The 288358-nt window shown below is 41.6% G+C and overlaps 4 protein-coding genes across 6 annotated transcripts in view; 2 read left to right on the forward strand and 2 right to left on the reverse strand.

Moving 5' to 3' along the window:
• Nucleotides 1-1983: 1983 nt before the first annotated feature.
• On the forward strand, nt 1984-212807 carry MCC (MCC regulator of WNT signaling pathway; the record flags this gene model as incomplete). 2 transcript variants are annotated; one of them, XM_084278185.1, is made up of 19 exons in its annotated part: nt 1984-2120; nt 20749-20996; nt 34021-34232; nt 142384-142497; nt 149891-150033; nt 160231-160367; nt 164132-164295; nt 168410-168616; nt 180046-180192; nt 180515-180604; nt 181261-181409; nt 183439-183579; nt 184949-185049; nt 186353-186536; nt 193183-193417; nt 198721-198927; nt 199631-199728; nt 210638-210760; nt 211789-212807. In XM_084278185.1, 19 exons carry the CDS (start codon nt 1984-1986, stop codon nt 211967-211969), a joined length of 3018 nt encoding a protein of 1005 aa, XP_084134311.1. In that variant the 3' UTR covers nt 211970-212807. The 2 variants fall into 2 exon arrangements, with proteins under 2 accessions (XP_084134311.1, XP_084134312.1); XM_084278186.1 differs by lacking the exons at nt 1984-2120; nt 20749-20996; nt 34021-34232 and adding an exon at nt 51578-52113.
• Nucleotides 212808-221296: 8489 nt separating this feature from the next.
• Nucleotides 221297-237807, reverse strand: DCP2 (decapping mRNA 2; the record flags this gene model as incomplete). The annotated part of the gene is given in 12 exon segments (XM_084278783.1): nt 221297-221460; nt 222156-222207; nt 223713-223823; nt 224361-224472; nt 225214-225321; nt 225426-225538; nt 226889-227041; nt 231952-232050; nt 232592-232712; nt 234142-234143; nt 234145-234325; nt 237755-237807. Coding segments are annotated over 12 exon segments (1269 nt in total).
• Nucleotides 237808-251442: 13635 nt separating this feature from the next.
• Nucleotides 251443-272655, forward strand: REEP5 (receptor accessory protein 5). Its single transcript, XM_084278005.1, has 5 exons — nt 251443-251605; nt 251851-251944; nt 262482-262620; nt 268642-268810; nt 270160-272655. The coding sequence occupies exons 1-5, from the start codon at nt 251488-251490 to the stop codon at nt 270207-270209; spliced, it is 570 nt and encodes a 189-aa protein (XP_084134131.1). The 5' UTR covers nt 251443-251487; the 3' UTR covers nt 270210-272655.
• A 10166-nt stretch (nt 272656-282821) lies between these two features.
• Nucleotides 282822-288358, reverse strand: part of SRP19 (signal recognition particle 19) — an 8340-nt gene continuing 2803 nt past the window's right edge. For both annotated transcript variants that reach the window (XM_084278921.1, XM_084278922.1), the window contains exons 2-5: nt 287035-287110; nt 286241-286312; nt 285005-285116; nt 282822-284120 (exon numbers count right to left, since the gene is read on the reverse strand). In XM_084278921.1, the coding sequence (XP_084135047.1) occupies nt 283987-284120; nt 285005-285116; nt 286241-286312; nt 287035-287110 (394 nt within the window). In that variant the 3' untranslated portion in view covers nt 282822-283986. The remainder of the gene's footprint in view (nt 284121-285004; nt 285117-286240; nt 286313-287034; nt 287111-288358) is intronic.

Genomic DNA, 288358 nt, shown 5'->3' on the forward strand with positions numbered 1-288358 from the left:
CCCAGGATCCCATTGGCTCTCTCAACCACCAGGGCACACTGCTGGATCATGGCCAACCTGTCATCAACCAGGACCCCCAGGTCCTTCTCCACAGAGCTCTTCTGCAACAGGCCATCCCCCAGCCTGTACTGATACAAGTGGTTATTCCTTCCCAGGTGCAAGACACTACACTTGCTTTTATTAAACCTCATCTGGCTTCTCCCTGCCCAGCTCTCCAGCCTGTCCAGGTCAATAGCTGCAGTAAGCCACCAGTCTCACATGTGAGCAATGTCCTACATAGGACTGAGAAAAAGCACATGCTAAGACTAAGAGTGTGATCATTGTAGGTCAAAAGAAGGAACATAATGTAAATCTTCAGAGTCTATGAAGACACTATGGTCTGAAAAAAGGACACTTGCAGTATCCTCTGCTTTCATTGCCCGGAAGGAGTATGGAAGCGTGTTGGCTCCATATGCCAGTGCTCTCATCATCCAGCAAGAACCAGCGTCAGCAACCTAATTAGGAAAACTGCGGAGACTGAGAGTGTATGAGAGTGCGTGTATGCAAGCTTGCACTTGTATATAAACAAGTTAATAAAACACCGTAGAGACTCTGCCTTGTAAGGACTTAATTCATCAAGGTACAATAAATATTAACAGTTGGAACTATTGCCATCAGTTATTATACTTGAAAGGGACTAAGCAATGAGACGAGTGCGATAACTTTGTTGGCTTTACATATTCATAAGCCATTGTCAACAACAAGGAAGATCAAGTTGTTATGTGGGAAGAACTGGGTATCTTCAAAGACTTAAGTAATAGCAGAAGGGTAATATATCTGATAGTATGAGAGAAATGCAAGTCCTTAATAACAGGATAATTATTTTCCCTACACTGAAATAGGTTATGAAAAAACTTAGCTGACCTAATTAGTCACAGGATGACGGACTAAGGAATTCTATGCTACTGTGAAACAGGGAAATGCTGTTCTAGGCTGTTTCAAAATGTGTATTTCCAGTAAAGGTGAAAGATATTGCCATTGGTGCTATCGGTGTATCCATTCTTTTCACATGAATAAGAGGACCGATTAAAACTTAATTAGGTGTTGAAAAGGGTGCCAAGGATGCTAAAGGAAATGAAGCTTTCCTATAGGACAGAAATGTCTTTTCATCCATCAGGTAACATGAAGACTGCGAAGAAAATGCCTTTTCTACATGGAAAGAAGACACAGGGAGAGCTGTAAGCCATGAACAACTTGAGAGCACTATCTCATGACAAGCTGTTGTAGCCCAAAACCAAATTGCATACTTCTCAAGTAAAGCTTGATGAGTGGAAAGGAATCGTATGCATCGTATGCTTCAAACCCCAGAACGCTCCCACCTGCTTCGTAACGCATTGAACAGCCTGAATTGCAAACACAGGGCTACTGAAAATGCTGGGGTTAAATGCTGGGGTAGCACGTAGTTTCTCAAGGCTTGGCTTCCACCGGCCAGCCACGGTCTGGAGGGGCCGCCGCGCTCCCGAGGCAGGGAGTTGGGCCTGCCCGGTGAACGGAAAACAAGCGGCCGTCAGACAAGACGCCTGCCAGAGGCTCGCCCAGCACTTGGTGGCTGGGGCCAAGACGGGCCAAGGTGCAGGCAGGTCGGTGGCGTGCTGAGAAGCCCGGAGAGTCAGCACTGACCCCAGGCGCCCAGCGGAGGAGGCAGCGCAGCGCCGAGAGGGTCCCGGCCGAGGCGGAAGGCGGGTCTCCCTCGCCCCAGCCGAGCAGCTCTGGTCTCTGACCATGGGGCCAGAGCGCCCCTGCCCCCTTCACGCCCGCCCCCGCGGGGCCGCGCCTGGGCTCAGCGGGGCCGCGCACGGCGGAAGGTGAATGCAGGGCCGGGGCCGCGCAGCGGGGCTCCCCGCCCCCGCATTGTGCTGCCGCTCGCACTTTGCAGGCGCGGCGGGACTGGGAACCCCGGGCGCCTGAGGCGGCCTCGCCTCCTCCTCCTCCGGAGCCGGGCGCATGATGGCGGCAGCCGCCGTAGCGGAGGTGAGCAGCGCCGGGAGTAGCAGCAGCGATACCTCCAGCACGGGCGAGGAGGAGAGGATGAGGCGCCTCTTCCAGACCTGCGACGGCGATGGGGATGGCTTCATCAGCAGGTAGCGACAGCGGGAGGAGGTTCTTTGCGCCGCTGGAACGGAGCCGTCCCGTCCTTAAGCCCCCTCTCCGGCCGCCGTGAGGCGGCGTCGCAACTTCTCGGGGAGTTTGCGGAGTTTGCGGAGCGCAGCCCCCGCCGCCGCCAGGCCGGACTCTCGGCGCCACCGCCGGGGCAGCCGCCCTGAGGCTTCTGCCGCTGGCGCCGCTCGGGGCGGACCTTCGGACGGTCTCCCTGCGCGCTGCCCCCTTGGCACGGCGCGGCCAGCCCCAGCCTCCGGGGCCGCTACCTCAGCGAGTGCGACGGCCGGCCGGCCGCCCGCCAGCCCGGGGCACTCCTGCCCGCCTCGGGCGGCGGTCGGCCCCCGGGGCGAGGGCTTCAGAGCAGGGCTTTGGCTGTGCCTCCGCACCGGCAGCTTGTAGTGGGCGGAGGGCAGGGCGGACACGTACCGCGGGGAGGACTTAGGTCCACCGGGTCCGGAAGGTCACGTCTTCTGGCCAGGGTGGGTTCTATCCCCTAATGCGCCGGGCAGGTGGTTTTTGCAGTTAAACAAGGCAAGTTAGTCACAGGTAATCGAGGAGAAAATCAGTACTGATTCTTCAGATCACCGGCTTTTATTTTTTTTGCTTCGGATTTTTGGGTGTTTTTAATACCCCTGCTATACAATCTCATGTAAGCTTCCCTGCTAGTCTCGTTAGTTGTGGGATTGCGGCTCAGGCTGGTAGGTTTTGAGGGGGGAGTGGTGGTCCTGGGCGTTTGCAGCAGATAGTTGGAAATAAGCTGTAATTAAACGCTCGTGTGGCTGGAAGAGCGGGCAGTGTGTCGTAGTCAGGACTGGGTTTCGCTGGAAGCGCATTTCTGCTCTCAGGCTGTAACTTAAAAAAGGCGAGATTTGCCAGAAATGGTGGGATCCTGCGTTTTCAGATCAGACCTGTGCTAATTGCAGTAGTAAGTGCTGCTAGGGAGCCGAGTCAGAGTAAGGGAATTTCTAAGGCTGAAACCTAAGAATGTGACCCTGCAAGAAGGCTAAATAAACTACAGTCCCCACTGTCATCCCTTCGGAGCTGGAAAATCTGTTGCTGAAAATCTGTAACAGCTGGCAGTCGCTTTAAAAATAAAATTTAAGGGTCATGATATTTCTTATCTAAACAGCTCCCCAAACACTCCTTTTTCCCTGTCTAATGGTTATTTTGACAGTTGTGGTTCTTACATGTAAACTTTGAAAATACATGCTTTCCAGCCAGTGTGTTAAGATCACTTCTCTTTCCATTTGTTTACATTTGTCTTTGTGGAAATTATTCTGATGTCTGAAAACTTGAGGATTTTCACTTAAAGCATATACTGCCTTCTCAGAACACACTTGCTGATCTGTACTGGATGGCTTTCTGCAGTCTAAACTCAATAGACTTACGTGTATTTATAATTTAAGACCTTATTGCTTCCTATGGACAGTTGAGAGGTGCTACCATGTCACAAGCTGTTAATTCCCAACTGACTTTTCTACATGGCCTAAGTATTATTCCAAATTTGTATTCTGTGTATTTCAGAATGGTTGGGTTTTTAATGTTGCTTGAACTGCTCTGTTTAAAGCTTTGAAACTCCTGCATATGCCTGAGGAGGGACATCAGATTCCAGCAGCAAATGGAAATAAAGCCCAGAGGATAGTGATTGAAAGTCCAGTGGGTCCATTGTTGAAGGTTGCTAATACCTTCAGAAAGGATTTGTGTCTTCAAGTCAGAACTGGCATGGCCTTGAACAGTGTTAGAAATAACTATCTCTCCTTAAATTTTCATATTGGTGAGAAAGTAGCAAATGAATATTTGACAGATTATCTTTGACATGAGAGGCATTTACTTTTCTTGACTTCATTAGCTAGCATGGGTAATCGATCTTGTAAACAGAATGTATTCCTTGTTTTCTGTAGTGTCTCATTTTCCCTCATGATCTCTTCCATGGCAGTGGCTTATTCACGAGCAGACTTGCCCAGTATTTTTGGATGTATTTGTAATATGTACCACCATAGTCTTACAGACAGCTCTTTCTGATTCACGGACAGTGTCTCTGGTAAAAGTATAGCAACTGGGCTTTTGTTGTTGTTTACTGGCTTAGTATTTAGGTCATTGCAATTTTTTTAAGTGTAGTGGATTAAAGACTGAAAAGTTACTTGTGCTTTCACACTAAATTTAATCTTGCCATTCTGTGCATACTGTTTGTCTTGCTTCTGGTTTTTCTTTTTTTTTTTTTTTTTAATACTGGCCAGTTGCTTGCTTTCCTCTTCCCCCTTGCCCTGCTTCCTTGGAATTTCTTTTGCTCATCCTTGAGGACAATTTCTTTGTTGGCTTCTTTGTAGTCCCAGTGGAGATAGTAGGCTGACTTCTGAAATTTACTGCATCTTTTACAGCAGGTTAAACATTGTAATAAATGCCTGGGCATCTGGATAAAGAGCTGAAAACAGAGAAGCCAGTGCTGTAAAATCATCTGCTTCCTTATGGATGACAACTGATCTATTAGGCTTCTATTAGTTTGAGCCTCTTTTTCAGAACTTACTTATTTTCAGTGTAGTGAGGTTGAAACTTCCAGGTTTGTAGCTGTTACTCAGTGTAAATTGGCCTATCTTTCAAAATGCATGTCCCTTCTGCCTGCAGGGCTGGAACTTGGTCACTCATTCATTTGTGGAACATACGCAGCAGTTTGTAAGATCTTGTTTATAACTCCAGAACTGTTACAGAAAAATCTTCATTCCTGCAGCAAAGGCAGGCATTTTGTATGCATGTTTATTTAGTTCATATTGCATGGGGATAAGAGCTATTTGCATTCCTAATGAAGTAACATGGTGCCTCAGCTGTGGAAATGCTTTCAATGCATCAAACTGTAAGCCCCTTCAAATAATAGCAGGGAAGTAAAGGCACAGATGGAGAGGAGGAGCACGTCCTGAGATGCTGATTAATTTTTAGATTCTCACCTGGGATACTAATTAATTCTCAGGCTCTAAATAAGATGATATCAAAATGATAAAGCACAATTTTGTACCTTTGATGGTTATGACCTGGAAGAAGTTGAATGAAATGCTAAAGCCGAGCATTGGATTTGACCCGAGGTTATTGAACTTTTGCAACAATTAGCTAGACAGAAGTACCGAGAAAGGACGGCAGATGTAACTGGTTGGTTTGTACTGAAAGGGCTTTGGCTTCTTTTGGGATTAAGATTCATTACTGAATTATTTTAACATCTTGCAGGTGCTTGGCATTCTTCTGATACTTTAATGAGAGGTAACCTTACCAAAAAAAAAAACCCCAACCGAACTGCAAAGCAGTCCATGATTAAGGCTGGATTCGGAATGCTTGAGATCAGCTGGATCAGCCTTGCGGGGAGCAAAAGGCAGCCTTAAACACTGTTTACAGCAGAACTTTGTTTTTGCAGCTGTAGCTGGATTGTGTTGTTATTAACAAAAGGCTGTTAACTGAAAAAACACTAATTACATACATTTCTTTTGCTTTTTATTCACTTTGCTTTGAAAAGCTTTAGAATCTGACTTTATAGTTAAAAATATATTTAGCTTGGGATGGTTGGTGCTTTGGAGGGGACAACCATGGTGGTTTTTTTATAAGGTTAACGTGGTATTGGTTGATGTCAGTGAGAAAAGTGAGGGTATGCAGGGTTTTTACAGGTGGTGGGCTAGATTAATGGCTTCTTCAGAAACTTAATTGCATTCTAGGTTTGTTTTGTATGTATTGTATTGAAGCTACATTTAGCACATAACGAATTTCATGTTTACTGCAGAAGTCACTAAATGTATCTCCAGATGACTCTGTTCTAACAGTGCAGGGTCTAAATAAGGTAATTTTGAATCCGCAGGCAATAGCTTCACATTTATAAGCAGAAGTATGAGCTCTGGAGGTAATGGGTGAAGAAAAAATTCATTTCATTATTAACTTACGAACGTGCTGATTTTGCCTTTTAAGCATGGATAATTTCTAGGGTTATGAAGTAGAAAGGTAAAGCTAGTGTTTAACTCGGAGACTTATGATCCTATTAAAAATAATGGTGTGCTCTGTTTGTGGAGTTTGGTCTTCTGTGTACAGAGATTTTAATTTTATTTTTTATTTTTGCACCGGGGTCAATGACTAACAGAAAATCTCTGAGAAAAGTACAATAATCTGTCTAAAACCGGTAAACGTACTGATTTTGTATCAAGCTTTTACCGCACCGTGGAAGGACGTGCTGCAAGAGTGCCTCCTTGCTAGCCCTTCACAGAAGCAGTTGAAAGGAGCTTGTTGGATTTGTGTTACCTGAGCGCTTTTAGTGGAACCTGGCAGATAATTCCCTTTTCAGGGAGCTGCCGTAGTGGGGTGTTCCCAGCTTCTTGCCGAGTGTATTTTGTCAGCCCCCTCAAAGTTTCTGCATCTAGTTGGTCACATACAGTTGGAAAAGCAAAACAAAACAAAACCCAAAATACCCCAACCCGCCCAAAATGTGTTTTTCAAGAAGGCAAGTAAGTATCTATTCTATTCATTGTGTTTTATGCTTCTATGCTTCTCCGCCATTGCCATTACGTTTAAACTGGTTTTTAGGTGGTTGCTTTTGCTAATGTACTTGAACGTCTCTGATTAACATCTAAAGAGATTCCTGCTGAAGCACAAAAGGACAGTCAGATGAAAGGAACAAAATCGGTGTGGCTTGTCTGTCACCGGCCATGTTACTGCCTTGACTGTTGTGCTGTTGTTATTTGAAGGTGTGTTAAGACTCAAAATACATATGCGGTGTCATAGCTGGTTAGTAATTCAGGCTGACATCCAGTTAAAATTTTGGGTGTATAATTTAATAAGCTGGGTTTTTGTAGCCATGAAAGAAACGGTGGAAGTATTTATTGCTATGTTCCAGGTTGCAAGCTAGTGTTCATATAAATCTATTTACTAACTTTGTTTAACTAGATGGTTTTAGAGGATTCTTGATTTATTTTTTTTCCCTCTTGCAATTTTCTGTAAGAAAAGTACTGTGAGAAATGTAAATGCCCAAACTGACTGCCTTGGAATCTTCTTAAATAAATGAGTAGAGTGGATTTATAACTGGATAATTTTGTAATAAACATACTCCTTTAGTTATTTAAAACATTTGGTCCTTATGGAAGACATGGGATATTTTACTGTTCGTTGCCTGAATGTGAGCTAGAGTTTTAGTTGTCCTGTGGTATCTGACTTGATGGATGGAACATGTATGAAACAGAACTCTGAAATGGCAAAAGTGTCTGGTTTTTGAGTTTAAATAGTAGTAGTAAACAGTTACTTTTTCGCTAAAAAAATCTTTGCCTTTTTTTTTTTTAAACAGTCCCCTTTATAAACAGGTAATTATTGCACTCTCTGGGGTGAATACAGGTGTTTCTTAAGACTGTGACCTGACTTTTCTCCTTGCAGTTGTTTGAAGGGGATTCAGTCTACTTTAGGCTCATGTATAGTTCCGTATGAAACCATCAGTTGGGTTCAAACAAAGCATTGTCAGAGATCTTGTCCAAGCATGTGTTTTGAAATTCATGTATAATTTACAGGTAATAAACCGAATGTCACAGAAAATGAGTAAATGATGAGCTGAAAACTGCACTGCATGTTGTTAGGAGGAGGGGGAATAAAACCGGAAGAAACTTCCGGTGCAGGGTAAATTTTTGTGAACTTGTGAAAGGTCCTATAAATAAAATAAATACTCTGCACTTGTTTCATTTATCTAACACAGACATTTAGTGAGAGCTAATTGCATAAATACAGAGTTCCAAATTCATTACTAGTCTGTTAGACTTTTAGGATTACGGAAGATGGAGGTTTGTCCTTGTGTGGTTGTTAGCTTATCTCTTCAACTACTCCTCAGAGTCTTAACATTGAGGTGCAGCACTCATTGTTACTAAGGGACCTGACTGCTGTAAGTCAAGGTCTTCAACTGTGTAAATAATATACCTAAGGCACAGTCACTGGACTCCTCCTTTCTGCTGTGTATTTATGTGGTTAGCAATTAATAATTTCCTTGCGCTGGTGGGAGTTACCAAGCAGAGTGCAAACAACTCTGTTGATGGGAGAAAAAGGCCCTTCTCAAAGTCTGTACTTACCAAAGCACTTTTCACAGTGGCAGCAAAAAGAAAATATGTAGGAAAAAACATGAACAGGATCTTCCTGTCGCTGTATTTTCTTTGCTGTGATTAAGTTGTTTTCCTTTCACAGGACAACTGGGCCAAGGTGAGTGGAGGCATTTGTATGGGTGAAACAAGGTGTAGTGTTAAGATGATGCCACTTCTGAAATAAGCCCAATCTATAGACTTTCCAAAAATATCTCAACAAGGAGTTTTCCTATGATTTACTTCATACGTATGCTAATAACCTCCTGGAGACTGGATTTGGTAACTGCCTCTAAAGTGATACTAAAATATGTAAAAGTACAAGCTTACACAGAGTTTTGTGCTGTTGAGGGCACAAAGTTTTACATACTGTACGTGTGGTTCTGCAGCCCTGTGGTGCGAAAATATGGGTTAACACACAAGATGATCATTTATGAACCCATGCAAATATGTCCAGTCAAGACCTCTGAAAACTTAATTTGGGCATGAGCTAATAATTCTGCATGTAGATGTTTTCTAGTCCCTGCAGGCTATTCTGTGCTGGTTGGAAGCAGCAACAGGAACAAAACGTGTTAAGTCGAAGCTGCTGCAAGTGTTCAGATGTCCGCAGAATGGTGAAGTCATATGTCCTGCAAGCAAATGAGTTAAAAAAGATAACTCCGTGACAGAACAGGTGGAAATAAAAAACTGCCTTTGAAGACTAGTGAGAAAAATATTACTCTGCTAGTTTTCTGGATAATGGGGTTTCAAATTTCAAAAGCAGTTTGGTCCCAGTACTGTACAGTCCTAAATCAGGCCTCAATCCAGCTGTCTAGCAAGGGAAGCTCATTTAGAAGCAATCTTCAAAATGCCATTGAGATTTTATTCTCACTTGAGATCTTGACTGTTTGCTCTGTGCTTTCCTTAGCCACTTGAAAGCTTCATGCAGCTTGGCCTTAGGAATTCCAGCAAAAAAAAAAAAAAAGGTTTGAAAAAGGTTAAAACTGACTTTGCCCTTGCATTAGTTTTTGAGCATGTCTTGAAAACAGTTTTAGCTTCCAGGTTCTGTTCCTAGGCTTAGGAAGCTGTTACAGGGTCTGTGATCCATGTAACTGAAGGAGTACCTTTATACGGATGCAGCACAATAACTTGCTGTATGCCTAATCACATGGTGAGTGGAAGCACTGTGCTGCTTCTCTTGGGATTTGCCTTCTCGAGGGTTCCACAGTTGTACAGAATTTAGTGGTGTTTTAGTCTAACTTCGTCCTCCACAGGTCCTTACAGAGCATCATAACCAAAATTAGTGATGGGGACAGAGAAGTGTGTAGATGAAAAGACAGGGAGGTTAATGTCCATGAAGGAAGGTATCTTTTTGTTAAATGTTGTGTCCAGAAAACACACTAAGAATCAACATTCATACATACATACCACAGTCTGTATTTGTTACAACTAATACACCAAGAAATATACTCAAGTTGAATTTTCTGACTTTTCTGAACCTTGCATTTTTAAGTTAGCTGCCCAGTTCGTAAGTAAATATCAGACACATGAAGGGGTGTAATACAACATTCTGTCTGGAGCTATTAATGTTTTAAAGTTGGGCAAGTTTATTGGTGTCTTTTATACAGGTTAACACGTTTTTCTTTCCTCATTGCCATTAGTAGTCTGGGAAAAGTGACTTAAGATACGTCTCAGGCTCGTTGTTACGTAGTGTTACTTTTTCCAGGCTCTTTCACTTGGGAGCTTGATGTCCAGGTAGATTGTAATGTGGAAAAACTGACTAAACAGTTGTCAAAGTTTTTGATCCCTTTGAAAGTTACCATCTAGTTAACTTGTGAATGCTGAAACTGTTTCTTATTTTTATTATTTTAATTGAATTTTATTAATTTTTATCGAGAGTGTTGCTAACATCATGTTACTGGGATTATTGCTGTAATAAAATTGATCCTGTCTCAAGTCAGTAGTTTGCCTTTTGTGGTCCTGGAGAAAAAAAATAGTTGTTAAACTGGTTTTAGGTTTTGGTGTTTTGTGGGGGGTTTTTTGCCTTGTTTTGTTGTTTTTTTTGGTGACAATTCCAAAAGATTTTAAATTCACTAACATATTCTATCACTCTTCTCCCAAGGGTGATGGGGTGCAGGGGACTGCACAAGATGCTTTTGTTCCTCGCCTTTGTAGCAAATCTGTACACCTATGTTTATAGCATAGAAACCACCAATGACTGTTCTAGCAGCATGTTAATTAACATGGCTATAATAATTGTAATCAGCACACTTACTGTCTCTTCTGAGTTTTTCTGCAGCAGTACTTTCTGATATTTAATAGAACAAACCAGTATTCATGTGGCATGAGCAGCTGTTCAATGAAATCCTTTGTGTAATTTTCAAGCCTAAGTTAGGTAACAAAGACAAGACTACCTCTGAATGAAAACTGCTGCTGGTGGTTCCCACCACGTGATAGATCCTGCAGGTTGAATTGATTCTGTGTTTTAGCAAAATTTTAAAGCAATAAGCAGCGCAAAGGAAAGCAGAGAATGTCAGAGAGGTTCTGCTGACAAGCTCTGCTTCTCTAATTGATAAACGGACCTTTGTTTGCCTATAACAGTTCTGTCTCCAGAGATGACAGCCTTAGCCAAAAGTGGACACGCTGTTCTCACAGGTCCTGAGATGCAGCTTGTGTTAACCATTTGATGTAGATGCTCAGAGTACATAACTCATCTTTAATTAGTAGAACATGCATTTGTTGTGCCATCTATAAAACACACATTTCCACCCAGGCTGGTGGTCTCATCCACGTCTGGTAGAAGAGGGACACCCACCCACCATGGTGGAAGATAGTGGCTGCCAAAGAACCTTCCCTCTGCTTTCCCAGAAGAAGGGGCAGCAATACAGGCTGCATACCTGGAATAGCACTGTGTGAGGTAGCCAAGCCAGGACCGAGCTGTGAAGTAAAAACTTAGCTGAATTACGAGTAGAGCATTCAGGGTTCTAAGGCTGGTTGACTGCTAACCTTTTTCCTCATGTGGCTGAGCATAGTGGAGCTGGGTCAGGCTGCAAGTTAGTTGTACACTGGCAGAATATGAGCTGCTTGGGAATATGTAAGGCAGAAAATGAAGCTACAGGGGAAGTTCAAGGATAATTTTTTATTACACCAGAGTGTGGGAATGTAACAGGAAAAACAGGGAAAGGGTACCCAAGAGAGGGAGCCAGTGAGCTGTTGATGGCTGATGCTCAGAAGTATCTTTGTTTCTGACACAGGAAATATCAAATATAATGAGATTCTTGCAGATAGGATGGGCAGCAAAAAGCTTGGGAAGAAGGGGGAAGAATAAAGTTAGAGAGCACATGGATTTGTTTCAAGTAGTTGTACTCGACAACCTTGATGTAAAATTCTTCAAGATAGCCTTAGAACTATTCTGCAGGTTTTTTCCTAAGGTCATCCAAAAGATAGAAGTAATAGAAAATGAGGGGAAATAAAGTATGCTTCCTTTCTTTAAAATTGTGGTGAGATGGGGATCAGTCTGCAGACAGCCTTTAACTGGCTTAATACAGATTTGTTAAGGAAAAGAGTTGTGTCAAAGCCATTTGATCTTTCTTGAGTCCAGTAAGAGCAGTCGGTGGAAACAAAACAATAGATGCCTTCTGTCTCATCTTCATTTAAGGCCTTTGATGTTGTTTTATGATGCTTGTAGGCAAACCAGAGAAACAGAGTGAGGAGGAGAGTTTGGTTTGGGATTTTTTTTCCAATCTGTACTTAGTGATCATTAGATATCAGTAGTTTGTTTTACAAATAAAAATGTAAAATTGGAATTGAAAGGATGGCCTGGGCCAAATGAGTACTGTTCAGGGTTAATGATTTGGATGACATGGTAAAGAGTAAGCTTTCTTGAATTTGAGATGACAGCAATCTAAGAACGGTGGAGATATGCTGCAGGGTAAGATTGGAGTCAAAATTTGTGTTGACAAATTGAAGATAGAGCTTGAAAAATCATGTGAGATAAAGTAGGGATTTTACTACATTTGGTGGTAAAGAGAGGAAGTGTTATTGAAGAAAATCCTCTGAGATTTTTTTAATAGGTCTCAAGTTAAACTTGGATTTACAGTGACATCCTGTTATAAAACAGGACTTCTGCTTTCAGCTTTTCTACTCTTTTCAGTGTGTGCTTTATTTAAACTGGTGTCCAGGTTTGCATGCTGCCATCCTGTTTGCATGCTGTTGGTGGGTCAGTTGGAAAGAGGTAAGGCTCCTTCAGTCAACCTGTACAATTGAGAATGGAGTTCTGTACTTCTTAGATTTAAAACCACTATAAACTTTGCTTTTCCTTTACCTTTTTATTCAGCTCATACCCATTTCTTTCCCTCCAAGCTGTTATGTCACTTTTCTCCTGAAGATTCTCTCTTTCTTAGCTTCCCTTGATCCCATAACAGCAGCTGTCTGCCCTGGTTATTTCAACTGTGCCATGCTGGGAGAATAGATCATGTTTGAGTATTTAGGGGTAGTGTTTCTTCATGACAGTTGGAAGCAGTATTGTGCTCCTAGTGCAGAGGTTGGTAATTTCTGTACTTTAAAAATGGTGGCGCAATGCAGTCAGCACTACAGATCTCTGTTCTCTTTCTTTCCTCATATGGGCTGATTTCTCTGTGTGAACATGGCCACCTTGCTTACTTCCGCAGCACTTTTCTTGTCTTTTTTTAAAATCGGATGTGTTTTCTCCATTGTCAGAACTTCATTGCCTGTCTTCTGATGTTTAAGAGGCTGTTTGCTGAATTTTGTAGCTTGTCTTTTGTGTTTGTAGGGTAATCAAGCAAAGGTGCAAAAGCTATATAGTGCCATAGACTCCAAAGATGCAGAATCCAGTGGCTGTGGAATAAAGACTTCCTTGTGGGACTGTGTCCTGATTTAGTGACTTATTTTTTCTCTTCAGCATTTGATTTCAAATTTATGTTTACATTTTGCTTTCATTAATATTTGGAGGAATAATAGAGGAAAAAAAATCCTGTAACTAGCAAATGTGAACCAGTGCTCTTGGATCTTCCCAAGTTTTCATGTACCATGAAAAAAATCTGCCTGAACTCCCTGATCACAATGAGATGTTAAAGCTGAACCCTCTGTGTGAGTTTTCAAACTCCAAAATCAACAATATTGCTGCTCAGCATTTTAGAAGTATGTCCAGCTGATGTGCCTGTTTTGTGTCCCATCCAGCCTCGCATTGCTCGTCACGTGAAAAACATCAGCTTAGTTGCAGGTATCTCCTTTACAACTTCTGCCTTGTGCTGGCAATATATTTGACACACAGAAAACAGAGTACTGGGACAACAAAAAGGAAATGGAACTTTACATTTAAAAAATGAACAGTATGGGTGTTGCTTTGTATCTCTTACATCCGTTTAAAATGTTGTTTGTAAGTGTAGATAAATACTAATAGGTACTCCAGTGCTAAGGAGTAAAACTGAAATAATAGTCTTGAAACAAAATGCATTTTGTTCAACAAGGTGTGGACTGTTCACGTGCTCATGTAAGAAGTGACTTGTTTACACATCAATTTGTCAGTCTTTCTCTGTACGAATAGGAGTGACAAGAGTCACTGAGCTTTTTGCAACAGACATTAATTATAACCCGAGGGTCTTCTTCCTTAGCAGCAGCTGCCAGGCAGATGTATTGTTGTACTAAGTTTGTAGTTCTGTCTTTGCCCTTTTTGTGTGTGTGGGCGTGTGCAAGTAGTAGTAGGTGAAAAATTCTGTCAGTTCTGAAGTTCTGATTTATTACTTCAGAAGGTGTAACTTCAGTCTTGTATCACCTTTTCATTTAAAAGATAACATGGAAATGCTGAAGGCGTCTATCAGGTTATCTGAGCCTGAGATAGTAATAGATTCTATGTTGTTAAACCTTCAAAATTAGCAGTAATTGAGGGAATTGGAGGTTTGAAAAATGCCATATAAAGTATTTGTATGTAAAATGGACTGTGGAAACTACTAGCTGTTGAGATTATGATAAAGGTAATGAAATGTCATATTTCTGAGTGTAAATTGACTAAAGGAATGGAAATTTCTTTCTTGTGGACATTGCTAGTTTGGAAATCAGTTCTTCAGAAAAGTGTGCTGACTAAGAACTAATGTGGATGATCATCTCCTTCACCTGCTGTGTGCAGGTGTCCTTTATTATGATCAATTTTGGGCTGGTTTAACTAACTGCCTGCTGAGACAGCCCTCGTGGAGGGAAGTGTGGGGAAACGGGTGGGAGAAGTGGCATCCTCACTTTTGGCAGCAGCAAGCTGGCCTGCTGTATCCCACACACTGCTTGTCTGCATGGAGAAGTAGAAAACAGAGCAAAGGAAACTGGCAACAGACTGCTTTGGGAAGCCAGAATGATGGGCAGGAAGGAGGACTAGAAAAAACTTCAGAGTAGGAAGCTGCTTCTTGTCTGGAGGGAAACCCGGTGCAGAAAAGGTCGGTGATTTGCAGGAATATTTGGTTGGCAGAAAGAAGTGAGGAACTTCTTGGGGGATTCTATTTCACGTGGGTCTAAGTCAAAGACTGGTGAAGAAATAGGCAAAAAGTATGGGGTTTTTTTTGGCCACCTCCTGCTTTTTATTGCACCACCTCAACTAAGAGTAGCTGTAGGTTTCTGTATGCAGCACATGCCTTGGGAGTTTATGGGCTTTGTTGCCTGTGCTGGATCAGATCCCACATGGTGAAAAGCCCTGGGGCGGGTGTGCTTAAGGTGTGTGGAACTCTTGGCCTTGCTGGCCTTCAGGCTGTGCGGAGGCAGAGTGAGTGACACCAGCTGAAACCTGCAGTTAGGTCCAGACAGACAAGTCTGGAGAATGCTCAGCTGGAGGGACGGACTTGAGCTGTATGAAGTACACCAGAGAACTAAATTAAACATGCTTCTACCAAGAGTAAGAGTTATCTAACTCCAGTGATTCCAGTAATAGATTTTATACCAGCAGCTTCTTATTGCTTCATTTCCAGGGGATGCTGTGGAGTGCCTGGGTAGTCATTTACAGGTTACTCCTTTTAAAATTTCAAATAGATGACTATTTATCTACAATATCAGTCTAGAAGTGACTCACAACACAACTGCATGGAACAGGTTTTCTTACATTGTTTACTTACTCTACTTGCCTCTAGCAATCTTGGGTGCGTGTTTAATTTTGACTTTCCTTCTTCAAATATATTGGTACACCTAGACTGCAAATTGCAGAAGCAAAGACCAAATATTTCCAGGCAAAATGACCATATCTTTTAGCTGAAAATGGAAACAAAAACACACAGTTGCTCTGGGTGTTTAATAGTTGCTGTAGAACCACCCTTACTAGACTTCCTTTATAAATTTGGTGGAAGATAAGCTGGCAAAAATACAAGGAAAATTACTGCACCGGTTCAGTCTCGGAGCCAACCCCTTGCAGGTATAATGCAGTGTGCATGTGTGCTTACCTAGGTAGTTCCTCATGCTTACCAAAGCGGTGATCAGAACAAGGTAAAAGTAAATACAGCTGGGAATGTGGCTGTTCAGAAAAGAAAAACACTTACTAATCCTGTTTTGATGTCTAGCAGAAGTTTTACTCATTTTAAGTTTGATATTCCATTTGCAAAAAAAAACCCAAATTAAAAATAACAATACCCAGGACACTTTTTTTGTTGTAAATTTTAGAGTATGCGTGTGTATTTATATGTTTAATATCCCAATATTATTATAGAATGCAGTATGTATGACTACTTTTGTATTTAATTTCTCTTAGGGGACAAAATCTAAGTGTTTCAAATTTATATCGATTTATAAATTAAGCTCATTTTTTAATTCTTAGAGAAATTACATGTTTTTAAATTGTTAGTGAGAATTAAGATGGCATGTGTAACAACAATATTTGAAGGAGTGATGTCGTAGGTGGATGGCTAAAAAATTAAAACAGATTGTAACAGAATAACCTGATGATTTCCTGTTCAAAGAAGGATTTCTAGTGATGGCAGTTCAGCTTTACAGCCACCCAGCTTCCATAGTTTTCATTCTTATCCGTCTTCCTTGATGTTTTCAAAATTTAGGTATCATTAACCTGATAAGTAACAGGTCTTTAAAAACTTTTACACTATGGGTTTGGGTTTTTTTTTTTTTTAGTATATTTTTCAAATTAAAGTGAAATTAGTTCAAGGTTGAGTTACAAGATTCTATTTAAGTGGTTTGGGGTTTTTTTCCCCATAGTGTTGGGCTCCTTAATCTAAAAATATTCCAGGTTATGTATTTTGGAGAAAGGCTTTAATATTATGTAGCCAGATTGCTGAATCCAAAATAGATTTCTGATTTGTGGAAGGCAAAGTGGGTTAGGGTCTGTATTTTTGTACTGATGTCTGTTAATACGTATTTTTCTGTAGAGTTATTTACTTGTTTCGGAGATAGACTATTGAGATTAGTAACAGAAAGTGTGATGCAACACAAATTCCAGGTTAGTTTATTTCATGTGAACTGTTACTGTTTCAATTTTGTTGTGATTTATGTTTTGTTTTCTTATTCTAAGAGCTAAAATGTAACCACAGTTGAAGTAATAAAGGTGATTGTTGAGATTCTCATTTCCCATTGTCTACCTTGGGCAAAACCCAGGAGACTTACTGAAGAGAAAATAGGGCACAAAGTGAAATTATGCCTTATGAAGACAAAAAAAACCCTTCTAAATATTTTAAAATATTGCAAATTATGTTATTAATAAACCTAACTGGTCCTGTAATTCTTGCCTTCTATAATCCTGTTGTTTTCTTGTGTCTATCCTGTCTTCCAGTTAATGTTTTCTTTTTCCAGTGCTCATCAGGTTAAGATGAGCAAGGCTGATTTGTCATAAGGCTGTTAATAAAGTGGTTCTGTAACAGGGTGCCAGAGGTCCATATGAGACATATTAGCGAATACTTTCTGAGCATCAAAGTAGCTTTAAATGATCAACCCTTCAGACTCTGAAAAATTCCTACCTTTGAATACAGGTGAGAATTCATTCAAAACGTATTTAATTGGGTTGAGTTGGATTCTCTGACATAGAGACTTGCTGTTCCCAACCGTCTCCTGTGTCTGGCACCGTAAGAATGGATGCAAATTTTGTAGTTTGTAGAAAGATGCAAGTAAACTCCCACAGAACAGAGAACACTTAGGTTTAAGAGCAGATGTACTGGAGTTATGTACATTTCTCTGCCAAAGATAGGTTTTCATCTGTACTGAGCTCCTGTCGTAAGGAACAGTTTCATATTCGTCTTGATTTTAAAGGTTCAATTAAAATAGGTGGCTGGATTACTTTATAGAGTTATTTGCATTTTAAAAAAGAGGATTCTTTGGTTATGTTATTAAGCAGAAAGGCCATGCCTGGAGTAGAAGCCTCTGGTGTCATAATCACTGGTTGTGGAATTTCATGTTCCTGCATATTTTATTACATTTTGCAGAATCACAGAAGGGCAGGAGTTGGAAAAGACCTCTGGAGATCATCTAGTCCACCCTGCCCTGCTAAATCTCTGCTTTTGAAACAATTTTATTTTAAAGCAACTGGAATTTCCAATTAGTTGTGCTTCTGAACATTTAGATATTTACATGCTGCAGTCTACGTAAGAATGTCAGTAGAATTTAAAATTTAAATGTTCTTCTTAAAAAAAAACCCTTTTGGTAATGTTCATAGATGGAGATTAGGAAAACTCTCATAACTTCAGATTGCATGATGCCTTCCAAGTAAATGAAATCTGTTGTCGTCAATGCTTGTAGCCCTCAAGTTACTGGGGTTATGTAATTCATTACAACTCTTTGCATGCTTCTATAGGTTGTTTCAGGCAGTGTACTCAGGCTGCTGATGGTACAAATGATACTTGGTTTGTACGTGCAAGAGAAAGCTTGGCACCTTTTTGGCTGTTGAGAACCACATGCCCGTTGGGAGACGCCATTTGCAGACCGTATCAAGATGATGGCGCTTAGCTGTAGCGAGATGGCTGTGCAAGGTGTGCCTCTCCGGGTACGTGTCTCAAGACTAGCACTCCTCTGGGGAGTGCCTCCGTCTCTGGTGTTACCTGTTGTAAGAGAACACATGCAGACATGGTTTACGAGTATCTGTAAAAACCTGACGGCCTTGTTGTCCTTTGTTCTTCTTTGCAATGCCACTGTAAGGTTTGTTTGTATTGTCATCTTAATTTTTAAAAATGGGGAACTGAGACATGCCAAGAATTTATTTTTTTTTCCATTGACCAGATTCAAAGCTAAGAGCAAAATTCTGACCAAAATTTTAAATGCAAATATCGATTACTTGTATTTTGCCTATATAATGCAATTTAATTCCCTTATAATACAGTTGTTTCTTGTCATACATGTATATTTTTGAATTTTTTTTTCCCCAAAAAGACATGGTCATAATGTATTTGTTATTACTGCACTCCAATTTTACTGTAAACATCTCTGTCAAGAAGTCTGTTGGAGCAGCTCTGGAATTCCTGCTTGGAAGAGATTTACCCCACTGTACAACTCTACCCATTATACAACTTCTTTCAGTACAATAGATGGTCCTGGATTGTGATAATAAATTACTTCAGTGCAATGGTTCATGTAAGAACTTTGGATATTTCACAGTATCCAGTTTACGTAGAAACCTTCTGAATTATGTTCAGATATTAGTAATGAAATAATAGCACCACTAAATATGCTAATAATGCTCATAATACTGATGCTATCACACATTTCCTTTACCTCCTGCAAAAAGGCTTTGTACCACGTAAAAATAAGCGATGCTTAGAAGAAGACATCATTTACTGATAGTGTTTGTGGTATGAATCAGTGTGTATTATGCAATCATAACTCAGAAAGTATTTAAGAAAAGGTTGGCAGGAAAGAAATAGTGAAGTGTGAGAGTGAATGAGAACGTAGTAGCAATTTTCTTAACTTCTGAAATGAGAAAGAATGGGGCCCTGAGAAGACTTTGACAATGTAGAACCACTGTTGCTTCAGATCTGACTGAATTGGGTTATCCACACTTTACTTAGAATGTGATTAGTCGTTATTTGACAGGTTTCTTCCTTCAGTTGCTGGAAAAGTTGTTTCAAGATTTTTGGGTTTTTTCTTCTTCAGTCCCCAGGCCTCTTCCTCATTAAAGTGAGATTGAACTTAGTGAAAAAGGAATAAAGAGAAATGATGATGGAGGGTCTTTTGGCTGTCCTTTTCTATTGGTGGTCAGATCTCTCTGAGCAGCAGCAGAATGCGGCAGGCTTGAGACTTGGCAGCTTTGTCTCCTGCTGTTTATGAAAACTCTGAGAATCTAGAAAGGAGCAGAGGTACTTTCTCTGTGTGCTCAGGAAGATTATTTGGTCTGGGTTTACAGTTGCAGAGTTGTGTGCACCTAACAACTGTGGTTGGTTTAGTGTTTAAATGTTGAAAAAACACTGTGTGACAGTATCCTCAGGAAAGAGTATCAGGTACTTGTCCACTTACATTCATATCCAATTAACATCCAGGCCCTTCTTTCCTTTTTGTTCTCCGAAGAGTTAATGTTTATCCATATCTATTTAATTATCAACTTCTGATTTATTTATTTTTTCACTAACTGCTACTGTTGAGAATTCTTTCAAAACACATAATCTTACCTCAGTTTTGAAAAAGGAGTGGTGGGGAACAAACATTTCCAAGTATTTTTTTCCTGGTCGAGACTAGTTTTATACCCCAAATTAAGCCTATCCTTCTTGAGGATCTTTTCTTAAAATAGAAAATATCATTGACCATAGTGTTGCTTGTTTGGGCTTGTTTTGTCTGGGTAATGTTTAGGGGTTTTTTTTCATGCATCTCTCCTAAAAAAAAAAAAAGTGTAATTTTATTTTTTTTTATTTACTGTATGCTGTATCTTCCATGCAGAGTTGGTCGCAGGTGTCTTTTGGCCGCTTGCAGTCAGTGCCAGGGTATTGTTCATACTATTGCCCTTCTCTCCCTTTTGTGAGTTTCATTAAGCAATCCAACCATGACAAGCTTCTAAAGAGGGTTTTGTAGTCAGTATGTTTGGAGACAGGCTTGAAACCAAAAATAGTATTTTTCTTTTTTGCACTTGCCTTTGTCCATTGTATTTTTTTTTCCTTTTCAGTGTACTGCTGTTCAGTGGCAGAAGAAATTTCCCTGTCCTGAGAAAAATGGAAATATGAATAGCCATTGATTTAGTCAGAAGACAATTATTTCAATTCTTACTGTACACCTTTTATACTGTGAAAATCAACACAGAATTCAGCTTTCTCTTGAGTCTATCTCTGCTAGTAGAAATATTAATAGTAGCATGAATACAGAGGCTGATGCTTAAAGAAAAATGTTCCATTCTTTTCCGTCGTCTTTCTGCGTTGTAATTTCTTGCCAACCTCATAGTTCCTGTGTTGGATTGACAAAAACACTAGTTGCCTTATTGGCTTTAAATGTTTGGGCATTAATTAATTTCCAGACTAGACAGGGTTAGTATTCCTTTTCCTCTAAACTAAATTGTGCTGCTTTTTTTTTTCTTCTCTGTTCCCACTTCTCCAATCTTTCTTCCACTTCCATCCTTCCCTTGTCCTCATTTTCCTGCTAAAAATATCCTTAGGAATGACTTGCTGATGGTGTGCCGCCAGCTGAATATGGAGGAGTCTGTCGCGGAGATCATGCACCAGCTGGGAGCAGATGAAAGCGGGAAGATTTCCTTCCAGGATTTTAGTCAGTGCCGCATGGAGCTGGTACGAGAAATCAGGAAGGAGGAAGTGGAACTTTCTGTGAAGTCGGATGATTCTTGTAAAAAGAAAAAGTTAAGGGATAGGATAGCTTCCTGGCCAACTAGCAGCAATAACAGTTTAGGTAGGTATGACTTTTAAATGTCTTGTTGGTGTAATGTAACAAAAGATAAGCTATGGGGGGGTGGTTTGTTACCAGTTTTACTGGCATCAGGATTTCCCCTAAAGGGCCTTGTTAATATGCTTTGACATAATTTCATCATACAATAGACTGCTGTTGTAACTGATGCAGTCTGGTCATCAGTATGTGAACTAGAATGTGTGCAGAACATCCTCTTCTAAAAACCCTTGTTGTGCAAGACAATGATCTTTCTTGGAATGACAAGACCTGCTCAGCTGGTAACTGAAGATTCATATCTTTGTTGTATGTAAAGCCTGCACAGACAGGTAGGTAGAAATACTAAAAATGAGGAGAGAAAAAAAGACTTAGTCTTTTTTGTCTTTCATATGTGTATACTGACGGAATGTGGATGTTTCTTGGATGCTTTAAAAATAATTTTATATAGTTGGGGATCTGAGTGCTGGAAGTGCCTCGTGATTTGGGGAATACAAAAATTCTCTTTTCCTTTTGCCCTCCCTCCATTTAGGAAAGACAACAAACCAACAACCAAAAAACTTCTTGCTGTGCCATCTACAGGAACAAGGGATGTAGGAAGAGACTGATTGTGTCATTGAGTCCAGTCCTTGATAACAGTGCCATCCATAAGCATTAGATCAGGGATATTAACACCTACAAAATGCTTTCGTTTACCCTGTAACAAATGAAAAGAACACAGCTTCTGTAATCAAAAATTCTAAAATGCATTGTGGAAAAAGTTGGGGATACTGTCAGTGCTCTCGCTCCCAATAGCAGCTGCATGCTAACTAGATAGGACTGCTGGGCCGTGATCTGGAACACTCACCTACATCCGTGCTTCAGAACAAGGACACCGACTTCCAACTGTAGCTAGAGCTGGGACTCCTCAGTATTTTGTTAAGACTACATGAGCCTAGATTTTTTCAAAAAATAGTAACAAGAGATCCTCCATTAGTCACCCCAGTAGTCTTTCTTTGCATGCATCCTGAATTTAAATTGCGAACATTTTTATAGTCAGATACACTTTGTACATCTTCCTTGAGAGTTTGCTTATCTGTGTTCTGGCTCCGTGTGTCACTGAAGTGTTGTCAGAGTCCAGTTCTCTCTGACCAGGTTCTCCTAGATATTCCACATGCAGAGAATGTCACGCTAAACAACAGATTTATTTACTTGAGGTGATGTCACATGGGATTTCTGATTAGCAGAGTGATACAAAGCATACTGAAAACATGATACAAATGTGTTACACATAGTATTGCAGTACACAGTTCACTCACAATACCAATGTAATTCCCCTTACCAGACTCTCTAAGAGGTTCATCATGATACTGACTGCCCCCAGTCTCACTAGGAAGGCATCCATGGGTTGACGCCAGCTCAAGCCCATTTCTCTCTTACATTCATTGGTTGTTTATGTTTTTATACTACTTCTGCTGTGCTGAACCACATGTACACCTCCTCCTTGTTGGGCTGGCTAACTTGGGGAGACATTCACGCTCTTTTAATGAAGACAGAGAAACCTTGCCACCAACAGCTGGTCCACCCAGCTGTTCCTAACTGTTTATCAGAAGAAAAGACCACCCTCAGGCCCCCTTGGTGTTGAGATTAAGTCAGCTTCTTTGCAACAGCTGCAGTCAGTCCCAGACTGCATCATTCCCTGAAGCCTCCAGGCACATTGCTCTGGCCTGTCTCTTCTGAGCTGCCTTCAGTCGTAGGGGTTTACTGTCAGTCATACCTGCCTAGAATGTGAAACTGGGCATGTGTTGGTTTGGGAGTTTGTGTTCTGTTTATTTTGGGGGTGTGGGTTTAGCGTACTGTTCTGTCTTCTAGAAACTTTGCACATGTTTTTAGCTGACCATCTCAGGCTTTCAAAGTTTTCTTGTTTGCTTTGTGTCTTGGTGAATTCTGTATCTTCTTGCTTTTTGGATTGACTGCACTTCTTCACTATCCTGTCATCTCATCCTCATTGGTTTTTCTTGGCTTTTCAGCAGAACAAATGTGTTTCATAGCTCTGTTTATTCTCCATTTCATCTCTTTTGCTGTCTTCATAGTCATGTTTTGTCATAGAAGTATTTTGTTGTTGTTAACTTGTCCTCTGTTTATCTTTCATCCATACATATTTCTTGAATTGCAAGATCATTAGCTCTGCAGTTTATATGCCTGTTTCTCCATCGCTGTCTGTATTGAATCTTCATAACCCTTGGGCTCAATTGCATTTCCAGGCCATGAATCTCTTCCAGGACCTGTATCAGACAACACTTCAAAGCCAACATCATGCCTAATACCTTTTTTATTGAATTAAGGATGGTGTATGTTCCCTTGCTCATGAAATTATCTTCTGCCTCTGTTGGCTGGTTTGTTTTGGTTTTTTTTAACACTGCCCCTCTTGTATTTTCCTGCAAAACAGAGAACTACTTCTGCCCTTGCACTGTTATACAAAGTTTCCGTTTGCTAACCAGATTTCTGGCAACTTGGATTTTAAAATCTTTCTTAGACAAACCAGCCTAATGATTATGTGTTGTAATAATCAAGGGTAAGAGATGGATCCTGAGCTTTACCAGAGAAAGGTCTGCATTACAGTCTCAAAATGTATTCTGGAAAGAAATACTATTAATTGCTGCCAAAATGTAGTCATAGATGAATATTCAAATTTGTTAATCTGTACAATTCAGTCCATACTCTTTTTTTCTTATTTTCTGTTTTTTTAGTTGTACAAGAGTAATCTAACAAGTTTTTAAAGGTTTTTTTCATAATTATTTTTTTCCCCCTCTAAATTTGAATTAAGTCCAGGAGACCTTTGAATTTCCTGCCCTGGTTCATTTCGGTCTGTGCCGATGAAGCCTGACTCTTTCACTGTTCTGTATTTAAATCTCTAGGGAATTCATGGGTTTTGTACTTGTCCTGCCTTGTCTGTTGCAGATTGTGTAGGACTTTTTAGTAATTAGAGAACATATGGAGATGCTCCCCATGTAAACAAAAAAACAGAATGGGAGGAAGTAATAATAATGAGCGTTTAGAGTCCAACTGTTTTTTATTTGCTTGTAAAAGAAAACCATTGTGGCAGCACTGTTCAAGATGTTCTACAGATCTTTAAAGAGTCAAGGAAATGCCACTAGTGTATTTCTGTGAAACAAACACTGCACAGAGTATGAACATAATGAAAGCTGAGGAATTAAACTTGCAGTCAAGCTTGAATTATGATCTGCATGTGCTTCCATGCCTTTCGGGTCTTTGAGGGCTCATGTATGTACTCATTGGTGATCAAAGAGTTGGTTGTGTTATGACTGTGTGCTATTGCTTTCTAAACATTGTTTAAGAAAGAATTTGCACATGATGATGTCTCCTAACATATAAACTTAGTAATCTGAGGCAAAGGAATCCAGCCTCTGTCATTGACATTTTTACACTGAGTTTGTACGTAATTGTGCATTTTGTGCAGGTTTTTCTTGTAGCTGTTCACAACATCTTAACAAAGAGTGCAAAAACATATGCATATATCTAAATAAAAGATTATATTTGCTACCTATATTTTTTGCATATCATTATAAAGAAAATAACTGAAGGGGGAAGGGGGGGAAAGGTCCTAAAAATAATTCTAAATGACTATTGAACTTGGTCTCACTCATATTTTTTTATCACTGATAAGGTTACTCTAATAATTTTGCCCAACAAATGTTTCTACTCAGGCATTCCAGGTGGGATGCCTAAGTAAGGGAGCTGGCTGGCTATTTTAGCCAACATACAGGACTCAGGTTTATTAATACCTAGTCATATATGGACTCAGAAAGCCACACGCACATCTATACAGTCTAGACAATAAAATGAGTGTATATATTTGAAAGCTTAATTCTATTCTACTCTATTCCTGGAGGTATTTAAAAGGCATATCAATGCAGTGCTTAAGGACATGATCTAGAGGTGGACTAGTCAGGGTTAGGGTGTGGTTAGACTGGATGATCTAAAGGATCTCTTCCAAACCAGGCGATTCTATGATTTAAATTCATGAAAAAATACTTTTTTCAAGTTATTAGAGTGATGCTTTTTGCTACTTGGAGCAACTCAAAAGGTATTGGGAGCTTTAAGAATTAGTAACTAGTAATTTTTGTGTAAGGGAAATTGAGTGTGAACTCTGTTGTTATTCATCTGTCATAATGAAATAACTTATTGAAAGTGTTGCTGGAGTGTTGCGATGACCATATGCTACCTGACTCTCTTAACACTCTGCTTCAGTAGGAAATACAGGAAGATTATCAGTTACTGATCAGGTCTGTGGGCCCTATTTCTGGTTTTGGAGACAGAAAGCCATGATGGCTACAATAAATCTGTGTGAATCAATCATCTAGTGAGTGATGGAAGTGGATTTCTTGGCTAATGAGAGCCTATAATACAGCAGAACTACATCTCTAATGATTTAAGGCAGGAAGTTCATGGAGCATATGTGGCTTCTGTCAGTTTTTTCCCCATTTTATAGTTTTATATGTCTCATTGAAAAGATAGGGTTAAATTTATGTATGCTATATAGATTTGTCTAGCTCTTTACAAGTAATTAGCAAATTGCCATTTTGTTTTCCCCATGATAGTCTGTATCTAGTGCCCATTGTTTTTGAGGATGAGCAAGAAATGATACTGTTTAGTATTATATTCTTTCTTTGGACAGGTGAATGGTTTCCTGTCTCACTGAAAGCTGCATGTACATAATGATCTGATTTCATATACTAAATAAATAGTTCCAAGTGCCAAAGTCATAAGCAATTTTTGGCTGTAAGTTACTAGTTAGTAATTAGTTCATCGACAGCTCCCCTGTTCTCTTTATTAAAAATAAGTCCCTTTAAAATTCGATATGACAATCCATTTACATTGTGAATCAAGCAGGAGAGTTAATCAAAGAAATGGTACAAAATCAGCTTTAAATTATGCTTATGGGTAAACATGAGAGGCAGGCCAATTGGGGCTGAAAAGTCATTGCTTTTGCTTTATATCAATTCCATGGTTGATTTTACGGCAGATTAGTTTCTGTCAAGAAACTGATGCAGTGATACCATTTATTGATACTATATTTATTTAAAAACTGCAGAGCTCATATGGACTCAAAAGATGTGCTGCATACTAAAAGATGTGCTGCAAAACTTAAAGCTTTACCTTAGATTTATTTGACTAGAAAGGGTGTGAATATCTGCTAGGCCAAATTGAAGTATCTGCAAACCTAATGTGGATTGTAAGTGGTCCAGTTTATTACTTCTAAATATTAATACTGGTCTCTTCCTTCCAACAGCAAAGCATACGTATCTTTTTTTCTTAGAAATGTAGAGTTCTGTGAGCTGCAGAACAAATTAACATGGATTTTCAAGGGATTTGTAATTGACAGCTGACTAATCTTATTAAACCTGCAGAGTATAGTGTATATTAAGCACCAGTGAATCTACAAAAGATCGAAGTTGTCCCTACAGAATGTGTTCTTTGGTGTCTGATAGTGCACCAAACTTGTTTAAAGCTTTCTTAAAGTTTGAATATTTGTAAAATATAAGAACAGCTAATCTGCAGTAGAGCAGAGGTGGTTCTGAAAGAGCGTCCTGTCTTTTTGAGTGGTGAAAAGCAAATAGAGAAGATTATGGAAATTAAATTTCAGTTCATGGCCTTTGAACTAGAGATAGTTGCACTTGTTCGCGCATGCATTGCCTCCTCTGTAATACTGGCTCCCAGACCTGAGTCTTTGAACCCATGCTGGTCTGGCATCTGTCATGTCCTGCAGCTAGGAGTAGCGCAGCATACCCTCTTGTATGAGAGGCAAACTCTTTGCTTTGCTTCAGTTTCTTGGCCTTCTTTTGTGGGGGTCCCCTCTTTTGCATTTATTTTTTTCTCTATTTTTTCCTGGTATGTCTAATCAAGGTTGAGCTTTGCATCATGTTGCATTATTTTTCTCAGCAAGAGCACTAACAGAGTGTCATTTCTGTTCCTCCTTGATCTTAGAGGAACTTAGTGTATTTGAGACTTTGACACCACTCTCAAATGTCTTTGGGATTAACAAATAGCTTAGAGAAATTGGAGTGAAAGGGGAAGGCAGACAGACTAGTAGGCAGAGCTTGCCCATGGGGGGAAGTGCAGGAAGCTGCCCTTCTTGCTAGCTGCTGCTAGTGAGAGTCAATAGAATGGTTGGCCCAGACACAACTGTGGAGCTAGAGCTGGAACCTAGTCCTTGGCCTTCTTAGCATCACACAGCTCTACAGTGCACCACGGATCTGGCTTCTTCCAGAGTAAAGTTACTGCTGTCCATACTTTTTGTCCAACTCTTGTGGCAAGCCATGGAGCTGTGTCTTGCTATATGAAGTGTGGAACTGGATTACAGAATCATTTAATCACTTTTGTCCCTGTTTGCTTTCTATGCAAACTGTGATATGCTTGAGAAACCAAAAGGGTACACCTGTGATTTTCATCAAGGCTGTGCTTCCTTCGGCTTGTGGATGAACATTGTGACATATCCCACTCTCTAGCTTTTGTAAAACAAGGATTACCTCAGAACATTTCTTCTTACCATTTCCCAATTCATGTGATGATGGGTTCTTCACCCTCCCCACTTCTATATCACCAGTGTAGATCTAGAAAAGCAAGCAACAAAATGACAGTGACAGACAAGAAACTTATGTTTTGTTTGTTTGCATTGGTGCATGTGAATTGAAGTCTCACATAAATTGAGATTGTCTTGAGTGGAAGATTATCCTAGGGTGAGCTGGTTGTTCCCTTATGGAGAAAATTGCCAGGTGAGGAAAAATATTCTTTTTCAAAAGTACAGTGCATACAATACAAATTCTGTACTTGGAAAGTTTGTTGGAACTGTATCTAGCCTTTGTGTGACTTAAAGTTTTATGTGCCCTTTTTTTCCTGTTATTATATACACCACCTTTTACTACAGATGATTAATTTTCAGGAAGAAAAGGATTATTGGCTCCTTTACTGTAAAGTTCAAATGAACTATTAGGTTGAATTCCTGAGTGCAATGCTGCTGTTAGCCATCAGTATTCTGGCAAAATTTAGTTTGGTAATTAAGCAACATCTGGGTTTGAATAGACCTGGGTTTCTAGACTGTTGATAAGTCACTCCCATGATACATTTCTTGTGTCTGAATAGAGGAAATGAGTGCCATAACTCGATAAATCATTTCAGATTCAAAGACAGGCAGATAAAGGTGTCATGGATAGTGTGCTTTGCGTGTTTGTGTCCCCATCACCCCCCGTTTTTGTTTCCTATATTGCCAGTGCCAGTTTGCTGGCAAGTACCAAAGCTGCAGTAGTTTACAGATATGCATTCCTATAGTAATTGAAATAATTCTGAATAAATTTGAATAAGAAGATCATTTGACTGCAATTCCACAAATGTTTAATATGCATGGCTCAGGCTACTACCTTATCAAGCCAGCTTCTTTATCTGCAGAGCTGTGTTGCATGACTGGGAAAACCTAATGAAGAAACATTTCCTGAATTCTGAATGTACCAATACTGAGGATACTTCAGTGAACCTGAAATACAGTTGAGATTTTGTGATGATTTGTAGAAACTGCAAATGGTGGAACTGTAGTTCAGAGACACAGGGAGATGAAGTGTGAGTTGACTGTACTTGGTGTACTACACTTACAATATGCAACTGAAACTCTGCATGAGGTTTCAGTGGGCATTGAGAAACATAATTGGGAAAGATTTATTTTACTGAGTTATGTCTACAAGAAAATTCTTGTCTACTGTATTTGTTTTAGATGTTCTCGAAGTAAATAATTTAACTTTATCATTCAAATCTTTAGTTCTCATTCTGTTTGTAGTATTTTCATGCCAAAAACTTTATGCTCTATTAGGTCTTTTGTTTGATACTGATGAGTATTGCCATATCTCTAATGTTATCAAGCATGTGCATTGTATTGTGTGTTCCTAGTACTAGTAAAAACATATAAAGTGCTGCTTATACTCTTTCAAAGTATACATGCTTGTGTTGGCACAATATCAAAGTGGGGTTTTTTTGTTCTTTGAGGGTTTTAGAAAACACTAAATCTATGCAAAAATCATCAAAAGTGTCAGATGTGTTTTTCTGAGACATCCAAGGATTATTTTTTTTAGAGCAAAAAACATTTATTTACTTCAATTTCCCTCTTAGATCTAATTTCATGAAACAGATTTCTCTCATCTGCCGTAGTCGGTGTGGGGTTTGGCTGTGACTTCCTTCCCTTCAGCTTGATATCCTGACCTCCAGTCCCTAGGAGGAAAGGACTGAAATAACATAGACTAACAGAGTGACTTACGTGTAGTACTCATCACATCAGATAAGGCTATGGTTGGAGAAACAAGACCTAGGTAATGATCCCACAGACCCCCTTGCCTTAGAGATTCCTGATTTTCCATAACTGCTTCTCCCATAGCAAGTTACTTGCTTCTAGGTCACTGGAGAGGAGTTGCAAAAAGTTACGATGAGAACTTTCTGTGGGACTGAACGCTGAGTTGAGAATGGATTTAGTAATTATCCTTCAGCATACCGTTTTATTCTAAAATCTAAACGTGTAATGAATGTTTAAGTAACCATTCTCACCCACCTGTGCGTGTGGGGATCAGTCATATCATCACTCTGTTGCCATGCTATCATTCATACTGTTTTGTCATCTGGTGGAAAACAATAAATAGGTTTTAAAGTGTAATTATTAAACCCATTCTCAACTCAGCATTCAGTCTGAGAGAAATCTTTCATATTTTAACTGCTGAATGAAAGATTAGGAAAGAAAGCAACTGAAAATAGCCATTCTTCTGCTAAGATAATGCATTTGGAATACAGAAGGATTCTGTCTTTATTCAGTCAGAATTTGCATCTTGAATACTGAACAAAATCTAAGTGGAAAAGAGAGGAACTGCCTGGCTTACCTTAAAAACCTGCACAGTCACTCATTGCCTAAATCTATAACCTGTTTATGCCTGTTAAGTGATCCGGTGTGAAATGATATAGTAGAATCAGATGAACTGTATCTGCAGGAATTGTATGCATGTAGTAAGGCATGAAGGAAACATTTTTAATAATCACGCAGCTTCCGATTACAAAGTCGTGGATGATTAAAATATGTTTTGAGACCAGAGGCTGACACTGACCAGAGAACTCTCTGCCCAGTCATCAGTAAAACCGTTCTCTTGTGGAATGAAGCATCTCCGAGGTGCTGGAGGGTGCGCCCAGTGCACCTGTAAGATGTTAAATGGCAGATTTCCTCAAATACTTAAGTTACGAAATGTCACTGGTACCTCATGGAAAACAGTAATCAGACTTTGGATCTCTGCTGTTGAGACTTACCTCATTGAGTAAGGTGTAGGTAGAGGCTGGTTGTGTTCATAGCATCTTGCATTTGTCAAGAGGATTGATGAAAGTTCCTTTAAATGGCCTTGGTATAGTTCAACTGAAATTTTATTTGTTATTTTTGGAATTTTGCACGTGTCATCAAACTAAATTGTCCTTTGTTTTTCTTAAATGTGGTATCATATGTCAAAGTTTAAATAATTGTAAATTTTAAAGAAATAAGTAAAGCTGGGACTAAAGAAATGAACAGGAAAACCTGCAGAAGGATTAGGTTGCCCTGCTACAATTGGCCTGACTGCAGCTCATGGATCCACAAATACTCAGATGCTCTACAAATCTACTCTTGAAAAGACAAGACTAGAAAATAGAAAAATCTCCTGTTAGGTACTGAATGTTTGCTATGATGTGAATTTTACCCAGAATTAATTGCAGGTCAGGACAGGCATGTGCTGGTAGTACTTTTAATGATACTAAAGGAAAACTTGAGTCAAAGAGTTTGTAGAATCAGAAGCTTTTATAGTGCACTTTTAGAGAATTCTGATGTATCCATTCAGACCAAAAAGGTTTGATTTAACTGGAATTTAAGTGTTACATGATATGAAAACAACTATATGCTCTTATATTGCTTGGCTGATAAAAATATTATGCAACTTTCCTCCCCCCCACAAATTTTCATGATAATTTTGTTTCAATACATAAATTTCGTATTTCGAATGATTAAGTGTAGAGCAACAAGGAAAACTACTATGGGATGTGTGCAGTTCTGTAAAGGCTAATTCTTACACACAAATTTAGGAACCATAGGTTCTTAGTAGCCAGGTTGGCTGCCAGCTTTTGGTGTGCCATCATCCCTGATGATCCTTTCTTTCTCACTACTACTGTAAGAGCAGGAGTTGAAAATTGTGGCTGAATTTTCAGTTACAACTGGAATCTGCTTTGGAAAGCCCAGAATGTTGCTGCAGAGCTGAGACTTGGAAGGCGCGTGGCCCAGGAGGACAGCATCTCAGCAGCCACAGTTTTAGAAAAGAGTTGTGAAAATAGTGGGCAAATTTGCACGTTAGGATCAAGCCCAAACGGAAACACTGGGAATGCCTTCCTCTCTAACAGCCGTCTCTCCTTGCACTTGCGGTATGTAAGCCCTAAGTTAGTAGCGTGGAGTGGGACTTTGAAGAACACTTGGGTTAAAGATGCGTTCTTTCCTGGCCCCATCTGTTTCGGAGAGCTGCGTGCTTCCAGTCCGATAGCAGCCGGTGCCATCTATCCAAGCCTCTTGCGCCCTCCACAGACCCACTGTTTCTAACGGGATGGATACGAGCGCTCATTTGCGGAACAATGACATTTGAGTAATAGAAATTTCGCGCACATCCTCTGTTGAAACATGTGCCGTAGAACAAGGAGTATCTGCGCGATACAGCCGGCTGCCAGGCGGCAGAGCGGCTCCCAGGCCTTCCCAGGCCTCCCGGGGCGGTCCTGCCGCTGCGGCGCCCGGGCTGCGGACGTTCAACCCGTGCCGCGCGCTGTGGCCGCGAGAGGGCGGAGCTGCCTAACGCTGCGCGCCGTCCCCGCTCGCAGCGCGCCGTTCCCCGGGCGGCGTCTGGCAGCGGAGCCGCCCTGCTGCTGCTGCGCGGGAGAGCTGCAGCCTGGCGGCCCCGGGAGTGCGCTGGTGCGTGCTTCGCTGGGAGGCGGCTTAGTCCTGTACCTGCGGTGGCGAATCGTGGAAATTACACGAGTGTAACACGCAGTTCTTGGTCTGCCGCGTGTGACTTCCCGCCCGTACTTTCAAAGACTAGCGTACTCTTACCGCAGTGAGGCGGGGAGACCACCTCTGGGCTCCCCAGATTGGGTTGTGTGTGTCTGCTTTGCGGGCTGTTATAGCGCTGACCTACAGCTTCAGAGGGCGTCTTGCTTTGCGTCCTCCCTCCCTCCTGGCTGGCTTTCTGTTTGCCCTTGCTTGGCCAGAGGGAGGTATCCCCCTAATAGTTCATTGCATAGTTTATTGTGTCTGCCTGGCGTTGTACTGAATAAGTAATAACCGCTGATGAGTAAACGCTCGGTTAGAATGCTAATGAATATTTGAGAGAGAACTAGCTCATAAAAAGGAAAAGCTTTCAAACTAATAGAATAACATTACAGGCAATTACTTATGGTTTGATGATTGCCTGGTGGATTTAAGAGTTTTGCTCTAGTCCGTAGCTCTGGATTCTGTTCTGAGTTTTCTGTTAACTTCAGATGTGTGCTTGGACAAGTCATTTAATTGTTTCTCCTCTTCGTTATGCTGTATAGCAAGTTTTACAGAGTTATTAAACAGTCTAGTGTCCACTGTGGGCTGTTTTGCCGTAGGAAATCATTGAACCTAAAACATAACAAGATTTTTAGAGATAGCTGTGTGGGAAGCAGAAGTACTCAGGAATGAAGTAGTTACCGATAAAAAAGTTTTGTTAAATTTATTTTGGGGTTTAAGCCTCTCTCTGGCTGTAGGGAGCTGAAAGAATTGTACATGGAGAAACAGCAGCCCTACTGCTTCATGGTAGAGAGACTTTCTCTGAAGCATTTATGGTTTGTCACTAGCTGCATCATCATATTCCTGCATTGTTTTGTAATGAAACACTTTGTGGTTGATGTCTCTTTGAAACTCACAATGAAACAAGCAATCCTGAGATAATAAGAAGGGCAGTGCTGACATAAGAAGTGGTGAACCTTACAGCTAAAAGATTTGTGTGTTGTGTAGACAAAAAGAGGTGAAATACGGTATTCCTCTTTTGTTCTCTGAGAAGTGCTGCTATTCAGTCTGACATGGTAACTGACTCTTCCATTCAGGGGTCCTTAGCTATTGTAAATTACTCTGGCTTTACTCTATACTAAATAATGTATGCAGATATTTTTATTTTTTATTCTGAACTTTGTAATTTAGTAAATGATCTGTGCATTGAAACCTTAATATTTTATTTTCCTTTCTGACATTGTCAGCATGTGTGAGATGGTGAGTAATGGTGGTGGGGCTGTTTGCTTTTTCGCTTTCTGGGAAGGCAAGCAGGCTGATTTGCATGTCAGCAGTGTACTCTGCCAGCTAGAAGGGACAAGTGTGTCCTGGGATGCATCAAGCACAGTGTTGCCAGCCGGTCCAGGGAGGTGATTGTTGTGCTCTACACTGAGCTGGCGTGGCCCCACCTCAAGTACCATGTGCAGTTTTGGGCATCTAAATATAAGAAGGACTTACGGGAGTGTGTCCAGAGGGGTGAGCAAGATGGTGGAAGGTCTTGAGGACAAGACTTAGGAGCAGCAGCTGAGATCATTTGGTTTGTTCAGCTTGGAGAAGAAAAGGCTGAGGGGTGACCCCATCACAGTGCACGCCTGTGCTGATCTGTCTGGTGACCAGCAAAAGGACATGGGAAAATGGGATGAAGTTGCAGCAGAGGAAGTTCAGATTGGACATTAGAAAAAGGTTCTTCACTGAGAGGGTGGTCAGTCACTCAAACAGGCTCCCCAGGGAAGTGATCGTGGCACCAGGCCTATCAAGAGTTCAGGAAGGGTCTGGACAACGCCTCTAAGTAATATGGTTTAGTTCTAGGCAGTCCTGTGGGGAGCAAGGAGTTGGACTTGATAGTCCTTATGGGTCCCTTCTCCCTTGACATAGTCTGTGATCACATGTGTTCTTTTTACATAGCCCATACTAGAATGTTTTTCCATTGCTGCATTTCAGGTGCCTTGTCAGGAGCCAGAGAAAGCTGGGAATATGATTCAGGAGCAAGAGACCTTCAGAGTCCGGACCTGCAGAGTCATTTTGCCCTACAGAAGGTGTTTGAGTATGGTGGAAGCAATGTGACTCAACAGGCTGCTCTGCAAAGACTTCTAGCCCAGGCCTCAAATTTTAGCAACTCTGTTGGAGGAAGCTACTTAGAACTTGCCAACACTGTAAGTGCATTTTGCCTCTGTTTTAAGCTTGGTAGATTTTTTTTCTCTTGGTTTTCTCAAAATCAGCACATTCATTCCCTCCTTAAAGCCTTTGAGCCTTCAAGGCTGCTGTTGCCTTTCATTTACTAGAAAACCTGTGTGTTTTTAGCATTTGGTAAGTGTAGAGTTTTTCCGAAGCTTGTATAACTTGAGTTTCATCAAAAAGGGTAGGAGTTTGTAAGGAGCCAAAATTAAGTTCTCAGTTTATACAGTTTAACAGTAGGAGAGTTGTGTCTGAAAACTTCACACCAGTTAAAAATAACAGGTATTAAAACTAAGTGTGGTGTCAGATTGTTCAGAAGTGTTGTGCAGAAAAATTCTTCTCATGCAATTTCATGACCGCTCACTACATTGTTTGATAATTTTTTAAAACCCTTGGTCTGCTAGCACTGTGCTTTTTTATTTCTACAGGCAAGGATTATTCTTTGTTGTAAAAAACACGTAACTGTTGACGGAGTAGGGCATTATTTTTTGCTTTCCCATCAGAGTGTTGGGATCAAGTTTGTGTTTTAGCCAAGGTGTGTTACAACAGACCACTCATTTTGTAGCACATTTCTGGTTAATGTTGCCCAGCAGTTTAAGTAGAAAAGTAAAAGATGCTAAAATGAAAGCTAAAAGTTTGTCATTTTTTAAATGACTGTTAGTGGAATGCTTGATTGATGAAATAGATTCCTTGCTCATAGTATGATAGGATAACTCAAGCTGTAAGTGAACCTCAGGAGATCATCTAGTCCAACATCCTGCTCAAGACTCAATGTCTAATGGAAGTGATTGCTGGCAACAGAGGAAAATCAACTTACTTAAATTACATTATTTGAAAAGAAAATAATGAAAAATATTCTGAAAGTGTTTTCAAAAGATTTCTAAGCTTTGTATAAGTTTCTGAACATAATCTGATATGGGACCTAAAGTTTCCATATGCAGACTAAATATATGTAGATATTAAAATCTACTTAAGAGAAGAAAGAGTTCAATGAAGTTGTTAGTTCCTTAAAGGAGTTGTGTCCTCATTTTCTATGGGAAGGGATCATAGAATCATAGAATCTTTAAGGTTGGAAAAGACCACAGAGCTCATCAAATCCAACCGTCTGTCCAATACCTCCATGTCAACTAAACAATGTCTTGGAGTAATCAGCTGCAAAAAATCATAAACTCTGATCTTCAAAACTGACCAGAAGCATATGCACACTGAAAAGAGCAGAAAACAAGCAGGCACATGTATAATAAAGAGGGTAAGATGGAGGACCTGGGAAATTACAGGCAACTTAGTAGCTTTATTTATATGTTCTGGTCGTTTTCTGGAAATGTGAGGGGGTTTAAGTAAGAGAGAACATGTACATTTGTAAAAGAACAGTCATCCAATCCAATGTCTAACAGAATAATAGACTTCAAAGATAGAAGATAAACAGTAACGTGTCTTTCTCCAGTAAGACATCTGACTGCCTAGGGTAGTGTTGTCATCATCGAGTCAAGAAACATTTAAATGTTACTACTGATAGGTGGACATTGAAGTGGTTTGAAACTTGAGAGGGGCTGTTTTTCTGAGTATTTCCTGAGCTGTGCTCTTTGACTCGTATCAAAACACTGCTAAAAGCAAATCAAACTATACCAGTAACACAAGTACTTCTCCACACTGAAAACTGCCCTCACAGTAATCTATTGAAAAGGTGCAACTCTAGGTCTGAGGAAGATGGTGAGTTAAGCAGCATACAGTTTCCTGTTCGGTTCTACATATTCCATAGGCTTGACCAACTCGCTTAAAATTTACCATTTTGGAAAGACATGAGCTGTTTTATATTTGATTATTTTGAAGGATGTAGAATGCACTTTAGCAGAAGTTTGAGTAAGGTTCCTTAAGACTGATGTAACTGTGCAGAAGGAGTGGTTTACATGCTTTTGTTTCTGCATTAGGAACTGTGAGTTGCTGTGTCTTTTTTGAATTGGGAGTTCATTTAGGTTTCAAGGTGGGTGTGTGCTAAAATGTGCTCTGTCTGTGCTGCCCAGAAATGATGGGCTTTGGTAACCTGTTGCACATTTGTAAATATGAGGACACAAGTGTGCAGTGTTAGTCAAGAATGCACATTTTGAAGGCTACTACATGTAGAAATATTGAAAATAAAATTCCTGAATGCTCCTTAAAAATAAAGATCCCCATGTATTATGTCTTCCTTTTTATTCCAATCTCTAAATACCTTCTATACATACTGTCACGAAACATGCCTTATTTTTCTATCAACAAGCATTTGTTATACTCCTGCTTTTAAATGTTCCATGTTCTTTCAAACCATACTAGAATCAGCATGTAGGCAAATACAGTAACATCTTCATTGACTCCTGCTGAGCACTGATGTCATGGGTCATGCTTTATTAAAGTGGAGAGAGAAAGGAATGGGAGAAAATGGGGAGAACAGTTTACTTTGGTTTTCACTATTTACATTTATTCCCTTTACACAGTTTTTAATCCTGAGGTGCATGCTTACCACAGTCTAAATTTAGTATCTTTGAAGAGATAAACATAGCTGCCTTAGAGCTGTGATTTAATATGTGTACTTCCTTCTCTGTCTCTTTCCTAGATTGTTTTACCTAACTGCATTTGCCGCAGTGACAAACTGAGCTGCTCCCTTGCATTCATTCTCAGAAATGGCAGATCTCAGCTTTCACATTTTTATAGATCGAATCCAGAAAACTCTGCCAGTTGCACACAAGGAGCTGGGCAGATGCCTTTGTGCTATAACCAGGAGTACTTTTTTTTGTTTGTTTTTCTGTATATGGATGGAGGTTTAGCTTTGGGAGTTGACTGTGTTTCTTTTTGTAAAGCTGTGTAATAGAAGGATAAAGCTTTAAAAACAGACCTTATGATGGACATTTCTCTCCGGAATTCTGAATGTTCCCCAAGTTAAGGAGGGAGGTTTATCTCCTTCAGAACACTTGAAAGCAGAGAAGAGCCTTTCTACCCTTCCTGTGTCATCTTGTTGCTGGGTGTAAAGCTCCTGGCAGCTTTTCCCAAATGCATCTACGCAGGCTGCATGGACATACACTAAAAGGCAGTGGTTTTTACATTTCTTTGTGGGCGTTTAGACTTCGTATTTGGAGGTCTAAGTGAGTAACTGCTGTATGGGTGAACATAAAGCAGGGAGCTGCTTGCTGGTTAGAAGTCTTGTGATGGTTTTTCTCTCAGCACCTTGGAGTACTTTCCCCTGCTGGAGTGTTGGTTCTTGTTACTTGATTTGCTGTTTTTCTTTCTGACAGCCTTCTTTGATTTTAAATTGTGCAGTTGGGCTAAAGACATCCCCATAGTGATTATATACTTCTACAGCACAGATTATACTCCTCAGTCAATACAAAGGGTCTCCGTGCTGCCCTTAATGTTTGAAATGCTATTTGCAAAAGCAAAAAGAACATCAGTCTGCTAGCAATTTGCCCAGTTTTTACACAATTCATTTTTTAAGGCATTTTTGAAATCCTGTGAATGGATGACTCTACAGACCTTTATAAAAACATAATACCTGAAGAATTATTCCTGTTCCTTTGCAGGAGCGATTTTTTTTTTTTTAAATGCTGTTTGAAATTTAAGCATTCATATTCATTTCATATGCTTTTATCTTTTCAGTTCACATCGTTTTGCTGTTTTGGTTTATTAACACATGCTCAGTTTTTGTCACACCTGAATAATTTATTCTGTAGTCTTTATAGGATGTAGAACTCTTTCAGTGTTTTACAGGTTCACCTAAATATTAAGAACACATTTCTCTTTATAGCTTTTCACCTTGGTACCAATATTTATGATTAACATATTAACTTTTAAGATGACCTGTCACTGCTTACTGATGATATACCTGTTTCTGACAGAAGGTTAAATACCACAGCATATATCTCTGCTGGGAACCTTTGCACGCATTCCAAATGTGATCATTGATGGGCTTGGTTTGTATTGCATTGGGATGTAAATAATATAAATATTCTTTGTGGTTAGAAAAGAATTCAAGCATTCCAAAGGACTTTGCACATGACAAAAATATTGTAGATTAACTTGATTTTTGCATGTAAATACTAATGCGTGTCTGTGTACCTACTGTTAGTTTCTGTTGCCTTAATTTAGTGTTGTTTTAAGATGAATATATTTGTTGCCACAAGTAGGTACATTTACTTAGATTGTTAAGTAAAACCAATTGTGATTGATTAATTTGCCATACTGATAGGATATTATAGCTCTTACTTTTAACTGTAAGTAGTTTTGGTTTGCTGAGAAAGTCTCTGCACAAAGATCTAACATTTTTAAAATGCGACCGTAAAGATGTCAATGTATTTTGAACTATCTGATCCCTGGACTGTTATGATGCAGGATCCTTTAATCTCTGATTTTTTCCTTCCAGAGCTCTTGCCGCTGTACCTTGCTTGCCAGAGCACATTTGGTTGAATATATTTAGAAAGATTTGATGAGAATATGGTTGCCTTGTAGAGGGGAAGAGTACAGTGAGTTTAGGGACTTTTTTGTTATTTTTATTTATTTTAATTTTTTGTTTGGGTTTTTTTTGAGAACAGTGTGGTGGGATTTCCTCACGACCTCTTGCTTTTAGAATCCTGTGTTGCTATTTCCTCCTCAAAAAAGGTGTGCAAGTGCAGCAGTTAGGGTTGTTCTTAGTAACTGGTAACTCGGAGAGAAGAGCATATTAACAGAGTTGCTGGCATCGCTTCCTGCAGCATTCTGCTCTGGCCAACAACTAAGTAAGCATAATCCTGCTTTATCTTGTGCGAGGCTGTCAGTGGTGCAAGATGGATGTGTCTAGGTAGGAAGGCATTGGTGCAGATTGCTCCACCTGCCAAATCTGCACTTACTTCTCATCTTAAGGGGAGCTGGCTTTGGAAAGTCTCCATCAAGAGCAAACCAGAAGACTCTTAATGATGCCTCTTCTCATAACTACTCTGGTATACGGTCTTCCTCAGCTATTACTGTTGGATTTGGATGTATGTGTACACCTCCTTTGGAGGTACTAAAGACTTCATTGAACTTGGGAATGGACTGTTTTGATCATGCATCCATGTGACAGGGTATGCTTTCTGTACAGTAGAATTAAGGTATCCAAACCAAATTTAGTTCTCTTTGTGCCAAGTGAAGATAACATCTCTGCTGTGTACACAACCCAAAAGTTTATAAAGTACAAAGGTATACTGGAAATATCTGTAGCAAAGCCGTATGTAGTGGTATTAGCATTGGTTTCTCAGCATGGCTGTTGGCAGACGAGAGTGTCTTTGTCTCAGGAAGTGTTGCATTCTTTGAAATATCCATGCTGTGACACCTCTTCATTAGTCAGACTCAGAGAGTGTTTGCATTGCTAATTTTTACTCCTTGAGAACACTGAGCTGCAAGTTACGACAGACAGAACCATTGTTTTGAGAAAGCTGTTCTTTTTAGTTGACATAGTTTATACTGTGTGATAATATTCCAAAAGTGGCTATTAGAATTTTCAGGGACAGGTGGCTTTTCCTTTCCCACCTAGATGATCTGCTCCGTAATCATGCAAACCTGACTTGCTGTGGCTTATTTATATGAATAGCTTTCAGATATAAAAGAGCACACTTAGCACAATAATTGTGTTTACGTTTATGTCAGGCTGTAGTGTGGCTGGTTCTGGATAACTGCTTGAAATGGCATTAATGGGCTGCTTCATCCTGAGTCACAATAACCATTTGTGTGCTCTGAGATGCATGTAAATGTAAATTAAGTGATCTGCATGTAAGCTCTGTACTGCTGCCGTGTTATTGAGCATACAATGATTTCTTGCAATGCCTTAATGCTATAAAATGTAATGTAGCTAGTTATTTAGCAAGAGAATATTACAGAAATGCCTGGCGTTTGGTGTATGTTCACATGCAACATTCTGGGATGAAATTCAAAGTGCTGAATTTAATCCAGACCATTCTCCACCTTTTCAGACCATGTGATGATACGTAAATTATTCTGTTATTTCCGACCTTACCCACCACCTCCTCACCTCCCCCTGGCCCCCCGTTTGATTGTAAGGTAGCCAGCTAGTTTTTCTAGTGGCCTTTGCTGTGTGACTGGCAGGGGATGTGCCAGTGTAACCATCAGATTATCTGCTGATAACAGATATCTGCTTGTCCATATTATGCATGTAAGTTTTTATTTGGCACAAATCACTGTCATGTTACGATGTTTCGATGTGTAGAGAATAAGAATTGTCCTGCTTAAAAGCCCTGTACCACTCACCCTCCCCCAAAAAGCTGTAAATCATGTATATGTACTGTAATTGTTTTAAGCTAGGTTTTTGGCTTATCTCAACTAAGATAGTAAATGGAGATTTTAAGACTGACTCCTTAGAAAGAGGAAGGATTGTCTGGTTTACAAAGATAGCAAAAATGCTTTTGTAGGAGATGGGGACGAAAGAGCTTCATGGGGATTTGTGGCAGTGTAGGTATACTCTTAAGAGCTGTCTTAAAGATGAACCTTTTTCTCTTATTTAATTCATAGCCATCAGCTGTAAATTAAATGTCAGTTTTATTGAAATCACACAGGTATTTCTTCTGGGAAATGAACTTTTAAGGGAAAGTATAAAGGAAGCTTGAAGGCAGAACTGTACTGCAAAAGGTAATTCCATGGTTGATACAATTCCATTGTAGGCTACTTTTGTTTAGTGTGCCTGTTAACAAGAACCTACTGTAAAAAAGTGCCTCATTTAATTTCTAGGATTCTAACTTTGATTTTAAAGTTGTCAGTAACAATTTCTTTTCCATACCAATAAAAGATACTGCCCTAAAAACGTAGCCTAATGATTCCTTCAGCTGGAACCCTAGTTTGTAGGAAGACCTGAAGTTCATAGAATCATGGTTAGGTTGGAAGGGACCTTTAAAGATCATCTAGTCCAACCCCCCTGCAGTAAGCAGGGACATCTTTAGATCAGATCTTTGTCAAGCCTTTGTCTCCACCACCTCTCTGGGCAGCCTCTTCCAGTGCCTCACCACCCTCATTGTGAAGAACTTTTTCCTAATGTCTAATCCAAACCTACCCTGCTTCAGTTTAAAACCATTGTCCCTTGTCCTACTGCTATGTGTCCTTACAAACAGGCCTTCCCCAGCTTTTCTGTAGGCCCCTTCAGGTACTGGGAGGCTGCTATAAGTTCTCCCCAGAGCTTCTCTTCTCCAAGCTGAACAAGCCCAACTCTCTCAGCCTGTCTTCATAGGGGAGGTGCTCCATATTTTTGGCTGCCCTCTGGAACCACTCCAGGAGGTCCATATCCTTCTTGTACTGCAGACCCCAGAGCTGGACACTGTGCTCCCAGTGGGGTCTCACCTCTTGATCTGCTGGCCATGGTGATTTTGATGTAACCCAGGATGTGATTGGCTGTCTGGGCTGCAAGTGCCCATTGTGAGCTCATGTCCAGCTTTTCATCCATCAATACCCCAAGTCTTTTTCTGCAGGGCTGCTCTCTATCACATCATCCCCCAGCCTGTATTGATAATGAGGATTGTCCTGACCCATGTGCAGGACCTTGCACTTGGCCTTGTTGAACTTTGAGGTTTGCACGGGTCCACATCTTTAGCTGGTCCAGGTCCCTCTGGATGACATCCTGTCCTTCTGGTATATCTACTGCACCACTCAGCTTAGTGTCACCCGCAGACATGCTGAGGGTGCACTCAATCCCACTGTCTATGTCATTGATGAAGATACTAAACACTACTGGTCCCAGTATGGATCCCTGAGGGACACCACTTGTCATTCTTCGCCATCTGGACATTGGGCTGTTGACCACTACCTTCTGGATGCAACCTTCCAGCCAATTCCTTATCTATCCATGGGATTCCAGGGTAATGTATAGCAGAGCCTGCTCTTTATAAACGAAGTGCGCCCAAGATATCATTGCCTTTCGTGCCTTTGCTTGCAAACTAGGCATTGTTTCCATTCTGCCAGACTAAAAATAGAATCCAAGAATTCCATTAAAGCAAGAACTGGTTATTAGATTCAGGAGGCTTGGTGTGTCAGAAGGCAGGCACAAAGGCAGTTTTGTCTGACAGTCCTTTTTCTTTATTTTCGGGGATGTGGGAAGCTGTTTGCTGTTCATCTTTGATTTCAAGCCAGCGTTGTAATGGAGTTTGTCTGAAGCAGGCATCAGGTGTAATGGGATTATGCATTGTGTTTATACAATCCTGGCTTCCATAGCCTTCTAATTGTGCTCACTTTATCATTTTTCTAAGTTAAAATGGACATTATGTATTAGCTTTGCCAGGAGTCTCGTATTTTATATGAAGTGCAGTTTTTCTGTCTTTTGAACTTACTGGATCGTAACAGACATAGGGCTGAGTAAAAGGCAACTCGTAAGTATTCTTGAAAATTCCCTTCAGTAGCATACTGACATAATTTCTTACTCCATGATAGGTGATAACATTATAGTCCCTTTCTAACAAGTCTGTGCTGAGGTTCTTTTGTTGTGTTTTTTTGTGTTGGTGTTTTTAATTCTGTTACTATTTCCGTCTGCAGACAATCACAGCACAACGTGATGGGTGTCAGCACAGGGCACATTTGTTCAGGCAGCCTTTCAATAGATCTTTTTGACTGAGGCTTTTAATTGGATCTTTTATGTGACAGTTGAACAATATCTCTTAGAAGCATATAACGAAGGTGAAGTGCAGAGTGATGGGTTTTGACCCAGATCTGTAGTTGTAATTGTGTGATGGGAACTGGCGTGTGGCAATCGGGTGCTATAGAAAAGCAGGCTCTTAACAAGTGTGTGTAAGTAGCTGCTTGAAGGTCTATGGATGAAGTTTCATAATTTCTAAATTAACTTAGTTGCAAGGACTTTGTATCCTTTCTTCCCCCCTGCCCCACTTAGAAATTGTCTTTATGCATTCCTTTTTGTTTGCAGTAGTGAAGAGAGTTCTGGCTCCAGTGCAGGTGTACAGATCTTTTTATATTTCCAACCTTTTTATTTCCCCATAGTTGTCTGAAATGAAGAGCAATTCACCTAGTACACTGGGCTAGCACCACTGCACATAACTATACAGAATATACTATTAATGTTGTTATGCTTGGCATGGTAAGCTTAGCCTGAGGCACAGATTTAGTCTGTTGAAGGAGCATTAACCTCCTGGATTTTGATGTGCCAGATAGATTCCCATGTAGCTCTGGTCACAGGGTCTTCTCTCATGCCAGTTCTTCTGACCATGCCTGATGTCCCGAGCGTGATCTGTTGACCTGACATGGTTCCAGTTGTCAATGCTAAGCTTCTGTGAATCCTCTTTTATTAAAAAGATGAGAAGACTTATTCCCCCTCCTCTTCTACACGCATGCTAAAACCCTTATGTTTTCATTACATGATATATAGGAGTTTTGATAATAAAGTGAAAATTTTAACCTCAGTGCACAGTTGAAAATGGACTCGTAAGTGCTTTTGCAGTTCAGTGCTAGTTCAATTATAATGGAGTAATCAACCGTTATCCTGCCAACCAAGCGAGACAAGGCAGGGTTTCCATAGAAGCCTGTCCGTGCCATAGCTGAATTCATCAAGATGTTCCTGCTCTCTGGAATTGTTTCTCTGTCATCACTGTCAGGCCTGGGACACTGACCTGAAGCAGTGCAGGATGCAGCCACTGTTCAAACTCCCCTTATGTTCTCGGTTTGTTTTTTTAAAATACATACATGTTTGTCAGCTCAGCAGTTTTGGGGAACTATTTTGATGTCAGTGCAGAGAAAATGGGAGGTGAGTACTTCTGTCTTGTGCTTACCATTTCTAATTTTTTTGTGAAGAACTGTTTCACCATCATTGCTCCATTTTGGGCCAGTAAACTACATTATTGCTTCTCAGCTGGGAGACAGATTATGGTAATAGCTATGTCACAGTGTATTGGTAAACTCTGCTTTTCATCGTGTTAGGAAGCTATCAAAGTAAACTTTGAATTTCAGAAGGGCAGTGCCTGTTACATGAAGAGTTCACGATGAAATAAGAAACCCACTGATGTACCCAAGTGAGGTTTGTGCCTTTAAACTAAATAACCATCTGTAATTTCCTACTTTTATATTACTTTACCTACTTGAAGCTGTAATTTTAGGGAAGTGACTGGAGAAAAGAAATCTTTCTACCCTATGAATTTTTAAAGAGATTCTAAGTGCATATTATTGGTTGAATCTAATTTTTACATGAATATTGATTGTCTGGTATGCATTATAGAAAAGGAGGAAAAAGCCTTTGTTTGTGTAGCACCTATAGGGGTGCCAGGTGTTTCTTCATAACAACGAACTATCTTATGCCAGGATTCTAAATTGTGAAGATAGAAAAGATAGAACAAACAAACAAGACCTTTTCTTATATTAAGAGGTGTGTTTGTTTGCTTTGGTTTAGTTCATTGATAGACCCTTATCTGAGAGTAAACACTAGAAATAATTAACAAGTCATTTCTAAACTTAATAAGGGGAGACGATGCAGATGAGGACTATTTTAGTTTGGTAATCATGTTTCATAAACCTGAAGTGGCTTGAGAAAAGTGTAAACAGGTCTTGGGTTGTAGAACCAAACAGACTGTACAAGTAAGTCAGAGATAACATAAATGCTGAAGTATGGTTGTTCACTGCCCTTCCCAATGTAAAACAAAACTGACAGATTCAAGGCTGAGGTAGAGGTAAAGCAGTCTTGAAGATTATTATGATCAGAAGCTTAAATGTATGAAGATATATAGGAAAAAAATTAGTGAAGAGATTTAAAAGGTACATGGCAAAGCTTTTAGAAGGGTAAACCCCTGAATTTTATAGGTAAGATGTGGGGAGTTAGAACAGGAAGCCCGGATATTATGTTTAGCTATCCAGGGAGAGATAAAAAATCAGCATGGACCTTTAGAAAAATAAAGAATACTCATATTTACTGGATAATAAGTAGTTAGGGAGTTGAGAAGTGATCTGTAGACTAACTTGCTGATCAGCTGCTAAACTGTACAGCCAAGGAAGAGAGCAAGTAAAATAAACTTCAGATGGGAGCTGTAGGAATTCAGTTCAAATAATCTTAAATTTGTTCATACTAAAATAGTTCTGTTTGAAAACTAGGAAGTTTGATTCACCTGAAGTTGAATGCTTCCCAAGCCCTGTAAGTGCTCAATGAAGTCGATGCTCTTGTTATTTAAATGCTCCTGCATGTCAAAAAGTCTTGTAGAGCTTCAAGCAGGGATCTGCTAGACACTTGCCTTGCATTTGCCAGAGTTCATTTGCTTGAAAGTGTTTCAAGTGGAACATTCCAGTGAATCCAGACTTTCAAATGCTTATATATGCATATGTCTACATGTACATTTATACAGATAAGTGTGTGTACACATACGTGTATGAGTATGTATATACATATAGGTGTACTTCTTTGTGTAAGTATGTGTAGTATACAGACATGACACATGCTACATATACATAAATATGCATGTATATATGTGTCTGTGTGTTAGCCAGAAAGTACCCATCAGTTTATCTGTTAAACATTCAGAAGAGATCTTGAGCACAGGTGGTGAAATGGGATGCTTGGCTAGGTGTGAGGTGAAGTGTTCAAGTACTGCTGTGATGTAAACCAGAGGCCAGGATCCCTCCCCCTTCTTTGTGTCAGTGTGGGCACTGACATGGTTGCTGGTCCCCATCAGGCAGTTGTGTGTGCAGTATGCTAATGGTAATGGAAGTCTTGTAATGAGGGGAAATAATTCTAGACTGACCACACAGATGTCTTGGAAGAGTTCAAGAATAAAAGACGAGTGGGCAGCTAATGAATTGGGTTGTTGAATGTTTGCAGAGACAAGAACATGACTGTGGAGTGGGGAACTGGAAATGAGACTGTATAAAGGACAAGATACAAACCAAGAGGCTTTAGGAGAAAGGAGAGAATGCAAATGAGGAAATATCACTACTAGGGACTGGAAAAAATAGGAGGGACTTGGCAGGGGCATCCTTGCAAATCTTTCTTATGCAGGTAAGAATTTTTGAAAGGAATTCATTCACAAGTTCTGATTAAATGGCAGAGTAGATACCTTAAAGATAGGATTAATCCGCAGGCATTTAAAAGAGTGGTCTAATTTTTACTGCAATAACCATGCAAATCTAGAGAAGTTAGATCAGAATGGCAAACAAGATTGTAGGGACTAGAAGTGAAATGAGTGAATTTACCCTGTGGTTGCTAGCTGGAGAAATGCATGACCGAGCTGAAGGAATGCTGGGAGGGAAGCAAAACACAAGTATGATGACATGAATTGTAGTTTACAGAATACCCTTGTTTGTATTTTTAAGCAAGGAGCAAATGAACAGTGATGATAATTAGGTGGCTGCAACATGAAAGGAGCATAGAAATTGCTAATGTCTCTCCCTGTTGTCCTCGCAGACAAGTCTCTAACGTAAATAACAGGCACACATTGACTCCCTGGTCCTTTCACTGTCCTGACCTGATGCTAAGGCTCTGTGGGGTCATAAGGAATGAAAGTGAATGTGATGGCTTTGGATGAAATGACAGAAAATGAGAGTGGCTGTTTGACAGGTTGGTGAGTGGCTTCATGGCGTGAAATACTGGAGGATGGAAAAAGGGATCAAATGTGAACTCCCAAGGAGACTAGTCAGGTCAAGGACATGACTTTTTAAGTGGATTAAGTAGTTGAGGAAGGGTGAACAGGTGAGAGTAGCTGATTGAAGTGCTGTTTGGAAATTACATTATTCTAGGCATGTTATCTGTTTTAGACTAATCGAGATGGTGTGATTGAAAGAAAGAAGTTTGCTTGTGTTTTTTTTTCAGACAGGCTGCTTCATTCTTCAGTATAAGATTACTTGCACTTGTTTCAAATGAGTTGGACTTTTTTTCTCTCAACCTGCATAACCTTCATTGGCATTAATGAGAACAGTTCGCATCAAGAAGAACCTACCATCCCTCTCAGCATCTCCCTTTTAAATCATAGTGCATTAGTGCTATTGAATAAAGAATTTTATGGAAACATTATCCAACTGCTGTATTGAATTTCTGCTTCCAAGTTTAGCCTTCGTACTAACCTTCTGAGTGCTACTATTTTGTCCATGGAAATTTAGATATTGGCACTACACCAGTGTGCTTTGTGCCAGAGTGAGAACAAAAAAAAATGTGTTGTACTCAAATTGTATGTAGTGAATTTGCAATATCTGAAGGTGTAAATTACAGAGGTGTGGGATTGGGATTGTGCAGCATGCTGGTCTAATTCTAGAGATGATACCGAAACACACAGCCATGAACTAAATGCCCAGTGAACTTCAATTAGTGGCATGTCAATTACAGAACTAATTAAACAGAACAAACAGAGGAGGTCTTATTTCATACATCCTGCAATTGTGATCAGCTAACCGTGTGTGTTGCATGCAGAATGAAACCGTGTTTCAGAAAGTGATACACACTGTGCTGAAGAGTATGTGATACATACCTATTTAATAGGTAATTGCTTTTATGCTGTAGTTTTTCACTCTGCAGCTGTCAAAACAAGGAAAGAACATTCATGTGTGGCACTTGTCACACCTGTTCCAATAACTGTTAAGAAATAACTACAGTGCTATTTTTTGCATATTCTGTGGCAGTTTCAAAAGTAAAGGTGAGAAGAGTGAGAGACTCGTCTCTTGTCTGAAAAGAATCCTCTTACAACAGGTGATAGAGTAAATCTTATTAAATGATTATTCAGATACAATCAACTGGTAGACTCAGTTACTCTCAGATAGGTGCCAATGGTTCGTTTACTATAGGTACTGAGAGTAAGCAAATGGCATAGAGTGGCCATAGGATTATTAGATCTACAATCAGCAGCCTGGCCACACTAATGGTTGTAACTGGATAATTCTGAAATAACCTAGGGAAGAATCTGTCAGCACAAATGGACTTACCTACAAAGCAGTATGCATCATGAGTACTTTAGAGATACCAAAAGCAGGAATTGATTGGAATCCAGTGAGACTGAGTGGAAGCCCAGGCCGGTGTCACTGTCTTCACAGTACGTGTTTGGTGGATGTTTCAGAAAGCTTCACTCAAAGGTTCATCCAGCTGCTTCTTTCCCTCCTCCTTGTTTGTATTGTAGCACATTCTGAGGCATCCACTAAGACTATGTCTTCTTGAGCTAAGAAGACATGCCCATCCTGACCTCCTCCCTGACTGCAGAGGCCAAAAAAAGAAGACAGGCACAAGGTTGAGGGAGCAGCGCCGTCCTAGATGAAGAACTGCGTCAGGGAGAGAGAGAGAATGATCAGTCAGAGTCCAGACAAACAGGGAGGGATGGAGTCCAACAGGCACCTCTCTCACCAGATCATAGGGTGCTCTGTTCTTTTTCTGGCAATGCAAAATTGGCACACTTCAGGTTTTCCTTTGTTTTCTTTGAAGCCTGCTTTTGGCACAGGCCAGCGAGAAAATATACTTCGGCCTCAACAAAGTTCTTAGTAGCCTGCTTCTGCATTGGATCACTTACATGTATTTGAAAAGGGTGAAACTGCCCGGAGACAATTGGTCGGGTCTATCTGGATATTTAATTCTGATGTGTAATATTTTCAGTCAGTTAGTAAATGAACTCAGAGAAATGCTAGACAATATGGCATTTAGTAGAGGAACAAGGTCTACGTCTTCAGGTATTCCAAATATGTTATCCATACTACTGAGCATTTAAAAAATCTGATATAACAGCATCTGTTTTAGAGGCATGATTACATTTAGCCTTAGCTAACCCTCCACTGTAGAGAAATGCCTGCAAAGTTTGTAAGGAGTTCAAGCTACACTGAAACAGGCAGTGCCAGTACGTAGAGGTTAGTTAAAAGAAATGGTTGATATTTTCCAACTGAGAAGTATGTAATTCTGTACCCTTCGGTGCAAGATTGCAGAGACTGCAATGAGAGTACACTGGGGTTTAAGTAAAATATTTTTTCAGTTTGCTTAACTGTTTCATCAAGTTATATGTGAGTTACAATTAATTTTTGTAATTTAAATAAATGCTCTGAAAGTATCTGCACTTCAATCTCCCATGTTCTGTTGCTCATTTGAAACTGTGGATTCTGCTGTGTTTTTCACTCAGTATTTCTATCTGTTTCGGCCGAGTTACTCAATGGAGTAGGAAAGAGACAGAGAAAAATCCTGCAGCACACAGGTACAGTACGGAGTGGATCCAGTTCAGATCCTGGATCTAGTTCAAACCCTCAAGCATCCTGCACCATTGTGCTTGGGATGCAGCTGCAGCACCATGTGCTCCAGTCTGTCTGATGGCTAGTCTGCCAGGAATGGACAACAATGGCAAGTGAGGAACGCGAATCGAAACTTTCCATTTGTTTGTAATCAGCTGGGAAATACTTAACAGTATAGGGATGTACTATGGGGGGTGCGTTATATCGAAGCCATAATTAACACAGCCTTGCCTTTAAAACCAGAAAACCTTAGAATTTTATTTTAAGCAGTTCTGGGACTCGTCCCTGTGGTGTGGTGAGTGTGTCATGTGTGTGACAAAGGTCAGAGCAGAGCCTCAGCAGCTTGTGAGAGGGAATACAGAAGCTGGTAAGGAGTAGTGCTGCAGGATGCAAACCTCTGGTCACCGTCCCACTTCTGAAGGCGTAAATTGGGACAGGTTTTTAAGCTTACTCTGTCAGCTGCAGGAATGTTTGAACTGGAGTCGTTTCTTCTTCTTCGGGCGGGAGGAGTGAGTTGTATCCATAGACAGTACCTTTGTCCCTGGGCACAGCACCCAGCCGCGTTGTTACCGCGCAGGGCACCAGCGCGCAAGCAGGTGCGCGGCTCCGTGCTTGCGGTCCGCAGGGCTCCGCATCTTCCCTGCCGCGCTCGCCGCGGGAGCGGGGGCAGCGGGGCTGGCACGGCGCGGCTCCGCGGCCGTCCGCCGGCAGGGAGCACTGCAGCCCCTCGGCCGGGCCCGCGGGGCGGCGCGGCGGGGGCAGCCGCGGCGGGAACAAAGCGGGCGGTCGGGGGGAGCGCACGGAGAGACACGCTACAGGTAGAGACAGAACTGAACCGGGCGGCGGGGACGGGGGACGGGGGACGGGATGCTCTCGAGGAGGAAAATAATGGAGAATGGAGGGAATGCAAGGCGGGCGTGAAAAGAGGAAGGGAAACCTCGAAATACGGGCTAGAAGGCATGCTGGAGAGTAAGAAAAATACAGAAAAGAGGGAAGAAAGGCTGGAAAATAGACCTGGAGGATAAAAGTATAAAGTCTTGTAAAGTGGTTGTAAACGTGCCCATTGCCCCCGAGCCAGAGGAGAGTTGCAGTTCCCGGTGCTGGCCACAGAGGAAAGACAGAGACCCAGAAAGTGCGAGTGCTTTTTCGTGTCAGAGAGCCATACGTGTGTGTTCCTGCGTTCTTGCTCTTCACGCGCTTTCAGATTGTCATTTGAATCATGGTTCCTGTGTCTGCGTACTGATGTTAATCTGTGATTAACGGGGGGGGGGGAGGGGGGGGGGAGAAAGACGATTTTCAAAATGTTGCTCTTGGAGTGAGCATTGTTTCACATTCAAGTGTTTTTCCAGGGTGCAACATTGTGCCACAGCTTATATAGCATTTATTCCCATTTCCCCTTCCCCTCAACCCCTCCTCCCCCAGCACTCCCCCCCTTGAAATTTATAATACATTGTATTAAACTGATCAGGTAAATTTCAGCTGGTATTTCCTACTTCTGACTCTAAAAGTACATCATTATCTAGCATCACAAAGTATGTGAGGCTATCGCTTCATTTTAGGGGATGGAGGGATGGGGAAAAGAGGTCGTTGGTTCTTGGAATGGGTGCAGCATGTCTACAAAAGCAGTTTATTAAAGATTTTTCTAGATTACTAGTTGAATGTTGAAAGAAAATGCTTTTTTTTCTCCCCTTCTTCCAGTAGCATCTCCCCAAAGTCTTTGTAAAATGTCAGGGTGTTATGTAAAATCTGCAGCTTTCTAACGGTACTTTTGGGCTTATTGTGACCTTTTGAAATCATTACAACTCCCACCCCACAAGGCCCCCCAACTTTCCTTGCTTAGTTGCACTGGGGCATAGGGAAATAGGAATCCAATTTATTGTTAGCCAGGTGGCCTTTCCCGTTACTTAGCTTTATAGTTTTGTGTCTAGCAATTAGTATGCAGAAAGCTGGAAAGATGCCTGTAATTCCAAAATGAACTCTCTGTAGCTTTCTCCCTCCCACTTGCACTCTCCTTTTAGTACCGCCCCTTCCATGCACCCTTTAGCCAGCAGCAAGACAGCTGTGTTTGATCATAAACCACTTAAACTCCAGGCTCACTGGCAGGGGAAACTTTAGCGTGAAGTGCAGCGTTGGTTTGTCTCGGGGAGGGGAGCTTAGCTTTCTTCTCTTTTCCCTTCTCCCTCCCCGGACTCCGAAGGCGGTAGCAGAACTCTACTTCTATTTCTCTGAGAACTGAATGTGAAGCTCGCGTAATTTTTCCAAGTACATTGAGCGACACTGGGAGATGCCCTTAAACAGAGTAGTAGAAAAGACCAGCATAAAACAGACAGCAGAGATGAAGCACGACTTGCAGATGGACTAAGACAGCCCTGGGATCCTGGCAAGCCGCTCCTTCCCTGCATTCTCTGAGCACTTCTCAGTACTAACAAGTCTCTCACAGCAATGGATTGTCTGTGAAGTCAAAACCAGTGTGACTCTTTAAGAAGATCTTGCATCATTAATTTAAACTATCACTGTGGAGTAAAAATGGCTGTCTAGAGCAAAATGTGTAAGACTGAAAAATTTTGGAGAAGAAAGTATTGAGTCAGTTGAACAAAGCTTCGGAGCATTAAAATCTGCAGAAATCGTCAAGCCCTGAGAAGTCTAATCATGAATTCTGGAGTTGCTATGAAATATGGAAATGACTCCCCTGCAGAGCTGAGTGAGGTAAGCAATTTCAGTGCCCTTCTTTATGCTTTAAAAAGAAACGCTCCCCTTTTGGGCTTTCAGTCTGCAAGCAATGCAATTAAAAATTAATAGAATGTGTATCTTGCTATAACTTGCTGTGCCAGTCAGGAAATGACCTGAACTTTTTTTCTGCTTTACTCTGAATAAGTGGTGGAAAGCAAATGATTGTAACCATCTAGAGACATTTTTCCTGTTACCTTACAGCAGAGATTCCCTTGCCTCCCAAGAGCTGTGTTTATACCCAACATTCATCTTTGCAGTAGGTGAAATATGGTGATCTCAGTTGAGATTAAGCAGATGGTGACTAATTTAGGAGGGAACTGGGGTGAGTGGAAGATGACAAATATTTATCGGTTAGACAGCAACATTGGCAAAAGCTGTGTTTGTCTGTATTTCGCCAAGGTGGTGATGTTTCCTGAGGTTAGATGAATTAGGTGCTTTCTTTCCTTGCCTTAAAGAAAAAAAAAAAAGCCATGGGAAACTTTCTGCTTTTCCATTGGAAACCATAGTAAGCTGTTATTTCTTACAGTTGTGGGTTTGTCTGGGTTTTTTTATAATGGGATTGTGTGTGTGCTTTTAATAACTTTGAAATTAAAGCCATATCAGATGTTATGCAAATACTTAATAAAGATTTTAGAAGTGGCATATTTTGGCAGTTATTAAAATGTTGTCAATAAGTCGTCTTTATGGGCTTTACTGAGAACTGCTAATTTAGTTATGCTATGAGATCCCAAGCATTTGATTAAGGTCATTTTGTAGAAAATCGAACCTGCAGTCTGAATTGCTCCAGTTTAGCTGAAATTTGCTGAAATGCTTCTCTTTGCCCTTTACACTTTTTACAGTAACATATCTTTTGTTTGCTTTATATGTTTGGTTTTTTAGGGATATTAAGTAGGGCTCTGCTTGGCAGAGTGAGATGGTTAACAGTTTCTGGAGTTGGTTGTTCAGAGAAAGGAGACACGGAGATAGAGTGGAAAATCAATCAGTAGGCTAGCGAGTAGGAAAACAGTGTAGGGGGTGGCAGAGTAAATGCCTGAGACCTAAGCAAGTGCAGCACCCTGCAAGAGGAGCAGAGGGTTTGTGACTGGGCAGTTCTTGTGAAAGAAATTTCATACGTGTTCTTCCCTTAAGTACAAAAGAGTTCAATTTCATTAACTCTGTGTTAGTTTTTCATATGATTGAAATAGTGTATTGGCAACACAGCATAAATGGACTTCAGAAACTTACCATAAAAGCCCAGGTTACTTTTGTTAGGAGTCTGCCATGGTGTTTCAGGATACTGATACCCTGCTGATCACTGCGCTCCATATGCTCAACACTTAGTTTTCAAGACTCTGCAGGATCACATAAAACATGGAGTTTCGCAAAGATTTGATGCTTGGTTCATTACTATTAGAATCCTGTGGAAACTGGCTGATGTAGTTGCCAAGCCCTTCTCCATGATATTTGAAAAGTCATGACAGTCAGGTGTCGCCCTTAGTGACTGGAAGAGAGGAAACATCACAGCTGTTTTTAAAAAGGGTGGGAAGGAGGACCCTGGGAACTGCTGACCTGTCAGCTTCACCTCTGTGCCTGGGAGGATCATGGAACAGATCCTCCTACAAGCTATGCTGAGGCACATCAAGACAGGGAGGTGATTTGTGACAGCCAGCGTGGCTTTGCTAGGGGCAAGTCCTGCCTGACCAATCTGGTGGCTTTCTGCAATGGAGTAACTGCATCAGTAGACAAGGGAAGAGCTATTGATGTCATCCATCTGGATTTCTATAAAGCCTTTGACACAGTCCCCCACAACATCCTTCTCTCTAAGTTGGAGAGGTGTGATTTTGATGAGTAGACTGTGCGGTGGATAAGGAATTGGCTGGATGGTCACATCCAGAGGGTGGTGGTCTATGGCTCCAAGTCCAGATGGAAAACGGTGACAAGCAGAGTTCCTCAAGGGATTGTGCTGGGACCGGTGCTGTTTAATATCTGTATTAATGATGTTGACAGTGGGATTGAGTGCACACTCAGCAAGTATGCTGATGATGCTGAGCTGAGTGGTGAGGTTAATGTGCCAGAGGGATGGGATGACATCCAGAGGGACCTGGACTGGTTGGAGAAGTGAGCCCAGATGAACCTCATGAGGTTCAGCAAAGCCAAGTGCAGGGTCCTGCACCTGGGTCGGGACAATCCCCATTATCCATACAGGTTAGGAGGTGATGTGCTTGAAAACAGCCTTGAGGAAAAGGATGTGGAAGTATTCATGGATGAGAAGCTGGACATGAGCCACCAATGAGCACTTGCAGCCCAGAAGACCAACCACATCCTGGGCTGCATCAAACGAAGTGTGGCCAGCAGATAGAGAGTTCTGATTCTGCCCCTCTGCTCTGGTGAGACCTCACCTGGAACACTGTGTACAGCTTTGGAGCCCTCAACACAAGAAGGACGAGAATCTGTTGGAGCGCATCCAGAGGAGGGCCATGAAGATGATCAGGGGCTGGAGCATCTCTCCTATGAAGACAGGCTGAGAGAGTTGGGCTTGTTCAGCTTAGAGAAGAGAAGGCTCCTGGGGATCCTTCCAGTCCTTGAAAGGAGTCTATAAGAAAGCTGGGGAAGAACTATTCACGAGGGCATGTAGCAGTAGGATGAGGGGTAATGTTTTTTAACTTGAAAAGGGTAAATTTAGGTTGTATATTAGAAAAAAGTTCTTTAATCTGAGGGTGGTAGATCAAAGGAACAGGTTTCCCAGAGAGGTAGTGGAGGCCCCACCCCTGGAGACATTCAAGGTCAGGCTTGATGGGGCTCTGAGCGACCTGATCTGGTGAGTATGTCCCTGCTTATTGCAGGGGGGTTGGACTAGATAACCTCTAAAGGTCCCTTCCAATGTTACACATTCTATAATTCTGTAATTATTTGGAGCAGGCAGCATTTACCAGCAGTGCTGCTACTTATGCAAGTTTACTTCACACATCCATGAAGTAAGACTTTTGTTGTAAGAACTACCTTTTTCTTCTGACATTTTAATATGGGAAATACTGTAAGGAGTCTGTGACTGTACACCGTGCAACGTTTGTGTTGTGGGGATTTAGCTTGTTGGAAAACAAACAAACAAACATACTTTAATACTACATTTTCTTTTCTAGACTGGCAGTACAGATGAGTTAGAAATAGGCCCCTTTCTGACTGCAGACATGCCAGGGAATGTCTTGTACTTCTAACTTTCTTCAGCTGCTGATCATTTCTTTGCTGCTAGTCTTAATAGTTTGAGCTGCTTGTGTGAGCATGCTTTAGCCTGTGTCATTCAAGGTGCTGGGTCAGCATCAGCACTGGTCTTGGATAGAATGGTGTTTTTTGAATGAAGCAGGGAGGCCTTACTGTAACACCATATTCCCCCTCCCATAGGGGAGAAGATGGAGATGTACACCAAGATGCAGTTAGTTGCTCACCTCTAACCTTTAATTACTCAACCAACTCTCTGTAATTTGGGCTTTTTCCTACTGAGGGCTGGTAGTACTGTTTTGCTTGCTGTAATTGAAGATAGAAAGCCCCAGGTAAAGGCTGTATGTATGGTTCGTGTATCAATGTTTTTCACCTCTTGATCATGTTCTCCCCCTTTCCCATCTTTTTGGGCTGTATCTTCTGTATGCCATGTTGAATTTTCATCACTGGGAGACAGTATCATTGCGTTAATTTAAACAAAGGGGAAATTTGGAACTGGCTGTAATAGGAGTTGGATTGAATAACAGCTGTCTTAGTATATTTTCACCTGCGCCTCTACAGTGAGCTCAAATTTTCATGTTACCATGGGCTGCTGGCAGTGTATCTGTCTGAATGGCAGATATGATAACAGACCAAGAAGGGCTATGATTCACATCACGCACAGTGGGTTTTGGGGTAGGTGCCTTGATCTTTTTATCTCAGTACATGGAGCTCTAGACAGGAAACTACTGTCATTAAAATACACAGGAAAACTACAAAGCCCTGAAGATATAGTAAATGCATTCCTAAATGGATGCATTAGACAAAATAGAAAATAAAATTATTGCAACTCATTCCATTTGTATTGAAACTTTCTAGTTGAGATTTACATCCCTCTTCGGGAAATGGGCAAAAATTAAGACTTTTTTTTTTTCCCAAGACACAGTGTGATAGAAGAAACCTGTGTGTGGCTGATGTTTGCTATACATAAAATCTTCTCCAGATAAACAAAGATCTTGATAGTCTTTATTTACTCCCTTTGCCCTTGTCCAAAGGTCATGCAGAAAGCAGAAAACAAGCGTGATTCCTGTCATCAGTCAGACTTCTACAAAGCTCATGCTCTGTGGTTCCCTAGCTCTCCAGAGTTCAAGCTGTTGTTTATTGATACATGTGTCAGCACATTTTACCCTGTTCCTTCTACTTTTTTTTTTTCCTTCAATCTTTTCTTTCTTCTGTCCAAAGCAAGAAAGATTAACCAATGTGTGTGTTTTAACTACCTAGAGAGGTAGAAGTGTTGGTCTTACACTGCCAGGTTTTCTTGGTCATGGTACTAGGTTTGGATTATTTTTTTAAATATATGATGCATTGAGAGGCAAATCTAAATAATAACAGAATTTGTATATGATTGTTGCCATACTCTCTGAGAATGTATAACAGAACTTGGTACTTGTAAATAAGTAACAATGTCCAAACAAGATTAGTTCTATTATGAAATGGACTTTCACCTGTCAAGATAATGGCTTAACATGAGTGCAGAATTTGCCTTCTAAGGCTTGATCAAGGAAGGATGTGATTTGTATGTAATACATGACACCCAAATTATTTAAGTGGTCTTTGGATCCTTTCAATTTTTTTAGTCATACAATACTGTAAAACTTTGGTGTAATCACAAGGCATATTTGTAAAGTCAACATTATGAAAGCTACTAAGAATATATACAGGTAAACAGTTCAGTGCACAGAAACTGCAATCACAGACTGATTTTACATGGTTAGAAATGAAACTTTATATCAGAATTTCTATGCTTTTTACACATTATTTAATTTTTTTCTTCAGAAAGAAATGTTGTGGTGGTTTCACCCTGGCTGGAGGCCAGGTGCCCACCAAAGTTGCTCGACCACTCCCCTTTTCAGATGAACAGGGGAGAAAATATCTATTGAGAGGCTTAGGAGTCAAGATAAGGACAGGGAGAGATCATTCCATAATTGGCATCACGGGCAAACCAGACTCAACATGGAATTAAGAAAACCATCTAATTTTTTACACACAGAGTGAAACCAGGGTAGGATAATGAGAAGTGCAACCAGGTCTTAAGACACCTCCCCACACAACCAACTCCAGCATGGGTTTCGCCCCAGGCTTCAAAGGCATCTTTCCCTCCAGCACCTGCAGCATCTCCTCCTTCCCTTCTTCACTGACCCTAGTGTCTGCAAAGTTTCTTACATTTCACTCACTCCTCTGATGGCAAAAAGCAGCTGCTTGCATTTTTTTTTTTCCTTTTAAATGTGTTATCCCAGAGGCACTACCACTGTTGCTGATTGGCTTGGTGTTGGTCAGCAGTGTGTCTGTCCTTCAGCCCAGCTGGTATTTACTCTGTCAGGCCTAGGGAAAGCTTCTAGCTGCTCCTTGCAGAAGCCACCCCTGCAGCTCCCCTTTCTCCACGAGGACCCCACCACACAAAACGACAACAGGCGTTCATCTAGAAGGAGCTGGACTACCCATTTTCTTCTTGTTCTTCCAAATTCTAGGACACCACCTCTGACTCAGCGAGGCCTTGAGCCTTGGATATCTCTGAGCCCCAGAATTCTGGGGTGATATCGCTAAGCTTTCTTATTATACACTCCCCTGGCTATCCATTACTGAGCTGGTGTGCTGAGACAGGGAGATTGGTGGTCTGACCTAGTACAGCTGCTGGGCTAAATGTGGTCAGCAGTTATGCCCATGCTTAATTCTAGGATAGTTTAAATTAGTAGTGTAGGAACATGAAGGAAATATAAGTACTGAGTTTAATGATATTTTTTTCAATTGTATGCTTAAGGGCTAAATTATATCCTATATTAAGAGCCAAATTATGTTCTCAGATACAATTTTCATTAAACTGAGCCTTGCAAATTTGCTGATTGTAAAACTATGCCCAAGAGATTTTCTGGTGGGATAAGGGCTGGTATTATAGTATCGCAAAACATTCAACACTTTAGATGCAAATTATGTTTAATGTGGTTGTTTATTGTATTCTTTTAGCATTTGTTGTGTAAGTTGATGGTGTATAACTTCTAAAAGGGATATATTCTTCTCTGCACAGCAAAATTAGAAGATACCACTCATGCTCTAGGCGCATACTTTATACCTTCTTATTTCTTTGTGCTTGGAACTCTTCAGGATGGGTATGCTGTGGATGGCAGCATTAGATATAGCTACATATTATTTAAGTCTTTGCATTGACTGAAATAAACAGGTGGGGTATTTGTCTTGGAAAAATTAGTAAATTAAGTGTTAGTTTGTTTTGTAATGTTGGGGTGGGAAAGGGAAGATAGGATCCAAAGTTTATATTTGTGTAGGAAGCAAAATAGTGAGTTCCTAAGGAGGGTTTCACTAATACCCTGTATGTAATACCATATGCGAAGAAGTAAAGAGAGTGCCTAATTTGAAAGCCTTAAATCATGACTTTTTTAAATATTTGTGTTCCACTGCTGCTAGACTTATAAATTACACTTTGAGGAGAAAATCACATGGAAAAGGGGCTGTGTGGCTTGAAGATGTATACATGGGGCCAGTGAGTAAGTGTGAGGGAAGCTGTAGGGTGAGGTGGTAACCAGCACAGGAGCTGCCATGCCTCACTGGCAAGGAAGAAGTTCAACAGTGGCGGTCCCCACCCTGAGGTACTTTCTTGTGTGTGTCTGGTTTTTTAGAACAAGCACCAGCTTGTGCTCACGTTGTACATACGTGTGAGGAAATAGCACCAATGGAATGGGGAACAGGTTTTGTATGCATTCAAGGCCAGGATTAAATCCCAAATATTTATCTTCCTGGGGTTGGTAGTCTTCTCATTAAGACAGTCAGTGAGCAAATGTCACCCTAAGATTGCATCTGCTTCCTGAATGGTCTTTGGCCATGTAACAAGCACGCCAGCAAACTTACAGTACTTCTGGTGCATACCATTTCCTACTGCAGTTCCATCTCTGCTACTGGACATGGGCTTGTCTGTCAGTGTGGAAGGTCTGTGCAACTTGTAAGGCAGAAGAGTGTACTGTATCTTGGCACCAGAGAAGGTCTAAGTTTTCCCTTGTTAGAAGATATTTTGGGAAGTGTAATAAATTCTTATTGTTAATCCTTTAAAATATCACAGCCTTCCAATAAACAGTGAAATGTGGTTATCAAAGACTAAACGTGGCACATTTTAAAATTAATTAAACCTTGAAAAAGTTATATAAGTGATTTATTTGGTAACATTAGACAAAAAAAAAAGGGGAACAATGTTTGTGAACTGCTAATGTCATTGAAAAATAAGCACAGCAACCCAGATGGAAGCATCATCAGGAGAAGCTTTCTGAAATGGATTCACATGGAGATCTGGGTAAAACTTTGATCTGGTGGTAGCAGTAACAGCTGTAGCCTTATGAGAGATCTCTCAGCTTTATTGCTTCAGCAATGCTGAGGTAGAGTTTGCAAATCCTCTTTGGCTGAACTCTTTCATGGTTCAAATGGGCTTTGTGAAGTACTGGTCACCCTTGTAAACCTGACATTTTTCCTTGCTCTTGCCGTGAGAGGTGTTGAGATAGTAAATGTGAAATACAGTTACAGAATTTAAAGAGGTACTGTGTGTCTCGGTTACACTGGTATATCTATCCTAATTTAAAGAAAATATCCCAGTGGGAAACGCTAATGGATGTGCTCCTGGATAGTGACCATCAAGTCTGAATTGAACTTCTAGATTGGATACACTTCTGTTATATTTCATACATCTACTACAGATTACTTATCCCCTTGAAAAATCTAATTTATTTTTATAGCTTCTTTTGAAATCTGAAGTTATATAAATGAAAGCATCCTTTGGAAAGGGATGCTTTTCTGAAATTATTTGAACATTATTTTTTTTTATAGACAGGTTTGTTGATGTCATCAGTGAGCTGTCCTGATGATTTTAGGATTACGTTAGAACTAGGTTAGGTTAGGTTAGAACATGAACGTGAATCCATGGTTGAGCTGAGAGGTCTCGCATGATCATCGTGACTGATGCCTGGTATTCCCAGTGTAAAAAACATGGTGACTTCAAAGAAAATTTTTTTCTGAATTTGTGGGAGCTGCTTATCAGGCACAGAGTGTGTTCCAGGCTTGGATGTTATTAAATTGAAGCACTATAAAAAGATTAGTCAAAATGCCCAGACACTGTCAGCACAGATAATGCTCTTCTGCAGCCTCCTAATGAAAAAAACCCCATAGATTATGTAACTTATCTGTCTGGTATTTTAGTATTCCTTGCTCCCAAAACGTGATGTTTGAAAAATGCCTTATGGGCTGAAAAATTAGTTAGGACAAATATATGCTGTGAAAGTAATGCTAACAATGTATTGGATCCTTTAAATGCTTTTTGAGACCAGAAGTTTTTTTCTTAGATTAAAAAAATAGTTTGTCCTGGGAGATTTTTTTGAGATAAAGTTGGATAGCCTTCCCTTGTCCCCCTCCAACCCGCGTTGGAAAAGCAAAATATATTTTTGTCTTTGATTATTATTGGCCATACTGGGACCTGACTGGGTGGGAATAATTGCCAAGAGTCTCCTTGCAGAAGGTATTTTTGTGTGTTCCTCTGTAATCTATGGATGTGTAGTCTGTAAAGGAACACATAAACAAAGGCTTCTGAAAGAAAAATGCATATATTGCAGAGTTAACGTTTGCAAAGGCTGAAACATCTATGTTGTGTGTGTGAAGAGGGGACATGGAGTGGGATTGCACAGCTATGGTGGGGTATAATGAGGTATTTTTGTTCTCAAGCTCTGAGTAGTTTGATATGTGATTGAAAAGGAAATGTGTTCTTGTTGATTCTGGTTTTTCCCCTCATGTTTAAGTTTTACTGCCTTCATGGCATTCTATAGTATTTCTAGTTACAATTTTCACTTGTGCTAGCTATTTCTGTTTCCTAAATAGCATGGAAAAGCCTGTTTAAGCTCTTCTGTTGCATGTAGACATAACATACAAACTTATGCACTCTGCAGGGAAATATGATGGTTTCTGAATTCAAAGACTGACTTTGATGGAAGGACAGAGTCAAGGCATGGAGGTCTGGTGCTGGTAAAGGTAGTGCTTTAACGCTGATGGCAGCCTGCATGAGTCAGTACTGTGGCAGGATCTGCCACATAAACTAACCTCCTAAACTGTCATGTTAAGGGGTAAAGGAATTTGGCAGAAAATAACCCCCTTTGCATTCAGCTTGTCCTTAGATGCCAGAGGGGGTGGAGCAGCTGGGCTGAGATTCTGGGTGATTCCCAATTCGGCACTGTAAGTCCAGTCACAATCAATATGCTGAACTTCCCCGATTAGGGGTGCATGGGTAGACTTGGGGGGTGGGTGGGTGTCTTAGTTGCGTTTCAACAGGAGCTCTCATGGTTGGAGTAGTGAATGGTGGAGCTCCTGGAGGCACCAGGGCGCAGATCCTTTTGGGTTGCCGGTGATGAGACACTGTCTGCAAAAGCAGGTGCAGATAATATAGCAACGAAGAGGAATATAAAACTACTCGAGTAATAAAGCAGTGTAGGTAACTCTGTAGAGAGATTTCTAAGTTTCCTAGGATAACCCAAGTGTTCAAATCGCACCCAAGGTGTCCCATTGTGGGGGGAGGGGGAGGGGAAGAGAGGCTCAGCCCTTCGACCAGTCCCACAAATCAGTGATGGTTCGTGATGGTATCTTCCTGATGTGTCTGCTTTGGGATCTTCCAACAACATCCCTCTGATCTTAAGCCAATTTTATATGATTTTTATGTATCAGGTGGAGCTTAAGTGACACTAATCACACATATCTTTATGATTGGAATAAATTTTCCTCACTTCATGTTAGACTAGCAGAAATTCAGAGTGCATGCTGAGGGGTGGTTGCACCTTGGAGGTGGGCATCTTTTGGAATGCAGGTGTGTTTTGGTATTACAATGATACTATAACAAGCACAGAAAATGAGGACTGGAGTAGGAACTATGCAGCTTTTCAGTTCTACAGTACCACTAGATTCCCATATTATCGCAGAGCCTTCAATCCGCTCCACCCTCCATGCAGTTTCTCTTAGAGACATCAAGCTCCCTGATGTTGCCAACATCTAAGGTTGCCTAGGGAACTTCTGTGGAATGTATTCCTTGTGTATCAGCCACATTCCACCCTGGAAGTTTCTTCAGTGCTATACCTTTTCCTAAGGTGTGAATGTAAGTTTAATTTCCAAGACACCTCCAGCAATTATTCCACGTGCATGAATGACTTATATTTCCTGAAGATTTGGGGGGTTTTACCATCTCTAATGAATAGAAATATTCACTGAGACTGAAAATTGACTTACATATTCCATCTCTGTTGTAATCATACATGAAAAATTGTCATTGAAATTAAAATACTAATTTGCAGAATTTTTTTCAGTATGCATACATGTACCCCTCCTGTGCATAGATTTTGATGATGCAGTTGACTAGAGAGTATTGTCTTTTATTTTTTTCCAAGTGAAAGTTTCTGGAAGCATGCAAGTTGTGTGTAAAATTCTAGAGAAAAAGAATAAGATGATTTTTATATTCCCTCCATTTTACAGTATTGTTATTTGTGATGAGATTTTTTTTCAGGTAAGACATTAAACCAGCATCTTGGCTGAATAGGGGCCTTAGTGGTAGAATAAAGAGGGCACCAGAGTTGTTTGGGATTTGAGAGTCTCCTTGTGTTGACTGTTGAGTAATTCCTCCTGCTTCTCTGTGCATGTTTTTTCTTTGTCTTGACTGCCTTGCATGTCAACTCTCCTAAAGATTGTTTCTTATTGTTAATAGTGGTGAAGCTGTGATTAGCTGCTGGTCTTTATTTGAATGTGCGTAAGTAATGATGTAAGTCACTTAAAAATCCCAAGAGACCTGTAATGAAAAGTCAGATGTCAGCAAAAAGTTGTGGTATGATTCAGAATTTGTCATTATGGGTATGTTATGTGAGCTGGAGGCAGTCATGATCACAGGTAACAGTTTCCATAGTGGCATAAAGTCATCCACAGTCCATTTCGTTACATGGCCTTGAACTCTTGTTTGGAGTCCTGCTCTGTGCTGTTCACCTGCTGTCTTCTTGATGTGCACATTGGAAAAGCTACTTCTCTCATGCAAGCCTGTATTATTGAAAATATTTTAAAACCATATGTATGTCAATATTTGGCTTTAGGAGGTGAAGCTGAAATTGAAACAGGTTTGGAGATTCGTGTTTATAACTTAACTTTGTTCAGGTGTTTCTTTCTGCAATATCCAAATGTCTCTGTTTTAGAGTTAGGTATTTCTAAATGCAGATAAAAATGTAAACAGTGAATTACTAGCAAACGTTTTACTTTGAGTGTGTCATTGCTTGTTTGTGTTTATGTTATTCCACTGTTTTCAGAAAAATGAAAGGACAGTTAGTTATTAATGTCTGCTACTATAATAATAAACACCAATTTTATTATTATAGAAGATCAAAAAATTAAAATAAGGTGGAAATAGATTACTTCTGTTAAAATACTAGGTTTGTTTTTATGTGTAGTCACTAAGAAAAGCCCCAAATTTTAGTCTAAAATTTACCATTATATTAAAACTTTTAAACTATTTTTATGTTGTAAAAGACAATGTTAATATTTTAGGTGGAAATGAAATTGGTATCTATTAAGGTTCCTTCCTACTGTGAACTCCTATTGCATTCTAGCTTTTATTGGACTTTGAACATCAAAACTGGAGTCTTCCTTATGTGATTTTTTATTTTAGGATAATTATGACACAAAATGTTATATTTGCAGATGTGCAAATATAACCAACGCAGACAAATCTTCCTCATGTTAAAAGTACAATGTGATTCTCTCTGCTGCCATGCAGGTTTGCAATGGAACTTGGGACTTGCCAGGTTATTAGCATTTATGTGATTTTGTTTTAACTGAAATTGTGAAGGTGCTCAGGGAAGGAGGCAAAAATGTTTGGAAGTGCTCAGGACAAGGTATGTCTGGATCACTACATCTGAAACTTCTGTAGTGAAAATTTCACCAGGTGTGCTTTATCTTAGAGATTCGTTGAAGTCTTCCACAGTTGTTTCCCTGGGGTTTTGGGGCTAGGCTAGAGTCACTGTGACAGGGTGTGAAGATTGTCTGCTCTTTGTGGCTCCAGACAGTTCCCACGGTTACCGATCCAGTCCAGCCTTGTCAGTTCCTGAAGGTCATACTTTCTGATTAGAAGCTGTGAAGGACAAGAGCTGGCCTTGGAAATGAGAAAAAGGCACAAGGGAGAGTAGACTCTGACAGATGCAAGGGAGGATGGAAGGTGGGCTGGAAGGAGAAACCGGGACTTGAAGTGAGGAGGTGGCATAGAGGGATAGGGTAGCAGAGGTCACTGGCAGTACTTCTTGGTCAGGAGGCTGGGTGCGTTACAAGGTGTCTGTGGTGGGAGGTGAGGAGGAGGACCTGTGAGTCTGGGGAGAGAGGGTGGCTGAGAAAGGTAGGGTGTGGCCGTGGGCCATGGAACAAAGAGTTGGGAATACAGCAAAATGGAAAAGAAGTCCAGAAAGGAGGGACAATAGAATCATAGAATCATAGAATGGTCTGGGTTGGAAGGGACCCCAAGGATCATAGAGCTCCATCCCCCCTGCCACAGGCAGGGACACCAACCTCCAGGCCTGGAGCTACACAAGGTTGCCCAGGGCCCCATCCAACCTGGCCTTGAACACTTCCAGGGACGGGGTATCCCTATTTCTCTGGGCAGCCTGTTCCAGCATCTCACCACTCTTTCTGTAAAAAACTTCCCCCTAATACCTAATCTAAACCTTCCATCCTTTAGTACCTCTGAATGTATGTGGGTATAAGCAAGCTTCCCATCTGTGCAGAGGAGAATCAACTTGTTCATCTAGTAATTTTAATATATTAGTGCAAAGGCTTTGAATTATGTTTGTACTGACATTGTTGATTCATTACTTCTAAGTTTCAGCTGTTGGGTTTTGAACTATGATAGTGCTTCCTTTTTTAAAAAAGTGTTTTATTGTAGTATTATTGATTGTATGCTAAATTACCAACATGAACCTTTGTACAAGTTTGGAAATGCTTCAGCAGGTGGTTCTTGGATTTTGTTGCAAATTACCAGGATATTGCTAGAATGTAATATATCACAGATACAGAAATTTGCATCATACTTAGGGAAAATGTTCGTATGAAAATTAGGTACTGTTTTAAAAATAACCCATTTATACATTGTAGCATATGAGGATGTTTTAGTGTTTGCTAGAATTGCAACAGCACCTCTGGTTTCTGATCTGCCAGAGCAACTTTTTGAAACATTTCCAAAAGACTAAATTGTTTAGTTGCAGTGATGGAAGTGTAATTGTGAACACAGAACTATGATTCTTGATTGTGATGACAGAGAAATGTAACGTCATGACTGTGATAAGTCCAAAATTACTTCACTGACAACTTCTGAACCACGTTTACAGAGGTTTGAATGAAGTTGGTGTTTCTACAAAACAGTACCCATGCTGATCTTGTGAAGTCTGTCCTTTGCAGACTGTAAGCCCAAGTGTATGAACTGGGACTGTTCAGCCTTGAGAAAAGAAGACTAAGAGGGGATCTTATTAATGTTTATAAATATCTTAAGTGTGGGACACAGGGGGAAATGGCCAGCCCCTTCTCAATGGTCTGTGGAGACAGGACAAGGAGCAATGGCTGCAAGTTGGAGCACAGGAAGTTCCACACCAACATGCAGAAGAGCTTTTTCATGGTGAGGGTGACAGAGCACTGGAATAGGCTGCCCAGGGGTGTTGTGGAGTCTCCTTCTCTATTCGAGACCCGTTTGTACACCTATCTGTGCGACCTGTCCTCGCTTTGACAGGGGGGTTGGACCTGATGTTCTCTTGAGGTCCCTTCCAACCCCTACAATTCTATGATTGGTATGATCTGCTTGCAAAGACATTATGTTATGTGGACATCCTCTATAAGAGACTGGAATAAACCTACCCTATGCTTTTTTCAGTTGCTAGTAGGAATTATTTTTCAGAGGGCTAAATGCGTCTAGTTTGATGATCTTTTGCACTTTGCATGCTTTTTAACTTCCACAGGTTGCTTACTCTTAAACTGTTGCCAGTGGCATGCCAGTTATAGCACCCTTTCTTGGACTGCCCAAATACTTGTGCTTGAGATGGGTTTTGCCAGCACATAAGGAAATCAGCTAAAAAGACACAGAAGAATGGTGTGCTGAGGTCCATCTTTTGCTAAAAACATTTAAGATCTGCCCAAGTTATTTTTTCTGCCCTTTTTTTTTTTTTTTTTTTTTTTTTTTTGCTGTACTATGCTATTCAAGCATAATTTCTCCAAATTAAGGTAGTCTACCTGTTCACCGGCTGGTTCTTTCTCTTGACCTATGGTGGTGTAGTTTTGTATGGCTGGGTCCTGGGTCCTGGTATAGGAGAGGGGCTGCAGGGGCGACTTCTGCAAGAAGCAGCCAGAAGGTCTCTGCAGGCCCAATAGAGCAAACAGCAGCTGGCTCAAGGCCGGAGTCGTTGCTGACCAAGGACGAGCCCATCAGTGATGGTCACAGCACCTCTGGGAATCACATTTAAGAGGAAAAAACCTGCAAGCAGGCACTTTTTGCCACCAGAAAAGGAAGTGAGAAGATGTAAGAAACTGCGCAGGCACCATGGCCAGGGAAGAGGGGGAGGAGGTGCTCCAGGTGCCTGAGAGAAAGATGCCCCTGCAGCCCATGGAGAAACCCATGGTGGAGTGGGTTGTCCCCCCACAGCCCATGGAAAAGGCCAAGACCCCACCTGCAGCGCGTGGAGAGGCCCCAGGCTGGAGCAGGTGGAGACATGCAGAAGTTGCTGTGACCTGCATTGAAGCCTCTGCCAGCACTTGCAGCCTGTGCAGAGAGACAGAGACACAGAGATGAGCAAGGAAGAGATCTGTGCCAGAGCAGATTTGCTAGGGGGGAGAGGCTTGTGACACTGGAGGACCATGCTGGAGCACTCTGGGCCTGAGAGACTGAAAGACATTTCATGATTCTATGACTGCTTCCCATAGAAGTGTCCCGCACTGGGGCAGCTGGTGAAGAGCTGAAGCCCCTTGGGAAAGGACTCACGTTGGAGAAGTTTATGAAGGACTGTCTCCCATGGTTGGGACCCCACAGTGCAGCACAAGAAGGGTGTGAGGAATGCCCCCCAAGGCTAAGGTGGAAAGCAACTTGAGGAACTGACCATAACCCCCAGTCTCCTATTCTGTGAACTGTGGAATGATCTCTCCCTGTCCTTATCTCAGCTCCTAAGCCTCTCAATATATACTTTGTCCCCTGTCCAGCTGAAAAGGGAAGTGATAGAGCAGCTTTGATGGGCATCTGGCCTCCAGCCATGGTCAAACAACTGCATATGGTAATCTGATTCCTATAGGAACAAGTTTATTCTCTCATGATGCTTGGAATACCAAAGTCAATGTGCTGCCAGGTACAACTAACCTGGTGGAAGGTCTGGCTAATGCTAAATAAGCATTAAGTTCTTTTCAATGAAGTCAGTACATAAATCTATGAGCGAAAGTTTATCTCTGCCTGTAGCATGGCGTGTCAGCTGTGAATGATAGCAGTGTGATAGCAATATTGGGGTGACTGCTTTACATGAAGGAAAAAAATTGTTACGGTATTACCTATAATGCTTTTCTTCTGTTTTATGAGATGCTGATTTTAAGAATGGATAGAATCTCTTTATTACTCCCCATATGAAGATGGATATCTTCCCTGTAGGTGCAAAGTAGAAAGAAAGTGTATTGATTCATAACAGTCAAGCTGTGATGGCATGGAGATCTGTATTAATTTAGTTCCTCTGTGAAAGATCTCTGCAAAATGCAGAACTTCTTTTTTCATGTTCTTTAAAATGTACAAATTCTGTCTCACATCCTGCAGAGCTGAATACCTGTGAACAACCTTAATTATCTTTCTTTGTGAAATTCCATGCCGTTGAATTTCAATACCTACCCATTCTGCAATGGAAATAAATATGCTAATTGCTTTCATGAAAGTAGGTTTTCTACTTTCCTGTGAGAATTTCTTTAACTTCATATTTTTCTGTATTGTGTGCTACACTGAATCTCTTTTTATGTCTTATTTAAACAGTTTTAAACCTAATAATTGATGCCAATGAGGTATAAGTAAGTGTCATATCTCATTCAGAATGTTACATGCTCATATTCTTTGGTAATGAGATTTCAGTTTCCATTACAGAATAGCAGAATGGTTGAGGCTGGCAGGGTCCTCTAGAGGTCATCCAGTCAACAGTCACCTGTTCTTCAAGCAGGGTCACCTACAGAAAGGTGCCCAGGACCATGTCCAGGTGGCTGTTGAGTATCTCCAAGGTTGGGCACCCCACCACATCTCTCTGTGACCTGTGCCAGTGCTCAGTCACCCTCACAGGGAAAAGGTGTTTCCTGATGTTCAGAGGGAACATCCATGTCTGTTTTCTTCTGTACTGGGGAGCCCCAGAACTGGACCCGTCACTCCAGGTGTGGCCCTACCACAGCAGAGTAGAGAAGAGGGATCACCTCCCCAACCTGCTGGCAATGCTCAGCTGATGCAACCCAGGATACCGATAGCTGTCTGTGCAGCAAGAGCATATTGCTTGCTTGTGTTCAGTTCGGCATCCACTAGGTACCCCAGGTCCCTTTCCACCAAGCTGCTTCCCAGCAGGGCAGTCCTCAGCCTGTACTGGTGCCTGGAGTTGTTCCTCCCCAGATACAGGACTTTGCACTTCCCCTTGTTGAACTGCGTAAGATTCCTGTCAGCCCATGACTACAGCCTGTCCAGGTCCCTCCCAATGCCAGCACAACCCTCCGGTGTATCACTTTCTCCTCCCAGATCAGTGTCATCAGTGAACTTACTGAAGGGGCATTCTGCCCCATCATGAAGATCATTAATGAAGATGTGAAACTGTATTGATCCCAATAATGGCCCTGGAGTAACTGCTTGTTACTGTCATCCTACCAGACTTTGTTCTACTAATAAACATGCTCTGGGCCTGGCCATTCAACTGGTCACCAGTTGCTCATCCAGTGCGCACATCAGCAGCTTCTCCAGATGGAACTCATGAGAGATGCTGTCAGAGGCATTCCTGAAGTGCAGGTAGACAAAAATCACTGCTGTCCTCTTACCTACCATGCCACTGTAGAAGCTGATCATGTTGTTCAAGCATGACTTGCTCTTGGTGAAGCCATGCTGACAAGTCCTGATGATTTTCTTGTCTTTAATGTGCCTGAAAATTATTTTGAGGATTAGCTGCTCCATCACCACCTTCTTATCTACTTGAAGATACGAGTGACATTTGCTTTCCTTCAGTAGTTGGACACTTCTTCCAGTCAGCATAATCAGTCAAAGATAATCAAGTGTGGCCTCATAACGACTGCCTATCTCCCTCAGCACTTGAGTGTGCATCCCATCAGGGCAAACACTTGTGTCCCAAATTTGCTTCTGTTCTGATCCTCTTTCATCAAGGGTATGTCTTCTTTGTTCCATCCTTTCCCCCTGGTTTCTAGGGCCTGGGATTCCTGAAGTCTGGTCTTGCTAGAAAAGACTGGGGTGAAGATAGCATTCAGTATCGCAGCCTTTGCCATGTCATCTGTCACCAGGTCCCCTCCATCATTCATTTTCCCTATCCTTCTTTTTGTTACCATTCTATTTAGAAGCCCTTCTTGTTGTCTTTGATATCCCTGGCAAGACTCAATTCCATCTGGGTTTTGGCTTGCTTATGCTCATCCTTAGGTGCTTGTACAGTGTCTCATCATCCCTCCCACACTGCCTGCCCATGCTTCCACCTTCACCATTCTTTCTTTTTGTGTTTGAGGTTTGCCAGGAGTTCCTTATTTGTCCATGCAGGTCTCCTGGTGTGTTTACATGAGTTCCTGCTTGCTGGAATGGACTTATTTTGCTCTTCCAAGGAAATCTCTGTAGGAGGCAAAGTGTACTCCCCAGAAGTCAAGGGTTGTGATCTTGATTTTTGCCTTCCTCTCTCAGGAGTCTGAACTCTATCGATAATCTTCTGGTCATCGGAGTGATCAAAAAATATTTCTCAAAATGCATGAACTGTTGTGCCTTTGAAGCTGATAGGAGCATTTGAACCAAAAAGGGGAAAAAAAATTAAAAAGCACTAGGGCACTAGCTGTGAATAAACAAAATCATTCACTTGCAAGAACATTTAGTAAGTTAATTCTGTCAGAAACTTCTCTGTCTTGGAGTGGCTAGAGCGAGTAGTATCTTACCATGATTAATTTCTTACAAGAAAGATACATCAGGAATTGCAAACAGTTGGTAACCTTAAATTATCTGACTTATCCTGGAGTGGCTAGAGGACCAAGTTACCCAGATGTAGTAGATGTTATTTAGGCCAAAGTGTAACAACCTCTCTTTTGTACAGAAAAGATAAGTAGAACAATGAATAGAGAAGCTTTGTGTTGAATTTGAAATGCCAATAATATACAGTACCATTGCAATGACAGTGATGCTTTGTACTTTATAGTGCATTTCATTTGAGGAGCTGAAATAAACTAAACACCATTATTGATGCAATTCTGTCATTGTAGTGTACAAGAACTTACATTTCAGTTTGGTAATTGCATTGTTACATGCTTTAGCAGAAATCTTGTTAGGCAAACTGGTAACTCAGTTCCAGGTCCTTGGCTTGGTCTTGAAGTGAGGAATGAGGGATGGTTGTGAAATTACACTTAAAAAACATTTTACAGAAAAGTTCTTTAGAGGTTTTTCATGCTAGGCGAAGTTTGGGCAGTTTTACTTTTTAAGAATGACGGTTTAGCAGCAGATTTGATGACACTGCTCGAAGAGATTATTTGATTTAGTAATTTGAGATAATAGATTTAAAAAAAAATTACCGTCACACACAGTATTTTTAGGCCATGGTGTCTCCTATTTACGTATTTAAAGATAAATTATGAGGAAAACTGGTGGCAGTCCATTTTCTCCTACCTTAATAGTTGTATTTAGAGCCTGGGGGCTCAATGAGCAGATCTTTATTGAATTTAATAGTTTGCCTCTGGGTAGGCTTTTCTGCTTCTCAGTTTTCTGTGCCTGCAGCTCATTCTCTTCTGTCTTTCTTAGAGCTTTACTAAATGCCATGTGTGTTCTCAGCTTTCACTAGCCCTTTCTTTCAGCTCTCTTGCAGTTTCTAATTTATTGTTCCTGCACTCAATCCCTTTGCTTTTCACATGTGCCCATCTCCCACTTCTCCGTCTCTGTCTTTTTAATTATGTTACACCCCAAGACTGTGCACAGTTCTCTGGAGCTCTCAACTGATAGTCTTCAGTAAAGGAAGAAAGAATCCAGCCCCTTGGGGGTTGACTGTATGAGGCTGCAACTCTTTGGAGAAAGCTGACAATTCCCTTGGCATAATGGCGTGTTTCTGCCCTGTGATTAATTAGCATGGTGATGTAGCAAGTGAATAGTCACAATTAAAACAGTGTAATAACTCAACACACCAAGCAATAGGCAGGGGCAGGGTGATCCCAGGTGATGCTGGTGTAGCCCTATTGCAGTGCTGTGCTTTGACTCAAACCCACCCACTCCTGGTTGTGTACCCGTAGATTCAGATTTCCTAAGGACTGCACAGTCCTTAAAATCCTAACAATGAAAGTAAGATTTCCAGTGAACTCACAGTTAAGTGTTTAAAGTCAGGGCTTTTTTGCTTTGACATTTTCAGAAAAGTCAAGCTTCCTTTGGCAGATTTTGACGTTGTGAGGTGTGGTTCTTGGGGAGAACTCATGGGTGCCACTGGTCAGGTTGTGTTTTGCTGAAATTTCAGTGTGTCAGATTTTGCAGATAGCTCTTCCTTAAATTTTATGTTGGATTACCACTCTGCTGAATGGCAGTGATAATAGATCATATGAGAACAACTTTACCGTTTCCCTACTGCAATCTCTGGAACTATCCTCCTCCTCAATAACTTTTTCCTGCTGTAGCATTTGAGAGCTGTCTGAATGTAGTTCAAATCATTCTGAGGTAGATTCCCAATAATAATTTGCAAATATCGTATGTCTAGTAGTTCTTTAGCCCTGGTGCCACTACTGTTTCCTCACCTTAACTACAACCACAGTCTTACAGCAGCTCGAAAGGGGAACAAATATTTTAAGCAGAGAAAAAACCCAATGTTTTGATGTTGTTCTGTCAAATACTCTCATTTTCTCATATGAGAATAAGTGGTTTTGAAGTTTAACTTATTCTTTTCAGTCCAGTGATCTACTAACTTCTGTTTGGCATTTTAATAGAAATTACAAAACCCAATTTATCTAGATAAACTGAGACCTTTGTGACCACAGTGAAGTCGTTGACATTTTGGCACTGCTACACTCATTAGTGTTACTAAGCCAAGTGTTTTGCTTTCAGTGCTGCTGCATTTCATGCATAAAATTTTGTATGCACAAAGATAAAAACCTTGCAACAGCCTGATTAGCAAATCTAATAAGTGGTACAAAATTTATGGTTATGTGCCAAGTACATTGATTATAATTATGAAGTCATAACAATATAATAATGTAATTTGTCAATATAAATCAAAATCTTCTTCATTTAGTGAAAATTATTGTAAGCCACAGAAAAAAACATTGCTTCTCATTGGGCTGAAATAAAATGAACACTGAAGTAAAAAGAGAATGCAAAGGGCAGAGTTCTTTCGTAGGTCATGTCCCAAGAAATGTTGTTTGCAAGCCTGGCAATCTGTTCAAATTTTAATTTAAACATTTCCATATATAATTTGGCAAACATTAAAATAACACTTTTAGTTCTGTTCATTATTTTGGTGACTGTTTTGTTAAAGTGCTGTTAAAAAAACCAAAACAAATTGCAGTCCTAAGCACCCGAAAGCTGCAGTTTCTATAGTGTTGCTGAGAGGATTCTGTTTGGTTTTAGTAGCCAGAATACTTCTAAGACTTGACATCAAAAATGTAATTAGTTGATGATGTTGCTTGATCAATAGTTACTGGCAAAAAATACTGTCTGTCTTAGTGCTAGACTAATAAAGATCGCATGAACTAACATGTTAGTTCAGTAGATGAGGATTTACCCTAATTTTTCTTCGGAACAATTTTATCTTTCCTGCTTTATTTCTCACTTTCATTTAAATTCTTAAGCTTTTCCTGGATTCATATTGCTATGTTTGAAAAAAGAGTTATTTCTTGTATATCAGAAATGTACTCTTAAATTATTATTTTTTTAAACCAAAGAAGTTAGTGCTGATGCTAGCATTTTTAGGCACTCTGTCATGCTAATGTAAGCTACAAAGTAAGCAGTTGGAAACACCAGAACAATAGGGCTCACAATGTCTTCTGGTTTGCTGATAAATACCATGCACTTACAAACCTGTTAATGCAGTTAGGAATCCTAATAGGCAATGGCTGAGTTTTATTATTGCAGAGCACTCTCAGTTGGGTCCTAGACTGCAAGCAGTTCAGTGGCACAGTAAATTTAACTTCAGGACCCCTGTAGATTGTAGGGCAGAGAGGGAGGAAGCATAAGGGAAAAAATAGTACTCATTGTTTGGAATTGCTCAAAATATTTTGACGTGTTCATTGTTTACCAGCATGCTTCATACCAGATCAGGTAATGCCTGAGCTACCTTACTTTTCTGCCTGTTTATCTGTTGTCAGAATAAATATACAAGCTGGTGTAAGTGCTGTTATTGTTCCTTCTGGATTATTCATTGAGAATACAGACATGTGACTTTGCCAAAATCAGATGGAATCTGTTTCACTTAAGGCTCTGGGGGTGAAATCTGCTTAGACTGTGGTCTAAGGTACAGAGATAGGAAGGGGCATAGAGATGCTCAGGCTCTGTACTGTGCTTCCACTGTTGCACTGCTGTAAGGGCAATGTTTGGAAGGAGATGAAAATCAGAGTAGAAGCAGCTCTTCCTACAGATAGTTTCAAAAATTTTCCCTTTTTTTTTACAGAAGCCTGGGCAATAAAGCTAAATGCAGAAGGCAAGCTTGAGAAAGAAGTAATAATAATTTTTTAAAAAGACAATGATTATTTATTTTATATATATATATATATATTGGGAGCCACATGTTCTCATAATAAAACATCAAAGCAAACTAACATTTGAGGACATAACTAACCTTGCCCTGTGTTTACTGAGGTAGGCATACACATCATCTTAGTGAGTTTTTATTTGAAAACTGAAGTTACCAGTATGAAGCTAATTCCTATTTTTATTAAAACGTGCAGATTTCAGTACAGCATTTTCTGAGTATTCTGTGTCTGCATGAGAACTGGCCTAGTGTCATGTGCTCTGTTGAAAGGTTTTTTATGAATGTTGGGAAACATCATACAAGGATTTTTTAACTGTTCCAGAAAATGAATGTTGTTTGTAATTTCAGAAAAAAATATTAAAAGTGGTCCCATTTTCCACTTCATTACAGCTTGTGAGCTGATTGGCGATGGGTTGATACCATGAGCACAGAGGAAAAAAAAGAATTAAAATTCCTTTAGCAAATAACAAACCAGTATAGAGAAGCTGAACACAAGTAAAATTCTTTCCTTTTGGGTCCCAAATGACAATGTATATTTTCTATTACAGAACTTTATGGTGGCACAGCTGCGGGGTATGGCAAAACCACAGCACAATTCAATATCCTTGAGCCTGCTAAAGCTGCAATCCAGTCAACTGTTGTTTGTGGCAGATAGCTTTCAGGAATCACAGCAGGATTATTTGGACCTTTTTTAATGTGCAAGGTTCCTGGCATGAATTCTAGTCAAGGTGGAGCAAAAATCCATTACAGACAGCAGAGAATCCACATGGCTGATTGTTTTGAAAGGAAGTTCAGTGCATGTAGTGTATTTGTCCCAGGGCAAGGCAAAACTTGGTGATCCCTCCCTTCCCACAGTTAATCAGAAAAGAAATTACTCTTATTTCTGTCGGTTTATCCATGTTTATAGGGTTATTCTGAACATTGGTTAGAGTTTGCACAGTGATCTGAGAACACTAAATACTGTGTGTCTACTATATATTACTTATTCCTGTTAAAACATGCATTGTATTGGAAAAAAAGATGGCTGGTTTTTATTTAAGTCAGAATAAGGTCCTCTGAAGGAAAAGTATTTGCTGATGGAAAGAACCACTCATTGTTTGGTTGTTGGTTTTTTTTTAACCTAAATTATTTGCAGAATCATGGTTTGAAAAATGAGGCTGGCACATTCTGCTCTGTAAGTATCTGGATTTAATTTTTTCCTTCCTTGCACAATTTACTTGAACCTCCAGAGTCTGGCCATTTGTTTAAAATAAGCTATTGGTCAGTAATACCCTAGCTTTGTCCTTACCTTGTTGTAGTCTAAATGGACTGCTGTACTGTCTTTCTTGGCTCTTGGAATGTATTCTTTTAGGGTTTTATCAGTCCTTGTAAAATCTTTCTCCCCACCCTTTCCCCCCCCCCCCCCTCCAGTTTTTAATCTATGAGAAATCCAGATATTTTTTTTTTGTTACTGTTGTGCTGGTATGTTTTCCTTTAACAGTGTGACATTAAACACATTTTTTTCCCAATTTTTTCCCATGTTTTTCTATTCTTTTGAGCCGTGCTTTCTCTGGCAGTGTTCCAGAGGAAAGGATGTTGTTTCCCTGAAAGATTGCTTGTATTATATATATATAATTTAAAACCTGATGATCTCAAGGTCTGATTCTTTATATCAAAATAATGGTCTTTGTTAGACTGAGTGCACTCGAGAACATGTCTGAGAGGCATGTCTGAAATCTTACAGCCACTGTGAAAGTAGGTAGGATTAATTTATTTTTTTTTTTTTTTTAAAGACCCCTCTTCGCTTTCTACCATTTCTCATCCTGATTAGTTTTTGGTCCTTTTTGAAGGCTGATCATTTGACCTGTTAAATAAATACGCTGTTTTACTGTGGTAGTAATAATAATCTAAAAGCAATTACTTGGGCAGCTGTCCGAAGAGCTCTGGTATTTTGAAAACCTTATCTGCTATGAATCATGGAGCAGACTTGGCTGTTATTGAAAATCCAGACTGCCCAGTGTTCCACAGTAATGTTCTGTCTGGCATCTTCTGAGCAGGGCATAGCCATCAACGACGCAAGAGAGATGGCAGTAATTAGACCAGGTCCTCGTGTCTGCTCTGGTACGTAGCTAACAATAAAGGATGTGGGAAATAAATGGACTCATATTAATGCATCCATTTATGCCACATGTCTTTAAAACAAGTGGTGATGCAGGAGAGCTTTCACTCTCCTGGCAGGTTTTAGCAGATTTTAGATTTTTCTTTTTTAAAGAAATAACTGTTTCTTAAATTTGGTGGTTCCATGTCTCTCACCAGTTTATATTGTTTGATAATAGCGTAGTTCTGAAGCTTTGGCTGAGGTTCTTAGGATGAGAGCCTTTAACTCCAGTGCACATGATCTAACATCTCTCTCTGGCACTTGTTTGTGTTGAAAAGTTTGTTATATTAATGCCTGATTAATCTCAAATCAGTTAAGAATTTATTTTGCGTTGTCTTTTCTCCAGGCTTTATCTGTGCCTCATAGTTACATCATGTTTTTGGTCACTATCTTGATAAAGCAAAGATTTAAGAGAGCTACTCTCCCTTGATGACTCATCTCCTAAAAAATAACGAAAGGGCTTGACACAGGAATACATTATTCTTTAACAGACAGTGATTGGTCTTGATGGAGATGAAAACTCTGGATGAAATAAAACAAAAATGTCAAGCTCATTTCATAAAAACTATCCTGTATAATCAGCATGGCTTTCAGGGGTCAGGGGTCTGTGCAAGTCATGAGGAACCGTAATTTGCACAAACCATGTCTTTTTGGTCTTATTGACTGTATCTTTTAAGAGCCACAATTATGCAATGCAATTAATCATAAAAGGAATTTAGGTTTATAGTACATATTCAGTGCAAACTTTTTTATTATTGGAGCTTTGTCTTGTGCGCTTCGAGTAAGTGCAGCAATGCTTAATTTAAAGGGATGCTGTCAAACTAAAATGTACTCCTTTTTATTTTATTTTTTTCTTGAGAGGGATCTCAGATACTATACCAATTCCTGTGTCAGTATCACAATTCCATGGCCACTCTGCTTTTTGATTTTTTCAAGGTCCAGCACACAGTAAGAAAATAGATTAGTGTCTAATAAGCTTTATAAAGTGTGCAAAATTGAAAATAGATAGAATTAACTATTCTCCCAGTTAATAATTAATCTTGAAAAATCCTTATTGCTACTATTTTGTAATTTAGGGAATTTCTGAACCTCCTCAGCATTCAGATTCTCGGTTCTTTTGTTTTAACATACTACATTGACTAGTTAGCTGAAGCTTCAGTTCAAATGTGCTCTGATGGGGTGCTGTCAACAAGCTCCTGTACGGCTCACTCAGCAGCCTGAGAGGCTGCCATTCATCTGCATCAGCCTCTGTTGGAGGCTGATTCCAAAAGGTGCTTCTGCTTTAATTCTGGTTAGTGTAAGGCCCAACTCCTTTTATTTTAAATCTCCCTTTCTTGGAAGCATTGCCTGCCCTTTAGCAACCAGTGAAGACATCCAGGTAGGACGTGCAGCAGTGTTTAGGCTCACTGCTGCTAGGAATGTTTGTACCACCAGTGATGTATGAGAGGTCTATTTCCAGGTACGCTCCATCTATAATGAAAAGATTTCTGTTTTTGCTTAAATGCAGCTTGGCTGGTCTACCATAAATGCCCAACTGAACCTGAGACTCTCATTCTTTCTGAAATGAACCGCAGGTTCTATTTTGTCTGTGCTTTCCCTTCATATAGCCTGGCAAGCAGTTTACAATTCATTTACTTCTCCTCTCTTTTGCTTTCTTTCCTCCAACATCTGTGTACAACTCATTGTTTTCCTATAGTGCCTATTGGCTGTATATGCCATGGATGCATGAATGTATAGACTTGTCAGTTGTTCCCATTGACGGCCCCAAGTCCTAGCTGTGTTCTGCAAACACAGCTCAGCTGCTGTGAGCTCTCGCCACACTGCACAATGATCTTCATCGTTTGAAAAAGTGTGGCCATTGACATGTGAGTTAGTGGCTTCATGAGATCAGATTCTTACTCTTGTGTTCTTTGTTTTAAGGGGCAGCATCCTGCCATTGTCTTCATTGAAACTGGGAGCAAACTCTCACTGCAGGGTGGAACAGTCTTACAGTAGCGTCTTCTGAGTATCACTACAATGGCTGATACTGGTGCCATGACAAATTCATTAAACAAAAGTAATCTTTAGAAAACACTTTAAATGTGCCTTTTTTAAAAAAATCCCAGAAACAATCTTTGGATTTTTTTCAAGAAATAAATTTTGATTATTTCTCTGAGTTTCTGTGTCTTTAAATCTTTAAATACTTTTAGGTAAGACATTAAATAGTACTTTCTTGTATTGCTTAATTCTTGTATTGGTGATTGAATCTTGTAACATTTCTAGTAACAGTGCATTATCTTGGTATTGCATGCTGTGAACTTGGGACTTGGGACGTGGCCATTTCTTTTCTTTTGTAAGTACCTATTTGATCAGCTGTTTCAACAGTGATATTCCAGTAGTCATTTGTATAATTAGTCAGGTGACTTAGCCTGACAGATATGGCAACTGAACCCTTTCTCTGAATTCAGAGGAACCATACCATCCATTTCTCTATGCTGGCCACGGTTTGCATGTTGCTTCAAGGCTCCACAAGCTGTTCCGTAGACTTTTATGACCACACACAAATAAAACGTTCTGTTCTTTGAGATTTTTGAAGTCTTGACAAGACAAAATCTTACAAATTTACTTTGATGCATTTAGGTTTGTAGTAGATAAAGTGAAATTGTCATATTTATGTATCCCATTTATTTCACTGCTAGATTAATCTGAGATGTGAGGGATGTGGTGTTGTGCCAAGTATTGCTAGCGTTTGCTAAAGGTGAAGTGTAGCAAAAAAATTGATGTTTTGGTCAGTCCGCCATCTTCTGTTTACTGTACTGAAATGCTTTAAACTTCAGTGTAAAACCTGTTGATGGGACTTGAGCACAAATAAACAGGAGATCATATAAGACATCCATGGTATGTAAAGAAGTACTGAGTTTCTGGCAGTGTCTTCTGCTGACTCTGCTCTGCAAATGGCAGCCTGTGGCATAAGGGACAGCTGGAGACTAGTGGGATCATAAATGGCTTCTACAACATCTTGTCTCAGTGCTCTGAAACATAATTACCCACTAACATCTCTCTTTGATTGTGTTCCTCAGATCTGTGCAAATACCAGAGAGAGGGACAGCATGCTCTGTTTTTGCACGTGCTTGCAGGGATACCAGGATTATTGACACAAGTGAAGTGCTCTCAGGCAAAATTTTCTAGCTGTTACTCATTATGAAAGGCTTAATCCTGGCAGCTATGAATCCTATTTCTTAGGTCTTGTCTATGTCAGTGGGTTTGCTGACTTTCTGAATGGATGTGCCTCTCCTACCAGCATAATTATGCTTTGTCTTCTTGCCAGTTGAACTGTAACCATGTTCGCGTTCTTGTCAGCTCAGTTATGATAGCTGGAAACATGCTTTCTCTTTGCTGCTGGCTAAGGTAGGTGTGCTATCAAAGCTCCTGAAGCTTAGATGTGATGCATAATTCCCATGATATGATAGAGAGCAGCCCTGCAGAAAAAGACTTGGGGTATTGATGGATGAAAAGCTGGACATGAGCCAACAATGGGCACTTGCAGCCCAGAAGGCAAATTGCATCCTGGGTTGCATCAAGAGAAGTGTGGCCAGCAGATGGAGAGAAGTGATTGTGCCCCTCTACTCTGTGCTGGTGAGACCCCACTGGGAGCACAGTGTCCAGCTCTGGGGTCTGCAGTACAAGAAGGACATGGACCTCTTGGAGTGGTTCCAGAGGGCAGCCAAAAATATGATCAGAGGGCTGGAGCACCTCCCCTATGAAGACAGGCTGAGAGAGTTGGGCTTGTTCAGCTTGGAGAAGAGAAGCTCTGGGGAGAACTTACAGCAGCCTTCCAGCAGCTGAAGGGGCTTACAGAAAAGCTGGGGAAGGCCTGTTTGTAAAGACACATAGCAGTAGGACAAGGGACAATGGTTTTGAACTGAAGCAAGGTAGGTTTGGGTTAGACATTAGGAAAAAGTTCTTCACAATGAGGGTGGTGAGGCACTGGAAGAGGCTGCCCAGAGAGGTGGTGGAGGCCCCATCCCTGGAGGCATTCAAGGTCAGGCTTGACAAAGCTCTGACCTCGTTAAAGATGTCCCTGCTTACTGCAGGGGGGTTGGACTCTGAAGGTCCCTTCAACCTAACGCATTCTGTGATTTACTTTCTCTACTGGAATGAGTAATGCAAAGTTATGCTCTAGCTGCACTTTACTCAACAGTGCAGAGAAACACACTGATGCCAGAGGAAGAAGCCCCTCAAGCAGCATCAATTACATCAATTAGCTTCTGCAACAAAAGCACTTTTTTTCTTTTTTCCTTTTTCCCTTCCATGGAAGTTGTGCCAGATTTTCTGGAAGTAGTTTCATGAAGATTGGATATTCTGTGAAAGCTTAGTCTCTGCCAAATGTAGATCTCTTTTGCTTCCTGAAGTTTTACGTTAACAGTACCTCTCAGCATCCAGAGTACTACATGAAAGGAGCTTGATAGTATGTTTGAGGAGAATGATTAAATACAGACTGCTAAAGTAGCAAAGGTCTAGGTGCTTTTTACCCTTCTTTTTGTACACATTGACATGCCCAGCATCTTAATATTGGGACAGAAAACTTTGTTTAAATGAAGAATGAAGTAGACACCTTATGGGCTGTTATGGAAAATGCCTTCTAAACACAAACTGAGTGTGCTTAAAATGAAAACTGTTAGAGAAACTATGAATTGACACTGTAGGTGCTGGCATGGCTGCTTTACTCCTAGCCTGGCGAGTGAAAATCTATTTTTGCCTTCAAGCATAGCATCCCTCATCTGTTGGCTGTTTTTTGCGCATAACTTTTTGTCACTTGTTTTAGAATTGTCTCTCATCACCTGGTGTGTTGAGTTTGGTTTCTTTAGTCAAAATTTCCACAAATCGGAATATAAATTTTCTTGTTCATTTTAATTGTTACTTTTCCACCCAGGTTCTGTTGGTAGCAGAAGAAAGAGCAATAAAGTATTCCCAGTGCTTTTATTTGGTAGACCCTTTGTACCACACCCCTTGCACTATAAAGGATCCCTGTGCCTTGCCAGGCAGACTCTGAATGAGACTGAACATCAGACCAAACAGTACACAAGTCATGAGGTTTGTAACCTTACTCTGGAGAGTAAAACCCTCTTCAGATTTTTCTCTGCTGAGTTAAGGGTTCACACAAAGTGTCATGATTTCAAGGGTACTTAATACTTTCATGCAAGCAAGGTCTGTTCCAGATGGAAGTCCTCAAACTCATCTCTGGAGTGTCTCAACCAGGTGGATTTTTTGCCTCTGTGTTAACTTACAGATCTTTCCTTGTACCATTTTACTGTTGCCAACAGAAACGTCTCAGATCTATTTAAATGAACAAAAAATAAATTCATTATCCAGCTTATTATTAAATAAAATACAGATAATAGAGCTCACAGAGTTATTGTAGCAAAATAATTTCTAAAGTGTATAGAACATCTGGTTTAAGTAAACTGTTTCCTATGTAGCATAACTTTATTTTAACATGTTGTTGGGTTTGAGGGTTTATTTAAACGCAGCAGTGGCTTCAGTTATTTGCATTCTATTCCAATAGAAAAAGTTAAGTCTGTAGCTTTTATTGACTTAGTTTATACAGTCCAGCCATTCCCTTTGCAAGTATGCAGCATTTCTGAATATAAACTGTTCTAGACTCCAACGGACCTTTTTTCAGACTGGTCTTATGTGGTTATAACATCTGCCAGTCAGAAGCGGGGTGCTTACTGCACTAAACTTATCCCCGTCTGCAGCAGATTCCTGAGGTTTGGAAGGTAATGGCATGAATAACTTAATTCTTTTCAGCGTGCTGTTAATATTTTTGCTTTATGATGGTAGCAAGAGGGTTGAGTAGCTCATTCCATTGATACATTACTTTGAGAGTGCCTTCTGAGTAACAGTCACCCTGCTCTGTTAGCATTACTCTGTAGCTTGCTCATTTGCAAAAAAAAAATCGAAACAAAATTTTCAACATCACAGGGACTATTTTTCTCATGCTTGTTTTGACACAAAGTCACTGTGAAGACTGTGAGATGATCTGAAGGTTTCCAGACATCTTGAAAATATCCTTACGGGAGTGAAATACTCTGATCTTCATATTCCACTTTGAATATCAAGTCCGATAAAACAAGTGCCACGGTCACCTAGTTTTGGGGATCTCTCTGGGTCATTTCATCCTTAAAAAACTTCCCAGAATGTCCATTTATCGTGAAGACTTATATGTATATTTTTAACACTAATTTTCTGTTTATCAAAATACAAATTTCAGTTAAAAATAACTGAAAAAGTGTACACTTCAATAGTTGCTGCCCTGAGTTGATACTGAGCTCTGAGATTGTACAATGCAGTGTATGTGGGGACTATATTTTTCTCTCTTAAGGTATCCATAACATACTAGGATGTTATGGAGTTGCTGCCCTGAGTTGATACTAAGCTCTGAGATTGTACAATGCAGTGTATGTGGGGACTATATTTTTCTCTCTTAAGGTATCCATAACATACTAGGAAACCCAAAAGTGCAACAGAAACACATGATAAAAATAATATTCATTTGGCATTTTAATTTTAAAACAACTATTAGGAATTATTACCTGGCTTTGGAGGGAGTTAAAGCTGCATATTTATATCCCTAAAATGATTTAGGCTTAGACTGGAAATAATTTATCCAAGTAAAAAGAATATTGTGTATTTTATGGATCATTAAATCTGTTTTTACAACTACAGATATATATTTCATTCTCAGATAAACCCTGAGGAATTACCTATTTTGCAAATAGTGAAACTGAGCTATAACATGTTGTTTCACTCATCTAATTTTTGTTATGCTGAAGTTTAAACACTGCTGCCATTGCTAGGCCATTGCCCAGTTCTCATAACAGCATTGACATTGACTCTGTAAATAGTTTCAGGTAAATTGTTTAATTTCTGCTTCTGAATTCCCTCATTTTTCATGGATACAGTATTTTTTAGTTTGTATTTTTGTGGAGATACTTGCCTTTTTTGTTTAAGTGTATGCATCCATATGTGATTATTTTTTTTAAACCCCAAACATGCAAAACTAAAAGCTTGTAGCAAAGGAGGATCATGGGTTAAAAGTAGTAACTACTCCCTCCATTTAAGTACAGGGAGAGTTTTTTATTTGTTATCTGTATTTTTCTTGCTACTAAAATGCCACTGAATATGCAAAGTGAATACAGGGGGAAACACCATGAGCTCCCTTCTGTGATGACACAAAGCTTACAAGAAAGCTCATGGATTTCCATCACTTTTTTTAATCTGTTGCTTAGGGAAGCAGGCATCACATGTGGTACAATCAAAAACAAGGAGGAAAAGACAGGACAGATGGAAGGGAAATTTCATCCTTTGTATCTTAACGTGGATTTCAAGGTTGTGTAGAGCTGAATCTTTCAAGTACGGTGTCTTCCAGTTCAGGATACCTTTGATGCACTGAAGCGTGTCTAACCTTCAACCAAAGCCTAGCAAAACAGACCAACGTGATACCAGCCTGTTCTCACAGGTAACAAGGTTACTCCTGTGTTACCTGTAATGGTGATTTGCAGTGCATCAAAAGCAGCTTTAAGGGGTGTAGCACTTTTAACAAGAAAGATTTTGCAGTTGGATGGAGGAGAGAAAAAAATTGAGACCACAGTATAGATATTGTCATGGTCTGAATAGGTGTGGTGGTGTAACTCAAGCTGGTGACTGAGCATCAGCCAGCTACTCGCTTACCTGCCAAGGGGGTGAGGGGGAATAATGGGAAAAAACCATTGTGGTTTGAGATAAAGACAGATTAATAGCATAGCAAAGGGAAAAGTTATTCATAATAACAAATACAAATAAAATAGGATGTACAAATGCAATTGCTTACCATGTGCAGAAACCCCCTCCTCAAACTGATGCGTGGCCGGTTTCTGAGAAGCAATCCCTCCTCCCAGCTAGTGTCCCCAGTTACATATGGAGCAAGATGTTATATGGTAGGGAACATCCCTTTGGCCAGCCTGGTCCAGCGTCCTGGCTGTGCTCTCCCAGCTTCTTCTGCACCTGGCAGGGTGTGAGAAGCTGAAATGTATTTGACTTAGTGTAGACACTTACAACTACCTAGCAACAACTGAAAGCAGCAGTGTTACCAACATAATCCAACACACAGCACTATACCAACTACTAGAAAGAAACCTAAGTCTTATCTCAGCTGAAACCAGGATAATGAGCTTAATTATTAATAATTGTGTGTGCCTTCAGCTCATGGAGCAACAGAAAAGTAAGAGCGACAAGTATCTATCCTCTTAGAGTTGAATCAATTTAATTCACAGATGGGAGTCCAGCACTGTTGTGGATAAGCTCATACTTCATGTTTACAAAATAGCAGCATAGCAAAAATGGGAAAAGGCATTCGCATGAGAAGTATGTTCACATAAGGACCAGTGCTGACAAAACTGTAGTGCCTTATCTAGACACTATATAGTTGCACTGTCTATTCCCATATATCACCCTCTATTACTAGGTCTTAGATAACATGTATACTGTATGTCAGGTTTTCTTACTTATAATGTGTGGTTTTGCTACCCTGTCATTGTGGATTTCAGTTCTAAAATTACACACATGCGTGTGCGTGCACAACCCTCTTAAAGCTCACCTCCCCATTCTCCGCTAAAGAACTCCCAAAACTCCCATCTGTAAGCTGGTTTGCTACTGTGACTTTCAGATATTTAGGCCATGAAATTAATTATACATCCCTTGGAAGTACCTGTACCTCATCTGTAATGTGTGCTTCATATGCCAAGACATACCAGCAGGCACCATCCAAATAGGATTCTTTGGATGCTGTAGTAGTCCCTATTGTAATTTGAAATAAATGTGGCATTCCCTTTAGTTTTTGGAAGGAGTCTGTGGAAGCAAAATACATAAATCCCAGAGAAATCAATTTATACTTAGAAATTGTCAGAACCCTTGGAAAAATCCAGTTTGTATTTGTGGAGGCAGATTCTAAGATTGTCTCGCTAAATCTGTGCAGTATGCTGATCCCCCTTCAAGTGAGTGTTCCTCAAATGTATCTTTTCAGAAAAATGTCATAAATTTCCTTGTGACATTTAAAGGAGGTACCAGTACAGTCCAATATTAGCCTCCATACATAAACAAACAGGAAAGCTCGTGGTTTGTGCTCTACTTTTCTCCATATAACAATTTATAGCAAGATATATTTATATATATAAAAATATATATAAACAGCTAGGGTGCTAATTTTGTGGCCTGAAATATCTTAGGTTAGATAGCTAAATACACTTCTAATATTAGTGTCTAATAAAGTCACAAAAAAAAAAAAAATCAAGTGAGCTTCCTTCCTTTTCTTATTTCTTAAAAAAGCTCCCTATACCAACACTTACCGGCAGAGGTGGTTTTCTCTATTCTTTCAGGCATTCCTCAGTCCTCCCAAATCTGTGTTCTTGTTCATCCACGTGAAGAATATTCTAACTTTTGAGCCATTACATGGTTCAAAATTATATCATTTCGTATCTAAGGTGGTCTGACTTTTTATCTTCTTCCAGAAGGGCTAGATGTAACCGAGTGTTTTAATTTTTCAAAAATTTGTAGATCAATATCCTCAATATCCTGTTTCAGGTGACAATCAAAGGGGTAAAGTAATACTGTATACCTTTGCTTGGCATTGCTGAACCCTTTGACTGTGGGGTTTTTTTAAAGTCCGCATTAAACAGTTTGACCTCAGAGCTTTGCTGACCACAGTCTGCTTATTTAAAGAATAAACACAGCAGTCTTGTTTTTCTCTAGTCTCCCATGTGTGCGGCATATTAGCTAGTTACTGGTTACCCATTGTGTGCCAGCCTGGCTTCAGCATGCCTGGGACATCTGAAGCTGGGAGTGTTCTAGTGGCAGCACCAGCAGCAGCATTTTCAATTCTGGTTATTGCCAAGTTGGTTTTTTTAGGGTTTTTTTTTGTTGGGATTTTTTTAATGATCCTTCCAGATGACTTAGGTAAACAACGGCTTCAATAATATTTCCATGCAAGACACATCGCCCTAGCTAAAGGGAGAGCTGTCATGCAGTGGGGCTGCTAAAGCCAGTAATGTTTGGAAAAGAGCTTAAGAAAACAGTCCCATCTGAAGAAAAAAAAATCAGTGAGATGTAATGTTTGTGTGGAAAAAAAAAAGCCTGTTCTATTATCTAGAGTGTTGTAATTAATTAATGCCTCGTGATGAAAAGAAGTCGAGTTATTTCCATATTATAGGTGAGAAAACAGTAAGGGCTTGTCCACACAGGGCTGTTTTGCAGTTGTGCTGTTAGCCAGTGCGCTGCTGTATTTAAACAGCTGTAATTATACTGGTAAAATTCCCTGAGTGAGACTCTCCTCTGAGTAAAAACATGCCCTTTTCTGCTTTGAGGTGTGCTGCTTTGGAAGCAATTTGAACTGAGCCAAAAAAGGAAAACCAACCCCAACTTTCTGGCTGAATACAAAATAAGGCAAAATACTCAGTAAGTTGTACTTGGTGACTGTGGTGTTTTAAACGTTTCCCTCTCCCTGTATAGCTCTCCTGGCTAGACAAGCCTTCAATAGGTTAATAATGTGCTTATGCCACTGTTGGTCATGCTTATTAATACCGTATTACTATTACCTTGTGTCTGCTGTCTTTTCCCTGCATCATTTCTACATGTGTTGTAGATCTTCAGCAGGGCCTTTGATACTGTCTCCCATGACACCCTGATAGCAAAGCTGAGAGAGCATGGGATAGATGAGTGGACAGTGAGGTGGGTTGAGAATTGGCTGTCAGACTGAGCCCAGAGGGTTGTGATTCGAGGAGCAGAATCTGACTGGAGGCCTGTGACTAGCGGTGCTCCCCAGGGCTCGGTGTTGGGTCCAGTTCTGTTTAATATCTTCATTGACGACCTTGATGAGGGAATAGCATCCACCCTCAGCAAGTACACCAATGATACAAAGCTGGGAGGAGTGGCTGACATGCAGGAACACTGCGCTGCCATCCAGAGAGACCTGGACAGGCTGGAGAGCTGGGCAGGGAGAAACCAGATGAGGTTCAACAAAAGCAAGTGTAGAGTCTTGCACCTGGGAAGGAACAACCATTTGTATCAGTACAGGCTGGGGGATGACCTGCTGGAGAAGAGCTCAGTGGAGAAGGACCTGGGGGTCCTGGGTGATGACAGGTAGGCCATGAGCCAGCAGTGTGCCCTGGTGGCTGAGAGAGCCAATGGGATCCTGGGGTGCATCAGGAGGAGTGTGGCCAGCAGGTCAAAGGAGGTGATCCTCCCCCTCTACTCTGCCCTGGTCAGGCCCCACCTGGAGTATTGTGTCCAGTTCTGGGCTCCTTGGTTTAAAAAGGACAGGGATGTCCTGGAAAGAGTCCAGAGAAGGGCTACGAAGACGATTAGGGGCCTGGAACATCTCCCCTATGAGGATAGGCTGAGTAAGTTGGGAGTCTTTAGCCTTGAGAATAGAAGACTAAGGGGGGACCTAATTAAAGTCTATAATTATCTTAAGCAGGGGATGCAGGGGGAATCAGCCAGCCCCTTTTCAGTGGTCTGTGGGGATAGGACAAGGGGCAATGGCTGCAAGTTGGAGCACAGGAAGTTCCGCACCAACATGTGGAAGAACTTTTTCCCAGTGAGGGTGACAGAGCCCTGGGACAGGCTGCCCAGGGAGGGGGTGGAGTCTCCATCTCTGGAGATATTCAAGACCCATCTGGATGCCTATCTGAGTGATATGTCCCAGGGAGCTGCTTTGGCAGGAGGGTTGGACCCGATGATCTCTTGATGTCCATTCCAACCCCTACAATTCTGTGATTCTATAATCTCTAACTTGGCCTAGACGGCTTCTTTTACAGAAGGGTTCATGTGTACAACCATAGTGCAAGGCAAGATCTAAGGATAGTATTCAGACCTGTACCACCTTTATTGCAGGATGTGTAATATTTATGTCTGTTAGTGTTAGGTGTTAAGCACAATCCTATAAAAGAGAAAAAAGTCCATGCGGAAAGCTCTGCAGCTCAACTCCAACCTGCTACAAAGCATTCTTCAGACTGAGCTAATTGTTGCTGATGATGTAGAACTGCGGAAATAATGGAAAAAGAGAAGACATTAAATGCAGCAGGAATTGTGTCTTAATCTATTTTTCCATATTCCTTTGGATGTTTTGGTCACATGGCTAGGTTAAGCCTCCTCAGATAGTCTTCGCTGTGGTCTGATAGAGCTGGTATTTATGCTTTTTTTAAGAAGATGAATTTTTTTTATGGTTTCTCGATGACCTTGGAAATTACATTGACTGGAAAACTATATGTTACAGATGGGAAGAACCATGAAATCATCTATTCTTTATCTCTCCTAGTTTAAGAGTCCTTCCTAATGTATATTTTGTTATCGAATTTAGTCGTATGCTTCATGGAGTCTTTAGCATTTTGCTCGGGAAGTGATTATAAACTCTTCTGCATTTGGTTGTCAGGACTTTGTCTAAGTATTTCTTTGTTTTACTCTAAAATTCTTTTTAAAAAAAACCCTCTCCGCATATCTGTATTTTATATGTAGAAGAGAGTTGTGATTTTTCTTTTTTTTTTTTTAAACTTCAACAGTGATGCTAATGTGAGTGCACTAGCCAAATTTTCAAGTTAATCACTTGAAAATTTAGCTGCCAAGTATTTTTTCTGGACAATCATTCATTCCCAGTCTTTAAGCTGTTTTTGTTCATTTCTTTCTTTTTTTCTTTCCACTGTTAATACAGTTAAATTACACAGTTGCTTCAATAGGTTCATGTATGTAGAAACACATCATAATACTAAATTAGTATTAACCCAAGTACTGTTCAATAAAGTAACCTTTGTATTTCCCAACTGTATGTATTTTCTTGTACTTCACTGAGATTTCTTGCTGTTTCTCAATGCTTGTGGTCATATTTTTTTCTTCATCTGCATGTTGGTACCAATTATTGACCACATCATGAATGAATTGGTGCAAGCCCCTCATAGCTAAATGAGGGGCTCTTCTCCCATTGAAGGCAGGAAGTAGAAGTTAACTTCCTTCACCTCTTTGCAAGAGTTCTCTTTCACAAGACAGGTGCTCTTTTTATCGGTATCTCTGTGTGGCTTTTGTATTGGGTTTGGATGGCAAGGTTTTAGGAGCAGAGCATGGCCACAGGGGCAGCTTCTATGAGAAGCTCCTTGAAGCTTCTGCCACGTCTGATAGAGCAAATGCCAGCCCCCTTCAAGACAGACCCAACCCCCTTCAAGACAGGCCAAGGCCAAGCCTATCAGTGACAGTGGTAGCTCCTGTGTGACAACAACAACAAAAGAGCAGTTACTTTTTGCAGCCCAGGAGAGAAGTGAGAAGTGAGAGGAACAGCTTACAGCTTTGCAGACACCAGGGTCAGTGAAGAAGAGGATGGGGGAGAGAGAGTCCAGATGCCAGAGCAGAGGTTCCCCTGCAGCCACCAGAGAAGACTCTTCCCTCTGCAGCCAGTGGAGGCTCATGCTGGAGCTCATTTTCTCTAAGTTGAGTGTAATTGGTCAGGGTTATCACCCTGTCCTTGACCCATTGTATTTTCTCTCCCCTATTCAGCTGAGGAGAGGAGTGGCATGGCTTGCTGGGTGTTTAGCCTCCAGATTGGGTCAACCTATCACAGTCCTTGTTGGCACCCCACTTCGGGCACCAAACAGGTTTGTCATGGTTCAGCCCCAGCCACACCTGAGACTTCTTTTCTCTCCTTTTGTTCTGGCCTTCTTGAGTAGAATCTGGCCCTTTCTGTAAGATAGAAATACCTTACTAAAAATAACTTTTAATTGTTTTACAAATAGTACACAGTGGGAGCAGTAAGTAAAGCTTACTCTGGCAATCCATCAATGCTGGAGCATGTTTAATAGAATCTATTTATGCAAATACAGCTATCTAAAAGTGTTTCTTGTAGTTACTTCAGCTGTTCATTATGATGTTTCTGTTGAACAGCTGCAGTCAGTGGCAAATGCTCTTCTACAATTAGGTGAAGATGGAGTATTGGCCACTAGCAGTTGTGGGTCAGATCTGTAGTATGAGAGAAACTGTACACAAAGCGAGCTTCTGGAGACTTGTTTTTACTGATGAGGTTTCCCTGAGATCTGTGTAACTGTCTGTTGTGATCTGTACAGCTGTAGTACATAATTGGACCAAGAATTCAACACTGCCCATGTATGGGAGCTGGTCTGCAGATCCAATGGGAACGCTGGATTCCTGGCCTGGTATTCAGACCACATTTAGATTTGGGACTGCCATGTTCTCAACCATGGCTTCCATGGGGGCTCATAGGCTGTTCGGAATTAAGCCCGAGGTGAGGCTGGAAGTGGCTTCTGCTTATCCTTTACTTCCAACCAGGACAAAAGACAATAAATAGCTATCTCTTTCAACTAATCTGTATCTGCACCACTCAGTTTTTTGAGTACATGCTTGAACAATTAAGAGGTGACTGGTTATAGACATCACTCAGCCAGTGGTAGCTGGTGGCTTGCCTCTGACTCAAGACTGCCATGCTCTGTTTTGTGGAGCAAGGGGTGTATCAGAGTTACTCATGCTGGCCGGGACCTCAGAATATCCCTAAACCAACTTTTTGCTTGCAGCAGTGTCAACACTGAATTCAGACCAAGCAGCTCAAGGCTTTATTCAGGTAGGTCTGGAAACATCTAAGGAGATTTCCCCTAACAGCATCGCTGGGCAGACCTTTCTGCTGCATAGCTGTCCTCAGAGCAAAAGTCTTGTTCCATGCATCCAGCTGGAACATCCTCTACTTCAACTTATTTCCATTCTCTCTTCTCCTCCTGCCATGCACTTCAGTATAGGGCATGGCTATATCTTCTTGATAGCCTCTTCATGTGTGCTAGTAGGTTCCTCACAGCTGCATCATGTCCAGTCTGAGCAAGCTGAGTTCTCACAGCCCCTCCTTAAGTGCTTCAGTCCCCGATTGTCTTGGTGGCCCTTGGCTAGACTTGTTCAATTTCATTATCATTTTTCATGTGCACTGAGGCCCAAAACTGAACACACACTTCCAGATGTTGCAGAAAAAAATAAATGGGACTATTCACCTAGCTTAATCTCCTATCCTCATTCATGTTGTTTCAATCCAGGGTACTGTTAGTCTTCAAGTCCTGTTGTTGGACATTGCTTGCTCCTGTTTAGCTCCACAAGGACATCCAGCCCTTTTTCAGGAGAGCTGTTGCCCAGCCAGTCAGTTCCCAGCATGCCCCATTGCAACGTTCATCTCATCTGCCAGACATGATATTTGTCCTTGTTGAACGCGGTGACGTTGCTGTTGGCCCACACCTCCATCCTGTTTATGTCCCTATTGGCAGCAGCCCAGCTCTCAAGTGTATCACTGAAGTAGAGGCTGATAGAGATTATTAATAATGATAACTGAAGTTTAATCAAAGAAGGAACAAAAGATACCATAACCTTTGTGTGATACCTTCTCCATTAAAATATAGCCATTTTCAGGCATGGGACTGCAATGCACCAAGCAGCTGTGGATGGTAAATTGGAGGGAAGCCAATGCATTTGTGCTTTCTCTACTAAGTGAAGACGTGGTAATGTTGAGGTACATAAATACTTACCCATTGTCTTCTGTGTCATTACTGTACATGCTTTGTTGTTGGCTTCTGTCAGTTCAACCATCAGTTCGTATATGTAAAGTATACAGCTGTGTAGGAGAAATTGAGGGTGGAATCCTACATTATTCTTAATGGAGCAGGCTGGAAGATAAACCTGGTTTTTAACTCCAGATGTGATATGTGTATGTGTGTTGTGAAAGCTTTATTTTATGTCTGCTTTCCCTGCCTGAAATAAGAAATCACAAAATGTAATGAGAAAATGAAAAAAGTAGGAAGAATGAAAACATCTTTGATGGATACATAAAAGCTTCCAGAGAAATGTCACATGTTCATGGCTACTATACTACACTGTCAGAAATCCATGGCTTGGTTATAAAGAACAGTGAAGTGTATTTCCAGGACACTTATGTGGAGTCAGAGATCTGATAAGCTTTCATAGATAATGGGAAATATTTCTGGGAATACTTCTTCTAAAGAGGAACCACTTGTGCCAATGGGAACCTAAGATTAAAAATAAAAAAAAAATTTAAAACAGCATTGAAGCAGCAGCATTATTTTATGCTTGTAGCCTGAGTGTTTGTATGGTTTCTAAGAAACAAAGGTGTACTTAGAAGTAAATTAAAGCCTTGTTATGGGTGAAGTATCAGAAGTATGATTCAAATGTAGCTTAAAGTAATTCTGAAAAATATGAAAAATAAGGACTGACAGGAAGATTAAAGTTAGTAATGGCCCTCAGTGAGTATCTGAGTTACATCCAACTTACTGATACATATTTAAGTGGGAGAGAAGTGGTTAGCAGGCATTTGTTGTTGCTCTTTCTTTTGGAACGTTTTTTTAAAATCTTTGATTATATGAATCTTTTTCCATAAACCCTCTTTCCTCCTCTCATATGGTTTATAATGCTTCTATAATTTCTCTATTTCATACTTGCCTTTTTTTGTTATAACCTTCTGTGAAATTCATAGGAGTTGAATTCTCTTGTGCAGGGCATGAGTTAGTGGTGTGTGCAGGAATTGGTTTTGTGTAGGTCCAGAAATGTGTTGTAGGATTTTCTTTTTGACATTCTGCAATCAGTACTTTTACTGATTAAGTTTCAGTATAACTTTTGATTTCATTATGAGTTCTCATTTTCACATCTTAGTGTAGTATTACTTGCTTGTTATGGCATGCTGCCTTTGTTAATTAGCTTTGAAATGTCTCTTATATTTCATTTAATATATGCATATATGAAATATAAGTAATATATACATTAAAAATGTACCTATTATATTAGTTTTCCCACTAACAGAAATATGACTCTAGAAACGAGCAATTTAATGTCTCAGTGTTAAGCACTGTTTAAGTTGCAAATGTATAGTTGGCTATTTAATAAATAATAAAGAATGTTTTATTCAAATGAGAAGGGAACCTTCTGGTTTGGGGAATTACTGGAGTAACAGAAAACTGCTTTTAATGGAATTGCTCTCGTAACTTTCATGGTCTCTGGTGAGCACTCTAGATTGTTTCTGGTAGGGTACCTATTTTGAAAGATCTACTGTCCAGAAGTTATTTTCAGAAAAGCACTACATGAAATACCTTTTCCAGAATAAACTGGGTTTGGTCTACGGAATTTAAATATAATTTCAGGTTTAAACTCATAAGGATTTTGCCAAATAAGTAAATAATGCCAACTTTTCTATGGGTTTTTTTTAATTTTGTGTGTTTTTTTAGTAAATCACAGAGGCATGCATGAACAGATAGGGTACAACTCAATTTAAAAAATCAACTGATGGCAGAGATTGGATGCACAATCCAATTAAAACCCAAGTTTTTTTTATATTACAGGAATAACGCTGAAGTTGACATTTACAGGATGCTTGGGTATACTGTTTTTGGTTTTTTTTTTCCAAAGTGGGTGATTGGATGCTTTACAACTATGGCAGTTCTAGCCATTTTAATTTTTATATCGGATTAGGGACTAATTTTGAAACTACAGTAGTCACCTGGAGTTTGCTAGAGTAATTGAAGAATTGGATATGGTGTTGATGTGAAGGAGAGTACAGAAGAATGCAGAGGTTGGCTACGGCTTTTCATGCCTGGATGCCTTTTAAAATTTTGTCAGCTTTACAGGGCATCATCAGCTTTTTCTGTGTGATTTATGTGGCAGAAGAAGGGGAAGTAGTATTTTTTTGTTTTCTGAAGATGATGAAAATAACATGTCGTTTCTGGTGCTACCAGTGAAAATAAAATACCAAGACCACTACAGTTTATTGAGCACCTTAGAATGTATGAAGAGCTTGCCTCTTTAAATTTCAACTCTAAACAGGCTTTGCAAAACATAGTGCCCATTAACAAGTCTTTCATCATAGAAGAGACCAGAAGTCACTGCAAATAGAGTCAACATGTAGTGTAGCCAGATGTAGCTTGGACATTTTAACAAATGCTGACCAGGTTAAATAATCTCAAGGCAAATTTAGAACAGAAAGTATGCTAAAACCTTCCTGATTGCTGATGAAACCCCACTTCTAAATCACAACTTCTCAAGCCATTGCTTTCAGAGTTACTGTCGAGTTGGCAAGGATAGACTCTGCTACACTGTTCAAGGTTTCACAGCTGTCAAGAAAATTTGCCTGAATTTGCGCAGGATTTCCTTCTGGAAATCAGACTAACAAGGAAGTAGCAGAAGTGGGTAAATGATGTTTCGTAACAGACTTGGCTGCACAGAAGGAATGTAACAGGTAAAAGGTCATATCCTGTAAATGAAGCTCTCCTTTCTCACTTGCCAGTAGTTAGCAAAATTGTAACCAGATACAGCATGCAGTGCGGTTGAATAAGGAATTTTTAGAGAAGAATTTAGTGGATTAATTGAATTATGAAGTGCTTACACAATAACATTTAGAAATCTTGGATTAGAGTGGAGAGGCTGAAGACTTCTAATCTCTGATGATTAGAAAGATAGCGCCAGTCTTGATTGTGCCATGTAGTTTGAGCATTAACATGAGCAGGTCAGTTTTTACTTCCTACAGAAAATAAGGCCAGATATGAGCTGGAAGACATTGATGGAAAACACTATAGCAATCCAAGATACTTCATGAAAACTTCATCTTTGACAGTAGTGCTGCAGTGTTGTCACTATCAAGTGGATTTAGTCCATGCACAACTGTTGCTTTTCTCGGGAGCTGCTGTGTAACAGAATCTGTCTATAACCCATGGAAATGCTTAGTGAAAAATTACAGATGGATTCACCCAATCACTCCCCATACCATCCCCTTTAGGACCCACTGCAGAGATACAGGAGGTGAGTGTGTGGTGGTGGTCTCTTGATGCTTTGTGAGAGAGGAAGACAATTGATGCTGTCTTTCTATTCTGGGTGTACAAAACATACTGGTTTTAATTCATACTACTTTAAGAAAAAAAATGGGAGGGGAAGGAAAATCTCAGTGTTCCTTCAGAGAACAATATTTTTTTACAAGGTTTTTAATTTTTCCCTTCACTCCTTTTTCCCTCAGAATTAAAGACATTTCAGATACCTGCTCATACATGAGTAGAAAAAGTCTCTTGGAAGTTAGATTAGAAGTGAAAATAGTTAATTCCAAATTAAGTTAGAATGAACTTCGCTCAGAATTGAATTTTAAAGACAACTATGATTCCAATAGACACTTTCATATCCTGAATACGTTAGATGGATGCACCCAATAAATTTGCTCAGAGTAGACAAACCTTTTGAGCGTCTAATTCCTCGTTGCTCTTAATCTGTCTGTTTACTCTTAGCTACTGGAGCAAAACCAGATTTCTTCTCTCATGACATAAAGATACACTGGAACCCAGTGGCATTAGTTCTGTATGTTTCTGTCACTGCATACAAGTGGCACAGACAACTGGCAAAATTAGACTTGCTTTATTGCAGGTTCTCCACAGTGTCTCAGAGCACAGTCAGGTTGAATGCTTAAAGTCTTGCATGGGAAGAAGACGCAGCCAAGCCATTGTCACCCAGGGTGGAAACAATGACTGGCTGCCCTTACTTTTGTAGCAGTTGCTAGGCTGATGCCTTTCATCGATTAGGGATTTTAGGAGGCTGCTGGGGGGCCGGGGGGTGTTGTGGACTGAAGGCTACTTGCCTATTAAAATAGTGGGTAAAAATGTAAGGGGGTAATAAAACTAACATCAAGCATCTCCAAGGGAAGCATGGTTTATGAAGGAAAAATATGCCTTGGATTAAAACCAGGTTTTATAGTTAATGTTTCTGTAGTTTATATACATCTTGTTTCTGTTACCATTGTTTTTTCCCCTTTTTTCCCTTGTGAGAAGATTGATTTACATATTATTTAAAATTGAGCAGGATTGTGCAGACCAGAACCAAAGCAAGCTACGCAGGCCATACTTGCAAGGGCATTATCTTGAGTAAACTCACTGAAGGAACATTGCTAATCAGTATCACAAGGAGACAGTAAAGTATTTATTGGTGCACTTCTAAATGAGATCCTCAGAATAATATTTCTAAAATAAACATCTATGAAAAAGTAATATATAAAGCAGGATGAATGCGTAGGTTCCCCTGGGTTACTTTATGCTATCTCCATCTCAGTGAAACCTAAAATAATGCCATGCTCTGTTTGTAAAAGAGAAATGGACTCCTTCCCCTTTCAGACAGAGAATGAAAATAAAAGCTGGGATGTGATGCTGCTTGCCTTCTGCTGCCCTGATCAGTTGCCATTTGCAGCATGCCAGGAAGACTGCTGATCATCCCCCAGACAAATAGTTCAGGAGATAATGCCTCACACTCTCCAAATCACTACTATCAGTAGCACGTAAGATACTTCCTGACATGGATGGGTTGCTCACATCTCTCAAAACCTGAACTTGTCAATCCCCAGGCTTGCCCATGCATCCTTTATATTCCCACCACATTTTGCAGTTTTCACTGTGATGGTAACAGCCAAAGACCAGTTATCATTTTTTAAATTTGCAGTGTGGAGGAGAGAGCGAGCAGCTTAGTAAAGGAGCTGATGTCACCTTGGAGCTCACTGTGCTCTTTTCTGAGCATTAATTCTCCCTTGCAGAATATCATCTTGAAGCTGTATTTTATGGGTAGAGGCTGAATGTAAGATCCCTAAGATAGCGGGGGGTTTTCTGAGCCTCCCGTTCTGTTACCCGGTGTAAAGCAAAGGAAGCTCTTGTGAAGCTGCCAGCCATAGACAACCAAGAAAGACTAAGGTGCAGTGATGACATCAGTGAGCCATGCTCCTGTTTGCAACAGATTAAATGCAGAGAGTGTAGAGTAGTGGAGGGATAAAGAGATAAGTCAGATGAAGAACAGAAAACAGGGACTAGTATTCCTTTGCAGTATCTCAGTATAGCATGAAGGGCTTTTTGTGTCCAGGAAAAGTTTCTCTAAGAAAAAAAATGGTGGATATGTGCTTATTTCAGAGAGGGACTATTTGCATACATAGGCCACTGCCTCTATTAAAACACCAGCAGAAAAATGTTACTGATTGCCCCATGAGTGTAACCTATTATTAAAGTTAAGTATGTACACAAATGCAAACAGGGTTTCCTCAGTGAGTATTAGTGTGTCATAGACATATAGCAGTCTTTGGATTCTGCTAAAACACCACCACTGTTGGTATCTTCAAATAGAAAATACTTAACTGGAAGGGACCTACAACCATCATCTAGTCCAACTGCTTGACCAATTCAGAGCAAAAGTTAAAGCCTGCTATGAAGAGCATTGTCCCAGTGCCTCTCAAACACCAACAGGCTTGGGGCATCAACCTCCTCTCTAGGAAGCCTCTCCCAGTGTTTGACTACCCTCTCATTAATGAAATGCTTCCTAATGCCCAGTCTCAACCTGCCTGGCACAACTTTGAACTATGCCCACATGTTCTGTCCCTGGATCCCATGGAGAAGAGCTCAGCACCTCCCTCTCCACTTCAGTACACAGGAAGCTGTGGAGAGCAGTAAAGTCTCAGCCTTCTGTTCTCCAGACTATACAAACCCAAAGTCCTCAGCCACTCCTCGCAGGACATGCTTTCCAACCCTTCCACCAGCTTCATTACCCTCCCTCTGAATGCATTCAAGGACCTCCACACCTTTCTTAAAGGGTGAGGCCCAGAACTGCACACAGTACTTGGGTGAGGCCTCACCACCACTAAATACAGCAGGACAGTCCTTTTCTGACAGGCTGGCTATGCAGTGGTTGATGCCCCCAGGATGGGATTGCCCTCTCAGCTGCCAGGGCACACTGCTGGCTCATGTTGAGCTGCTCTTGACCTGCAGCCCCAGATCCTTTTCTACAGGCCTGCTTTTCTGCCACTCCTCTCACCATTTGTACTTGTGTCTGGCATTACTCCATCCTAAGTGCAGAATCTGGCATTTGTTCTTGTTAAACGGCATGCCATTGATGATTGTCCAATGCTCCAGTCTATCTAGATCCCTCTGCAAGGCATCTGGTCCCATGGGAGTGTCAACAGCACCCTGTCATGGTTTAACCCAGCCAGTAACTGAGCACCAGACAGCTGCTCACTCAACCCACCAACACCAAGAGACTGGGGAGGAGAACAGGGAAAAAAACCTGTGGGTTAAGATAAAACAACTTAATAGCGTAACAAAGGAAGAGAACAATAATAATGATAACAGTAATAACAATAATAACTGTACAAGTGATGCAGAAATGCAATTGCTCACCACGTGCAAAAAGAAAACATTTCAATGCCCAGTCTGTCTCTGAGCAGCAACCCCACCTCCCAGCTGGCTTGTCAAGTGACATCCAGTTACGTGGTTGGGAATATCCCTTTGGCCAGCCTGGGTTAGCTGTCCTGGTTGTGCTCTCCCAGCTTCTGACCACATTTGGAAAGCTGAAAAGACCCAGACATACTGTAGACACTACAACTAACTAGAAACAACTGAAAGCAGCAGTGTTATTGTTCTGGTTCAGCCCTAGCTGCAGCTGAGCACCACAGAGCCCCGCACTCACCCCTCCATTCTCTGGCTGGACGGGAAGGAGAATGGGGACACAAAGGGAAACATCGTGGGTTGGGTAAGGGCAGTTTGCTGGGACAGCACAGGGAGAGGGAAAGAACAACAACAGGATTTATAACAAATATATAACACTGGTGATGCACAGTGTAGCTTCTCACCCAACAACCATACAACTCAGACTGCACACTTAGACCTGTCCTCAAGCTCACATTGTCCCTGAGCCACGTGCCCTGGAGCAATGTTGCTTCCTCAACTACTCCCTTCGATTAGCTTGGGTCACTTGTCCTGGATGTGTCCTCTCCCAGCATCTGATGAAAATGAACCCTATCCTAGCCGAACCCAAGGCAGTTATGAACAATATACTCATACTAAATCCGAACACCTATTACAACATCTCCTTTATTTTCTGTCATCCAGAGGTTCTCAACCAAATCATCGCTAGCTGTAAGGGCTGTACAATCAAACCTCTCCATCTTCATGCCATCTGTCCTGCCTGTCCCTCCTGAACATCTTGTAGTCTTCCATCCCAGTACTCTAGCTGTTGGACTCATTCCACAAAGCCTCCCTAATACCAATGGTGTCATAGTTCGGGGAACTAACCAGCAATTCCAGTTCATCCTGTTTGTTTCTCATATTCCATGTTTTGGTGTACAAGCATTTCAGATATGCTCCTGAGCCCTCTGTGTTCCCAGGAGCAGCATAAATGTTCCCACTAGCATTGCCATCCTCAGGCGATGCCATGCCAACCCTTGGCTTACTTTCAACAGTCCTGTTGGTTTTCCCTTCCTCCATGATTCTAGATTTGAAGTCCTCTAGTTCAGTCCTGCCAGCTTATGTCCAAAGACACATTTTCTCCATGTGGACAGGTGGATCCCGTCAGGCCCCAGCAACTTCCTTTTCAGCTAACATTTCCCCATGTGGCCAGGTGGTCCCAGTGGCCAGGGACACATCCACTGTCCTCTGCATCCTCTGGGGACTGAGTGACTCATAGTGTTTTGTATATTCTTCTGGTCTAGACTTAGTGGTTGTTATACTGATACAGCAAACCATTATTAAGATCTGACCTCCTCTGCAGAGGGTCCAGGTGATTAGAAATCATAAGTTAGGATCTAGGGAATTAGAAATCGTAAATTGTTTTATAAATTCTGTATCATGTTACTTATAGATCCTACTATGTTGATTCTGCTTATAGAAATGCTATACCATTCTAATCATAAATTCAGTGCTATACTAAATGTAATATCCTGTTACAATTTAGTGCCATCCTCATTCTACCAGCGATCCCTAAAAGAACCTGCCTGTCCCCTCAGAATTTGGTGGCAGCCAATGATAATACACACAAAACACTTTTGAATTGTTAGTTATATTAAGGCTCATGAAAAAGAATGTCTGTGATCCTGTGTTATCACATGAGACCATCAGCAAAAATCTCTGTGCTAGCATTGTTTTTCCCTTGAGCTTTATGGACTGTCAGTAGGGACAAGTATTTCCTTCTTTTGAAACAGACTTCATTCTGTTTCTGGTTGAAAACCTTCACTGTCAACAGAGGGTTTTGCCAGCACATCTGGTTCAATCCTTCTTCATATTTTTGAGTGTTTCTGAATAAAGCTGGTAGCACATTGTCTTCTTTGGGTCATTTTGAGACATCATGCATTGGACTTTTTTTGTAAGAAATGTGCAGAGAGAAATGGGTAAGAAGATAAATGGCAACAAAGATGTTCACACTTCTGGTCTCATGCTGCTGGCTATTGATTAAAGGATTTTTTTGCTTCTGTTCTCACTTGAGTGCCACTGTTTAGTGTTGGTGGATCACTTCTCTGTCACAGAGTGGAAACTGGTTTAATGACAAACTCTTCATACCACATTTGAACTTTGCTGAAGTGCTGCTATTCATGTGAAGAAAATTTGACTTTTTGATTCTTTTGGTATACATAACTTGTCTAGGTCTTGCATGTGTAATAGAGTAGAAATTTAGCTTTCAGTCAAACTACTTTGGGCAGAATTCTGGGGTGTAAACAGTAGGGGTTCACAGTCCTGTCTGTTACGTAGCTTTCCTGTCTGTTACATAGGTTACCTGTTCATGCTAAGTAAATCTCACTTCTCAGCCTCATCCCTTTCTGCCACGAGTACTTCTAACTGTGCTGCTATCATCAGGGCATGATATAAATGGACAACAACCAAAGTATTCCTGATAGCAGGAGTAATAGTCCTGGGAGCCTTGTTCATTAACTGGTTGTGAATGGCATTCCACCCTCACTCATCTTTATACCCATGATGCTGAGCTGCTTTGGAGAAACCCTGTGCAGAATTTGTCCTTTACCTCTTTGGATTAGATTGTCCCTTTGAAGCCTTTATTTCTTTGGTGATGGAAAGGAAAAACACCATTCAGATCATACCACTGAACATTTTCCTTCTTTGGGCACAAACCTCCCTCTCCTATATTGTTCACTGAGTGGTTTCATCTGATACCATCACTGAAGTGGTAGTTGAGGCTGCAGCTACATGGAAATGCCTCTGTTGCTCATCTCTTCTCTCTGCTCCCATAGTATTTTCTGCATTCTCTCAAAAGCAGGTTGTTAAAAACCAAGTTGTCCTTGCTTTCTTCACATACTGTGTTCTTGGCTGATTTGATCTATGGAACCTGTATGATGATGTGATCCCAGCTTCAAGGAGTCTAAACTCCTCAGAAATGTTAATCTTGTTCTCAATACTTTGCATTCTCTGTTAACTGCTCTGTATTGCATTCTCCCAAAGGAAAATCCTCTTTTTAAAATTAGTTTTTCCCCATTCTCATAGTGTTTACTACTAAACTAGTGTGTATTTAGCTACCTAAGCCTTAAAGATACCTTGATAAAACCTAGTGCATATGCTTGAGAGCTCTCCTTGCTGATGGATCATTGATCCCATTACCTGCTGCTTCTGCTATACTGTGTTGGACTTGCACTTGCAGTCCTCAGCTTCAATTTCCTAAAGAACTTCTCTCCAACTGCTTTCCTCTGCTTTTCCTCTTACTCTTTGTGCTCTTTGATATTCTCTTCCTTTTCAGCCAGCATCTTTTCCCCTGGAGTTCATTGATGCTGGTGTAAACAAGAAGCACTGAATTTGAGGGGAAGTGAGGTGATATAAATTGTTCTTGCCCGCTCAGGCAGCAGCCAAACAAGCTGGCATACAAGCCAAAAGATTTGTCATGGGTGAGGCGGTGGAATGCTCTGGGCAGAAAGCAGGAGCAGGGCCCTGAGAGGACAGTTTCTGTTTCAGTAGTGGCTGCTCTGCTTCTGGAGACTTAAGCTCTTCCTCCTGCAAGACACTTGGGCTGAATCAATCATCTGGGCCTGAATCAATCATCTATATGTGCTGTGAGCATCTGGAAACTACCTTGTGGGAGGGGGAAATGGAATGGATAAACCTTTCATAAGGAAAACAAGATTTTGGGAGTTTTAAAATAAAAAAAATGATAAATGAGAAGATAATTTCTTAAGCCCTATATAAGAGCTAAGCCCATACTACATCAGATCAGAAGTACAACCACCCCACAGTCTGGTTGGAGATGGTGGCTGAGAATAGGTGCTTGTTCAAAAGTGAGGCAGGGAGGTACTGCTATGCCCCACCAACCCATGTTCAGCAGGGGACTTTCTGAGCGAGACCCCTTTTTAAGAGTTTGCCATTCTGTTTAATGGTTTTTGAAGAATTTTTTTTTGCATTGCTGGAAATGTTAGTTCTTTGAATCCATGTAAACTGAAAGTAACAACATGTCAGGGCAGTGGTCCCAAAGCCTGGTGGCACATTGTGTGAATTACGTTTGTATTGAACGTGGCATCTGATCTTTTCCAGTGTCACCATTTAATTTTTGTATTATGAGACAATAAAGAGTCATTCCTTGATTTTCTTTTCCTTAACAGTCAGGATTACCTTAACAGTCAGCTCCTTTATGGTCTAATTACTTTTTGTGTTGCAGCCTTGAATTGTCCTTGCCATCCATCTTTGTTTTATTTTTAGCTCACTAATGTCTTTGCATACCTGAGTTACTTATCATTTAATAGCCTCACCCTTGGATTAGCACATTGGTTTTTGTGTTTGTCCTTCTTCCAGAAACGTTTTTAAGTAGAATTTCTTCATATTTCCTTCTTATTTTGTAGTTACATGTATTTTTTCTTGTCTTAGCATGTGATTTGTCTGCATTAATTTTTCCATTCTTGTATTAGGACTGGCTGGAATGGAGTTAATTTTCTTCATCGCAGCTCATACAGTGCTGTGCTTTAGATTTTTAACCAGAACAGTGCAGATAACACACTAATGTTTTAGCTGTTGCTGAACAGAGCTTGCAGAGGATCAAGGGGTTTTAGATACTCGCTCTGGCTTGATACCAGTGAATAGATTAGGGGTGCACAAGAGGCTGGTAGGGGACACAGCCAGACAGGTGACATGAACTAACCAAAACAGTATTCCATGCCATACAATGTCATGCTCCATAATAAGAAGGAAGGGGAGGGGATTTGTAGGGATTAACTATCTTTTGCTTGGGAACTGGCTGAGCATCAGAGAGTGTCTGGAGATGGTGAGCAAATATCTTTGCGTCCCTTGTTTAGTTTTGTTGTCTTTTCTTTCTCTCTTCTTCCACGTCCTCACTTATTAAACCATTTTGATCTTTACCTACAAGTTTTCTTGCTGTTACTCTGCCTTTCCTCTTGCCTTATCCTATGTGTGAGTGCCTGTGTGGTGCTTAGCTGCCTACTGGAGTTAAACCCCAACAAATTCTATAGACATTTTCTTGTTTCATAAAATGTGTTTGTTCCCACCTTTTTGGAGAATAGAGCAGAGGCGTAAAAAGGGGTTATGGGTTGGACTTGCAAGTGCTTCACTGTCACTTTCATTAAAACAGAACAAAAAGAACATTGTTTTTAACTACAAAGATTTAAAAAAGGTGAAAAATTGCTGCATTTTCTGTAGTATATGATGATAGCTGAAAGCCTTTAACCAGAACCAGTTATTAACATTTGACTTTTTAATGCTAATTCCTTGGTTTTTATTAAGCTACAATATTACTCAGAAACAGCTTTGCAATACTGCATGTCTGTAGCTCACTGGAGATCATACTGCGTCACCTCAGCAATTTTCCTAACAGCTTTCACACACACTGAAACACAAGAGGTGGCTCCTGAACATCAGGAAATGATTTTTCCTTGTGAGGGTGTGTGCTAGGTTTATGTGGCAAGGTTTCAGTGTTGGGGAGGTCTGCAGGGGTGGCTTCTGCAAGAAGCTGCTAGAAGCTTCCTCCATGTTGGATAGAGCCAATGCCAGCCAGCTCCAAGATGGAGCAAGCCACTGACCAAGGCTGAGCCCATCAGCGATGGTGGTAGTGCCTCTGGGTAACAAGAGTTGAAAAGGAAAAAAAAAAAATGGCTGTGCAACAGCAACTGCAGCCAGAGGGAGAAGTGAGAAGTTGCGAGAGAAATAACTCTGCAGACACCAAGGTCAGGGAAGAAGAGGGAGGAGGATGTGCTCCAGGCACCAAAGCAGAGATTCCCCTGCAGCCCATGGACAACCCCATGGTGGAGTAGGTGGATGCACCTGAAGGATGCTGTGACCAAGTGGGAAGCCCACACTGGCAAGAACTGTGACCACATGCAAAGAGGAGCCCACGCTGAAGCAGGTTTGCTCATGTGCTGGGTCTGGCTGAGCTGAAGTTAATTTTCCCCTTATAAGCCCTAACAGCGCTGCTCTGTGCAGTGGTAGCCAGCAAGGTGCTGGTAACACACCCGTGTTTTGGCTGTTTCTGAGCAGCACTGGCACACACCATGGCTGGCTCTCCAACATCCCCCCTCAGCAGTAGGTTAAGAGTCGGTGCGATGCTGGGAAGGGACACAGCCAGGACAGCTGACCCCAGCTGACCAACAGGATATTTCACACCACGTGACATCTGCTCAGCAGTAAGAAACTGAGAGATAAGGGAAGGAAGTAGGGGACATTTGTTTTTTTACAACGTTTGTCTTCTGGAGCAACTGCTACATGTACTGAAGCCCTGCTTCCTGGGAAGTGGCCAGACATTGCCTGCTGATGGGAAGTAGAGAATAATCTTTCGGTTTTGCTTTGCTTCCATGCATGGTCTTTTGCTTTTACTGTATTAAACTGTCTTTATATTGACCCATAGGTTTGGGGTTGTTTTTTCCCATCTTATTTTTCTCCCTTCCCTGTTCTGCTGAGGAGGAGTGATGGAGCAGCTTGGTGGGCACCTGTCCTCCAGCCAAGGTTAAACCACCACAGCTGGCAGGATTTGTGACCCAGTGGTGGAACCACACTGGAGCAGTTGGGAAGGACTCAGGCTGGAGAAGTTCATGGAGAACTGTCTCCCATGCGAGGCACCCCATGTTGGGCACAGTCAGAGTGTGAGAGGTCCTCTCCCTGAGGAGGAGGGAGCAGTAGAGACAACATGTGATGAGCAGACCACAGCCCCCATTCCCTATCCCTCTGTGCTGCTGGCAGAGAGGAAGAGAAATTGGGAGTGAAGCTGAGCCAGGGAAGTGGCAAAAAAAGTATTTTTTAGATTTAGTTTTATTACTCATTATCCTGCTCTCACTTTTGATTGTTAATAAATTAATTTTCCCAAGCCACATCTGTTTCCCTATGAGGGTAATTGGTGAGTGATCTCTCCCTGTCCTTATATTGACCCATAAGCCTTACATCATACCTTTCTCCCTCTACCCAGCTGAGGAGGGCAGTGATAGAATGGCTTTGGAGGGCATCTGGCCTCCAGCCAGCATCAACCCACCACAGGGTGATCAAGCACTGTCCCAGGTCACCCAGGGAGGTTCTGATGTCTCCATCCTTGGAGACTGGACACAGCCCTCTGAACATAGTCCTCGTCAACCAGGTCCTGGTGAACCTTACTTGAGCAGGCAGTTGAACCAGGTGACCTCCAGGGTCCTCATCAGTCCTTAACTATTTTGTGGTTTGGGGTTTTATTTATTTATTTAAATTTTTAATGGCTAATGTTATGGTGAAATATTACCTTGGATGCATATTAATCTGAGGAACTGCTTTTACCATTAATAAAGATTTTACCAGACACTGTGGGGAATGATGTAAATGTGAACTGCCTAGCAATGAAAGAAAAGAACAACAGGGGTTAATTTTGTCAAAGAGCTTTAGAAAAAACATCTATTTTTCAAACTCAAGATGTAAGGTCATTCAGATGAAGGGTAGCAATAGGAGGGGGACATGATTCTGTAAATGCTTATTAAAATATTCTGAATTAAGATTAATATGACTGTTGATTGGAGGAGATGTGTTCAGGACCCAGGGTGTGTCTAAGCATTAAGTTTCACACACATGCAGACAAATCTGTTTTACGTGGATGAAAGTACTGAAATAACTCTGGGAAAAGCTTCGCCACAACATGAGGGGAATTTTGGTGGTGAGATGTCTCTGTAACAGTAACTATACTCATGCAACAGTGTAAAAGGGAGTAATTTTGTGACACCAGTGTGAAATTAACTCTAAAATGGGGCTATTTGTAATGGGAAAATATTTTTGCAGTAACAGTTTGGGTGACAAACTAATGGCTTTGATTTAGGTTTCAGTTAGACTAGGATATGTTACCTGTGTGATGTTTATAACAATAGGATTGTAGCTGACTGAAAAAGGCACAGAAGCTATCAGGATTGCACTCTTCAGTAAACGTGGTAAATAAGGAGTGCAAGAATCACATCTACTAACTGAAAAATGCAAGTGTAGAAGTAACTTAATTACTACTTTGTCATCTCACACCTCAGATGACCACACGATCTGCTCTTAATACACATGCATATGGTAGATAAGCATCTGCACATACAGTATGTGAACCTCTTGGGGGAAAGTCAGAAGCATTTTTAAAGGAAGTTACTCTGAGCTCTCAGCCATGCTTTCGGCAGAGCGGGTTTTTATGGCTGAGACTGTCCAGCTGCTGGTACCGCCGTTCTGAGGTTGCTGTTGTCTGTGAGAGGTCTGGCTGGGCTGGACATGGTTTGCATCCTTTCACAGTGATGCAGCAAGGAGCCGGCAGTGATTCACACTCCGTGGCCCTGGCTGTGCTCAGGAAGAGGTATGTACTCTCCAGGTAATCGGTGAGGTCAGCTAGGGCAAAGAACTGCCTCAGCTGCACTAACTCATCCTGGCAGTGTGAGTCAGCACTGCTGCCGTGCCTCTTGCCCTTCTTTCACAGTTTGAAAAGGATATAGCTGCAGTTTTTGTTACAAGAAATGTGTTTTGTGTCTCATGCTAAATTCCTAACGGAGAGGAGACAAGCTTGTTTTCGCAACAACTGAGCCAAACCCCTGCAATCAACTGGTATAATCCACCTTACTTGGCTTAGCCAGTGATAAATAACTTCAGGTATTTACATGGCAAGTTTTCTGAACACCAAAAGACATCATCTTTGTAGTTAAGATGGTGATGGTGACATCCACACAACCTTGCTTTTTCAGCTATGCACCTGGTTAAAACTATTTCCCCATCTGAAATGTGGAAAACAGTGTGATATCATGGAAGTATGGAGTCAGTACAACTTAATAGGATTTGAAAAATTAGAAGCTGGAAGAATACTTGGATAACTTTTTACAACTAAATCAGTGACCTGTGATCAGACCATTCTGCCGGAAACTTCTCCCTGAAGCTGTATTGCCTGTTGGCCCATAAAATTGTATCTTTGCTTGTTTAAGGATTACGTACTCTCGTGTGCTCTGTATTTTTATATAAAAATTAAAAGCATGAAAATAGCATTCCAGCATAAAAATTTTTATACTGACAGTGTTTTTCCTGAAGGATTACTTTAGTTGGAAAAGAACCAACTCAGCAATTGTCCTTAGTTTATATACTTGTAATTATTAGACACTTATCAATTGCCCATGTCTCTGATAAATTCTGCAGATGTTCTCCAAAGAATTACAGTGGACCGAGTGTGACATTGTACAGGGACTAGGCAGGATGCCTCCAGAATAGAGACCTGAAATACTGGGTCCTTCCGTAAGATGGTTGTCATGTTGGAAGCTGCCAAAATCAGACCTTTGCATCAGTAAAACAGAAAAGGCCTTGTATTTTATCTTCGCAGTTTTGAATCAGAATTAAACATCCAGACCATATGTGAAACTCAAGAAGAAAACATGGAATGTAAAAGGCAGATGGTGGTTTTGTTACATATCTTGAGGAAATACTTCTGCTTTTAGAACTTGACTGGTGGTTTTGTTAGTGATAAATGAACCAGAAATTAATATATTTAGTAGCTAACTTACTAGTTCATACAGCAACAGATAGAAAAACGAGAGAGAGAGAGAGAGAGAGAGAGAGAGAGAAAGAGAAAAACCCTTTTTCTTTAACAGTTAAGCTGTTGTTACCTGAGGAGGCAGAAGGAGAAGGCGCACAGAGTTGAAAAGTGCAGTTGCCACATGGTGGGTTTTCTACCTCTAAATGTGTTTTGGATGTTTTGCGTCCACATTCAAAGCAATTTGTAGTGCTGCAGCTCTTATTCTGCAGCCTTTATTCTGTGAAATGACTAGGAAGGTAGGTACGGTAAGCAGAAGCTTTCTGTCAAATGCTTGAGCTGCTGATTACTGCTGCACCTGAAAGGGCAGCGAGAGATAGTTAACTTGAAGAAACGCAGAGGTAGACCACTTCAGTTATCTTCTTTTGTCTTGGCTCGTGGTAAATTCTGAAGGAGCAAACGCTGAGCAGAGAACACGTGTAGGCTGTAGTCAGAAGGTGCATGTTTTTGTGGGAGAGCTTTCTCAATATTTGAATACCAGTGGTATTATAAGAAATATATTTAAGAAAAAGAAAGGGAAAAAAGAGAAAAAAGGCACAGGCTTTTGAAATGTTGTGGATCTGTAAAATGCAATAGTTAAATTAATTCATTGGAAAATCATAGAATCACAGAATGCTTTGGGCTGGAAGGGACCTCAATGATCCAAAGATCATCTAGTTCCAACCCCTGCTGCCATGGGCAGGGACACCTTCCCTAGGCCAGCAAGAGTTTAAAACTCAATTTTAAACATATTTTCCTCTGCTGAGGGGCAAAGGCTGTCAAACAAATTGCTTGAAATAATCATTTATCTCTAATAAGAGATTAGGTATGTACGAAACCTAATTTAATGAAATATGAGTTTAATGAATATGAAAAATTGAAATAATTTTGTCATGCGAACATAATTGGTTTTGTCTCTGTGACACAAAAATGTCTTTGCACTTAACAAAACATACCTGCACCATAAACTTTACTGAAATGTCTGTATTGAAAGGATAGGTGTCTGCTAGTATACCAAAATAATTTCTTTTACAATGACGAAAACATTTAGAAGCTGAATAAATGTGTTGCTTGGGTTGTTTCACTGGGGTGTTACAACTGTGGGATACATTGTTCTGACAAGGCGGGTGAAAGCCCGCTGGAGTTGTGCAAGAGAGCTGCCTCCGATCATCCCTGAGCCTTTGTCCTAAGTCCAGGTGCAAGTCCTTGAGCTAAACCAGTGCGTTTGGCTTTCTCTGCTGCCTGGAGAGCTGCTTGCCCGGCAGTTGCAATGTTGGCACTAACGCCTGGGTGTTGCGTCCAGCGCGCGCACCTCATGAAGGGCCCGTGACAGGCGACTGGTCTGCTGGAGGGTGAGGTAATTCTGCTGCTTTGTGCAAGCTGGCAAGGGTCTGCTCTGTCAGCACAGCCCTGGGGTGGTAATGTGGGGCTGTAATCTCTGGATCCAGAAGAAGACATCCATCCCCGCTGTCTGCCGGGAAGTGTGTTTGGGAGGTGCAGGATCTGCCTGATGTGGCATGCTTTAAATTAGCATCGTAGGTGAACGTTTCAAAATGGATCTGGCAAAACCAGTGTTGGTGAGTTACCATATCAAAACTTGTCACAGTGGCAGGTAATTGCTAGGTGGGGTTGTATAGCCTGTGTTATGCAGGAGGTCAGATTAGATCATCACTATTTCTTCTGGTTTTAAATGCTGTGACTCTAATGCAACCAGTTGTTCCATGCCATCACTGTCCATACTTGTTTATCACTGACACACCCAAATCAGCTTGCATCTGTACGTGGTTCACACTGTAACAGAGCTGCCTGTTTTCCAGGGCATGAAGAGCTTTCCCATAGGTCAACCTGGTAAGCAAAATAGAACTTTAAAAATTATATACTTGTGTGACAGAGAGTTAAGTCGGGGGAAAGAGGAGAATGGAAAGTGATTGAATTTTGAATTAGAAATTCAGTTGTTCTTAAATAATTTAAACTAAATTGGTAGAAGTTCTTTTACAGTGAGGCAGTGCTTCACTCAGGTTTAGAAATGGGCATAATAAAAACACAGAATGCAGAATTGTGTGTTACACAGAATTATGCTGTTCTTATTATGTGTGTTGTTATTGTGTGTATTATTACATACAATGTGTTGTTATTATATATTATTATGTTCTTAATGCAGTAAGGACAAAGTAGCTGACCTGAAAAGGTCAGCTTTCAATAAACTGCATTGCTTGAAAGCCTTTTGTATGATGTTGGCTGCATTCAAATGAACGTTTGGTCTGTTTCCATCATTGGGATTTCAGAGTACAGGTCAGGATTGGCCAAAAGATTGGTTCAATCAGATGTATTTGCTATTCTTGAAAATAATCACTTTCTGCAGTTCAGGTACCTGTAAGCAGCCCTATACTTGTTTTGGTAAATCTTCATCTCTCCTTGTATTTTTACAAGTGCTGGTTATAGACATGAATTTACTTATGCATGCATGTTTAGGCCAAATCTGAAGTGTGAGTAGCAAAAGTTTAACCCTGTTTGCATGAGAATTACCGGGAGAGATAAAAGGCTAGGTTTTCAGACAGAGTTTGGAGGCATGAAACATGTAAAAGCTTTTATGTCAATATACATATATAAGAATACAAAAGAAGAGACTAATTGTTGGAAAGTTGTTGGGTTTGGGATGGTGGTTTTTTTTAGCCTACGTAAGTATGAATTAATTTTTAGTTCTGCAAATTGAAATCTGTTGGTCATATTGAACTGTTTAATGTCTGCTGTGTTTGTGAGATGCAAAGCTCTCCTCTCCCTAAGTTCATTACTTCCAGAAATAATTGCTTTGCTGGGCATATTTCTTTTGAAGAAGAGAAGGGAAGACATGATTTTCAAAGAAGGAAAAGGCTGGGATGCCATGTCAGAGCACCGCTCCCATTTTAATAAAGTTTCAGTCAGCACCACTCTAGGCACACACTACCCTGCCCCAGTTCATCTTTCTGCTAGAATACTTGGGGGTTTTTGGAGCAGTTCAAATGGCAGAGTTGCTACATGTAGAGTGATTCTCATGTAATATTAATTAGTTTGCTGGTAACTGTAGGCTTCCCTGCTTTTTTTTGCAGGGTCTGGGGTAGGATGGTGAGCCTGTTCAGTGTTTTCCTCGGCCAAACAAATACTGTATTTGAAATGGTATATAAATTTTACTCAACAAAATCTAAAACAAGTTACTGAGAAGGCTTATTTTTAACGGAAAAATGAATAAATTCCCCATTCGACTGTTATCTTTGCTATGTTCCGAACATGTTTTAAATGTCTTTCCGACAGATGGTCTGCATAGCTCTTCTCTGGAATCAGCTATGTCCATTAAAAGAGGGAACATAAATAGGTCAGATGAAGCTGCTAACTGTTCTAATGTAATTCAGGAGCACTGAGCATACCACAGGCTTTTGGTACAACAGCAGGTCGTTCTGATTATTGTCTGAGGAATATGCTGCAACCTCTCCAAAGGACATTTGTGTATAGAGCTGTTGCTTCTATTGTGTTTTTCTCCTGACACCCCTTGCTGGTTTTGTTTATATGGTTTGGCTAGATATTTGGTGTGATTTGGATGGATATTGATTTAGTTTCTCTGAAACAAAAATACAGATTGAAAAGCAATGTTTCAGATAATCCAGTTTTTCTTTACAAGGGCGGGAAGAAGATTTAAAGGCTGAAAGTAAAACAGAAGATTTGCTACAGAGATTGGTTTCGAGATTACCATTCCTGCAAGGTGCCCAGGGATTAATCTGGTATTACTGTTTTACTTATTTGTTAGCTGTAAACAGATATATTTTCAGTCAGTGGGGAGGTGGTTATAGCTACTTACAGCTTTTAGGGTCATCATTACTGGTTGGCAGGATGCCTGTTTGTGTCAAATTATTTTCTAAATGTGACTTCTTCAGAGACTGGTCTGCCATAACCCACACCGGCTTTGGCCGGTTCGTTGCACTATAAATGGGAAATTTTTACATTCCTCCAGAAGTTCCTTCTCGTAGTATGAGAATGCATAAAACATCCTCAGAAGCAACTACCTCTAGTTTGATTAATTCAAATCAGTTTCTTAAAAGTGCTTTAATGACATCAACATGCTGGTCAGAACCTTGTGTCTTTGAGGATCCGTTTAAATGAGGATATCAGAGAGAGTTTTTCACTGAAGCAAATAGATGCTGAGAACTTACATGTCATCTAAACTGCCTTCTAAAATGTCACCATTTGATGATGAACCCAGAAGAGCGCCTGGTATGACTTACAAGGAAGGAAATTGGAAGCACAACTTGGCGTGCGTCACAAACGTACAGCTCAGTGGTGGTATGGCACTTGGGGCAAGGGCAGAGTCAGAAACAGCTTTGGAACAGGGCATTGTAGAGAAATTATGAAGAATAGACTGAAGGTACCCCTATGCTTAATACTGGCATGGCAGAACAGCAGGACTTCATCCGTGGTTTGGGTTTGGGACTTAAGACATGTAATGGTAAAAGCTTGCAAGACAGGACTGTTAGAGAATGTATGCAGAAACAGTGACTTAAAGAGATAAGCCTACACTGACTGCCAGTGCCATTCACCTGGTGGGTGAGGTTAGGAGCTCTGAAAACTATCTGTCCAAAGTAGATCCACATCACTCAAGACAGCTAACAGCTTCCGTTTATTATGAAAGTATTGTCAAGTAATCAAGTTTTATTTAATTGTAGATAAATAATGAACAAAATTTAATTTTCTTTACAGTATTCAAATTTCCAAATTGCTGCTTATAATAGAAACATATAATACAAAAGTATTCCTCTATTTTTGTGTTTAATTCCATTTGTGTGAGTGAACATGTTTAGGAGATAAAGTTTTCAGTAAAATAGCGTGAAACTTAAATTTGTCATTCCTGTTCAAACCAAACTTGTGATTAAATTTATCATCTAACTGTGCAGTGCTAATTAGTGTAGGGTTTTTGGTGACAGTTTGTGTATTCACCTGCAAATTGTTATCTTCCTTCAGTAAGAAAGTGCTTTGTGATGTTTTTGTACTAAACCACTGAGAAAGAGTCAAAAACATGAGCCTGACCACTAGTTAGTTGCCTTTTTAGACACATGCTTGCAAGCACCAGTGACAAGTAACAAGTGCATTTTCAAATACAATGGATCATGTGCAGATACTAATACCATTAATACATTGCAACATGCTGAAGTTGGCAGTGTTGTTAGGATCTGCAACCCAGAACTTTATTTGCAATGGATTTTAGCGTGGTGACATTTGTAAGCGGAGTATTGCCAGTGATGCATGTCATTTTACTGGGTTTCGGCTGAGCTTAAAGATCATCTTGTATACATTATGTTTTCATGGGGTTTTGGGTTGTGTTTTTTTCCATTAATGACAATGACAACTGTATATTTAGCTTTAAGAACTCAAATACTTCAGTGAAAAAGACAATATCTGCCTGCGTGCTTGTACACTCCTTACAGCACATTCTGGATGCCCCTTGAATGGAAAAATCATGTGTTTTAACTTTCCGTATTAAATAATGTTAGTACTCCTTTGTCAAAGTGATATTTAGCACTGCAAAAAGAGATTAATATGCGTGTCTTTAGATTGAAATAATAGTATCCCTTATTCTTCTGTTTCTCATCTGTGACTTTTAACCTTACATTAAACTGTGGAGCGTTTTGTCCTCTACACATTTATTATTGCGGGTTTACTTCTTGGAAATTTATGACAAATGTGAGCACCTGAAAATAAATCTTTTGCTAAACTAGAAATGTGATATGCAAAGGGAACGCTCTCCAGCCTCCAGATAAGGTCCAAAAGTACCATTGAGATGTAAAGTAATCTGTGGTTTGGGTCATCCTGAAAGCTCTTATTGATATGAGATGAGTCTCGATGGAGAAGTCCTGCTGTCACATGTTCATCTTATACCCATTGAGAGCGGGGGAATCGACTCAGAGAGAAGGCTGAAGCTGAGGTATTTCCTATGCTGCCGAGACTGAGGGTGTGAAAGAAGCTAACGCTTCATTAAGCTACACTGATGGAAAAATTGCAGAGTTTGTTAGATGTAAGATGCTCTGTTCACTGCTAATGGGACAAGTAAGCAGTTTATTAAGGTAAGGGCATTGTTCTTCAGAAGCAGATATGAGAAGCTTTGTTTATTGTGTATCTGGTTTTTGGTTGGTTTTTTTAAAGTGCAGTTTGCTGCTTTGCTATCGGGAAGAAAAAAGGAATAAAACTGGCTGCTCTGTAGCGTAGCATTGTCAGAGAAGCAACTGGAATGCAGAAATGCCTTTGAACTCAGGATGGATTTGTTTTTGCTTCCCAGGCAGTCCGCATCAGTGTTTTTAACAAAAGGGAGGAGGCTGATTACCACAAGGTTTCCTGTTCATGTGGATAAGGAGCTTTCATAAAGAAACAGGAAAACAGAAATTCTCACAAGTAATCGGTATTCTGCTGCATTTTGTGGCATTCCGTACCAATTGTATGTGCAGCAGAAATAAGTATCTGCAGAGTACAGAGGGCTGTGTGGAAGGTACTGAGAGAAAAGAACAACCAAAAATGCAGAATTATGCAAAGTCCCTCTCCAGTATTGGGATTTAGTATGCCTGAAGGCACTTGATGAGAGATGTGTGGATGGGTGGGCGTCCGTGCTGCTCCCTATGGGGGATACAGGATAGCCTGCAGTTTGTATATGAAGAAGGCAAGGTTAGAGCAGGAGGAGGTTTTCCTCCTGTTTGAAGAAGGCAACTTAACTGCTGTTGGGGGAGCATGACACTTACTCAGGGTGTACTTCAAGGACAATATGTTGTACTCCTCTCTTCCAGGGCATTTGGCTCTCACCCCTTCCTCTCCCAAATATGTATGCACACGTATGTGAATACACGCTCATGAACAAGAAAGGCTTTCCTGAAGAAGCGCACGGATGCTGAAACAACTCCTAGCTGTGCACAGGATTTTGCCTGGCGAGGATTTTTTGGCAGGAAGAGTTAGCGGGGCAGGCTGGCCGGGGAGGGCAGGGCTGGTGGGCACTGCCTGCCTCTGGGAGCTTCAGCCATACACCTTCTGCTTCTGGGGGATGGTACAGAACCTGCAGCCAGAAATACAACTCAGGGTAAAAACCAAACCAAAGCAAAGCCTGGGTGATCTAGATGGGTTTATCGATCTATTTTTCTTCTCAAAGCCAGACAGGGCAGTCGTTGTGTCCTGTTGCAGGTCTGTAAATGTGATGGCATCTTCATTTCCACCAGCCTGCGTTCACCCCTCATAGTCCCACAACTTTATTTGGCTTAAATGTCGCACTACAGTCACATCTCAGCAACGTGGTCTGGTTTTTTCCTGACCTCCGGCTTTTCCTTTGTGGCCGTGGGGACTTCGGCCAGGCTGGGGGAAGGAGGAAGGGGGAAGGGCGAGGCAGGGAAGGAGGTGGGGGCAGGGAGGGAGAAGTTATCAGAGGGAAGCTGAAGGCCTGCAGTGGGCCGACAGCTTCTTTTTCTGCAAAAAGTCGTCTTTCAGGGCAGCCTTGACACCGTCCATCTGTATTCACGGCAGTGTTGAGGATGAGAGACCCAGGTAAGGCAGTGTGAGAGCGGATGGTTGGCGACCGGGTGTCTTTTGTATGCCACCCCCTTCCATTTTCTGCAGCTAAAGCTTTTTTTCCCTGCCTCATAACAGAACAGGGGGACCTCAGACAGGTGCCATCCTCTCTGACCAAAACATAACTTTTTTTAATCAAACTTTTCACATAAGAGCGTTGTGGTGTGGACAGTAAATGTTCCCATCCTGCATGCTTAACCTCTGCGTGATCTTAACTGGGAGGAGCAGCAACTTAAAAGAAGATTCTGATTTTTTTTTTTCTGCACTGTGAATACCTTTACATTATATTAACATGGGAGCGTGTAGTGAGCTCACTGGGTATCTCAGGAAGGACTGGGAGCAGTCTCACAAATCATAAACTCTCTGTCTCAGTTGCACTCTGAGATTGCTGCCCAGTATTCCAGAGCTAAATGTAGGTTACGTGGAGAGGAAGTGCTGGTGGTACTGGGTGGTAATTAAGTGGCCTGGGTATAAAGATTTCGGAAGTGTTGGATATCGGGAATGAGATCTGCAGTGAAAGAGCAGAGGGAGATCACGTATTGGACATACAGGTGAGATGAATTACATGGCTGAGCTGAGCATTGAAACTTCGAAAACGAGAAGGAATTTTGACTTACTAGGGAGGCTAAATCAGTGCAGTATCTAGAGAGTTACAGGGAAACTGTGCTCTTAAAAGATAAACCAGACAAACCTCGTGTCTTAGTAAATATGTTTTTTCTTTGACCTGAAAGCTCTATAGCTTTTGGTTACCTCTGTCGCCACAACTAATACAAGAGGAACAATTACCAAGCATACTTTATATAAAATGTTCAGAAAATTTTTGCAGTGGTTATGTAGTGGAATTAAGTACAGTATCTTGAACCCCTGAACTAAAACTTGTCCTTTTTTAAAAAGTAACTATTTAAGAAATTCTGCCTGAACTTGTGTTAACATACCAATTGCTGTGAATATGGCTTTTACACCATTTTTAAATGGCAATTTACCAAATTTTACCTGAATATAAAGAATTTACACTGTTATATTTGCATCATTGCTATACCTGCATTGCCAACTGGAAATATAGCAGAGGTCAGCTGCAAGAATAGACGTGTTTCCAGTTATCAGTCCTTTTAATTTGTATCAGTACATTTATCGTAATGCCAAATACATGGTGGTTGTAAATGGTGTTTTGATGTGAGCCTACCTGTACAGAAGAGCTAGAGATAAGTGAAAAATAAGAGATAATACTTAATTACAGTAATCGTTATCATTTAGACCACACATCTGAATAGACTGTACTTGAGGGAAACTTAGTTCCAGTGCATTCTTACCTGGACCATAAACTCTTTTGTACCAGACGACATAGGTGTTTTCTGTGTGTGGCCAGGCTTACACAAAATAGTCTGTTGCAACTGATAATGGTAATAACATATAATTTTTTTTTTTCAATAAGCATTTCCTCTTTAATCTCCACCAGCGTGTAAGGCTATTGTTACAGCCTTAACCAAATCTGAAAAATCTCTTACTTTTCAAGGATATCTGTGCTTTTAAAAAAAATAATTTTAAAAAAATTCTTTTTTTCCAGCCTTGTTCTCAAGTTCGAAAACTTTTTAGCAGTCACAGTAAGATAAAGGTGTACAGCAGCCTTCCCTCTTGCTGTGTTTCTTTGCCATTGTCTAAAAAACGTTTCACACAATTCTTGCTTTGTTTTATGCTTAGTGCACTGTTTTGTTGGTGCAGGACTTTCAAAGTGTCTGACCTTGTTTGCTTGGTTTTCTTTCTTCCACTTCCTTCTGGAGCTACTTAGGCTGCTTTGCATTAGTGCTGTATCCATCCTGTTTGAATCAATATACTCCAAAACTTCACACCTACAGAAGAAGCCACCAGCTGCTTTTTGCTGTGTTCCCTTTCCTCCTCTTAAAAGAGGGGGTTTCGAAACTTTGAGTAAGGGAGGTATAATGGCTACAGCGCCCTTTGCCTCTCTGGATGTAGAGCTAAATCAGGTTTACCATTTACCACTCTATTATTAATTCATTTCCCCACCTTGCGTCAGCAGTGACAGAAGTTCAAACGCATTATTCACTTCCTTCATTGCTATCAAGGGCAGCTGTTGCTTAGGCAGGACTCGGGTGTTTTAATTTTTACCAGTACATTGTCTAATCCTGCTTGATACTAGAACATGACACGGTACAGATTAACTCAGCCCAAATACAGTAGGGAATAAGGAATAATTTTAGTCTTCCTTGCAGATTATTTCATTAACTACGTAAATTTTATAGTCCTTGTTTCCTCTGAAATGCAATATTTCAGTCAATGCTGAAAACAACACCTCAGATAGGTTACTTTTCTGATACAGTGTGGTAAATCCTCTCTTTCCAGCCAAAATACACGCCTTCTTTTAGCTATTAGAGACCTCCCTTCCCTTTGTCATTGTGTAACCCTACAACAAGGTGAACAATGAGAACTTGTGTGGCGTAAATGTTCAGCCCTGTCCGCAGGCCTTCCTCTTGTGCATTCTTCCTCTTCCTTGTTTGAACTCATCACATGGCTTATAGCTGCCATGGGGACTCTAGTCCGTGCCTGGAGAGGCAGGCGTGCACATCTTGACACTCTTGCTTGCTTGCATACTCTGTCTTTTATTAGCACTCCCAACCCACCTGTTCACACACTCTATCACTCAGAGAGGGGAGAAATGTCGCCTCCCTATCTACAGAATGCTCTGGGAAGCATAAGTAAGCATCTAGAAGCTGAGAATGGGATAAGACAGACCCATTGCAGGCTTGCTCATTTCTCACTAGGGTCACCATTCAGCTTTTCAGAATTCAGGTACGCCGTATTTATTTTTACACCATTAATTTTCAGGTTTAAATTTGGAGAATTCTGTCACAGTCCTGCTTACCTGACAGCTTCTTTCCCCTCCTCTAGGGAATAGCTTTGGTAATTCAAAGAAACCCGGGCAAAAGCAGGCCTTTCCCCATGGAACTCTAAGCATCTGAGTAAAACGCCTGTGAAGACGGACGCAAAAAATTTGTTAGAGAGGTAGATGTTTTGAGAGGTGGTACAGGCTAGGATGTGAAGACAACAGTATTTTTCCATGCCATTGTAGGATAGTTGCTGGGGGAATCACAGGAACAGCCAAGATGACCAAAGCACAGGAGAGGGAAAAGGAAGAAACTCACTGTGAAGCAAGCAGTGTTAGCCCTTCTGTCTTGCTGGTGAGTGTTGCTAGAAGGATGGTGCTAGAGGCAAAGAGAGAGGTCACTGATACATTCCTTATTAGTGATGTGGACAGAAGCATAAGTAGGCGGTACTGTGTATGACTGGCACCACATACAATACAGGTGGGTTGTAGCATAGATATGTGGGAGTATACAAAGGTGCAGGCACACATTAAAGAGGTGGTGATAACAGGAAACTCAACTTAAGCTGTGACCCATCAGACTTCCTAGTGACTCGTGAAGGATGGTCTTGAGGACTGAAAAACAAGGTCTTTCCCTCAAGTATCTCAGTTCAGAGTGTCTTGTTCCACTGTGGAGAAGCCTTCCAGAAGGAGAAAGAGATGTTATTCTCTTACTGTGGACACAGCATTTGCCTCCTTGAACTTAACATCAGGACTTGTTTCACTGTTGCAGGCTATTTCCATGCTACTATTGAGTTCTTGGTCATGGAATCTCTTGGGCTTCCTTCCTAAGAAGAGTTTGCTTGGCTTCCTCTGTGATTTGACAGTTAGGTCTGCTGACATATTTGTCCAGTTTTTCCTTCTGTTAGAGCTTCTACTCAAATAAAGGAAGTTTCATTGAAAAGAATCTGGAAGAAGTTTTATGGCTATGGCCTTTTGTCAGTGTTCACTCCAACAGAAGGAACCTTTTGGATGTGGTAAATCTCATTTCAGATGAGTTCTGAAAAGCTACAGTGCAGGTGACCCCTGTGTGCTATACCCGTAAGTCATTTTGTCTTCTGGCCATTATAGAATAAGGAACAGATTGGTATTTGATGATTTTCCAAGCTGCCTTTCTCTGAAATTAGCTGTGCATTAGTCAGACCTGCAGAGGCAAACCTCCTTCTTGCTGAGCTGGATTACAGCCAGCACGAAAGCAACAAAGTCAGAATCACTCATTTGGAAGTGAACTCCCTCATTTTTGAAAGCTATTTTTAGGCAATTTTTGAAGTCTCCTCTGGCACAGAGTGATTTTTCTGTGTTTCGGTTAGTTATATAACATCTTTCTAGGTTTTGGAAAGTTCTTTTTAATGGGCTGGTTTAGCACATCTTTTCAATTCCTTAATTTAAGTAGATTAAAAAAAAAAAAAAACAAACACAAAAAACCCACAAAGGAGACTTGGTTACTTCCAGCTTCTACTTACTCATTTGCTTTCTATGTCAGTGTTGTAATCAGGAACTAAAATGAAATTGGTCTTCGGGTGCATTTGGAAGAAGGAAGACGATCAATGTGCCATCGGTGAGCAGGAAGGGAAGTGGGAGCGCAGGCGTTCCCAGGTTCTCTTTAGTGGCAAGCCAGAAATAACACCAACCTAAAGCAAGATTAGAAGAGTTTCAAGCAAAACTATAGTAGGCTATCCAGTTAGTGGATCTGCATGCTTTCTGTCAGTGTGAAGTACGACCTTTCTAAAGAATTGAGCCACAATTCTTTCACCCTTACCAGAGATGTATTTTAAGCAAAGCACAAGAGGTAGTATATATAGTAACGAACACTTGTTGGTATGAATCTAGTAGTGCTGGTACTACTTTTCTCTGTTGTATATTTTTAGGCTTTAGGGAAAGAATAATTCTGTACTTTGTTTACAGAATTAGTAATATAATCAGACAACAATCACAATATACATCTCTTTCATAGTTGTATCCAAGTTCTTATGGGCTAAAATGCAATTTTTTCATTCAGTCCATACCTGGAATTATCTGCTCATGCTCCTTGCCATTTACCCAGATTATGCATCTGGGTGCAAATGTACAAATCTGCTGTGTTGAAGATGGCCATTAAGAGTAGGCATATGAACACACATAGCAATATTGAGTCAGTGGCTTTATGCTTATCATTGTGGGGGTTTTTCCTGAGTTTCCCTGAGTACCTCAGTCTCTGCTTGGTATTAGGTTTCTCTTGACTGAAGGCATTATTTTATATGGCTTCTTACCTGAGCTGCACAGACAAGAGCTGTCATTTTCTTGACTGCCTAACAAGACCCCTTGGTGAAGACCCATTTCTCTCTCCTACTTTCCCTCTATGCCTCCCTCGGGGCCCTCCTACATGTTAACTCACTTTTGGTGTCATGTCCCCTCATCTTATATTCATAGAATCATAGAATGTGTTAGGTTGGAAGGGACCTTTAATAGTCATCTAGTCCAACCCCCCTGCAGTAAGCAGGGACATCTTTATATCCAGTTGCTCAGAGCCCCATCAAGCCTGACCTTGAATGACTCCAGGGATGGGGCCTCCACCACCTCTCTGGGCAACCTCTTACAATGCCCCACTACGCTCATAGTGAAGAACTTCTTCCTCATGTGTAATCTAAACCTACCCTTCTCCAGTTTAAAACCATTACTCCTCACCCCATGGTTACATGCCCTTGTAAACAGTCCCTCTCCCGCTTTCCTGTAGGCCCCTTCAGCTACTGGAAGGCCACTATAAAGTCCCCCTGGAGCCTTCTCTTCTCCAAGCTGAACAAGCCCAACTCTCTCAGCCTGTCTTTATAGGAGAGGTACTCCAGCCCTCTGATCATTTTTGTGGTCTTATCTGGATTTGCTTTGACCTTATTCCAAATGCACTTTGATTTTCAAACCATCTTTGTATGTCTTCTGTATTATTTTTCAGTCTCCACTGATGTTTCCAGCACCACCCTGTTTACTCTCATTTGTAGATGTCATTAGTTCATTTTAGTTTCCTTTTATAGATATTGAAGGAGTTAGATAAGATGGGACTCACCAGTTAATACCTCTGTAGCTTAGTACCCTGTTTGTTAACTGTATTGTGGCATTGATTATGTCCAAGTATAAGTTAATTAAATTGAAATTAAATGTTCCGGAGACACTTGAAGTTTCTATTTAAATTTAATGTATTCAGCAGTTGCAAAATCTATGAGTTTTTTGTTTAGGTTCTTGACTGGGTCTTTTTGTTTTGTTTTTTGATAAAGTAGTGGTGAAAGAATGGAAGTGAAGCCACATCGTGCTGTAGCATTACTGCATTTATATACAGGTGCTTGGGAAGACTTTTTCATTATTACTTCCCTTTTATTTTTTCTTTTTTTTACCTGTTAGCAGCTGAGCATTATTGGTGAAGCTGTTTAGCTAACAAATATAAGCCATTGTGGTTCTAAAAATGTGGTTTTATTTTCTACACCTGTTATGGCTGTGCATCCAGTTTGGGGCTGGCAGCAACATAAAGATGAGTGAGTTCAGTGGAGGGCTACCAAGGTGATTGAGGCTGGAGAACTTGGTGTGGGAGCCTGAGGGATGTGAGCTTGTTCAGTGTGAGGACAGGATGGCTTCACATTGATGTTACAGAAGACCCCTCGGCCTGCACGGTGCTCATCATGGAGAAGGATCCAGGCTCTTGCTGAGGTGTATAGACTATTTATAAACTAAAATGAGAGTTAACTGAATGTATGGTGAAAAAATGTACTGTGAGGACAGTCCCGCAAGGGAACTGGTTATTCAGAGAGGCTAAGCAGTCTCCATCCATGGAGGTTTTCAAGACTCAACTGTACAGAAAGTCCTAGGCAACCTTGGCTCAGCTGTGAGCAGGAGATAGGACTAGAAACCTGCCATCCAACATGAGTTGTTCTGAAGTTCAGTTTTATACCACTGCTGATCTTCCAGACAGTTCATGTCTCAGGGTTTGCTTCAATGTTAAATAACAGTAAATACATTGGATTAGCTCTGGTTTCATAGGTCTTTTAAAATCCAGGTTGCATTTCCAAACATACCTCTTACACACACTGGCAGATGTATTTTTATCTACTGATAGGTGCTTTGTAAAGAACTAATTTGGTCATCTTTTAAAAATGAGAGTAAGAACCCTGTCAGCTGGCTCTGTGTTTCCATCATGTCTGACAACAGAGCACATTACTATGATTAATTTATAATGGAAAACAGGGCATTCTGAAATGACCGCAGGGCTTCCATGAAATGTGAACAAGTTGGAACTAACATAAGCTATATCTATTATTTCAATTCCCATATGAGATCCTGCTTTCTTAATTATAAATAATGTACAGCCCCTTTTACGTGTTCTGTTCTGGACACTAGTGTTCAGTGTATCTATGGATATCTTTGTTCCTTTGTAGCTGCTGCTTTAAAATGTTCTAAGGTATAAAATGATGCTGTCTATGAAGTCCTCTTTATTTGTTTCTGGTCCAGAGGGTTGCGTAAGCCTTTGTTGTTTGTTCAGCAAAGGCAGATTGAAATATCTTGACTTTAATACCTACTACACAATTTAGAAACAAAAAAAAAAAGTGTTGCTAAGTTTTAATGTCTACAATGGAAAAAGCCCTCGTTTCCATATTTATTGTAGCACTACAATAAAAGCTTTTCTTTCATTCCCTCCATATTTTCACTTTAAACAGATAAAATCAATGGTGCATTTGTGGTTTTATGGGAATGAAAGATCTCTTCTCAATTACAGTTTCAAAACAAGCTTGCTAATTCCCATTGTCCTATTCTTAAAAAAAACCACTATTTGTCACCAAAAACCTGGCAATGTCACCTCACTTTTCATTCCTTAAAAAAGGGCATTGACTTAAGAGTTTTGTTAGCTTCTAAGAGCTAACCATTTTTAAATCAATACTCTAGTGTATAATCCATGCAGAACAGACTAGGATAGTAAGCAGTGCTAACACCATGTTGTCGCTGCCAAAATATATTCATAAAATTCATTGAGGGCCAAGATGGTTGAATGATTAGAGCAGTGGCCTGGGAAATGAAACACCTGGCTTTCAGTGCCAGGTCTGCCATTCCCTGTCTGATGTTTGCAAAAGAAAAGCAATCTAATTTATTCTTGTCTATGAAGAGAAATAGCGTTACCCACTTCTGTACAGTGTTTATATGGCACTTCTCACTCAAAAATTTTTTAAGTATTATTAATTTTACTTTCTGACTCGGATTAGGAAATCCCAGAGTTCCTTAACCAGTAGCATGTGGTGTTTGCAGGCTTTTATTCAGAATAGTTGACCATAATAAGCCTCCCAACCCTGGTTTTAAATATGATACAGGAGTTTCTGGATGCAGTGCTATTGCCATTGTTACTTGGAAGGTCAGACTAAATAACTTGGATTCCAAGAATATTAAATTATTGGGGTTTTTTGTTGTTGTTTTGGGGAGAAGCGGATGAGGGTGCTTTTTGGTTTGGGGTTGGACTTTTTTTTTTAGTGCAACATGGAAACTGCATCAGTTAAATGACACAGTGATATTTTGGTTTTACCTAGATGAGAGACTTAAATGGTGTTTGGGAAACATTTTTTTCTTAAATCTCTGCCCATGTAATAATGTTTATTTAAATTGTTTGAAAGAGCATGGTGTCATTTCTGTCATGCTGGGCTTGGAAAAGTCTCCAGTCTTCCCCATGTCTGTAGGGAGTGTGGAGGAGAAAGATGTAATAGTTTCAAAGTGGATGATTCAGACTGGTGGGAGAAACAGCTCTGTCCCATGTGTAAGGATTAGAAACCCAAAATCAGCTCAGACAGAAATTAAGCTAAAATGTGTAAGGCCTGCTGGGATTTCAGAGTGCTGGGACATTCCCATCTGCATCCATTCTGCCTGTGGCTGAGGAGTGGGTTGAGCAGACGGACTGGTCGATTCTCACAGTTTCCATAATTTTTGTTGGCAGTTATCTGTCCATTGATAGTCACATAGCTGAGGATGTAAAACAAAACCTAATTTTCCCTTGGCTGATCATGCTGCATTTGTATCTCCTGCAGTATATAGTTCTGGGACATGGGATAATGCTGGAACTGTTAAGTCAGTAACACTGCAAAAATGTGCGTGAGTTGTGCAGAAAGATGTTTATGTTTAAATGTAATGTTCTTGCCTAGAGCCATCTGGTTTATACTGTCCTCAAATTCTTTTCCAGATCTCTTTCTTATTTTCTGATTTTGTAATGTAATGGAACATTTGCTATTAATTAGAAAAGCAAAGGCCTTTATGTCCTTACTCAAGAAAAGCAGCAAACTTAAATCTCAGGAAACTCCAAGTATGTTAATTCAGAGCAGGGTGGTCTGATTCACAGCACCATTTACAGACTAAGTCCACCCAGTCTGCCATCACAACCTTTGGGAAAGGGGTGCGGGTTGACATATGTAAGACCTACAACTGAATGCTTTCCTAGGCGCCCGTGGGCATCCCAATAAGGAAGCTATGAGCTGCTGTTGCTGCATCCTCATATGAAAAGGAAGGGAAGGCGGAAGGAGGATTACTGAGCATGGCTGATGGGCAGCACTAAATAATACATCCAGCTGTTTCTATCTGCTAGGAGGGCAGCAAAATAGGTGTTGGGAACCTTCTGTAACCACTGGAGAGCTGGGACCACAAGGACCTCAGAAAAAAGCTCTGCTAGGCACAATACATAAGCATTCCTGCTCTGTTTTCTAGCAGCAGCCCAAACTGGCATTTATTCTTATCCACATGTGGAAAAGGGGGAAACACTGGGGAAATAAGGACTCCTGTGTTGTATCCTATACATTGCACTCTTATAAACTTACTGGTGAATCTCATACTTTTGTCAGGCAGAGAAACTGACCTCAGCAAAAAGTTTTAACCAGTTTAATAGGAGTCCAATTTTAAGGAGACTGTGTGATGTTCTGCTGGTGCAGGGAGGACTTCCAGTCTCCTAATACTATGTAGTATCCAGCTTCAGTGGAGGTTTTCAGTGTGTATGAACTATGCGTGATCAGAGCTCAGAGAAGCAGATTATAAATTTCTCTGGTTCTCTGCTGTTCAGACTGGACAAATGGGAAATCTCGGTAACAGGATTAAAGAGCACTACCAATTACATTTACAGAAATACTCTTCTGGAGTTGAGAAGATGAACAAGAATCACGTATAGTTGGTGGACACAGTCTGAGGAAGGATTTCTTCCCTTCTTGCCTCTCACCTCCCTTCCTTCAAGAAATTTGACTGGTTATAGATTTGTGTTACGTTAGGAACATTAAAAATTGCACTGAGATTTACATACACTTGACAGCTAAACCACACCATATGTGAATTACACTTCTGTGATTACAGTTTCTTTGAAGTGGGGAGGGACTGGTAGGACTGATTCTTGCTTTATCTCCACTATGGAAGTTTGGTGAGACGTTTTCATAAACTTTCTCTCTCATTCAGGCCTTAAAAATAACTCTTTCAAAGTGTGTCCTGACCTAAGTTGGTGTCTTTTTACTCTGGCAATATATAGCATGTATCAGTAGGTTTGTATTTAGAGTGGCACAGACTTCCAAATGCACTATCTGCTTTTGGAACCTTAGAACAGGAGAAGAAAAGTACTTTCCCCCCTCTTTCTCGGTCAAATCCAATTTTACTTTTTTCTCTTTGTAGCAGTGGATGTTTGGATTACTGCTGATTAGATTGCCTTACAGCAATGTTAGACCAACTAAGTTGGCAGGAAGGTATGCCATTGTGTGTCTAAAGTTAGAGCAAATTCACTGTGACATCGTTTACCCTTCCAGTTTGCAATTGAGACTGCAAAAGTGCTTTGCAGAGAGCTTTGAGGTAGGCTCAGTGACTGAAATTGAACTGTCTCTGGAGCATTACTCTGAGATCTCAAGGTAAGGATTTTTCCTTCAGAAGGAAACCATTGCCTTGCTTTTAGTTTGTTCCCAAATCTTAACCCCCTCAGAAACACAAACATCTGCGTAGCTAGAGGAAAAAAGTCCCAAATCCAGCCTTAGGTTCGCTTGGGGAAATGGAGTAACAGTTAAGCATATGTTTCAGAATCAGTCATGTGTTGCCAAGAGTTTGCTCCCAGAGTCCCAGGTTCAGCAGTGAGGTTTCCGGGCCTCTGGTGGGATTAGAGGAAGAGTAAGAGAAGCAGTGATGCTGAAAGTCTGTTGCTAGGACAGAAAACCTCGTACCCAGCACAGGCTGCTCGCCTGTGATTGTTCCCAGCACTGCAGGGAGAGTGGGAGGAGTGATGTGTGCATTCGGTTGCTGAGGGTTGGGTTCGCAGGCCCATCTACTTGAGAACTCGCTTCCAGGTTTGATGCTGGTACCTCAGTGAGAGCTGTGCAACATGTTTCTTTCAATCTTTCAGTGTTTTAATAATAGTTTGGGGTAAAATTCAGTCTGGGTCCATATAATGACAAATTCAGCTTCCAAGAGTCAAGTGACTGAAATGTAGCCAACAGTACTTTCCAGTGTAGGTTCTTCCAGCTGGCAAAATGCTTTTATTACTTGAAAATGTACTGCAAAAGATCGCAGAATCAAAGAATGACTGGGTTGGAAAAGACCTTCAAGATGATCGAGTCCAACCGTACCTGTCCTCTGCTAAACCATATCCCTGAGTACCTCATCTACCCATCTTTTAAACACATCCAGGGATGGTGACTCAACCCTCTCCCTGGGCAGCCTGTTCTACACCCGGACAACTCTCAGTGAAGAATTTTTTCCTAATCAGGAGGAAGAGGATGGAGCACCTTCTTATTTCAGGGTAGGAATGTCCTTGCAAAGAATTAATGACAGCTTAATTAATTTTAGGTTTCCAGGTCTATAGCTTATTTTTCAAAAGCTGATTTATCTCAGCAGGGTTTTAGATATTTGTTTGCCAGTATATATTCTGAAATATTCTGGCACATGATTTAGCAGTTAAGTGCATTTCAGCTTAGTTAAACTGTGAAGAATTCCGTTATTTTAAGCCAGTTTGAATTAAAATATAAACAAAAAAAAGGAAAAAAGAAAATAAAAAGAAATTACAGTTTCCTTTTTAATGTTGCTGCTCTTTTCTGGCACATTAGACTTGGCCCTTACTGTTGCAAATCTGATCCTTGTCACAAACTCTTTTTAAAAATTCCTATTTATCGACCAGTTTCTAGGAGACTTTGAGATTTTTATACTCTCTGAGGCATAAACATCTGTGGCAGATGACTGCTGCTTCTGCTGCAATTTTGCACTGCAGCTGAAACAGGCAAAAATGATGCCAGCTAATAGAGACAATATTAATTGCACCCTGCAATTAAGTAAAGTGCTGCATCGCTGCGTAACAGCAGGAGGGAGAAGGTTAATGAGGGGCTAATTTAGTCCTCAGAAGGACCACAGGACTGACTGGGAACAGCTGCTCTACCATGGGCTCTCGGCTAGCAGGGTCATGCTGTGGTGAGCCTGGCAGCTTTGGTGAGCAGGGAGAACGGGAGAAGAATAATAGGTAGGGAAGATCATAAACAAGCCAGAAAAGAAAGGGCATAGAAAATTATCATAGACCTGGATCCCTGAGAGAGAGGAGAAATCACAACAGGCGTGAGGGAAGAAAGGGAGAGTTGAGGCTGGAACTGCAGGCTGGAGGAGGGGGTGCAGCCACCTGTGTACCCTTGACCTCTCTGTACGAACATCAAGGCTTACAATTAAGTCAAAGTGGTGTAGTGTAGGTGTGTCTTGGGTATTAGAACAGCACAGCTTTGTTAATGGCATGCTTCCCTGACTGGCTCTGTTACAAAGCTGGGAGATGTTGCTCAGGATGGATCCTGGGTACGCGTGGCTGTGGTTCACAGGAGCTGCATGCTTCCTATGGCATTCATCAAATATGAATGAAAATAGGAGCTTGTTTCATTGATGTCAGCAATACTAAAGTGAAGTTATCCACAGCTCTATAGGATGTAATTCAGGTAATCATCATCTCTGGTGTATGCCATGATGGTGTCACCTGAAAGCTGGCTTCTTTCTCTTTCTACACCTGTCATGTGCATAGACACTCCAGTAGCTGTTAGGTGTTCACACACGAAACCTTTCAGATGCCTGTGTCTGCATTTAGAGCTGACACTTCCTTCCATGTCTGAGGGTACTCATTAAAGCCCCAGAAATGCTTTCAGCTTAAGCCAGAGCCTACCCGCTTCATAGGGAGGGAACTGCTAGTGCCTTTCCCACAGCTTTCTCCTAAAGACAAACATATTTTCCTACAATTGATAGTTAGCAGGAGGGAACCCACTTCAAACTTCCCAGCACAAAGAGCCATGGAATATACCCCAGAGAGATACTTGAGAAAACAAGGATTGCTTATGTACAGGCTAGATTGACCCAAATGTTAGTACAGCAGAGGCCAGTGATGTAGTGCCGGCACAGGCACAGGCTGCTGACAGAACAAAACCCTTAGCCTTCTCAGTTGTGCAGGCAAGAGGAGTCCCACAGGGCTGTGACACGTGGAGCACCAGAACTGTAAAACCAGACTGCTCCAAAGAAGGGGAACGGGAAGGATCAAAAGTGAAGGAGTGCTTTCTGTTAAATAGATTAGGGAACGTCAGCCTCAGATGATAAGAGAGAAATAAGGGGTATACGTTTTGAGAGAGTGTTACAAATTCACAAGTGATGTGGAGAAGGTCAGAAGAGGCAGAAGTTGCCCTTGAGGTGCTGAACATGTGAAGCACTACCTGGGAAGAATTACAACGGTGTACCCAGGCTTTTTCTTCAACTTCTGAGAAGCAGTACAACTGTGTACCCGGTTCCTGGGCTTTCTCTTCAACTTCTGTGATTCACCACTCTCAGAGGCAGGATGCTGGACTGTCGTGTCAGCCCAATACAGCACTTCCTAAGTATGCTCTTTGAGACAGGAAGCTTGCTTTAAGTTGGGAATAATACGATCCTATTTTTTTCTAATGTTTCTTCGGATAGCTTGGAGTGTTTACTCTTAGGAATTTTTAATACATCAAGATCTTAAATCCCACATAAACTGTTTTTGAGAATGTAAATTTAAAATAAAATAATGTAGCAATGTAACTCCTCACCTGAATTGTGAAGCATCAAGTTACACAAAAGCTGAAGCTATGTAGCATGAAAAAAGAAAGTAACTTCCACTTTCATTCTACAACATTATGTGAGTGTACTGTGTGCTGTGTAACAATAGAAACAAGAGTGTTGTGTGAATGAGGAACATGCTCTATGAAGAAGTAACACAGCATGGTTTTAGCTTTGGTTTCAGCAAGCATGTGGGCCCGTGTAATGTGCAGGGGTGAAAAATAAGCCATGTGTTAAATGGATTAATGCAGTGTTGATCTGTTTCTGTCAGGACAATTAACATAAGTAAAATATTTGCCCTGCTTCAAACAGATAAGGAGGTACTATGCTGTGTTCCTCTTAAGATTAATGTTCCTTTACGGGCAGCAGAGAGCACAAGATGTATTTCCTGAACCTTAGGTAGATTTATAGCTGTGCCAGTTACTACTTGAAAACTCTTTATAAGCCTGGTTCACAGCAAGTCTTTTCTGGTGTACGTTAGTGAAAGTGGTCACAAGAAGGATGCAGAGATTTTGAACTGCTAAGTGGGATGTGTGGCTAGTACAATGCCTTTAAATTATACATTTGGTCTAGTCGTGACCCCTGATTTCCTTTTATATATGTGCATAAGTGGGCATGCATTTGTAAGACATAACCATGAAAAATGTATTTTATTAAACGGTTTAGAAGTAACTACCTGTGGTGTCCTGACTTCCTTAGAGACTTCGTAATGTTCCTTGTGTTATTATTTGATGATTTAAAGCAAAGAAAATTACACTCAAGGAGAGAATGACAATCTCAAGGGATGTGCACTTTCCATGGAACCATGCTCTGGACTCATAAATATCTATGCAACTCCTGTTTATTTAATAGGATTGCGTGGGAGAAATACAGAGTTGAATTTGGCATTCAGTCTCAGATAAGGACTAAAACCTGCCTTGGCCTTGGTGGAGACAGGCATGTAATGGTAGAAATACTAAGCAAATTCATCTCAAAATGTTATAGCAATTGCTATTTTGAATTCTTATTTGACTGAAGATTTCCATTTTGCTGATTATAAGCATCTGTAATTTCATGAAATGCAATTACATTTGGAGTGTGTGTGTATATATACCAGTGAAAAATTAATTATTCAGTAGACACTCTAAAACATTTAAATCTTAACTTTTATTCTTTTCCAGAGAAATTGCAGGGAAAAGGTCATATAAAATGAGTCGTCATAACAAAAATGCATAGTAAACCAGTTAGAAAATGCCTTTCACATTTGCAGAAATTATTGACATTTAAGAAAATCGTTATGAACTTTTTCCTGACAAACAAGAGGTATTTTTTCCGTCAATTGAAAAAGAAAATAGAGGCATTCTCACTTGAAAAAGAACTAAAGCTCATCCATCAAATCCCTCTATCTGAACTTAATGATACTAAAGAATAAAAATGAGCTTGTTGTGGGAGGAGAGGTTGTGAGAAAGATTTCATCTTGTACTGGGATTTACCAGACACCTTCTCCCACCCATGGTTGTCCATACAGAGTTGTGAACTGGGATGAAATTCTAATCATTACATTCATGAATGGCACTTAGTTTGACTGGCTTCAGGTTTGTAATTACCGGCTGCTTGTACGTTTAATTACTTTTGATGCTGTCTTTACAAATGCTATCACCAGTTGACTCAAATGTTCTAGTATGGTTTTGTCATCCTGGTGGTACTTGGTTCTCTGCAGATTTTACTGCTATGTGCTTTTTTATTTGGAGAAGCCTGCTAAATAAATAGCTGAAAGAGTATGAAGTCACTTGAACAATATCTTATCCTACAGACAAAGATACCATGTCAGATTATTTGTCCAGTGCACAACAAAGGAAAATACTTCTCAGGAATGCAATAAAAAATTCAGTGCTACTGAAATACAAAAAAAAACCAACCCTATTTACATAAACTCTGGTCCAGTAATGTGGTTGTTTGACAGCTTTGGTCTGACAGATGGAATTTTTTTTCCTTTTTTTTTTTTTCCAGAAAGAGGAGGAGGTTTTAAGTGGAATTCCTCAATAAGAGATTTCTTTCAAACAAGTTATACCACAGAGAGCAAGAACTTCTTTGGATAGACCTATGGGCCATTTTTAGAAGGAAGGGATTTTGTTAGGGTAAAATGTAGAAATTTTGCTTGAGGTTTTTCTTTATTTAAAATGCTTTCATCAAGAGTTGAGGTTATTTGTTTATCGAAATATAAAAACCCCACATACTAGTTACTGATGTACTAAACCCTGCTAGGCAGATGCTTATTTAGCCTTTTCTGTTGCAAACAAAATCCTCTAGCAGTTTTGTAGTAACTCTCTTTCTGAATGTTTTCTTTGTAATGTACTCATTTTTAAAGCAGATTGATCACAGAGTCTTATCAGGGGTATATTTTTTTTGCAACAATGATTGTTTTCTATCCAATTTCTTAAAATTATAGTTTCAGTAACAATATCCAGTGCAATGTGAAAATTCACCAGGAAGTAACGCAGATTCTCCCACAGTTTGCCATCCATTTACAAAGCTTTCAGTAAAATTAGTCAGCTTTTGCAGTATGAAAGAAGAGGCAACAAAGGATGTGGGAGTTGAGAAGTCTGGAAATGACAAAATGTGCTGGATGTTCCTTGTGAGTGAAATCCTCAAAGGCAGGTTTTACAAAGGTTTATGGCATGCAGCTAGAGGGAAACTGGAAGCTTCCTGCAGGAACTGAAGGAGTGGTAGCAGTACTTTTCCTGACCAGGGATTTGCATTGAGTTTGAAGAACTGTATTTCCCTTGGGGAAACTGTGCGTACAGTTTTAAACTGTTTGGCTATGCAAAAAAACCAGAGACGTGCCTAAAGCAGCAGATCTGACTTAAAGCTCAGTCCCTTCTGCTAAGAATTGGCCAGCGTTGGGGAGACACTGATCTGGAAGCCTGAGATTTACAGCCCCTAATGTAAAGGCAGGTGATGCTTTGTGAATCCTATGCAGCTTGAGTGTAGTTGATAGTTATGTTACCTTCCTAAAAACATTTTTAAAACCACTGCATTCCTGCAAGCTCAGCGGTCACTGCACACCCCAGATCATCCTCTGCTTGTTCTCCACTCACCCTGGTGAACATGGGAGTAGCGACCATCAGAATTCCTACAAAGAGGGGGGTTGGCTGATGGCCTGAGAGGCCAGGAAGGAAAATGTGAAGGTCTCACAGATGGAGCCAACCTTGGAATGACAAAGTAATTAAGAATGTATTTTGTTAAGCAAGCACATGCTCATCCAGGGAATTTTGCAGCTACAGCTGGGGGCTCTAAAGTTGTTTAGTGGCTTTTAAAAATTGTTTTAGAGCTGTAGTTTTGGAAGCTACATAATGGACAGTCTGATAAAGCACTTCAGGGCATGAGCTGACTAAGAAAAGCTGGGAACATGTTTTCTTTCTATGAATTTCAAACAACTGGACAAGTACATCCTGGGGAGTTTAGCTGATGGGTTTGCTGGGGGAGTTTTTTGGTATTTGGGGTTTTTTTTAACCCCTTGCTGAAGCATCACATTTTGATTTATGGCAGAAACAGTGCTGGATGTGGTGGGTTGCTGATTTGACCTGGCAAATTTTGTTTCTTTAAGTTTATGGTGACAGCAGATCATGTGGGTCACGCTGGAGGCAAAGATCAGTGTAAGTACAGACTTGCTAGTTTTATCTTTTGTAAATCAGAAATAATTTTCTGGTTCAGAAGTTTGAGTAATACAAGAACCATGGGATACTTTTTAAAACTATTGTTAAACTAAAGTATCTATTAGTTAGTATCTAATTTTTGAATGGCTCTTGAATGGCCATCTCTGCTTTGAGAAAGCTGGACTAGCCTTAGTAAGAAGAGACTTAATTGAAGGAACAAGTTAAGATGATATAAAAGTGGGGGGACTGTTGGAAAACAGGTCAGTGTGTTTGAGCTTACACCCTGTCTGTGACTTTTGTTACCCAGCACTGGAGTGTGGGTTGCTAAATGCAGAGGATTGGGAGACGTATGTTCCTGGGATTAGTTTTCCACTCCTTTCTTTCCTGGGGGGTAAATGATATGCCCGTTGCCTCCATGGTGGCCCTTGCGAACTGGAAAGGAGCAGGTAAGAAGGTTTCGGTGTCCTGAGATTTACAGGAGCTGTGCATCTCCACTGAAACTGAACCTCACTGGTTTTCTCCCTTCTCTGTTCATTTTCTCCAATTCTGTTGGGCACAAGAGGAGATTGGGGGGGAAAAACAAAGTTTGTTTCCTCTTCCTACACATTCAGTGATAAAAAGAAAGAGATCATTTCCTTTGTTTAAACTATATTGAGAGTTACTGTAAAAAGGGTAGGAATGGTAAATAAATAAAGCCCTGCTTAGTATGGACATACAAAGCACACCCTAGTTCATAATGATGTATTAGTGTCAATTTTTTATTCTTACTGAAAGGCTGTGATTGCAGACAATGTGTTGTGACAGACTTGAAATGAAGACAGTATTTTGCCATGAGTATTCTTCCCAGCACAGTATTTCTATCCCCTGCATTACTGTTACTTTTCTCCCTTACTGGCAGTGGAAATGGCAACAGGTTCCTCCTTTGGAGGACAAAACCAAGGCTGAGCATTCATACATGGTGCAAAAGCCAGGTAAGAGGCTGTGGGTGGTGACATGTGGGCTGCCCAGCAATGGGACAGTTAAGGTTCTTAATAATCTCAAAAGAGTGAACCATGCAAAGTGTAGTTCTTTTGTGCAAAGTGTAGTTCTTTTGTACAAACTCCAGATTTGGGTGTTTGTCCCTTTTGGTTACTTACAGGTTTTGTTTTTAAGCTTTTCTTCTCATGTCACCTAAAATTTTCTTCTCCTTGAAGGTGTAAACATCTGTTGTAATAGAAGTAGAGCCATTAATTTAGCCCTCAGGCACACTCAGAAGTACAAATTAGTACCGTGCTCCATTCATCAAGTGTGAACTGTCAGATTAATTCTTCAAAGGAAGATCTTTTCCATGATTGCATCCTTCTTTTCTTTTTCTTATTTTTTTAAATATGTGCAAAAAAATTATCCCACAGACTGAGATAGCATTAGATTACCTGTTCTGTGACACTTTTTGAACAATCTTATATTGTATTTTCTTTCTGAAACACTTTTTACCGTGGTTAAGGGTTTTTTTTGTTGGTGGTGGTTTAAGAAACGGTTTGTAATACTCACAAGTGCCTGCAAATGTTAATTTCTGTTTTGTTTAAAAAAAATATCAGTTTAAATGGTTTATAAATAATGCAAACAGACTGAAGAAATCTTCCTCAGATTTTTCAAATTAAAACAAAGTATGTTTTACAAACACTTGGCCTTTGTTTTTCTAGAATTTGGGTGGCTCCATCCTGGCTTGTGTTGGCACATTATTTGTTTAGCATTGCACAAGCTTATGAAGTAACAGTGTAATGTCTAATGTGACAATAATTGCTTCAGCAGCACAGTCACAAAATGTCCGTTTTGTGTGTGACTTTAAGATTCTGTAGGCTTTCTGTTAGCACCTAACAGCTGTTTCAAACGTAGGGTTTCAGGGCGTGTTTGTAGGCACCCAGCCGTTCAGCAGTACTGCTTGACTTTGCCTTAGGTAATTACTTAAAGGGCTGTTGACTGTGGTATTTCGGGGCTGTGCTCCGGAGATCACAGAACTGAAATTGCCTAGGGAATATCGAGCTGTCCTGTCGCTGCTGCTGGGAGATAGTTGTTCTTTTAAGTTTTTCCACTCCGTCTTGTCAGTACGTTCACAGAAATGGACTCTGATTGCGTTTATTTTATCACTCGGAGCGTAAAAATGCGCCTTTCGTGGAGCGTGGCCAGGAAGAGGTGGCCTGAAAATTGTGTGGAACTGAGAAGAAAACTGGTTGAGAGTTGCTACATGTTTCTGTGACGACGATCACATAAAGCAAGCGTTATTCGCCAGTAGTGCTGATCTGGGGTCCCCGTAGAACGTGAACTTGACAAGGCCTTGGAGTTTCTATGTGCAGCAGATGTCAGCAACACAAGTTCTGTATCTCGAACTTCGCATGTGGGAAGTTTCTTTAGTTCTGCCTAGTTTTTCCTTTGTTCTGGCTTTTTTTTGTTAAGGTGCTTTCTGGTTGTGTGAACCTGTGCCATAGTTTATTTGAGAATTTTCATTCTGTGTAAGTTCTTACCATTTTACCTTTCTATGTCTCTTAGGTGTATGTACCATGTGTTAGCATGACAGGTTCTCATTCACTTCAGCAGATGAGTGCCAGCTTTGTCTAAGCTTTTCCTGGGTTAACCATGATAACTGTTCTCTAGTGCCATTAATGAAAGCAATGCACATCACAATCACAGCCCTAGGATTGTTCAAGTCAAAATCTAGACAAGGTGTTACTGTTTTGTGACTTGAAAAGTGCTTTTCATTATGAACCTACATTACCAACCTTCCTACTTCCTTGATAGCAATTGTAGGTTTTGGTCATATTTACATCTTTCCCTTGAAGAAAAGAGGCATCTGAAAATACAGTGTACAGGCATTTGTTGTTGTTTTGCCCTTTCCGCAGTTTTAGCTGGTATTCTGACTGTTTTCCATGCTACCCTCTACACCCCCCATGCCTGTGTCTTACGAAGAAGATTGGGTTTTCGGATCTGGTGTAGTGGCCAGTGTCATTTGATAGCAAAATGACTGGAGAGATTTTCAGAGATGAAACAGCATTATGAATATTTGATCAGGTGTTTTTTGTGTGTGCTGCCTGTCATTAAAATAAGTAGTAGCAACATGCAGAGAACATCTGTGGCGGGCTGTTTGCACTAAATCAGTTGAAATGCAAATGGAAGACAAAAGCAAGAAGAGGTTGTCAGGGTCCAGTGCTCTCCGGCTGGGTTCTTTTAGATATTCCACATGTGGAGGGTGTATCGGATCTACTTATTCGAAGATAGTTGGTGTTACGTGGGATTTCTGGTTTAGCAGAGCGATACAGAACGTGCTGGAAATGCCATGCAAATCTAAGCTACACACAGCAGAACATACCAATGTGATTGTCATGGCTGGTCTCTGTAATGTGTTCATTGTCACACTGATGGCTGTCCTCAGTCTCGCTAGGAAGGCATCTATGGGTTGATGCCAGCTCAAGTCCATTGCTGTCTTCTAAATTCTTTGTTTAGTTGTTTATGTTTTTAAATTTCTTATGCTGTCCTGAGCCACATGTACACCTCTTCCTTGTTGGCCTGGCTAAATCAAGTAGTCGTTCATACTCCGTTAATGAAGATATGGAGAAACCTTACCATCACCGGCTGATCCACTCAGCTGTTGACAGCTGTTTATCTAAAGCAAAGACCACTTGGTATCAGCATCTTCAATCAGTCCCAGCCTGCATTGTTCCCTGAGCTTCACTGGCACATTGCCCTGGCCCATCTCCTCTGACCCGCCTTCCATGGTAGGGGGTTGATGGTCAGTCACAGAGGACACAGAGAGACAAATAAATCAGTCTTTTGGTGTTTGGCTGCTTTGTGTTGGTATCTCCTTACCACGATCTTGATGCTTTTATGGCTCTCTTCTTAGGTCAGAGGTTACGTTTCTGAACATCTATTCCCGAGCTGATACACAGCCGGATTGTAGCCAAGGAAGGCAGGAAATGAGGAAAAAGATAAGATTAGTTCTTTAATTTCACAGAGAAGGATGTGCTCAGGTCCTTTTTGTGATCTCTGTTCAAAATAGCAAACATATGCAGTGAGTTCAACTGGTTTTAGCAATATGGTTTAATTAATCTGGCTCCAGACTGAGGGAAAGGAAAATGTGGATCAAACTTGGTGATGAGGATCATAAGTTCACAATGGCAGGGAAAAAAGCAGAGTATAAAAGTAACTGTATTGCTTTGCAGAGATTTAACGCTAATGTATATGGGGGGTTGACCCTGGCTGGAGGCCAGATGCCCACCAAAGCCGCTCTACCACTGCCCTCCTCAGCTGGACAGGGGAGGAGAAAATTCAGCAAAAGGTTGCTGGGTCGGGATAAGGGCAGGGAGGGATCACTCACCGATTACTGTCCTGGGCAAAACAGACTCCACTTCAAAAAAGATTAATCTTGATTTATTACCAAGCCAAACAAAGCAAAGTAATGAGAAATAAACCCAAATCTTAAAACACTTCCTACCACCCCTCCCTTCTTCTCAGGCTCAACTTTATTCCCAGTTGCTCTCCCTCCTTCCCCCTACTCCAGCTTTACAGCCCTTCCCCTTGGGCTGCAGTTCATCACTAACTGCACCAATGAAGGTCACTCCCATGAGACGTGAATCTTCAGGACCTGATTGGTCCTATGGGGTCACAAACCCTGGCAGCAAACCTGCTCCAGTGTGGGCTCCTCTCTCCATGGGCTGCAGGTCCTGCCAGGAGCTTACTTCAGTGCAGGCTTCCCATTAGGTCACAGCCATCTGCTCCAGCATGGGGTCCTCAGTGGGCTATGCAGAATATTTCATAGAAATTGTAGCTTCTAAGTTAAGATAGCTGATGCATGTTTTTATTGCATCTAATTTGTTTTTCTGAAAGAATTCCTGTTCCCTTGGATGAGGGTAAGGAAGCAAGTTGGTTTGTCTGGTCCCTTTTCAGTCATTAATCTCACATGGGTTGATCTTGCCTGTCCTGTTGGACAGTTTTGGTACATCAGCATCATATTTATTGTGATGGAATTCTACTGTATCAGAATAAAGTTTAACAGTACAGGCTTTAGCAATTATTTTCTCTGTATGAAGTAGTTCTCTGTGGGAGCTGTTGCTTACAGGTTCAGACCAGTATCTTGTACAAACAAGTCTTTGTGTTGTCTGTGTTAATTTTATCAAACTACTGAGTTTTTCATCAGTTTTGTAATGTTGTGTCATTAAGAGGCAGCCCACCTTGAACTATAAATGCCTGTTATTAATTATACTGCCTGTTATTACTGATAATAGCTCTGCTTTGTCTATCACGGCTTGCTATGGGGAGAGAAAAAAGCAGTGTGACACACAGCTACCTCTATTCTCTTCTCTCTCTTTCAGTTGTCATGTCCTGTACTGATTCAGTGCTGCCTTGTTAGTCATGACTGACCTACTGCCTTGCAGTTAAGATTTTTAAGTGGAATCTTTCCAACTTTAGTAGTTTGGATTATTAAATTTTAATTGTAAATGTGCGATTTTTTTCCCAGAAGGACTTTTTTGTTGACTGTAGCTCTTTGCTTCCTTGTTCGTGTTACAGCAACATTGAAAGATCTGTGTTCCAGTTCCCACCCTGCTGTGTGCTATACAAACATGCTGGGAAGTGTGGTCTGTGGGAGCGTTCACACCTTAAGGGAAGATGCAGCAATACTTTATAACACCTATTTTAAAGAAATTGGGGAGGAGAGCTTGGCTCTGCCAGGAATTCACGGCTACACTTGCTGTGATAACCCTATTATGTATTGCAGTACTAGCTGGAGGCACTACTTGCATATGACTTACTGCTGTGTGCAGTGGATATGTAGATAAAACCAAAGAGTATCCCAAGCTGTTCCTGCTGTCTACTCTGCCCTTTCATTAACTTGTTTTTTTTAATTGTTTTATTAGTACTTAAAAGCAGCACAGGTCCAATTTACAAAAGGATAATTTTGGACAGTAAAAGATTGAACAAGCTCTCCAAGAAATTCTCTGGTTACTTGGAGAAGAGAGACCCTATATTAAACAGGGAGGCTGGTACTTTTTTTGGCAGGATGTGCCAAGCCATGCAGCAGCATGACTATCAAACTACACACTGTTCAGTGCTGTCTCTTACCCAGTCTGAGGTGTGCTAGAGGATGTGAAGAAGAACTGAAATGATTGCAGTGTGAGAAAAGGACACAGGCAAATCCATAGGAAGTCTGCCTCGTTAGTTCCACTGCTCAGAGAACAACTTGTTTTTCATTGAGATTTCAAGTTAATGGTGTCCTTTTATATTACAGCACCATGTGCATGGACATTATTGGTCTGGTATTTAATTAAAACCACAGCTGGTGATCATTTAATTACAGTGTATGAAAGAGAATGATACTTGCTTGACTATGTAGCATTGCTTTATTCAATTTAGAGAATTGTAGCCATTTTTTTCATGTATTATTTGAAAGCTATGGTAGAGGATGCAAGAGCTGATGAACAAAGCTGGTGAGACTCATTGCAACACTTCCTCTTTTCTAAGGCAATAAGGTGAAACAGTGGCTTATAGATTCACCAGGTTTCCTGAAAATTGGAAATCAGTTATGAACAGATTGGTACAATTAGTCTGGTTCTTGTTTCTCCACACTATAAAATATAGTTTCCTGTGATAGGAAGGCAGGCATTCTACTGAAGGCAAAAAATACTTCAAGACATTTAGGGTATTTCTGGGTTTGTTCAGAGATTTCAGCATACACACTCGAAGCATATCACAGAATCACTAGGTTGGAACATTAAGTCCAACTATACCTGTTCACTACTAACCCATGTCCCTAAGCACCTCATCTACCAGTCTTTTAAATACATCCAGAAATGGTGGCTCAACCACCTCCCTGGGCAGCCTGTTCCAATGCCTGATAACCCTTTTGGTGAAGAACTTTTTTTCTAATTTCTAATCTGAACCTGCCCTGGCGCAGTTTGAGGCCCTTCCTATCACCTGTCCCTTGGGCGAAGAGACCAACACCCAGTCTTCTACAACCTCATTTCAGGTAGTTGTAGGAGGTGATTAGGTCTCCCCTTAGCCTCCTTCAGGCTAAGCAACCCCAGTTCCCTCAGCCACTCCCCTGTAAGGTGTGCTCTCCAGCCCCTTCACCAGCTTCGTTGCCCTAGTATACTCAGAACAGGTCTGAATTGCTAGGTTATTCACTTGAAAAATGAGGCTGCCTGGAAGACCTTCAGCCTAATGCAACATAAAATTGTGTATATTTGTACCGAAATGAATACCTGCATGTGTTTTTGTAGCTGACATAATAAAAATGCTTTTAACTGAACTCACAAATGAGGATGTCAAGAGCTTCTAGCACAACTGGTTACACTACACTAGAATTGCAGAATTCACATCTAAAAATCTTTATAAAATTACGTTTTCTGTCTTGAGGCCAGAGGGGGTGTTTTCTATAACAATGGAAATACTGTACGTGGAGGAGCTGTTGCCAAATGATCTAGTCTTTCTGCTGTCCTACAGCTACTTTCACACATCAGTATATGAAAACGCCCATGGTGTTGCTGGCTTCCAGTATTGTAAAGGTAAAACTGATACCAAATAGGACTCATTGGCAGACTGACTGGAAACAGAACAAGAAAAATAACTTAAAGTTGACCCGCCCAATAAAATGTCAAGAGTGTGGGACTGAAACTGGCTGGAGGACTAGAAACAAGGTTTGTGTTTCAGCCTGAGCCTTGGCAGCAGGGCAGTGTTGCTGTGGTACTTGGTCTGGTGTGAAAGGTCATTTCTGCTTTCTCACTCAGTACAACAGATTGGAGTTGTTTCATTACTACCTCAAAGGAAGACCTCAGCATTAGTGTCTGATTTTCCTCCTGGACTTTTTGGTTGCAGTTGTCAGTACCGAGTGTTGAATTCTAGCTGATGCCTTCACTGCAGCGATGAGTGGGTATTTAAGAACAGGAAGAGTGTGAGTGTGTTACAAGTGTAGGATTCTTTTAGGACTTGTTTTTAATTTCTAAATTATTTAGCTACTGTAATTCAGATTGTTAGACCTAGTCTGATGTATGTTTCCACGTGCTGTCAGTGAATGCAGAACGTATCTTTCATCAAGAGGGTCTACTGCAGAAAGAAAACCAGTTCAGGCTCTTCATGTGTGACTTCGGTAGATTAGAATCACTGAAACTCACTGACGTGAGGAGAACTACAGAACAGTAGCTCAGTGTGGAGTAGGTGTTAGTTGCAAAATAAAACTGAATCCTATGCACAGAGTTAACCCCTTCCCCACACTGATAAACTTCGTATGTCTGAAGGCACCAAAACGTGGTACGCCTTCTTTTATATTTAATGTAAGGTTTTATAAGACTCAGGCTGCTTCCTGTTAAAGTAATGCTAGAACTAATACATACATTTCCAGCTGAATTATATTTTGTTGCATTAGCCTCCTTGCAAAAATATGTTTTCTGGTGAAGGAATGTGTGTGCTTTCTGGAGTGGAGAACTCCAGAAGATGTATTTAGTAGCATGTACATTTATTTTAGACTTTTGTTACCCTAAAGTTCTTATTAACTACTGCAGAAACCCACAGATACTGTAGCTGCTATATAATAGGGCCTGGAGCATCTCCCCTATGAGGAAAGGCTAAGTGAGCTGGGACTGTTCAGCTAATTAATGTTTATAAATATCTTAAGTATGGGAAATGTCCAGCCCCTTTTCAGTGGTCTGTGGGGACAGGACAAGGGGCAATGGCTGCAAGTTGGAGCACAGGAAGTTCCGCACCAACATGCGGAAGAACTTTTTCCCAGTGAGGGTGACAGAGCCCTGGGACAGGCTGCCCAGAGAGGTCGTGGAGTCTCCTTCTCTGGAGATATTCAAGACCCATCTGGATGCCTATCTGAGTGATATGAGCTGGGGAGCTGCTTTGGCAGGGGGGTTGGACTTGATGATCTCTCGAGGTCCCTTCCAACCCCTATGATTCTATGATTCTACGATAATACTATGTTCTCCTTAAAATGCTGCTGCTACATGCTTAGGAGTTAATTAATTTTTTTCCTTTCCTTTTGTCTTCTAGCTTCATTTGGCAGCCCTGGCTTCATTAAAGGGAGACATAGTGGAGCTTAATAAACGTCTACAACAAACAGAAAGGGAGCGTGACCTGCTGGAAAAGAAATTGGCAAAAGCACAGGTGAGCAATAGTTCAAGATTCTGAAGATGCTCCTTGTTTTTGTGTTGTCCTTGTTCTTCAGAGAGGAATATGGTATTTGGAGTGAAGTATCTGAACAATGTCACAATTGAAAAGAATTTTAAGTCTGTAAGAAATACAGTTGCCATGGGTTCCAAGTTTTATGTGCTGATGACATTCTTCTAATAAATACCAAGAAAGAATTAGATTAGTTTTGTTTTGAAGCCAATATAAACAGCGACTGCTTTGAAACATTTTAGAATATAAAAATCGCAGCATACCCTCAGTGGATTAAGTAACTGATTGTAGAGCCTTCCACTCCTCAGTCAGAATCAAACACAGCAGAAATTAATACTGATCAAAAGCTATTGCCAATTGGCAGTGCTTTTGGTAGTGTGTGAGAAATTATTTGTGATGTCAGTCTAGCTTCTAGTAAGCCAGTTTGTATGTATCTGCGGTGGAATACACAGTCAGTGGAATGCCAAAGAGTAAAATAATAAGGTTGGAACTCCAATGCTTTCACAGCTCTTAAAAATAATATTTTCAGGTCAAGGGAGGTGTAGAGAGGCAAATGCAAACAGGAAAAAACGAACTATTTCTCTAAAGAGTTCAATTTTCTATAAATGAAAACTTTGTTTTCAGATACTGTCATTCTGACAAATTCCTTTTGCAACTAAATACTTTACATTTCAAAACTAGTTCAAAATATAAACTGATCTATACTTGCATAGAGACAGTCAAAGCAATTTATTCCTATGAAGTATGGCATCTTATTTGTTGCCCAGAGAGGCTGTGGAAACCCCAACCTTCAAAGTACTCAAGCCACTTAGACTTGGTCTTGGGCAACCTGTTCCAGAGGACCCTCCTTGAGCTGGGTAAAGGGTTGCATGAATGACTTCCAGAGGGCCCTATCAGGCTCAGCCATTATGTGATGTTGCAAATTTTAAGCCTTCATTATTTGTTGCATTTTGACAGGAGCTTGTGTCTGTGTATTACTTAAACTCAAGGCAAATGTAGAAAATCTTTAAGCAGTCTAGTCTTACTTTAGTTCTACAGCCATATTTTGGCCCTTGTCTGCATTCATGGGTTTGGGGCTTGTAAGTTGTACTCTCAGTGCAGACCATCAATGCAACAGAAAGAAAAAAGGTTTCCATGTTTTTGTTCCACTTGAAATGTGAGTCAGAGCCACAGTGGGAGTTAACTTTGTTTATCAGCTGTAATCCTGAGAGCCGTTTCTAATTTCTGCTGCACTCTGAGGTAGAGTCCTCTTTCTGACATACAGTTTGATATGAAGCTGCATTTGATGATCATTGAACAGTTGAATGGATCCACTGCATCCAAATCACCCGCACCATCCTGCATGACTACACTGACTTGGTTTTTATTAATAACTCCACAGGGTCTTGCACTAACAGCAGTTTTTTGTTAGTGTTTCAGTTTTATTTCCAGACTTTTGTTAAAAATACATATATAGTCTCTCAGCCAAAAAAGAGTGCCTTGTAGATGCTGCCATACAGTATTGTTAGCGGTCACAATCGCGAAAAACTTATCTACACAGAGCAGATAGGCAGGCACCTCTTTTATTCCAGCCTTGGGGAGCACAGGGGAACACACCAAAGGTGTGCTCACCCAAAGGTACAAAGCACAACATATTTATACAAGTTTTAGCAAAAATCACTGTGCAAAAATGCTTGCTTCTTAGCATGACCTTTACAATGGTTGGCTTTTGATTGCTTCACTTTACCTGTATTCTGATTCTATAAAAATCATTGGTTAGCTATGCTGATTGTTTTAAATATAAAGAGGGGAGGGTGGTGATTAGCATATTCATGTTACTTCCTGGAAATCATTATCATATGTAAATGTCCTCTCCACATGCGCAGTTTAGTTGAGCGGGGGTCCTCTGGTGGCCGTTGATAGTCTTCCTCACTGTGTCCACAAGTGAACCCCATTCTTGCCCAAGTTCACTTCGCTTTCAGCTGCTATTTCGTAGCCATAGCCAGTTTCTTCATATACTTGTTGTTTTAACTCAAGGTCCATAACCAGTAGCCATTGTTTTAATTCGGAGTCCATAGCGATTCTCCATAGTGATAAAGGCACACATCGTCTTGTCCCTGTATATTCTCTTAGCTGCTATAACTCCTTGAAAATCAAAGTCATATTCTAAACTGAAACCAAAATCACCTAGAAGTTAGGCTGTTTTGTTAGGGTGACTGTAACAGTATTGACTTCTCATTGATGGTGAATTAACATGTGCTCTGTTAGCACAGAAATTGTTTGGTGTTTTCATATGATCTTGGGCTCTGGGCTTCTGCACACCAGTCTAGTGACAACTGCTACCCAAACTGTAAATATCACATCAGAATATCTGAAGGCTAGCTAGCATGCCACCTTTCAGATAAAAACATTAGTTTTTAATGAACAACTTCTATGAAGTTTTAATGGTTTAGCTCTTCTGGATTTATTTTTTTTAAAGCCCTTAAGAGGATAGAATTTTTGAGGGGTGTAGTGAATAAAATAACAATTTTTCTTAAGGAATAAGCCATGAAACAAGCAGAACTCATATATTCAGTGTGTTGGCTGTGTTTAAGTACTGACACAGACTCTGGTGAAACCACTTTACCTTTTCTATTTTTTCTCACTGCATCACTTCTAAGTAGATGCTCCACATAACATAATTTTTTGAATTTTTTTCTCCCACTCCACAGAGATTCATCCAGCTCCCTATCATGCATTATATTTTTAGAATATCATATATTTTTTCTCCTCTACAGCCTCTGTCTAATGCATTTCTTCCTCCCTAATGCGAATCAGAGGTTCAGAAGGCATAAATTAAATAAGAGGTGTTTGAGGTTCTGCATAACCATATTCAGATGCTAGTAGGTCAGTATCAAATCTCTATTCTGCATCTGGACTATGCTTTACAAAAGCAGCGCATGTTTCATTTCAGTTGGCATGGTAAATGCTCTCTGGAACAATAGCTCTTAAAACACATTTTTGGTAATACCTTTCCCACCATTTCATGAGGCATGTGAGACACTCTGGAGAAAAACGATTAGTGATTTGCAGAGTGGAGGTGATTTGGGGAACCACAATACAAGTAATAGAAAGATGAAGACAGATAGTTGGATACCCTGTGCTTAAAATTTTGTAAAAAGACATTGTTGATTACTGGTTGTAGTGTCATGCTCATTTCCAAAACTGCAGCCTGGGGAGACCTGCTGCAACATTTGCCTACGCCCTTCTATTATTTCAGTAAGACAGCAGATCTCCGTGTCTCTATGCTTGTATCAGCGCACATTTTGGCAACAGAGTGACCTCTTGAATTAAATTTGCTGTGAAGTACTGGTCAACCACAACTAATGTCTTCTTCCAAAAATCCTTCTGTGGTTATGGGAAGTAGTGCTTTCTACTAGCTCTGTCTGGCACGGCATCCTGGCTTTGATGATAAATAGCGGATGCCTGAAGAGAGAGCACAAGAAATGCAGATGGAGAGTTGTCCTCCTTCATACTCCCCCACCTTTCTGCCAACATCTGTGAGCAGGAGGCTGCATCACATTTAATAGTTCTCTATGGTCCTATCCTCCCTGGATTTATCTAATCGTCTTTCTCATCCATCTACATTCTTGGCATTTCCTACATCCTGTGACACAGAGTTCTGTAGTTTTATGACAGAACACAGGATTTAATAACATGCTGAAGGTTTCAGCAAATACAAGAACAACAGACACTTCCTACATCTTCCTTATCATTTCTTTGTAGTTCTTTGCAGTTCGTCCTTGTAATTTTTGGATTTTATAATAGGTCTAGACACAGGGTAACAAAGAGCTGTGCTGCATCATTCTGGATCCTGTATCACAAAGCAGTTAAGTCCCGTTACTGCAGTAACAACTCTTTACCATCTTCTTGATTAGTCAGAATACAGGGAGGGACAGCAGAATTTTAGTGCAAGAACAAAGCCAACACTCTGTAGGCATGTAAGAACAAATGAACTTCACAGTCAGGCTTCAGTTTCTCATTTAACGAAGTAACATGAAATAGAAATGCACAGTGTTCAGCTGAATGTTGAAGTTACATGTTCTGTTGTGTGATGTCCTTATCTCACATGGATTAGTCCAGTGTACTTGTATTCTCCTTCCACATCAAGTACACACAGAATATACAACTGAACAATTAATTCTGATCATGCGTGTTTTCACGATTCAGGATTTGGCACGATGGACTTGTGTTTGTACATAAAATTGTGGCATGTATTGCAACTTTAAATCTTAAATACTGTATCAGTTGAGCAAAGATTTTAAGCTCCTGTGAGCCTGTTGATTTTATGATTGTGGCTGATTCAGGTGGTGACTTGTATTCTTCTTGATGAACAGTGCCATAGCCAGTGTTTGTCTCTGCAGAGCCTGAGGCTTTGGGGAAATATCTTTTTTTTTGTCCTTTGTCTGAACCAAATTTAACATAAAGTTTTGAACTTGTAGTGTGCAAGGAATTTGTGTACATTGATAGGCAGTAGAATAATTTGTTGAGATAATATTGTTGGGTTAACATATTTTTTCATCCTTCTCTTGCTTTTGAGGTTGTTTCCCACCTTCAAGAGGTCAGACTAAGGTGTTTCAAAATACTGTTAATTTATACTGTAATCAAAATAACCATTTTAGTCTGTACCAAAAAACAGCCAAGAGTCACACTGAGAACTGTGTTGGAAGCTTCTCTCCTGACCTCTACAACTGCTCATCTTTTACAGTCTCACAGTGCATTATTCCCTCTGTTTGCTTTATCAGAGAATCAGAACTCTTAATGGTTTTGATCAGAATTTAAGCATGAGGCTGGAAGAAGGATGGAGGAAAAGGGTGTAAGGTATTTGTCATAAAAAGTCTGTGTGACACATACAAATATATTGCAAGAGCTAAATCTGTATACCTTGGGAACAAATAGGAGTTGGTGGCAGATCATTGTTCTGACACACAAAGGACACTGAAACTAAAAAGAATGATAAACAGGTTCAGTATCACAGGAAAAAAAAAGCTTTGGCAGTGGGTCTGTAAACATGTGTTTATCTCTTTTCCCTTTTAAGCTTTGAGGTGAATGTGCCACAATAAGGAGCAATCCCATATAACCAGAAGAATTTTCCATTGCTGCATTTTGGGATTCATGCTGAATTATGTTTCCATTGTTTGGATGCTTTTGCCTTTTTTAGTTGAGTCTTACCATGTCTAACCAGAACTTAGGGAAGCGTAACTCTGCTAAATGTAAGTCCGTGCCACCTTCAAGGCACAGCAGTCCTCCTTAGCATCACACCCTCTCAGAGAGGTTTCATTTCTGTCTTTTCCAGTTCCTTTTGCCCATGATGACCCAAGAGCACTTTTAAAGAATCAAGTCATTGTCTTACGTTGCCAGACTGCTGTTTTTTCACAAAGTGTGTCTGTCACTTAATGATGGCTGTCCTGAAAAATAGTGATTGAGAAATGGGTGGAGAAAACAGAAAGCACATCTGGTAACATGGCTGAGGTCCATTAACAAAAGTCCATATATCTTCAGTCAGGGACAACAAATTCTGGTCTTTGGTGCACAGCTTAGAAAGACAAAAATGGTTGTGATAGGGATTTTATTTATTGTCTGAAGAGAATTATTACATACTCTGTCTGAAATACCCTTTGAGTTTAAAAGAAGAAACCAAACAGCCTGCATGTAATTGATCGATCTGAATAATGCTTAGGTAGCATGTGGAGGTATCAATGTGCATCAGAAGAAATTTAGGTTTAGAAAGGCTGAATAAGGAATTATTTATTGCACTTAAATATGTTCTAAAGCTTTTGTTAAACATTTTCTCTGCATTGTTTCTGCCCTTTGGGAGCTGTGATAGTTCTTCAGCTGGATATGATGTGAAGGTACAGAAAAGTGAGAAACAAGTTGTGAAAGGATCATATAGTAAAGATTCATTGCAATATACATGTACAAAAACATGTCAGTTGCCAATATGAAATCTTAAAAGCTAGGTGAACATTATCAGTCTTCTAAAATGTGATCCTCTGCTCTCTTCTTCGGAGTTAAGATGCAGCCTGTTTGTCTCAGTGTAGGTGAAAGTGCTTTTGACTCCAGCTGGAGTAAGCTACTTTGTTGTAGTCTCTGGAAGGGTGCTTTGATGTCTGGGCTACCTTTCAATATGCGTATTTCTGGAACTTAAAATGCTGAAATTAATTTTATTTAAAATTTAAAAGAAAACGTGTTACTGAAGCTCCACATAAATTTTCGTTTTCAAGCAGCCTTTTATGTAGGTGATGTTCTCAAGCTGTGAATGTGAGTGGCCAAAATATGAGGGGAAAAAACCCCATGAAAACTCTGGCATACCTGCTAGTTTGGGTATAATTTTCATATGTATAATAGAAAAGGTTGAAGGAGGTATCTCTGTATAAAGTGATTACTTAAATTGACAAAGTAAGTTTTAATGCAGTGATGTTGAAGTACCTTGTACGTTGCTATAAACTGTAGCCTTAGAGAAATGCCCCTACGATCTTGCGCTTCAGGTCTTCACATAACAAGTGTGGGGTTTATACCATCAGTTGGCTTGTGAAATTTCTTTTATTGACAGCATAGTACATACCATTCTGTGCTTCCAAGGAGGTTTGACTCTTTCCTGTGGGGAGTCAGAACCAAAAAGTTAAAGGTCTTGCTCTTTCTAGCCACTACCAAGCATAACTTTAATTGGCATGCATTGTTGGATTGTAATTGCAGTAGATTGTAATTGTTTGCTGTAATTGAAGTAGAATGTATGCTGGTGAGAGGAGTAAGCCAGAGAGGATGGATTTTACAGTTCTGTTGGATCAAAAAAGGAGGACTTTGTGATACCTGTGAAAAAACAAGCAGCCATATATCCTTCCAGTTGTTCAAATAATAAATTTTATTGTAGAGGATGAAAATATTTTTATTGTAGAGGATAATTTTACTGTAGAGGATTAAAATAGTGAAAATATTCTGTTATCTTCAAAGGCTAATTAAAATAAACTCATACTAGATAAGAAGTCACAACCTCAAAGTGTGGTTACTTCTCTTTATATTAACATTGTTTCTAGGTTTGTTTTAATTCAGACCAGATTGGGAAGATCACAGTGAATTTCACAGATTCAAATATGAGATATTTGTAGCTATTTTGAGTTGCAAATGGCATTTTCAAGCAGGAAGGACAACTTCTGCCCTTTAGAAAAGAAATAATGATAAAAGTACACGGTATGGTCTTTTAGTCCCTCAAATCTTGTAATTTACATACCTTTGTGTACCTGTCGGCATTTTGCATCTCTCTTTTTCTGTTGCTAAGGCACTGTTGAGTAAGAAAACCATTAATGTGATCTCTATGCAGTTATTCATGAAACCCTTTCTGTTCCTTGCTTCTCTGCTTTAGTGTGAACAATCCCACCTAATGAGAGAGCATGAAGACGTGCAGGAGCGAACAACACTGCGCTACGAGGAACGAATCACAGAGCTGCACAGTATCATTGCTGAATTAAATAAGAAAATTGATCGATTACAGGGAACAACAATAAGGTACAACAACTTCCTGGAAATTCTGGGCCAATGCAAGAATGGTGCAAAGCATGGTGTGAATTATATGCTAAATATAATATGATGATGTCTTTAAGGTAGTTAGGCTTGTTATGATGACTGGTACTGTGTAGCTGCCCATAATTAAGGTGTGTGTTCTGCATTGCATCATCCTGAGGTTCAAAAGTGCTACATTCTGTCTGGCAAAAATCACACTTTGCAAAGCCTAATGAGCACTGCAAAGAAGTACACTATGCCATCTAAATATTCCTTTAACATAACATAGATGCCAGCGTCCCAGGTAAGTGATGGCAGTGGTGGATGAAGGAAGATGTAGTCACCCAGTCTGCAGCTCTGCTTTTCACTTTATTTTGTGGCATCCTGTAGGTCACCTAAGCCACACCACTTGAGGTGAGTAATATATCTCAAATGGATTTCAGTAGGTTCTGCATCTACTGGTCTTTGTCACAAAACACAATGGTACAAATCATCTTGTTACCTGTTCTTGGAGCGACAAAGCTGGGGATATTACACTAGGTTATTGCTTCTTACAGTGGGAAAATAATGTTTACATTTGACTACAGGAAAACACTTTTCCTTATTTGCTTTTTCCCATTATTCTCAACCTAGAGAAAACTGGACTGGAACGAGGAAGAAGATCAAATTAGGTTTGACACTTTCATAGCTAATGTAGATGTGGTGACTTACCCTTGTAGCAGATTTTCAGCTTTCCTCGCCTATTAGCAGCAAGTTTTTTGATAACTGCTTCATTTGTTTTTCCTTGTAAACATTTCTACTAGCACGAGGCAGTGCTGTTACAACTACTTACTTGATCTTTCAAGAAAATATTTATATGCAAAAAGAAAAACATTTGGTGTACCATAAATAACAGAAAGCGTCATCACACAATATACACCACTATAAAAGCAGTAATAAAATCACATTATATTTAAGTTATTGAAGAAGATTAATTACTGCCCATTCTAAGATGATCATAACTAGCAATGATCATGGGTGAGGTTTTTCAGGTATCTTCCAAACTGTTAGTACTTCTTTGAAAAAAATCCTTGTGACTCCTTCATTCATTCATGTTTGATACCTCTGCAGACAAACTTTGCATTCGTCTTGTTTCAAGTCTCGTTTCTTTTCAGCCTGACACTGGCTGTCCATCCCACACTCTTCTCTGGTAAAGCTCTACCAATTGAAAAGGCTGCTTAAAAAGCAGAATCTGAGAAGCTTGAGAACTGCATTGCTGATTTTTTTCTGAAAAGCAGACATTTATGATGAATATTACATAGTATTCATATGGATTGTTTGTTTGGAGTCCCTGTGGCAAGCTAAATGCCAAGCGATGTTCAATTACAAAATACCAGGGTTGGCTAGATACTGTGAAAGCTTGTCCACGCCAGTAAACAATTCAGCTTGGCATGCACAGGAAAGTGAAGGATAAGAACCAAGCTTCTCATGAGAAGTGCACTTCTGCTGTCCTTTTGTGGGGGCTGAAGCCATCAGAACGATGCTGCTGTAACAGATGCCACACCACTGTCATGCCCCACCTGTTCTGTTTTACTCTGAGTGCCTATTTTGCTTAGACGGTTCGGATACCTCCTCTGTTTTGATTTGTTCTGGTTTTACTAGTAAGAATGGAAATGCACATTATGTTAGTGGAGGTTTTATTTTCTTAATGATTGGAATAGTGTGTTTTCTCTGGCAGGCCAGTAATTTGGTGTCTGGGGAACCAAGGAGTAATATCCCTCCTAAAAATGGCAGGCAGAGGTAGAATTTGAGGGATTCCATACGGTCTGTAAAGACAAGTGAAAGAAGGAAACCCGATACTTCCTACTCGAAATCCACTGTGGGATCTATTTGCGTCACCCTTGAGAAGCTATTCCATCTCACAGAGCAAGGGTGGTGTAATGACTGTCCTTGCTGAGACAGGTGTGACTCACAGCCCTCCACCCTTGGCTGTGGGGGCTCTGAGCCCAGAGCTGGAACAAAATAGGCTTGAGAGGAAGGGGTCTGGGAGCACGTCCCTGCTTAGGGACCAGTGCACAGGAGAGATTTTAATTTTGATTTGACTCTTAAATACCCACAAGTAATACTGACTGGAGGCTTTTAGTTGTGCTGTCATGAAATTTAGGCTGTCTTTCTGGAAACAGTTTTCCAGAGTTTACATTAGTTGCGTAAGAAAAATGTTTCCCCAGTGATGACAAAGAGATTGTTCCATATTTTCATGTATCGTTTTTAGGCTGTAAAAATAGACTGACATGTAGCTTGATGCACTGCTGCTTTATGACATTCTTCATGGTTCCTTCCAAAATGCAAAAATATTTTGGAAACAATTAGCAGAAAACTTCATGGAGGATATTCAACTATCTTCCTGAGGCTGTACTAACTTTAAATTTCTAGCTCTTTGTTTGAATGCAAGTAACACACATGGAAAGAAGGCCAGAAAGTAAGCAGAAAGCATGTTTAAATCTGAATAAGCTGTTGCAACAGTTTGAGGAGTGTTGGCAGGCTGTATAAGCTAGTTAATAATCTCCATTCCAAGAATTTTTTTCTCTCTGGTTTTGGGGGTTGGGGTGGGCACTGGGTTGTTGGGGTTTTTTTCTCTTTGAAATATCAGGGGTTTTACACAGCTGGAAGTGTGATGGCTTTTGCTTATATGATTTAGCAATGTCAGCTCTGGAAGAGAGCTTGTCACATGTCAATGCTTGTACCTGGGAAGAGGTACATCTGATATACTGATCTTAGTAAACAGTAATTCTACAGGAGTATTCCTAGGACTTTCCAGGATTGTTACAGGTTTGCTAGCCATTTCTTAGGTACAAGATGTTCCATGTGTGTGGCCACATGAAGCTAGCTGCTGCTCTTGCACTATGTTCTTCCAGCGTTCCCTGAGGGAAATGAGGTCACCATGGTTGTGGGAGCAAGCCAACATTCATCTGCAATTGTCTCATCTCCTTGCTGCTGCTCTGGAAAGCCCAGCTGGTCTGGAAGATCTACCTCACAAAAAAGCTGAAACACAGCTGTAACTGATTTGGTGCTAAGGCTAAAGACATAGCTGCCTATACTTATGCTGTGCAAGTAGATGAGTTTCTTGTTTGCCTGGTGCTTTATGTGTGACATAGAAGAATTGACCCACTACCAGATGTTTGGACCAAAAAGACAATAAAGATATAGTCCATTAGGATGAAGATGCCTTAATATATATATATATATATATATTTATATATATATATATATATTTATATATATATATATATTTATATATATATATATATATATTTGAGAAGTCTGGAGACAAACCTTGATGCTTGTTATTTCTTGGAAAATTTTATTTGTGGCCTCCTTGGAGTTAAACCTTACAAGGTAGGTCAAGGACAACAGAAAGGGCTTTCTCAAATACACTTCAGATAAAACTAATGCTAGAGGCACTGGAGGCCCCCTGCTGAATGAGGTGGGTGCCCTGGTGGCTGTGGATAGTAAGAAGACAGTTACTGAATACCTTCTTTGCCTCTGTCTACACTGCTGGAGACTGTCCTCAGGAGCACCAGACCCCCCAAGGCCCCAGTGAAGATAAATGAAGAGTCTGCCTCAGTTGATGAGAACTGGGTCAGGGATCAGTTAAGCAATCTGGACATCCATAAATCCATGGATCCTGATGAGATGCACCCACAGGTGCTGAGGGAGTTGGTGCAAGTCCTTACTAGGCCACCCTCCAGCATCTTTGGTAAGTTGTGGGAAACAGGAGAGGTGCCTGAGGACTGAAGGAGAGTACATGTCACTCTAGTCTTCAGAAAGAGCAAGAAGTAGGACCCAGTTAAGTGCATACCAGTCAGCCTCACCTCCATCCCTGGAAAGATGGTGGAACAACTTATCCTTGGTGCAGTCCCTAGGCATATCAAGGATATGAGGGTCATCAGGAGCAGTCAGCATGGTTTCAGCAAGGGGAAGTCACGTTTGACCAACCACATAGCCTTTTATGAAGACATTACCGGGTGGATAGATGATGGTAGGGCAGTGGATGTGGTTTACCTTGATTTCAGTAAAGCGTGTGACACCATCTCCCACAGCATCCTTGTGACCAGACTGAGGAAGTGTGGTCTGGAGGGTGTGGTAGTGAGGTGGATTGTGAACTGGTTGAAGGAAAGAAGTCAGAGAGTTGTGGTCAGTGGGACAGAGGCCTGTATCTAGTGGAGTCCCTCAGGGGTTGGTACTGGGACCTGCACTATTCAATATATTTAGCAATGACCTGAATGAGGGAATAGAGCAAGTTTGCTGACGACACAAAGCTGGGAGGGGTGGCTGACACACCAAAGGGCTGTGCTGCCATCCAGTGAGATCTGGACAGGCTGGAGAGTTGTGCAGGGAGAAAATTAATGAAATATAACAAGAGCAAGTGTAGAGTCTTGCATCTAGGGAACAACAACCCCAGGTACCAGTATAGGCTGGGGGACTGGCCTATTGGAGAGCAGTGTAGGTGAGAAGGACCTGGGGGTCCTGGTGGACTACAGAATGACCATGAGCCAGCCATGTGCCCTCGTGGCTAAGAAGGCCAATGGCATCCTGGGGTGTATTAGAAGGGGTGTGGTTAGTAGGTCAATAGAGGTTCTTCTCACCCTCTACTCTGCCCTGATGAGACCACACCTGGAATATTGTGTCCAGTTCTGGGCCCCTCAGATCAAGAAGGACACAGAACTCCTTGAAGGAGCCCAGTGCAGGGCCACCAAGATGATTAAGGGAGTGGAACACCTTCCTTATGAGGAAAGGCTGAGGGAGCTGGGTCTCTTTAGCTTGTAGGAGACTGAGGGATGACCTCATTAATATCTATAAATATGTAGAGGATGAGATTCAGGAGGATGGAGCTAGGCCAGTGACAGGACAACGGGTGCAAGCTGGAGCACAGGAAGTTCCATGTAAACAGAAGGAAAAACTTTTTCATTGTGAGGGTGACAGAGCACTGGGACAGGCTGCCCAGAGAGGTTGTGGAGTCTCCTCTGGAGACATTCAGAACCCACCTGAATACGTTCCTGTATGACCTACTTAAGGTGATCCTGCTCTATCATAGGGGTTGGACCAGATGATCTTTTGAGGTCCCTTCCAGCCCCTAGCTAACATTCTGTGATTCCCTGACAGTATCTCATTGTTCTTGTCTGCATTATTAGGGAGAGAGTGGGAGGAGGTGTCTACTATTTTCCTTAAATTCATTGTGTAATTCAGGTCACAGGCTTTTGTCAAACTCTGCAGGACTGTTGGGCAGAAGAGCCTGTAATGATTATGCTGAGACATTTTGTCAGCTTCCTTTACAGTGAACAGCTTTCATGGAGTGGTGGTCATTTGGGTTTTGTGTCACAATGTTGAATGCATTCAGGTAGCAATATTACCCCTACTTCACCTGTTTCAATTCATAGCAGAGTCATTTTTTGCATTGCAAAGTTTCTCTGTCCTTTGACGAGGTGTATGACTGCTCCCATTTTGTCTCCAAGTATGTACAATTTAGGAGACAGCAAAGCCAATCAATTGGCTCTTCAGAGTTGTAGACTTATTAGTCTTAATTACATTGACATGAAGGATACACCTGGTAACTCTGAAGCACAAAAAAGTTTTCAAATTACAAAGTATTTTACTAAGAGGGAATTATGTCTGTATTAAAAGTGAATATTCCTGGCTCCAGAAGTTTTTAGTATTTCCCTAGATTCATTCAAATTCAGTTTTTTCTCAGTCATATTTTTGTCTGTCAAAATCAGATGCAACTTTGTTGTGCAGAAACAACTTTAGCCTATGACAGTCTTTCTTAGGTGTTAAATTGAGGTTCAGCAAAAGGAAAGGGATCAAATTTCTTTTAGTTCTAAGCCAGTGGCTGTTTGGCTACATCTGTTCAACTCTAAAAATAATAAGCAATTTTTAACAATAACAAACAGATACACACTCCCTTGAATATTGGTGCCTGCAAAGGATTATTTGAAACAGTTGTCAAGAAGCTTGTAACCCATTGCTGTAAAACAGTTTGTTCAGACTTAACAGCTTTGTATCTGAAACATGTCCTGAGATTCAGTTGTGTTGGAGTTAACGAGGAGGAAGGACAGCGAATAGACTGTAGCACCACAAGAAACAGCACATGGCACTTATTTACACAGTGACCTGGAGGTCTGATGCTAGCTACTAAATATGTGCTGTGTGGAAGCTGCTTGGATTCGATTCCCACGGCAGTGTGGGTGGGATAGTGTTGGCTTCACCAGGCAATGCCCAGCTCCACCTGCCCTGGGTGGAGGCATGGGTGCTTAATCCCCTGTTGACTTAAGCATATCGCTGTTTGTTTGCAATCTGACTTGTTCAGTGGGACCTCGAGTGTGTTATACACTGGTTGCAGTGCACATACACCTGTAGTATATGCTATCTGAGGGTCTTAAATGCTTTAAAAATACTTGTTCAAAAAACTACTGGCACCTGAAGTGTGAATCTGTGCACTGTTTGCAGCCACGAAGTGTATGTGCACCTGGCCAGTGTCCTGGCAGAATCTGTCAGTGGCCTGTAAGGATCCTGAAAGTGTGCCATTTTGCTTGCTGTTTCATCAAGTTTTTCTCAGTGTCTGTGGAGCAGTTGTGATCATTGGCTGCACTGAACATGAGGAAAGCAGTAAGTGCAGACCTACCTGTAAAACACACTTTTTCCTCCAGCATTGATCCGACTGCTCTGTGTTTAGAACAGCTTGATCTCATTTTAATTGCCTTCAAGTCACCATGGTGTTTCAACAACTGGGAACCATCAGGGCCCATAGAGGAACAAATACCTTCGTTCCCCAGCCAGGCCCTAGTTGATGGCAGCAACAAGGAAGTTGCTGTGAAGTCTTCTGAGACTCTTCTGTTTGGGGGAAATGGAAGTCTAAATGTCTTCTGTTACTGCCAACTGCCGTTTTAAAGGCAGATTTATATTTCTAGTGCATCACTCTTCTTTAATTCCTCCTTGTGTTTTTAGCTCTCAGTCTTTTCCCTGGGAGACTGTCGGTAGAGAGACCAATAGACCTTGCTTTACCAGAAATGGATCTCTGATCTTTCTGGTCAGGTCCTAGAAGCATGAGTTCACCCAGAAACTGACATCTGGTTGGAGACTTTGGAAGAGTGTGAGTCTTGCCACTTTTTAACTGCCCCTAGATACTGAAGGTGCTTAAACTGAAAAAAACCAAAATCAGACCAGCAGTACAGCTAGCTAGATGAAGTTGTGTTGCAATTTGAATGGAAAACCTATGCAACAAGAGCCAGAAGAACAGTGGTGAGATTATTATTTTGTGTGTGGCATTGTTTTGTGATCAATCAGCTTCTAGTCCATTTGTAGAGGTAATTCAGGTTTCAAAAAAATAGGTGTTATGGCTTTTCATGGCAAGGTTCTGGTGGTGGAGGCGGGGCTGCAGGGGTGGCTTCTGCAAGAAGCTGCTAGAAGCTTCCCCTAGGTCTGACAGAGCAAACACCAGCCGGGCTCAAGGATGGACCCACTGCTGACCAAAGCCAAGCCAATCAGCAAGAGTGTTAGTGCCTCTGGGATAACATATTTAAGAGGAAAAAAAACGGCAAGCAGCTGCTTTTTGCCACCAGAGAAGAGAGTGAGAAGATGTAAGAAACTGTGCAGGCACCAAGGTCAGTGAAGAAGAGGGGTGAGGAGGTGCTCCAGGCACCATAGGAAAGATTCCCCTGCAGCTCGTGGAGAAGACCATGGTGGAGATGGTTGCTGCCCTGCAGCACATGGCAGATGACAGGAAGCAGAGACCCCACCTGCAGCCCAGGTAGTGGCCCCACGCTGGAGCAGGTGTAAACATGTAGAAGATGCTGTGATCTGCGTTGGAGCAAGCTCCTGGCAAGACCTGGAGCCTGTGGAGAGGGAGGCCCATGCCAGAGAAGGTTTGCTGAAGGGGAAGTTTGTGGCTCTGCGGGGGGAACCAGGCTCAGGCAGCCTGGGCCTGAGAGATTGCATCCCACAGAAGTGACCCACGCTGGGTCAGTTGGTGAGGAGCTGAAGCCCCGTGGGAAACGACTCATGTTGGAGAAGTTCATGAAGGACTGTCTCTCATGGGTGGGACCCCATGGTGCAGCAAGGGAAGGGTGTGAGGAATGTCTTCCTCCAACCCTCACCCTCCACTACGAAGGAAAACAACTCAGGAATGCAACTCATGAGGAACTGATGGAAACCCCGATCCCCATCTCCCCCTGTGACACCTGGGAGGGGGAAGGGAGCAAAATCATGAATAAAGTGATGTCTGCTGAAAAGGGGAGAGGTGCTTTGAGATCTGGGTGCACTTCTCATTATCCTATTCAGGTTTCTCTGTGTGTAGTGTAGTGTAATGAGTTAGGGGTTTTTTCTTCTGTGCTGAGTCTGTTTTGCCTGTGACGCTGATTGTGGAATGATCTCTCCCTGTCCTTATCTCGACTCCTAAGCCTCTCAATAGATATTTTCTCCCTTGTCCAGCTGAACAGAGGAGTGATAGAGCAGCTTTGGTGGGTACCTGGCCTCTGGCTAGGGTCAGACCACCACAGTAGGACCAATTGTTTCAGAAATGAAAAAAAGAATTACCTTCAGATAAAAAAAAAATCAACTGTTTGAGCACTTGTTAATTGTTTTGTCTAAAGCTAATTGCTCCTAGCTTCTGCTGTGGCTAGTAATAAATTAGTTAATGGAACATTAATTTACGTATCTTCATTACACTGCTTTTAATTCCTGCTATTCATGATTTAGTGTTCACACTCTTAAACATGTATTTCATGGTACCTTGAAGACCTTTCATCTAAATCTCAGTTTTAACTGGCTGACCTGATTTTTTTTTTAATAATAGTCACTAAGTGCTTCTGCTAAAGTCAGATTTTCTTTGCACTGGAGCCAGTGTAAGGGGTAGAAGAACATGATCGTTCCCATATAAATTACATCTCAGTACCTAAGGAAACCCTGCTTGGCAAGCAAGCTGAAATTCCTTTTCTGAGTTGGCCTTGTTCATAAATTGTCACCTTTGCTACTCTGAGAGCAGACTTTACTTCTGTGAGTGTTCCCTGTATATATGAGCCATCTTCTCTGCTATTTTGCCTGGCAAATCCAGACACACCTCCAGGCTAAACTCTGCAGTATTTCTGCAAGAAACACTCATCACCATGTAGCATGCACAGAGAAGAGTTAACATGACAGATGTCCCTCCCCAGATGTGCATCACCATGTAGCTTTTTGCTATTTCTTATTATATCAAAATCCAGACAACTCCATCACCACTCTTTTCTGCAGAACCTGCAGCAAACGAATCTCTGCCTTTGATTTAGAGTTTAAGAAAATGAATGGCTGTTTGCTTACCTATCAGAGGGGCTCTGCACCTGGATAAGCTGGTGGTTTTGACGTGTTTAAAATATATATGGAAGTAAAAAATAAATAAATCTAAGCTGAATCAGCAAGGGGATCAAAAGAAAAAATGTTTACAAATGTTCTCTGGCAAAGCTATTATTCATTTACTTATCTGCTTTCCCAGTCCTTTGAACTCTTCATGTGGAGACAAGAGGAAGAAGCCCTAATTTTTTAAGCTCATTACCTTCAGCTGAAGTATTCTGTGTTCTCAATTATTTTAGTAGAAGCAGCTTGACAAATAAGTTAAACCCTAGGTAATTGAGGCTTTTTATTTTCCACTAACTTCAGCAGTTCAGTGCTATGCTCACTTACCTGATCACGTCCTTTTGAGAAGAGAAAATGAAAAGCTTGCCTGACCTCAGGAGTATTTTAGTACGTTTGCATCTACACACTCACTTTGCACACAAGCTGATGGCATCCTTGAACTGAGAAAGAGACCAGAATTGGTTATTGCTTAATCCACTTTGGGATCAAAAGCCACTTGTGCTGATTAAGTATTGTCAGATGGGGAGTCATTGCAAAGCAGTGCATGTCCTTCTTGCATTCATGCTTGCTTGCATTCAGTTCCACCCATTGTTTCCTTGGACAGTGCGCTGGAGTAATAACGAATTTGGGAATAAACAAATGGAAACCAGGTGCTGGCTGCTCCAAGTGTGTGTTGGGGCACGGCACAGTTATGGTAAAGGGTGCAAACCCTTCTCTACTGGCTGGGAAAGCATTTAGGCTTGTGTGGATTGTATCCTCAGCTTACCAGTCTGAAATAAGTGTCACAAAGATGTGTATTTCCTCAGAGGATTTTATTTCTGCCTTTGCTCTCATTTCTAGGGAGGAAGATGAGTTTTCAGAACTGCGGTCAGAGCTCAGCCAAAGCCAGCATGAGGTTAACGATGACTCACGAAGCATGGACCAGAATTCTGTTTCAGTACCAGAGAATCAATCCACCGTGGTCACTGCGGATGTGGGTGAGTTACGATTCTTGACAGACTTGATCCGTTCTTACAGCAGAAAGGCACCATACCCTTTGAAATGCAAATCAAAACATTTGGTGAGGAAATAAATCAATCTAGGCTGTGTTAATCACAACAAATGCTGAACTTCTCCACTATTAGGAACTTACATGTGAAGTAACCTCTGTGCCTTGATGTAAAATAGCTATGGAGTCTGAAATGGAATGATTGTTTAGGGGAGTTCACGACTTTTGGAAAAGAAGAGGAGTAAAAAAGCTCTTCACATACTTTACATGTACCTGTAAAGTAGTCAAACTCTGGAGAAGAATTGCAGACAGAGTAAATTGGGAAGGGAAAGTCTCTGTCCGGTTCTTTTTTAGCCTAATTATTAAGGATGTCTGCACTTATTTAAAATTGAGAGCCTTTTTAAAGTACAGAATAGGAATAGCTTTCTGAAATGGATTTAGACAAGGATAAATCTGACGCAAGCTGTTCAAATACATTGCAAGGAGGGAGCACTTCCAGACAGTCTGTGACTAATTTTTTCTGGTTAAGAACTAAGAGGTCAAGCATCTTCCCTTCAGAATTTCATCTGTTTCGTCATCCAAGCACAATTCCTGATCATTTGAAAAACCTCCAAATAATTACTCCATGAAGTTCGCAGTATAATCATAAGCAGAGACAAGGCCCTCAGTATGATAAGGTTTTAAGTGCTTGGGCACAATTGCTGAGTGCCACAGCTGTAGTATAGCAGAAGTCCAGGTAATCATCGTTATGATGGATTTTCAGAATTCTCTTTGGAATTCTATTTCTCTTAATTTACATTTAAAACCAAGTAGTTGGTCTTAATTTTTCTTTCCCCCCAGATAAGGTAGCTGAGCGCCTGGGAGCTTGGGTGGGTGACACCATACATGAGCAATGTATTAGGAAGTCTTAATATTTATGGATCACAAGGTCTACAACAGTGCTTAAGCCATTAACTCTATATGAGGCTGGCATTGGTAGTTATAATGTGGCATGCTGTATTTGCTTCCATATGTTAAAACTGGTATTTAAAACAGTTCCCACTTGTTTGTAGTCGTGTACTTCATTACTGAAAACTTTTTGCTGTTTTGTCCAGTAGAGTTTTTTTTAGAGGAATGGATCTGAGGGTAGGATGACTTTTGGGCATAGGATTCATTGCCCTCAAGTGGAGTTTAATTTAAACGTAGAAAATGTTGATATTGTAAACAATCATATTAAAGAGATTTTCTGTATGGTTTCTTAAATTGAAATGAATATACCAGTTCTGGAGCTGTGTTTGTTTATAGGTGCAAGACCTGCCACAGCACATTTGTACTTTGGTGTCTTTAAATTCTAAAACATTAATAGAACAAGATCAATGATAATGTAATCGCAAAGTGTCTGAAATACAGAATTCAAATTATACTTTAAAAAATATTGTATGGAGTCAAGGTATTTTAGTAGAAGCTTTCATATTCTTAAAAAATGTATGGTTTTACTTTCAGAAGTTAATGCTTATTGCTAAGTTCCTACTTGAGATTCTAACATGAGGACTTCTTTTTCCTTTAATTTTCTTTCATTTTTTTTCCCATTCTTTTGACAAGAATAATCAAACTAACATGCTTTTCAGCATTTATTTTGGGGTTAGGCTTTTGCTTTTGTTCTTAATGGAACAGAGCTGAAGCAGGGTGCATGTAAGTTGCCATTTAAGTTTCGCTGAGAGTGAGAATCATGGTAATAAAATTAAATAGGGCAATAGACAGAATAAGAATGTTTACTGTAGGGATTCTTGCATTTTTCCATGTGTCCCTTCTACATATACACTCTGCTTTTTGGGATTTCATTTCCATACTCCTGTGAAAATAACTCTTGTGTATACACATACACATATATATATATATATATAAATACATATATATTTTTTAATCCTTCTAGATGTAGGTATGTAAGAATAAAAAATCTTAACCTAATAACCATGTACGTGACCTCGCCTACTGCCCTAATGGAATGAGCATCAGCGGCTTACTAAAACCAATGCTATGTCATGATACTAATACATGTGGATATGCTGCTCTGTTGCTACAGGCAATACAACATCAAGAGCTAAAACTGTGCACGGTCTCCAGTATGTCTTGCACAGCTTGGGATTGGTTTGTACCAGGTTTTGTATGAGAAATAGGGTTCTAATTATTGTAAACCCTTATTTTCTGGGAAAAATGTTATTGTAGAAATGAAACTCAGCATACAAGGTCTTGGAAGGTTGTCTAGAACAAAATGTCTGTTACAGAAGATGCTAGGGAAACAAATAAATTCAAGCAAACAAAATAACGTTATTTATAATAAGAGCATCCCACACAGTATGTGCAGCTCTTAAAAGAATTTTATTATAAAGGGTTTTTTTGGATTATTAGAAGCAGTGGGTGGCTGCTAGTCAGCAACTTCATGACCTCAAGAGTAGAATTTTATGTGTCCTGCCCATTCACATTTTCCATACAATGATGTGACATCATGCTAATCTCTTCTTTTTGGTCAGCAATAGGTTTATGTTTATGTGCACCAGGCAGTGGAGTTAGATATGTGGTAATGAGTTTGCAGGCTTTTTTACTTTCTAATCATGTCATCCCTTCATCCAGCTGCTTTCGATCTTCTCTTTCACTGAAACATTTCAAGACAGGCTGCAATAATCTGGTGCCTCGTGTCTGTTAAAATTCAGACACAGCTCAATGCCACGCCAATTTAGTCCCCTATAAGATGTAGTAGTAGTATAGAGATAACACCCTCCAGCAAGAATGCCTACCACTGTTTTGAGTAAGGTACAGGAACTGCTGGTGCACTGCTGTGCAGTTAGTACTTACTGCATACTCTTCACTAGTAAGCCAGAAGTATTAGCTCGCCCATCTGAGAGACAGCACAAAGGTGAATTCGACCACATGCATTCCATAGAAGCTGACACTGTCTGTCACCACATGGGAACCTAAGAAAACCAAAAATAGTTTATGAAGTAAGTTAGCATGGTACGGAGACCCACTTTTTTCACAGAAGTGCAGGACAGTCTCTCCTTTGCCTAAAGACAGAAAAGGAAGTGATTCTCTAGCGCACATTATAATTAAAATCGTGGTGTGTTATATGCTGCTAATGTGGTTGTAGTGCAGAACATAGTGAAGCACTGGGTGTGCTGTTAGGATCCCTGAATATTCTGTGGTTCCATTTGAAGAAGTAGCTATAAAAATGAAATATAAGCTTTAAGTTAGTCAGTAGGCATAATTTCTGCAAACACCAAGATTTTTAAAAATAAGGCAGTACCCACATACAACTATGAAAATTCTTCTGAAAAACATCATGTCATCATGTCAATGAAGGTACCAGGCAGAAAAAAAAGTTGTCAAATTTACAGAGGAAAACCTTTCAGGGTAATAAAATCAGGATAATAAAATCAGGCTCTGAATGGCAAAAAGAATGATGTGCTACGTGAGCATGTGGTGTCTTAAAGTGTTGTCTTTCAGAAAAGAGAGGATTTTAAAGAAAGAATGAACACTTCAGATAAATGGGGGAATGTTATTTGTCAGGTGGGACATAACTCATTATTTTGGTTGATGTGGTTATGGTGTTTAAGCCTATCAGTTGATGAGGGAAAAGTGGCAGGTTGCAAGGACATTCCTTGAATGGTATCAGTCCGAGCTGTTCTGCAACAGGCACTTCCTGGCTTAGAGTTTGTTTTTTCACTGAGTCACTAATTGTTGCAATATTTGTTTTGGTTTTGTTTTCCTTTCTTTTAGATAACTGTAGTGACTTGAATTCAGAACTGCAAAGAGTGCTGACAGGTCTGGAAAATGTTGTCTGCGGGAGGAAGAAAAGCAGCTGCAGTTTATCAGTAGCAGAAGTGGATAGACACATTGAGCAACTCACTACTGCCAGCGAACATTGTGATTTAGCCATTAAGGTAACAGTAACATTAGCCTCTTAATGCAGCATGCACATTGCCTGAGACACCTGATCACATAGTAGTAGCACCTCACTTCCAAAGGTGACAAAGTACCTCACAGAAATCAACTCCAGCTCACTGGTGTGTGTTGGGTGAGCAGCAGTATACCTGTCTTTCCACTGAATTCTCTAAGGCCCAGGAGGAGCTACTAACAGACGTTTGATCTCAGATATTTGTCTTACACTCATTTCAGAGATAAGAGTAATGGGGACACTCAGCAGTTAATTTACTTTCCGAAGGTTATCCAGCAAACAAGTTGTCACTTGCTGGAGGTCATACAGCTAGTCAGTGACCCGTAACTGAAAACACAATAGGTAATACTGGCTGAAATTTGAAGATCAAGTGCCATGAACTAAGCGCAAGTTGTTACTCTGCTCTCTTAAAACATGAAGGTAGTGTTGTGTATTAATTCCAATGAGGCAAGCCAGACACAAGAACAACTAACCGATACGAGCCTGTATGTCTTGGTTTTACTGAACATGTAACAGAACAAGAGAAGGAATGCACGTGTCATGAAGGGATCACGATCCGGAACCTGAAAGCCAGGCAACCGCAGAGTTACTGTATACAGGGGAAGATGAACAAGTGTTTTGTGACAAACGAAAAGCATTGGTGACTCATTTGGATAAGAACAAATATATTGACAGTTTGCTGATGAAGTGGGGATGTCTGTGACCATTCTCGATGATCCTTTGGCATACTGCTGGGAAAGGTCCTATCTGTCCCTGGTGGTGCCTGAGGAGTAAAAATGGCCTAGAAAGAAATGTGTTGCGTAGTAGCTTGAAGAATGTGTGTGTGTGTTGGAGAGAGACAGAGACAGATGACTTCTGGGTCTCTTGGGAATGGTCTTAAAGTAGTTCATTTGAGTGTCTCGGAGGACTAGGATCAATACTTTCACTGTTACACTGTGGAGTTTTAAGGTTAAGTGTTCTCAGAAGTCAGTATTTACAGAGAGAGAGAGAGAGATTGTCTGTCCTGGAAAACAGGTAAAGATTGGTCTGTGTGAGGTCCATGGAGGTCTGAACTGAGATGAGATTAAAACCTTCTGCAGGAGGTGCATTCCACAAAATGTCAGAATAGCTGTCATAAATTTAATTCTCCAGTTTTTTCTTTTAACTCTGTTATTTACTGTTGATTCAAATTCACTACAGGCAACCTTTTATAATGGTAAGTAACTGTCAGCATCTTCTTTGTGGTCCAAAATGCAGGCCTTTTATTTTCATGTGGTCTCTACATTCACAGCCGTTTTTGGAGAAAGTTTTCCCCACTGCCTGTGCTGTAGAGCCTAGTATTGTTTGTGTTCGACAGGCAATAGCATGCAGAGGTTATTAACCTTTCGGGAAGATAGGAATCTCTCAGACATGCTCCAACTATGTGCTAGGGAAGTGTGTCACCAATGTGTTTAATATAGCAAAACCTTCACGTAGAGCCCCGCTCCACAATTCCACCCATGGCTGCAGGTCATTTCTCCTTTCATGCTTCCTCAGACAGAAAACTGAGAGATTTTAAATCAGGTGGAATCATGTTCAGTAACGACTGTCTTTTGCTTTGTCTGTTGACTTTTTTCTTCACTGATAAACATGCATTTAAATGTTTTTAATCCTGCTTTGAGGGTTAAATTTCACTGAGTTTCTTTTAATGCTGGTAATTATGTTTTTTTCTTCCTTTTTTGTACAAATCATGCGACCCTAGCTAGCCTAATTGTTTCTGTCCCACAAAGAATGAAAAGACCTTGGAAATGAGATTTGTCAGATTGTCTGATAAACTGAACAGTTACACAACTATCCTTTGTTTAAGAAAAATTCACAGACTAGGCCAGTTAATGTTTCATGTGTTTTCAAGGGTAAATAACTATCAGTAACAGATACTTGCCTGTACAACTCTGCCAATTAAAAAAAGTTTTAAGTATTTACCAACACGGACTATTTAGAACATGAGAACAGCTGCACCACGCTGGACCGAAAGTCCATCTGCCTAGTGGCAGATGCCAGTAGAAGGACTGCATAAAAAAATATATACATAGTCTGTCCTCTTCTCCTTCCTTCAAAGATGCTTCTAGCAAGATGGGTTTAGGGACTTCTTGAGCCTGAGAGGATGTCTTTGTGTTCAGTAGTCATGGGTGAAACTTTCTTCCACATTTATATCTGATGTTTTTTAACTAGTCTAAATTTTTGGCATCCATAAATGCTGGTAGGAGTAAATTCCTACCATTGAGTTACCCCTTATGAAGAAGTGCCACTTTTTCCTTTCTTAAAAACTGATTCTTGCTCATTTCATCTGATACCATGTCTGTAATGCAACAACTCTTGTAAGGAAACCAAGGCAGAGTGCTGATGGTGGTGTCAGATATAAGACTAGAATTACAGTCGGAACACTGCATTGTAATTCAATCCTGTAATCCGTGAAATTACACCTGAATTTGTCTGCTGTGCAGCAGCATGACAGATAAAACTACTTTGCAGTTCTGCTTTGAAGAAAAGTAAACAACTTGGTAGTTTACATGTACAGTACTTATGTTTTATTTGCCATAGAGGATGGTAGCACATTGGTTGTCAAATGGGAGAACTGTGTTAATAGTTATATCAGCAAAAGGATATTGGTCACATCAGAATGCAAGAGCATAGAAGCAAGCAGAAAGGTTCCTCAGCTTTTTTAAGGACTATATTTATTCTTTCAAATAAATGTATTCGTAACAATATATAACAACTTTTCATTATAATGGACGAGTAATAAAATTTCACTGATACCTCAGTGTCAGCCAGTGATAAAAAAACTAGGAAGAACTCTTGCAGGGAAAAAAAAATGTATTTTCAGCTCAGTTTGTCATTTTCAGCTATACTCCAGTTGTTTCTTTTAGTGCCTCACAAATTTAGGACAAAAACTTCAGTTAGTAATTTTTGTTATATATAAACATCAAGTCCTTTTGAACAAAGAAACTAACTAGATTATTTTTAACCTTGGTAGATGAGTTATTTATCTTCCATATGAAACTCCCATATGAAAAAGTACAGACTGTAGTTACAACTTGTTCTTGAATTATCCAATGAAATTAAACTTTCTAGATTGCTAGTTACATCATATATTCATTTATTTTTACATTTTTCTTCCTATCATTTCAGTGAAGACTGCTTTCAGAGAGATTCAGAAGCTTATAAAGAACAGGTGGAGGTCTTTTGCTTGTTGCAAATGTCTTCCATAACTGGGAAAACTTAACGCAGGCACAGCATGTGCAGTGTAGCAGAGTCAGAACTGGACACGTTTGCCTGACACATTGAGTGTTATGCTGTGTTTCAGTTTGTTGGATGACCAGTCTGATGGTTATCATAGGCAAGGCAGTGTTCCCTCACTAGTGGTGTGTGCCCAGTAGAAGTTGCTGAATATCCTGTGCGCTGAATAGTGCCTACTAGGTACAGTTCTGAGCAAGGGGATGGGGTGGGGAATGTGGAATGGTGTTGTATGTCCTAGAGAAGACCAGCCTTTTTTAGACTCTATAAGGGCTGTAACATCTTCTGGTATAACATAAGCCTAGCTAAGGCCAGCTTACTTTCATTTATCTCTGTCACCTTTAGGATGGAACATGCTTAGGGACATGGGAAGGAAGACTCCTCTTTTTTTTTTTTGCTGCTCCATTCTTTTCCTTGCCCTTTTGTGGACTCAGTCTAGTACTAGGAAGAGCCTCGTGCAGTGAGCGTTCACCAGCTGCTACTTTCAGGCAGGGAAACAACAAGCACAATACTCAGGCATGACAAGGAGTCATTATTTTGTTTTAAAGTGTTCTGAGATGAAACTACTGGGGTTGCCGTCACTCACAGGTTTTATTTGCAATTAAAGCATTCATCTGCTTTCGTGTTGGTCAGTATGAAATACTGTAATAAAACAGTTAAACTATCAAACAAAATAAGGGGCTTTTTGTTACTTACCAAACAAAAGAAGCCAGCTAACAGTGTTGTGGGTTTGGGTGTGTACATGTGAGCACATATAGCTGCCCGTTACAAACTTCTGTCCTACATACTGTTATCCTTGCTCAATCATCTTTCTTTGCCTCTTCCTGGGTTTTGGTGACTTTTTGCAGACCGTGGAAGAGATTGAGGGTGTTCTGGGACGTGACCTTTACCCAAATCTATCGGAAGAGAGATCTCGATGGGAGAAGGAGCTAGCTGGCTTGCGGGAAGAGAACGAGAGCCTCACAGCCATGCTGTGTAGCAAAGAGGAAGAGCTGAACAGGACCAAGGCCACCATGAATGCTATTCGTGAAGAAAGGGACAGACTGCGTAGAAGGGTAAGGTTGCTCCAAGGATGATGTTCTTGTTCCTCTTGGCATGTGCAATTTTGTCACTAGAACAAGCTTCTCTTTTAATCATGTTTTGCGTACTGGGTGTAGGACTTTTTGTTTCTAAATTACAGAACTAGAACAAAACTGACCCTAATTGAAAAAGAGTGTGTGAGGAACAGCCAAGGTGTACAACCAGCTGATGTCAGAAATCGTGTGTTAACAGAAAACGTGATAATCATCTCCATGGAAGCATATGCAACTTGTCTGTAGAGAAAGCAGATGTTCATTTAATGAATCTTCCTGTGAGGCATTTTTTTTTCCTGTAAACAACAAGTATTTCTTTGTTTTTGATGGGAATTCAATTTGTGATTAGAGAAAGAAAAAGAGCAGGACTCCTGTCAGTGGGTAATAATTGTTAAAACTGAACAATGAGTAGTGCCAGCCATGTCCTGCAACCCTGTCTACATTTTATAGTGCTGCAAGGTCAGATAAAGGCCTTGTGCTTTGTGTGGAGCCCAAAGTGAAAAAAACTGAAAAATTATTCACAAAAAAAGATAAAAGATCCAAGAAAATGTGATCTCAGTCTCTTTTACTTTTAGACTGGGTTTTTTTAGCTTTGTCCCCGTTAAATCTGCAGAGTTGTGGCCAGATATGAAATAATACTGTTTTTACAAAACAAACAATATTATGTATTTGTTTCAAGTTTCTGCTCAATCTGAATGGCAATTTAGATGACTGTAAAATGGTGGTAAAATTACTGGAAAAGTCACTCTTTACCTACAGGCAGCAGGTCTACCTTTTATGACAATACCGTGTTTCTACAAAACACTATGACTGCAATGACTGTATTATTTTAGCATGAGTCTGCATTGTATGAGATTTCCAGTCTTCAGATAGGGAGCCACAGATTACCTTTGCGAAACTCTCTAGCCTCTGGATATATGTGATGAAGGAAAAACAGTGATCTGCTATCACACAAAGCGAGACCGTTTCAATTTTTCCTTTATAAATTTAGTTTTATTGTAGACCAGAAGTGTAAGTCCTGAAGTTTTTTGATTGGTTTTATACCAACACTAATGTTTAAACAGAGGCAGTACTGCCCCTACAGCTGAGGAAGTAACATTTAAGCACGTAGTGAGTTATTGCAGGATTGGGCCAGGGAAGAAGGGCAGGCAGAGAACGCTTGTGAAATTTGCTTACACAAATGACAGTACAGATGATACTGATCAGTATTGGGTTATCAAACAAGAAAAAAAGTAGATGGTCTTGAGGGTACAATTAGTAGAAAAAGATTTAAATTTTGAGAAGTGTGGAATGCAATTTAAGGTGCTTAAAAGATTAGTGTAAGAATTTATGCTGACAGCCAGGAGCTCCTCAGTTAAAAAAAAAAAGGGTGGGGAAAGAATTGGTGTTTGTATCCTGAGAGATCAGCATGGCTGAGCTGTTTGATGCATGGTGTCAAATTCAATCCTGCAGCGTTACTTCCAGTAGAGACTGGAAAGGGTGTATAAAGAGTGGTGAGATCTGATCGAGAATGGTATATGTAGTTCTTAGCTCTTAGGCTTCAAAAGGTTGGGTTTAAATTGACATCGGAAAAAAAAGGAAGAAAATAAGAAGTAGATAGTCAGAGAAATGGGCAGCTTGCTTGGAAAAGTAACTTAAAGAGATTGTCGTGTTTAACTTGTCAAAGCAAAATCTGAATTTGATTTCTCTTTTACTAGCGCTACAGAAAGCAAGTAAGAATGCGTTTTTGGATTGAGAGAAAATCAGACTCTGACTTGGTGGATGCCACTATGTTGAGGGGTTCCTGAGGCATTCCCCACATCCCCAGGCCAGAGGTGTTGTGTGTGTATGAACAATAACCAACAGGAATGATATAAAACAGGAGTTTTACAACAAGCTGTAACTGTAAACTTCGGGACAAAACTGGAGCAAGAACAGATTAATATAAACTACTTGTGGCTATATTTGGTTAGAAATTAGACTGTTATGGTTCTGAAGAATCCTTAAGGAGTAAGGCTGCTGACTAGGTTGAAAAATGAACCTTTAAAATATTAAAGTTCTGGTGGTATGATGAAATGTGGGCTTATCTATTAAAACCAGGGTTGTTTTATTAATGTCGTACCCGAAGGAAAGCAAAAAAGTACACTTTTAATTGGCCCAATTAATACAGCTGCATTAATTCTAGGGCTAGCCTTAATATCTCTGCATAAAACTGCCACGTTTTGCCTGCTTGCCAGCAGTAGTAGAGGGTTGGATTAGATGATGAGAAAAATGCAGTTTCACTCTAGGTATGTGGATAGTGCCTGCCTTGGTCAGCCTGCATTGAGTCCCCAGTGAACCATGCACTTGTAAAGCCACCCAAGTACCAGCCGTGTTGGTGTTTCACAAGGCCTAGGACTGAAAGGACAGCATGGTCATTGTGCTCACTCTCGTAGCAGCTGGCCGGTCTGTTGGAACTGTTAGTCTGTGTTGCTGATGCTGTTACTGAAGCGTCTCTGGTGACCACAGAATGGAGGTCATCAGCCTGCTTTGTGTAAGCGGATAGAGCAGACGACAGCTGAAAGCAGCAGTGGGACCTTACGGGCCCGCGTTGCGTTCAGACCACTGACCCCGGAGCGGGTAAGTCTTGAATTGCTCTGGAGGAACTGTGACCTGTCTTCTGGGAACTGCGAGACAGTTTAAGTGTTCGTTCTTATTTAATTAAGGAAATTCTTCTTGGCCAGATTGGATAAATGTCTTGCCTGGTACGTGAAGGGTTAATGTTGGATTGGCACAGAGCATAAGAAAATCCAGCAGCCTCTATATTCACACACAACTGGCAGGTTTGGGGGTTTTTTTTTTTTGGTTGTTTTAATTTAGTTTGTACCTACAAAAGACTTTACTGAAATGTAGGTTTTAATACCATCCTGAACGTGTGCAACAACTGGTTTATTGCTCCCAGCAGAGGAGTTAGTTGGTGGCATATGACCCTGTCTGCAACATTATGTAATTGTTGCGCTGGAAAACATATTTGCATTTTTAATGTAACTCTGTGTCCATGGTTGCCACAAAATAAATGTTTTCTTTGACCTATTAAGTATTTTCTGTATGCCACCTGAACTCAGAGTCACTTCAGATTATTTCCCTGGAGAGTGGGAAGGGAGACCCAACTAAAATTTAGTTATTGTTCTTCTCAAATTAAATTGGGTGAAGCGAATAAGCTTGAAGTTGACCAGATCAATAGGTCTGTTACTTTAGACCAATGTCTGTAATCAAGCAGAGTGCTTTCAATACATTTTTCTCAGGCTTGTTGGAGATTTAATTTAATTAGGTATTTACTGTGCTCAGTTAACAGATTGAGCTGCTTTCTAGAACAGTAGCTAAGAAACAACATACATATGGAGTTTGTTTCTCACGGGTCATTAGTAAATGAGGTAATCTTTTATTTCTGTAGGGTGCCTTCAGCTAATTTCATAACACGGAGGTTTATTTTACCTCTATATGGTACTGCTGTATTAAAAATAAAATCTATTTAAGTCTGGGCTAGTCAGTGCTGTAGAAATTGCTTACACATAGCTGGCATAATCCTGCATCCAGTAACACAGATAAGATGCTGGGCAATTTCTGTGCCATTCATGGGATTAATGTTATTGTTACACGAGAATAAGGTTGTCATCGGGTCATCACTATTTACGGCCTCAGTATGTAGTAACATGCTTAAATAGTAGTAGAAAAAGTCACATTTGTGTTCTCACACAAAATGTCTTGTATCCACCAAGAAAGCCAGATGAGCAGCAGTGATATAATGTATAAACTCAGTCATGACTCCAAAGTAAGAGTTGTGGGGTTTTTAATTACTATGCATGAAATTTGCCAGATGGGTAGTGCCTCAGCACAGACCCAGGCAGCCCCTTGGCACAGGCAGTGGTGGTTCTGGGCAGTGTTCAGGCTTCCCTGAGGCTCTTCTGAAGAACTGAGTCTAAACTGAAAAGGCGGTTCCAGCTCCAGGAGCGTGTCAAGTCTCTTCTCTGCATAAGCTATATGCCATCTTGTTTGGTTAATCACATGCTTTTAGTTTTGAGGATTCTTCTGTATCTGCTACAAACTCAGCTGAATTTATGAAACTGACCAGAAGACAAGCAGACTTAATATTTTAGCAACCTTCAACTTAAGACCTTCATGAAACCTAATCTGCAGAGGAGTAGAGAAGTGCCATTTGAATTCATGATCCCTCCAGATGCACAGATTGCCCCCACTCCCAGAAACTTCATTTTATCATGAGGGATCTCCCAAAATACCTTGTTCTTGGGAGTAGTTGAAACCCACCCAAACCACAGCAGGAGCCGAATCCTTGGCCTTGCAGGCATTCTTGAGCCCACACTGTTCTCAGATGACACAAAACTGGCACTAGTTCCTGTCCTTGTTTTGGCATCATTCCTGTTCAGATCAGAAGGTATTGTTCCAGATTGCTAGAGAATGCTGATATGTTAAGGGCCTTTAGAGATTATTATCAGCTTGCACAGCTTGAAGTGATCCTTGAACTGTTCTGTCTCCTTGTCTCTTGATGCACACCAGAAACCTGAGGTAGCAGCCAAAAGCTATTTCCATTCTCCGCCTCCTGCAGTTGCATGGTATTTGCTTATGCAGCAGTATCTCCACTTAGTCGTTAACTAGAGCTTTGCTTCTGTTTCCAAGTTTGTATGCAAATGCTCTGTTATTAATCTGCAATTAAATGAGAAAAAGCCTGAGATAGGCTTACTGCCCTCATATGTGTTTGTTTCTGCTGCGTGCTAGCCTGGATCAGACCACTTCTGTTGTGCTCCGAGCTTTTTGGGAATCCACCCTTCACTTCCCGCATTATGTCCTCCCATGTCCTTGGGTTTCACTGCTTTCCATCCTTACTTAGAGGTGCAGCACAGATTTTTCTGCATGGAGAGGCTCTTGTCTGACAGGTGACAAAATCCAGAGGAACACTTGCTCAGTAATGTATTTGCATCACCCAGTGCACTGTAGCCTCTCCTGACACTTAAAAACACCGTATGTCTAAACCCTAGTAGCATGCCTGTTCTCCCATAGCTTGCTGAGTCTGTGCGGCCCCTTTCTCCATCCCTCAGAATAACTGTTCAGACCTCAAATTGATTTTGCAATCTGCCAGTGACAGTTAAGTTCTTAAGTATTTCTTGGATGTAGACATCTTTGCAGAGGAGTGACGCCCTGTAAATGCCTTGTTTGAAATGATGAGCGCAGGTCTAACTAAGCTCATTCAAGCTTCAGAAAATTCATTGAGTTGGCCCTTTTAACTACCAGGAAAGATTTTACTGTACTCAGTCAACCACAACAGACAACCTGTAGGAAGTAAGACCTTGTTAGCCTTGGTGCTCACGATTTAAGAGGGGCTGAAAATAATCAGCACTAGGTCTGGTAGAAAGGTTAGGGGTGCTTTAGGGTGGGAAGGGCCTTCGCCACTCACAGCAGCTTGAATTGTCACACTGGTACTTGACGTTTTGTCTTCCCCTCCACACATCTGCAGCATGTGTGAGTGAATTACAAAGTGGGAAAGGTGTAATCACTTCCCGTGGTGTGTTGTGCTTCATCCTCCTCCTCTCTAGAACTGGGGAAAAAAAAATGGAAGTCATATTAAAATGCTGAGGAAAAAAGATGTTACTAATTGAAGAATTCATGGGTACTGCATGAAGAAATAAGTCACAAGTAGGGTAGAAAGAAAAGAGTCACAGCCGTGCCCCTTGTTTAAAACTGGGTTAGGAACAAAAGTAGCAGGTGTCCTTTCAATGTGGAAATTAGTGCAAAAAACAGGGGGTTTGTAGCTGTGTTGGTTTTATTGAGGATATGATAACAGATCATGTAGTTGTTAGTATGTATTTGTAAAATACAAGGAGTAAAAGCATGTTTCTTTGACTCGTGATTATAGTTAATGAGCATATTTCACCAGAGTATTTTCTGTAACTCAGTGTGTGTTTCTGCAGACATGTGTGATGCCTGTTAACCACTTATAAAGTCTTTCATAAATCCAGCATTGCTGTGGTGTGTCAGCCCCCTTTCTCTTCCACCCTTGCTGTCTTTTTATTTAGTTCTAAAGGTAACCACAAGAAATGATGCCTTATTTTTCCCTATTTCCTAATCAAATTCTCAGCATTCAAAGGAATAAATTAAAATGCAGCTAAACAATTGTTTCATATTGCTAAACATCAAATATTAATACAATTTCTAGTTATTTAAATTTATATTTGTGGTGGTTTAGCCCTGACTGGAGGCCAGACGCTCACCAAAGTCGGTCTATGACTCCCCTTAGTAGTTGGGGAGGGGAGAAAACATACATTGAGAGGCTTAGGAGTCAGTGTAAGGACAGGGAGAGATCACTCTGTCACCAACGACATGGGCAAAACAGACTCAACACAGAGTGAAGGAAAGAAAACTATGTAATTTATTACACTACACTACACACACAGTGAAACCAAAGTCAGAAAATAAGAAGTGCAACCAGATCTTAAAACAACTTCCCCCACCCCTGCCTTCTTAGCAGACTTTAGTCAGGATTTTGCTCCCTTCTTCCCTCCCATTGTGGCGCGGGGTGGGCAGGGACTGGTGAGCATCTTCTTGGTAGCATCTTCAACCCCCACCCCTCCATTCTCTAGCAGACTTCCCTTTAGTCATGATCTTGCTCACTTCTTATCCCGGCCTTGTGGCATGGGGGAGCAGGGACTGGGAAAATGGGGTTCTCGGTCACTTCTTCATGAGCTGTTTTCCTTTTCCAGATCTTAAAACACCTCTAACCTCCCACCCCCGCTTCCTTCTTAGCAGACTTCACTCTAGTCATGATTTCACTCTCTTCTTCCCCCACATTGTGGCATGGGGACAGGGGGCAAGGACTGGGAAAATGGGGGCTTCGGTCAGTTTCCTTCTTGGCCTGGGGCAGGGGGGTGGCATTCATTACACACCCTCCCCCTGCTGCACCGTGGGGTCCCACCCAGAGGAGGCAGTCCTGCATGAACTTCTCCAGCGTGAGTCCTCTCCCACAGGGCTTTATCTGTTCATCAGCTGCTCTGCCGTGGGTCACTGCTGGGGCAGGCAGTAATAAATTGCAATGCCTCTCAGTCCCAGTCCTCCACAGGGTCACCAGCCTCCCCCAGCACACCTGTTTCAGCGCAAATCTCTCTCTTGCTCATCTCTGTGTCTCTGTCTCTCTCCATGGGCTGCAAGTGCTGGCAGGGGCTTGATCCAACGAGCCTCTCCATGGGCTACAAGGGTCTTGGCCTTTTTCATGGACTGCACAGGGGCAATACCTGCTCCACCATGGGTTTTTCCACAGGCTGCAGGGGCATCTGTCTCTCTGGCACCTGGGGTGCCTCCTCCCCCCCCGCTCCCTGGCCTTGGTGTCTGTGCAGCTTGTTAGATCTTCTTACCACCTTCTCCAGTGGCAAACTGCAGCTGCTTCCGGGTTTTTTCTCCTATATGTGATTCCCAAAGGTGCTGTGACCATGACCGATTGGCTGAGCCTTGGTCAGCAGCAACTTTGTCCTTGAATCGGCTGATGTTTATAGCCTGGGGCCTGCAGAGAATTCTGGCAGCTCCTTACAGCAGCCATTTTCTGCAGCCCCTGTTCTCTCCCCACACCCAGCTACGCAAAACTGCAACAATATTAATAAGTTGGCTACATCTGTTTGTACCTGACTTATCTCGGGATCTGGGTTATGCATTGCTCTGACCTCCAATGACTTTGTTTTCTTACATGTCACTTGAAGCCCCCTCTCCTGCTCTCTGCAAGGTTCCAGCACTTCTGCAGTTCTCTGGATTTCCTCCAGCTGTTTGGATCTTTGCTGTTTCCTTTTTTCTGTTGTGGATTTCACAGATGTTTCCCTGGGTTTCTTCTTTTTTTTCCTCTGTTGTCACTTACTTTTTTTCCTGATCATATAATTAGATCTACCTGTTGGCCCCTTCCTGTCTCAGTTTAGAGTTTTAGGACTTTATTGCAGTTTTTATGTCCTTCTGGATACTTCTATCTTTAAACTAGTATGATGCAAGGGCTAAACAAATCTTTCTTTAAAACCTTCCTTGTTATTCCTTCCCAAATCACAAATCCACACTTTTCTGCTTTTCAGTGGAACTTTTTTTGCTTTGTTTCTTTCCTTCTCTTCACCCATTGGATTTTGCCAATTTTGTTGTTCATATCCTGTAAGATTTGCCCTTCTTCCCTTTCCCGTTTCCACATGTTTATTGTGTCTCCTGTGCAGTACCAAAGTGACCAAATTCTACTAGTATATGTAAGCTTCAGAATAATTTGTCTTACACTGATAACTTAAGACTGGTAGAAGTATTGAGTGGGCATGGCCAATTTTTAATCATACTTTATAAACTAGTCTTTCTTTTCCTAACTCATGCATTGACCATTCCAGAGAAGAAACTGCCTTTTCTGAACTGTTTTTTTTTTCCTTCGATTCCTCTTCTTTGATCTTTATTTTCTCCCCATGGAATTACTATTAGTGTGAAAAAGAGCTTTTCTGAGGAGGTGGTGCATGCTGGTCTATTTACAGTGGAGGTTTTGGTAACCAGAGGTAGTTACCTGAGCAGTCTGGTGGGTGGGCAGCCCAGTCATGATATTCTGGCTTGGTGAATGGGTGAATTGTCAGATCGGTGATTTTACAGGTCAGACAAACTTGCCCTGTTACCCTGCTCAGAATAAACATCCAGTGCTCAGCATTGCTAAAGTTAGTGCAGTTATTTATAGCAATTAATTCAGCATGTAATTTCTCAAATGAAGGTCTGAATCAGTAAGTACATCAAGCAGCATGAATAAGCAGACAGCTTATTTTAAGTTGTGGCTGTTTCTGTGATACAGTATTAAAGCAGTGACTTGCACAGATTGATAAATGTGCTGTGATCTGAGTTTTCTCTTATAAATGCTTTCCTGAGCAAAGCTTTGCCTGGCTGCAGGCTTAGCTGTGTTCGTTTTTCTTTATGTTGCTAATGTTGTTTTGCAGATTCTTTAGAATAATTGGCTTGGCAGTCCTGGTGGGTAGGTTTCCTTTTGTCTCCTTCTGAGCAGTGACTGTCTTCATTAAAGTTTCATACAATATTGTCCTTACATAAGGTGGTTTTAAACTTCGGAGTCAACAAAGGCTTAGCTTTTTAAGCAACTTTAACACTCTGTTTCCCTGATGCATTTAAGCTTAGAATATTATTTGGATTTGGACTGAAACCTTCCAGGACTAGCTTCTGGGCATAGGTCAATATTTTAGCAATTTTGAAGTCTGATGTCAAGGTAAAGATTTGATTTGACTTGATTTGATGGAAAATACATCCCTAGTGGTTTTCCTGTTTGTTTGCTTTTAAACAATGCTGTAACCTAAGCACTTGGGGAAATTACTTTGGAATAGCCTGGATTAAAAGAAATGGTAATAAATGTGATTTTGACTGAAGTTCTGGCATTGCTTTTTTTTTTTTTCCCCCTCCTCAGTGTTAAGGTTACAGTAGAAATTCTGCCTGTACTGGCATTCCATGTCTGCAAGGAGAAACATGCATACATGGCTTATTTTGTGCATGTTCAGGGTGAAAGGATTGGCCTGCATCAGTAGAGCTCTCCTGTCCGTAAGGATTGCATTAGTACAGCTGTACCCACGTTGCAATTAGGGATGTCTGTACCAGCAAAGGAGGCCCCAGCTGCAAATGTGTAGGAGTTACATGCTATGAATATGCACTTCATACACTCAGTTAACTTCATATGATGTAATTTCAGTTAAGATGTGTAATTCTGAGGCAAGCACACATATCTATGTTTCAGCAAGTTATTTTAAATATTGGGGGGTTGATCTGAGGTATTCTGTACTTTTCTCTTTTTTTTTTTTAACAGAGGGATCAGTGGAATTCTTTGGTTTTGTTTTGTGTAGGGTGTAGCACGCCACGGTGGCTGAACAGGGAAGCTGGGAGTGTAGTTAGCCTTTATGTGCTCTTACTGGTGACACCTACAGCTTTTTATTGGTGACATGAAATCGTTCTGCTCTGTTACGTAAAACACACATTTTCTTTTCCTTTTCTGTAATTTGCACATACCTAAAACTCTGTAATTTTGACAGTAAGTCAAAATCTTTGCATATGACTGAGGGATAGGCAAGGGTACAGGCAAGCAGAAGGAGCCAGAGGAGATTGTAGGAGGCATAAGATAGCACCTTGGTGACTGGAGAGAGTTCTAGCTTGAACATTTTCCTTGGTGCAGAAGGGTTGAAGGGATCTGTATGTGCTGTGCAGAGCACATGCTGACTGCTGCTGCTCCAAGCACAGATTGTTAAAGCACTGATGGTGGACTTGGTGAGCCTATAGCTGAAGAAAGCCCAAGCTTTAATGCAACTTTCAATTTTTATATCTTTTGGCTAATGGGTTTTAGTTTGCTTAATCAGTTTTTTGCGCAATTGTATTGTATTTAGTATAAAAACCTACCTTAATTTAGAGAATAGGAATCAGCGTTGCATTTCATGCCATTGGGGGATATCAGATGGACTCAACTTTTATTTCACCAGTTCTGTTTTGCAGATGGACTGTTCTAACAAAAGTGACATTGAAACTTGAATATTGAAGTAGACACTCCATATTCAAGGAAATACCCTCTTCAGATGTTTTTCTCCCCCTTCTCTTACCTCACAGTCTTTGAGATTCTGTGGGAAAAATGAGCTCTGTCACTTTACCTTGTGGCGTAACTGTTGTGTTAAGCAGACCATTTATTCTTTGTTAAGAATTATTCCAAGGTAAACACTGTAATCTTTAGTTCAGCTATAGTTTGGCTCCTGCAGGCTTTTTGAAAATCTTTTGACGTCAGTTCTGCAAGTATCTGATGTGTTGCGAGGACTGTGCAGCATTTGCAGTGTGTGTTTACAGAGAGCTTCGCCAGACTGTTGGGTATTTTGCTGGTGTTTTCTTGTCCGCACATTCCTCATTAGATGGTAGCTTTACTTAACTACAGCGTGATTAACATTTCAATTTCTGTAACCTTTAATGTGACAAAGTCATCCTGTGATATATTTATATCAAGAGTTTTTTCAACACTGGAACTTTCCATTAACAGCAGGATGTTAATTTGATTTGTTTAGGCATCGTAATCTTAGGCTGCTGCATTAGCTTCACCCCGGAGAGAATAATGTCTATACATACAGTACAGCTGCTCTCTCTGAAGGGGTTATATAAAACAAGCTGAAACTTTGAGCAATTGCTTTACAGTATTACATTTGCATATTTCCACATTGCAAATAGTTTGAAAACCTGACAACAATGGACTTTCAAAACAACCTCCATTCATCTGCTCCCCACACGTGGACTTTGCAGCCGCCACAGGACAAAATGCAACTCCTGCGCTCAAGCCAGGAGCAATTAGGCTTGGACAGACGATGAGAAAAATCACCATTTAAACCATAAAAGTGGGAAGACGGTGACATTATGTTTGATTGTAGGTGCGGGAGCTGCAGACACGTTTGCAAAGTGTGCAGGCAACAGGCCCATCCAGCCCGAGCCGTCTCACCTCTGCCAATCGACCCATCAACCCCAGCACCGGAGAGCTGAGCACAAGCAGCAGCAGCAATGACATTCCCATAGCCAAGGTGAGCTGTTGTTTGTTCAGTAACACTCCTCATGATCTTGAAGAAGCAGGCTTCGTTTTTCAAAGGTGCTGTTGCAAACGTCATTTAACTGGGAGATATCTAGAATCCCCAGAGAGTTTACCTGGGGTGCTAAGCAGGCCCCTGAACTTGAGCTGCAGAAAGGAATTAAGTACAAATGATGGTAATTCTCTCAGTTACAGCACAGGTATCAGTTTTATGGTAGTTTACTTCACGTTTGCAAGTGCAGGTAGTGAACAAATGAATGTTGTTCATGCTCAGAGTGTGGGTTCCTCTGTAACCTGTGCAGCATTCTGATTTGCAGATTGCTGAAAGAGTGAAGTTGTCAAAGACGAGATCAGAGTCTTCATCATCTGATAGACCTGTCTTAGGATCAGAAATCAGCAGCATAGGGGTAAGGACTAATGTTTATATGCATGCATGATACTTTCTGAAGATGACTCATGTTCCATTAAAAGCAGCATTGTTTTCTTCCTCGATAATTAATATATAAGCTAACTGAAAATACTTCAGCAGAGAATATGTCACCCAGAATTACGATCTCATTTCTTATAACTGGTGGCTAGAAATCATTATCTGAGTGACTTCAAGATGTTAACTTTGGAGTCCCCCAAAGTATTATTTTTCAAGGAAAGACTGTTCAGTTGCATTTCACAACTTCCAGTAAACAGGGAACTTGATTCTGCTTTATAATGTCAATGTAAATCCATAACACTGTCTTGCTGTGTGTTAATACTTGTTTCAGTGAAGGACTTAGCTCTGTTCTTTTGCTAAGCATTCAAGAAAGTAACTAACTTGCATATTATGCTTTTTAAATATATGATTAAATATTTGGCTGCACCCTGTGGTTAGTAGCATTTTAAATCAAAATAGCTTCTTAAAGTGGAAAATTGTAAATGCTCTATTCAATGTAAAATTCACAGTAAAAAGCTGAATAATGAATGCCTTGAAGTACATGCATGCAGGCAAACACAGCTCTCAATGCTGACAACCTGTGAGAGGAATCCAGTGGGTTTCTATTCACAGTGATCTATTAACTACACTATGCAGGTGTCTAGTACCGTGGCTGAACATTTGGCACATTCCCTCCAAGACTGCTCAAACATCCAGGAAATCTTCCAGACTCTTTATTCACATGGATCTGCTATCTCTGAAAGTAAAATCCGAGAGTTTGAAGTGGAGACAGAGAGATTAAATAGGTAAGGTGAAAATTTAGGTATGTTCTAATGTGCTGTGTGCTTTCAGCTTTGTTAAAGTTGCTGCTTCTTTTATCCATTTTAAACTTCTCTCAGTTTAGTGCCAGCCCTGCAGCAGCTGCAGATAAACGTGCAATGTAATTGATGAAGAGAAGACTGAGTTGTATGCTAATTAACATGACATCTTGGTCATGCATGATCAACATGGCAGCTTCACCTGTGACAGTTTGCACTGTAGATTGTCCTTTTCTATGGCTGACCAAGTAGACATAGCATCTTCTTTCATAAGGGACATCACTGTTAGAAGTAAGAATTCCCATAACTTACTCTTCCTCATTTGGAATTAACTTGCTTTGTTTTGTCCTGAAGAAACAGAATTAACATTAAAGAATTACAGCATTAACTATATAGATTATGCTTTGATGACATGTATCTTCATACAAGGTTGGATCACAGGATGGCTTCTGAAAGAAGATATAGGAGGAGGAGCATCAGAGAGTTCTAGCAGCTAGGAAAGTCAGGGCTTTATTCTGATCACTGAATAAATCATGTACTATCCATTCTCTCTCTTCCTGTGTTTGTTAGAAAGTCAGTGATTTTAGAGTTCTGGATGTCATGAGTTTCTCCATTAGCTACCTGTCCAAATTTTTAAATCATTTGCCTGTTTTCAGAGTATGCCCCACTCTTAGAACTAGGCATAGTGCATTATTGATGTGTCATGCAGTTTTTGGCAGTGAGAATAAACACTAATCCTGCTATTGTGAAGCCTCCTTTTTAGAGTTAACCTAATTGAGGAGAGTATTACAATTAAGTTCTGCTATGAGCTTCTGTTTGACTGTTGTCAGAACTTCTGGAGATTTCGTTGCCTCATTGAAACTTTGTTCATGTTTTGGAAGTTACCTCTCTAATGGCAACCAAAATGCTACTTTCAAGTGAGGTGGTTATTCTGGATGTTCCAGAGAAAGAGTGTGGGGGGGGGTTATGCAGCTTCATGATCCCTTACAGCTACACTCACACATTGTACTAATGAATGTGCCACTTAAAAGAAGAAACAAATGTGGCAGCAGGATGTCAAGAATGGAGGCAGTAAAATTAAGCTGACGTTTAACGTGAAAATGTCCTATGTGGTCCTGTGGCTACAAAATATGGGCACAGCTTTCTGCATGCTGCTGTCACACAGGTGTTGTGGTTCAGCCCCAGCCAGCAGCTGAGCACCACACAGCCGCTCGCTTCCTCCCCTGCCCAGGAAAAAAAGGAAGGGGAAGAACAAGCAAAAGGGGAAGACAAAGGCACACCTCATGGTATGGGATAAAGACAGTTTACTGGGACAGCATGAGGAGGGAGAAATAACAATAACAGGACTTTATAGCAAAATATACAAAACTGGTGAGACACGATGCAGTTTCTCACCAACCCACACAACTCAGACCATACAGGTCAGAACCATCCCAAAGCTGGACCATCCCCAACCTGCACATCCTAGAGCCTTATGCTCCTCCCACCTAGCCCCCCTTTATGCTGAGCATGACATCATTGGTATAGAATACCCCCTTTCGTTCGTTTGAGTCATCTGTCCTGGCTTTATCCTCTCCTAGCTTCCTGGGTACCCCTGCTCCCCACACACACCTTCTTGTTAGCAGGGCAGCGTGAAAAGCTGAAAAGTCCTTGACTTCTTGGCAACAACTGAAAACATCCATGTGTTATCAGCATTGCTTCTATCCTAAATCCCAAACACAGCACTAAACCTGCTACCGGAAAGAAAGTTAACTCTGTCCTAGCACTCTGCCCTAGCCCAAACCAGGACAACGTGGTTATGATTACATTTTTTGGAAAGAAGAGGTTGTCCTACAAGAAATTACTCTCCTCTTGGATCCCGATATGGGACATAGAACTGATAGATTTTGTGATCTTCATTAAAAACCATGTGTAGACCAAATGATACTTGTTGTTTTAAACTATGATTGTTCTAGAGTTTTCAGGACAGTGTCTTCAAGTTAAGCTTGAAGGGTGCAAATTACTTCCTTTTCCACAGCCGTATCGAGCACTTGAAATCCCAGAATGACTTGTTGACAATAACACTGGAAGAGTGCAAGAGCAACGCTGAGAGGATGAGCATGCTTGTTGGGAAGTACGAGTCCAATGCCACAGCCCTCAGGCTTGCATTGCAGTACAGGTATGCACTTACACACTGTGTGTCTCAGCCAGAAAATGGGGGAGTGGGGGAGACATGGTAGAAGGCTTTGAGAAGAAAATTGTTGGTGGGCCATAGTAGTACTGGGTTTGGGTTTTTTTTTTTGTTTCCTCCCTGAAAAAAATGCTTCTTTGACTTAAAGTACTTGATGAACTACAGGTCTGAAGTTACTGATTCAAGTGTATTTCAACCCCACTTCCATCAACAGTAGTGAACTTGACCTAGTATAAATATTCAGACTTACGATTTCGGTTTTAAATACTGAATTAACATTTCAGTTAGGGGTTGTGTGTAGGCTCAAGCTGTCCCCACTGTATCCAGTTTTAAGGTATAAGTTTTCAGTATTATACTGGCACCTTTCACAAGACCAGTGGATCAAAGAGTAGTATTGCACTCCACAAAATTCAGAGTGGCTTTATATTGTATCAGTTGGAATTTTGGATTATTTGCTTGGTATTTGGTTACAAATATCTAAATTTGCTTTAAACTCTATGTTAAAAAATGGTGTCATTTAACTCCTTCAAGTGCAACTAGAGAGGTGGCGGATGCCCCATCCCTGGAGGTGTTCAAGGCCAGGTTGGCTGGGGCCCTGGGCAGCCTTGTGTAGATCCAGGCCTGGAGGTTGGTGTCCCTGCCTGTGGCAGGAGGGTTGGAGCTCTGTGATCCTTGGGGTCCCTTCCAACCAATGCCATTCTGTGATTCCATGATTCTATGAACTAACTTGGATCTGGTCCTAAGACAAATTGCATGCCTTTTAAAAAATGCATACTGTTGCTATCAGCCTTGAGCAAATAACAAGGAAATGTAAATTGCAAAAAGCTATACTAATGTGTAAACTTCAAAATCATTACAATGCAACAGCAATCAGTGACTCAGAAGCTGCTGTCTTGTAACAAGAAAAATCTTAGAGCCCATACTTCATATAGTATACCTACATGATAGAGCACAGAATACTGTATTTTGTATAGTAAGAAGGCCTGAAAAAAATTTTCTCAAAGGGATCACACTGACCACCAGTGGTACTCTTGACTGTTTCAGATGTACTTTTGGAGCTTACTTGACATCAAGTCATTTTCTTCTATTTTAACTTGTTACGTTACTTGAGGCCAACCTGAGATCACCATAAGGAAGGAGTGAGTGTTGAATGCTGTGACAGAGGCTATGTGTCTTACAACATCTCATGTCACTGCTGCTAGAGTGCAGGAAAGCATCCATTCATCAGCCATGTCTTTTTTTTTGTTACTATTGCAGGTATTCTTCCTGGTTTTGTGTGGCTGGAACCAGGACACTCTCTAAATAGCAGATATGTTTTGTGTGATTTTTGTTTTCTGTGGTTTATTTTCTCTTTCAGTGAACAGTGCATTGAAGCATATGAGCTGCTGTTGGCATTGGCAGAGAGTGAGCAGAGTCTCATTCTTGGGCAGTTCAGAGCTGCAGGTGTTGGTTCTGTTGGTAAGATGGGTCACTTTTTTTCATTGGTTGGATTGGGGTTTTATTGTTTGTTTTTCTGTTTTGCATGTCAGTTAGCATTGGAGTTTGTTTTAATGGTGAATCATTTCATGATCCATCACTTAGAGAAGGCTGCCTGGTCTTTTCTTGGTTTTAACTAATTCAGTCACTGTGCACACCCAAAAACTAGGGAGAAAAGAAGAAAGAGAGACTTGAGCTAAATCACAAAATTCACAGGCACATCAAGTTATGCATGCTACCACAAGGGGATACCTATTCTGCAGCAGTGAGTCTGGTACAGGCATGTCACTGTACAAAGCAGAATTATTGAACAGTACTTGTGAGCATATGTGGCTCAGGGCCACACAGCTGTGGTGGCTGCAAGTACCGATTTTGTTTGAACCAGCAATATTGATCTCCCTAGAAGTCGAATACAGTCTCTGAAAAACTGGGATTAGTATCAGTTATAGCACTGTGGTAGTGCCAATTTCCCATTATATTACATAGCTGGGAGAAAGTTGTGCTTGATTTAGGTACCTTTACTTCACTGTAAAGTTTTGTTAAAACACCTAGATAAAATAGGAGATTTGGGGTTTGAAGATCAGTCAAGTTTTGTATCAGCATCTGTAAGTGGAAAATTCATGGGAGTTGCTTCTGTATCAGTTAGAGCTGAAATGTCCAGCTGCTTTTGACAGAGCTTTCTCCCTTTCTTCCATGTTGATTTCTGGTGCATGCACTTCTTTTAGCAAGTGTGGTGAATGGGTAGTTGGGTTTTGACTTGAGTAAGGATGAAATTAAGTTTACGTAAACTGGGGTTTTGCATTGGTAAAGTGTGATAATACCACAGCTTTGTTCAGACTCTCAGTGTAGCCACCATGTAGCAAACCATGAGGCTTGAGAGAGTTTCTTGGAAGAAGCCCTGGAAGTGACCACACCAAGAAACAGGAGAAAGAGTACTAATTTAGCCTGAGGCTTTTTCAGTGAGTCATTAATTTGAGCATCCCAATGCACAGCACACGCCCTTACAAACAGACAAACTAGCTAAGATAAAGCATCCCTTAAGACATGTACCTGGAGCAACAGACACCTGGAGCTTGTGGCTAGGAGGGAGATAGACACATTCAGGCCAGTAGCCCAGTTACAACTGATGCTCATCTGGAAGCGAAGTTGCTTTTGCATCACAGATTAGTAATTTCTTGTCATTGCCTTGCTGTGGACTGAGAGTAAGTAGAAGCACCTCTACTCTTGCCTTAATTCCTGTCACCCTCCTCAGAGCTCTGAAACAGATTGTTTGCTTGAAAAACAGGGGACCAGACGGGAGATGAAAACATCACCCAGATGCTTAAGAGAGCTCATGACTGCAGGAAGACAGCTGAGAACGCAGCAAAAGCCTTGCTGATGAAACTAGATGGGAGCTGTGGAGGAGCCTATGCGATCACCGGCTGTAGTGTGCAGCCCTGGGAAAGCCTCTCATCCAACAGCCACACAAGGTAACTGCAACCCATCTGCTCTCTAATCCCCAAGTGTTGGATTTCAGGCCAAAAGCTATGTTGCATTGTATTTGCTGAACTACCTCCCTCAACTCAGTCCACTGGCTTCTGTGCTTTGATTTATAAGTCACCATGCCTCAGCGATCTAATTGTCTTCAGACTTTGTGCAACTTCACTCAAGAGGGGTTTTGTATAAATCTGTTGCAATTGGGTGACTCTGAACTTTGATCTTCCTCATAAAGGGCAAAACCATTACGTTTGTTTTACTCCAGTGGCTTTCTTGCTGTTTTATTGGAACTCAAATCATGTCCTTCTTATTCATATCAACTGTATGCAGACAGTATGGAGAACCAGAGTATGGGCCTTTTGGAGTACTCAGGAATTGTTTTGCAAATGTTGCAAATCCAGCCATTTAGTTCTAAATCATTTCCTCTCCCTTCTCATTCCTCTTTGCCACCCTCCAAATTCTTCCTTCCCATGCTATTCTTCCACACATGGAGTGGCAAATGAACATAGTGACAGACCAAGTGGATTATTCCAGGCAAGGCTGGATATTGCATTTTTTGCTGAAGACCTATGAAATAATGAAACTTGAATGAGCTATTGTTGCAGAAGTGTTCCAGCTCAAATACATCTGCTAGCAGCTTCATTTTGAGTCGTTGCCTGCCTGCAAGTGTAATTGTACTCTGTGCAGTGAATGTGTGTGCTTGTGGATGGATACAAATTTGGCAAGCATCCTGGATAAATATAGATGAACATTTTTCTTTTTAAAAAGTTATTTTGGTTTCTCAGATTCACTCTAAAACTTAATTTCAATTCAGTTTTTGAGCCAGTTCTTTATTCAAATGCTGTCATTTTTTGACACTTTTAGAAGTTTATTTTAGTACTGTATCATTTCCTCTTCTTGCTGATGCCTCCTCCAAAGGATCTTGTTTCCTGCCATGTGACTAGCACAGAATAGCTGAAAAAGTGAGCTTAAAAGTATCCTGAGGAAACAGGGTCCAAAAGTGAGATAAATTTTAACATTTTATTCAAGGAGGCTTTGTGTACACCTTCGGTCCCAAAAAACTGTATCTTTATTCAGAAATTAATGTGGCAACATCTGTGCTACCTTGATCACGTATTGTGCCAGAAGTGTTTATCAGCCTTGAAAAGAAGCTGCTTCAAATATTTGCCTTGCCTCAGTCTGTGTGGACCCACACCAAATCTACACCTGCCTGTGAACTTGGTGTAAGTGGCCGAACGTAGTGACCAAACCTCTATTTCCATTCTCTTAGTGGAAAGGGTCATTTTTGGTTGTTCATAACTGCCTTGGTTGTTCTTCCTTGTGAGATACCCAGTATGTAGGCACAGGGTTTGGGGTTTTTTCCCACTTCTGTTTTTTTTTTCCTTCAGAATAATTTAGATAGCTTCCAGCACTGATAGAGGGGACGTTGGTGGGCTGGTGTTCCTGTTTTAATGTTTCACTGAAAGTGTTTGGTGGGAATGTAGTCTCTGCAGTCTTCGCTTTGTTGAACATGGGTTTTGGTTTTTTAAAGGGGAGGGTAAGGTAGGGAGGTGTGTGTGTTTGGGGAGGGAAATCTTCCCTCCTGTTCATTGTGTTCCATGAACCAGTGGTCAGCTGGCAGTGCGTCTGTGTGTGCTGTTTAAATAAAGTTTCAGCAGAATATGATTAGAATGGTATAGGATGTCAGATTTCACCAGTATGAACTGAATCATGAAATGTGAAAATGCAAATATAAACGCTGCTGTGTGCAAGAGGGGTGTTTTAGCTTGAGTCATTATCGTCATAGAATAATTTTTCCTGGCACAGAGCAAGATACTGTGCTGAATAAGGTAACTATTGTTATCTGCATTGATAGATGTGGAATATGAGACAGAAAAGCTTTCCTCACTCACCTAAAGGGCACACACACAGCAAGCCAGGAACTTGTCATAGAGGCATCCTGATCTGATCATAGTTGTGTTGTCATCCCTCTCCCCTCTCCCCACGCCCAATGTAATTTGTCTCAACAGACATATCAGTGAAAATATTTCTGAAACTTCAGCCTCTCCGTGAACAACCTTCCCACTTGAGTGATGTGAGGTAGAGGTGCTTTCAGATTTCTCCTTCCTGTGGGCCCTGTTTCAAAATAGCAGCATCCTGTCTTCAGCTTATGGGCTTACTGCCCTGTGCCAGCCCACAGCTGGAGAACCTGTGATGGCTCAAAAGGCACACACTTTCCTATACTCACATCGGTAAATGCTCTGTCTCAGGTTTAAAAAACCCGAAGATTTGTCTTTAGCTCTCTTCTCCCTGTCATTCTGGATGCTTTTTGTTTGCCTCCAGGACTCTGCTTCTAGTATTTGGAATTACCCTCCTTGCATTAGCCACCCTCTCAACCCATTCATGCATGCTCCCTTGTCACTTGGCTCCCTGCTGCTCTAGACTGCTTTCCCATTGCCTCAGACCTCCAGCCCTCTGTGCTTCTTTGATGTTGATGGTTTCCATTTCCTTTCCTTTTCCATTACAAAAGCAATCCAAGAAGAGATAGGAGAGCGGGGTGCAGCTTTCTGGCTGTTCCGGCAAGCTCGACGGTTTTTATTTGTCTTAAAGAACTTGGCAGTCTATGAAACCGGGGTGTAGAACAAGCCCACATCACTAGTGAGTGCTGTGTGAACCACCGTTCAGGGACCACTGTGCTGAGATGAAAACATTTTTGTATAATGCAGTTCCAGAGTACTCTGAATCTGCAAGACTGATGTTTCACCACAGCTGTTCCAGCGTTGCGGGCTTTTAGTTGCAGATATGCATTGCTACCTCTTCCCTTTGAAACCAACTGAGTAAAGGGGTAGTGGGATAATGAAAACTCTCCGTTGCTGAGACTTGTGACAAATGAGTAATTCTCTCTGCTGTTTGAAATCCTGTAGAATAGGGATTTATAATGGAATTGTTGACCCATCTTTAGCTTCGGCATTTCAAATGAGATTCTGAATGTCAAATCACTGAACACATTACTGAGAATAAACACTTGGTGAGCCACTAGTGACAAGTGGTTAAAGACTGTAAAAGGGAGCAACTGAAATGAAATGCAATGAAAGAACATCACAGAGGTTGTTACTGGTGAACTGAATAAAAATAATAGCAAGCATCTTGACTCATTTGGCTGGCAGCAGCACAATAATGCTGCCGGTTTTATTTTTTGAAAATGGGAGTAGGGCTGCTGTATAGTTGGAAATCATAATTATTTTAATGGACAGAAGCTAACTACAGAACATACTGCCAACAGGGTTTGACTGATTGCAGTCTAAAAAGGAGGAAACAAAAAAGGACTCGAGTTGTAACACTGAGTGGAAAAAGTCTAGAAATATCCCCACATGTGTCTTGAAGTTACCTGTGCAACACTTAATGGAGACAAGTTTTGTGGATTCAGTTCTGACAGCATTATTTTAGTTCTATAAACATTGATACTATCTGCACCGTTGCTGAATTGCAGATTTATTTATTGACTTGATTTTTAACAGATGAACTGAAGCTTATACAAGGTTTTGTGGACAGAATTTTGTAGGGTACAGCACCAGTTTTTGCAGTGCAGTATTTACACAGAAGCGCTGTTGGGTGCCTCATTTATGTCCATCCACTGTGTTTCATACACAGGTGTGCAGGCAGACACACATGTGCACAAGCCAACGGGTCGGCGTGCTGCATACTGTGCCAACCTGCACCTTTCCTACAGGCTGCACAGGAAAACTATTTTTATACATCATCCAGGCATGACAAACATTGTAAAAGACTTGAGGGATGAAGGAAGTGAGAAGAACATTTCTCTCCGCTTGTTCTGAACACAACAGCAGTTTGAATGAGCAGATTGATGTTGTTTTCCCTCAGGGTGTTATGAAATTGTGATCCTTTCTCTGGGATCTTACCTACGTGCTTGAGAAACTGAGAAAAGAGAAACTCACACCTTTTGCAGCAGTCTCATGTGGGTTTAGATGGCTGTGTTACACTACGTACACATTTGTTGACCTGTTTTCCTTTGTCCCGATTGCAGTTAGAAGGGAGAGCATTGCCTGAAATTCGGGATCATATGCTCACCAGCTGTGGACCCTTCAATAGAGCAGCAGCAGACTCGCATTATGGCTCTGGAGAGCTGCGTGATGATGCTTTTGGGGGACACACCCTGGCAGAGCTGTGCTGAGGGAGTTTGGAAACGCTGCAGCGTTGTTTCCATCCCTCATCACGCACCCTCATTTTTACAACACTCCAAAGTGGGTTTGGTATCCCGACTTTCTGTAACCCATACTGCTTCCAGTCTTCTGAGCAGGGGGCATGCTACTAACTGTGGGGCAAAGGGAAAGTTCTTGTCCCTTCGGTGCTGGCTCAGACAGCTTCCTTGCTAAGCTCCCCTTACTTTCTTAAAAAAACAAACAAACCTCTTCCAAAAAAAAAAAAAAAAAGAAAGAAAAAAAAAGGGGGGGAGAGGGTAAGGGGGACGGAGGGAGAAGAGCAGCAGCAGCTTGCTAGCAATTCACCAGAGGAGCCAACTCAGCTGCAGACAGACAGGCAGGCAGGCAGCCAGGACTAAAGTAAAACCAGCATGACTATCACTGGCAACAAGCCAGGCTGCCTTCCTCAGTTTGGACTGCTCTCCCCTAAAATATACGTGTATAGCCATGGGTCTTTAAGGGCCAAAATCTCTGACTGTCCAGCGAGGACGAGGTCCAGCACAACACAACAACAGACTTTCAGCGTTTTTTGCTCAGGTTTCATTCCCAGCAGGAGAGCTAGGTTTTCCTCTCCTTTGGAAGCGAAAACTGAGATGAGCTCTTTATGTCCCGAGATTTGAAGCCTGTGTAGGCTTTAAAAGCTGTCCTTCCTCCAACAACAGCTGTTTTACATTTAATCCAGAAAAAAAAAGCTGTGCAGTTGCTGTCTTTGGGTGCTGAGGAAACTTACAACATGACTTCAGTACAGAATTGTGTTTCTCACATTGTCTATCCCCGTGATTTTTATCTATTTCAGAGAGGTGTCTTTAGACTCAGTAAAGTGAGATTTATTAAGTGTTTCAAGGTTGTCTAATGAAGAAGTAAGTATGAATGAAAAACTTCTTTCAACCTGAAAGAGTTTCTGTGTAGGTACTGGATGATTTAGGCTTCACAGCAGATGGAAATGGGTGAAAACAGAAGCAAAGACCAGTTCACACTTGTGGTAAATATGGCAGCTATTATCCCTGAGAAATGGAAGGAATAATGGGGAATCGACAGAAAACTGTAGTAAAGAACTGCAATGCAATATTTCATGAGAGGGAAGGATTTTGAGAAATCTTTGTAGACCTGCCAGTTCTCCATCTCCTCCAACACTCTCCTTGGAATTTGTGGGAAGATTGGCAATTATTTGCAGCACTTAAAAATCAGTGTAGCTTTAGCTGAAATAGAACCAGAAGAAAAGAAAAAAATCAAGCACATCTTGATAGGCTTCCCCTTTCCACAAGCATAATATACTTTAGGACACCATTCTGACACTCACAGCATGTGGTGGGTGTGGCTTTTTTTTCTTCCTACAAAAATGTTAAACAGCAGTGCAATTTGATACAGAAAGTGATTTATTCCCCTGCTGATAACTGAGATCATCTAGCATTCCAGACAAGCACAGTTAATGGATGACTTATCCCTCACCCGGCAGCTGATTACAGGACCTCAGGAGACAGCAGGCAGCTTTGAGTGAGGTTATAGGAACAACATGGCATTTATTTTCCTTTTAGTGTTATTGCAACTGTATGCATCCCTGGAATGCTAGGGCTGTATCAGTCTGGGCCCCCTGCAGCACTGGCATGCGTGTAGGTGGGTAAGCAGCCACCCTTGCTCTAAGACATTAGTTATCCCTTTCTTCCATCTCTGCATACATGTCTGTGGGGCAGACTAATGGACAGTGATTTGTTTGATGCCGGTAGATAGGAGGAGTTCCACCAAGTCTGATGATGACTTTTTATTAAAAATCCTGCTAATTTATGTGTTGGTTTAAAACCCTTCCAGCCCAGAAATGTCAATGTACTGAGGAATACACCTTAATGTGAATTGAGGGATGGCATCTCCTTCCAACCAGTGGAATTTGCTTAGATTGATTCCTACAAGTATCCATTAAAAATACCTGAGATGATAACTGGTGTTGCCATCAACAGAGATAAATGAGGTCTGGGCTTATTCTATTCTATTTTTTGTAGCAGACGTTTCTTCCCAAAGAAGATGAAGATTCAGTGCCTGAGCATCAGAGAGAAGCTTGCCCTGCTAGGCTTTTGCTAAAAAATCCTAAGTAACTTAAAAAAAAAAACAAAAGAAAGAAAAAACACCCCCAAAACCCCTGTTTCAGAAGACACCTTTTTAAAAAAAGTCAGTTACATGTCACTGAACGTCTGGCTTTGTCAAGAAGTCATCACATGATTCCATTTTCTCATGCAGCTTAGAGAATTCATTTTTTCTCTGAATATGTCACACCCCTCTGCATCTTGTGAATGTTGCAACATCCATTCCACGCTACGTGTGTCCTTTCTATGAACTTCTAAGTAAGACTCAGATGTGTTGATGAAGTATTGGGAGAGTGTTTGATATAAAAATACAGATTTTGTTCCAAATGTGGGATTTTTTTAATACCATTGTTTTCTCTTTCCAGTACTACCAGCTCAACTGCAAGCAGTTGCGATACAGAGTTCACAAAGGAGGATGAGCAGCGGCTGAAGGATTACATCCAGCAGTTGAAAAATGACAGGGCAGCGGTGAAACTGACAATGCTGGAGCTGGAAAGCATCCACATTGATCCCCTTAGTTATGACGTTAAACCTCGTGGAGACAGCCAGAGGCTAGACCTGGAAAATGCGGTCTTGATGCAGGAACTTATGGCAATGAAGGTATTTTATTTATATACCACAGGCTAACTGCACTGCTGACGGTGCCCCTGTGCTCAGTCACACACATGGGGGGCTTTGATAGTGATAATAAAGGGTAATAAAGGATAGCTTTGTTGAAACAAATAATCAGGGCTGAAAACCCAGAAGTTAAAAATGACAGAAGGCAGTGCACTAGCAGTGATGAGCTACGTGTGTTTTGAATTAGGCAAGGGCTTGCTTCATCCATGGCTCTAAATTTGGAATGCTCTTCTTGACGAACCAGATGCTCTCTCTAAGAGATACGGCAGCTGAGTTGCTTGAGGGTGACCAAAAGCATGATGCAGCACTTCCCCAGAGACAGTTCATTACTTTACTTGCAAGCTTGCAAATGTGCATCGTGAATATTTGTGAACTGAAGCAGAACAAACTCACCTCCTTTTCGTGTTGCCATGGGAGGGGGAGTGGTCTGTCCGACGTGGTCATCCCTAACGCTCTCCAGCCGCAGGTCACGCATCCGGAGCTAGCTCTAGGCACTGTGCTGCAATCTCTAGCTCAGTTCAGAGCCCCAGCAAAGGGTGCAGTGTGTAAGGTCTTGAAGAAACAGAGGGGTTTGGACAAAACTCTGGTCCCTCAGGCCTGGTCTAAGGATCCAGTTTTAAAGATGTGATATAGAAAAAACAACCATTATTGACCAGGTATAGAGTGTGTGTAATTTTAAATTTCGCCTTTGTTATTAACTTTGAGAGAGGTGAACTGAAACATTGGAACATATTACAGGCAATACAAGCATGTGTCTGCATTTAGAAATTGCTTGGGTTTGGTTCAGTGTAAGTAGGTTCAATTTCTGCATGTCAGCAAGGCCTATTTTAGGCAATTAATGGCAGATAAGTCAGATGATGGTATCATCAGACAGCAAATCCCAATAGTTTCATAAGCTTCTAAAGCTATAGATTTTTGTTTAGTTGTGCTACTGGTAGCTTAGTAATGATAATTATGTTCCTAGTGGTGCTCTCTTTCCATGATGGCAAATACAATTTTGCAATAATGCATTCAATATTTGCAGAGAAAAAAAAAAATCCAAAGAAAACATTTGCCTTCTAACAGTCAGAAGATTTAGTTATCTTAGTAGTGGCCAACAGCAATATATTCCCCGTAACTAAAGAATGCAAGATGTTCTGGAAGACATTTGTAGGTAATTAGATATACATTTCAGGTATCATATTTCCTTCTCCTCTTACAAACAGGTCTTCCCTGAAATCTCTTGTACACCATTCTTACTTTCACCTTTACACTGACCGGTAAAGGCAAACTGCAGACCTCTCCCTTGTGATTAGTGCCCTTGCATTGCCTGACCTGGCAGGAACACCAACATTTCTGTCACGGGTTTGAGCGCTGTGAATACTTCTGTCACCAAGTGATCATCTAACTTGTTTTTGACTTATGGTGTCCACTCAGAAGAAGAAAAAAGAAGAAATTCTTGTTCTCTGTTGGTTTGTGTGTAACGTATACTGGAATGGACGCACATTTGGCTGAAGTCACCTTCAGTCCTTTCTGGTACAAGGAAACCAGCAGTATTCTTACTTTGCAGTCCTTTGCTAGAATTAGCAACTGCAGGAAATCCCTAAGTTTCTGAAAGGGATATGGTGAAAACTCAAGTCTGTCAAAGCTTGGAATGTGTTTTTTGGGAAGTACTCTTCTGCTAAAGAAAGTGAAAATTCCTGCCTTTCTTCTGTGCATAAAGCATTACAGAAAGCACAGCTACAGCCTGCATCCAAAGACAACATGCTAGTATCTGTGGATGCTGCATTACACCTTGCTCACATATTCAGCCAGTTCTAACACAGCTTAACCTAAGGGCAGGAGTCAGGGATGTCTTGGCTTTCTCTGTGTATTGTTTCTATCTACTACTCAGAACACGAACGTCGTACAGAATGACATATGCATCTTGCCTTCTGAGACAACTGGAGAATTTTAATTTACTTACAGTATTTTATACAGTATTTTATTTATCTTGAAAGCAGATGGACCAGTATGTGCTGCAGAGGACTTCAAGTCCTTTCGATTTGTTCCCTCTTTCCCACAAAAGGATGATGCAGCTTTGATGGAGCTACTCAAGGATTTCCCTTATTGATGGGTTTTATGACCTGCTGCTGTCTTCCTGAAACTTCTATGCGTTGGGAACTCTGCTGCATCCTTTGGCACCTTTCTTTTATGACTCCAGTAATAACTGCAAAATCAGTGATATTGCTTCTTGCATCTAGGTGTTGCTGATAATGTCCTGAAAATGCACCATTAGTTCTTCATTATTGATTAAAATTATCCACAAAAAGATGGTATGGGAATGGTTTCTCTGTTGCCCTGTTTTTTGGGGGCTGGGTTGTTGTTTTTTTACTGATCCAGAGTGTAAGATATAGTAATACTTCTCTAAAATCCAATTCTTTGCTTCAAGCAATAATTAACCGTGTTTCCAAACATATTCACATCTGTGGTTTGTCATCATTCAGTGGTCTTGCTTTGAGGTCAGTTGTTGTCATGCCCCAGTTAGCAAGGAGATTACTTCTGATGGGTGTAAATAATTCTCGGTTTACAGCCTTCCTGCATTTCAAAGGACTTAATCTAGATAAGAAGTCTCAGCTTTCTACACTGATAAATCTTCCTCTTTTGTGTTCAGGTGGCAATGGTACTGGTCATAATGTACTTTGAGACCACATTCTCTTTTCAGAAACTGTTGCCCACCTTTGTTGCAGCATTTCACACTCTTATGGTTAACTAGAGCATGGCATTTGTCTTCTCTGATACTTGCCTTTTACTTCTGAAGGCTGGTATCTTCCACCTTGTGTAATGTGATCCTCCTGAAGTCGCTTTTCATCTCTTTTAGAACTTTTTGCCACATAAGAGCCCTTACTGTTTAATTCTTGTGACATTACCAAATCCAACACAAATTTTAATTCTGAGGGTTCTGTCTTGTTTCTGATTGTGGTGAGTCAGAAGTGTTTCATTGTCATTCAAGCTTTTACCCAAATTCAGAATTACAGTATGACTGCATGTACAAAATATTCCTTAATATACCATTAATTAGTCCTGACATGACTGCTAGATTTGGCGATTGAAGCTGGTGAATTTTCATGAATTTTCATGCAATCAGCTGAGAGAGTGACCACATGCTACCTCCTCCTCCAGGGTTTCATTTTGTAAATGTCATTTGTACATTAGGCCCACACTCTGAAGAAGCAGATACGTAACACTCCAAAATGTTTCACCAGCATCCTTTAATTAGAAAGAAAGGGGACAGTAAATACACAAAGGTGATATCGTTTAAATTGATTTTATTTTTTTCGTGGAAAAAAAATTACTGCATATGTAAATACCAACTAGCTAACTCTCTTAAGTGAGCCTGAGCTACTTACTTTTTCCCACATGAAGCATTCCTTTTGACACCTGGCCTCACAGACCATGTGTGTCCATACCAGAATACTCACCTGTACTTTCAGGTTTTAACTTCAGCCTTTCCATTCCTCCCTGTTCCTTCCCTGAGAACCTCTTTAAGACACTGGCTGAGAGTTCTTCCACATTTCTCCTGCTTTGTCTTTGTTTCTCTAACACAAAAGCACATTGTCTTGACGTGAGAAAACTAAAGCTTGGGTGGTGCTTTTGGTGTCCACAGTGGGACACCATCCTTGTCCTTCTGGGAGCTTGTGATTTTATATATGATTATCTATGACCACTGTCTTCATAAACAAAGGAGCTCAACCATGGAGCCTCATGTTTATTTTGAGCTATGACATGTAGTACAAAAAAATACCTAGTCTTCAAGGTAAAACTTTTAAGTGGTGGGAAGAATGAGTTCCACAGATTCACCTTGCTGTGGTTGAATTCACGTTTTTCTTTTAAATATATGTACCTTATTTCTAGGCTGAATTTGCCTAGCTTCAGCTTCCAGCCTGGGAAGATCTTGTCACGACCCTCCCACACAGATAGCCCTCTGTCAGGAGTATCTTCTGTTCACATAAATACCAAAATACGCTGCTCAAATTACTTCTCAGCCTTCACTAAGCAGTCTAAGTAGATTAATGGCTTTAGAAATAGAGGCTTAAGAAGCTAAATACATACATTTAAGTATACCAGACAATCCAGTTCAACTCCTATAACTAAATGTCCCCATCATTATTTAGCAGTATTGTTTACATTTTTTATGTTGACAAAGGAAATTAATGATGAGTTTGCTTAACAACTAAATTTCTGTAAGCCACATTGAATGAAATTGATTATACTTATAACCTTCAGTTCACAATGAAGATGAATAAATGAATGATTTTAAAGTTCATACAAACCTTTCCAAGCCTGAGGGTTTTTAGGGTATGGATTTTATTTTTGCATGGTTAGTAACTCTAAATAAGCCAATGATTACCTGTGATTAATGTATGCCGGTTGTAACTGTGCTACACCTGTGTGTACTGCTTACCGTTAATCCAGAAAGCACCAAAAATTCTTTTCTACAGAAAAAGTTAGTGTAAATATGTGCCAAGATTTGTATTTTATGAACTTTGTTAACAATGGATATAATACAAAAACCATTATTTTTGAAGGATAAGGTAAGATACCTCTGATATTTTTGTGACTAGAATATGATATTTTTGTTTAAAAATAATTTAAATATAGTTATTTGTTCCTAGACTGGCAACACAACAGGAAACTTCTGTTTTCCAGAGATGTTTACACAGTGAACAAGTTTAGAACTGAACCGTAGTATTGAAAATGGCTGTATGAACCCATTATTCACCCATGAGGTGACGTAGGGCACAGCAAAGCTCAACAGTGAGAACATGATTCTGGGTTGGGGTGTTTTGTTTTGGTGGTCTTTGGTTTGTTTGATGGTGGGTTTTCTAAGCACAATGTAAAGTATCATTAAGAAACTGGAACCTTGCATTTAGTAAGCTGTGTGACAAGGTCAGATACTCTTGTTTTAGGGCTATGGCCTCTAAAGGGAAAGGTGGAACCAAAGACATTTCAGCAGTAGTGGCAAGCCTCTCAGATCCCTGGTACTCTAGTTTCAGCACTACAATACCTGTTGTATTGCTTCTGAGCTTATTTCTGAGGCTGAGTAAGGGATGGCATAGCTTGTCATGCTCAGTCTCAAGATACACTGGTCTTTTGACCGATCTACTATGTGATTATAAAAAGCCATATGGATGCTGATAGCGTTTTCCACAGAAATAAAACTCGAGTAATAGGAGTGGATGAAAACCTTCTTTAATCTCATCTTTCTTTAGATATGTAGTTATATCATGACTACAAGCAGCATGTTGATAATATTTCTTCAACAGGAGGAGATGGCAGAGCTCAAGGCACAGCTTTACCTGCTGGAGAAGGAGAAGAAGGCATTGGAATTGAAACTGAGCACCCGAGAGGCCCAGGAGCAGGCATACCTCGTCCATATTGAGCACTTGAAGTCTGAAGTTGAAGAGCAAAAAGAGCAGAGAATGAGGTCTCTTAGCTCAACCAGCAGTGGAAGCAAAGACAAACTGGTCAAGGTCAGGAGTCAAACAAGTTTCCAAAATTGGCATAAGCCCTATTTATTGGACCCCTCCCTATAGCAGCACCTAGCATGTTAATCATTCTTTTGTCTATAAGTACCTCCCTTTTTTCTTTTCCAGTTGTTAGCTGGTTCTTTCCATGCTGTGACTTATGAGGACTTTGCAGAATTGTTGTTAGGCCTGGGCTAAAATAATAATGTCATTTTGGGGAGGAGCACAACAAAGCCATTCTTGTCAAACATGCAAACTACCGTGGTTGAACATGTTGTGCCTTGCCTGTTGCTACTCACTGGAAACAGCCAAAGAGAGTCTGAGGAAAATGCCATCCTCCCCCCATACTCCAAACACAAACTCAGAAAGAAATAGATCTCATTTCTGTGAAGCAGTTAGAGCACTGTAATGATGGGTGTCCTTGTTTCAAGTGTGGTGTCAAAAGTAATATAAAGCACCAGGAGTTATGCATAGTATAACAGAATTCTGCAAATCAGTGATCTGTGGTGGTTTAGGAAACCTTTAGTAGGCTTTGTGAAGCGTTAGTCTGTTAGTCCTTTTCTCTCTATGTTGATAGACTGCCACGTTGTGACATTGTGATGTTTATTTCACCTCCTTGTAAAAGCAGCTGCAAGCCAAGAGGTTTTCAGAGTTTTCCCATTAAGATGGTAAGTAACTTCAAACTAGATGGGCTTTCCTCCTCTCTCAGGAATGCAGTGATGGCGCCGCGACACCGCTAACGCTGGCTGAGCTGAGACCCTACAACGAGAGCGAACTGACCGCTGAACTGACAAACGCACTCAGGCGGTAAGCAGCCTCCTTCGCGAGGGGCATGACTTGTGCTGCAGGTCCAAGGACAGGTTTGGTTCTCTGCCTTTGCTCTTACACTCAAGGGATTTCAAGAGAGATCACAGATTTTTCCTGCGACAAGGAAAATGATCTTCTAACCTTCTCCTCTCCTTTACTGTTCTTCAACTGATGAAAAGTCTTCCATTCTCCTTAATTATATTCCTAGGAATTCCAAGAATTCCTAAGCTCCATTCTCCTTGACTGTATTCCTAAGAAACCCTCAAAATGTCATGAATGTCCATAGGGCAACAATGAGATGCAAAGCAGTGACATGACTTGCTTGAGGGCATACGGAAAACCTGTAGTGAAGACAGGATTTGAAGTGTGATCTTTGGCTCAGAAGGCTGGTCTCAGATTAGAAGTTGGGTAGGAATCGCAGGAGTGGGGATTGCGGCGATTTGGATGACTCAGATGCTGCATTTGCCTCCTGTGTATGTAAGTAGAGCACAGCTCAATTATGAATGACGTTGTGTGAAGCATTAGCTTTCCAATGAGAGAGAAAACCGATGTCTTGACAAACTGCTTTTATCAACAGCCAGGTTTTAAGCCAAAGCTTTCAGTACAGTTATACATTAACTAGGCATTTGTTTGTGCAGCAGTTTCGCTGCATCAGCTATGAGGTAAACTTCATGACAAAGATACTCTCTGCTTTGATAGCTGTTCCAGTACTTGTTGCACCTTTTCTGAGACATGGCTATCTAGTATCTCACCTGGGTATTGTATTCAGAACCTGTCCAAAATGCTACAAAGAATTTTGGCTTTTGCTTTTCTGGTGTTTGCACCCTCTTTAAAGGTGGAATGTCCTCTCAGGCAGCTCTGGTGTTTGGTTCCTGAAGTGCTTTTTTCATAGGTGCGACTTGTGAGTGTGCCTAAGGATACTGAAGCCTGAAAGGCATTATGTAAATATGTAAGATCGTTACCACTGCAGAATCAATACATCTCATACCATTTGCTTAATAGTCTGGCACTTGCTCAGTATTTACTTTGCTTGGTGCGGGGAAACAAAATTCTGTGGTTAAAATAATCAAAACTGTCATTTGTTTGTGGGCGGATAAAACCTATCAGCAAAGTGATTTGCATAAACATCGTTCCCCCACACACCCCAGTCCTGGTGTGAGCAGCTCCATTGGCATTTTCTGTCTTCACTCAAGCTGCAGCTTTCTGCTGTTCTTGTTATTTGCTCCTGGATTTTGAGAAGGTGCCAGCGACCTTACTTAGCAGAGGCTTGAGTATAGTCATGAAATGTGGTTTGCTGACAACACGGAGAAAAAAAACTTTGCTTTATCTACCAGGCCTTAAGTTGATTAGCATGGATTTCCAGCCAGGGGCCTTGCAAGTACGGTTTGTCAGGCAGAAATGGGGAAGAAAAATAATCGGATTAGACTCTACATAAATTTTGGAGTGAAGACTGTCTGTGTAATGGAAATACGACGGTACTCAGTGTGATTGCTACTGCCGATGGGCCTCCAGCACAGCTCCCGTGAGCTGTGTGGACAGGGTATTTTTCTCCCTAATCAGTCTAGCAGCCCAATCAGGCTGGATGCTTAGTCTCCTGATCCTGAAGTCTTCCCTCTGAAAATCGGTAGACATGTCTAGCACATGGAGGAAGCTTATTGCAACGTGTTTGACCACAGCTATGCTAAAAAACAGCAGCAGTTCCTAACTGCCATGCTAGATAAAAGGAGCCTCAGATATTGCAATGAGATTTGTGGCATCATGGATCCACAAAACAATTCTAAAAATAATAGAAGGGCATTTTCCCCTCTGCAAGTGATGCAATGGCACAAAATGGCCTGAAGTGACCGTGATGTCTTTAGACACAAAATGGATTTAACTCTGCACTTATCATGTACCTCTCCCTCAGCGTCTTCCTGCTTGTATGGGAAAACAGATGCTGTCACTGTGTGTGAGCCAGGAGAGATCCTGATGGCTCCCCCAGCACCCTCCCCCACCAAAGAAGTAGGACCAGAATTAAAAATAAAAGATATTTCGCTCAGTAGCTGTGCTTGTTGGGGGGCAGGAGGGAGATGTGAGACAAGTGAGTATCTCACACTGAATCTGTAGTCTAGAGGCAGTATTTAAATGCCAATGTTGAGGAGCATTTCAGTGCTGGTTGCAATTAGTATGCACATCCAGTAATTGTACCAGTTTGTTGTTCTGCCAGCAGACACGGGTGCTGGGGACAGCAGCTTCAAGATTGGGGCAAAAATCCATTTGCTTTTGAGTCTTTCTGTTTGTCAGAGAACGTGATACCGATCAGCAGCTCTGCTTACTGCCCCCTCTCCATCCTCATTCGTTCACAGAGACGAAAGCCCTGGCAGCTCCCCTCTCTGCTGCTTTCCCATTCTGTCCTTCTGTTGCTACAGAACTGTCAGGTTCTTCTCAGTTAATTGAAATAGAGCGAAACCCAAATAAAACAGCAGGACACGGTTACAGCTTGGATTTTTGTGTGGTTTGGAAGCATTTCTGTGTTCACAGTCTGCAGATGGCTTTGCAGCAGAACAGTCCATCCGCAGAGGTAGCCTGTCTTCTCTCTGCAGATGTGGATTTCTCTTAAACCTGGAATCCAGCAGCACATTGTGAAGCTTCCCAAATTGTCATTATTAGTGCCCATCAGCAGAAATTCAAGGCAGGACCAATTCTTCATTTATTGTTTCATAACATGTTTGTTCTCGCAGGGGGTTTCTGTGGCAGTGTTCAGCATTACGGGCTTTCCACTGAAATTGCTTTTCTTTTCCATGACCACTATGCTAACTACCAGAAATTATCCACAACTTCCATGTTGTAGAAGTTATATCTAGGTTACAAAACTTGCAGGCTAAAGCAACTAATTTAGAGACACAACCTGTTCCAGCCAAGCTTAAATACTTTCTGCCAGAGCCTTCGGCATTTTTGTTTTATCCTCTCTCCTTTCTTGATGTAATGATGGAATGTTTCAATGGACACAAAGTCTCTTTGAGTTTTTTTCTTGAGCTTGACACATCAGAGTTTGTTGGCAGGAAATACTTTGTTCTTGGGAGCACTATAATGTATCCCCAGTAGCCCCATGGCCTGGCACTGGCAACCTCCATGATAGTGCCAGAGACCAGTTTTATGAGAGGTCTGGTTGAATACCCCAAAATCAGGCACGTTGCCCAGCCTCTGGGGGACACCTTAAAACGACACCTTCCTGCTGTTGTATGCCACTGTGCTGCGGCAGGGGAAGGGAACCGGGTCAAAGGACTTCTGTTAGTTGGTAGGCGTGCCAGGCTATAAATGCATCTGAGGTATCAGGATAGAGGCAGTAAGAATAATTCCAAATAGGAAATGCTCTCGCTCTCTTGCTTTAGCAGGGTGATCTTTCTCTTTTTTTTTGCTGTTTGCTCTTTCTATGAAAAACATCCCAGCTGGCAAGGCTGAAACATCTTCCCCTCGACCCTGCAAGAGATGCTTTGATTGTTGAGGTCCTCCTGCAGTCTCTCATTGTGTTTCCAGCTGCCAATAGCTTTTCTGGCTGCGTAGGGATGTGTTTTGTGTATGTATTTAGAGAATCCTTTATAAGCATTAAAGAATTTGGTCAGGAAGGATCTTACAATACCAGGTAAGGGCCGTGGCGGATAAAACACTTCGTAACTGCACTGACTGTGGAGACCTCAGCTGGGTCATTAGTTGGCACAAAATTACCATCTCTGATGGCTGTGCAGGGTTACATGAATTGTGTCGGTCTAGACATGTTTCAGTATCTCCCTCACAAAAGGGGAACTTTCCATCTGGCAACACAACAAAGGAGCTATATATTTACCGTGTCTGATGACTTTTGAACTGAGACATAATCTAGTACATGATTGTACTAATTGGGAGATCAGGATGGAGAGGCAAAAGGGTGGTAATCAGTAGACAAACAGTTCTTTTTGTGGTAAGGGAAAGTAAGTTCTGCACAAAGCTGCAGTCTTGCCTCTCCGGCAGTGAACTGCAGGTATTTCTAGTAGGTTATAGAAAATTCATCCTGTTGCAACAGCTTCTGTGTGTCTCTTGTGGCACAGTAAAGTTGTTTGGAGTCTTAGGTCCTTATGCCTGTTCAAAGACTGCAGCCCTGTGTCGTGCCAGAATTCTTGTTTTGAGAGAGCAACCACTTCAACAGAAAGCTGTGCCATGACTGTTTCCTGACACTGTGTCAGCCAGCAGTAAATCAAACAATCTTCCTTCATGTTGAATTTCCACAAACTTCATGTGATGACATCTTAGCTTGGCATGTTTCCAGCCCCTTATTTCATAATAGCAGGATCCAGGCATAGATAGAAGCATCTCTGAAATTCAGGCCTACCTTGACCATCAGTAAGGCTAGGTCTTGGACATGAAAAGAGAAATGCCTAAACCACATCACTTCATAATGATTCAGATTTAAAATTGCTCTTAAGAACTGTATCAGTAAAATCCTCTTCCTGTTTGGCCAAAATACAGGATGAAGATAAGTGAGGGGAGGGAGGCAGGGGTTGGTATTCAGGAGCTACTGACAAGTTTCTCCAGTGCATTCTTGGCTGCTTTTTGTCGGTTACATTTGCTTATTTATGTTCTCCCATTATCATGTCCATTAAATGGGAAGACACACAGTTCTGAGACATCTGAAAGCCAGACACTGGCATGGATTGCAGTGACTGCAAATTTCAGGGAACTGCCCTTTGTATGACTGTGCAGTCATAACCTGCCGTGGTTTCCCTGGGTGCCTGAGGGGTTCAGCAGACATGGCTTGTCTCTGGAAATCCCCCTGGAGAGCCCCACTGAGAGAAACCTTCCTGCAAGAAGAGAAATGACTCATGATGATATAAGGGACCGCTTCTTCATAAGCACCTTGGGTAGCTGTTTTTTCTACGCACATCACAGATAACCGTGATGTTGGGGTTTTTTTTTTTCCCTATTTCTGACATGGAGTAAGTAGTTCTCCTTACCACTGCGTGGTTATCTCTGCTGCTGTGCACTTGGATATAATCGTCACAGGGAGCTCTAAATAGCTCCAGGTCTGGAGAGCTTCCAGGCTGTGCTGGCAAGGCTGGGTGGGAGGTTTGAGCAGTGAGTGCGGCAGGCATGCCACTGCCTCCCTCCACCTCTGTTCTCCCTTTTTGGTGCCACTCTGTTGTTTCCAGGACCACACCTGGCCTGTCTCCCCATTGCCAGCGGTGTAACTCCTGCCTGTGGTCCTGTCTGGGTTTTGAGGTCTGCTCTAAGCATCTGACAGTCAGCAAAAAAATACAAGAAAGCAGTACAGTGTCTTAGACCCGCAAAGCATTTTTGAGAGCCTCCCATCTTCTCCATGATCAGAAAAGGCTACCTTTGCACAGGCAGCAGGCAGTGTGGCTGTTCTCAAGCCCACTGCTACCTGAGGAGGTGAGACAAGAAGATGTGGCATTTGAAGAAGGCAGCGTTAAGACTTCTGGCATTTGCATGGTGGTGTTGTGTTGCCTCATAAAAAAGCTGTATTTGTTGCCTTCCTTAGCAGGCCAACCCAGACCAATGAGGCAGGCACATACATGAATTGGAAAGGGGATTTTTTGCGTGCCCATCTGACTAAGATGTTAAACTGCTGACAAAAAGAGAATTTATCTGCATTCCTTTTGGATGTCAGCTGTTACCCCCAGAGAGGAGTCAAATGCCTAGAAAAAACACTCATATGTCACCCTGTTTTTCTGAGGGCTGGGAAAGGCAGAGAGGGGAGCGATGGAACATGCCAGGCTTAAAATAGCAGGAAGATAGTAGAAGGAGACTTAGAGTGAAGTGTGGGATGGAAGGTGTGTGCCTCCCCTTCAGAGCAGGGACCGTGCAGGAGGTCTTTCTTCTCCCTCCCCTCCCCAAGCCCCACATTCCTGGGGGCTGAGCAGCCCACATGGGTACCTGCACCCAAGAAACCTCAGGCCTCAGTCCCCCTGGGCTGGCTGCCCATCCGCTGCATCAGGGTGTTGTGTAGGCAAAACTCAGGGGCAGATGCTGAGCTGAAGCTAACGGTGCCACTCCCAACAGCAGAGCCGGGAGTCTGCTTGTAGCAGGCAACGTACACTGCTGGTGTTCCTAGCGATGGCGAGGCATAGGATCATTAGGCCCCAAAGGCCCCTGACTCCTCTGCCCAGCTATGGGAAACTTCCTTACCTCCTACTTCAGAGACATCTCATTACTCCTCTCTTCTGCTCCAGATTTGGCAAGAGCTGTGGGTGCTGTTGACCCTGGGGTGGAGGGGCGATAGCTTGTGCTTTCACAAGAGAGAGGGAATTAACTGAGTAGACTCCAAGTCAGGGGCAGAAAAATCAACTTTCTGGATGCCAGGGAAGAGCTGTGTTTCCTGTTTGCAGCTCTCGGGAATTCTCGATGAAACGAGCAGGGGCAGGAAAATCTGCCTGGGAAGACTTCTGGCATATGAAACCTGAACATGTCTGGAAAAGCCCAGACAGGAGGGGAAATATAAGGTGCTGAAGACCTTGCTTATCCTGGGCCAAACATGGTGTCATTGTATGGAGGCCAAATTGACAGAAACTGCAGAAATGTGCCCGATGTTATAGAGTTTCCTTTACAGCTCTGGCAGAATTCCCCACTCTCTGCAGCAGTAGTCTTGAAACCAGAGAAAATGTTAGGCCCCATCCGCTTTGCCTTCCCATTCAAACCATCTCATAACTCAAACAAAAAGTCCTTGAAAACCGCCTAGCAACTGCCCCCTGAATGTTTCGATGGTGAAAATACGAAACAAAAGTCTTTGTTACCAGCACATTAGGCATTTCACTGAAAACAGTGAATTTTGGAGTAGGCTCTAGGCCTCTGAATATACTTCTTCTGAACTTTTCCTTGGAAAGGAAGCAGACAGGGATTTCCCCAGCTGACTTCTGGAGTGCTGGGCAGCAGAAAGCCCTTGAGTTGGAGGTGAGCCATGCCCTCAGATCATAAGCTCGTTCCCTCTTCTGGGAATGGAGGCTCATTTTCTCTGCACACGAGGTGCCGTGGCTGTGTTTGCTGCAGCTCCAGCAGTGGGAAGGGGAGCAAAAGCTGCACTGAGTTCTGTGGTCCAATTGACTTGTGACTTGGGGGGCTCACAGAAATCCTGTTCTCCTAAAAGTACTTGTTTTTCTTCCCCTCTTCCCACTGAAATACGCACATAAGTGCTTTCTCAGGATACAAACTGGTCTGTGTTAACAGCCCTGGGGCACAATAGCAGTGTGAATTAGTGTGCAGCGATCGGGAGGATGTTCGTATGGTGCTCACATCTAATTTGGTTCCATCCCTGGGTTGCAGCTTTGACACATTCTCATCCTGGAAAAATGCTGCATATAACTAGGACTATTGTTTTAAAATATTCTGTTATTAAGCCTGCAGTGGCTGATTGTTCATATCCTTCTGATTTATAACAGCGATTGGGAAAGTGAAGTATTGTTAGAAATCCCATAGAGATGGCTCACCCTGTAATGCATTGAAGGAATACAAATAGCAGTCAGGATTCATTATGACTCCCGTTCCCTACCCAAATAAATAGTCAGTTTGGAGAGACACAAATAAGGACAATTCCTTCTGTCCAAGCTGAGGTAATTCATGTTAGAAGTGGAGAGAGGTGAGAAGAGTTATCATTATGAGGCATCAGATTTTTACCAAGGGACAGACTGTTTTCTGGCCAGCTGGTAAGGTACAGCTCTGAGGTCAGTCATTCGCTACTAAAAGGTGCAGCACTCAGGGGAAAGCGTTACATGTTGGAGCTTGAGTATTTTTTGGATGTAATACTCATTAATCAAGTGTATATGCACTTCCATTTCCCAAGCTAAAACAATGTGTTTACTGTGTCTTTACTTGTTGCTGCTGTCTATTCAAGTGTTACTTGTTCAGTGAAATGCCCCTTAAAGTAAAGTTATTTAGATGGGTGTCGTTTAAAATTGGGAACAGTAAACATAAAAGTAGATCCCTACCTATACGTTGTTTCTGTAAGAATTTGGGACATCTCAGCACATGCAACCAAATCGCCCGCTGCTTTCCCTGAGGTCAGTGTGGGAGTAGACACTAGCTAGGGACATTAAGACAAGCTGAAAGAACTGCATGGATCGTTATCAGCTCTGCAAATACATGTGCTTTAGGGCCATAAATGTAAATTTGAGGCATCTGTAGATCTGAAGGATTACTTACCTATTTAGTCAGACACTTCAGAACTAGCATCTGAAAGTTCTTTGTGGAGGCCCTGGCGGGTGCCTGCCACTCCGCTGGCTCTGTAACTCCAGTAGGCAGCAAGACAAGGATGTTACAGGCCAAATGTAAATAAATACATCTTGGTGTTTAGCTGAGTTTGGACTGCACACAGTGGGGTTGAAAGGTGTGAGTGCAAAACCAGACAAAAGGTGATGTAATAGTTTTATCAGGTAACAGTCACCATAGCAACCAAACTTTACCATGCATGACAAGTTCCCCAAGTCTTTCCACTGATTCTTTTCCACGCAGCTTCAGTTACAGGAGGTATGTTTAGGACGTCAGCTGCAGTGAACTGTGGCTCCGCAGGGTTCTTTCCCGTGGGACCGTGTGGGATGTTTTCACAGCTATACCTTTTCTTGCATGCAATGTGAAATCAGCCTCGTGTGACTTTATTTACTCGGTTTTTTTAAATTTTCTCTTCCCCTCCAAATACTGCAAACGTTTATTGCATAGGACTTGCTGTCCACACGAGGTTGTGTCCATGCTGGGCACGGTGCTACTGAGCCTTCCCCAGAGCCTCTGGCTGCAGTATCCTTTGGAGCAGACCAGCACCAAGTAGTGCCACACACGTGATAGATAACAGGCCTGGCCTCTGCTGAGTCTGATCTTTTCTTATTTAACTTAAATTACAAGTAAAAACTGGATATTCTTGCTGCTGTTCCTGTTTTCTTTGCAGAATATGGATTTTGACCTTAGACTGTCCTGGGTCTTTCTGACTCCTAAGATAGGCTGTAATCCCAAAAGTTTATATTTGGGGTGGGCGTCTGTGGGCTTTTTAACTGCTAGGGAACAAGATTGCTTAATTTGAAAACGGGGAGTATGTTACTTCAATGAAAGGACACATAAAGAATCCTGGTGGTTCTTCATCAACAAGGCCCCTCTTATAAGCCCTTTTTAATTTGGCCAGTAAGCCAGCGCCGGCAGCGTGTCGGGGAGAGCGGCTGGCTCGGAGTATTTCCCCGCTGACTCTGAAAGCCCTTCTGTTGCCGAGGCCGGGCTGTGAGCCCCGCCGCCTGTGCGGCCCGTGTCTCTGGTTAGAAAATGCTGCCGTTTCCCGGCCGGCCTCGGAACTGCAGGTGCTGGGCCGGGCCTCAGGCGCATCGGCGCGGTCTGGGGCAGAGCTGGGGAAGCTTTCACCGGCGTTAGGCTGCCGGTTCCCCGGGGGCTCGGTGCGCTGCGTATGTGGGAGGTGAAATGCAATTTAGTCACGTAGCGGCACGGCAGCGAAAACAGGCGGGAAAGGCACGTCACTGGAGCATGGAAAGAAGCACCTCCCTACATGTGGAGTAAGGCTCGGCTCTGCAAAAACGCAATTTAAATCTATCTTTGTGTCAGTTTATCCCAGCTCCGTGTCACTCTTATAAAAATCTGATGTCTGTCTGTCTGTGCTACGAGGGTGGGTTGCAGAGGAAGGCTCCTGGGTCTCCACAGCAGCAGCCTTGCGCAAGAGGTGAGGCAGCCCCATGTCTGTGTAGACGCAGGCCGCGGGCAGCCGCCACTGCCGCAGCAGGGAGCTCCCCGGGAAGAAGCACCTGCCCCGTGCCACATGCCCACCTGCAGTGGGAAGTGAAGTGATGTTTAAAGCCAGCTTAGATCCCAAGCTGTAATGCTGATTCCTTTGCAGAACTTGTGTCGTTTGTTTTTTCTTTCCCTCGCGGACATATTTGTAACCTAACAAACAGTACAAGGCACACCTTACTTCCATTTTGGCACCCTTCATGTCATTAGTTTTTCGTTCATAATCATTAAGAAAATACTGGTAAATATATCAGCACTTTAAACCTCGCTGGTGTGCCTTATTTGAAGGAAAAGGAGTACCTTATGAGAGAAAAAGCACGTGCTTTCTCCTGTTTTTCCCTCTTGTGTCTGTACTTACCTCTCCTTAACTTTTTCTGTTTCCCACTGCCACATGGGCTGGACTTGCTGGCTCCTAAAAAGCCCTAGTGATCTACTGTAACACAGATTGTGGTATAAATCACTTGGGTGAAGGTGAGGCACTAGCTGAAATCAGTAGAATTGCTCTGAGGGCGGTGAGTCCCTGGCACAGGCTGCCCAGAGAAGCTGTGGCTGCTCCCTCCCTGGCGGTGTTCAAGGCCAGGCAGGATGGGGCTTTAGACAGCCTGGGTTAGTGGAAGGTGTCTCTGCCCATGGCAGGGGGTTGGACTAGACGGTTCCTTACAACCCAGACCATTTTGTGATTGCATGATACTGTAGTAATTTCAGTAAATTATCTTTAATAGCAATCCTGGTGCGCTATCCTTAATTAAAATTCCGCTATGATTACCATGATGTTTGATTTTCCCTTGGTAGTTTTCACTGCTGTCAGATTTGAGAAATAGTAGGCAAGATGTGCCAGGTATTCTTATTTATTCTTCTACTTACCTATCTTTGTGATTATTTCTTGGTGTGATTTGGTACATACACGCCCGTGACCCACTTGGGGAAGTTTGTTTTCTCTTTTGTCTGCTGCATTTCTGATCCTATATTCTAAAATAGCAAATTGTTTAAAAATCAATCTGTGGAAAAGTTTAATATAAGAAGTACCTCCTCTTTTATGCAAGTAGTACTAAGGCAAGTATTTTCAGCCTGCCAACCCAGCAGAGGACAACCACTCATTCAGTTGCAAGCAAAGTGCTGTTTCTGTTTTGAAAGTAATTTTCTCCCTCCTTTTCTCTGGATCCAGGGAGAAGAAACTGAAAGCTAGAGTGCAAGAGTTAGTGAGTGCTTTAGAAAGACTCACGAAGAGCAGTGAAATCAGACATCAGCAGTCTGCAGAATTTGTTAATGACCTCAAAAGGGCAAACAGGTAAAGGATCTACCAGCGGATGGATGCACCATTGATTTCTTTTGCCGTATTCCGGTACTGCACTGTAATCTTCCCCTTACCTTAATGAGCAGTTTCTCATGAGTTGACTCTTTAAGGTTATAGTTAGGGGCAGGGGAGGTATAAACCTACCATGAAGGGCACTGGAAACTGCATAACTAAGAACAGGATGGGGAAAGAGGTTAATCTTAATTGAGTTCCTAGTGGTTGCATTATTATCAAAACAAATCCTTCTATTTAATCAAATCTATGAAGCTAGTTTGTGTGTCAGCTTGTTTGTTTTTTTTTTTTTTTTAAATTGCTCTCTTTTCTTTGGCTCCAACCTGTTTATTAATAAACTGGCTTAGATGATCACATTTAAATTTTATTGCTCACTCGGTAGATTTTTACGGCATTTGGATGGAGGGCAGCTGCCCTTCTTGCAAGGAGCCTATGGCTCACAATGTAATTCTCATTAATAAATTATACTTGAAAGCCCTTGTGGTGAGGTGAGGAGCAGTGCCCATCTCAAGCTTTCCTACTGAGTCACGGTGGAGGCACCGAAGATACTTAGCAGCTGACAAAATAGCACAAGATGCTGTCCTCTAAGTGTGGCTGTTACTTTTTTTAAATGAAAAATGCAAAATCAATGCTGGATTTTGTAAGCAGATTCTGGCCATTTGATGCTTTTGTAAAGCATTATGTGTAAGGTTGTAGCAGTCTGACTCACAGACAGTGGTACGCAAGATCATCATCAGCAACCTCTATCTGGCTATTGAAACCACCTTTAAATATGTTTTCAGTAACCAGTTTGCTGGTAAAGGTGTGTACTTGCTCAAACAAAAGAGATAAGCATTGATCTGGGTTTGGGTTAATAAGGTTTTGGTTTAAGGCACTAGTAAATTTTAGGAAGATGATCAGGACCCAGATTTTGGAGTTGCCAGAAGGTGAGGTTGTGAGGGGGATTTTTGTAGCCCTTGCTATGAACAAGCCTTTTTTAGTGATCCTGTGTTGCCTTGTATTTCTAACAGCAACTTGGTAGCAGCTTACGAGAAAGCAAAGAAAAAGCATCAAAATAAGCTGAAGAAACTGGAATCACAAATGATGGCCATGGTGGAAAGACACGAAACACAAGTAAGGATGCTCAAACAAAGAATAGCTTTACTAGAAGAGGAGAATTCTAGACCACACACCAATGAAACTTCACTTTAAACGCATCTTTTTCAAAGATGCTTTGTGCCATTACTAATTTCTTTTCTTTTTTTTTTTTTTTGGAGGCTGACTTTTAGATAGCTTCAAACTCTAAAAGCTCTGACTGTCAATGCTGACACACTTAAGCACCTTCTCTGGGATCCCAGAGTGGTGCCATGGGGATAATATAAGTAAGTGTTAACCTTAAGGACTGTTTCATAATGTAAAATGGCAGTGCCTGAATTATCACGCTATAATTATGTATATTGTCTGTGTCGTTATGTCTATATTCATACAGCTTCTTTTCCGTTTTATGTATGACCCATGGGTGACAGTGTCACATTGCAAAGTAATTCATGTTAAGAGGTTTTAATTTGGGTAGTTTGGGGATAATTTGCAAACTTTTGCCAATCGCTGAGCAACCTCTGCATGCAGCTCAGTATTGCACCCTGGAGACTTGCTCTCGTGGTTACATCAACTACATAGGCAGCTGCAGGGTGGGGAGGCAATAGGCTGGCTGGCTTTTTTTGCACTGTGCTTGCAGGACTGTTGCTCACAGTGCAGGTCAGGTAGAAAAACTCTTGGATCTGGGGAAAAAAAAAACACCACAACCGCAAAGCAGCGAAGAAAACCTAGTTGAATTCCTGAGAACTGTCACGGTATAGTTGGTACTGTTCTAAGAGGCTGTGAGCTTCACCATGCCAGAACCCTAGTCTGTGCCAAGGTTGGGTAAGAAATTATAGGAGACCTCCTGGTATCTATATTGCATGGTGTTTGCAATTACTTTTGTGAAATGGTTGTTTTTTCTCGCTACTACCTGGTAGGCAAGGTTTTCTTTAAGAAGCTGGGCCATTTTTGTCACGTGTGTAGTGCTTATAACAGCTTTCTGTGATGAAGAGGTAGGATGTCGTCTTTTTATACTTGTGTTGACCAAAAAAAAGGTACGTATGAGGAATGTACCTGTTTAATATTGACTACATAGGCACAAAACTATAAATGTGTAGGTGTATGGATATAAAGCCACAAACAGAATGTGAATGGTGAAGTCTTCGTACAGCTTCTTAGGTTAGCTTTTCTTACTGCTAACGTTCTCTTCTTACATCACATCATGTTACTGTGTTATCACACTGACCGAATGGAAGATGTAGGCCCATTATGGCAGTGAACACTAAGCCAATCAATCAGGTTGGTTTCTCTGGGGAGCAAAATACAGGAGGCTGCTGTAGCGCTGGTTTACATTCAGAATGTGCTTCTTTTTTGACTGAGAACACTAAACAGCTTCCTTGTTTGTTTTAACACAGCAAACTCAGATCCATTGACCTCATTAGCCCATTGCCGCTACGTGTCTTCTTTCTATTTTTCAGGCTCTGTTTTCAGATGAATCTTGTATCAGTTGTCCAGCCTTTTTATGTTACGTGTCGAGTTGCACCTCAAATTGTATTACCATATTTAGCATTATAACTTCTCTCATTTATTGATCCAATTTCTAGTACTAAGTAAATAGTTTTAGAGGACGTGAACTGGTTTTGTGTACTCCTGGGCCAGGTGAGGCAGCCAAAGTACTTAGGGGAGTCTGTGTTCAGAATACAGTGTTACTGCTAAGTCTTGGTTACACCTGAAACTAGCAGTTGGTGTTCACAACATTCTTATTACTGTAGCCACCGTTTCCTTAGGGTAACAATTCCTGCTTCTCCAGGGTTATAGGCAGTGATGCCCCAGGGACTGGTTCTGATCAGTCCTCTTCCCAAGACATTTGCATTTCTTAATTTATAATGCAAATGGAAATTTTTGCTAACCAGTCTGTGGAGGGAACAGCAGAACCTTCAGTGGTAGCTCATCACACCTGCTTCTGGAGAAACACAAAATTATCAACTGTGTACTGTGGCAAAAATGCAGCTACAGTTTTGTCTTGTACCTGAAACACCCATGTAGACTTGAAGCTGTCTCAACCTGTCCCTGTGAAATACCTTTCACTTAAGGTGACTAGAAACCACTGCTGTGCTGGCTTTCCTCTTAGGCTTGATTTTTTCTGTTTCTTGATAGCTAGAGAAGCTATTAAAAACACAGTCAAGCTTAAGGCATTTGAAATGAATTCGGTCTTTAAAGGAAAAATATGATCAAGGAAAGCCTAAAATACGCCCAGGTTTAAAGGCATAAAAAGCTGGAGTGCCCCTCAGTGCTAATGATTTGCTGGTTCTGCATAAGCTGAATGTTGTTTTACTACATTTACCAATTCTCTTCCCTGCCAGCTGTGCGATAGCAGTGCTTTAGATTAAGTATTAGATCGTCATTAAGTATAAGCCACTGCCACTTTCTTCGAGGCATCAGGCTTATAGATGAAAAAAGCAAGACCTGTGTCACACCGCCTCAGCCATAGCTGTAGTTTTCCAGAGCACCCAGTGTTTTTGCTAAGCAAGCAGCTACTGCTTTGTTTATTGGCATTCTGGAAAAGGACAAAAGGGAAGCAGTGGAGGGATTACCATTACTGTGAAAGCTGTTAAACAATTAGCTGCAGTTATGGGGTGCTCATTAAAATTATGCCAATGCTGAGAATAAATGCCAAAAAAATTAACTCCTTTATGCAACTTTTTGAAGTATCAACACACCAGCCTGTAGATCTGTGCAAATCACCTTGAGTCACAGCAACTTAACTCGCTTGACTCTTGTTGCAGAAATAATACATCTGCAGGACAAGGAAAATAGGTGGTTCTTGCCAACAAAACCGAAGTTGTTCACTCAGTTAATCTTAAGGTGCATTTTTAAAATTCTTTTTAAGTCACCAGAGCACATGAAACTTTGTATTTCACGGTGTGTTCAGAAAAAAAGTACTCTTTTTTTTTCCTAATTAAACGTATAAATCTTCACCAGCTTGAATGTATTGTTAGCTATTGCAAAGCACATGTGACTAAGTTTGCATTAACGTCAGTATTGTTCTACTGGTTTTATTAGGATTCCCTTCTTCTTTACCATACATTGCAATATTAGGAACTTTTCACCTTACTGAATTAGCTTTAAATGTGTTGCTGCTTTTTAGTTCCCTAGCTGCTGTAAAATAGCTATTTTGTGTTTGATATAGAAATGTAAAAACTGCATTTATTTATACAGAGACATTTATAATACTTATTTTACAAATGTTCTTATATTCTGAATAAATTTCTAATGCTGTTTCTTTGCCTCTGGGGTTGCTTTACCGTATCTTGTCATCTCACTGTTGAATGGATCTGCTTAAAGGTACCACAAAGACTTTATCCAAGATAAGTAAGTTATTCAGAGAGTTGGTACTACACTGTCAGGAGAGTTCTGGTAACAGGGGTATGAAGAGTTGTTAAGAACTCACCAGAGGTCCGATCATGGGTTTTCACTGAGCTCAAGAATGCTGGTACTTTCCACAAACCCTCTATAGCTTCAATGAACATTTTATAGAAATGGAAAGGCACATATGAAACTGTTTCCACACATCCAGTTCTTTTAATGATGTTACATGGACAAAATAATTTCATAAATACTTCAAAAGCACTGACTGAAGTTGACATTCTTCCTCTCTCCAGTATATCTATCACCTTTTAATTTTTTCCCCATTGTGTTTGACATGCTTCCTCAGCCGCCCTTAAAATGGACTTTAAAAAATAATACTTTTTTTTTCCTGACACTATACTTAATCAGTGCTGCTGGTTGGCTTAAGGCAACATTTAAACATTCTACAGTGAAAGAATAACGCGCACCAGCAGCACAGACTTTACATTTCACACTAATCAGCAATGCTTATATTCATACTTCAGTACTTCAGTAAGTTTGTGTATAAAGTAATTTAATTTTACAGAGAAAAATTACAGTATTGAAGAAAATGTCCACTTAGTCATAGTCATAGCCTCTTACATGGTGTGCTTCAGTTTCTGAACCAATGAACAGCAGATAAAATCACAATAATCAGTACAACAGTTGTTACAGGTAGTTACAGATTTTATTTAGCAAAATTGAAGGAGTTAAACTAACGCAAACTCTCCTAAAGGTGACATAATGGAAACTGAATAGAATCTGTAACTTTATATGGTTTTAACCCTATCAGTTGTACATACTTTCTACTTAATTAGCACCGATATGCCACCTACATACCAGTGAGGAAAACAGATCAAGTTCTTGAGCTTTAAACAAAGAGGAGGAAGACATAACCCTTCATGCATCAGCCATATCGTAAAAACACTGGCTCCGTTTTCTGCGAGTCGTGCAATGCTGCACAGAGAAGTGTTATCTTTGAGCAGCAATACCTGAGTCAGCCTGGGTCCTGGAACACATACATCAATCTAGCACTATGCCAAAATTAATGAACAAAACCCCACCTTCTTCTGTGGAGCCTGTTTTGCTTTTTAACATTGAAAGTGCCTTGCAAACCCAGCTAAACTGCTCCTCAGGGCTGAAGTACAGCTTCTGCATACTGCAGTGCCATGCAGACATTAGTAGCTACCTAAGGATCCTGTTTTAAGTATAAGCTTGAGAAGTATTTGCTGAGAGCTCTTAATCATGCAGTTTTGCTTTTCGTGCATAACAAGAATATGTACCCGAGCAGTATCACATAAATGGTTCATCTCCCACGTGTAGTAACATTGCTCAAACGTGGTTAAAGAGAATTGCAAAGTGTGTTTTTCTCACAGTGGGAGATATGTTGTAGGGAACTGAGTTTGCAGGATCTCTAGTCTTAAAAAGCTACAAATGCCTTCTTTTAAAATGATTCATGCTCCAGGAGCTGTAATCATTTTCTTCAAGGCACTGAACTGTAACCCATAATGGAAACTAGAAGCTAGTTCTTCTGATGAGCAATATAAATGCTTAACAATGACAAAATGTTAAACAGTGTTTCAGTAAATCCTGTACTGGACCTATTCAAATTTAAACATTTTGTACCCTGTGAAGTTTTGCTAATTACTTAAAAGCAAACTTTCTTTTTTCCCCTCAAGTATTGAAGAAAAAAAAGAAATATTAAAGACACTTTGACTTCCTTCCCAGAAGTATCCCAGAGCTGAGAACAATTTAGAGATGAGTGTTTTTGTAAAGCTGAATCTATACAATAAGCCTATCTTAACCTAACATTTTCAATGAAAAGACAATTTTAAACCCAAGCATTTAATTTTAAGGTATGTACTACTAATCCAGTATACTTCTAATTGTATGACCTTGAGTATGGCCAATGTAATTGCTACATATGTTGTCTTCCTTATAAGTTCACAATTAACTATAAACAGTGAAATGCACACACAGCACAAATCCTACTGCATCTATCAATGCTTATGTACAAGATTAAGAACAGTGCAAATACTAGCATTTAGCCTACTTTCATTCTTGAACTACACTATTGCTATAAATGCATAAGAACAAAACCCTATTATGCAAGAGTAGTGACATTTCCAAGCCTGATTTACTGTAAAAGCACCTTCGGTTTGTAGAAATTTACTGTATCTTAAATAATTTTGGTTGCTTCAACAGCTGAAATATTGTAATAACAAAACCAAACTTAAATTATGACATCATGTGTAAGCACCAGAGTACTTAACATTTACAGTGCAAGACAATTTCTGTAAATAAAGATATTTTAAATCTACAAGAGAGGCTATTCTACCAGTTCTCAGTAATTTTGAGCTCCCTAACACATTTAGAGTATAACACCTCTTAATTTAAAAGATGAAGGCACCTGACTTTACCTCTGGAAGGGAAAAAAAAAAACCCCAACCCAAAACAAAATAAAACTATGTTGCCCAGAATTTATAAAAAAAACACCCAAACAGGTAGCTGAGGATTAAACAGCCCACTGACCCGACAACTGGAGACAGCCAGTCACTCATGGAGCAGCAGTGTCAGCTTGCACCACAGGGTATTACAGCTTGGATTCCTAATGTACACTCTTGCTCTTCACACCAGAATGACCAGTGCCGCTATAAAATGCAAATCAACAAAAGCAACTCTACTACAGTAAGTAAAAGCTGGAAAAAATAACTTCTCATCTGAAATTACAATCTGAGAGCAAGTATGCTAGGAGTAGCCAGACCCAAAGCCTGCCTTGTTTTTAAAAGGAACTGTTAGATTTATAACAGCCACAGGTAGGTGAAGGAAAAACACAGGAAGTATTGTTCACAAATCACCAGATTAAATGAGGGAGGTTGGAGCACAGCACAGAAGTCTGGAACAGTGACTAGGACCAAAGTTTTATTAGAAATTATTTATGCAAGTTTGGTCTAAAGAATTTACATTGTGTTAAAAAAATACTTTGATTGTGCAATAAATAAAGCTATTTCCCCTCTTCTTCCCAGTACCACTGTTTCCAGACTTCAAACAATACAAGACACAGCAACTTCGAAAAGCATGCATGTATGTCAAGGAGTTGAGGTTAATAACATTTCAGCACAGAACATATGTCATTCAGTTAGGCAGATCACTCTTCAGTCCGAGTTCAAAGTTCAGAGCATTCTGTGAGGGAGAGATGCTAAAAATCTCACACTAAAGCAAAGCTTAGGTAGTACTCGAAACTGCAAACTAGGTCTAGATTCCTAACTTCCACACGTTTCTAGGGTGCTTCTTTTGTTGTTGTGGTTAGATGTTTGATTATTCCACAAGTTCTTTAATTTCAAGAACTATGAATGACTATTCATAATCTGGATAACCCCTCACAGGCAAGCATTCTCAAACTGAGCAGTGTTTGTTTTTCAAGTATCTTGACATCAGCTCTCAAGTCTGACATGTGAACAGTTACTTCTTTCTCTGTGTCTAGTTCCCATAAAACAAAACCTCACATAACTAAATTCTAAATTTCATTTGTTATTTTTTCACTGTTTTACAGAAGGTAATGTAAACTCTACTTCTAAACTTAGAAATATACTTAATTATAAAAGGATGGTGAGTTAAGAACATAAACAACAGTAAACAATTGAAAATGTTCACAGTGCAGGGCATGATGCAACCTATAAGGTGGATTCACATGCCACCACACTTAACATTGTTTTAAAAACCTTACTGAGAAAGCAGAAAGCAACGCTAATACAAGAAACAGTACCCTTATACAAAGTAGTAAGTTATTGCATATTTATCACATTTATTTGCAACTCACATTAAGGCTAGATTTACTAAAATCATAACGTGTATAAGCCCCACTTTGGGTTGCTTGAGGAAGCAACCAATTTCTCTTACAGTGAACCAGCCTTTCACTAAGAACTGAAAAAAATGACCCAGTGAACATAGAAGGTAGCCAGCATCTCCTATTCATAGGACACACTTGCTTCATTCTGAAGACTTCCTCTGTCTGGGACACTTATTTCCCAAACAGTTGGCAGAAACTCCAAGTTCACTGTTTCATCAACATCCCCATTATTTCACAGAGCACTAAATGAAATACAAGTATAACTTATCTAAAAAGTAACTTACTTATTAAAGATTTCCACAGCCTGGTATTTAATCATGCCTTAGGAGAGTCCTGTTAACTCCACAGGCAGTAGCAGCCTCAGGATACGAATACAAACTTCTGCCTCACCATGAGTAAAGGCACTTTTGCTGGGAAATCAGCAACTTGCACTAAAGAAATAACTAAAGATTAGTTTTCACCAGAAGCTGAACAACATCTCCAGCAGTATCCCACCATCTCAATTACTGTTCTTCGCCATTTACTATTTTGAACAGCCTTTGGATATCTTTTTTAAAGTATATTTTTTAAAACAAAGTGAGACAAAGCTAGATTGAGCTATTTCACAATTTGGTCTTGAAAGACAAGGCCCTCAGGGAGCCTTGTCCTCCAGAAGGAGGAAGTGCTGCAGTCTGTTTCTTCTGCTGACTGATACAGAAGTCCAGCATTGCTATTGCCAGGACTATTACAGCATTAGAGTCTCAAATCACCTGGTGCCAGGCAGGTAAATAAACCAGGAGATAATTCTAAAGCTATTTCTGAGGAAAATCATTAGGTAACAAATCAGGTAGGGTTGATGAAGTAGGGTGGTTGAAGGAAGACTAGGATTTTGGTTTTGGATGACACACGAGTTGCATAAAAACTCAGTGCATAAGCACACGTGGTGATGAGACGAGGGCGAAGTTAATTCAACCTGTGAAGTTACCAATTCTATTTTAGGGAAAAGTCCATTTTTAGCTATGGGACAACAAGCTGCTGTGACAAATTACTTCAGTGCATTTCTCTCAACTGCAAAGCACGTGTTCAAAAACTTGAATCATGAAGGCGATTTAACAGTTTGTCACCTCAATTCTGTTGTGTTCCCCCCCAATCTTTGATATTTTCACTAAGAAAGCATTGTAGCTGAAAATGACTGAGGCTACATTATTTAAATGCTAATTGCAAGTGCAATTCATACTACTGGATATATACAGAGCATACACTACACAAGAGATCTGAGGACAACAGCACAGAATACAATACTGGACACCCTTAGAATACTTATTGCAAGCCTGATTAAGCCATTTAGTGTCATACAATGACTCTATTATCCATGCACCTGCCTTCCTCCTCAGTGAGATCTACAGAGGCCTATTTACATTCAGTATAAATTCTACACAAGTAACCTCCCACAGACAAAAGTTTAAGCTTTTCTTTTTTGCAAGCAGCTGCAAGTGGGATAACACAAAACTGCAACTTCTTACCCAGCTGGGGACAGTGCATAAGAGTTGAAGCTAGACACTCCAAATGGCTAAGTTCTACCCAGTCTGTGTATCCTTGATGAAGACAGAGGCAGAGTAGGTACAAGAAGTTAACATGCTATACATATGACTCCAAGTACTACTGATCACCAGCCAAAAGAAACTATCAGTGTGAAGGAGGGAAGGTATTTTGGGCAAGCAACCAGGACAGAGGAAGGATGACAGGCTGAGGCTAGGTTTGAAATGTGCAACTTGGTTTCAAAATGACCAGGACAAGGAGTCCTCTGAGTATCAGTTTCATTGCCACTGCAGTAATATTGCAATGTACTACACAATAATGACTAAAAAATCCAATAATTTACATCTAAGCAATTAAAATTCAGCAAGCTAAAAAGTCAATGACAACCTACACAACACACAGCAATTAAAAAATAATAAAAAAAAAATAAAAAGAATGCCCTCTAATGCACAGCCAGGAACAAATGAACTGAATGCTGGAAAGGTACTTTTGTGGACAAAGGCTATACTGCTTTTAAAGTGCAACACTTGACTATGCCATTCTCATACTGCAAAGAAGAAACCCTTCCAAACCACCAGTCAGTCCCTGCATTGCATTTAAAAACAAACAAATAAAACCAAAAAACTCCTGAGAAAGAGTAAGGCTAGATAAGAAACCTCCTCAATTGCAACAGGCAAGTCTGATTTTTGTTCTTATTAAGTTTGCTATCAGAGGTCAAAACTTTTCATTATGGCATCATGGTCAAACTTGAAACTCAAGAAAGCTCTTGATGAGAAAGCAAATTTGTAATGGCCATTGCATGCCACAGAATGTCCCTCCACATTTTCTGGCAGTGGGTTTTCACTGGAGGGACACACGTCATGTGCTGCATCTGCTTAAAGAGGAAAAAAAAAAAAAGCATGAAACAAATTTTAAAGTTATCAGTAGGAGTATCAATAACAATACAAAGTCATACCTCAAGTGTATATTATCATTTATGACAAAAGCTGTATGTCTGGTCTTAAATAGAAGAAAGTAACTCAGACACATTTACAAGTCATCTAGCAGCTAGAACAAGTCCTGAAAGCCACGGCAATCAGGGGACACTTTTAATAGCTAGTTTTACCCCTCCAGGTGCTGTTTTGAGAGTCATTTCTTAGTAAGAAGGAAAAAAATACAGCCCTATAATCTGGGCAGTGTGTAAAGAACTGCACGCACCCTCCAGAACAGTCCATTATCAGTATCAACTACAGCTTATTACTAGCAGGACAGAAGCCTGGAACCAACACTGGATTACCAGCATTGTGGTGACCCAGATGGTATTTTCCTAAACCATCTTTCAGTTACTTTTTACTTAGCCACCTGGTGTAATATGACAGTCCTAATAATTGTGAAGACCTGCAAAACCAACATGAAGCAGCATGAAATTAAGTCAACAATAATAATACCCCCCCCCCCCCGCCTTAAAAAATATGGCTTGATAACACTTGGTAGCTTAGCATACAAGGAAAAACCTTATATCGTCATTATTCAGGTGCTTTCATCCCGTAATACGGGACAACAGATGAAGAATCAAGCTACACTTACCTGTTTCAAAGTTATCTTGAAGTCTTCTTGGATTAAGCTTCTTTTCACATTTCTGGTTAAGAGAATGACCATAAATTACACAGTTCATAAAGAAACAACATTCTATTTCTTAGCTTAAGCATCAGCTAAAAGACATGCTGGTTTTATTTGTTTTGACACACTTCCTGAGATGAATTATTTTACTTTAACTCAGCATGAATTCTGTCATGTCACTTTAGTAAGCATGGTTCAAGTCCACAAAGAAACATGCAACTTTTTCAGGCTGTTAGGGAAAACTTGAGTGTTTTCTAAATGTTTTAAGCTGGAAAGGTCTTGCATACAATGGTGTGGAATCAAAGTTGCACATGCATAAGCTCATTCTTCAATTGGCTTGTCCCAAAAACCAAGTGGAATGTATCTGCAAATTTGCTGCCAGTGCCAATTGCTGTGCATCAGAGACACAAACCAAACTATTCAGGGAAGAGTTAAGTTTAGCCCCAGGCATGCTGCTGCAAGTGTACAAATACAGAGGAAGTATGGCTCTTTGTGCCAATTAAGAGTCCCCTGGCCTCCAAACTGCATTAGAAAATTATCAGTGGTACATGAAATATTTAAATCTCAAAGGACTGGCAATCATGAAAATGCAAATGAGACACCGGAGAAGTATTTAGCAAAGTCTGTAAAAAGCATGGGGTATTAATAGTTCCACTTGTTTCCATCAAGATCCTACAGATTCCTGTTAGGTTTTTTCTATACAACCAAATTTTTGGCCAGTCAATTATTTCACTTTTCTTTCTTGGACTCTCAGGCCCAAACACAACTAGCCATTTCTTGCTACAGTGAGGATTTTACAGGACAAGAGTTTATGGTTTCTCCATTTCTACACAAAAAACAGATAGAAGGTAATAACCACAAGCCAGAATGGGGAAAAAATACAGCTTACAGACTGTAAACAAGAAAACCTAAAGCCTGCACAACCCAGCTGAGCTGCATGGAGAACTGGGGCTCTCTGCAGCGTGGGAGTCAACAAAGTAAAGCTGGAGAACCATAAAGAATGGTGGGGGCAGGAGGAAATACAAAAGACATATTAAAGGAACTGAGATCTCTCAGTGACCCTTCTCTCAGCCAGCTGAACTGTGTAGACAATTGATTACTGGAAGGAAAAGGTAATAAACCAAGAATGCCATGCTAGAATTTACAAATTGCTGCAGTTCTACTCGATGATTTGTATCTGATGTTTTGCATAAACAAACCCTCCATGCTCACAACAGTATATCATACAGTAGGCTATTACCTGACAGGAATCTGTAAAGATGCAGGATTCTCTAGTGAAACAGCTCTCAAATTTTTAACTGCAAAGACTCACTTCCAAAACGCAAACTTTGCAGTGTAGAATGCTTGACTACAGAAGTATATACATTTAAGTAAGAAATGTCATAGTTCAACAAATGCATACCAAATATTTTGTTCAAACATACTTTTGATACATATGCACTCTTAGCAGGAAGGACATTGCCCTGGATGTTTGTTAAGCATTGCTGGAACCTGTTAATGAGACAGCCACTGCATGTTTCTTACCACGGTATTGTTTTGCTTAGCTGCTTGACTGTTAACTCCATTTGTTCGCTTCTTTTGGCTGCAAATGTCTTGGTACTGCTTTCTGGCATTGTTTTTCATGCTCTGACTCTGCTAGTAAGAGTAAATGTAGTAAAACACAGTAAAAAGAGTTTAAATGGCAATGTTAAACATCATAGCACTGACACTTCCCACTTGCTGGTTAAAATCCTCCTCAAAACATGTAAACAGCATCTTCTGTAGACAAACTGAAGCATGCTGAGACTAACCAAGTATGCGCTTAGGTTACAGAGTCATCAGCTATTGCACTAATTACAGACACTACTACACCAAAAATTCAGTTCAGTGAGTTCCTGTATGATGCACTGATGTACTCCACTGTATACACACCAGTGGTAGACAGTATTTCAAAATGGTACATGGAGGACACCAAAACAGGGGGTATACACAAAACACCACAACTAATACCTGATACTCACCACCTAATGTCATATAGATCCAAGAATACAGATTATGGGGAGTTTCTCATGTTTTTATTTTTGCATGCTATGCTGATAAAAGTCAGCATTTTCATTCCAGAGAGGGACCTTTATGAATAAAAACATCTTATAAACAGCCCAAATACACATGTTTCTCTAAGAGCCATCCTACCTTTAATTTCAAAGCTTCTACCATCTCAGGCTTCTGTGGCTGTTTTGGCCTCACGCACTGCTCTCCTGAACAGCCATCTGTAACCACCTGCTGACTGCAGCGAAGTTTGGATCTAGTGAAGGAAAACAATCAAGAGTTTACAACACAACTTCAAGCCTATTAATAGCAGAAGAGAAATATGAAAGAATTTTCTGCATTTTTGAGAACAAGCTGGAAGAAAAGTTTCATTAACTTATCATGGAAACCATAGCAATGCCCCCTGCATTCACCAAACATGGGTTTGCCTGCTGGCAGGAAACCTGTGTTCTGCTGTTCTGCACAGGCAGCAAGCTAGGGTCATGTTAGCATTTCCCCTCTTGTCAGTACTGATGCTGACCTGACTGGAATTACTGGAACACAGCCTTCTCTTCGTGAGTGTAAGTTTTAAAGTTTGCTCTACTGCTTTTACCTCAGCTGAATCAAAATCCAGCAGCACTTGTTCCACTACTGACTGCCACAGGTTTTATCTATCTAGCTACTTCTAATAGTAAAGTAGGACTGTGAAGTAGAGAGCCCCATTCTTCCCCTGTGGAAGTGCCAAAAGCATCAGACTTGAGGCACTGAAAGTTACCTCTTTGTTTTAGCTTCTGGTTTTTGGATTCCCATAGACAAGAATCAAGAAATTAACTCAGTTCTTAAGAGAGAATTTGCTAAAAGAGAAGCATATCATAATGTTAAATAACTTATCATCATATTTACAGGTCTATGACCCATTCTATTGCTGGAACACAAATACTCCAATAAAAGACAAGCAGCTTTATATGACCAGTGTTTTATAGAACGATATGAGGCGTTAAACTGACCTGGTTCTTACCTAGCTTTTTCCAAGTTGAACTTAGAGGCTGCGCTCCCTGTAGACAAAAGTCCATTGTCACTATCTGAGGAAGCTCCATTCTTTCGAGAAATCCATTCTCTTAATGGCCTGTAAGCAAGATGTGCAAAGAGATCTGCTTACTAAAACAAATCTAAAGAAATTAAAGTTGTCTGAAAGGCACAGGCCTGGCCTTTACCTTATCTCAAACATACCTGATGAAGGGAATTGCCATAAAAAATTTGTTAGGCGCCAAACCCAGCTTGGACTTTGGGGTCATGTCATTTCTGTGGCATGGTAACTTGTCGATGGAAAACCACTCAATATTCTAGAAAAACAAAAAATAAAATACCTACTACTGTAGCCCTACATGTTTGTACCATTATGTATCAACCACAAATAATTCCCTTAATTAAGAAATTACAATGGAAGACTTCAACAGACCACAACAGGGTTTTTCACAAAAGGCTAATTAACAATGGGGTCATTCTTCTGACTGTACCTACAGAGTAACAGATGGTACAGCACACACTCATTACCAGATGTGGCACCTAAAATAGGAAAGATACTATACGGCAACTAAATTCTGAATAAAGGTTTTAAAAGCCAACTAACCACTGCACATTGAAAGCCATAAAGTAGAGGCTTTTTATAACTTTCAAAGCTGCTACTATTCTTGCTGTTTTCATTTAAAGTCAAAACTAGACCAGAAGTTACAAACGGAACAGGTTTTCACTCTAGTGCTACAAGGAACACAAAAATGGCATGCCTGATCGTATTAAATCAGATGACAACAGTGCTTCAGTAGGGAGACAAAAATCTGCCATTTTAACAACTCTCCATCACCCCCACACAGATGGTGACTGTTACACAAAGGGTGTGTGTGGGGGGTATTTTCTGCACGTTTTTAATATCCTCAAAATTAATCCTCTTTTACTTAGTATTTTGAAAAACAGGTCTCAAACAAGAAATTAAGAGACTCCAGTCCTCTCAACTACGAGAAGGCCAGATGCCCTGTTCAGTGTCACCATCTGCATAAAAATATGGGGATATCTGTTTTAAGCTGAATTGCAAGACAAGGAAGATATTCAAACTGCAAAGATTGTAGGTATCAGGAAAAAGTTTCCAACAAGTTTACTACCTGAGTCTTTGCTTCTGCCTTTCACAATACCTTTTAAAAACCTAACTGCACACAAGTCATCCAAGATAGTTCCTATTTTGTGTCCTCTTCCCTCTTCACCCTTAAAATATACTAAGCTGCAATGGTATTAGCCATGAAAGAAACACAATCCTCAGTTTCTCCTGATATGCACACTTTTGTGTATCACCAATTAATAATTACATCTTCAGAAGAATGTATATATGCAGCTATAAATAGGAATAACTTGAAATTAACACCTACACCACAAGAGAAAAGAAGGGGAGAATTCTAGTATGACAGAACATTCTAATGTTGTTTTCATGATAGATGGAGATTTCAGGCAGATGGCAAGAATTAGTCGAGTTGCAAGAAGCTGACAAGACCCTACAGTGCAGATACGGGATTTCAGGTGACATTTGTACCTAGTATTTCAGGTATTCATCATGCTTGGTAGGTTTCATTATTTTACAGACCATTAACTTTAAAAATCAAGCTCCACAACAAGGTTCCTGTATATTCGAACAAGGTAATACATACTCGAATTTCCCTTCTAGTTTTGGGGTTGAATTTTGTGTTCTTGGGAACTCCTGGAATGATATACAGCCGTGCTAATTGATCATTAATTCGCTGCTCAATATACTGTTCTTTGCAGATATAATCTTTTATGTCAAAGCCAGTTTCTTCAAACACCTGAGAAACACAGAGATGAAATCATTGTGTGCAATCAGGTGCATCCTTTCAGAATCTATTATCACACAGAAAGGAATGACTATTTTTCAGATCTATCCAAGAAAGCAAGCCACTGCTCGGAAAAACAAGCCTTTACACATAGATATATCCTCAATAATTAAAAAAGATCTTATGTGCTTGACATTTCTCTAAGGCAGATATACCTGTAATAAAAGTTGAAACAACTCTATTACACTTTCACGTAGCAACCTGTTAATATAGATAGGAAGTCCCTTTGCTGGTTCTTCATGCTGCTGGATACAGGACATCTTAATCACAGCAAAAACTACTATTTGGGGAGTAAACCCATCTTCAAATTCTAGCAAGGTTTACTGCCACCTCAAATTTTCTTCTCTTTCAACAATCCTCCTACTACTTCATGAACTTTACCCCCAACACATATTGTAATCTTTATGTTCATACCAAAACTCAGCAGCAGAGTGGCAAAACTTTGACTACAAAATTCAAACTGCATATTTGGAATAACAAACAAATTAGAACTGCACTGTCAGCTACTCTAAAGGGGAGAAAAAAAAAAAAAAGTCTTGTACCTGCTGCAGATTGCTAGAAAGACAATGACACTTTAAAAGAACATCATCATTGCATGTTTTATGGTCTTGCAGTGAAGTATGATAGATTCGCGGACCGGTTTGAGTTGCAAGGGATCTTTCAAAGGTCATCCAGCCCAAACACCCTGCCATGGGCAGGGACATCTTTCACTAGATCAGTTTGCTCAGATCCTCACTGAAATATTTACTTTTGACAACACTCCCAGATATAAAAGATTTATAATATAAAAAGATTAATGTCAAAGACACCTAATAGCTTAAATCAGATCATGGTTCTAATCTTGCTAAGTAAATCTTCATTTTTAGAAACTTCTGAGTCTTCAAAGTCTCCACAGGAAATACAAGTACTCAGAAAACATGCAGGATTGATACCACTGTCCAAAAATATTTCTGCCCAGTGGAACATGCATGTGAACAATCACTCCTAGAACTGGATATTAACCCCAGGGCTATTAAGGCCCACAGCCAATAATCCAAGGAAGAAGTCCTCGGTTAAGTTTTTTTAAGATGAGATTTAGAATTAAAAAGAAGGACAGGATCTTCAGTAAAAACTCTCTCAACTCCAATCTCCTGTGGGTACATGAAATAAAATACAGAACCAAATAACTGCATATGAATTAATAATAGGAAATTCTCAAAATATGATATGCAAAATACATCTCCCCTATGAGGGCAGACTGAGTGAACTGGGGCAATTCAGCCTTGAGAAAAGGAGACTGAGAGGGAATCTTATTGTTTATAAATATCTGAAGTGTGGGACACAGAGGGAATCAGCCAGCCTCTTTTCAGTGGTCTGTGGAGACAGGACAAGGGGCAATGGCTGCAAGTTGGAGCACAGGAAGTTCTGCACCAACATGCACAAGAGCTTTTTCCCGGTGAGGGTGACAGAGCCCTGGGACAGGCTGCCCAGGGGGGTTGTGGAGTCTCCATCTCTGGAGATATTCAAGACCCATCTGGACCTGTCCTAGGGAACCTGCTTTGGCAGGGGGGTTGCACTCAATGATCTCTGGAGGTCCCTTCTAACCCCTGCAACTCTGTAATTCTGTGATCAGCAAGAAGGGTTATAAATTTGGTTTTTGAAAATGCAGAGGAAATGAAACAATCCAAAAAAAAAAAACCCAAAAAAACCAGCCCACAGCTGCCACATCAGGCCCTCAGTCTTCCTCCAATTACAAATGTTAACACAGTGTTGTCTGACACAGAATAGCTCTCCCACCACCCTGGGTGAGCTGCCCTGGCCATGTCCTGTCCCAGCTTCTTGGGTGCCCCCCTGCCTTCTCACTGGCAGAGAAGTATGAGAAGCTGAAAAGTCCTTGACTGCTGGGGACCTAAAACATCAGCATGTTGGCTTCTAAGTGAATTTGTTCTAGAAACTCCTTTTACCATCCAGTTATATGGTTTTGCCCTCATCCACTTCTGAAATACTACTAAATTGTGTAGACACTGCCCAGCAAAGACATCTTCAATTAAACCTTAGACAGATTAAGTTTACAGTTTTAAATCTGTGCTGACTCCAGAAAAAGCAAAGACATCCCAACTCCTGTCCACAGGTAAGCCTTGAGGAATTTGCCAGTTTATCTACAATGACAATTTACTCTGATGGAAAAAAAGGCATAGTAACAGTGTGTTCACTAGTATAACGTCTAAATCAATTCTCCAAATTAAAAGACACCATCAAAAGATTTTTCTTTTCCCAGTATGCACTTCAATGCTTTTGTCAATATAACCATTGTTAGCATAAAGAGGAAGGTGTACTGCACATCATTCCTTGCTGAAGCTGTTACATCTAGTTCATCCTGTCCACTCTGTTGTAGTCAGTGTTTTTATGCCCTCCTCTCGCCTCAGTTCAGTCCTTTAGACAGAACTTATACTAGTCAGGTGCTTTTAAGGTTAGCTGAAGTTTAGCCACGAGGATGCTGTGAGACATGGTGTCAAATGCTCTACTGAGGTCAAGGTAGACCACGTCTATCCACTTGGTTATATCCTCATAAAAGGCTATCAGATTAGTCAAACATGAATCTTCCCCTTAGTGAAACCATGTTGACTGCTCCTAACACCCCCCTTATCCTTGATGTACCAAGAGACAGCATCAAGCGTAAGTCTTTCCGCCACCTTTCCAGGGATGGAGGTGAGGCTGACCAGTCTGCAGTTACTTGGGTCCTCCTACTTGCTCTTTTTGAAGACTGGAGTAACATTTGCTTTCCTCCAGTCCTCAGGCACCTCTCCCATTTCCCAGGATTTAGCAGAGATGAGGGATAGTGGCCTAGCACTGACTTCTGCCAGCTCCCTAAGCACCCTCAGGTGCATCCCATCAGAACCCATGGATTTATGGATGTCCAGATGGCTTAATTCATCCCTGACCCAATACTCATCAACTGAGGCAGACTCATCGTTCATCCTGACTTCCTCTGGGGCTTCAGCCATGTGGGGCTCTTGCAAACAGTCTCCAGCAGCGTAGACAGAGGCAAAGGCGGCATTCAGTAACTCCTCCTTCTTACTGTCCTCTGTCACCAGGGCACCCACCTCATTCAGCAGAGGGCCTACACTGCCTCTAGCGTTAGTTTTATCTGCAGTGTATCTGAAGACGCAATTTCTCTTGTCCTTGGCCTCCCTGTCAAGACTTAATCCCAAAGAGGCCTTAGCTTTCCTAGTTTCCACCCTACATGCCCTGACATGAGTTTTATATCCCTCCCAAGTGGCCATCCCCTCCTTCCATGACCTGTAGACTCTCTTCTTCCATTTAAGTTTGCCCAGCAGTCCCGTTTACCCATGCAGGTCTTTTGTCTCCCTTTCTTGACTTCTTTCCCATTAGGATGCTCTAATTTTGAGCTTAGAAGAAGTGGTCCTTGAATATGGACCAACTATCTTGGGCTTCCAGTACCCTGTCTCACAGGATTTCCCCCAGTGATTGGTCTCTTCAAGCAAAGTTGGCCCTGCTGAAGTCCAGGGTTACAGTTTTACTTGATATTCTCTTCCTACTGCATAATATCTTGAACTTCATCATCTCAAGGTTGCTGCAGCCTTGTCTACCTTCAACCTTCACCTCTTCAACTGGTCTCTCCTTGTTAGTAAGTACAAGATCCACCAGTTCACCTCTCCTAGTAGGCTCATCCACCACTTGCATTAGGAAGTTATTGCCAATGCACTGGAGGAACCTCCTGGACTGGGCAGCTGGCTGTGCCAGTCTTCCAGCAAATATCTTGGTAACTAAAATCCCCCACAAGAACCAGGGCCTGCGATTGCAAGGCTACCTGTAGAAGGCCTTATCAACTTCCTCCTCTTGATCAGGCAGCCTGTAGTCAACACCCACAACAGTATCACCCATGCTAGCCTGTTCTTTAACTCTCACCCACAAACTCTCAACTCGTTCTTTGTCCGCCCCTGGACAGAAGTCAATACATTCTAGTTGCTCTTTCACAGAAAAAAGCAACTCCACCTCCTTTTCTTGTTGGCCTGTCTTTCCTAAAAAGGACACAGCTACCCATGGCCACAGTCCAGTCATGAGTTGTCCCACCAAGTCTCTGTAATTGCAACTAGGTCATAACCCCTTGACTGCACCCAGGTTTCCAACTCCTCCTGTGTATTCCCCATAGTGCATGCACTGGTGTACAGGCGTTCCAGGCAGCGAGCTGAGCACACCCTTTCTTCTTTAGGGGAGTGTGAGTTATCTCACATAACGATTCAGTCCAATAATTTTACTACTTTCCCTCATCTCACTTTTCCCACCTTAAAGACTCTGGATGTGTTACGTTACATGACCATTGGGTTTATATCAGTAATTCTTTTACACGGTATTTTTAATATGCAGCTTCAGTACATGTCCAGGTCTCCAGCAGGAATAAGTCTAATGGGTTATTTTATTTTACAGCTTTTATTTTATACATGCATCACTGAAAAAAGTTCTTCACAATTTTTACATAATCTTTTACATAGTTTGTGGGTTTTGGAGATTGTCAGATATCCCGGTCACTAAAAATAATATTTCAGCAGAGAAATTTAAAAATCATTATTCAGTGTCATTGAACAATATCCATTTATTTGTAGGTACTATTTTTGCAATAGCTTGTTAAATTAAGAGAATACTATTCTTAAATTACATAACCACACCCTTCATTACCACTCTGGAACTAAGAAAAACACCAAAAGCTACAGCAGAAGACACTTGCAAATAAAGACTATTTAGTTACCTAAGTTCAATAAAGAGATACCTAAGTAAAATGTCTTTTCATATAATGCATATATCCTGCTCTCAGCAAAATTTAACTTCTTAGGTTAAATTTACATTAATCAAATGTAACTTACCTCTCTAGCAGCACAGTCATGAGGTGCCTCTTCTTTATTTACTTTCCCTTTAGGAAATCCCCAACCAGACTTTGCTAAATAGCCCTGAACCAAAAGAACCTGAAAAAAAAAAAAAAAAAAAAAAGAGAATGCAACTGTCAAACACCCACTATACTAACCCATTTGTATTAAATGTTGTCCCTTCACTGTCCCTTCTTTCTACAAAAAAATACTTTGGCCTGGAGGAAGGAACCTGTTAGGCTTTCTGTGTTCTAGCTAGAACTGTGAATTTTTTAATGGGATCATTACAATAATAATAATAATAATTTTAATATCAATTTAAATAATAATTTTCATAATAATTTTCATAATAACAGTAATGGTATCATTATAATAATATAATGGGATCAACCTAGAATAATTAAAAAAAACCCTAAAAAACCAATAAAACCCAACCAAACTGAGCAGGAAAGCAAGCAGAATTGTGTTCACTACCTCCCACTATATTTCTGTACACCCTCAACGGTGTCAATAATTGTCAAGTCTTTGTGAATCTGAAGCACTTTTTTCATTTCTCCTGATGAAAAATGTAAACAAAAAGTTTACCTCTACCAGCATGTCACCCTTTCTTCCAGCCCTTCCAAATTATTTCTGTACTTACATTTTCAAGTGTTTCATCAAGAATAATTGCACCATATGTTGGTACTCCCATTTTGTATTCTTTCCACTCCTCTAAAACCTTTTGTACATCTTCACCTTGAGGCAGTAAAAAAGGGCAGTGACTGAAGAGTAAAGCAGCATATTAAGGCCAATAACCATAAGCAACCATTTTCAAATCACACAGACATACATACAAGAGATACACATTCAACACTTAGGATAACCACATTCCCTCCCCTAGGTGCTATCAAGATATATTCTCTAAGAAGTAAAAAAAAAACCAACCCACTACTACAAAGTATCCAGGTAACAGTTACTTTGAATGTGTATTATTCTTAAACACATTTTTTCAATTTGAAGTGAGACAGACAAAAATACAGTTTAATCTCCTGCTTGAAGCAAGCAGAGATTAAGTTTTCCCACAACCACTATTACAATACAGTACAGAATCTGTACTTAAGTATCTCGCATGCATAAGATTTCTTTTCAATAGCACCAGGTTAGAGATCTAAATTCTAATATATGTTACCAAAATTCACCACACTGGGAATACAGGAGTAGCCTGTATAACTAAAATTATAAAAGCAAATCTGCATGTCCTTAAAAAAAAAGCATTAACATTACATATAGAATTACACTACCAATTGAGAATATTCCATAGCAAAGTACTTAAAAGAACAACTCTTCAGCAGAGACAGTATTTCTGGCATCTGTAAGCTGGACAGGGCCAGAGGTAATAAACAAATACTGCATTTTTCCTTCAATGCCTAACATTACTGGAATAATTGCTCGTCTAAACATACATTTATAGTTAAATAATATATCAAATTTTAAAATAGCAGCATAATATTAAGCAGCAGAAAGTTATCATACTTTCACAGTTTATTAGCGTAAGAGCTATTTCAAAGTATATCTGTTATCAAACTAACAGTTGGGTACATTGTGTAGTCAATTGTGGGCCAGGTAACATTATTATGGAAGTCAGAAGCAATACTCCAATCCCACATCATGACAATAGGGGAGAAGGTTAAAACCTATAACACTGGACGAAATCAACAAGCTTTTCTCTAACAAGGATTAGCATATGTTCCAGCAGCTCTTATAAGCAATGAAGAAAAGAGGCCAACATGAATTCACTTAAAAATGCATCTTCTCCCCTACCAACAAAACTGTTTCAAGCAGTGTTTCCAACAGGTACATACCACTGCCCATGAGGGGAACACTTACCACCGTCAGCTACATTAACATTTACATCATCTTTTACCTGCAGAGCGATTATATTGAGACAAAACACCATGAAGAACTCCAACAGCTCATCTCTGAAACCCACTTAGTCTGCCAAAGTGCAACCAGGAGAATACATCCTCGAAGATCGGAGTGTCCCGTTTCCCGTAGATCTTTAGCAGTCTGAGAAACACCTCTTTTATGGATGCCACAAAATTATAGAAGGCATAAACAAAGAGAAGTCACACAATTGGGAATACTAACTTTTAATCACTAACACATGAACTGCTGTAAGTGTGAAAGTCGTTAACAATATTCAGTTTGCACTTAGAAAACAATCACAGTAAGAAAAAGGATATCAGCTTTAGCGAAATCTCTTATCCCACACTGAGGTAATCCTGGTGTGTTCTGCATATAGAAATCCAAGTAAAACCAGTGGGCAAGTTCAATCTGAAAACATGCTCTAATTGCATTATCTCTCTCCTCACTCGGAATGTGCAGAATAAATCGGCTGCCAGGAAAGAAAAAAAGAGATGATGATTGGCCAAATCTGACAATTTAAACAAATCTAACAACAAATATTCACTGCAACAGTGGAATTCCTGATCCAATAGCACAGAGCAAGAAACCACCAGACCTTCCTCATGGTCTGGGCAGCAAAACATTTTCAGACATCTTCAAGTCAAGAAGGAAACACCCTCAAGTACACATTGAGCCTGCGGGGTTTGGCTTTTTTAATGTCAAAAAAGAAGAAATAGATACACTATGATCCCATTATGGAATTAAAAACTTAATTCAGTGGCTGAGTGCTACAGTTGCTATGAAATAGCCAAGCTTCACCCTCAGCAAAATACATGATCATACAGACACTGCAAGTGAAACTTTGCAAAAGCAACATTAGGTCACACACCCAGTGTAAAAGCATAATCCAGACCCTCTCAGAAATTCAGGTGTGTCAAAACTGAATTGCTTCAAGTGATTGCAGACAAAAAAGATAAAATTGGTGCCTTGGCCCAGTGAACTACACAATCACTCAGTATTTGCCAATTTAACAATAAAATTTATTATGACAAAAAAGAAATCAAGCCTCCTCAACAGCACCTAAAAGAAACAACTTGGAAGCTTTAACTCTATTTTTAACAGCAAAAATAAAATAATGGATGCAGTAAAGGTTACCCAGAAGTACCTCACAGATTTTTTTATCAAGCTCAACAAAAATAAACAAGAGCCACCACACCCTCCCTTCAAGACAGAGAAAATTAGTATACTCCTAAGGTGCCTTTGGAGTGAGCAACAGGCATGAGAACTACCTGCAGGCATTAAAACATCATTGGCTGCACCAAACAGTGTAATTGTTATTTAGACTGAATTAGCTGGAAGTGATGTGAGGATTTGCAGAGGAGCCTCTGAGTAGCCTCTGTGTGGAACCTCCCTGAGCCTCTGCCGAGGCAGGAGCCCCTTTGAGGCATCTATAAAGAAAGTGAACCAGATTAAAGTGAAACTTGAATATATTTTAGTTCACCTATGCATTGTATTTATAGAATTAGCACCATCCCACCGTGGTCTTTGACATATGGAAATATGTCAGTCAGGTAAAATGGCACATGCAGTGAGAAGTACTGATGATTACATCTCCTGCATACACAAACTTCTCACAACTAAGAGTTTTGCTTCAGGACAGAAGGAAATACTCCAGTCCAAATACAAATGTAAAAGTTTGACAGATATTCTAGCACTCTCAAGACACAAATAAAACCAATAATGCTTGGATGTCCACAAAACAGAACTAACTCAGCTTTATGGTTTTCAAATACACAACCCTTCCTCCCCCCCCCCCCCAAAAAAAACAAACCCAAACTTTAAGACCCCCAAACACTCAAGCTACTTGGCAAGCTTGATTTGAAAGCAGATTTGTTTCATCATTTGGCTTAGTAAGAATAAACGTGAATGCTTGCTGTCTCCCAAAAATTCACTAATGGTCATTTACACTTGCAGCTTACACTGCTGCAGGTCAGATAAAAAGATGGACCCTGCAACTTCCCAAACCTGTTATACTGAAGCTGTTATTTCACTACTGTGATGACAGATTTTAAGAAAAAAAGAGAAACAAAACATAGGTTTTGCTAGAAAATATTTTGAATCTTTAGTAACTGACTAGGAAAAATAGCCTGGCTTTCTACCAAACTTTGCACTGTTGAGATATATAGATTGAAGAATGTCAGAAGCAATAGACATTTTCAAAACCAATTTATAGACAACGACTTGTAGCACAGGACCACTGCTCTTCCATTTATTCATCTTCTCCTTTGAACTAAGGGCTATCAGACCCCAACACTGCTCCAGTGCACAAGAGAGTCTGCTGTCTCCCTCCCATGGAAAAGCCTTTTTCTCTTCTTCCCAAGCCAGGCAACGTATTTAAAGCCAGTCTGACCTGTTAGCACAAATAAAAGTCAAAGTGAATTAGGAAAAGGTGAAGAGCAAGACAGAAGGTAACAACAAGCCCCTGATCTACCATTCTAACACTTTTTTTTTTTCCTTTTTTAAAGTAAAGCCACATGACCATATCATTGCAATTTTAAGACAGAAAATGGTTTCAAAGGTAGAAGACAACAGCAGCTCAGAGAAGCACAGTAAAACAGTGGGACCGACCCTGTAATGATTATTCATGTGCCCTTCCATCAGTCACCCCACAGGAGCGACACTAACAGCCTATTTCAGTTTTGTGAGCATTGCAATTCCCTTTTGGATCTTCTGAAGAGGCCGCAGCGGCATCTTTCTCTCCAGCACCTGGGCTGCCTCCTCCCCCACACTTCCCAGGCCTTGGTGCTACCACTCTCTCTGGCTGCGACTCTGGGCTTGAATTGCTCGTTGTTTATAGTTTAGGCTGGCAGAGAACTGTAACTGCTGCTTAAAGAAACCATCTCAGCAGTGCAGCCTCACAGAACTGCAGCAGCGAGCAGGCATCTGAAAAACAAGTCCCATCTCTCTGTCGTGAGCCCAAAGGAGACACAATGGAAATATGAACTCACTTTAGAGGTCAGAGAATTGAAACACATCCCTAACTCTGAATTAGATACACAACAAAACTCTCGGGCATAAATCCTTTGGAAGGGGCCCTTTAGAGGTGGTAAGACAGGAGGATTGTTTCATGTCAAATATCACAACCAATTCAGAGCATCAAGTTCTGGGGATAACAGATTAAATAAAGAGCCAAAAGGGCCACACCACATATGATCAGAGATTAAGATCATAAGGGGGAAAAACGCTTCCCACCCACCCAAGAAAAGAAGAGAAAACCAACGTTACACACGTCATATCAACTTTACTCCTCCAACTCTTCTTTCACCCGCACAAATACCACCGACACCGCTGTGCCTTACCTCACAGGCTAAACAGCATTAGACTCCCTCCCCTGCCACACACCGCATCCTGCGCTTTCCACGCCCGCCCCGGCCGCAGAGTCAGCCCCGCTTCAGGGTGGGACCGCGGTACCGACGCGGGAGAGCCGGCAGGCACCCTTCCCTTCCCGCCAGGCACCCCCCCAACGGTGGGAAAGCAGCCCTGAGCCACGGAGGCGTGTGGGGGCTGGATGCAGCTCCGTACTCAGAGGAACCGCGTCGAGCCACTTCCTTCCGCTTCCTGTCCGCCGAGGACCTCCAACTCCGCCCCTTCCTCCCTAAGCCACGCCCCCCCTCCGAGTCCCGACAGCCCACGGAGCTCTTTAAGCGTCCCCGAGCCACCCGGGCCCCGCCCCGGGCGCTCCGGGCGGGGGCGGGCGGAGCGGGGCGGGGAGACGGCCGCCCACTCCGCCCCCCGCAGCGGACGGCCCCCGGCGCCACAGCACTGGGGCACCGCCGCCGGGCAGGGGAAGGAGGAGGGGCCAGCCAGCCAGGGCTGGCGGGCGTGAGGCGAACGCCGGAGCGTTGCGCCCCGCAGCTACCTGCACAGGTCGTCCAAGACTCTGCTGGGGATCTCGGCCCGTTTGGTCTCCATGGGGAAACGCGGCTCATCCCGACACGGCGGAGCCCTAAGCACGGTTACAGCGGCGGAGGCGGGACTTCCTGGTGCCCTCCCGGCGGGCAGCGGGGCGGGGAAGCGGCAGCCTCCTCCACCAATCGCCTCGCCCCGGCGGCCCCGGGGCCCTCCCGTGTGGCGGCGAAGCCCGGCGCGGCGAGCCAATCGGCTGGAGCGCTACTGTGGGAACGGGACCCTCAGGTGATGGCGGGAGGCAGCCAATGAGCGCTGCGGCCGGCCTAGAGCGTCATCGTCGCGTACACGCGGGAGAGGCCGCCCGCCCGAGCGGAGAGGCGCGTCACGACACGTCACACCGGCCGTAGCGCCGTAATCGCCCCCGCCGGCGGCCGCTGGTTACTGCCGGCCCGCGCTCTCCTCGGTCTCCAGCGGTGGCGGGCGGGAGAGCGGCCGCCGTAGCCCCTGCGGCGAAGCGCGGAGCGGCGCGGCACGCCACACCGCGCCGGCACGCCCGCTCGGCTCCCCGCCGCGCACGCACGGTGACACGGGTTTCCTCGCGCCGGGGAGTCCCGCGAGGCAGCTTGCCCGCGCAAAGACAGCGTCACCTGCTCCGCGCACGCACTAGGACCTCGGGGAGGGGAGCTGGAGGGGGGGTGGAGACGGGGAGCGTTTCGGAAGCCACGGGCTCTGGAGCGACAGGCGAAGCCCCCGCGCCGGCCCCGCTATCCCGCGCCTGCTGCCCTCGAGGCTTCGGGCTGACGCCACGAGGTGCAGCGCGCGGCGGTGACTGAACCCGTGCAGGCGGCGCGCGTGGCCGCAGCGGGCACGAGGCAGCCGTGCCGGGCGGGAACGCTTCCCCGCAGCCGCTGCTCCCGGCCCGGCCGCCGCCTTCCTGACGCCAGCCCGAAGCCTACAGTCGCAGCGCTGCTCGCCGTGCCCCCGCCCCGGCCCGAGCCCCCTCTGGCCGCGTTGCCACGGCGGTCCTGCAGTTGCCGCAGCTGCAGCCCCGTCCGCCCCCACGCCGGAGCGCGGGCACGGGGGACAAAGCCGGGAAGCGCCGCTAGTTTTATACTCCAGCTGGGCGGGTACCGGGGATGAATGACAGGGAGGATGATGGATGATAGGTGCGCCGGCCTCGCACGGCATAATTGTTCGTGGTGAATTGACGTGCTGTGAATTGCTGAAAGCCCCGAATGCAGGATGTCCCATTTTACATGTCCCTCTGCCACTCTACTGGCATTCCACCAGGCCTAGAACTGAAACAAGTCAACTCCCCAATTCACAGAATCACAAGGTTGGAAAAGACCTTTAAAAACCATCAAGTCCAACCATTCCCATCCTATGCTAAACCATATCCCTAAGTCCCTCATCAACCCTTTTTTTGAACGCATCCAGGGAAGGTGGCTCAAACACCTCCCTGGGCAGCCTGTTCCAGGCCCTGACAACTCTTACAGTAATTATTTTTTTTCTAATATCTAATCTAAACCTGCCCTGGCACAGCTTCATGCCATTTCCCTTTGTCCTATCGAACACAATCCTTACAGAAAAAAAAATAAATAAAGAAAAAGAGTAGGGAGCTACAACAAAGAGAAATAGAACCTAGAGAGTTCATGGGTCTGTGCTTTAATATTTTTAAGTGCTTTAGTATTAACTTAGTGTGCTTACGGGGCCATTTGAATGAAGGAAGGAGCAAACAAAGATGGCAGCCCAGTGTTACCCTGAAGACACAAAATGTATGTATATTCACAACTCATTTCTCAATTGTTGGGGATGGAAAGTGACAAATACATCCTTTGCCTCCTTTCCAAAGTTAAAGCAAAGAACAAGTGACTCCACGATAGCTCTAGAAGTATAAGGGAATGGCATGCAAACAGATACTGCAGTGCCATAAAATGCATTCAGAGCACAGGCTTAGTAGAAGCAGCACATTTGCATATACTGGTGCCTCTCTGCAAACTCCACACAGTGGCATTTGACAATGGATTTTTGCCCCACCACCTCTATTGCTGTGATATTTGAGATGATGGGTGGTTTGCAGCAGTGCTGGCTTACAGAAGCACTTTGGCAGAGGAAGTCAAGCACTAACAATACCATTAATATGGCTAGACAGAGGGACAGATGGAAGGGCCCAAGTGCTAATTGATAAATCCCATTGGTTAAGGTTACAGAGGGTTCAGTTTCTACCAGGAAGGGCAGACATGTGAGATTCTGTAATCAGCACTTTGCAGGTAACCATTTTCAAGGTATTTGCTTTTTCTAATTGCTAAAAGAGAAAGATGGTCCATTAGTTTGTTAAAGTAGAATTTAGTACAAATAGTACGTTAGAGTTAGTTAATTATTATTAAGGAATAGGATTAGTGATAAGGTATTTACAGCTGTGTAATCACAGGTGGTTTAAAACAATAAGCTTTAACCATACTAAGCTGACTCAGTGTCCCATGTACAGCCCTTTCCATGGATGATTTAGTCCTCAATGGAGTCAGACTGTAGTTTCTCTGGAAGCCTAAGAAGCAATCTGGTCCTGAAACACCCACACCATGGAAAGCAGAAGGGAAATCTCCAGTCAATTCCAAGTATGAAACTATTGTGAAGCAGGGATCAGGGCAAATCGTCTCTTCCTGACAGTCTTTTTCCCTGTTCTGCTACTTTTTTTCCCTGATCTGTTACTTTTTTTCTTAGATGTGGTACCAGGAGCTCCTACAACCCATGAGAAAAAGAAAAGTGTCAGTAAGAAGAGACACATCTGAACATTTCTGCTTGTTCCATTTTTGAGACATTGCTGGCAGACTCCAGATTAGCTAGAACAGAAATCTAACAAGAAATCTGTTCTTAAATGGGATTTTGAACTGCATATTGTGGGTGTTTTGTGTTTTGTTTTCAGTTTTGTTTTTCTCACTTAGAACCTTGTTTTCTAGTATCATTGATAAAATAACATGCCCTCCCTTCACCCAATAACTCATACAAAGCATGTTTAGTTAAAGCTGACACATTCAGGTTATAGTAATTCTTGAGATAAATCTAGGCACAGGCCACTCCAGGAAAACTGTGTGTGTTGAGGGCAAAGGTGGCAATGCCTCTTGTCAAGCTGCAAGGACAATTCGGACAGTAGAGGGCCAAGTATAGCGTCCAGAAGTCTTCCCTAAGTACCCACACCACCTCACAGCTCCAAGCAACCTGCAGAATCACCCAGCGATGCAGTCAAACATGTTTTTAATCTTATCAGTCAACTTTGGCAGTCAGTCAGAAAGGCAACAAGAAGGTACTTGGAAAATAATGTTTGTGGCCAGGTTGCACTGGGAAAATGAGAACAGGCAGCAGAAAATTATTTTTAAAAAATTAAAATGTTTGTTTATTCAGGGAGTCTCAGAAAAGGAGCTGGATTGTGCAGGAAAAGCAGCAGTTGAGGGTGGAGAGAGCTTTTACCAAGGTGGGGGAGAGAATTTTATTTAATGGGCGTACACTCAGGGAATCCAAGAACTAGCCAAAACAGAGCTCAATGAACCTGTTTACAGCTTACGCTGTAAGACCAAGGCAGAGACTGGAGAGTCTGCAACTAATGGAGCTGGTCTGAGGTTTGCTTAGGTACACAGAAAAAGGCATTAATTCTGATCGATCAGTAAGTGGCTTCTATACTAAAATCTCCCATAAAGGACAACTGTGGACATACCAGGGAAAGGGGATGAAAAGTATTGTCTTAACTTTCATAAGCACATGACCTCAGCACCTCCAGTGCAAGCTGGTATTTTGGGTCAAATTTCCATAAAAGTTTCCTGAAGTCAGTGCAAGCACTGCTGCCCTGCTCTGTTCAGTTAGCGTGCTACATGAGCAACAGGGCAAGCGAGAGAGCTCACGCAGACATCCATCTCCAGTGGATATATTGTCTCAGATCTGGGGTTCATTTGCCCAGTGTGCAATACACCAGTCTACACACCAGGCAGAAGTATTTTATTGCTCATTTGCACAGATATTGGTGTCTGTCCCAAGACAGACCCCTGAAACTCTGAACTGGTGGTTATTTATATACTTAACATATTAATATTTCTACTACATATATATTATTTATCATTATATTATTGGTTAAAAACCCAAAACCTTAATCTCCTATGTAAATTAGTGTATACCTCTAATAGTTCTTTCTTTTGAGTCAATGGTGTAATTAGGATGGGTGGCCCACAAGCCAGTGGTCACAGTCGTGTCCCCCCCATTACCTTTCCCCTAATTTCCCCCTTCTCTGGCAATCCTCAGTGATTCTTCAAGGTTTGTTGGGCAGCCTAACAATATGTCAGTTACGTTTCTACTTTTTAACAATCACAAGCATTGTTTGGACAATCATTAACTAACATGGGGTAGGGCTATACAATGGACATCTTTAGCAGCAACAGTCTTGGTTTAAATTACATGCTGCATTTGATTTTGTGGTAACAGATACATTATATAACCCATCCTCAGAAACGTAAGTAGTTTAAGTAATTTGAAGTAAGGTTAAGCACAGCAAATCATCTGTGCAAAGCTAATGAAATTTTAGGCTTAAATCCATGTTTGCCTCAGTTGCCCAATTGTTAAGGAAAGATAACCACAAAGATCTTCTGAAAATACACTGGCACAGCTTGTGATTTTGTTTTTATTGCATGAGAAGCACCCTAGAAAGGAACACACAGGTAGCAATGGGCAAGAAATTATAATAATAAGATGCATTCAGTAGAAGATATGGATGAAGGATGGTAACCAAACCCTCGAGAGATTCTCTGAACCTCACAGAGGAGGAATGAAACCTATAGAAAAAGTGATCACATGGTTATTTTATGTATGGAGATCTGCAGTAAGCCTGCCCAAAAAAAATCTGCATTAGGTTTTTCCTAACATTACAGTACTTTGCTCAAATGATTTCCTGAAGTAAGACTGCAAGCAATCATTAATTTAACAGCAATAACATGTACATTGTTATACACGAGGACAAGCATACAGTAAAGCACAGCACATGCTAGAGGGCATGACTGCACACTTTACTTAAGGCAGCACCTAACTCAAACAGGCTTAACCAGCTGATCCAGGTAATTAATTCATTCAAGCGTGATTGTCCACTGTCAACTCTAAAGTTAAGCAGATTCTTTTAGGAAGCATCCACCTGTGCTAAAGGCCAGAGGCTAACCTTTAATTCAGAGTGGACCGTAGCTCAGGGTGAAAAGACATGCAGTGTGGAAAGCAGACAAAGAATTCAGTGAGCACCTCTAGTCCCTAGGCCATTCTTATCCTAAAATAATTCCAAATAGCTTAAAGCATCAAAGCAGAAAAGCAAAGATACCTATTTGCATTAATTGGAAAATAGGTAGACAACAACTGAGGCTGCAAAGAGGTAAAATGAAGACTGGAGGAGGAAAGGAAATAACCATCGCATGCCATTTTCTTTTAAAATGCAACCTTCAGTGGGTGGAATATGCAGCCTGACAGTCTGCATAGGGTTTAAGGGTGCAATTCCTTTCCAGCCCAGGTGTATCCTGTAGCCTGTGACTTTAAATGTCAGGTCTTGTATTTCATGGTAATCTGCAGCAAGAGGCAGAGTAGCCATCCTGGACAAACTGCCTGCTACTGCACGTACTTTGGTTCTGTTACTTGCAAGGTGGGAAGGCACTCATTTTTTGGTCCTCCACGGATCCTGATGGGTTTCTCTGCTTCTCATGTCCAGCAGAAGCTCCTTGAGGAGATCACTCAATCCTCAATCCTCTCTAGGTTAGCTCCTTTAGTTCACAGTATTCATTACCTGATCCTAGTTTCAGGCTTTTGTGGGAACAAGAATCATTACTCAATATTGTGTGTTCACCGTGTTGCTTTTGAAGAGCGCTGGTACTTTCTAGCACAGTACCCTATATTTGTTCACATTTGCCTTTCCAGTTCCTTTCTTTCAACAACCCATTTTTGCTCATGCTCTGTAACATTTAAACCATCATAAACACAAACTATGCATGTTACTGTTGAAAGAAACTTAGTCAGCACACCGTAGCACACTGAAAACGCTTATCTAGCACAGATCAGCTGGGGGAGATACTAATGCCACATCTGAAAGTATTTTTTGTTCAATAAAAAACCAAAATACAGAGTTACCATGAAAACTCAGTTTGAATTCAGTTGTTTTTAATACTTTGATGAGGTTCCCTTTTCTATAAGTTTTGTATCTTTTCAGACCTCCTCCCCAGTCCTTCAAGTGCAGTGTCCAACAGGTACATTGAAAAAAAATCCAGAATAGAGGGATCATGTTAAATGTGGAGAGAGCAAGCACAGGAGAGAAAATAAAAACCAAAAGGTCAGACTAAGTTCCCATTGACCTTCTTGCACTCCTGCAAAACATAATCCAAGGCTGCAGATGCCTCTTCAGTTTGAGAACTGTTCACGTAGACCTTAGCAGGTCCAGTCATTTCTCCACATCCCAGCATATCCATAAGCAAAATCAGAGTCTGCTGCTTTCTGCATCCTCTTGTGATGCTTAGTCTATGTCACTTTTAACCCTTAGGCATGTCTGAGTAGCAAAACATTCTTATAAGAATGGTAAGGATTCCTGCACAACAATGTCTTTATATTTGTCAAAAGAGGGAATATCAGTGAAGTTGATAGCATTTTTGATATTGCTGTATTTTAAATTCAGGTATAGAAATTTGTTCTCTCTGCAGCTGAGAAATCTCTCACACATCTTGTTAAAGACCATTTTTTAAGGATACCTGGCACTGTTACTAGTTGTTAATTTAAAAGCAGCAGCACTCCTCCACAGACACACAGTCCCCTACACTGTCTGTAAAAGCTAAGGCACGTCATGTGAATATGGCAGAGAAAGAAAGGAAGAAATTGGAAACACATGGCATAGGAGGAGGCTCGTGGATCTGGGACTGTTGTGCTTGTTCTCAGAAGCAAATGTGGGGACATAAGGTTGCTACTTTGACCTATCTGGAAGTTAAGCTGAACTGGACCTTCTTCAGGGGTAGAGACTAGGGCAAAGGATGAGATGAAACCTAACCCTAACCCTAACCCTAACCCTTCCTATGCCACAATAAGGTTGGAGAAGGGAGCAAAATCATGACTAAAGTGAAGTCTGCTAAGAAGGGAGGGGTGGGGGGAGGTGCTTTAAGATCTGGTGTCACTTCTCATTACCTGACTCTCATGTCACTGGGTGTGCAGTGCAGTGTAATAAATGAGAGTTTCTTTCCTTTATTCTGTGTTGAGTCTGTTTTGCCCGTGACACTGATTGCAGAATGATCTCTTCCTGTCCTCATTTTGACCCCTAAGCCTCTCAATAGATATTCTGTCCCCTGTCCAGCTGAAAGGCAGAGTGAAACTTTGGTGGGCATCTGGCCTCCAGCCAGGGTCAAACCACCACCAACAACCTATTTATTTTGTTACAGGATTAGAAAAACCTGCCTAAATTTACACTAATTCGTAAGTAATTACCACATCATCTACTATTGGTCAAGTATATTTAAATTAGCACTATGTACTCCTTGAAAGTGTGTGGGTAATTTGCATAGTCCTTGGGTGGATGGACACGAACTCACCCACCCACCACCTTTCCCTTTCCCCCAGTTCATGCCCATTCTTGTTGAGTTCAGGGCTCTCTGGCAATGTCCCAGCTCTGGCACCTGCTGATGCAGGACAGTTCCCCTTCCTCGGGCTTTCAGATGCTCTTCATCAGTCCTTCTGCTCTTCTTCAAATGTAAAGTTGCTAGCAGAGCAAGGCAGTACAACATTTAACCCTACATTAAACAGTATCTAAGCACAATCCCAAACACATTTCTGTCCCTGTGAAGTGGAAATTCTACTTTATAGATACAATTTTCGCCTCTTTGAGACCATGAGATCTCTTCTTGTGGGTCTCATACATCTCACCATTTCTGTTCATTATAACTCCAATTGTTCTTTACAGCCAGTTAATACTGAATATACTATTATAATAATTACAATCTTAGCAGAGCTAAGTTAATTACACTTTCTGAGGAGGTTCTATAACTATCCCTGTGGAGGAAAAGCTATTTTATACATAAACAGAAAAAAAATAGCTAACAAAATTATTAATCCTAAACAAAGAAACTATTAGCTTTGTGGGCATTCAGTCTCTATTTAGGCAAATCTTGTATCTCAGGTACAGTTCATCAAAGTTTAACTTCTACAGTTGGTGCAGAGGCCCATTCATCTTTATCAGGCCTTGATGCCCTTTTTACCTGGGTGGAATTAATCCAGGCATTAATTCCCTGTACTTCGAACCCAGTATAAGTCATCAATAGCACAGTACAGGATCCTTTCCATTTCTTTTAGTGGCTCATCTTTCCAGGTCTGTACGTAAACAACGTCTCCTGGTTGGAATGGGTGAGCGGGTGTGTCCAGAGGAAGGGAAACGTTTTGATTTAGGTACCTGTGCCATGAAGATAAAATCTGAGAAAGAGAAGTATTCTTTAGCTGCAGCCTGACCTTTTACATGCATTTGGTCCCCCCTGACATTTAAAAGGTTTGTAGGATATGCTTTCCTGTATATGATTTCAAAGGGGCTTACTCCTCTCTTAACCCTGGGGGTTACTTGAATTCCCAAAGAGCCACGGGTAAGGCCTCTGTCCACTTAAGGTGTGCTTCCTGACAGAGTTCAGAAACTTGTCTTCCCAGAGTCTGATTCATTCCTTCTACTTTCTCACTAGATTGAGGCCTCCAGGTGGGGGTGGGAGGGCAGGGGGGTGGATCACTTAATCTGCAAAAACCTGGAAATTTCCTGTACTATTTTTGCAATAAACAAGGTCCATTATCAGAGCAGATTCCCTCTGGAATACCACATCTGCATATAACTTCTTTTAACAAGATTTTATTTACTTCTCTAGCTTTGTTGGTACAACAAGGCCTCTGGCCAACCAGAGAAGGTATCTACCAATACCAATAAATACGCAGGTTGCATTTAGGTAACTCTGAAAAGTCTATTTGCCAGTATTCCCCAGGAGTCACTCCTTGTTTCACAAGTCCTCCCATTAACTTCTTTCCAATTTTGGGGTTATTCATGCAACAGATGGTGCATTTCTTTACTACACTGTCTGCCATACTCTGCATTTTGGGCCCAAAACCATCCCTTTTAACAGTTAATACTAGTTTTGCCCCTGTATGCATTTCTTGGTGTCATCTTTTAAGCACAATTTCCATCATCTTTTCAGCTATCAATAATTATTTCAGTGGCATGACCCTCCAACCCTGATCATTACTGGAGCAATCTAATTGTTCCACCAACTGCTTTTCCTTTTCAGTGTCTTTTGGCGATAACAGTCCCAAAGCAGAGCATGGTATTGAAGCTTCTTCTAAGTTGGACTCCCTCATGGCTGCTTCCTTAGCTACCCAATCTGCTTTTCAATTTCATTTTATAACTTCATTGTTTATTTTTTGGTGAGCTTTCTTCTTGGAGACTCAATAGCCTGCTAAAGCTAGAAAATAAAGCAAGCCAATCACAGCTTCCAAGCACCCTTCACAGGTATCAGTACCAATCAACAAGTCATCTACGTACTGTACCTGTGTTTTCCCATTCAATAGCAAAACCAGTCTGATTCTGTTTGTCCACAGGCATACAAAATAAAGCACCCGTCATGTTCTGTACTGTGAATTAAGTAGTGCTCTCAGGAATTGAGGCAAGGAGGATGTGGAACCACAGGATGCATGTCTATAGTTCTCACATTATCCAGTCTGTAGTCCTGGGAGTGAGGTTTCTTTACAGGCAAAATTGGCATATTAAATTCCAACTGGCATGCCATCAGTTGTCCATGCTCTAAAAAGGAATTTATTACAGGTTCGGGTCCCTTCCAAGCTCCCAATTTAAGAGGACATTGTTTCTTTCTTAGTGGCTGGACTCCTGGTTTCAGCTGAATCTTTACCAGAGTCACATTCTTGGCTTGTCGTGATGTTCCTGAAGACCATGCTATAGGTATTACTGCATCCGATACTTCATCAGGAATATCTCCCTCTTCCATAGGATTCTTCTCAATCAACAGGTGTATCTGAGCTCTCTGTGCATTCTCTGGGGGAATAGGTAACTGAACAGAATATTCAGAGAAGGTTAATTGTGCATTTAATTTACAGAGTAAATCCCATCCAAGTAATGGCAAAGGGCACCCTGGTATAGAGAGGAATTTATATGTCCCTTTAGTGTACCCAATTGAGAGTTCCATAGGCTGTAAAAATGGCTTCAAAGTTTAAGCATTCCGACAACACCTAACTTAGTCTTACTTAATGGTCCCTTGCAACTAGTTGATATAGAATGGGTGACCCTCCTATCAGTCAGCAAAATCTATTGTTTCATTCCCCAGCATCATTGGAACCAGGGGATCGGCTGGGGAAACTTTAATAGAATCCTCTGGTTCCCTTCAATCTATTCTGATCTCTGCCATTAGCCCAAGAGTTTTCTCTTTCTCTTCGAAAGACATGGACATTCCCTTTTCCAATAACCCTCCGTCCTTCAATAGGCACACTGATTTGTTCTTAGAAAATTTCATAGCAGCTTCCCCTGCTACCTCTGCCTCTGAATACTCCTACCTCTTCTTCCCTGTCCTTCTGCCAGGGCAGCCAGCAAAGAAGCCTACAATACTGCTTTGCCCTTGCTTCTCTTTTCCTTCCATCTCTTCTCTATTATATATTCTGCTTGCAATCAACAATAATTGTGAAACTGTCATTCTGTCCACATCATCCAACTTCTGCAGTTTTTTTCTAGTGTCGATTTACCAGTAAACAACATATTAAACAATTTCATATTCCTCTGGATCCAAATCTGTCCATTTTTGAGCTGCCTCATAAAATGTTTCTTAAAAAGCAGATGGTTATTCTTCGTCTCTCTGCCTTATTTCCAACAATTTAGAATTTTGTGTGTGTGTGCTTTTCTGCTCCCTTTTGGATTATATACAGAGTTAGTTTTTGTTACTCTTTTATTCCCTGTAATCCTTTATCTGTATTGGGATCCCATCTGGGAACTTCCCTTGGAAGATAAATGTCAGTACTGGGCACTCCTCCACACTTCTGGTACAATTCTTCCTGAGGTTTTTATAAAACTGTCCTCCTTTCCTCATGGATGAACAAATATTACAAAAGGGCTTGTACATCTATCCAATTAGGATCATGAGTCATTGTTACAGTCTTAACAGTGCTATACATTCCATCTGGATTATTCTAGTAAAACCTGACTGCTTGTTTCCACTGTAGTAAGTTGGAAGTCGTGAATGGTACATGAACATATACCGGGGCTCCATCGGGTCCTACAGTCTTTCTAGGAGGGGCCTGGAGTAGAGCTCTCTTTTTCTGTCCCCTGGCTCTTCCAGAAGCAGGACCAGTAATTTACTTTTCCTCCTCATTTGCAGAATCCAATTCTAATTGTTTTGGGGGAGCTACCAAGAGCTGAATATCTTCCACCATGTCTTCTGACCTGTTTTTTCTTGTCTTACAATTGGTACAACACAAACACTTGTGTCTCAGCTTATAATCAGTGCAACAGGAACACTCCTTTTCCTTTTCTTTCTTTTTGCCAGTTAAAGAATATCTTTTTCTTCTGCTGTTCTGAATTCATCACACCATATATCTTTCTAATATTCAAATCACTTTTCATGCATAGAACAAATCTGCATATGCTATCTTATCCCATGTCTCATTTCTTTGACAAAACAACATTAATTGAAATATGGTATTTCAATTTCACATTTTTGGGCCAATTTTCACCATTACCCAATTGATATTGTGGCCACCATTCACTGCAATGCCATTTTAATTTATCCTGGGGGATGGGGGTAGGTAATGTCCCTCTAAATTTACTCCAATTGCTTAGGATGCATCCTAAGGGAGAACAGAGAGAAACATTCATGGAAGCAGTGGAACCCATTTCAGTAGGGAACAAAAGAATTTCCTAAACCAATGTTTCATAAATCAAAAAATCCAAATATAAGAAGAGGGATCTCTTCCCTCTACACTAATTCACAGTGCTTCCTTAAGAAGTTTCACTTTTCCCCCACATTTTACTCTTAAATATCTCTTTCCAATAGCATCGCATCGTGTCACTTAGCTCCTGGCTGCAGAAGAGGAGCTGTTGGAGTCCTCGATCAGCAGATCGGTACATGCAGAGTCCAGTCAGCTCACTTTTCCTTGCCAGGTTCAGCAAGACAATCCAAGCAAGGCTGTCAGTACAGTCACATCTGGGTCACCAAAAACAGTTGTCCCAAAAGTGAGATGGGTGCTAGGTGGTAATTCCACAAAGCTAGCACCTACTTCTTCACAGACATGAAATAAATCAAATACCTCTGCCACATGTGTACACTGTCGTACTGTCATACTGAGGTAATGACCTCACTTTTGGGACAACACCATGATCTAATTTTGCCATTAGCCCTGCTTTCAGCAGAATACTCAACTACATGACTTCCACAGATGTCTTTAAATTTTATCTTATGGTTCTGTTAAACTAGATAAAATGTTTTATCACTGACACACACACAAAAAGCTGGAATTACAGGATAAGCCTTTTACCCTGGATTATGGACTGAATATTTTTCTCCATTTTCCTCGCTTCTGCCTTTAATAATACTGCTACTTGAAAGAAGGTATTTCAGCAGTTAAATAAATTTATTTTAAATTCTTTGTAAGACATATTCCCCCAAAGCAATCACAGCAAAAGCACAATGTCGTATTTACATTTAAATACAAAAGACCCCCTCCCCCCCAACTCTCAGAATTTGTGGGATTTGTGTTTTATGGCACGCTTGTGGGTGACACAGATTTGGAAAAAGCAGAGTGTCCACCTTACTAGTTGTAATGCTGAGTCAGATGCAGAGGAGTTGCAAGGAAGGGTCAGCCCAGCCAAGGAAGTTTCCAGGCTACAGCAGAGCTGATAAATTATATTTAGTTGGCAAGAACGTTGTGCATGCCATATATTCTAGGGTGCAGTTACAGCTAGAAGCCACTGCCCTCAGCCCAGTCACACACCTTGCTGATACTGAGCACAATGTTGTCATAACCTTTCCTCCACGCCATCACAAATCCTGGCATTTCTGGCTTTTGCTCATCACATCTTAAGCTACTGATAACTCCTACAGCCTTTTTTTTTTTCTTTTTAAAAAAAAAAGAAAAACCTTTTAAGCAATTATAGGACACTGGACCTGACTTTGTGGGGATCCCCTCTGCTCCTTAGCTCGGTTTACAGAGGGGATTTGCTACCTGTACATCAGACAGGGAGCACCTGATCCCAAGCCGCCCCTCTAAGCTTCAGTCTCACCCCCGGAGCCTCGTCAGGGACGCGGCCGTAGCCGGATCGTCCCGCCGGCTTGCAAGGAGAGGACGGCTTGGAGGCTGTAGGGAGACGCTGGCTGACCCTCTCCCCCCGTGCCGCAGCACGGCCTGGGTCCAGGGGTCCCCAAGAACAAGGTGTGGGAGGCTTCCCCTGGCCGGGCGCAGCACTCCCCGACCTCCATTTCGTGTTACGGACACCGCTCCGAGGGCCGGCGGAAGATGGCTCCCCGCTGCCTGCCACCGCCTCCTCGAAACGGAGCGACACCCCCCCACCCCCGCCTCGCCGCTTCCCGCCAGCCCGGGCGCGGTGCCTCCTCTCGCCGCTGCTGTGGGTGGGTAGGCGGGCAGACGGCGCCAGAGGTGGAGCCTGTCGCTCTGCTGCCGTGCGCCCAGGGCAGTGGAGGCTGAGGAGCGGGAGCCAGGGGCTGCTTCACCATGACCGCGGCGATGAGACAGAGGTTTGACCGGTTCCTGCACGAGAAGAACTGCATGACCGCCGTGCTCGAGCGGATCGAGAGCAAAACTGGCGTCAACCGCACCTACATCGCCACCGGTAAGCGCCGGCCGGCCCAGAGCCCTCCATCTACCCCCACCCCCCGCCGGGTTCCCCTGAGGCGGTCGGAGCCCGGGGCGCTTCGCACGGGTGCAGCTGGTGGGGGGGGAGCGGAGGGGGGGGGTGGTGGAGCGGCCCACCGTGACTGCCACGGCTCTGGCCGCAGCGGCCGCGCCCTTCACGCTCGTCCTCAGCCGCCCCGGGCATAGCCCGCGCTAACGGCTCTCTGCTCTCTCCCTGCGCAGCCATCGTCGGGGCGGTGGCCGTGTACCTGGTGGTGGGCTACGGCGCGTCCTTGCTCTGCAACGTCATCGGCTTCGGCTACCCAGCATATGTCTCGTGAGTGTCGCGACACTTGACCCTTACACGATGGTGGCATGTGTTACTCACGGGGGGGGGGGGCGGGGGGAAGCACGGTTGCAAAATCACGGTCCTGTGTTGGTTGGGGCACGTCTGCCACGGTGGCGTTACGGGACCGTGCCCGAAGCGGTGTTTTCCCCGCCCGCGCCGGCCTCTAAGCACGCACAGGTGCGAGGTGCCACACAGAGAACAAGGCCTCCTCCTTCACCTGGACGTAACAAGTTACAGGCGGGAGCTGCTGGGGGATTTCCGCGCTTGACAGCCCGTAGTGCGCTCTCGGAGCGTGTGGGGTGTCCGCTCTGGGCTCCCAGCTGTGGCGTCTCGGTGAGGCACTGGGTTGGAGTCTCTCACCTGCTGCTGGCAACAGCAGGGAGAATTGCCGTTCCAACAGTGTTTCCTAAAACTTCCACTGGTAGCCTCAGCTGGGGATGCTGCCGGGTGCGCAGGGAGGCACGGGTGCGGTGTCAGCGTCCGTTCGATACGAAGCGCAAGGTGATGTAATGGGCTGGAGACAGATGGATTAAGGAATGCCATTTGCTCCAAAACCACCTAGCTGAGATGAGAAAGTGGAAAGGAAGACACTGCTGCTCCTCTTGGGTGTAAAAGACATAAGCATGCTAATTTTTCAAAGGGAAGCAGCCTTAGGTGTTTTATATTTAAGAATGTCTAGTGTCTTTCATGGGCATTGGATTGTTACAGTACCAAAATGGCTTTCATGTTAGGTAACACCACAGTGGAGTTCATGTTGCAAAAGACTCCAGGAATGTACTAAACAAAACCTTCTGTGTAGGCTAGTATGTTCATAAAATGGAAGTCTTTCCCAGCTCTACTGCTGTATCATTGAAGTACAGTGTTTGCCCTTTACATAACTGTTTAGATACAGTCAGCAACGTTTAAAAATATGTTCTCTAACTAGCTCCTGGACAGTGCAAAATACATGTCTCTTCTTTTGTTTTTCAGACATGGGAGATTGACTTAGTTTTAGACTTGAAACATCTTATTGTTGTGATGCTTAAAACTAAGAAACACTTTTTAAAATGCTATTTCTGGTGGGTGTTAATTTAGGAGATAGTCAAGAATTCTGGAGGAACTTAGCCTTGGTTTTCTATAAGGCAAACTCAGTTAAAAGATTTTTTTTTTCATTAAAATCTTAAAGTGAAAATATCAGCCAACAAGGCATTAAAACCTTAAAATAGTTGCGCAGGAATTAAGTTTATGTAATGTTTCGTGTCTGAGTTAGGTCACTTACAAACTTACATAATCGCTTTATAAAATCTTATTTAGTTTTTTTAAAATTGTTTTGAAACTCGTTTGGGATTATATTTTAAATCTGCCTTTATGCAACTATGGTGAATGAAATAATAATAATAGCTCTTAGAGCTGTGGAGGCAAGACAGTGGCAAAAGAAATGCAGAGAATGGTCTTTTTCTCTACTAAATCTGGTAAATTATATTTTTTAAATCGTTTTGTAGTCTGTCTACCCTTTTTTCATGTTGGAGGGTGGTTGTAAGTGTTAACTTTATGTGAAAAGTTACCTTCTGGGTGTTAGTACTGTGGACTGGTTTGGTTTGGGTTTTTTTTTTGGGGGGGGGGGGGACGACACTGTCTTTTTGTTGTTTGGGTTTTTTTTTTCTTTGTTTGTTTGTTTTAAATCAGTGGGTACCTACACCATATGCAGTCCTTGGCTACATATTTTACTGAAACAAAAAGCCCCACATGAATAACATGCACACAAATATATTACCAGTCTTTTTTTTCTCCCCCAAGTCATGCTCAGTTAATGCTTTCCCTTTAGCTGTCTTTTGAATGCTAAAACATTTTTAGGAGAAAATTATAACCAGGGATGAAAAGTCTTATTTAAAACACATGTGGTGTGCTGCATGCCAGGTTGCAGCTTACGAAGCAGCCTGCTGCTGGCACAGGTGGGGTCAGTCTCCTCCCCTTCACAAGTACAGAGTGTTTTCCTCTGACCCCAAGCCTGCAGAGGCAGCAGACAGCGTTGGTGCAGGTAAGATGGCACATCCTGAGATGCCTTTCAGGCGTGACTCAAGCATGGGCTGACCATGAAAAAGAGTGAGAATCCTCTTTGATGATTATCCTTCTTCCACCACATGGATTTCTTTTGGTCTTGGCCATTACCATGCCGCCCTGCCATAGAATCTTTATCCTAATGCAGAGCTGAGCTGCAAAAAGATAGAGCTAAACCTCTGTAGTGATTCCTGCTCTTACTTTTGCTGCTCTGGATCCTGCACTACAGTACTGGGTACTGTTCCCCCAGGCTTACAAAGATTCAAAGCATAAAGAACATTAGCCGGGGTGGTTTGTTTATTTCTCTCTTCTATTCCCATCTGCTCCCTTGAAGAGACAGATGTAGGGCCTCCTATATGAACTGTCAGAAGGTAGATTTCCCTCCTAGCATTGGGAGAAAAACAGTTTCCATCCATTTTCACTAGCTGCAAACAACCTCAAGTGTAAAAGCTGTGGCTTCTGGAAGAAGTTAGGAGCTGTAAACAGAATGTATTTTACATGGTGTTAGTTTGATGTTTACACAGGTGTTCCAACAATGGATCCAGGCCTGAAAAGTTTCAAAAAGGTACTGACAGAGAAAAGGCAGTTTACTTTTCCCCAGTTAACGTGTAGCCTTCTGTTGTAAAGTAGATCAGTGTGCCATTTCTGTATTGTCAGTGACTGAATTGTTTGAATTAAAAGAACAACAAAGTACTGGGTCAGGCTTCTGTTCATCAGAAGACACTCCTGAAGGAGTGGGATGGATGTCTCTGTTCTGCAAGGCAGATCACCTTCTGTTCTCACAGTCGTTTAAAAGGGCAACAGGCTATGAGGTGAGTGACCTGTTAGGCACATTCTAAATCTGTTTTTTTACTAGGATTTTAGTTCTGTGTTATCTTGGCCATGGTTCATCTCTGTGCTTGCCTGAAAGAAAATGTACTGGGAGGAAAAAGCAAACCCAGAGAAGGAAGCTCAGCTCATATTTTGGTGTGTTCACACATGAAAGTAGGAGAGTTTTATGGGTGTGCATGTACCTGCCTGTCCGGGCTCGTATAATTGTGTAGTTTATTTTCCTTCATTTACATAATTGTTTGTGTGTAGTCAGTGTGTGCCACGCAGCAGGTGTGAACTTCAGTGGAGCAGCAGGCTGGAGGCTGTAGCCGCTGGGCCAGACTTAGCAGCTGGGGAGTGCCGGGCCCCCGGCGTGGAGTGGTGCAGCTGCGCTGCTGCCTGCGTTCACCTCGCCGGGTGCTGGCCTTGGCAGAGGCTCAAAGCCAACACGAGGAGGGGGTGCAGCTCCCTAGTTCGTGCCTCTTACCGTTTCAGGCAGGCACAGCTGTGTCCCTTCCCCTTTGTTCATGTTCACCTTCAGCTGTACTTTGTGTAACTTCTTAGTGGCTTTGTATGTGGAGGAGTTTCTTTACTAGCCATACAAAATCTTCCCCAAACTCCCAAGTTTTTGGTGCTGTGTTGCCAGCACGAGGCTCTCAACGTAGGCAAAATTAAGCAATTGTTTCCCAAGTAAATGTCATCTGGCAGTTTCCCAGTCAGTCAGAAAATCTGGATTAAAGTTTGCCATAAAACCCTAGTCTTAGTCTGTAAAGTGCTGTTTGATGAAATAGAATGATTTTAACTTGAAATCTAAAACTTAGTGACAGGCTTTTGTGTTGGCAGCAGAGCAGTGTTGAAAACTTTACCACAGATGATAGATGCAACTCTTTATACTTTTAGCAAGCTTTAACTTCACAAGGCAGTATTCAGACCAGGGGATGGAAGAAGTGAGTGTTGGCAGTATATAAATAACAGCGCCAGTATTTTCACTGCCTTTCTAAACTTTCCAGAGCTAGCCTGTTTAGATGTGGCTCCACCCATAGCCAGTGGTGTGGTGAATTGCCTCAAAAAAATTAGAGAGGATGGAAGCAGGAGGGGAGCCTCAGATGACTAAGAAATGCATGCGAAGGATTAGAAGTTCCAGAAGGGCTGTTGTGTTTGGTTTGAAATTTACAAAGATGAATATAGCTTTGGGCAGTAAAATGTCTGAACTTACTACTGGTGTCTTGAAGGGAGAAAAGCAATATAGCACAATGATGCCTCTCTGCTTTGACTAATTTTATGCTATTATTTCAGTTTAGCTGTTTTTACTGCTTAAGTGCTGCTTGTGGCATTTTACAAACAGGAAACCATTTACATTGATTGTAAATAATTACAAACATGCATTTCAGGTCTTAATTTTAACACTGTCATGCTGTCTTGAGCTTGTCTGCTAGTTCCTTTGCCTCTTCCATACCTCTGAAACAGGAACATTGCTTTTCTTTCGTCACCTTTGTTTAGATAATAGTTCTTGTATTTGTTGAGAGATAGGGCAGGAAGTTTGCTTTCTCTTAAGAAGTTTTGAGGAGAATGCTTCCTTTTTTCCTTCCTGGAAGGCACTGTGTGAAATGCTAAGTGTTTACAAGTAATGCTCTGGTACTGCTTTATAAAAGTGATTTGGGAAAACTGGTGTGTCTAACCAGGTTCACAATGCCCAGTATAAATATTAGTAGAAAGTTTCTAAGTCTGTCTGCTCTTACACTGTTTCCTCTCCCAGTTGCTACTTGCTTGGTGAGTCGCTGGCACCGGATGCCCAGAGAAGCTGTAGCTGCCCCCTCCCTGGCAGTGTTCAAGGCCAGGTGGGACGGGGCTTTGGGCAGCCTGGGCTATTGGAGGGTGTCCTTGCCCATGACAGGGACACATACATAACCGGAACTAGAAGATCTTTGAGGTCCCTTCCAAGCCAAAGCATTTTATGATTCTTTAAATGGGGCTTCAGACATGGAAAAGTGTATTTTGGGGTTTTCAAAAATATGTTCTGATGAATCAGTTCCCCAAAACATATTTGGATTTTTTTTTAATGTTAGATTCTAGAGCATTGTGTTTAAAATAAAAGATAGGATGAGATGTTTCCAAAAGAGGGCTTTTAGACTGTGGCAGACAGCCTAGCAGTCCTAGTCTAGCTGTTGTGTACAATACAGCCAGCAGGGAAGGTGGTGAAGCTTAGCCTGAATCTGCAGGCATGGGTGAGCCCTGCTGAAGGCTGCAGTGACTTCCCGTTTGTGTTAAGGCTGGAAGTGGAAGAAATCCCCTTATCAGAGGGAGTGAATGCATAGGCAGCTTCTCTGGGGGTGGAGGGCTGAAGCCTGCCTGTGTGGGAGAGCAAGCAGTAAGCAAACAGTGAGCAGGCTGGACCAAGGGACCATCACATACTAATTCCTGCAAAAAAGCCTGCATGTGTGTTTGGGGGAAGTTGGTTTTAACCTGAGTCAGAACTGAGGAACTGACTCATTGTGTGTCCCTACAAGTACAAGAGTGCAGACCAGGAACAAGCTTAGAGAAATTAAATGAGAGGATTGCTTTTCTGCAAGAATCTAGCTGTATGCTGAATTAACATGTAGTCTGTAGGACTTGCTTCACTGGTGGGCAAAATGGCATATGCTCTTTTTGTTGTCTCAGTCTCAATTTCCTTTAGAGAAACAAAGGTAGAGCCCTTAGTACTACTGTCTTGTTTGTTACTGTCTTCTCATATCGGTCCCTGCATGGAGAGTGAGCCCCCTTGTGCTGTCCTTCTTGAATTTGTCTGCTGCTGTCTTTTGGATATACAAAATTTTGAAGGGGAGGGGCATGCTGGACTTGTACTGCAGCAGCCATGTGAGTGCATTTGGCAGGAAGCTGTTTTCCATACCTGCAAATGCACAACTCTGCTATTGGAATCAGTAAGGAGGAAGAAAGATGGAAGACAGGAGGCTTTTAGCTGATGGATAAAAACTTAGAAGACAAAATGATACAGCAAAGAAAAAGAAGCAGGTACTTGTTTCACTGGAATGGTGTGAGATGTCACAGAGGCAGCCTGCCAAAGATGAATCTGAAATGGGGATGACAGGAGGCACCAAACTGGAGGAAGTCTGGAGTACAGTTGGAGTGTTGATCCACGGGGGTGTCTGGAGAGACAGATAGAGGTAAATAATTTTTGAATCACCACAACCTGCTATAAAGAGCTGAGGCAAACTGTAAAGAACGAGCTCTAAAGGTATAGGTAATTTCAAGATGTTTTTAAGTTACACAGAAAAAAAAAGTCACAGTTGGCTAAAAAGGTCACAGATACACTGCATGAGACTAGAGCAATAAAATTTGATGGTTCTTTGTTTCTTAATTTCATATCTGGATTCAAAAAAAACCCAACCTAAAACACCCCAAACACATAACTGATGTACTTACAATATGCTTATTCTGTGAGTACTTTGTGTGAATTAACTGTAACAGTGACTTGTTATGCCGTATCTAAGTCAGGAGTGTGTAACAGCCCCTCCTTGGAAAAGAGGTAATTTTTTTTTTGTGGTTGTTGAAATGAATCAGTGAAACAACTCAACTTGGCAACTTACTAAAAACTAGACTGGTATCTGTTACTATCAAGTAACAGGATAAGGTAAACACACTTTACATCTACAGTTCAATTTGACTAATTCTCAGATGCACACAGTCAAAATTGAGCTGGTACTCTGATACTGTAGCCACACAGCTGATATGATTCCCCGGGGGGCTTCTGAAGAGCATGGCACCCTCTGCTCATCCCCATTGGTGTCACCAGCTCGTGGGGTTATTAGGGAGCAGATCTGGCTCAAGGTGATGATGTTTTTACTTGGCTCCACATGTGTCTGCACAAGTTGCAGAGCTTGGCCCATGGCAAGTTGTTTTCGCTGCTGTGCAGGCACCTGCTTTTAAAATAACTGAGCTGCAACACTTGCCATCCACTACTGGGAGCTGTGCCTACTCCCACCTCCAGTGTGCAGAACTGTTGTAAGTAGTTGTTTAAGGCTGTACCTAAAGTCCTTCGCAGTTAGTGTGTAAGCAACAGACGAAATAATTTGTGTAAATACTGAACATAACGAACATAGAATTTAGTCAAATCGACATTAGAGAAAGCTTACAAGAACCTGGCAGTATCTCTAAGACTAACTTTCTCTTGCAACTTATAAATAATGATTAGAAGCAGCCTGTACATTTATGATGTATTTCCTAAGGTTAACTGTGCAGAACATTACACCAGGATAATACCTGGTATGTAAGAATAACTTCAAAGAATAGGTTGAATTAGCATGGTATTCTCATGCTGAAAAGAGTATAGTTACAAGTGGATAACAAACCTTCTCTGCTCAGATACTCTACATAACTTGCTGTCCTTTCTCTTTCTTGGATAATGAGTATTTTCTCCAACTTGGTGTTGAAATAGTGTGCAAAGAGCAAATAATGGAGATAACTTTTGTCTTTAATTTAACAGGGACATACTAGACTGGCTTTCCACTGGTAGTCTCAGCTGAGGGACATAATGCCCTCAGACATACTCAGAAGCAAAATATTTGTCAAGTACTTGCCTTGAAACTTCTCACTGACAGCCCTGCTATGTCCTGCTTTTTCCTTCCTCCCCTCCCTCTAAATGGGATTTGGATTGGAGTCATTGCAAACAGGTGCAGTTTGTGCCCTTCTTTCAGAGCTGATGTGGCTGTTACCTTAGTGGGTGTTGTAGTGGCCTGTCACCTGAGCTTGTCCCGTGGTACCCACCTAAATCAGACCGTTGTAGAAGGAGGGGAGATGGACTCTTTCCTGCAGAATGCAAGAAAACTCCACGTGTGGATTTAATGCTGCATGTCAGCTGGCTAAATCACATGGGGTTTTGACTACTAGTAGTATTGCTGCTTGGGACTTGACTGACCTTAGTGTCTTGTTCCTGTGTTCCCTTCAAGACATTGCCTGAAGGAACTACAGTAGCAGATGGTGAACGTTCAAAGAGAGCACATCCGTGGCACTGGGTTTAGGCATTCTCAAAGGCCACCTGTTTTTACAGGAGGTGAGATAACAGAGCCTGCCTCATTAACAGTGATATGCCATTTGCCAGAAAATTGGACATTTTAAGCTTTTTTTATGAAAACTGATTTCAAAGGTCACTAAGATGACTTAAACAATATTGAAAAACCCACCAGTGCTTCTTTAAATCCATGGATGGTTTCAGACAATGACTGGAAAATAGCAAGACTGTTAGCAGTTTCACTGCAAAGCATTCTCTCACAAATGCCAAGCTAGAGTGCTTAATGTGTTAAAATAAGCCTTACCCTCTGTGCTTTTAATGGAGACGTTGTCAGCAGGACCAGAGAAAATCACAGGATGAACCCCTGCAGCAGGATGTCCTTACAGTGAGAAACTTTGCAATTAGTTCCTTTCTCTCCTCAGTTTATCCACCCCTCTAATTTCCCTACTAGTCACTTCTTTCCCTCCAGAAGTACAGTTTCACACCACCTTGAAAATAGGTCAGGGGCCCTCTCCCTTACCTCCTGTGTTGTTTGGGGTTTGGTTTGGGTTTTCTTTATATGGTCCCTTCAACCAGTTCAGTATTAGAATACCTGGAGGTGGGGGCACAGAAAAAACGTGGTTTACAGTGGGAGGGCTGAGCAGCTGAAGTTGGCACTGCCTTTGAGTAGGCCTTGCTAGGAACAGCAGCAAGCAGACCTGCTGCTGTGCACCTGTAGAAAACCAGTTCTTCCAGTTGTGTGGATGCACCAGCTCTGTAGCAGTGCCTGACTCTGTGTGGTGGGGTATGGCAAGGGCTGCTGCTCCCCCCACTGCAGGGCCCTGCTCACCAGCCACAAACTCTAATGGAAATAAGGCATAAATTAAGTATCAGATCCTCGTATTGCTTTCAAAGTAATTTAATCCAGTAGCTATGCCAGTTCTCTCTGCTTGTGCTTTTCATAAAACATAAGGGATGTCACATGATTGATTTTTTTTTTTCCCTTCAATGTGCAGAACTGGGAAGGGATGATTTTCTCACTTCACAAACCAGGAAGTGTACTCACAGCCAGCCATCTATCTGGTTTCTCTTCTGCAAGCCTCCCTAACTCTCAATCTTTTCTATAGATTAAAATAAAATTTTGTACCTTTAATATGCTACTTCAGCAACTGTATAGGTGATATTAAAGGAATAAGTTTTAAAAGAATTAAAAACTAAATTCATTAAACTGAGTCTGCTTATTTTAATCCTATGACCTGAGTAGAGAGGACAAATGCTGTTTAATACTCTTAAGCTTCACATTATCAGTCTTACAGCTGTTGGAATTTTCCTTCTAAAACTTCTTACAGTGCTAATCTGCAATTTAGCAAGTCTGGAGTCTCCACTGCATCACTGAAAGCAGCGGATGTGTGTCTGCCTCCAGTTTCCTAGTTCAGAGCTGTAAAAACTTTAACTGCCTACTCCTAGCAGCTGGAGAACAGAAACCCAGTTAGTCATTGTGCATGAAGCCTGAGACTTTAGTACTTGCCCCACCCTGTCTTAATACTGTAGTCTACATCAGAATTTATAAGTCCTGCAGGAATGGATTTACAGAGCAAAACAGTTGGTGATCTACACATGTAGTCCTTGGTGTATGAGGTGGGGAATACTGGATTTCTTCTGCTTCTGTATGCCAAGTGCTTGTTAGTATTTGGAGGAAACCTGATGTTTCACGTTTTCAAAGGACTCTGGAGCTCGCACATTATTGGTAAAGGTATTTGAGATTCACTTCAGAATTTTGAAGTAGGCTTAAAATTTTCCTGTAGATGCTGTTTGTACAGGAGGTGCCAATCTGTTATGATCCCAGTAAGAAAGGCATTCGGGTACTGCAAAGGGTCTTTTACAATGCTGTGTGTTAGAACTAGCAGTATAAAGAAGCAGAGTAGCACAGACAGTCGTACGTCCCGGTAGATGGTGGGAACCCACGTTGTGCAGGGCTGCACGGGCCTCTGATTCACACAAAGCAACACTGTGCAGACCTCATCTGTGGGCAAGGTTGCCCCATGTTGATAATTTAAGCTATTGTAGGGTTTTTCATTCAAGACAACAGCTCTATTCATCATTTCTAGTGTCGAAGAGGGAGGGTGCTCACTGCTAGACTCAGGCAAGGCAGGCAGGTGGTGTACTTGCAGGTAGCCAGTGGATTTGCCTTTGGGATCCTCTGTTTCAGTGAGCGGGGAATTGGTGCAGCACAGCACAGGCATGGAGCCAGGCTGCATCTGCATGCAGCACAGGCCTGGGCTCACTTGAGTTAACTGTTACATGGATCACAGGTGCTTCAATGTACAGTTGTCAGAATTCTGGTCAGGATTACCACAATGCATCCAGAACTGGAACTTGCCAATATTATCCCCTATCTTCCCTGTCCCATGACCTGTCTCATGAACAAGGTCAGGATACTCGTGGTTTTTGTTTGTTAGGGGCTGTGTTTTGTAATCACAGGGATAGAAAATAGTGTTTCTATCTTTGCTGTCCAGAGATCTTGGGGACATTGTCTGTGTGAGAGATACTGCTTAGTTCTCTTCTGTGTAAAGCATATAGAGTAATTACATTGTGAGGATTCACCTGTAACAACAAATCTGAGTCATAGAATTGTCACAGTTATAGAGAAGACTGATGCTACTGATCTACTTACCTGTTCTGTTTTTTGTGCAGAATCAAGGCCATTGAAAGTCCCAATAAAGATGACGACACACAGTGGCTGACTTACTGGGTTGTCTATGGCATTTTCAGCATAGTGGAGTTCTTCTCTGACATATTTCTGTCCTGGTTCCCTTTCTACTACATGCTAAAGGTATGTTTCTTCATATGACCCCTGTCCTAAAATGAGACCTTTGATAGACTTGGTTTAATGTCTTCAAGAATGGATAGATGACAACAGATTCCCTTGGAATCATTCCTGGGTCACACCTTATTTTTAGATGCTGGTTACATGTAATTTAGCACTATGAAAGTGATCTGTTTACGATTGATGGTTTCATGAGTCAAGAGGAGAAACTGAGATGGGTGGCAGGGAAAGGTCTGCTGTGCTGTAGGGAGGAGGAGATGGTGTAGCCATCCTGTGGAAAGACAATTCCTTGTCTTGGCATTCAGGTAAATTTGTGCAAAATGACATCACGTGTGTCCGGGTTTTCAGCTGGCACAGAATTAATGAGCACAAGAAGCTGGAAGGGGCACAGCCAGGACAGGTGACCCAAACTAGCAAAAGGGATATCAGTATGTCACACCCAGCATATAAGGGGAGGGGTGGGGGGCAGCTGGCTGGGGAGAAGGGGTTGCTCCTCGGGGATGGGATGGGCATTGGGTTCCTGGCTGTAAGCAAACTGCACTGTGTTAACACTGCTTTGTATATTCTGTTCTAAGTGCTGCTGTTATTCCCTTTGCCTGACCTGTAAACTGTCCTTGTCCCAACCCACCGAAGTTCACCTTTTCTTCCCATCTCTTCCCCATCCCACCAAGGGAGAAGGGTGAGTGAGCAGCTGCCTGGAGCTCAGCTGCTGGCTGGTGCTGAACCATGACAGTATGATAGATAAACCCTACAGAGTGGCTCTATTTTTGCTTTAAGTGCATTAGTGAAAGTGGAGACTAAAATCACAAAGATACCAAAAGGGAATATTAACATCTGTGCTGTAAGGACCAGGGAAGGAGATGCAACATAAGAATAGTTTCAATCTTACTGCTTTCCTGAAAGGCAGGTGTCAGAGGAGCTTGTTGCTAATGTGCCTTTGTTAGTGTTTGTGTGTTTGACAACCAACAGTGATTTGCTTCATGTGTTCCAAACTTCTGTTTGTCAGCTAAGGTGTGAGTGTGCCGTCAATCACGGAATGTTAGGGGTTGGAAGGGACCTGGAAAGATCATCTGGTCCAAGCCCCTGCCAGAGCAGGATCATCTCGATTAGGTCACTCAGGAACACATCAGGCGGGGTTTGAATGTCTCCAGAGAAGGAGATTCCACAACCTTTTGGGGCAGCCTGTCAAGTGCTCCATCACCCTCACAGTGAAAAAGTTCCTCCTTATGTTCACATGAAGCCCCCTATGCTCCAGCTTATACCCATTGCCCCTTGTCCTGTCACTGGCCATCACTGAGAAGAGCCTGGCTCTGTCCTGACACTGGCCCCTCACATATTTATAGACATTAATGAGGTCACCCTCTCAGTCTCCTCCAGGCTAAAGAGACCCTCAGCCTTTCCTCATAAGGAAGATGTGCCGCTCCCTTAATAATCAACTTAATAATCAACATGTTAAATTATTTTAGGAGAGAGACAATTACCATGTATGCTGTTGGGTAGAAGACGTTCTCGCTTGCTCCAGAGTCAGTTGTTCAGCCTGAAGGGCTGTTACCTGTTTTCTGATTCAATGGGCTGGCACATTTCCTTCTCTTTCACTTTGTTTACTTGATTTAGCCCCACCAAAGTTATTGAAAGGATTTGCTTGCCAGCTGTTGTCATGGGTTCATTTGAAATTTTAACGATAACATCTGATGTTGCTGACTTTTTTCCAGGATATGCTGTATTTTAATGACAAAAATTGATTTGGATGGCACTGTTACACCTTGTACTGGTACTTCTGAATTTTTAATAGGCAATCAAATGTGCAGTCATTTACTTGGATGCTTATTGCCCTAGCTCCGTAAGAAAAAAAGAACACTTTTAAACTGCAGCTTCAAACTGAAAATGTTCTGGCCTGTCTCACAAAGTTCATTTCCCCTCCTCCTTCATTTTTCCTCTTTTTCCATTTTAAGCTTAATGGCTTTGCAGAGTTTTTAAGAAGAATCTAATTTTGAAGTTTAGAATGGGTAATAAATGTGTGAAAGTTTTACTGTTTTAGTCTATTCAGACCAAGCCCAGTAGTGATCAAAATGCAAGTTCATCTGATCTGAAAAGGATCCGAAATTATTGCTTATGGCACTTGAAGAGACTGTTCTTAACAATTTATGCAGTTATTTCACATTCCTGACATCAGCTTACAGTTTCAACAGGATTATGACTTCCCCCACTGTCTGCAGTGTATTTGCAGAGCTGCTTTTCCAACTTTGTGACGGTAAAGGATGCGGCGATGATTTCTTCATGGTAGCATAGCACTCAAAAAAATCCAGTTAACATACACATAAGGACTGACGTGCATATGGCTCTGATAATACTGTGTCAGGCAGTGCCACATTTACACGTCCTGGTGACATCAGCAGAAAGGTACTTCACTCGGTTGGGCGAAGGCAAACACACGGGAGCGATTAGGGTAGGTGCGCGGCTTTGTGGGGTGGCTGCTGAGGGCCTCTGCGGGGCTCCACAGCAGGTGGTCGGAGAGGTCTACTGCAGTGGCACAGAGTATCAGGAATCAAATAGCATCCCTGACTGAGTACAAGGATGGAAGTTACTCTCTGTGGGGAAAGGAGGAAGCAGGCAGCTACCAACTTTCAGTTCATCCCTGACTGAAACCGCCTGCAGTGCAGTTTGTGGTGTTTCCATGCCTCTCTTTATGGTGTTAGGAAGAGGAAGCCCAGACATGTAATTCATGCAAATCTTAAACTTGCTTTCATTTTCCAAATACACTGAATTTGCACATGCACATTTATTGAATAGAGCTTACAGCTTCCACTCCAAACTGAGCTTTAGCTGCTCAGTATTTCTCTGAATACCCTGATGTGCAGGGCTGAGATGCTGATCATATTCCCCGTAGTCCAGAGCTGAGGTTCTGTCACTGTAAAGTTTGTGTAGGTGGGAGTAAAGGATGTCTAAGAACTCCATGGAATATGTATGATACTTGCATATACTTTTGTTGTCAAGTTGTAAACTGTCTTGAGGTTTCTTGAGGTTTGTGGGTGGGGTTTTTTGTAACTCCTAGGTTACCATCCTAGGAGCATTCTCGATAGTGAGAAGAAGACTCCTTACTCTACTAAGAAGCTGGAGGAATTGTCATTGTGAGTGTAGCAACGTGCCAAATGTGGCAGTCTGATTCAAGAGAGAGATCCTTTCCTCTCTCTGCCATTTAATTTTTTTTTCATTCTGAACTTTCTGGACATTTTTATAAACCCCTTTATTTTTAATAATCTGTTAGTTCAGTTTCATGAGAGACAGGGGGAAATAGATTAAATCAGCAGTCTTACCATTCTCAAGATTTGAAAAGACTGAGATTTGCAACTCTGGTATGTCCCCTCTAGAAAATATGTACAAACATCTGTTTCAGTACATTTCAAAAGTAACACTATTTGACTGTATAGCTCTACAAGATTTAATGTATTTTTTGACTAGACTAGACTGACTAATTTTTTCCTTGGGCAAGAAACACAAAATTTTAATTTCTTTGGGTTTCAGAGGACTTTGATTTCCTAAACCAAAGAACTAAATAACATCTTTGTATATTGGGACAAATAAAATAATTACCAACAATTTGCCTGGTATTCTTTAACAAGAAATAAACCCAATATTCTTCTCAGCTTTTAATGAAAAATAACCACATAATACCATTTATTCTTTCTGTTAAGTTCCAAATAATAAAAGCTTTTGAAAATTTATATTCTGGCACTTTTGCCTTTATTTTCTCTGACCTGGCTTAATGGTGCTGCATCAGCTCCTACTTCATGGCACCAAATTTTATTTGTTGCATGTTTAATTATTTCTTCTAATTGGTTGAAAAGCTGGCAGGCTTTCTAACTGGTGGGCACTTTATTTTGAGAAAGCGTTTTTGCCTTCTGGACAAAAGCTCCTTTAAGTCATTCTAGCCTGACATCATTGTAAAGAGAGAGCTTAAATCTTGCCTGCAGGGTGGTAAACTGGTTTGGCAAAATCATCTGTGGAAGGCAGTTGTTACCCGGAGAACCACTGATCTTGTCAAAAAGCAGCCTGTCAAAATACTGCTCCAGCGCCAAATGCAACTGGTTTTCTCTAGGGCTGGGGGAATGGGAAGTGGCCCTACAGAAAAAAGGAGCAGCAGCCTTCTCCAAAATCAGTAGGTGGTGTTGTCTTCAGCTGATGTGCATCAGGGGTGGGGAGGGGAGGGGTCGGTTTTACAGTGGTCTGCACTGCAGCGAGGGCAAAGCCAAAATTTTGCTGGTGTGAAGAGCAAAACCTTCCATCTCAGTATCCTTTATTGGAAGAAGAATAAAGGGGAGATTTTCCAAAATGCTTGGAAGGCTTGCCTGAAGGAGACCGAGTCGTTTTCATAATTGAAGAGGGATTTTACTACCACCTTCTTCTGTTAAGGTCAAATCAGGATTTTTAAAATTCTTTTAACATAATCTTTCTTGACCTAAATCACCTTGTAATAGTCAAATTGTTACTCTGGAGTTTCTTGTACCAAAACAAATATTTGGCTGTGATTCTGTCTGCAGTTTTACAGTAGGAAATCAAAAATATGAGGGGAGGAAGAGGAGATGTTAATGTCTGGCAAGGCACAGGGGAGTTTTGAAAGGAGACTGTAACTGAACTGGGATCTAGGAAAAGCTTTTGCATTTCGCAGCAAACTGGAAACCTCATCAATAAATTAGATTTTGCTTATATTTTTTTAAATTCCATGCAGAAGCTCTAGCACATGCATTGAAAATTCTCTTGGGTTGCTGTAGATACTGTTGTGAAAATGGAAAACTTGTGAAAGCTAAGCTACTTAATTAAATAAGCACTACTGTATTTAAATGCAGACTTTTAAGTTGCTGATGGGATTCTTGTAGTTTTAAGTGATTAGTTTGATTTTGCCTAACTTAATTAACTGTGTGGTGATTGAGTTTTTGTTGTTGTGCTTTCTCCCTCTGTCCCTCTCCTCCACAGAATGTGTGGAAATCCTCAAACATTTAATAAAAACAAAGCACTGGAGTCTGGAGCAGGTGTGGTTTGTGTTTTAAGAAAAGGTGGTGTGTGAAAAGTTGGTTGGTCATTATTTTCTGGGAAGGCTTTGGAAATGAATAATATATCATTTGTGTATGGAAAGATGAGAAAATTTGATTAATTTTGCTGTAGTTTTACCCTTTAAAATCTTTTTTTATATACTTCTGGAGTTCAAGCAGCTTCTGTTATGGCATTTCTTGTCCCTGAAATGTTTTGATCTTGTTTTGCATTACTCTCTTTGTGAAACTGAAGCCAAGTAAAAGGTGCTTCAGTAGTAAGGACAGGTATTTGTCATGTATCTTTCCAGACCCCTTTGTAAGATGCAGAAATAGTGGTGTTTTGTTTTGGGTTTTGAGGTCTTGTTTGGGTTTTTGTTTTGGGGGTGGGGGGAGCAGGGGATGCGGGTTGTGGCTGTTCCAGAGAGCAGGTTGTGCTATAAAAACTACAACTCAACTGTGCAGGAGTCCAAAAGCCATACTGTTGTGTATGCGCTTGGTGTAGCTTGGATGTGTCTTCCCTCCTAGTCGCTTCAGCTCTGGCATAGATGCCCACAATCCCCTTCTGACCCTGCTGCATTTTCGAGGCAGAGAGCACAGGGATGTGTTTTGTCTGGATTTAAGTGATGTGGGGACCTAGATCTTCAGTCAGCCCTGTGCCACATAGTTTAGAAGCAGCCAAAGAGGGTGATGTTTTGACTGATCGGTTTTTTTATAATTCTACCTTAAAAGTCCATGCAATCTTGATATACTTGTTACCAGATTAGTTTTGCTGCTGCAGCCCTCCTTCTTTGTCCTTTCAGTGTCCATGAAACCATTCCAGTGTGAAGATTCCCTGTAGGTAGCTGTACCGATGTGCATACTTACTGGACTCGGACAATCCAAAATGAAGGGGGTGATGCACTGTTTTAAACATGCTGGAGTCTCTGGCAGGGTTAGGAAGGCACACTACACCTTATCTCCTTACTTCTTTTGCTTACACAGTTGCTCTTGTTCCTTGCAGTGTGGCTTCCTGTTGTGGTGCATGGCTCCGAGCCCTTCTAACGGGGCAGAGTTTCTCTACCATCGGATCATCCGCCCCTTCTTCCTGAAGCACGAAGCTCAGCTCGACAGCGTTGTCAAAGACCTGAAAGACAAGGCTGCAGAGACTGCAGATACCATCACTAAGGAAGGTGAGGCAAAGAGCAGTCACTCATCACACCAAGTAGGAGGAATTTCCCTGGGCAACTGTGAATATTGCAGTTAATATTTGAGGGGGGGGGTGGTGGTTTGTGGGATTAGGAGTATGTAAAATTATAATGAAGTAGTAAAATGTAGGTGATGAATATACCAGGAAAAGAGGACTGCTTTTGATCTCACTTTCTAGGATGAGTGCAAGCTGTGTGAGTGGAAGAAATGGCTAATTAGTTTGTGCGTCTTCTACCATGCCTGTCACTACACGCGCTCTACCCAGAGGCCAGTGCACACATCCTCACAATATACCTTGCACAGATACAGTTACTGTTTCAGTTTGTTCTCATATCTCCTAAAATACCACCTCAAATACATGGTAGTATAGAAGTAGTAGTGTTGTAGTGGTAGCAGTAGTAGTGGTGGTGGTGTAGTAAAGCAAGTCCTTTAACTCCAGTAAATACCAACGTGTGAAAGGTTTTCCCTTCTGTAGCTTTTTGTACTACTTCTTCTGGCAGTCAAAGGCTTCTGAGCCATTCTTAAAGAAATTACTGGGGTTTTATTTGGTTAGAATAAATAGCCCATCGATTGCCTAATTTTGGTTTTATTTCCTGGTGTTCTGTGTTCTCTGAGAGAAGGAAGTGTACTGAGTAGCTAAAGTAAATGTTTATTTAAGTTTTATTTGAGAGGAAAATTATTTATAAGATATTTCATAGCACCTTAAGTCTCCTTTCCCCCAAGCAACACTTGTAGCCTCATTTCCTCTCACCAGCGTGAGCAGTTTCACCGTCGGTGTGTAGGTGATTTGCCTTTCCAGCACGCTTGGAAATTACTGTCAGACACCCATCTTAACTGATGTTCTTCTTTGTTGCACGTGGGATTTTTATGTCCTTGCACCATCACTTCATATTTCAGTTTCCTATTTTTACATACATTGTACAGGGTTTTTTTACGAAACCGTGCAGACACGTGCGCACACACAGATACACACACCCCTTAGCTTTCCTCCAGCCCTGTTTCATCAGCTTGGTAGTGCATTTCTTGCTGTAAAAACCTGTATGTCCTAAACAGCGTGGGCAGCTCTATTTTATTGATGTAAAAGTTATAAGTCAGTCTGTGCTGTTTATTGTGCTTCTCCTTGCTTACAGTTTATTTTAAAAATCTGTGTGTGATCAATTTTGTCACTGTGTCTGTGTGTGTGTGTGTACAAAAAGCTGTGGTTTTCTTTTATGATGTTTCTTTTGTTGTGATGTAAAAGGAAATAATTCTTTCAAAGGCAGCTCGAGAACACTGAATAAGCCACTTCTTTCTGTGGGCCTCTAAGATTAAATTTGCTTTCATTTTCCTGCAGCCAAGAAAGCAACAGTGAACTTACTGGGCGAAGAAAAGAAGAGCACTTAAGCTATCAACTGGATAAAGTTTCCCTAGCACCTCCTTTATGAAGCTTGATGTTACTGGGAACTGTGGTATAACTTTAAGAATATTGCCTTGGAAACATTTTGATATATGAAAGGAATGTGTTTTAAGTTTGCTTACTACTTTGCTGTGTCTGTATAGAAAGTAAGCATTTTTATTTAAGAGCAATGCAGTGGGCAGCATCTGAAGCTTAATGAAAAAATATTTTACTCGTCTCCATGCAGAAGAAATCCACCAGTAATCTCTCTCTGCAGTGACACAAATAAAAAGTATATATCCCGCAGGCTCTGCACTTTAGTTGTCTCTCTGTGTATGTAACTACTCCTAACGCTCTGGCTGTGGTGCGTCTGGTAGCATGAAGCTGTTGTAGAACAAGAACCCTAAACTGGACAGACCTTCTGGAAGGTGCAGGGAATTACTGAGAGAGACAGCACAGTGGGTCTATTTCCCACCAGTAAAGTTGTGAACCATGAGATTACGTGTTTGAGGCACCTGGTGAAAGAGATTATTCACTGTTGCATGCTTTGCTGTAACACAGTGTTTGGTACAGTGTGTATATTCTTCAATGGACAGATGCTAAAGATAGGAAAGAGCAACTTCATTCAAGTGATGAAGCTTATATCAGAGTGAGGTAATTTGCCAGGAACAGATGCATTAAATTGCACGAGATTAGCACAAGATGACTAAAGTACAACCCCTTGCCTCTTGCTAAAGTTGTCACCTGAAATGGTTAGAGTGCCTTTTAAGATCACACTCAGAAGCACAAGCCACCTTTCACTAAGGTGTGATACCATGACAAACACTTTTTCCTAAATTCCTCTTGGAACATTAACAACTGCTGTAGGTGTCAGTCCCCAGCACCATGTCAGTAACAGGATGGACTGTAACCTGCTCATGGAAAAATACAATCTCTTCTGACTGTACTCAGAAGAACTTGGGTGAGCACTGTAGCTTCCCACTTGTCATTCCAGGATTTGGACTTGATGGTCCTTATAGGTCCCTTCTAACTCAGTATGTTCTATGATTACTTGATGTATTCCTGACCTGTCAGTAGGAACGCTGAGTTGTTGTTTCCATTTCCATTTGCAATCAGTGGAAAATAATTACTAATTTTTTTTTAGATGTGAATCTGTATTTACAGTCTCAACAAATGGAGCATGGATTGCTGAAATCTCCCTGGTCTCATCTCCATGCCAATGTTTCGCTAAAGCCTACAGTAAATGCTGTGATGGTTCTTCACTCGCAGAACACGCAGAAGGCAAACAAGCTTTTGACATATGAAAAAGCGATTTCTGCCCCACAATCTGAAGTTCAAAAGATTTAATCTTAAAGTAGATTTTTTTAAAACTTTCATCTTTCTGCAGCAAGTTGGCTCACAAGCGTTCCCTGTAAAACTGCAGATGCCAGAACTGCAAAGAATGAAGCACAGCAGGTCGGTTTTAAACGTGAGAAATACACACTGTAAGAACAAATGTGAAAGCATTTTAAGCTCTAAGCTGGAAAACACAGTCCTTACAGCCAGAGAGGGAGGTACGAGACCCACTGTGCACCATTTTCAGTAGGACAGCATGCAGTTTTGTCTTTTGAAGGAAAAAATATCACAGCTAATCATTGCATGATGCGTTTGTTATCAGTGGATGTGCTGAAGAGTATGAAGTTTACAGCAGAGTTACAGAAAGTTTGACGTGACTCACCATTTAAAAGTGGTTTAATTTCTGGACTTCGCTTCCTCTGACTTAAACCCACTGAACTTTTCCCTGAGCTGTACCAAATCCTAGTGCTGTGGCTCAGACACCATCAGCTGTGTGTATAGCAGTCATGTGGCCAGTGTAATCTACTTTCACCTCTGGAAATAAGGAGTAATAAAGATGCTTCGTAGTCTGTTTGATTTAGGTACACAGTACCACGTCATTTCTCTAAAAGCTGCCCATAAATCTTAGCCTTTCCAAGCCTAACAAGGCCTTGTATTAGTGATGGAACTTTTTATTTCTCTTACTACTCAACAGTTCTTCCACTGTTATTAATGGGGATAAAACATTTCTAGGTAAGTGTTAAAGCAGTCTCTTATATCTCACTTAGAACTTAACAGGCTTGAAATCAACTGCTTGTCTTTACAACCTGGTATTTCTTGACCACCAGCTAGATTCAGTGCTCCTTTGTCAGATTTCTACTTGAAGCAGAGCCATGATCTGTTGTTAACAGAACTTGATCTCGTTTGCCATGGCATGAGTAGAAATGACTGAATTCCTGCAGCGAGTTACCTTTTCCTGCCGGTAAGCCCAGCGGGCTGGCCCCACAGATCAGCGCTCTCTTCCCAAAGTCTGCTTCACGGCGTTCGTGTGCAAATGTCGGTACATACATCTACTCTGTGCTGAAGGTGTAACGTGCTAAATAAAAATGGACACAAATAAAGAGATTCTTACAGGACTGGTACCATGCCTCCTTATTTCTTGAGAACCCCACACTTCAACACTGAAAATCCGGTGGCCTGGAGAAGGCAGGAGGCCTTTACGGGATGCTAACTTTACCAGTAACTTCGTTACTGTGGACCTAGCAGAACCCTCTCTAAAAAAGCCTGGAGGGGAAGCACTTCTGCTTCACAACTGGGTGACAGGGCGCAACCAAGCAGCTTTAGAGCACCAGGCCCTGACAGAAGAGTTTGGACTACAGATGTGTTCTCAACCGCAAGCGCCGTGAGCTGCTGCCTACATGGCACAGCTTTCCAGGCTTCGTAGTCTCACTTACCTAAGAAATCATCGGGGTCTTCTCCTGGGAGAAGGAGAAATCATCTCCTAGGCTTCTTCAGGAATGCAGAGAGGAAAAATAGCAGGCTACAGCAATGTCAAAGTTTCCTCCTCACCCACCGATTTTCTAGTGTTCCATAAATAACCTAAACAATGTGTACACTGCATAGTTACTGGCAGGAGTGGTGGGGTCACACTTACAGGTGTTCCTGGCACCACTGTTAAGTAGGACATTTCTTCTGCTTTATCTTACATGTTCTCCAAGCTCAGCCAAAAGGGAAAAAGTTCAGAAAAACATTTAAAAAAAGCCCAAACACCACGTGGTGAGACCACCACTAGCGATAATAAAACAAAATGAATTCTTCAGACTGTAGCTAGACAAATTCCTGCAACAAGCAGTGGGAGATGTAACTCAGACCTGTCACCTGAAGCCCCTGCAACTCTTTTTTTTTTTTTTACTTTGGCAGCTTTAGGCAAGTGTCGAGTTTGCGTTCTGGTGGTGTCAACTTTTTAAATAGCCTGAGAATCAACACAGAAATACTGTGACTAATTCCTTACCTCCCACCCCATTTCAAACCCAACCAACAACCTCCTTATGCAAAGGACGAAGAACAGTATTTTTTAAAAAAAACAAACCCACAATTCTCATAGGCCATGAGAGACTCGTGAGACTTAGTTTTTTATTTATTTGTACAGAATTTCCTGTAATCTGCATGTTTGGCAACCGTGCAAATATAGTGACTATCAGTCTGGTCTTTCCAGAGACCTTCCACATCCAGTGTGATGGAATGAAGCAATACTTGAGGTATAACGACCTAGGCCCACCAAGGGAGTCCTTGGTTGCACAGCCGTGCTGATGTAACCCTTCTGAACAGATTGCCTGCTGGCATGCATCACACTGAGATACTCCATCCAGAGCAAAGCATCCTCTGGTGACCACAGGAACTAGTCAAATAGAAATGACTGAAGATGTGATTTCTGAATTCAGCATAGTTTGGAAGGACGTGTGTTTGATGGCTTTGATGAGGCTCTGGTCTTCCACGAAACAAGTAACACGTTAGATTCCTACCATTTCCTATTACTGCACCCTTGCAGGACTAGAACACGTAAAGCCTTGCATCAGACAGGCCATAAATTCTGCTATCATCTGGGGGGAAAACCCCAACCAAACAACCCACACGCAAAACAAACCCCAAGCCTTGCTGGAGGGAAAAAGGACGGACACACTCCCACACAAAACAGCACAGCCGCGCAGGCTGCTCGGTTCCTACCTGGCCTGTCCCCTGCTCTCCCAGGCCACATCATCCCAATGACATCAGTTTCCACCCATCTCCCTTACACCAGCACTGCCCCGTGTGCAATCATTCCCCTCTTTTCAGTGCCCTTAGCAACAGGCAGCTCACCTGGTAGCTGTTCTACCTGATCTCATCTGTACCTCATCTGCAGCTGCGGGCGTGCGGCCTGCACACACAGCATCACTGTAAATGCAGTTTGGTCAGAGGCAACTGCCGACCAAGACGGATAAACATTCGCCTGGCCTTTCCTTGTCTCATCTGGGACACAGAAGAAGGTTCCTCCCCAGGTGATGCATTACCATAGTCTTACCTCCTAATCTGACCACTTGGCTTCACGACTCACTGGAACTATCTTTGAGATCATGACGCTTCAGGGTATCACCAAATGACTTGACAGGCTCAGGCGTTACAAAGCAAGAGATGAAGAGACTCTTTGGACTAAGATCTTTTTCTTTGGGGGGTGGGGACAGGAGATGGACCCACTTTGAAAAGAGGAGCTATTTTATCCTGAGAACTAAAATAAAGGAAGCTGTAACAGGAAGAAGCTAAATCATCGGGATCCAATGGCAAAGAGGGCATGTAGGAATGGCTCAAAGCTGCGCCAGGCAGGTCAAGACTGGGCATTAGGAAGCATTTCATTACCAAGAGGGTAGTCAAACCCTGGAAGAGGCTTCCTAGAGAGGAGGTCGATGCCCCAAGCCTGTTGGTGTTTGAGAGGCACTGGGACAATGCTCTTCATAGCAGGCTTTAACTTTTGCTCAGCCCTGAATTGGTCAGGCAGTTGGACCAGATGATGGCTGTAGGTCCCTTCCAACTGAAACAGTCTGTTCTGTACCAGGCCATGCAGCCAGCTACCTCGGCAGCTGCAGAGAACGAAACCGGGGAGCTGTGCCGTCTTACAGAGCACAGCACATGCGAACATCCCAGCTGTATGTGCTCCCCCAAAAGGGAACTCTGCCTGAAAGGTTCTGTGTTGAGTGACACAAGGAACTGCACAGACAGACAGGCAACCACTTTAAGAGCAGCTACTTTCCGCAGACCCAGTCTTTGAGAAATTTACTTCACAGCTGGAGAACAACATAAGGTCCCACATTGTGTCACTTCTCAAGCTGAAACACATTGCAGCACAACCTTCCGAAACTTTCTGTACATGGATGCCTCAGAAAGCCAGAATCAAAACTCACAAGCCTTGGTGACTGTTTAGCAGGTATCCTTTATTGCAGTGCTGGGCACACAGGGGATCGCTCCTCCCAATGTGTGCCCCCATTAAAGCCAAATTCCTCGTATTTATACAGATTAAATACACAGATTCATTATAATTTCTAAGAAAAGGCAGGGCTATGCAAGTTATTTCTAAGAAGTCATATACATTAATTCCTCCCAGATAAAGCATGCTCAGTGACACTCAGAGGGTCTTCTGGTGGTCTTCAGGGATGAAGGCTGGACGTCTTCCTCACTCTCAGCACATGCTCTTTACGTTTCTTCTCCATAGTTACCTGAGCTCAAAACCACATTCCTGCACAAACTAGTTAAGAACTTCTTTTCGCTGAAAACAAGATATACTCTGTCTCTTAATTGGTCATTAGTCTCATTATTTATGACCCCCCTATCTCCACTTTCTGTAGTTTCAAGGCTGTTGCACTGTTATGGCTGAGTTTTGTAGCTGCTTTCACGAAACAGCTCATATGATTACAGCCAAATTCTGCTAAAATCCAAAACTAATCTATTCTTAAAACCCTGAAAATTCTTATATTAAAGTTATATTCATTATCTCTTAAGCTACACCTACATCAAACTCTTCAGTATGATTACATTTCATTGAATCAACATCAAGAACTGAATAATGATGGTTGTGTTTCTGCTACAGCAGCTAGGCACTCTGTTCCACACAACTGAAAGAATGCAGCACTGATCTCACCACACTGCCGAATTTTCATCGATAGCTGCACCTTTGCTGTTTGCCTGTGTCCTCAGACCTGCTTAATGCCCAGCATCAATTGTCCCATCCATTGCTGACACAGAAATTGCTGTAAGGATTGTTCTAAGGATTCTGAGCTCACATACCTATTTCAAACATTTAATCTGTGTCTAGGTACCAAAACCCCCCCCGGTGCAGGACAACAACGAGTATATACTTTTAACTGCATACAAACTAATATCCTCGGGAGGATCCCTATCTGAACATCGTATTCCTCACGTCTGGGACGCAGAATGACTTCCCACTAGGTGAGGTGTGTCTGCCTTTGTTAACATTGCCACCTTCAGGAAAACGCAGGCGCTTATCCAAATTCTCACAGGAAACTGTACAAGTGTCAGGTGAAATTAAGAGACATCGATTATCAACCAATTTTTCCCCTCAAAAAAAGAACTTTCGTTGATGGCACTGAGACCAACAGTTGCAGAATGTCTGTACTCCTACAGCAGCCTTGTCTCTGCTCCCAGTCCCACAACGGCCTCCAACCATTGGAGAATGGAGTGTTGAAGAAAAGGGAAAAAACACTGAAGACCTGCAGAAAAACCTGACTATGTCTCAACCACCTTGTTTGTAATCCTCTGTGCCTGGGAAGATCATGGAACAGATCCTCCTGGATGACATGTTGGAGCACATGAGGGAAGAGCATGAGATCTGGGACAGCCAGCACGGCTTCACCAAGGGAAGGTCGTGCCTCACCAATCTGGTGACCTTCTATGATGGAGTGACAGCATCGGTAGATAAAGGGAAGGTGAGCGATGTCATCTACCTGGACTTGTGCAAGGCCTTTGACACAGTCCCCCACCACATCCTTATCCCTAAATTGGAGAGATGTGGATTTGATGGGTGGACCATCCAGTGGATAAGAAACTGGTTAACAGACTGTAGCCAAAGGGTGGTGGTCAATGGGTCTATGTCCAGGTGGAGGCCGGTGACAAGCGGTGTCCCCCAGGGGTCTGTCTTGGGACCGGTGCTCTTTAACATCTTTATCAATGACATTGATGATGGAATTGAGTGCACCCTCAGCAAGTCTGGGGATGACACCAAGCTGAGTGGTGTGGTTGACACCCTAGAAGGAAAGGAAGCCATCCAGAGGGATCTTGACAGGCTGGAAAGATGGACCTGGGGGAACCTAATGAGGTTCAACACTGCCAAGTGTAAGGTGTTGCACTTGGGCCGGAAGAATCCCAGACACAGACACAGACTGGGAGAAGAGCTCCTTGAGAGCAGCCCTGCTGAGAAGGACTTTGGGGATTCTGGTGAAACTTAACATGAGCCAGCAGTGTGCTCATGCAGCTCGCAAGGCCAATGGTATCCTGGGCTCCATCAGGAGAGGGGTGGCCAGCAGGGACAGGGAAGGTGATTGTCCCTCTCTACTCTGCCCTTGTGAGGCCCCATCTGGAGTACTGTGTCCAGGTCTGGGGCCCCCAATACAAGAAGGATGTGGAACTGTTGGAGAGGGTTCAGAGGAGGCCACAAAGATGATCAGAAGGCTGGAGCACCCGCCCTACAAAGAGAGGCTGAGGGAGATGGGCTCGTTCAGCCTGGAGAAGAGAAGGCTGCGGGGAGACCTCATTGCAGCCTTCCAGTCCCTGAAGGGAACATACAAACAGGGGGGGATTCAACTTTTTACAAGGGTAGACAATGGCAGGATAAGGGGGGATGGATTAAAGCTAAAGGAAGGAAGGTTTAGATTAGATATTAGCGGGAAGTTTTTTACAGAGAGAGTGGTGAGGTGCTGGAACAGGCAGACCAGAGAGGGGGTGGATGCCCCGTCCCTGAAAGTGTTCAAGGCCAGGTTGGATGGGGCCTGGGCAACCTTGTGTAGATCCAGGCCTGGTGGTTGGTGGCCCTGCCTGCGGCAGGGGGGTTGGAATTGTATGATCCTTGGGGTCCCTTCCAACCCATGCCATTCTATGATTCTATGGTGGTTTTTTCCTGGCAGGAAAGGGGGAGCTGTGTTTGACCTTTCAGTGTCTCATTTAGGAATAAATTCCTCATAATGTCCTTGCTCTAAAGGCAGACGAAATGAAGAAATGCTGAATGCTGTTAGAGATGGGGGATAAGCAGGCAGGGGCTGGGGAAGTCAGGCTTTGATTCCCTCCCCCCAACATGGTAATAATAATTCCATTTCCCAGCAGTGCCCAACTGGCTTTAGAAAAGTCAGCCTTACCTGTAGAGCTTTGTTATTTTGATTAAAGCACAGTTGTATATATTTCAGTTCAATATTACTCTTTTCAGAAATCTTCCTCAGTCTTTTCTAACATCCTTCTACTTCACAACTTCACTGTTTCGGGTTCTTTGATTAGTAAACTTAGGTAAGCGATGCCACTAGGATTCAATCTCAACACACACACCAGAGAGCAGATGAGTTCTTAGGACATTTAGTTTCTGGCCATTGTAATCAGACATGGCAAGGTCTAGGGGGGAAGGGGCTGCAAGGGTGGCTTCTGCAAGAAGCTGCTAGAAGCTTTCCCCCATGTTCGACAGAGCCCATGCCAACCAGCTCCAAGAGTGACACACCCCTGGCCAAGGCTGAGCCCATCAGCACCAGTGGTAATGCCTCTGGAGTAACACAGTTAAAAAAAGGATAAAACCACAGAGAGCAACCAGAAGAAAGGAGTAAGAAGATCTGACAGAGCAAGAGCCCGGCAGGCACCAAGGTCAGTAAAGGAGGGGGAGGAGGTGATCCAGGCACCAGAGCAGAGATTCCTGCAGCCACTGGAGAAGAACCTGGTGAGACAGGCCCATTGCAGCCCATGGAAGTCTGTGGTGGAGCAGAGATCCCACCTGCAGCCCATGGAAGACCCCATGCTAGAGATGGTGGAGACACTAAAAGGGAACTGTTCGCGCAGGCCGAGCAAGCCTCCCCTCCTAGCTAGTCGAGAGGGGAAATTCAGCGGACTGGCTCAGAAAGGGCAGCTGAGGGTTCCCTGTCTGCTGTGTGCACAGACAGTTAACCATGGTCTCCAGCAGGTGGAGAGGTTCCCCCTACAAATCTGGGGCAACCCCGACGGAGGGAGGGCCTGCCTGGGGACGCTGCGGTTCAGGTCTCAGGCTGCAGGGAATGCCAGAGTCTGCAGTTGCCAGGGAAAAGAGGGAAGCACCTAACCTGTGTGAGGTGTGAGCAGGTCGATGATCTGCTTTGTTTGGTAGGAGAACTACAGGAAGAGATTGAAGGTCTGCGAAGCGATCAGGGATTGCGAGCGAGAGGTTGACTGGTGGAGCAGCTCCCTGGCGCCCCAGAAGGAAGAGAGTCGGGAAGACACCTCGCGCCTGAAGAAGGTCCCCCCTCTCTGCCCATGCCAGGTAAATGGGAGGGACCCAAACCCCGAGAAGGCCTGGAAGACAGTCCCGACTCACCAACATAAGCACTCCCCCTGCCTACCTACCTCACTCCCCCAGGTTTCCCTAAGCAACAGATTTGGGACCCTGGGAGTTGAGGAAGAGGAAAGTGAGGAGATGAATGCAGCCCCTCTGCCTCAGAGGAAGCGGAAGCCTAGAGTGAGGCGATAGACCACACGCCTCGAGACTGCCTCTGTCAGGCAAGAGAGAAAGGTAGTTGTAGTAGGGGACTCCCTTCTTAGACGGACAGAAGGCCCTATATGTAGACCAGATCCTACACGCAGGGAGGTGTGTTGCCTCCCTGGAGCCCGGATAAGGGACATCACCAGAAGGCTCCTCCCAGGGCTGGTAAGATCAACTGACTATTATCTGTGGAGGATTCAGTGCAGACTTGGTTGTTGGAGAAGGGACACAGCTGCACAGACCTGCTCGAGATGGCATAAGTAGGGTAAAGGTTGGTTCAAAGTCAGTGTGCCCTTGGGACCAGATGCAGGCAGTTCTGTTTTCTTAGAAAGAGGTCTTTCTCATAACAAAATGCAACAGAATGTAAGCAAATGTGTAATAGAACGGAAGCAAGGGCAGGACTACAATCGATTAGCTGGACCAATGATGAGCTCGGCTTTGCAATATGCAATGAGCTAATTAACTACTATATTTAAGCTATGCTTGTGTGATTAAAGTTTGAGACAGCCTGACGAACCACTTGGTGTCCGTGTCTTCCTTCTCCGACAATTATCCATTACTGATAGTTCAAGCAGGCAGGGACACGATCACAAAGTGCAAGCTGTGAAAAGGGAATTCCGGGACTTGGGGCGCTCTGTTGAGGGGGGGGAGCCCAAACAATATTCTCCTCTATCCCCACTTGTGGGAGGAGGGGCTCAGAGCAGGGCAGGAGAACCCGTGAGTTGAACGTGTGGTTGAAAGGCTGGTGCCGGCACAAGAACTTTGGGTTTTTTGACCAAGGGATGGTGTATTCTGCTCCTGGCATGATGACTGCTGAGGGGGCTCACCTGTCCCATAAAGGAAAGCGGATCCTTGCCCAGGAGATGGCAGGGCTCATCGATCGGGCTTTAAACTAGTTAGGAAGCGGGAAGGGGATACCACGAAGGCAGCTGGGGTTAGGCTTTGGGAGTCCCAATGAGAGTTGATGGTGGGAAAAGGTAAATACCAACAGCACAGTGGTGGACTCAGCTGCTGGGAAGAAGGGCTCTGAAGCGGGAGTCTCCGTTGAGGGACCCCTTTCTGCACGCAGCAACCCCCGGGCATAGATCCACGAGGGCAACTAATCTTAAAGCACCGAAGATCAAAAGGAGAGAGGCAGCGGGTGCACCCATCAGCGGCCATCAGCACCCTTCAACAGCCATTGCTCAGCCCAGAGCGGTGACTCATCGGGGGCGGAGCTAGCGGCGACAGCCATTATCCCTCTCCGTACAAGGGGGTCCTCTGGGAGCGCCTGCGACCAGGACGGGCAAACAGGGCGTGGCACGTCAGAAGGCCGTGGCGCGGCAGTTTGCACGGCAGTTCGAGCGGGCAGGGCGAGACCACGCTTCTGGCTCACAGGGTAAACTGAGCGGACCGGCTAGTGCTCACAGGGTACGCAGGTCGAGCCAAGGGATTCCTGTTTGCTCTGCGTTCAGACTGTCGAATCATGGTCTCCACCAGGTGGAGAGGTTCCCCCTACAAATCTGAGGCAACCCCGACGGAGGGAGGGCCTGCCTGGGGACGCTGCGGTTCAGGTCTCAGGCTGCAGGGAATGCCAGAGTCTGCAGTTGCCAGGGAAAAGAGGGAAGCACCTAACCTGTGTGAGGTGTGAGCAGGTCGATGATCTGCTTTGTTTGGTAGGAGAACTACAGGAAGAGATTGAAGGTCTGCGAAGCGATCAGGGCTCCTTGGTATAAAAAGGACAGGAATCTCCTGGAGAGAGTCCAGAGAAGGGCTACGAAGATGATTAAGGGCCTGGAGCATCTCCCCTGTGAGGAAAGTCTGAGTGAGCTGGGACTGTTCACCCTTGAGAAGAGAAGACTAAGGGGGGATCTAATTAAAGTTTATATTTATCTGAAGCAGGGGATGCAGGGGGAAATGGCCAGCCCCTTTTCAGTGGCCTGTGGGGATAGGATAATGGGCAATGGCTGCAAGTTGGAGCACAGGAAGTTCCGCACCAACATGCGGAAGAACTTCTTCCCAGTGAGGGTGACAGAGCCCTAGAATAGGCTGCCCAGGGAGGGGGTGGAGTCTCCTTCTCTGGAGATATTCAAGACCCATCTGGATGCCTATCTGAGTGATATGTCCTAGGTAGCTGCTTTGGCAGGGGGGTTGGACCCAATGAGCTCTTGAGGTCCCTTCCAACCCCTACAATGCTGTGATTCTATGATCTTGCAGGAAGCCCACACCAGAGTAGGTTTGCTGGTGGAACTTGTGACTGTGGGAGACCCACACTGGAACAGTCCTTTCCTGAAGGTCTGCACCCTGCTGGAAGGACTCATGCTGGAAGAGTTCATGTAGGACCATGTCCCGTGAGAGGGATCCCATGCTGGAGCAGGGGCAGAGTGTGAGGAGTCCTCCCACTGAGGAGGAAGGAGCTGCAGTGTCTATGTGATAAACTGACCCTGAGCCTCATTCCCCATCCCCCTGTACAATGGAGTTTGTGTGGGGAGGAAGGCAGAGGAATTGGGAACGAAGTTCAGCCCAGGAGAAGGGAGGAGTTGGGGGGAAGGTGTTATAAGATTTGGGTTTATTTCTCATTATCCTGATTTACTTGGTAATAAATTAATCTTTTTTTTTTTTTTTTCCTAAGTCTGTTGTCCCTGTGATAGTGACTGGCAAGTGATCTCTCCCTGTCCATTTTCTCCTTCCCTGTGCAGCTGAGGAAGGGAGTGACAGAGCATTTTGGGGGCACTTGGCCTGCAGCCAGGGTCATTCCCCCCCCCCTCCCCCCCCAGTGCTATTCACAAGCCAGGCTCTATGCCACTGCACTATGGGTACCTATCTGCGCTGGCTTCAAGGTGCAGTTAACTCACCATCTATTTGAAAAAGACACAGCTGAGTAGAAAAACGTAAGAACCTAAGAAAACTCCAACATCAGGCATGAGTAATTTGAGCAGGGATATTACTACAAACTTCACCAGGTTTCATTACTTTAGAATAGTCATTAGATGTGTAAGTACACTTCTGAATGCTGCTATCTTTAAAATGGGAAAAGGTTTTGCCACCGATCAGCACACTTCATAGTCAAACAGACCCAGAGAGGAAATACTGCCACAGGAAATGTTACCCAAAATAATCTGGTAGTTTGCTTCTGTAGTCTTCTGTGAAAGCATTCAACTGCCTTTGTTCTCATAGAGCAGGGATTAGAAAAACTCATGCAGGATTTCTGTTTTCAAACTCAAAAGCAGATAGTGCTGCTTCTTTTTCAGCTAATACACCTCATTAAGTCACACAGTACATCTGTTACTTACTTCAAAGGAGACTTGTTACTAGACAGCTGTTCTGACCAACTCTTCTTCCCCAAACAGTTTCGTGTCCCTAGCTATGGGCTGCATTAAAACGTTAATCTAAGTTACCAGATACCCCACAACTCAGGCACCTGGAACACTATGAAACAGGTAGAAAATAAAATCAGATCTTCTGAGTTCTCAAACAGCCACCCAAAACAGGCTAACACTGTTAGGTTATTTTCTGGTTTCAGGCTGCTTTTTTTAGGCTGTTTTTTTTCTACAGTATCTTAAAGCTGTACAAGTTATCCTCACAATATGCATCACTGTCTTCTTTACAACAGCTGTGAAGGCAAAATTACCACTTTTGGGAAAAGGATGTTAATTCTGTAAAATCATATTTTTAAAATGTCATCTCTATTAGTACACATGACAGCACTGAAAGATTAGCAATGGAAGGTTACAGAACCATGGCCTCTTATTTACATGTTTATCTTAGCAATAAAGACTCCCCAGAATTAAGACAATCACTTTACTAGCATAGATAGGTGGCTTACTAAGGCAACCAGTTTTCAGATACCTGGTCTGCATAAGAATATTTACGTATCTATTGAAAGCTGCATATTTCTTCTGGAAAGAATAATTTGCCTGCCCACCCCACTTCAAGGAATCAGAATGTACCGAGTTGGAAGGGACCCATAAGGATCACTGAGTCCAACTCCTGGACTTGGCTCATGTTCTTCCACTTTTAAAAGTGAAGGCTAGCTTCAGACTTGCAGGTTGTGTGTGAAGACAGATTTATTGTTACAGGGATGTGAGGTGGCGACATGCATTCCAGTTCTGAGGAAAGCAGGCAGTTCTATTCAGTGTATTTCTTGCTTGTATCTTTCACTCCTAAGTTGCAGCAAGTAACATGTCCATCCACATTTCTCCTAAGTACAACCATGTAACCTAACAATGATTCCAGACGTGAGCTCATTTCTTTTTCTTCCCTTTACCTTTCTTGCCTCCCTCTCCTTGCTGAAGACTTTGATCACTACCTCCCATCTTCTGGGTTCTTGTTTTCAGTTTGGGAATGGTTTCTGCAGCATACAGCATCACCGATTTACCTAGAAATACAAGGAGAGGCCACGTAGCACGCCTACTATCTTGCAAATATTTGCATTGTTTTCAAAGCTTGGAACTTTAGCCCCACTTCAGAATTCTGTCAGACTTGACATAAAGCCCAGGAGTTCTGCTTCTTTTCCCCCGTGCAGCTACAAGTTTGAAAAAACTTACCAACTTTTCTTTTAAAATAAATAAATAAATAGTTAGCAGGACATAACACAACAGTCTAAGTACCTACATCCTTCCTGTTCTCTTTTCTCTTTGCAGATTAAAGGCCTGAGATACCTGGGACTGCCAAAACCTACAAGCATTTTTAAAAAGGCACTGCTGCCTTCCACCAGAAATATGGTTTTAAATCATCCTCTGACCAAGAGCATTCCTGTGGCTACACTAGATTAAGTATTCTTCTTGGTTTTTCCTTAAGATACATGCTTCTTCAGATATGTATTTGTTTCCCTTTCACACACAGGGTACGCATCAGGAAAAACACAAAAGACATTCAAGATGAACTGTTCTTACTTAAAGGCAGTTGCTCCGTTGTTAATTTATGAAAATGGCCAGCAAAAAACTGCACCTTTACTGATGCCTCACTAATGCACCTGAGAAAAAGGTGGAGTTTAGCCACTTTAATACCAAAACCTCTCTTGTGACTGTCCTCTCTTGCGACTGTCAACAGAACAGAACCAAACAACTGCTTTATTCAACACGGCTCCACCTGACACTGTTCACCACAGCATTTGACAAACTCCACTCAACGCTCACACATTTAGCATGAAGTTGTGTAATTTACAGCAATAAAACCAACTAAAGAAGCTGGCAACACAGCAAAAACACCCAAGTATTTCTGCTCTACTATCAAAGTGCCAGGGCCAGATACTCTACTCACGTGTTGGAAACTGAGGTAAGCATGGGTTGCCATCATCTTGTTTGAGCTGTATTCGTACTCTACCTCTGTACTGCACATCTCTGTTCCACTCTCTAGGATACATCTTGTTTTTCTGTTGTATGAAAGAAGAAACTTGTTGTATCAAGCATTAGAATAATTTTCTGCAAAATTTGTCAGGCAATCGATCTAAGTCATAGCAGCCTAAAAAAAAATAGTCTTCTGATGCAAACCATAACCACAGCTCTCCAGCAGTGTCACCCACCACATAGCTTCAGACACTACAGCAATGGCTGCAGCATTCAGAAGTGCTGCTGTAACCAACTACTGGTACTGAACCATTTAGTGAGTCACCTGCTACAGGGACAGTTCTGCCTCCCCGCCAGCCCAGACTGCAGTGACACAGGATGGTACAGGAGGTCAGTCTGAGCCCTGCTGACTTTGGATAGTCACAGCCTTCGTTTTTGTTAAAAAATTACAGTTTTTTTTTTCCTTTTACTGGCACTATTTCACAGGCTGGTGTACAGAATATGTTTCCCTTGTTCCAAAAAGCAAAGTGACAGTGTACTGGTTTCTGGATACCAGTCACGCTCTTAGATGAAGACCTAAGTCCTTTAGTAGAGAAGTAATAGAAAATTCAACAGTATTTTAAATTAATAATTATTCCAAAAAATTATTTGCAGAGTCACCTCTCTAGAAACCCAAACTCATTCCCTAACAAAAAGGGTAACCAACTTAAAACTATTTAAACACCAAGCAGGTATTGCAAGAGAAAAAATGAATACTCTCCAGCTAAAACGTAACTCCAAAGGACACTGAAGATTTCATGCATCAGAATCCTATTCCAAGAGGTAATCATCCTTCTTTCAAAACATGCTTTAAAGCTTAATTTGCAGAGTGGTGGCTTGCAAAATTATCTTTTATTCTGACACACTTTTAAGCATCTAGGATCATCTTCTCAGAGGGACAGTTAAATAAAAGCAATCTCTTTATAAGCTTAAGAACTGGCATAGTCTCAGAGATCTGGCTTATTCCTGCCTTGCATATAGTCTCCCAATATTTCCTTCATCATTTTGGTCAGCTGTTACTCAAAGCAAGCAAGGAGTGTGGCTACTAACAAAAATGTCTAAATTCTCATTTATCCTGTGTGTAAGACAGCATACAATGAACAAAGAACAGTAACACATATCAAGCTGTGGGATGTTTTGGGGTGTTTTTCTTCTGGGTTTCTTTTCTTACCTCTAACAGCACATTGAACCCAACGGCTGCGCACACATCCTGGATTTCCGTAGAGGTGGGATTTTCAACAGCCTGTTGAAAGAGTGTGTCACAGGTCACTTATTCCCAGTGATGAGCTACCTATGCATCAATCGTTTACAGCTTCCCAGATTATAACTAGATAAAGCTGATGGGGAAAGAGAAGGTACTTCAAATAACAACGAATATATGCAGAAATCACCTGGGATTGCCCCATGGACTACAAAATGTTGAAGAAAGAAAAAAGAAGACAGGAAATCAGCAAAACAGGGAACAGATGTGAAACAAATCATCAGGATGGGAGCAAGTAAAAGAACTGCTGGGGGAAAATAATTGAAATTAAGTAATATTTATTGTATTTACAAATAAACCCCAAAAGCTATTAATCAGCAACAACAAACTCATGAAAGGGCTGAAGAATAGAAGCTTTCTAGGCACAGGGCAGCAGAGTCACCAAGCAAACAGTCACTAGCCAGCTGTTCCTTTCTGCGTCGCCTTCTGATTCAGCAAACTGCTTCACGCAGGAGGCTGAATGCTTTAAGTTTGTTGTTACTTCACAAGGTGCTGCTCACCTGAAAGCAGACACTTGCACTCCGTGCTCTTCTACCAAATGCACATGCTGACACTGTTATCTTCAAATACACTGTAATTTCGTTATGTAGCTACTTCCCATGGGGGACAGGAAAGATTGACAGCTTTGAGATTTATTTTCCAACTCTCTGCACAGCACTGCACAGTAAAATAAAGTATTATTTCCCCACCACCCACAAAATTACCTTGTCTATAGGTATCCTTCTTCCTTCTGCTATTGTCTTCTTGTTATTCAAATATGCTGGATAAATGCAGATGAATCTAAGAGAGAGAAAACAGTGAGTGTAAGTAATATCAACTCCTTAAGTGTTTATACAGTATTTTCCTAATTAACAACAACAAAAAAAGTCCATCTCATAGCTACAAAAATTCTGAACAACATTTTCCCTAGACTAATGAGTAAGGTTCTGCACACCCCACACACCCCCATTTTGAGTTATCCAGGATGCTGCACATCTGACAAGTTCCTTGCATGACACCACTTTTTTGGGGGGCACAGCATGTATAAGGGACAGAACTACTTGAGAAGAAAAGAAGGTTGAAAGAGTGTTTCGACCCATCTCTTAAACCCCTGAAGCCTAGAAGAAAACATGAAGGTTGTAGTGCACTAATTGCTGACTAATATCTTGATAGAAGCAAGAAGCCAGGATTATTTTTTTTCTCCCCTTATGGAATTTTTTCCTCCTCTCTTCACACTCACAGACAGCAACCCAGATTTGGGTAAGCTATGCAGCCTCTGAAAAATTACACTTAGAAATTTAAGGTTTTATGGTGGATTTAAATCTGTCAAACACCAACAGAGGACAAAAGTGACAAAGCTGCAATTATACCTCTTAACAGACAATTAAAAAAACCAAACTAGCTGATGCCTACACAGAGGCTGAAGAATGCCTACATCTGAATGAGAAGCTTTGGCAATTTAAGCAAAGAGGGAAGCTCAAAGCAATTGATAACCTGGAGCAGACCAATGTTCAGCTAGCTGGGAGACCAGCAAGGATCACTGGTCCTTACTGCATTCTAGGAAACATCTCTTGCTGCCCCTAAAACTAGCCTCACCCATCTCAACTCTTACTACTCTTGCCCTAAACACTGTTTCACCGTGATTTTCCCCTGTTGTGGTTTAGGCCTGGCTGGAGGCCAGATGCCCACCAAAGTCAGCCTATCACTCCCCTTTTTAGTTGGGCAGGGGAGAAAATATATATATTAAGAGGCTTAGGAGTCAAGATAACGACAGGGAGAGATCATCCTGTCATCAACGACATGGGCAAAACAGACTCAACAGAGTGAAGGGAAGAAAACCCTTATTTATTACACTGCACTGCACACACAGTGAAACCAGAGTTGGATAATGAGAAGTGCAACCAAATCTTAAAGCATCTCCCCCCACCCCTCCCTTCTTAGCAGACTTCACTTTAGTCATGATTTCGCTCCCTTCTTCCCCACATTGTGGCATGGGAAGGGGCAGGGAATGGGAAAATGGGGGGTTCAGCTTCAGTCTGTTCCTCGCAA

This window comes from Gallinula chloropus, assembly GCF_964237585.1.
Source record: "Gallinula chloropus genome assembly, chromosome: Z".
Classification (NCBI taxonomy): domain Eukaryota; kingdom Metazoa; phylum Chordata; class Aves; order Gruiformes; family Rallidae; genus Gallinula; species Gallinula chloropus.

What these genes read in the sequence shown, in the direction of transcription:
- REEP5 (XM_084278005.1), top strand. Translation starts at nt 251,488, where the DNA reads ATGACCGCGGCGATGAGACAGAGGTTTGACCGGTTCCTGCACGAGAAG. An exon ending in GGCTACCCAGCATATGTCTC is followed by an intron (nt 251,945 to 262,481) that starts GTGAGTGTCGCG and finishes TTTTTTGTGCAG; the next exon opens with AATCAAGGCCATTGAAAGTC. An exon ending in AGATACCATCACTAAGGAAG is followed by an intron (nt 268,811 to 270,159) that starts GTGAGGCAAAGA and finishes ATTTTCCTGCAG; the next exon opens with CCAAGAAAGCAACAGTGAAC.